Genomic DNA, 283,833 nt, shown 5'->3' with positions numbered 1-283,833 from the left:
AAGCTGGACAGAAGAGAATCGGCCCTCAACCAGGGAAGCGGGAAAAAGAGGAGTGAGGTCACTTTGGAGAAACAGCAGACCTGCCTTGTGCTCGTGAATTCCTTCGGCTCCCCCCAGTGATGGGAAAATGCGGAGGTCCACCGTCCTCAGAATCAGAGCGCCCTCGGCCTGGGGCTTCTCCGAGCAGGGGCATCACAGGCGGGGAAGATCTTGTCACTAGCACCGCTGCTGGGGTTGCGGGCACCTGGGGCCGGCTCGGGGGAGAGCCGACCTCAGACCGGCGCCTGGAGCCCAAGACACCAAGTGGCCACTCTCTCTGCAGGCGCACAGCCGGGGCAGGGCCTAGAGCGAGCTGCCCCACCCGCCAGGGCAAATCTGCCACAAAACTGCCCCTCCGAGGATGTCACAGGAACACGGAAAAGGGTTGCAAATCGACTCCAGAACCCCCCCCTTTTGGTCCGTCTTGGAAGCAGTTACTGAATTTATTGAGACATTGCGACCAGGCTACGACTCCTCCACTGACTGTTGGCCTGGTCTCCTGGGAACAGGCTGGGGGCCCGGGGCGGCACACCGGAGCATCCCTGCACCCAGGGAGACCATCGCGGGGAAGGGACACAGGCACACCACAGGGCTGCGATAGCCAGCTACCCCTTCCTGTCCTAGACAGCTGGAAAGTCCTCCCCGGGCACACTGACTGGCTGATGGATAGAATCCCCTTCTGGAAATCTTCAGCTGACCCCATCTGACCATTGTCATCTGAGGGATTGCGCCGAACAGAGGCGCTGGACACGAGTCAGACAGGCGTGCTAACTTTGTGCACGAGAGAACGGCAGCATCTCAGAGTCCCAAACTGGTGTCGTACAAGCCACCACACAATCCTTAGTTTACCCACAGCTCGGGTACACTTGGAAAGGAATAAAGGATCACACAAGCACAGGCAGTCTCAGAAGCTTTGGTGGAGAAGCAGGGCCCAAATGAAGGGGTCGAGAGACGTGTTTGCCGCTGGGGGAAGCTCCATAAACCCCCAGCTCCATAAATGAGACAACCCTACTCGTTCCCGTCCCGAGAAGCTCAAGTCTCATCTCCTCTGCCTGGCTCAGCTGCTCTGCCGGGAACACTGCGGCCCCGCTCATATACACAGACGTGCAGCGGAGGAAGGAGGGGGAGGGGAGGGAGGGGAAGGGGAGGGAGGGGGGAAGGAAGGGGGAGAGAGGAAGGAGGCGACAGGGAGGGGGAGGGCCCAGTGGGAAAAGGGGTGCCACCCCAACCCCCAGCTACCGGGAGGAGGAGTCCCTGGATTGTCACACAGGCTACGACACTGGCTGTCGGTCGGAAGACAATCAAACGCTGGTCAACGCGAGGGGGTCATGCCCTCGCACCCTGAGCTGGCGGGATCCGCGTTTGTAGACCGACAGCCCTCCGTCTACTCGCATCTGCCTCTGGAACAAAAAAACACCCTGGGGAGTTCCCGTCGTGGCGCAGTGGTTAACGAATCCGACTAGCAACCATGAGGTTGCGGGTTCGATCCCTGGCCTTGCTCAGGGGGTGAAGGATCTGGCGCTGCCGCGAGCTGTGGTGTAGGTCGCAGACGTGGCTCGGATCCTGTGTTGCTGTGGCTCTGGTGCAGGCCGGTGGCTACAGCTCCGATTCGACCCCTAGCCTGGGAACCTCCATATACCATGGGGAGTGGCCCAAGAAATGGCAAAAAGACAAAAAAAAAAAAAAAGAAAGAAAAGAAAACCACCCTGGGCTCCCTAGACGTGAGGCAGGTCTGGGACCCCGCAGGCCAGAGAACTACTCAGAGCCCAGCATCTCAGTCCACGGAGACTGGATGCGAAAGAAAACAGGTCTCTGAGCCCAGCAGTGACTCATTAAAAGGTCAGGGGCATAAATAAGCATTTTCCCCCTGAGGCGCATAGGCAGAGTAGAAGAAAATGCAAGTATAAAATATATTACATTTCAAGCCGGTAAGTGCTGGTTCAAATTAAAGAGATGTGGCTGCAAGAGTAAAACTGGGGAGAGTCCGCCTGAGGCCGCGGCCCAGCTCCGCTCCCGAAAACGGAGGTGCGGGGGAGGCCAGCTCCGCAGGCAGGGCGGCCACGAATCAACCCCATTTGATCTGGAGGCAGATTCCTTCTAGGAGGTATTAATGGGTTAATACAATTGCTACTGGGTTTCTCTAATCTCTACTCTTTGCTGGGACCTCATATCCGCCATCCAGGCAGTTTGGGGGACTGAGTCGGAACCCCTCCGCCCCCACCCTGGGTCGGGGGTCCCTGCAGAGGGTTCACACACACACACACACACACACACCAAGGCCGGCTTAACTTGGAACCAGCGAGTCCAGACCCAGTTCCAGCTGTGCGGGGCGCGGGGCAGAGCCCACGTCACCCTCCGCACAAAGGCTGGTGCAGACCGCGATACGCCCTGGGAACAAAACCAGGCTTTGTCTCCAACGCCCCCAGCCCAGAGATCGGAAAGTCGCCCGACCCAGGCTGACGGTGAACCGGTGAACGTGCCCACATCTCCAAACCAGGTGGTTTTGCCCAGGCAGCGAAGGGCGCCGGCCTGCGAACACCGCCCCCTGCAGGCCGCGCCGCGAGGGCCCGAAGGTGGACGGAGCAGGGCGCTTGGAGACCCTGACCACCGACAACAATGCTATGCCCTGTTCCCTGTTGGCGGCTTCAAATTTATTATTTTCTCCTTTTAAAATATGTTTGCAGAGAGTAAAGTCTGGATCAAGCCCAAACCTCAATCTTTATATTTTACTTTTGAACATACTATGAGTAGGCTCTTGAAAATAAATGTCAAAGCACTTGATCGATTTTAGCTAATCTGTAACGAAAAAGTCAATGGACACTTTCCAGGACCCTTATCAATTACACGATGTACAAAAATGCTGCAAACACGTGAAAACCTTACTTTTAAACAACGTGTTATTTACATGATCAAAAAATACATCTTCAGTGTGTTTTTCTTCAGCCTCCAGACAGCTTTTCAGACGAGGTGCCCTGAACGTAAAGCCACCGTCCTATTGTTCCTCCGAAGCAAAATTGCACTAAGCACGCTGCAAATACTGGAAGCACAGGGAAAACAGTATACGTACCGTATTGTTTCAGACTAAAGATCAGACCTCTTGCTTTAAATTTAGAGTAACTTTTCCTAAAAAGGTGTCTGGAGGTTGAGGGAAAACATATTAAGAATATTATTTGAAAATGTAACTAATAAACTATTTGAAATAAGTTTCTCCTCTGCTGCCAGACTTTTCAGACAGGCCGTATATTACTTTGGCTCAAAGAGCAGGGCATTTTACATACTAATGAATTACATATGGGTTGCGAAATCGCTGCCCAATAAAAGCTAAAGATATGAGTGCACGTATAGATCTACAGAAAGAGGCCGATTAGGCAGGGGGCAGGGCTCGGCATCTCTCTGAACCCTCCACAGAGACACGATGCTTGAACACAAGCTGGGATGGACACCCGCCTGGGGGCCGAGGTTCCAGCAAACGTGGTTACTGAAGGCCTGGGACCCTCAGGGATCCATCACACAGGCGCTGGCAGGTCCCCAGCCTGTGGTCAATCTTCACTCACTTATCTGCCCACATTTCCCAGTCCCTGCCCTGTGCTGTGTCACCATCTGGCAAGCTCTTCCGGGGGTCAGGCACAGAGTTCCCCAAAGGCACAGCCTTGACAAAGTGCAGCCCAGCTCAGCACTGATGCACCTGCTCTGAAGCCTCCAGGGACCTGCGCAGGGTTGCCAGCCAGACAGAGGACACCGGTTCCCGGGGCGGCTCTGCGTTCACTGCCTGGAACCACCCACCCTTATAGGCTGCAGGCAGACGTGCTATTTTGGCGCCTCTAGCCAAGAGGCCAGCCCTGAACACAGCCTCTCTTAAATTTAACTCGCATTAGCAGCACAGAGCCACTGAGAATAAAGGCACATTCGATTGTAATCTCTGATGGGCTGCACTGCACAAATCTGGGCTATTCTACCTCATTGGGTGTAAGTGGACAATATTCCAATTTGTAAATTGCCAAATATCAGCCTAATAGGTTAAAGATTGCTACTGCAACTCCTGCTAAGACACCCCAACGCCGTTCATTTTCTCAACCAGATGTCTCTCCTTTACCACACACGTCCGTTCCGACATCCCAGCACAAGGACCTGCCGGCTGAGCCTCACCCCCACTGGCTGTCGGTCCTGATACCACTTCCCACGTTCTAGGGGCTCACGGGCCCTGGGCCTGGACGCTCTGCTCTCCCCAAAGGGCTGCCTTCATCCACCACTCCAGCATAAGAACGGCAGGAAGAGGAAGGGGAGACATTGACCAGCAAGGACAAAGCGCTGGTGTGGCTTCCAGTCCCCCACCTCCATCCCCAGGGCCAGAACTTAGTCCCTGGGCCACTCCTGGCTGCCAGAGAGGCCAGGAGTGATGCTGGCACTTGTCCAGTCGACTGAAAATCCCAGTGCTCTGGGAGGGGTGGACACTGGGGGACAGCATGTGTCAGCTCCCACTGCCCCAGAGGTCCACAGTCCTGTGAACACGCTACCTGGTGGACGCACCCCTTGTACTGCAGGCTCCCCAAACAGATGCTCCCCAGTCAGCCTCCCACCACCTGCTCAGGCTTTCAGGAGCCCTGAAACCCCACTCCGCCCTGTCGCCTTGGTCCCCTCAGCCTCCAGCACGTCCACAAAGGCGCCCCCTCGCTGCCTCCCACAACGCTCTCCCACCGCCCTTGCTGCCGGCGCCCCTCGCCACTCACCCCGGCCCTCCGGCACCCGCTGAGCCACCTCCGCCCCCACCAACCCTCCCTCCACCTGCGGGCTCCCTCTCCCCCTGCGCGGGGAAAGCCCAGGGCAGCCCTCGCAGGGGCTACTGGGTCACCCCGTCTCCCTCTCTCGGCGGGACCAGCAACCATCAGCGGCCCACGGCGGCGGCAGAGCTGGCTTCCTGGCCCTGCCCGGCTCACTTCTCCCACTTCTCTGCCCCTGCTTCCTGGGAGAGCAGGGACACAAGCTAGTGAGCCTCAAACGTGGCTGAGGACCACGACCAAGACGATCACGCTCCTGCACACACCCATGTGCACACACGCACACACACAGACACACACACACACACACCCTGCTCCCTGGAGTTTGGGGCTGTTCCAGCCTCAGGTCCCCCGCAGGTGCGTAACTGGTGTTGGGGCTTTGTCGGAACTGACTCTATCGACTTTCTCCTTCGGTGTCCCAGAGCCCGTGCAGTAATTCCTTGGTTCCACCGGGCCGACGAGGCGCGGTTGCTGCGCGCCCAGAAGCCTGTGACCTGGGCAGCTTCCCGCCCGTCACTGACCACGCGCCCCGAAGCCCGCGGTATTTTCCCTGCTTTGCAAAGGATCAAGCTGTTTGTTTGGGCTTCGCCACCACCACTTCGTTAGACAGCACAAAGTGAGCTCATACACGGAACCGGTTTCGAATAAGCTTTGTTTACTTTCTGTTAAATGAAGATGCTCATTCCCTGTCGTAAAATCCACGGTTTACATGCAGACCCGCTGTCCCCTCTCCTTCACATGTGAGCAACGGTGCGGCCCGGGGAGCAGGCGGGAGGGCGGGCAGGCGCCCTCCCCGCGCCCTCACCCCGGTGCCCCCTCCACGGAGGGGGAGGGGCATCACCATGCCCATCGGGCAGGCCACGCACAAGCGGTTTGGATTTGCACCCATCGCTCTTGCTATCTCCCCAGGTCGTTCATAAATTTTTTTGCAGTCGTGTTTGGGCGTGTGTGCAGACGTTTTTCAAGCATTTTGAGTTCTGTAAAATCCAGAAGAAGCTTTGCCAAATCTAGTCCCTTCTTGCGTTTTAAGCCCATATACATTTAAAGGGATATTCAATACTTTTGTTTTTGAACTGGTTACCCATATCCCATTAAAGTGTTGTCTTTTAAAAGCTATTTGCTATTCAAGGAGCCTTGGGAGCCCATTTAAAATCCCTTTTAAATCCTTTTTCTCTGAAACAGGAAGTCGCATTTTGCCAAGAGTAAACACACTCTGACCGCGCCCGTGAGCCAGCGGCCGCCCGCAGCTCATGTCTGAGAAACGGGGTCGGGGGAGAGGCCTCGATCCAGACAATTAGCTTCAGAAAGCAGTAAAACGAAAACGAGGAGCTTAGATACCAGCAAAGAACTTGCTTTGCTTCAGGTCCACACAGAAGATGACCAAAGACATGCTTTCTCGAAGTCTCGGGGGCTCCAGCGGGGGCAGGCTGTGGTTCTTTCCCAGGCTGCACAAACCAGCAAATGAGCCGGGCTGAAGAGGAAGCCACGGGCCCACAGGGGGACACCTGTGCAAAGTACACGCCGTCAGGTCGGAGGAAGCAGGCGAGCCATCACCTTACTGCTTCCTGTCTGTTTGCCAGGACAGACGCTTAAGAGAGCGGACAACCACTGCCAGAACAAACTGCCACAAACGGGCAACGAACACAACAGCAAGCTCTTCCCCACAGTTCTGGAAGCTGGGGTCCCCCTCTCGGTGGCCACACGGTGGCATCCTCCCTGTGTCTCTGACCCCAGACACTGGGATTGAAGGTCCACCCGCTGGAGTGTGACCACCTCTTACTTTGACCAATGACATCTGCAAAGGCCCTAGTTCCAAATAGGGTCACATTCTGAGATCCCAGGCAGACATGGATTTTGGAGGGATGCTCTTCAACCCCGAGGAGCCCCCTGCTGGCCCCCAAATGTGCATTCACCCCAAGTGCAATTTCCATTCACCCCAGCCCAGCTGCCCCAAAGTCGTCCCTCATTCCACCAACTCCAAGTCCTAAATTTCAAATAAATATCATCAACTCAAAAAGTCCCAGACCTCATCCCCTAAATCAGACGTAGGTGAGACGCCATGTGCAAGCCTTCCTTTCCCTTGGTGGGCCTGCGAAACAAGAAGAACAGCTACTTCCAAACCATGGTGGAGGGGCAGGCCTAGGACAGGCATTCCTATTTCCAAATATGGGGGGGGGCATTCACCTCAAGCAAGTTCACAGTAGACTGGGGCAAATTCCATCAGGTTTCAAGGCCTGGGAGCCATCCTGTGTCCCCACACTCTGACCCAAGGCCCTGGAGGTCCTAGGAAGAGTGCTGTCAGCCCTGTTGAGTGGGCATCCGCTTCCTGCTGTGGAGTCCCAGAAGCCACACACGCTTCTTCATCCCGTCCTCTGTCCCCTCTCTCCAGTCCAGCTGGCAGTGTTCCTGCCAGTATAACATTCTCAAAAATCGTGTGAGTCACCCATGGATATCACAGTCATCGGTGTCACTGGACCGAGGATCCCCGTAGATCCTTTCTGGCAGACCCATCCCTACGCCAGCCTCCTGCTGCAATGGGTGGGTGGGCGCATGAGTCTAAGACCCAATCTCTTCAATCACTTGTCCAGTCTCACCCTCAGCCCTTTCTCCAGAGCACACTTAGGCATCTTTGGCCACATGGACAGGCTGAGACTTTTCCAAATCATCAAACGCTCATCCTTGTTGTTTCTCAGTCCCCTTCTTGATTTATGTTCTTCCTCCTGCATTTTACTGTAAACAGCCAGGAGGAACTGGCCACTCCTTTCATCACACTCTGCCTGGAAATCTTCCCAGCTAAATATCCAAGCTCATCACATGGGTATGTGATAGATGGATAGATAGATAGATAGGTAGTTAGATAATAGATAGATGGATGACAGACAGACAGATAAACAGACGTACAGATGGCAGAGAGAGATCGATTTGAAGAAACCAGCTGGGCAGGACTTGGTGCCATAATCTCTGCATAAATTCTCTGGGAAACCTTAGTTTTACTCTTATAGACTGATTACATGACACTTACCTACATTTTCCAGGGTCATCTCCTTTGCTTTCCTTTTCTTCTTAGGGCTGCACCCATGACATATGGAAGTTCCCAGGCTAGGGGTGGAGTCTGAGCTGCAGCTGCTGGCCCTACATCACAGCCACAGCAGTGCAGGATCCTTAACCCACTGAGTGAGGCCAGGGATTGAACCTGCATCCTCGTGAATAGTAGTTGGGTTTATTACCGCTGAACCACGACGGGAACTCCCTCCTTTATTTTTTAAAGTAAACTGAGAGTGGATGTGGACCACATCTGCAGAATCTCTCCCCAGATTAGCATTTAATTAAATAACTGGGTAATGGCCAAATTGGCACAACCAACCAAATGTCAAACATCCCTAATGGAATCAGACCTCAGGGATTAAAATCATTCATCCATATATGATTGGTCACTATTTCACTTACTTTAACAGTCAGTTGGCCGAAAACAAAATTAGGTGGCTTTCAGGGGCAACAGTATCATTTTCCTTTATCTCCAGGTTTAGAGATAAACTCAGTGATGATTAACAGGGGAAACGGGTGACCAGCTGCCTCGTCCTGGTTCTCACAACTGAAATAGGTGAGTGGATGGAAGACGTGCAAAGCCTCTGCGGCCCAACAGGCAAATGGGTAATGTTTGTCCCAAATCGAAAAAAAGCATCAGAAGACAGCACCTTGGATTTATTTTATTTTACTTTTTTACTTTTAAGAAGAATCTTTATTTCTCCTGGTCACAAAAATAAAACATGTTCATTTTAAATAATTTGTAAAATGCAAAGAAATAAAGAGGAAAAATCATACAAAATTCCACCGAGAGAGATTCTCTTGCATTTTAGTGTATTTCCTCAACTGTGCTTTGCTGCATATGCTTACATATATTCACACACACACACAACCTAGAAGCATGTGCACACGCGCACATAACACACACGCACACAGCCATCCATATATACATACAGATCCACGGAAAACTCAAAGCATCATGACACGTCATGTCTCCACTTTTCTGGTCTATGAACCCCCTTTTCCTCCCCAGGAATCAACTCAGTGAACTTATGGTGAAATTAGACCCTTCAGAAACGCGTAGTGTGCAGGCAAATCTACATTGAGGCGATTCTAGCGACTACTACATGAAAGCCGATTTCCACGCGGAGGGCAGGATGTTACACAGAACGTCGCCAGGAAGTCACCTGAGGACGTTTGCCGTCCCAGGTGAGCCTCCCATCTGTGGCGCGCATCTCCTGCCCTTCTGACGGCACAAGTTTGAGGTCAGGGTTAGAACACGAGCAGGAAGACATCTCACGAAACTTTCCAGCAGGGAGGTCATTTCCGCCTTTAAATCTTCTGCCTTCACGTTCCAGCCACGAGCCCGAGCACAGCGCTCCTGTCCCCAGCGGTGACAGACGGCGTCAAGACGACTGGACTCCAAGGATGCTCTGCCGTGTCATCTGACAAAATTCTGCTCCTGATCACGAAACGACGTGCGAAACCAGACCCTCCCCAGTTACGTATAAGGAATCACAGAAGTGCAGGTGATGAGCTAACTTAACAGAGCTGAGAAACGGACTCCAGAACGCAGGCCTCTCGCGCGGTGTCCCTGGCCCCACGCTCGCCTAGAACCTCGGTCGTACGTCACATGGGCCTTTTCCTCGCCTCCTTTCCTAGGTACGTTGGGAGGCGCACAGAACGCACTCCATGCAAGGGATTTCATCCCGAAATAAGTTGAAGGGCTGTCCGTCTGCCCAGCCTGTCCACTGCACAGAGACTCACAACCACGTGACCACCTATCCAGCACTTTCCAAACACAGGGCAGCCGGGAACCCAGAGGCCCACACGTGGGCTCCGTGCTTGGGGCTGCTCTGAAATGTGTGCAGCCAGGGAAGAGAGGGTGGAGACTGGGCTTTCCCTTTCTTTCATATCTGGCTGTTTTCACGGCCAGTTCCCCCACCATCCACTTGCTTAGTAATGCAGTGTGTGCTTATTCACACCAGGGACAGGAGCGAGACGCAGAATCCATCCAAGGCGGAGCAGTCAGAAAACAGCGGCCACCAGCTCTGGGGTGAGCTGTGCTCGCAGCAACCCGCGGTAGAGGGAGCCGGGGCTCAGCTGTTCGGGATCCGGCACTGGCACTGCTGGGGCGCAGGTTCAACCCCAGGCTGGGGAGCTCAGGCATGCCACAGGCACAGCCCGAAAAAGGAGCCAGAGTGGACCCAACAATCTGGTGACCCGGGGCCGCGGGCCTCCTGAGGGGGCAGGGTGGCCCTCCCCCTTCCCTGCCCCCACACCTGGACTTCACGAATCCTCTTGGGGACTCAAAGCGGACGAGAGCCTCACGGTAAAGGAACCTAAACGGCCTGAGTCTGCCTTCCCCAGTTAGTCCCTGCAGCTGCTCTGGCGCCACAGCGCATTCCTCCTTAAAAGACAAACCCGAGGAGTTCACATCTGGGCTGACCCTGCACTGCCTCTTCTTGTCCTGAAGATAAAGGGACTGGAGGTCCTTTCGCATCTGTCTCCAACCCACAGCTGCTTTTCAGCTGTTTTTCCAGAGGGACCCCCCACCCCCGACACATCCCCCCATGTCCCTCCTCCACATCCCCCCACGTCCCCTGCACTTCTCTCCCCCACGTCCCTCCCCGTGCGAGCGTCCACGTGCCTGCAAGTGTCTCCTGCGTCTCCAACCACAGCGCAGTGCTGGTAACAACACAATGTCCCCGGCAGCTGGTAGACGTGACGTCTGACGCAGTCTCCTGGGGCTAAAATCACAGTCTGACAGGCCTGAGTTCCTTCTGGAGCTGCTGGGGGAAGCCGCTTTCTCTTCTTTTCCAGGCTTTGGAGGTGCTGCATCAGGCCTGGGCCCCTTCCTCGTCTTTAGAGGCAGCCCGGTCCCACCTCCTGTCCCGGCGGTCACCTCTCCCTTGGGCTCTTTTTCTGCCCCTTGTCCACGTTTAAGGACACTTCTGATTGCTCTGGATCCAGCTGGGTAATTCACAGGATCCTTGACCTTATGGCCCCACACCTGGCTCTCTCACTCTATTTGCAAAAGCCCGGCTCCCCTTTGCCGTGTGAGGTAACATGTCCCCAGGTTCTGGCGACTGGGATGGGACACCTTTTGTGGGGGAGGACGGGGGACGTCATTTTGCTCCCACGTATGACAGAAGCATTTCCCCGGGAAGCCCTGGGTCTCTGTCACCAGCCTTTGGCCTTCCGTCATACTTCTCATCACAGACAGATTTGTACGCCTGTTGCCCACGCTGTGTTCTCCACTTCACTACTTGCTCCTTAAGGGAAAGGGCAAGGCTTTAAACCCAGCCAGGTCTCCTGAGATGAGGGCCAGGCATTGGCACCAGCAAGGTTTTCAATGACTGGTGTTTTTTTCCTGATTTTTGCAAATCTGCCTTCTCTATAATTTTCCTGCACAGCCGTAGAGTCAGTTGGCATCATGCAGCCAGAGCAAAGCACAACCATCATGAAGGCGATTCAGGAGCATCTTAAATTATCAACACAGGAAATTTCCAAGGAACACCACCATTTTATAAGTTCGCTGAAAAATTAAGCCAGTGGATTGGAAGTTGAACAGTTTCAGACCGGCTTTACCAAACCAACCTAACTCCAGCAGCAGAGCCACAGTAGAGGAATATCTTCATGCTTTTCCTATAAATCTTTGGTTAAAAAAAAAAAGTGTAAATCGTAAGATTTGGTAAAGCTGGGTGGTAGACATGGAGGTTTTTTCCTATTATTCTCTATACTTTTATGTTTATTTGAATTATTTTATAATTTAAAAATATATAATTCAGGAGAGCTTAGAAGTAATACAATTAGATTTGAATTCACCGAGACGTCCCAGCGAAAGCTCACGAAAAAAAGGGATCACCATTAAGAAATAACGCAGTAAAGTAACTGAACTGCAATGTTTAAGAAAGAATCTCTTGAAGATCCGAAACAAACAAAAAACCCACGTTAGATGAAGCCCTTCAAGAAGAAAGCCTTGGCTTTTTCTTAGTCAGAGTTGGCATCGGGAGACAAGGAAGAGCACCTATAGAATGTCCTCAGTCCCATCAGAGATAGTTTTAAGGTCAACTGAACCCTCATTCCCATAAAAGGGCAGCAGCGACAGCTCAGGACACACAAGGACTCAGTTCCCACGGCCCCCTCCTAAAGGAATCATTAAAGCATGGACTCTGACCAAAAACTAGTCATGAGCACTAAATCCATCGGATTGCAGGGCTCGGGTTAAAGCAAACGCGGTTGAATACAGTGAAGTTTATAAATCTTGTCAGTGTAAAGTTATTACCACAAAAGGTGTAAGAAGGAAAAAAGAGAAGGCGCAGAAACGTGTAAATATGCTGATTTCATCCTTATCTTTTACGCCAGAAAGACCATTATGCACTTGGAGCTGATGAATCAAGTAATGTAGGTATAAGTATATTTAAAGACAGAAGGTAACACTAAGAGGAATAGAATAAACTAAAGTGCACGACAGAGAGGAATGAAAAGAAGGTGAGAGGGAAGATACATTTATCATCATAACGTTCGGAGAAGAACCTTAAATGATTGTCTCGAGAAATGTAAATTTATAAAGTTGACCATTAGGACAAAAATTTAAACTATCCAAGTTATCATAAGAAATAGTGAAAAAGGAATCAAGAAAACACACACCGTATTATCAAAAACATTTAAATGAAAATCCAAGGCCTAGGAGGGCTCCTGCGGCTGAGTGGGTGAAGGACCCCCTTCTGTTTGGACGGGATATAAAGCTAAGCTCATTTCCCTGCTTCCTTGAGGCTGGGGGTCTGCAAGCAGCAGCATCAGTAGTTACTGTCCCCAGCATGAGACTTCGAGAGGTTCACAGCTTGGAGGGAGCTGGAGGTGGAGCAGTAGGGGGCTGTGTCCGTTCAGTTTTAGAGCCCTTGCGTTTGAACTGTCCCTTAAATAGCAGCCAGACACTGGTAGGCAGCTGGCTCTATAAAGGCAGTGAGCCGGGCTTGGAGGTTCATGCACGCTCAGCATGGAGCTGGGGTTCAGCTGGAGACTAGATGAGATCAAGGGAACGTGTGGACAGAAAGAGAGAAGGGCCGAAGTCGAACCCCGTGGTTCTCCACCATCCACTCAGTAAGGAGACGTGGAACCAGCAAGGGAGACGGAACAGAGCCACCGGTGAGACGGGAGGAAACTGAGTGGGACCGACTCCTCAAGCCCAGTGTGGACGCACATCGCACGGGAAGGCGTGACGGGGGGGAACGAGCGCCGAGACCCGGTCAGCAGGTGCCGGGCGAGGCAGCCCCACAAGTGCCTCAAACAAGAAACAAAGCACCGAGCACCTGCCCAGCCTCGGCGGTCACATGTCTCCTGTGAAATGCCCCGCCCCGGCCATCACTGTCGCAGGAAGCTGTTTTACGAGTAGAACTGTGTCTATTTCTTATATATTTTTCCTCTTTCCCTCCCCTCCTTTCTTACTAAAAAATCCAGCTCTGGGTCTGTTGAAGGCTGTGCTTTTCAGCCTGGTCTGTGTATTCTGTCACTACGTTATCATCATCTAAAAATGTCCAGGCCAATGGTATCTGAATCCGTGCATGACTTTTAGGGTAGTTTTACCTGAGAGGTAGTTCTCTGTAAGTGGAAGGGGTGTTTTTGACAAGCTAGCCTCCGAAATAATAACAACGATCCGTGCTCACTCTGACACGGAAGCTGCCGCAGAACGGCAGCCTCTCCCCGCGTCTGCCCGCGGGGTCTCCGCACGCAGCCATTTCCCCCTCTCTCGTAGAAGGCGAGGTCCCCTCACTGGGTTAAACTTACTCGGACGCCAAACCAACACGTGGATTGTCTTCCGCATGAGAGGGTTTTGTTTGACACCAGCTCAGGAAAGCTCAATTATGAAGAACTTTGGAGCAAAACAGAAACGTTTTAAAAACCGTCTATCCAGGAGTTCCCGTCGTGGCGCAGTGGTTAACGAACCCGACTAGGAACCATGAGGTTGCGGGTTCGGTCCCTGCCCTTGCTCAGTGGGTTAAGGATCCGGCGTTGCCGTGAGCTGTGGTGGAGGTTGCAGACGCGGCTCGGATCCCGCATTGCTGTGGCTCTGGCGTAGGCCGGTGGCTACGGCTCCGATTGGACCCCTAGCCTGGGAACCTCCATATGCCGCGGGAGCGGCCCAAGAAATAGCAACAACAACAACAACAAAAAGACAAAAGACAAAAGACAAAAAAAAAAAAACCGTCTATCCTTTCACCGCAGCTATGACACACACTTTGCAGCTAATCTCCTGGGTTCTGGCCACATGTTCCCTGTCTAATCTGTCACCTGTCACCAGCGAAGCCCCGAGGTTCGGCTTCAAAGCAGTCCAGCTGGACCCGCGTGGGGAGCTGGGCTGTCCGCTCAGGGATGGACGAAGAGCTAAGCCGCTCACTCTGCAAAAGGAGTTGGGGAGAGGCTCCCGTTAGGCAGCTTTGTCCTTTCCCTTGGCTGCCTCCCCCGACGACCCCTCAGTCCCTGCCTCCTCTTTCCCCAAAAGACCCGTGACCGTTCCTTCCACTGCTTCCACCAAACTTGCACCCCTGTTTGCAGAACCCACTCAGAGCCTCATGGCGACAACCTCACCCCACCTCCACAGGTCCCATCCTCCAGGACAGGTGCCCTGCCCTATCCCTTCCAAAAAAAAAAGACCTAGCGCTGCTTTCTTAGAAGACAATTTCCCCCTGCAAAAGGGTTTTACAGAAATCCTATAACTAGCTGCCCGTTGCAACTCTGACTCTGCAATTCTGAAGCTACAAGAGTGAACTGAACTTGACCTCCACTTAGAGGTGGAGAAACCAGGGCACTGGAAGAGCAGGCGACCCGTCCAAGCTCTCACAGCAAAGCGCGGAGGTCACCCGAGACCTTTGACATGGAGCCCAGCTTTCTTACCACGAATGAGCTTCTCCCACAGAGGACCCCTTTCTGCTTGAATTAGGTCCTTCGATCTTTCTTCTCTCACCCATAAACTGAGGCTGCGCCTTAGCCTTGAAAAGGCAAGTGGTTTCTCTGAGAATGCATGCTGTGGGTGTGTATATCCTTTGTGTTTTTTCCGAAGACCTAAATCTAATCAATGCAAGGTGTTGCTCCAACAAAGATCAAGTTCTGATCTCTGATCACGTCAATGACTGATGTCATGCATTTCAAAGCAAGATGCAGGCTGATACTGTCTGGTTACACCAGGCATGTAAATTAACTCAGCCGTAAAACCTTCTTAAAGATTTTAAAAGAGACAGGCTTTGGCAAGTCAATTAAATACGGAACAACATAAGTATTTCAGGCTGTTGGACATCCACTGCCATCCTGTGGCTTACGGTTACGGCACTGGCAGGCTTGGCAAGGACCCGGGACTCTTGCAGCTGGCGGCTTTGTCGTAACCTACTCATGAGATCACTCCTGCTAACCCCCTCTGTGCCAGCACGGGGGAAAGAGGACTCCGAAAGGACCGGCTGAAGTAAGGCAGATGGCCGGCTACCCTCCCCCAACTGTGCCTGGGCATGGCCTGACCAGAGGCCACAGCAAATTGATGGGAAGTGACAGCCATCCATCCTTTTCTGTGCAGCGTGGCTAACGGCACTGTACCAAGAGGGCAGTGCCCTTCTTCGACCCTGGGCGGTAGTTGGATAACTGAAGGGCAATAACGTCATGCTCAGAAATCTGAAATTGCTGGGGTTTTTTTGGTTTGGTTTTTAACCTAGAAACACATTTGAAATATATTTGTCTGGTAGGGAATGAGATTGGCATAAAGGTAAACAACTGGCAGATTGTTCATAGCAATAAATTTGGGCAGGGGCTTTTCATTCCAAAACTTTCGAAATTAGAGACTGTTCGCCAGATGTTGCTAAAAAAAAAAAAGTGGTTTTTTGGGGGTTTTTTTTTTACTAATTAACTTCAAAATTGCTAAAAGGTACACTCTGGTAAGTTCTTTTATAGCTAAGATGTCTATGTATTGTTAAATGTTTATTGAATCAAGTAATTATGCTGCTTTTGCTGTTAAATGATATTGACGTTTTTGAATGAGGGTTTTTGTTCGGGAGAGATGAACACGCTTTCGCAGGAACCTCATGTGGGACTGAAGCAAATGAGCGAAAGCTCGGCCACTTGTGTCCTTTTTTCCTTTTCCTCTTTGCCAAGGTCTCCGGATGACTCATATCAGAAAATACTTAAACATGAGGACTTTGTCACTTACCATTGGCATGTTCAAAGTTAATCCCTAGCAAGCTGGGGCCACTGAAGTTGGCATCAATTTAGCCGTGAAACAACTGCTTCTCAAACAATGAGGCAGCTGCTGGGTTCATTTCCAATCACTGTGATAGTAAAAAGGAAAAAAATGACTTTCAAAATAGACATAATATAAATCCATGACGACACCACCAGAAGCTGAAGGCTTGGATGATAAGCGCATCAGGGCTCAAAACACCGCAGCCGCCGCCGGGACGAAGCTCATCTCCAGGTGGAATCCTCAGCTTGCTGACGACCTTTTTCTCTCCACAGAATATTCCAGTTTAAGACTCTCTCAGTTGCATCTGTTCCCTGCGTGGCCCTCCACCAAGCAGCCACAATTAGGCCACAGGAGGAGGGCCGTGGAGAGGCGGGCTCGCTGCACCCAGACGCCTCCCTCCCCCGGCCTCCCCGTTTGCGGCGCGTGGCGGGGGATGACGGGAGCCTGGCGCCTGCGCCCCTGGAACGCCTTGCTAATTTGAAGGCACGGTTTTGATTCGTGTCAAAGAAAGAAGCTGAATGTGGCCCTGAGTGTTTCACAAGGAATCTGCAAGGCAGGTATTTTTCTTTTAAGTCTCCCTGTCAAAAAAAAAATAGATTTAGGCTTCAGAGTGAGTCAAATAGAATCAAATGCAAAGGTATAGCATCAGCTGTGTCTACACAGCAAAGCAGCAGTCGACAAACTGGCTCTTAATCCAAGCCCAAGTATAAGCATTTATTCATCTTTTTTTCTTTTAAGGGGGCACCTGCAGCATTTGGAAGTTCCCAGGCTAGGGGTTGAATCAGAGCTTCAGCTGCCAGCTTACACCACAGCCAGGGTAACACTGGATCCTTAACCCCCTGAGCAAGGCCAGGGATCAAACCCACATCCTCATGGACACTCGTCGGGTTCTTAACCTGCTGAGCCACAAAGGGACTCCCGTTTATCTTAAATATCCAGAGTGCTGATCAAGAAAGTCTCCAATTGGCCAACCTCTCAGCCTCCTGTTGGCTGGATTTGCTTAAAGCAGCTCCTGTATAGCCAAAGTGTAACAACACTGTAGCCCTACACTCTGCTCATCCACACAAGTCCTTTGCTGCTGTGCTGGGGCCCAAAGTAAACCGAAAGGCCCCAGTTGACAGCCCCCAAGCGGTGTACAGTCCCCAAACAGCTGCTTGCTCTCATTTGTCTCTACTAGCTATTAAAATCATCTCGAGTACGGAGGCCAGGAAACAGGAAGAGAGTCGACAGAGGCATTCAAGTCCACTGCACGTATCGGTGGTGAAAACCGAGTGGGCGCGTTTGGTGAGAAGCGAGCAGGTTGAGCTATTCAGAGGAGGAGGTCATTTTCAGTCTTGAAAGGTGTGTCGGTGGGTGGGCTGGGAGGGGGAGCACTAAAGGCAAAGAGCAGCTCGATCTGAAGTAGCCCGGCAGGGAAGGGGGTCCCAAGGGGCCTGGCGGAGGGCCCGTAAGACCTGGGTGTGGACGGGGACAACTTGACGTTGGCAGGCGTCAGGTAAGCGAGTGCCCAGGTGTGCTGAGGAGTTTGAATTAATGCAAGAGGCAGCAGTGTTCGGGGCGAGGATGTGACATGACGGACGAGCTTGGTGTTTCGGGATGATCACCCCATGATCTTAGGGCGAGGGGGCTGGAGGGACGGTAACACCGGAAAGAAAAGACGAGGCGGCAGGAGTTCCCGGCGTGGCGCAGTGGTTAACGAATCCGACGAGGAACCATGAGGTTGCGGGTTCGGTCCCTGCCCTTGCTCAGAGGGTTAACGATCCGGTGTTGCCATGAGCTGTGGTGTAGGTTGCAGACGCGGCTCGGATCCCGCGTTGCTGTGGCTGTGGCGTAGGCCGGTGGCTACAGCTCCGATTAGACCCCTAGCCTGGGAACCTCCATATGCCGCGGGAGCGGCCCAAGAAATAGTAACAACAACAACAACAAAAAAAAAGACAAAAGACAAAAAAAAGAAAGAAAAGTTGAGGCGGGTGGAGACACTCCGAAAAGGCGGCGCAGACGCCTCCTCGTCAGGTGGGACGTGGACGGTGACGAGGGTGGTCGGGGTCCCGGTTTCCAGGAAGGAAACCGTGGGAGGACCCTTCAGGCCCTCGAGGAGGAGGAAGGGGTTGGCTTGAGAGCGGGTGCTCCAGAGAGCTGCTTGTTAAACCTTGGATGTGTGAATGCCCGGGTCACGCTGTCGCGCAGCAGAAACTGGCCTAACTGTGAATCGACTGTACTTCGATAAAGACAATGGAGCGGAACCCCCAGTAGATGAGTAAATACTCACGTACACGTGTGTCACCTAAGCTGTGCAAATGTGTGTTACATACATGGTTATTCTTTGATTAAAAGCAGCACATGCTCATCTTCGAGAATTTAAGAAAAATTTGAACAGCGTAAAAGATATATGATGGGTCTGGATAGAAGATGTAATAGTTAAATAGTTAAGTGTCCTGAATAACAATTGCCATCTAGCTCATGGGTGAATCACACATTTTCAAATTTCATCATGGAAAAAATGCGCTTAAAAGTAGAGCTAAACCGTGTGTGGACATGAACGGAGAATGACCTTAAGACACTGAATTACCGCAAGAAGGTAAGCTCGGCATTAGCTGTGCCAAAATCTAAAGTATACCTGTATCTGCCAAATGAACCCTCAGGTTCGTGGGAATACCTGCAGCCCTCTGGTCCTCGCAGCCCCATCCGAAAACGGCACTTGGAGCATCATGGCCTCAGGTTCGGCAGCAGTTAACACAACAACGCGTAAACACCTGCACCTACAATCTTCTCTTCTCTGTGGATGGAATTCTAAGCTCTTCAGTAGTAATTGCCCCAATGCATGAGCCGATCCAAAACTTCCTTTGAGAAAAATTGCCTCTGTCTCTGGTCACCTCCATAGCCAACCTCCATCACAAGGTGGCACGGACCCCCTTTGAGGCAAGAATAAAGTCGTTGCCTAAGTGTGCGTCTCACCTCCGTGGACCACACACACGCCAGGCCCTGGCCATAACAGCCCAGTCTTGTCTTTTGTAAGGAGGTGCACCTTACCTAAGGTGCACCATCTGAAGTGTACCATCTGAAGCGTTGTGGCTTCTTGTGTGCACAGGAGCCAGACCACCAAGACCAAGACAGAAAGCCTTTTCGGCACCTAAGGGTCCATCTCGTGTGTCCACCTGGTGATGGTTGTCCTGAACGCCGCAGGTAAGCTCTGTTCTGAACTCCAGCCTCATGGGGTGGCAGTTGCCAGTGGAGGTGGGAGATGGCACAGCCATGTGGGAAGGAACTTGACAGCATCTTCCAGCATGCCACCTTTACCGACGACTAGCGGGGCGGTACACCCCGACACTCTCGAACATGTGTATCGTGAGACGCGTGAACATGTTCACAGCGGCACTGTTCATAAGAACAGAACACTAGAAATAGCCCGAATAGCCGATGGCAGGAGATAGGTGGGCTGATTTCTTTTCTCCTTACACGATGGACTCTTATGCAGTGGTTGAAAAAGACGGATTGTAGACCGCGACACGCGAGACGCATGGAACACGGCGCTGAGTACCAAGTCCCAGAGCTTAAACTTAGAAGATGCAATTGTCAAGCCCCAAATAGTTAGATAAGGTAATGTTTTGAAATGTAGACAAATATGAGACTATTACTTCTCAAGGTAGCGAAGGGTAAAAATTTAAATTGAGGCAGTGGAGCACGAAATTCCAGGTTGCGGGAAGGACAGTGTTTATGCTCCCACATGTGACATAGTCATACCCATATTCTTTCCTAGCAAATGTTCCATTAAATTATGGTAAAATAGTGAACGCATCTTGCTACTGAAATGCCCAGTAAGAGACAACTCTGTATCCAACAGAAGTTGAGCTTCAGGCTTAGACAGGAAAGCATAACAGGGAGCAGATGCGGCTCTTCCCAGAACCTCGGCAGAGCCACCAGACGTCGCTCAGACGTTCTCGAGAAGTCGGCTTCCTAGCTCCTTACGGGGCCCCTGCCTTTAGAGGGCAGCCTGGAAGCGCCAGATGAAGGTCAATACGCATATCCTTTTGCTGCGCTGCCCGCTGGCGCTTCTCCATTTGCACTGACTAGCTCCGCGTCCTGCCACAGCATGATCCTGGGGGCTGCACGTGGTTCAACCTCCTCAGCTAAAGGCTTGGACGGGTGAACTGTCGGACAATTTAAGTGAACAAAGGGATTTGGTGGTGAGAAACAGGAATCTCTGAGGAGCTTTTGTGGGGCAGGAGCATGTGGGAGAGGGGGCTTGGGAAGGGGGCAGACCTGGAAACACGGAGAGACAGACACAATGAGAAGAGCCCTTCACCCTGACCTTGGCTGGGGGGTGAGGGGGGCGTCCGGATGATGAGCTGCAGTGGACGGTGCAGGGTAGGAAGGGGCCATAAGCAGATACAAACCCAGGAGAAGACATGCTGCCTATGTCTTGGCTTAAAAATATTTCAAAATTATATTCCAACACTAGACAATTTTTTGGTGAAAACATTGAAAGCAAGTAAAATCTTTCAAAAATCTTTACTAGCATTATAATGTTTTTATTTACTTAGTGAAAATAATTTTATACTGAAGGTAAGTCTAAATATATATTTGAGAAAAAGAAAATGAGGTTTTTTTTTAAAAAAAAAAAAAACTTCTTACCAAGCTGAATTATCTTAGGTAATTCTGCTTCGATTAGAACTGTGTGCTCATTCTCTACTAGAAGATAATATGAAAGTGGATTATATTTGTCAAAATAAGATACATATTAAAACAATTCTGTGTGAAGCAGCTTAAAACGTTTCCCAGGGATTCCTCTAATGAGCCAGATTAACACTGAGAAAGAGAAGAGAGAAAAAAGACCCAGGTAGGAAAGAGACCCCAAATGATATTCATTTATTTACAAACCCCGAATGCTGTATTTAAGAAAATAGATATGTCTGTTCTATTTTCATCTCAGTAGATTTTGAAATTAAGAACAAATATTATCTTAACTACTGATGGTTTGGGCCACTTCATTTATTCATTTATTCACTCACGCAATTCATCTGCCCTGAACAACGTATTAACGTGAAAGTGATTTAGACGGTGTCATACATCAGGATAATACCGGGATTATACCTAAATGTAACATAAAAGGCTATATATTCGTGGCATCAAAAAATAACATTCCCCTGGGACCAATATCAGCAGGATAGGATTCTCTTCTCACACTTTGAGAATATGTATACAAGCACTCACTTAAAAGTAGTTTTGCAGATGCTTTGTTGTTGGAAAACACTTATTTCCCTATATCACTTTGTCTAAAATCTTGCCATAGTTTCTGTTAGCAGGTGGATCTGTCAAAACTTTACCTAATATATATAGTTAACATTTTTGGATATCAATCACCATTATAATCCTGGCCAGAAGAAAAATACTCTATATTTGGCTTCATTGCCCTCATAAAAAAGTAGCATTTGAAACTACTTCATTAACTGGAAAGATGAAAAAATTGACATCCCAAGCAAAAGGCTTAAGCTATCAACCTGTGAGCTCCAGACCGCGGCCGAGACACTCTTGACCAGACGTCCTGCCAGGGCTGAAGTTCAGCAGCGGAGCCCGAGTCGGAGAAAACACCTTTTCTACGGATGAGTGTCGCATCGGTTCCTTGCCCACGGAGAGCCTACGATGCAGGGCAAACGTGGCCACAGGGCTGGAGAGGAGTCTTCAAATGTCAACTGTTAACAGGGAGAGTGGCTCTCTATCCCCCATGTTGTTATTTTCTGACATAAACGTACGCTCGATGTTTTGTCACAGCACAAGTCGATGCTTTGTCTGCAGGGGACTTGGCTTGCACATGCAGCGATGTTTTAAAGGTTTGTGTTAGTTGCCAACATACAAGAAATGGCAGATTTCTAACCTGAAAACTCAGAAGATCTGCCCGTTCGAGGCCTGTTTCTTTGCCCAGCCAAGGCTGTCACCTGGCCTGCAGCAGGCACTCTCTGGTTGGCGAAGCCAGGACCAGCCCAGCCTCCTGCACCCAGAAGCGTTAAGTTTGCAATTCTTCAGAATGTGTTTACTGACACAAAGACTGGAGATGGAAAATGTTGTTATTTGATAGAAAGAAAGAGGAAGAGCCTCCCACTCAGTATAAGACAAGTCGGGTTTCCCCTGTGCATTTTTTTTGGTCAAAATTTCCTTCAAGAAACTATAATGAAATGATGATAAAAGTTCCTAGAAATAAAAATTCTGGCTACTTTATTTGGGAGATGTTTGGGTTCACAAAGCCCTCACCAGACACTGTGTCATAGAAAGAGAGGCACTTGGGCACAATTTTTCTCTTAAGTGCCCTTCGCTCCCTCTTCTGAGACCTGGGCGGTGGGAGGTGCCAGGAGGTCAGGAGAGGCCCGGGCACAGACAGCTGAGAGCGGGAGAGACGCCTCGGTGTGGCTGAGTCTTGGCAGCAGAGGCTGAAACCAAGCAGGGCCCTTAGGACCCTCTTGGGTCTACGAGTCCCACCCCCGTGCCCCCTGAGCCAAAAGCCTTGCCTCAGGCCTCCCCCGAGTCTCAGGAAGCTCGCTCGGGGGTCAAGGATCCAGAGATGTTAACCTGTGGGGACAAAGAATGGCTCTGCTGTGAGGGGGAAAGAGAACGATTTAAACAGTGCATCACCACGTGGCAGATGGGAGGTGCCGACACAGCACCCAGCAGGCCCGACCCGGTGGGACCAGGTGGATGACGTCAGCTCCCAACCAGCACCCCGCTACCTCGCCACCAGCACATCAGAGGGGCCGAGAGCAGGTCCCCTCCCTCGCCGTCTGTAAGAGCCCTTCCCCGACAGCCGTCAGGAAGTGCTGGCCCCTGAGCGCAAGCCGCCCCTTCTCCTTGGCTGGGAGCCCTGCGGTAAACGCTGGACCTGCCTTCGCCACGGCCCAGTGGAGGGGACCCAAGTTTGGTGCAGGAACAACAGGTCAGGGAGGAGGACGAGTCGCCTGGTCGTCGGGAGGGTGTCTAGGGCGACAGTTCTGACAGCGCCCAAGTTGCACAAGTGTGAAGGAGGCACCCGTGGAAGGAGAGATGCCGGGACGGTCCCCCGAAACGCAAACGGGAGCATCTATACGAGGAGCGAGCCTGGGGGGAGGAGGGACGCCCCCTTGGGGGACGGTCGGGGGAGCCTGAGGGACAGCTGGGCCCCAGTTCAGGTGAGGAAGTAGAAGAAATGTTGAAAACATCGCCTCAGCTCGTCTTTGATTTCTTTCCCTCTTCCTCCACTTTTTTTGGAGAATATTTGGGCTCTAGGCTCTCGGCACATCCCCCCTGCACGGACGGGGTTGACGGCGGCCGTCACCGTGTTTAACGTCGGCTCCTCAGACCTGGCTCCTCTGGGAGCTGAGAGCTGAGGGTCGGTGCCCTTTCACCAGCGTCTCCAGGTCTGCTGGCGCTCGCGTCTCTGATCCGTGCTGCAGGGTCGGATGCATAAGCGCTTACAAGTTTGTGTCCTCTGGTCGGGTTGGCCCTCTGCTGTCATATAACCTTCTTCGTCTCTTTTTTCCGTCTTTGGCTTAAAATCCTCCATCCTTTCTTTCCCCACGGAATCTGTCACGTCGACTGTCTCACACCCTCGAGAGAAGGTGTTTATGTCGGGGCCCTCGCTAGAGGGAAAGCCCCGGGGGGGCAGGGGCTTTGTCACTTTGTTGCTGCTGCGTCTCCAGGCCCTGGAAGGGGGCTCAGTACTCTGCGATGGGCACGGAATGGTCTGGAATGAGTGGACGGAAGGCGGCCACCCACGTTCACCCACTTCAAGTAACGAGAAGAAACATCACCTGCGGGAGGCTCTGGGGGAGGCCAGCCCCAGGGAGTCCGGCGAGGCCATGCGATGACCCGCTGGCTTCAGAGCCTCGCTGCGAATCACGGTTGCAGAGCAGGGGACACTCACACAAAGATTTTTCCACCTTTGCCCACTTTTTGAATTAAACGAAGACTGCGGAGACATCCCTTATTTCTGGTAGATTTTGCCCAAACCTTCTAGTGTTTGAGCGCCAGCTCTCCTAGTAGCAACCAGTGCAGGGAGCGAGCCAGGCAGACAGGCAGCAGCTGCCGTTCTTGGTAACTTTGCATACCCTGTTTGTTCTCCCTGTTTGAAAATCTTAAATCTTTGGGCCCTGCTCGTTTCTCCTGGAGAGAGACTGAAGTATCTGTGTTTTCAGTGGTGCGTGTTCACTACAAAATGATGACAGTGAGTGGGGTCAGGGCCGAGGGGACCGGGGCCTGCCGTGGTGACAATCAGCCCCCAGCCCAGCAGAGTGCTCGCACCTCGGCACCACCCCCATAGCAGGGAGCCAGACAGTTTCCTGTTTGGCTTTATCCTTTCCTTCCAGGCTCACCTGTAAAATCGTAGCACAGTCTCAGCCTTGAAAAGAGAAAGGTAATTTGCCCCTTTTTCCTTGGAAGCAAGAGCGTCTGTGGCGTGTTGCAGACTGAAAAGTCTTTTCCTGCCCTCTGGCTTTGGTCCATGACTCGAGTTCCATGGCTGCTCAACAGCAAGAGGAGCCCAAGTAGAGTAATCAAGATTTTCTCTTTCGGGAGCTCCCGTCGTGTCTCAGCAGTAAACGACTGACTAGGATTCATGAGGACACAGGTTCGATCCCTGGCCTCGCTCAGTGGGTTAAGGATCCGGCATTGCCGTGAGCTGTGGTGTAGGTCGCAGATGCAGCTCGGATCCAGTGGTGCTGTGGCTGTGGTGTAGGCCGGCGGCTATAGCTCCATTTCAACCCCTAGCCTGGGAACCTCCCTATGCCGCAGGTGTGGCCCTAAAAAGACAAAAAAAAAACATTTTTTTTTCTTTCAATGCACTGGTTTCTAACTGGTTTCATCCAGCAATTAACCGAGCAGGGTCGAGCTCATCTGTGGACACAGGAAGGACTCAGGCGTCGGTGGCATCAGCACCCAGTGGCACAGAAGTAAAAGGATGCTGGTAACCAGCCTCTGCTCCGCCTCTGAGGCAGACAGAGACTTAGTTGCTCCTCTGCGGGCTCTTAATGGCACGTGTCCTGGGGAATTCCGAAGGGCGTAAAACCAGATGTCTCAATTTATTTAATAATGCGAGTTAGTTACTCTACCTCTAGGTGCAAACCTCACCTTCTAAGAAATCTACTGTCTACACAGGCAGGCACATATTTTAATTGAAGGGGTTAATGCTCTGTGCGACTCTCATTAAAGTTTACAGGAAATGCAATAACTTCATTTTAGCTAATTACATGGAATACAGTGCGTAAAATCTTGTCTAAACTTGAGGCCTTTTCATTCTGCTTTCATAATTTTTATAATTTCCAGGGTGCTTCATGTCTATGACACTTTAAATTTCCTAAACATTTTCTTTACAAACCCACCTCTGTCTTCATTCAAAGTAACAGTAGCTATGAAATCATCAGTTTGACAAATATTTGCTGAGCACATACTTTGTGACATATTTTTGGGAGCCGCGAATGCAGCTATGACTAAGAGGGACAAAGACTCCCTCTCTGGGAGGTAGAGAGAGTCAGATTAGTACCGGGCGGCCCAGGAACAGCACGTCAGCCAAGAAAACCAAAGCGAAGTGTGTTGGGGGGAGAAGTGGACTGGGGAGGCTGACCTGACACACTTCCTGCTGGGGGATGAGCAGGGACCATCCCGCCTCTGGGCTCAGCACAATCCGCAGCCAGGTCCACGTTGATCCCATAAATACTTTTTTTTTCTTTTGTCTTTTTAGAGCCACACCCTCGGCACATGGAGGGTCCCAGGCCAGGGGTTGAATCAGAGCTGCAGCTGCCAGCCTCCACCACAGCCATGGCAATGCTGGATCCGTAACCCACTGAGCGAGGCCAGGGATCGAACCTGAGTCTCCATGGATCTGGTTCCTAGTCAGATTCACTACCCCTGAGCTGCAGCGGGAGCTCCCGTTTGCTCGTTTCTATTCACTGCTCTTACTACCCTTAAGGAGAGCCTATTTTTTAAGCGCGGGTGTTTAACGAATATTTAATGAACAGAAGTGTTATGTTGCCAACGCAGGGGTGTTTTCCAAGTAATCGTGGTGCTTTACACTCAAAGTTCCCAGAGGCCTTTGTGCCCGTGCCCCCACAGGTGAAATAACAGCAGGAACGCCCCGAATTCTCCTCGTCAAAGGATCCGCATGCGGTGGCATAAAACTAACACAGGTGCCCCAGCATGTGCCGCATGACTAAGTGGAAGCACACGTTCTGCGAGGTACACAAGGCCTCGCTCTCAGAGCGCTACGGATGGAACGTGGTCGGCTGACACCTGACTCACAGAGGGACCGGGACGCCTCCCGGCCTGGCCACCTGGCTCCCTGATCACGTTTATTATCATTAACCGTTTCAAAGCACTTTCGCGGTTCTAAGGAAAGGGAACGATTGCGGTCTCTGCTTTGAGTGTGGTCCTGCTGGGAGGCCAACGACTTCTTAAAGGTCCCTTCAGTGACGTGGTACGTCTTAACTGATATTTTCCTTTTAAAAACAAGTGTCCTTTTGGGGAGCTCCCAGAAAGGATATTAGGGATTATGCTTGAATAAAAACACTGGAACTTGCTTTCCTACGCCCCCTTTTTTTCAGGGAAGAAATCCGCTTGGAATGTGGAAAAGAAATGAGTCTGAGCACATTAAATCCAACTATCGGCTCGCTGATCCCTCCTTGTCGCAGACCGGGACACGGCAGAGACCTCACAGCGTTCACCTCCCTGCTGGGGCACGGCCTGCGTGAGACGGACGGTGGTCTGCCCGGGGGCCGGGGGAGGGGGTCCCGTGGAAACAAGGCCATGGACACACACGGGCTTAAAAGTGCTTCCCAGGAGACGCTCCAGGAGCCTCTGCCCTCAGTTCTTCCAGCTCAAACTGAAGATCCCCCTGCATTTCCAGTGTCCCCTAAGTGACACCAACTGTCAGACTCCACTCTGCTTTCCTCACTTGATCCCTTCTTGATGGCCTGACCCACTGCCATCTGGGGATAACTCCCGTTAAATGCTCTATTAGCCCCCAAACGCAAGCCCCGCGGCCTCTCCCACCCACCCCCAGCGTGAACGTGGACGTGCGACCTTCAGGAGCCCAGGCCCAGGCTGACTGAATCACAGGACGGGCAGCCCAGGGGGCCAACGAACCTTTCCTCAGCCCACACGAAGCCGAGAGTCCGGCAACCTGCTCTCTTGGCTCAACCCCTTGCAGATCCGCAGAGCTGGGCCACAGGCAACCTAGACTGTGGTAGAAGACATACCGGGGCCGTATGGGGGGGGGGGGGCGCGTTCTCACACCGCCTGTCCCCAAAGGCCCAACAGCCCCCCAGTGTCAGCGATTCTCTTGGGAGCTGGTGAAGAGTCTCTACTTGAAGGATTTCTTCTGGATTCTTGTACAAACGGAGTCATTCCACATATTAAAAAAAGTTAAAAGTGCCCATTTATGGAGCGTTTTACAGCCAAAGTGTAGAAATACTACAGTCAGAATATTTTATGCAAGAGCCAAAATGCGTGGTCAGTTAGGACAGACTGATCTGCATGGAACTTCACAGACACCCAGACGATAATATAAAAAGGAAGGGAACACTGGACGGCGTGGCTCTTATGTTACATCGTCCTCTTGTCCGTCCCGACTCCCGCTCCTCAGCTAACACCTGTGAATTGCCACGGAAATTGTGTATAAAATGTGCGGATTCCATATTGCAAGGGCAGGAAGTTCAAGTTGTATGAGAGTTAGAATTTTATGAGAATTTCTTCAGCTCACGCCTTTCCCCAGCCTTGAAAATGTGGGCAATTCATTTCTATCTTTTTTTTTTTTTGTCTTTTTGGTATTTCTTGGGCCGCTCCCGCGGCATATGGAGGTTCCCAGGCTAGGGGTCGAATCGGACCTGTAGCCGCCAGCCTACGCCAGAGCCACAGCAACGCGGGATCCGAGCCGCATCTGCAGCCTATACCACGGCTCACGGCAACGCCAGATCCTTAACCCACTGAGCAAGGGCAGGGACTGAACCCGCAACCTCATGGTTCCTAGTCAGATTCGTTAACCACTGCGCCACGACGGGAACTCCTCTATCATTTTTTGTAACGCGTAGGGCTTGGCAGCAGCTAACACAGTGGTCACGGAGCTGGGAGACGTTGCTGGGCTGTGAACCAAGGGGAAGAGGTGAAACAGAGGAGTTTGAACTTGAGTCTTCTAACCCACTTTTAAATTAATTTCTTGAACAAATGGGAAAATTGGAGATGCCCCCTGGTGGCTCTGGTGACCCTGACCCTGGAGATAAGGGGCTGGACGAGGGCAGGAAGGCCACCTGGCAGAGGGTTCAGTGCTGCCATCGCTCCTTAGCCTACATTCTTCTTTCCAAGTGGGACCCGATTCACTGCCACCAGCATCTGGATGCTGAGGTCTATGGGAGACATTCTTGCCCAGGCACATGGACGTGCCAGTCCTTCAGAGTGTGTCCGCTGGCGTTTCCAGTAGGAGTGTGGGTCCCGCTTCTCCTTGCCAATGTGCCTGTGGTCTCCTGAACCTCTTACCTGGCCCCGTCTTTCTCCATCTCTGTTTCTCTGTCTCCTTCCATCTCTCTCTCTCTCTCTCTCTCTCTCTCTCTCTCTCTCTCTCTCTCTCGATGGCCCAGGGCCAAGAGGGTTGTGTCCAGCTCCCCCAATGCACTGTTAACGAGCGCAAAGACCTCACGGGAGCAGCAGGCGGGAAGCCTGGAAGGGGCTTCTGTCCACCTGTTCCTTGGTCCTCATGTCTCCGACTCAGTGACACAGGAGCAGCACCTGAGAACTTTCCAGCCAGCCTCCCGGACACACTGCCCTTGTTTTTATAAATGCAAGAAGTTACCCGTGAGTTTACATCAGGACCATGGTAACAGAGCTTCTCCTGAGCCGGTGTCCCTGGTGGACAGCGGACCCAGGGCTCCAGCTTCAGCTGCAAACCCGGCTCCGTCCCTGTTCTGGGTCCTTGGCTGCCTTAGCGCACAGCCGGTCAGGGAAGCATGGCATAGGTCAGGGAATGTGCTTGGAGAACTGTCAGAGGCCGCAGAAAGCATGGTTATCTTTATTGTTGTCATTATTATGCAAAGTCTCTGTAGCAAAATTTTCGGCATCTATTTTCCAAGTATGCTGTTAATCTATTGCTGAGCTGGAGCTAGGATCTAGACTTACTTAAAGACGCCGCTTGCTTGCCTGCAGTGCCTTCATAAGCTCCTTTTGGTGTGAAAACACTTCTGTTGTCTGGTCTCCTGGGCGCCCCAGGTGGTGGACCGCCACGGGCAGGTGGGCATCAACGTTCTGGGGACAGCACTGCCAGATGGTGAGGCCTAGAGCTCTCCTCCCCCGTCAATGTGAAATTCCCATTCTTTCTTTCCTTATTTACAAAAATACTCAATTGAAACAATAAAACTTAAAGATGACTTTTAAAATCACTCAGAGAAATAAAAGCAGAAATTCTAACCAGTTGTTACCTTTTCCCCGTTTTTCTACTGTATGAACCTTCACCTTGCAGTCAAAGCTCTCTTTGGCTGGCAACTTGTGGCAAATGTTTGGGCTTTTCCCAGTTCTGCGGTGCGTGGACCAGCCCCTCCGGGCAGCGCTGGCCAAGGTTGCTGGAGCTTAAGCTGCTGGCTGGGAGGTTCTCAGGCAACTGGGCATGGCCTTCCTCTGTGGAGGGTCGTGATGAAGGGGCCTTCCGTCCCCAGGAAGAAGGTGGCCCCCCTCGCTCCTGAGTTCCCACTACCGGTCGGTTCCTTACGGAGCCTCACCAACAGCCCTGGTGCAGCCCTTGCCCGCGTGTTACACCCTGTTTGCTGCGTTTTACTCTCGGCAGCAACACGCACTCACAAACTGCCGGACTAAGAAGAGTCTGAACAAAACCCCAACTCTTGGGACAAGTCCTCACCCTCAGTTAATTACACATCCACTCTCTGGAGCCGACCCCCCCCCAACACACACACAGTCACTTCAACCTGCAGGCTGGTTCCGGTGACACAGTGGAGTTTTGACAGAATTACAGGACGAGAAATCCCAGTGGATCACAGCTATGCACTTATAAATTATAATTTTCCTCTATGTGGAGGAAACTTTCAAGATCTGTGTGATTCACATACTCAGAAAGGAAAACAACTTATTTTCTGCCCTGCTTTCTCGAATTGCTTGGAGGTGAAAAAATGTTCAACGGATAATATCTTTCAACACTGAATTGATGTCTGAGCCTAATTTAAGCAGAGACATTATGTGCCAGATGGCACAATCGACATGTTCTGTTGAAAGATCGCAATTTCATTCCCGAAAGAAAAAATAAAATAAGCGTTTTTCCACGTGGTCTACGCAGCGGGAAGGAAAGTTTACACGTGCTCATTCCAACAAGGCCATCTTTGACGAGGGAATGACAACAGCCTTGAGTGTATTAACTGAACCTTCTGAAAGCAGGACTGGGGCTTTGTTTCCCCGGCCCCAGGCTCCGGCGCGAGGCAAGAGAGAAAAAGGAATAAGCACCGAGCCGGTCAAACTTCTCTAAGCGCCGTGGGCATTTCAAGCCTTTCTGAAACGCATTTCATTTCCGATCGTGTCATAACTGTATTCCGTTCAATATCCGGAGCCTCGTGCTATAAATCGGGACGCCGCCCTTGGCTCGCTCGGCTCGGAGACCTGCCCGTGGCGGGAGAGGGAACGGCCGGTCTCCACGAGCCCATCCGTTTTATGTGACACCACTGTTCCCGACACCTCCATAAAGCGCTCGCCGGGACCGGGAACTCAGCCATGAGCCAAAGGGCAAAGCGCGAGGCTTGGGAAGAGGGAGGCGGGGGTGGGGGGCGGCGGGGGGGGGGCGGGGCCGCCCGGGGAGGCATGTGCCAAGGGACGGATTGGTGCCCTCGTTTCTGAGCAATGGGACACCCCGCCCGTGACACATCCTTTACTGCTGGAGAGGACGGGACGTTTCTACGTAACTTCGGACAACAATTTTAAATGACTCTTACAACGGATCCTTGGGACTTCCCGCTCTGGCGCCGTGGGTGAAGGGTCCCTCTGCAGGGGCTCCGGTCACCGCGGAGGCCCGGGTTCCGTCCCCGGCCCAGGTCCTTCCATACGTCGGGGTGTGGCCGTAAATTTTAACAACCAAAACCAACAGCGCCTAGGAATAAGATAAGTGTTCTCATAAAGCGACACCCTCTCAGGCTCTGCTGTTTGGGTCACGGGGCAGGGTCTTTTTCAGCTCCAGGTTGTGCTTCTTCCCGCTTATCTTTACAACACCCGTGTTCTGGAGCCTCCTCAGCTCTAGAAATGCCTGCCTGCTCGGCCGCTGGACGCTACAATAGGTTTTTCAATCTCCTCATATAAAAATTACTCCATTGAAGATGAATTTGCTTCCCAGATCAGATACGTTTCAGAAGAACCTAGGATAATTTTATTCAAACATTTAATCTTATTTCTTGAGTGTCAGCTTTTTCCCATCATTATTCTCGTGATTAAATCCCCTTCACCAAGGTCTCTTGCACAGGACTCGGGATGCAATCAGCGTCTGGGAAATTTACCAGGTGTCAAACAGGTAGCTATCTCCACACAGTTCAAAAAGGACAAACCACACCAGCTGACAAATCATTCTGCACTTGCCTTGTTGCAGGCGCCACGAATTTTCTAGGTGTTCCAAAAGCCCGTCTCTATGCCTATACCAATGAACCTATGAATTAAGGAGATTGACTTTAGAATGCTTTGCTTTTTAGTTTACATTCCAGGTAGTCCAAATCGGTGGAACACAGTGGGGACAAGCACCGGCAGGACAGAGGGGACAGAGGGGCCATCCTTCAGTGGACGTGAGCGACAGGTGGAGGAAGGAGGGCGGGGCGCACGACGTCTGTGTCCAGAGCAAGGCAGAGTGAGTTTCCAGGAGACGGCGGTGTCATTGCCAAGGGCAGTGGCAGAGATCTGGGGAAATAATGCACCACTTTCCCCTGGGTTTGGCTGACCAGGACTTGCTTGTTAGGAGTTTCAGCAAAGAGGTGGGGTCTGGCCAAAGTGCTGGGTGTGGGGTGTGAACGTGCAGTAGAAAGTCGGTCAGCAGACAATTGCTGTAGAATTTAGAGCTTTTGTTCCCGACTTTTTCCTGGGAAGGAAGTGCGTGCCTGCAGCATCGGTTCCGATCCACCCCCAATTCTTTCAGTGCTATTGTGTATTTTGTTCTCTGCTTATTTTGCCTTTGAGTGATATCAAGTATTCTGGGTCCTGGTTTTGAATTCTCCCCAGTGCAGAGCCTAAGACAAGACCTGGTGCCCTGAGAGCAGAGAGACCGGGAAGGAGGCCACAGCTGGAGCTCAGCTTGCTGCCTCTGTGGGGAGGGAGCTGAGTTTCACGCGATCCCCCACCTAGGAAGTGCAGGGGGTGCCCCCCAGACCCTCCTCTGAGACCTGGAGCTGGAGGGAAGAGTGTGCACAGACTCCTGCCCCCAGGGGTTTTATCTCCTTCAAGCTTCCAGGGGTCTGACTGCATAGGAGAGACCCCAAGGTGGGGGAACCAGAGGAGTGGGGAGCGGGTCGGGGGCATCCACCACCCCCAGCAGAATCCCACAGTGTCCCGGCTCCACCAAAGCCACGTGGAGTCGGTTCCCACCTGCAGTGCTATGCCTATGCTTTCTCACAGCCCACCAGAGGGACCATCCACCCTGTGTAAGAAGCGTGACCTTAGAAGCTGTGAATCCAGGCGTCTTTAAAGAAACGGACGAAAAGGTGAGAAGAGTCCAGGCCATCGTGGAGTGCGGCTTGGGGAGTGAGGGCCGGGCGGCCCCCGTGCAGAGCCCAGGAGCCCAGATGGACGTGGAGCGATGGGGCCATGCCCCCACCATCCCTGCCAGCTGCTCCGAGGCTGGGGCCAAACCCATACCTCACAGGAATGAACGGGGACATGGGGCAAGCACTTCCCCAGTTAAACAGCACAGGTAGCCGTCGCACCTTAGACTCTGTCACAGTGTCACTGGCAGAGGATGGCTCACCTCCACACAGACCATCTGACCGTCCCCACGCCCTCTACGTCCTCACCCACAGCCCTGCCTCTGGCGGACGGCGTGCGTCTGACTTGGTGCAGATGAGGCCCTCGCTCCACAAGCAGACCCCGAAGGGGACACAGCCACGCCGGCTCTTCCGGGGGGAGCGGATCCCGTCACACGAGATCCTCCTCTCTGACGGAGCTCGTCATGTTCCCGACCTGCTGGTTCCCAGACCAAGAGGGTTCCCATCACCTGGACCAAGTTCTGCCCCCGACCCAGTTCCCCTGGGCCAAACTCCAGCCAGGCCGCCACCTCTGGCTTCCACGTCCTCCGTGTGTCCAGTTCCAGCAGGAAGCCCGCCCGGCCAGAGCCCCCAAACGTGCCGTCTCCTCTGGTAATTTTCCATCACCGGCCCCACCTGCTCTGGGCCCGAAAACCCCCACTTTCCTTGCGGTGGTGGGAGCTGAGCCCGGTGTCTGCCCCACGGCGAGACCCTGGGGAAGTGGCCCCCTTCCTTGGTGTCTGATCCCAGCCGAGCAGCTTTTCTTTAACCCCCCCCCCACCCCAACCTGCGGAATCAGGAACTCGAGGGAGGGATGCAGCAATGGGGGGCTTGTCCAGCCCTCGTGGTCTGGCCACTACGTCAGTTTGATAGCCTGGGAAGGGCGCTTTCCTGCTCTAAGGTCAGGCCCCAGGGACGGTGCAGAAGGCGGCTGGGTCCTCACGGCCCCGGGACTCCCGTCTGAGAAAGTACCATCTGACCGGGGCACCCACCACCCCTCAGCAGAACTGAGAAAGGCTGACCAGGACCCCCGGAGCACCGCGACTCTTTCAGGCATCGGGTGGTAGTGGTTTAGGATCTGCACTTCGGTATGGACCGGGCTGGTTGTGGCTCTGAAAACCCCAAGGACAGTGGCTGAAGTTCTAATTGTCAGGATCAGTTCTGCGGTTCTGTGCTGACCTGTGGTTTAACACAAGGAACACCCACAGCTGGCGAGGAAACCACAGGGGTCTGGAAACGGCAGGCAGAGGTGAACAGGAGCCTGGAACTTTCTGCACACGATCATAAGGAACCACAGAAAGGCATCAAAAGGGGAGAAAGTGCATTTCTTGGCTGGGAACGTGTTGAATGTTTAAAGCCAGGGAACAGCCGGGTAAGAAGGAGCAGAGGCTCCCCTTGGCCTGAATTCCACAACGAAATTGCAGTTAAAGCTGGTGTTTTTATTTCCCATTAAGGCCGGTAGAGGACATGGCGCCATCAGACGGGTTATTTCATACCATTGTTTCATGTCGTGTTCTGGTTCCATTTTTAAACCTCTATGGACATTAGGGACTTATGTCTCTAAAAAGCTTTAAAAATCTTGAAATGTTTTTAACAGACACGCTTTTACAAGAGAAATATTCGCATTCCTTTCATAAGAGAAACGTTATAAGGACAAGATTCTCAAGCTCCAGCGTCAGCATCTGCCATTGCTGCCACATCTGCCATCACTGTCACATCGGCCACCTGGGAAAGAGCAGAGAGTAAGCGGAGGCTTCAGGAGGGGAGTTTGTTCAGATTTCCTTCAATGCTTCCTCCGGATGTGCCCCCTCTGGTGGCAGCTCCCTGGGAGCTGGCGAAAACAGGGCATTTCAGAAGTCTGCACAAGAGGCCTCAGGGTGAACTTTCAAACCCTGGAGGGCTGTACTGCTACTGCCTGAGCCCACTCTTTTCCTTAATCTCCTAGAAATATAGCGAAAGGGTTTACTTTGTGGCACATCTCTAGAGCAGTATCTGAATCATCGTTAAATTCTTTAAATTGCCCATTAAAAAAAATTTTTTTTTTGGTCTTTTTGCCTTTTCTTGAGCCGCTCCAGCGGCATATGGAGGTTCCCAGGCTAGGGGTTGAATCAGAGCTGTAGCCACCGGCTTACGCCAGAGCCACAGCAACGCAGGACCCGAGCCGCGCCTGCAACCTACACCACAGCTCACGGCAACACCCGATCCTTAACCCACTGAGCAAGGGCAGGGACCGAACCCGCAACCTCATGGTTCCTAGTCGGATTCGTGAACCACTGCGCCACGATGGGAACTCCCCCATTAAAAATTTAATGTTAATACGTCACTATCAGAGAATGTGTTTTCTTCCTTTTGTAAAGTTTTATGGAAGTTTAGTTGATTTCCAGTGTTGTGGTAATTTCTGCTCAGAGACAGTGTTTAATATGGTGCAGAAAGACAAAAGCTAATTCTTTAATTATGAATTGTCTATTCCACAAATTCATAAGACAGATACTTTATATCTGTGCAGAAGTTTAAAATCTTTAAAATTAGGAGAAAACTTCCCTTCTCCAACTTTGGCCTTTTCAGCCCTACCTCTTCTGCTGTAGGTCCTTTCTTGTCCAGCCTCTTGGGGACGCCGCAGCCCCTTCCAGTAGTCACACCCCTCCAAACGCACCATCTCCACAGCATCCAGGCAAGCACACCCACCCAACAGCACATCCCCGCGGCTTCTCCGCCACACGAACCCTGGATCTTCCAGGCCCTCGCCATTTCCACCGCTGGGGCCCCGGAGCCAAAGCACCGCCGCCGTCGCCAGCCTGCTCCTGCAGCAGCCTTGGCTCACCTTCCACCATCCACCTCAGCTGCGGCCAGAACAACCTTTTAAAGTGTAGACAGAGTCTAATCCTCTCCCAGATCACTGCCTCGGAGGCTGCCCACTCCAGTTAGAAGAAAATACACCTCTCCCCATGGCCACCTCGGCCCAGGTTTCTCTACACGCACCCCGAGTGCCTGTGCCCTGTCTGCCCCTCCGTGGCACGTGGTCCCGCATTGCCAGCCCCCCCCCGCCCCCTGCTACCCCTCAGACACCCTGTCAAAGCAGCCCCTCAGCACCTTCCCTACCATCGTGTCACCTCATCAATTGTGTGCAAGTGGCATCAGGGACCTCTGCTTGCTCAGTCACCAGTGGGTCAGGTGCCAAGCACCATATTTATTGGACAGATCAAGGCACAGATAAAGGTTCATGCCTGAGTCTCCCTCGGTCCCCAGCCTGACCTGGGATCTGCTGGGTTCCCCCTCTCTGGATACTGGCGGCCCCATGACCGTCCCCCCAGAGACCCCAGTTCTTCAACTGGCTCCCATTCCTGAGACAAATGAGTCAGAGGATGGAGGCTGCATCGGTCACAGCGGACACGGTACCACCAAGAGGCAGTCAATTGTCTGGCAGAGAGAAGTGCCTGAGCTGAGGCACAATCTACAGACTGGGTTTAGGACACGGCATCCCCCCACTTCCACGTTCCACCCACAAACCTCTCTGAGTCAAATCTGCATCAGTTACATGAGTATCAGTGACTTCCCCAGTTCTGAGCACCTGAACCATCACTGCTGCTTCTCAATCTTCATGAGACACTGTGGTCCTTGCAGACGTGCCAGGCGAGGGTTCAGGATTGAGGGCAGAGCTCTCACACCGCAGGCCGGACGCCGTGAAGACAGCCAGGGCTCCTCCCCTCCCTGCTCCACACGCTCACGACACATGGGCTCCTGATCTCGAGGCCGGAAGCCCCTCCTCTCCAAGTCACCGTGGCTCCTTGGTCAAGCCTCAACGCTCTTCCGACCACTGGGGGGGACCTGATGGCCTCCTGCCTGACTTCCCCCCGACAAGGCTGGGCCTCTTCCTCCTTCTGGCGCTTCCTCCTTTGCCCAAGATCCGCACATTCAGGGTGCCCTCCAGGACCTGGAAGATCGGATCTGCGTCTCTAGCTCTGCCCTTTTCCCGGCAAACCCCAGATTCCTTCATGCAGCGCAACCTCTGCTTAGAAGTCTAATGACCACCTTCCATGTAACACCTCCCGGGTGGAAGTCCTGGGGCCCCCCATCACAGGAACTGGCACCAAATTCATCTAGTTGCTTCATTTAGCATGAGAGAACTGATGCTACTGATACATGCATGTTTACTAAAGGCCAAATTCTGGTCTAAGCAGGAAACCTGCTCATTTTTAAGGTTTCCCATTTTTTGCAGTGGGCTTCTTTTTGCCTTCCTTTCTTAGGAAAGTTTCTTTTGTACATGGAAGGAGCCCTTGGGACAAACTCACTGCTTCTCCCCATGCAGGACCCCCCCTCCCCTGCCCGTGCTGGACCACAGAAGCTGGGAGCCTGCACCTGAGCAACCTTCTCCCCGGGCAAATGCCACATGCTGGGTTAGCTGAAGGTAGTAATCACCCTGGTAGTTTACACCTGGCATAAAGAGACTTCACAGAAGATGCTGCCTCTCGAAACGGCAACAGGAGAAGCTATGAAAACAAAACCACAAGCAAATGCTTTGGCCCCGACAGAGAGCCGCGAGGTAGCCCTGGTACGGGCAGTGCTTTGCAATTCTCCCGACCACTCTTTCGCCCACCTTAAACCTTGGGGCCAGGGGACGGGACAGAGCCACGTCTGCGAGCCGGCGGGCACACGGGCATCGCTGGGAACACGTGCGCACCTTTGTCTCGGCGGCGGTGGCATTTCTGCTGAAGGGCTCGGGCGAGTGGCTCAGTTCCATAAGCCATCAGGGCTCGGGGTAAACATGCTTGACTGATTAATGATAACAGCTCTTAAAACACCACAGACGTTTCCAGCACCCAGAAATGTTTATTTTTTTATACTAAATTAAATTCATTTTCTCTCTCATTCCCTCTAAGGAGAATGGTGACAAATTTGAATTCAGAGAGAACTGCTCGATGGAGACGGCCCTGAGCCGTGACCTCTCAACAGGCCCCAGGGCGGGTTTCTGTTTTAGCGAGAGGCGGGGGAGGGGCGGTCCAGGGGCCCTGAGGGTACTGGGTGCGGTGCCCTGAGGCAGCCGCCTCCCCAGGAAGCAGCCGGAGAAGCGGGTGGCCTGACCAGGTGCCCGCTAAATGCCCACGCTGGTAAGAGAGAAGGGGACAGGTCCTCCTCGAGGAGCATCTGCTCTGCGCCCAACACCAGGATGCCGGGAAACAGGCGTCACCCCCTCAGTGCGTGGGGACACGAGGGAGGCGGGGAGTGGTTCGCTTGCCCCAGGCAGCAGGGCACCTCTCTTGGGTTCCAGGTCCATTCCATCGATTTCCATTTATCACTCTGCCTCCAACGCCGGGGCGGCAAAGGACGCTTATTTACACAGTGTCCATTCACCGTGTTTATGTAAACTGTTCCGGCCAGTTTTATGCTAACAAACTTGGTACCTCTTGAAAGCCTGTATTGGACTAGACAGCCCCAGCCTCCTAACTGCTGTGGTTCTTTCTGCCTTACCAAGACCCGGGTAATTCCCGCCAGCTGCACGCTGGCCAGCAGACAGATGCTCCCCAAAGAGCCCGGCCCTGCAAGGGCCGACTCTCTGACTCTGGCTCTGCGATTCAGGGACGATGCCCACCGACCCCTCGTGAGCTGGAGCAGGGCGAGAAACTCAGGCTGTTGTGAACGTTGTTTTCAAACACTGAGCCGAAATACAGCCATAGGTTGTCAATCAATTTCAAAGGACAACCAGGCACTGCTTTGTTCCAGTCTTTAAACGTTTTTGTCACCGATGAATTTGTAAAGTCCCACGCGGGTGCATGTGCAGCTTGGCTGTGAATTGTGCTCTTCGGGAAAGCAGACCGAGCTCTGGAAGTCATTGCAAGTGTTGGGCGAACCGGATGGCGATCCTGAGTTTGCTCTTCACGTTGAAGACGGGCCCGAATTTCCTTCACTTCGCAGAGTGTGCATGGTTTCCGCATTTTGTAAAAGGCTGGTTTGTTCTTCACTGAGGGTTTGTGTCGAGAGCTGTATGGATTTCAGGACCACAGCCCAGCCAGACACCCTGTGCCCAGGGGGCAGTGTCCAGGCGGAGGCACAAGAGAGAGGACTCCAGCCAAACTGCCAGCAAGATGCTGGAAGAGAACCTCCTCTCCCATCTAAACAGAACCCAGAACAGCTCTCGCCCTGATGTTAATGCTTTGAGTCAAAAATTCATCCTGGAAGAGGCAGCACCCTCGAGGACACATTCCAGGCCTTCCTCCAGGGGGTCTCGTCACTGGGGACCCCCGGGGCCCACAGCCTTTCCTGCTCTCTAAAGCTGAGCTCCTGCTCTTTCTTCAAAGTCCAGCGGAAAAGCCGCCTCCTCCTAGAGGGCCTTCTCGATCCCCACGAATGCGCTGTGCCTGCCCACTGGGATCTCATCAACGGATCATTTTCTAATCTGTCCTGGTGTCTCTTTCTGGCTTTGGCCTCCGGGAACACCTGGCCCAGGTGGAGGCTCCAGAAGTTACTCGAGAGAGAAAGCTGACTTCCCCTTCTCTCTGGAGACCCCTTTCCTCACAGCAACTCAGCTGAGGCTTCTGACACTCAGTCAATCGAAGCACCCGCGGTGAGGCGGCCCCAGGAATGGCTGGGGGCAGAATCCAAGCTTCCTGGGGGGGCTGCGGAAGCCGTGCCTGTGGTGTCCGCCCTCCGTGAGCCCAGTGCACAGAAGCAGCAGGGTGGTGTCCACAGTGGCCCCCATCATCGTGGAGAAGCTGTGCAAAACGCGTGGATGCCACCTCTGCTTTGGCAGTGACGCAGGGTCGGCTGCGGCTGTGCTTTGCTTCTGTGACAAACAAGCCTGGAACCTCAGGATGTACAGTAGAGCTTCTCTCTCACTCCCGTGATGCGTTCTCCCCACCCACTCCTCCTCCCAGGACCCAGGCTGGAGAAGCTGCCTTCACTGCAAACGTGCAGATGGCCTGCATGAGGGGGGAGACGGTGGAGGACCCGTGGTGGCTTTCCAGGCTTCCTCTGCGGCTGCTCCACTGTCCAAGCAAGGCCAAGGCAAGACTGGCCCCGGGGGACCGGGAGCCTGTAGGAGGGGCAGCAGGGAGCACCCTGGCCAACAGTCCATCTACCTCAACCCATGAGAAAGAACTGGTTGTCGAAGCCATCCAGAAGGTTCCCGCTGAGCTTTCCTGGAAATATGGTCCTGCCGATGTGGTTCTAGGCCTTCATGTTTTCATCTGAAAAATCAGAGGTTTGGTCCACGTGGTATCAACGTCTCTTCCGACTCTGCCCAAAGCCTTGCGTCACGCTGTTTTGTTTTGGTATCTTGTCCGGGGACAAGCACCAGTGTCGATTCTGTCTCCTCAGCAACCTCACCAAGTGTGGTGTTCGATGACATTTGTTGAATAAATAAGTTAAAACTTAAGAGGAACTTACACTTTTGGGGCAATCCATTAGATAATTTCCTGGAAGCAGGTTTGATGGAGGTGAATGGAGAAAAGAGAGATGAAACGAAACGAGGGTGCGTGTCCAGAAACAAAACTGGGGTGGGGGTGTGGGCAGGAAACGAGGGCTGGGACACCCCCAAGAGCCCCGGCTCCTGTCACTATGGGACTCGGTCCCCCATCTCCCTTGGCTGAAAACTGCTGAACTTACTGAATCTAAAGGCATGAATATTTTGAAGCTATTGCAGAGGGCTCTTTCTGCCTGTCTTTTTTTCCCCCCTTCCCCATTTTGTGGGAAAACTGGCTAAAGAGCCCACTCCTAACCTGTTGGAACTCAAGGATGGGAAAGGCCACGCACGGTGTTAGTAAAAATGAAATGCCTGATTTTACGGTGGAAAGGAAATGATAGCCTTTCGAACCTAACAAGATAGCTCATTTGCCAAGAAGCCTCTCTTAACGAGGAGGAATTGGCCGGGAAGCAGCGCGCAGGGAGCGCTGCGCCCACGAACTGCTTTGTGAGATGGTGAAGAGCCCTTTTGTGACCGCGCCCCTGCGTGGACAGCAATCGCTCAGCCTTGCTCTTCCCGAAACAGCCAAGCCGCGTTTGGACTTGGTGTTCCAGCTTCGGCTGAGCCTGCGCGGCGGCGGGCGGCCCGCGAGGTCGCTCCGGGCCCGGCGGCGGCGCGTGAGCCTCAGCGCCTCCTCCCCGGGGCGAGAACGCGGCGTGCGGGCGCCTCGACCTTCCAGCGGCGCGGCGTGCGGGCGAGCCGAGGCTTTGGCGCGGTTTGACCCGAAACGCACGAAGACTCAGCACACAGACACAATCCCTTAAAATGCGACGGGCTGGTGTGCAAGCTCGGCCGACACTGCGCGGCTGGAAAGCCAGCCCTGTTTCCTCGGTCCCAACAGGCTTGAGCAGGATGCTCCGTCAACCCCAAGTGCTGCAGTGAAATCCGAGAAGTCAAACAGAAAGCAAGCGAAGGAGAAACTCCGGAGTCCCGCCGCCACTCGAGCCCCGGGAACGCAGCTGGCCTTTTGCGGGCTCCAGGGTCACCTTCCGACGGGGGGGGTCTGAGCCTTTCGGAAAAGCACATTTAGGGAAAGGCGCTTGCAAAGCACAGCCTTCCACCTTCGGCCGAGGGCTCACTCGGGAGACACTGGCGCTCGCTGGTGACACCCCCCCCCCCCCCCCCCCCGGCTACTAGCCACCCTTAGGCCCGACACTTTAAATCATAAGCATGTCATATTTTTCACCAACTGTCCGGAATATTTGTTTCCAGCGGATAAGACTCCGCACACGGGGGGCTGCTCCATGGAGGACGTTCGGGAAGCTTCTGATTGAAATCTAGACGCCACGAGAGCTTTCAAGAGCTCCTTCCCCACGCAGCCCGGAGTCCAGCAGCCTGGCCGCAGCCGGGGCAGACGCGATGGCCCCCGGCCGGCCCCGGCGTCTCGCTGCCCGGCCGGTCTGCAGCTCTCCTTGGAGAAGGGCCACCTCACACCGTGGGAGCCTCTCCAGCCTCCCTCCGGCCTCCGTGTCCACGGCCCGCCTAGGGCGCCGGGCCGGGCTCTCGCCATTTCCTGCGTTCTGCACAAGCACTAATTGAAAATTTGGGTGGCCTTGCTTATTTATTTTCCTGGAATGCAGTGGGTTATATTTTCATGGCATTTTCTCAGCAGTGCAGCGTTTCCATTTCAAACGAGGACAATGGGAAGAAAAGCCAGTCCCCACCAGCAAAAGGAAACGGCACCCCATTTGAAGTTGCAGGATGGCGTTTATAAATTGCCACTAAATGTAAGCCTTTGGAAATGCCTGTTTTTGCAGGAAACTAAAAAGACAAGTTTACTTTCTCCTTCAAAAGAAGAAAAGAGTGATGGGCTCACTTACCAGAAAAATGAAAGCTAAACAGGGGATAACACTCAAAACTACTTGGTAAAATTCCGCAATTGTCTGTCCTTGTCTAAATCTTCCTAAGACGTGCTGGCTCGAATTTTCTTCAGGATTAGGACACATATGAAAGAGCTTCACGGCGGCGACACCGGACTTGCACACAAATCACGATCTGGGTTGCGTGGCGTTTCTCCTCAGGACTAGGAGGCTAACAGTGGAATTTTTAATTTTATCAAGATGTTATACCATGCTGTTCTAATAATCTACCACTGCTATAAATTTTGTATTGCCTAATATTCAAAGAGGAATCTATTTCAGTGAAGTTCTGTAAAAACACAATTTTGGCAAAAATTGAATTTACACACATGGCTTAGAGAATTTACACCTTAAAACTGACTTTCAATTTCATCCTGGCTGTGTGCATCTTTCACTTCTGAACTAAGGGTATACAGAGGGAGTTTTTAACATCTGATACAGTTCCATGAAATATTTTGAAAGAAAAATTTAGAATGGTTGAAAATACATGCACACGTTAAGTAATGTTAGTTACCAAAGACAATTTCTTTAGTTCACCTCCCTGAAAGCGTGCCAGCTGAAGGCAAACACACTCCCAGTTTTGCGTCTTGAACACAGCGTCTCGGTCACTGTCTCCACCGTGAGACCGGCCTTCCCTTTTGCATTGTCTGCATCTCTGCCACAGGAGACAGTAAGAGCGTTTCCTGGGGCAAAGGCGCCGTGGCTGTGATGCCAGAGTCCGAGCTCGAAACGCGTCTGTGCGGTTTAGTTTGGGCAACAGATTCAGGCAGTAAAAAGAATTTCTTCTGTTCATTTTAATCAAACAATAATATTACATTGCCCTTCGGAGCTACTTTTTATAAACTGGAAATAGCACTAGATTGTCAAAAAAAACATCAGTGACAGGGACACTCATGTCTTCACATACAAATAAATACGTAAAGGTGTCTGACTTCTCAGGTGAACAAACTTATGAAAGCTTCACTATAATTCATAATTAGGATTTCTTTTCCATACACATTTTGTCTTAAAATGAAGGGCATTAAAGACGAAAGCTATCTGCTTGGACGATGCGGGTATGGCTGATGACATTATTTTGAATATACAGATGTGAGCCGAACACATGATTGTGGTGTTTAATGTGCTGCTGCTTACGTGTTTGAAACTATAAGAAAGGCTGTGCACGTGACACCGGAAACGTTTCCCGTTTACGTAGCTCTTCATACACAATGATAGTATTTTTCCACGTATGTATTTGAGGTTCATAATGATTCTCTGAGGCTCCCTTGTTTAAAAAACACATTCAATTAGGCGCTTTAAGAAAAGCTATTAAAGGAAAGTCATGTTTATTAAAAATATAGACACAGTAATAGAATCAAGCACGTAAAATAGGAAAAGATTACAGTTTAAATAAAGGAGATACTTGACCTTGAACGGCCGTGGGGCATCTTTAATCCAGGGCTGAACAGGGTCACTGCAGCCCTGCCGACCCGAAAAATTTAGAAAACGAGCTAGCAGAACTTCAGCAACTGTGTCAATTCAAATATATTTCCTTTACGATTTTTTCTTTTCATTTCACTTTTTACATAACGCGTTAAAAGGAAGTCACATTATTCACCTCCGTGTCATTTTTTTCTAGCAGTCGGCCTCTCATTGTGTCTGTCTTGTTAGGTTAAATTACACCTTAAGAAAATAAATGCCGTCTGGGATATAGTCCATTAGGAGATGTGCCTTCTGCGGTGAAGTCAGAACAGATATGGGGAAAGACAGGTTGTACTATGTGTACAAAGTCTTAAAAATAGAAATAACATATTTCTAATATTTCCCACTATCATTTCCACTCTGCTCGAGTCAACACTAAACTTTAGCACATTGCTGATTTCTTGTCTGAATAGGAAGCAGCAAGATACTTTTAAAAAGAACGAGCAAAGCCACTTCTCGTGACCAACCCTCCCCTCTGGCAGAGGGCTGCTGTCTCCGGCGGGTGGGGAAGCCTGACTCCAGCGTGTATGCCGCCTCCTTCACAGACATCACGCACAGCTGAATTTAGGAATTGCCCAACAGAATTTATCTCCTAACGTTTCAAAACCATTCCCAACAAAAACGTAGCGTCTGGGCCGAGAGGTTGATATGACAGCAGAGGGGCCGGGCCGGCTGCGCAGGAACAGGCCCACTGCTCAGTGAGGCCGCGGAAAACAAAAGAATGAAGGCTTAAGTGTGCGACCTCGCCTCGTCTGGGCTTTCTCTTGACACTTAATGACTTGGACAGAAAATGCAGTACACGCACAACGTTGGCGCACAGGATCGTTGGTCTCTGTGTTGGTTTTCTGCATCTGACGTCCAACTGTCTACAACTGACAGCTCACCTGATTTGGATTAGTTTATCCAAAGCACAAGGCAAAATAAACCAGGTCCTGATTTCTTGTTCTTGAGAAAATAAGCTGACTCTTCTGAACACTTTCTTGAAATAGAGACCAAAAATGGTCAATGGCCAAGAGAGTCAGGCCCCTAACAGAGTCCAGGCCAAAGATCTGCCAGTGTAGACTATCCACTCACTTCAACAAGAGGAGAGGAGGAAGCCCAGACCCTCCCAAGCACCGTTCTCTGGTTACACGGCCTCCGATGATCTCAAGAGCCACTGAAAGCAAAGCACAGCTTGCAACCAAGGCGTGACAACTGAGAAGTTTTAAAAATTAGAATGCTGCTGTCAGCATTCTGAGCACCTAGTCCTGCCGAAGACCGGCTGATGCAGGGGGGCTAAAAACAGGGCTATGACAAAAGGGACGCTACGCCAAAGCCCTGGAGCTGCAGGGGGGCCCCCAGGCTGACTGCCCCCCCGTGCTGCTCTCTCAGGGACCAGCACCTTCAAACGGTCTCACCTTTTCATTCTTCTCTTAAGAGCGCGTGTGCACGTGTGGGCGTGCGCACGTGTGCATGTGTGTTTGCACGCGTGTGTGCCCATGGGGTGTGCATAGGTGTGTGAGGGGGTGGGGCAAGCAGTGGCCCACAGGGTCCCCTTCTGGCCTGAGCACAGCAAGCCCTTGGCCTACCTGCCAGGAGAGTCCCACCAGAAGGCAAAGTGGGGCCCCTGCTGCGCTGGGCACTTTTCTGCACTGGGGGAGGCAGCTTTCATCTGTCACCATCTGGAAAGCCAGTCACTGCAGTTACCGGGTTCTCTTTGAACAAGGAGCTTCTGATTTTCTCAGAAGCATTTGTTCCTCTTGGAAAAGAAGGAAGGAGGGAGGGGAGGAGGGAAGGAGGGAAGGAAGGAGGGAGGGAAGGAGGGAGGGAGGCAGGGAGGGGGAGAGGACCAGCCAGAGGGCACCAGCCCCAGTCTGTGGATGCAGCCTCCTCCTCGGACCCCTTCTGCTCAGTTCTTTTTCTGAATCTTGACTTGTCAGCCAAGAGCTCTCACTTGCCTGCTGCAAGCCTTTCTGGTTTCTTAACAATTTTCCTCTTTATTACGAAAATGTGAGTTTTCGGGAAGTAAACGCCACAGGATACAGCAATCCCCCTGAATCTAAGCCGAATCATTTATGCAAAAGGGACAAGCCCACGCCTGCCCTACACCACTGGAGCCCCAGGCGCTTGCTTCTGTCTTCTGGGATGCTCAGGTGGCCACCATCTCCTGCCCCTGGGGGCGCGGCGCTCCCTGGCCTGGCCACTAGGACCTCTGTGTGGTCATGTTTACAATGGCCTGAAAAGAACTCCAAAACCAGAGGAGATTTTTACACCTCAGCCTCCCACGGATTTTGTACATGAAGATTTTTGTCTCTAAGTGTTTCTCAGCAGTTGGAGGCTATTATTAATGTAAAAATTATTAGCAATATTCATTTTATTATAAATATTACAGATATGCTGAAAAGTCAGCCTAAATGCTAAACATTTTTGTTTTTAACTTTTTAAACTTTAAATAAGCTGCTTGCTTAGCCTTCTTAGAACTACAGTTCATTAAAATGCTACTGCAATGGGAACTATTCTAATTTCCACCTTAAAAATGGAAGGTCTCTCAAGTCTATAAAAATGCATTTACTGTTGTGGTTTATATGTGAAGACAATACGAAATCTCACTAGATAAAGGAGAAAGCTTTGATTCTATTAAAGAACTCCCTGCATTCTATAATTACATTTTATAAGGAAGGTCAGTATTCTAAATTAGTTCTAGGCTCATTAAAGGTCATGAAATATATAACATTTATGGTCATTTAAAACTGTTTAACACACAGCTATTAAATTCCTAATCAGGACGGGCATGTAGTTTCAAAATACATTTAAATGATGGGTTATTGTCTTTTTTCAAAAATAGTGGTAATAATGCATATTTAGTTGCCGACTTCTACCTCTGTCTCCATATTCGCAGGAGAGGTCACAGTACTGGGACTGCGTGGCCACACAGCACGAACAGCAGCCCAGACCACCTCCTACACGAAAGAGCTCACATTAAAAATTCAAAGGTGAATACGCTATGGGTCACTTCCTTACTTTTTTTTTTGCCCAAGCCCGTGGCAGGCAGAAGTTCCTGGGCCAGGGATCGAACGAGAGCCACAGCAGTGATAACCCTGGATCCTCAACTGGCTGAGCCACCAGGGAGCTCCTGAGTTACTTCCATAAACAGCAGTGAGTTTATCCTTGCTGGAGCTGTAGAAAGCTGCAATCAATAGCCTCGTGCTTGGGTTACCCCCTGCCCCCCGCCCCCCGATGCTTACATAACTGTGTTAATTCAAACCTAACCAACACCGCAGTCCTTTATTTGGTCCCACTCAGAGTTTGCTGATTGAAATATGTTAGTGTATGCCTGCAAAATGAGCAGGAAAGACAGATTTCACAGTGTTTAGCTGCTGTTTTCTTATTTGTCAAAGGTCTTCCCTCAAGAGAGTCTCTCAGGCAATCAATTTGTTTCAGCCCTAATTGTAAACATTTATCAAACAAGACCTGGACACAGAAAATAAAGAGAAAGACAAGCCAGGAATTTCCGGGTATCATCATCACCTCCCACCAACCAAAATACGTCTACCTTATTTTATTTTACTTCTGGAAATAAATATTGCAAAATGTCATAGGTGTCATGTCTTTACCCACATGACAGATAAGCTTAACTCACAGAAACCAAGACAGGATGCATAGAAAAGAAGAACAATGCCTGGAATATGAGGCACTGGGTCAACACTTGCTGATCTGAGAAGCAGGCTCGTCTTCTGCAACACACTTGTGCCGACTCTGAATTAGTGGCTAGACAATTTGTTTTGTGCAGAAAATAAACCTTTCTTGAAAGTGCTTTCCAGGACTGAGCTGCCTCTAGGACCAGTCACACACAGATTTTTTAGACACTTAAAATATTATTACCAGCTCCATGAGGTATAATTGAATACAAAAACTGCACATATGCCATGTATACAGTTTGGTGCGTTTGGAAGTTAGACACCTCTAAAGGGAAGAATTTACCGGGCGCAGACTAGGAAAGGAATGTGCTCGTTCTGTAAGTCTGGAAGATCAACTAAAAATGCAGCAAGTTTGCCTCTCTGTGTGACGTGGGAAGTGGCTTCACTCACTCAGGAAGCACATGCTAAATTCTTCAAGAATTAACTTAGCTCTTATTTCTCTGAATGTGTCCAAAACCCACAGGGCCAAGGAGGACAGCCCTGCAATGTACTGCCCCCTTTCCTTTGGATGATGGTCTACTTTACATGATAGTTTCTGGTCTAAAATTATATTTACTAGAAAAGTTGCTGCCAAATTTAGAGTCTGTAGTTAGCAGCGCATTTGTGCAAAGCACTGGAAAACTGGACGGTGTTTAATTATTTTTTTCCTGGCTATTAACCCCTGTTGCGTCTTGTCACATCATGGCTGGTCATGCCTCCATCAGACAGTGAAAAGAGGTGACACTTCAGAGCAAGGCAGCCCTGTGACCCAGGAGGTTACAGTCTATAAATTCCAGTTCAAACTGATTTTCCCAAAGAATGAAAACTTCCTTCTAAATGTGTTCTGAAAAATGCATGCTTACCAACAGGACGCCACTTAACAGCAATGATAATAATATTTAAACATCCAAACACAAATGACATGAAAGGGCCAACAGCAGTCACTGAAATTTCCTTCCACAATTTGAAACCAGCAAATGGAGCATATATATTTCTAGGAGAAAATTATAACTACGGCATTAAAGAGATACGGCTCTTTCTACTCGTCCTCAAACAAAACTTTGTTAGGAAGCCTCGCAGGTCTACAGTTTGAAAAACTGTTGTTTTTTTAGAAAGAAAACATATGCATGGGTGACAGTCTATCATTCCTGTCTGTGCATTTGTGCGTCCGTGTTAGCAGGAGGACGATGCGGCATGTTAAATTCACGTGAAACATAAAATAAGGCAAATCAACACAGGCCCACACATCTGGGATCACACAAGCTTAGAGAGAATTACTTTATGGAAAAGTGGGAATTCAATAAAAACACCAAGTCGAAAATCAACCCACAGATTTACATTGAGCTGTTTTCCTCTTACTACTTCGCGTCACAGCTAACCTCCCAGGGTCTGGCTTTCTACCCCAGGGCCCAGGCCAGGGACAAAAAAGCAAAGCAGTTAGTTCCCAGGGCGGGAGTGTGCGGGGGTGTGGAAGTGACTCAGGACAGAAAAGCAAAAGTTTCGTAAACAGAAAAGGCCCAGCAACCTGCTTCACGTTCAGAGAAGGCAAACCAAGAAGTTCTGTTTTAAAACGGATTTTCCCTTATAGGTAACAAATTCAAAGAACAACAAAAAAATCCCTTTAATTGAACAGCAAGAAGAGTTAGTGTGACCTGCTACGACCAGCATAGAGTTATTTGGAAAAACTCCACGGAACCACCCATATGTCCTGTCCTACATGGACGGCAGGCCCCACAGTTAGGCCAAAAGTGACTGCAGAATATTTGCTTATTGAAAAGTGGGGTCTTGGGATTTTAGAGCTTCAGGGACTTTACCCGTGTCTCCCACCTGTCACTTTACTTTAAATACGAGATGACCAGAACTCTCAAAGGGTCAAAGAATGCACCTGAGCAGGGTCCATATCAGGCCTGGCCCGGAATGTGGGTTTCTGGACTCTCAGTGTAATTAATCTCTATCTCTGCCTGCTATTATCTATCTGTCTACCCATTTATCTATCATCTATCTGTCTACCTTTAAACCAACAGTACTGTCAACTCCTGATTTTTCCAGGGACTGTGCATACTTCTATTTCTTTATTTTTGGCATGTACTGCGCAAACCCCACCAGGAGAAAAACCTAAGTTCTTACTCAAGTCAGTTGGCTAAACTTTATGTGATCACTTTTGTTAGAAGGGTTCAGGCAGAAAGAACAGGGCTCAGACTGTCATCTACAGTGTGGGCTGGACTGTATCTTTGGCTCTTGGTTTTTCGAGTTTTCCTCATTCCTCGGTACCGGGGAAGGTACAGAGAGAGCTCTGCCTGCTGGGGGCCTGGCCCAGCACCCAGGGCAGCAGAACCACAGCAGCTGCTCGAAAGGGAGCCCCCAGGAGGCAGGGGCAGTGAGCGGGTCCTGCACACGGATGCTGGGGAAGCAGGCCCAGGACTGCAGTGGGGCACAGCTCAGTTCACAAGGGAGTGGAATCTACCGAAAACAGACGGCGGAAAACTGCCTTCAGCGGGTTTAAAATCTGTTACTGGCTTTGTGGGAAACCAAGGTGTTAGCTGAGCACTGCTAGGGCTCAGATAAAAGTCGCGTCCTATTAGAACGAAAAGAAAGAGACAGGAGGCAGGCCTCTACGGGCATGCAGGGCATTTGCCGAAACTCCTGGCAAGCGGGACACCTTCACGAAGAGGTGGCCATAGGGAATCCCCGCTGCAGGGCAGCAGGTTAAGAATCCAGTGTTGCTGCGACTGTGTGTCTTGGATTTGACCCCTGGGCTGGCACCTTCCATATGCCATGTGTGCCACCATTAAAAAAAAAAAAACAAAAAAACCCCGAAAAACGTGGCCATAGGACTCAAATCTTATTCAAAAGTCGAGGGGCAGCAACACATCTCCCCGCCCGCGTGGAACCAACTGGCGACATGCCTTGACAGCAGAACATGAAGGGGCAAGCCGGCCAGTTGGCTGCTCTGAGCCCCAATCCATCAGGGGAATCAACCAGAAGCAGGGCACCTAGGGCCACTGTAAATGCAAACTGGCCTCCCACTGAAGTGCTTAGGACTTGCACGTGGAAACTCTGAAGAGATAAAGACATCCAAAAACCCTAAAAACAACCCCCCAGCCACCTACAAGTGTCTAGCAATTTAAAACAAATTAAAATGCTACCTTACAGTCAGTGGCAAGTCCTCTGTTTGCAACATAAAGAGGCTCAAAGTCCCAGCCTGGAGATCACAGCTGGGCGGGGTCCACAGGGAAGGGAGACCCCTTGTGCTGGGATGAGCCCCCCCTGACCAGCCCCTTCTCCAGGCTCCAGTCACGTCTCTCTGGCGGCCAGTGACTCTCCTCAATTTCTCTGCTCTTTTCCAGACCACCTACAGACGGTCCAGAGAGACCCCGAAATAAACACAGCTGCGTCTCTGAGCTGGGTGGCAGCCGTGGCCATATGGTTGAGTTAAGATTGTTGAAACACCATATCCTTCTGTAGACCCGGCTTTATTTACAGTTTTCTTAACAAAATATGCAAATAGAAGGTAAACAGTAAAACACAAGAACCCTGCTTTGGAGACATTTGACTATTTTGAGGCCTTTGCAAATACAAAGCTCTGAAGCTGACAAGAAGTATAGGTGCTGAAATTCACATAAAGGCATTTGCTAGGAGTACAGGGTAGCGAGATTCCTCACCCAATCTGAGAATTGCTAAAAGAGCCTCGTAACCATCACAGCCTTGGAGGATTTAAAACTGTCCTTGCAATCTTAAAACAGAACAGCTTCTAAAGAAGAACACGAAGTTGGGCAATAGTCAATGAAACATCTCAACAGTTTATATGTTGTCAATTTACAGATTTAGTCTGGGTCCTCATTTTGCCTCTAAGTGGTCATAAGCGTATTTTGAAACAGACTCCTAGAAACAGTCACCTCTTCCAACTCTGCCACTTCATACTGTATTGTTATTATTGTTCTTTTAGTTTCTCATTCAACGCATTTATTGAGCATCTACTATGTGTGAGGCGTGGGTGAAGAAGGCAGGCCCCTCAAGGAACTTATATCTTAGTGGCGGAAGGCAAAAAAGGAAACACATAGATAATAGTGTATTTATAGGGGGTGGCTGGTGCTATTATTGGGTGGTTGACCTCATGTATTGAATACCTGCTATTCTAGGCCCTGTGGCATCTATAACAATGCAAACAGGAACGCCAGAAAGAGGCTTGGAATCTGTGAGTTAACAAAAGATCAAACAATTGTCAAAAAGATGGTTAAAGAGCATCACTAAGACACGGTGAATTACAGTTGTTCTGAGGATTACAATCTATACTAATTATGGTCTATTACAAACTGATACGCCATGTAGTAGGAAACATGTCAGCTGTTCACTTAATTAAAAAAAAATCTACAGAACAGGGAACTATGTCTGTCGTAGTGTTTGCTAAGACTGAAACCAGAGGAAATCTATGCTTCAAAGTTATTTTTTCTTCTCTAGGTCAAATGAAATTTGATGCAGAATTGAAAATACAAAGCTATACAATATTTAACCGCCCCAACAGCTACTACAGCGGTCTTGGGTTTAATGATTTCATTTGCTACCGGCTTCTGCATGTAGCCCACTAACATTTGCTAGCTGGCTTCAGAACATGGACCAGAATTTCAGAAAACAAAAGCAAAAACAAAACTACCAGTAATTTTTATATTAGCAAAAGACTCATTCTTCTGAGTGTTTCTGTCTCAGAGCTACAGCATACATGTCATTTTTTTGGATTCAGGAAAGATCTGGGTCCTCAAGAGCCATTCACAGTGGCTACCGGCAGGATCGCCTGGCTTGGGAACCGCATCACGGAGACCAAAGGAGAGAGAAATGGGTTCGGTTTCACTGTGAGGCAGGTACCACCGCCGACCTGTGCTGCAGGCCACTGACTGGCGCCCCCTGTGTTTAATGCTGGGACAGCCGGGGTGCTGCACAGGGGATCACTCCCTCCCAGGCAAAGGGGAGAAAAACAAAGTCCGCCAAGTCCCACAGCTCAGAGCCTTTGTCCCAAATATCTTTTTCTCAGGATGTAGTTCTCTGACAGGTGTGCAATACAACACATACAGATATTTAAATCACAATGAATGTATACTGCTTTTTTTTTCTATGATAGTGACTATCCTAGGTTGGATTCCCCTAGAAGCTGACCCTGAGATAGGGTTTTGAAGCTAGTAGTTAACTTGGGAGGTGAGACTAGGAAACAGCAGGAGGGGATGGGGGTGCTGGGCAGGAAAGGGGAGGAAGCAAGAAGAGGTGTGGGTTAAAGGTGGTCCTGAAGGCACTGGGGCCCAGCCTCTGGGCACGCTGGATACCATGCCTCACAGCCACGGGGAGCCAGGCAGCTGGAGTTCTACACCACCTCCCTGCCCCTCTTCTGCTGAAGCCTGCTTCTGAGCCAGGGAACCCTAGGGTGCTTTGGGGTTACCATGTGTCCAGGAAGGAAGCCCCGAGGTACAGGGAGCAGGTTTCCCAGAAAGCAGCTTTCAGAGAGCAGGACAGGTGTGGGTGGGCTCTGGTGGGCCCTGCTGTTGTGTTCTCTGGCCCTCTCGCTGGCTCCTCATGCCGATGTCACACCCACATCAGGAGTGGTGATGGGCTCAGCTATGGGCTCCTCTGCAGTTGGTCTTGGGCCCATAGAGATCCTCAGCATTTTCCTCTGTCACTCCCTCTGGACTCCCTCACCTTCCACCAGCACTTTTGCTGACCCAGACTGCTTGCTTGATGATGTGACCAGACTTTTGTCCCTCTTGGGTCTGAGCCCCTGGTTGCCATGCCCCCATCAGGCCAAGGTTGCTGATATCACCAGGCACGGAAAGCTGCCCAGTGAGTGCCCAGAAGTAATCCTTCCTGTCCCTACTTCCTCCTGGTTATAAAGGTCATTCTTGCCTCCTGAATGAGAAGAGTCTTTAGATTTAGTGGAACATTTTGTCCCCTGGCAGAGCATCATTTGCTGCCGCAGGTGTCAGGGTTCTACTTCAGACAAAGCATCACACGCTATAAGGTTCAAAATACCTCCTGCATCCCATAGCACAGCATAGCAACCCTGCAAAATGTTACCCCAAGCCAGAGCCACAGCTGTGCCTTTGAGGCCGTTCTACTGTTCTACCAGGGTGGCAGCTTCTGAGTGTGTGATGTTGGGGCAGAAACTGTGCCTCCTGTGTTACTGTCTCTTTTGTCAAACCCCACTCACTCTCAAGGGGGTCCCTGCTCGAGGCGATTAAACGGGAAATTCCATGACGATAAATCAGACACTGTGAGCAACGCAATGATGCTTGCCAGAGCCCTTGCCGGCCAGGAAGACTAAGCCGAACCCATATCTGCATCTAGGTCTGAGCCAACTCACTTGCCACCCAATGGCTGGCTGACTGCAGGGAGGGAAGCCACCGTCCACCGGCAGCACCTTGGCCTCGGCGTCCAGAAGGACGGACGCAGCGCGCAGCTCCATCGCTGCCCCTTCGGCTACTCTATTCGCGAGGCCCGGGTGTCCGCTGGGACTACGCGCTGGGGTAACGCGCAGAGCCGAGAGGAGAGGAGCAGCGGCGGGGTACAGGAGCAGCCACCGCCAGGGATCGCCACCTCTCACCCCGGAACACTGGGCGCGCGGCTCTTCCTCCCTCAACCCAAAGGCCGGAAAACCGCAAGCCCTTCCGCTTCCGCCGCTTCCCCGGGAGGCGCGTCACTTCCGGCCGGGCCGCCGGGCACCGTCCACTGTCAGGCAACCCGTTCCCTCTGGCTGGGTCTGGACGGGCCGCCTTTCTGTGTTCGAGGCCAACGCCCCGCGGTGCCTGCCGGCTGAACCCGAACGGTGCCCACGCTCAGGGGGCCGCGAGGCCACGGTCCCCGAGTGTCAGCCCGGGGCTCCAGAGGGTCGGAGTCGCGGCCGGGTCCTTCGCTCCCGCCGGTCTCCCAACTCCCGCCCCCATCCAGCCCGCAAACCGCGGCCATCCGGCGTTCGGCGCTCGACTGCGCGGCGGATCGACGCCTTCGGCGCTCCGGCGGCGGAAGTGAGGGCGCTGAAGGCTGGGCGGCCGCTGCCCGGGATCTCCTGCTTGAGCGCTGGGTCCGTGCCTGCCTGTCTGCAGGTAGGTGTGGGGGCCGAGGTCCTGGCTGAGGGGCAGCCGGGGGTGCAGGCGGGAGGGCTAGCCACCGCCGTCGGCCTCGTGCCGCTCTGCAGCCCTGACGGTGCGGAGGGGCGCCTGCGGGGGTCCTGGAGCCCCGCCCCCGCGGCCCTGGGCGCCTGCCGGGCTCGCGGAGCCCTGCCTGGAAGCCCGGCGCGGGCCTTGGGAGTGCGGGCCCGCGGTGAGAGGTTGCACTTGGCCTCGCTTGCGTCCTTACCTGTCACTGCGCAAGGCTTGAGAATTTATTGGTGAAGAGCGAGGAAGAGGCAGGCTTTGCTTGTTTCTTAGGTTGCATCACTGGAGAGCTCTACGGGGTGCCGTCACTGTTTTTACAGATTGATTGTATTGTGCCCATTTCACAGGCGAGGAAGCGTTAGATCAGGGTGGTTACGTAACTAGTGTGAAGCCGGGCAGTTACTCATTGTTTAGCAGCGGCGGAGGCAGCGTAGTGAGAGCATCCGAACCTGTGCTTTCTCCTTCCAGCCTGGGCCTGCCCAGATGGGCAAGGAACAGTTCGCGAAAGAGCTTGTCTGAATGGAAGTAAGCTTTTCTTAATCGCTAAAGCGTTTCTTAGTCGCTGAAGAAGACGTGTGTCACTTTTTTAAAAAAATGAGTAAACTTACAAGGAAAACTTAAAAAGTATTGTAAAAGCCACATTTAAATTAAGTCATTCGGGTGCTCTATAGTGAAAAGCTAGTTTTAGTTGAGGTCATGTGGACCCCTCTTCTAATGCACAATAATATTTTGATTATACTCTGGCCAGGCTTTGTGTAACGACACAGGAACTGGAAGCCGAAAGCTTCCCAAGGAACATTTGTGTTAAAAGTTGTTGACTCAAAAGGAGGTAATAGAAAGAGGATGATGTGGGCTTAGTACTTAAATGTTCTTTCTGTTTGGTTAAGTAGAAACTCTGTAATTTTAAACAGCGGATCCCCCAATGTAACTTGGAACAACTCTTGGAAGTTTCAGAAAGTGACTTTTTCTTCTTTTCAGGTACTTAATTTCCTGAACTGAATATTATTTTGAAAATGATACTTCTCTAAAGATGATTATTCACCTCCAAAGTTAAATTTTCATTCATTCCACAAATATTTGAGAGCTGGATATATGAATCTAATGAGAAATGAAATTAGTACTGAAACATGTGGCACAGGCGGTCTTTTAAGAAAGAATTTGGGACAATTTCTAGTGTCAGGGCAGTGGCATTCTTAGGCTGGGTAGGAAATGCTCGTACAGTTAGTCTCTCCAGGACTTTTTCATCCATTCTCCAGTTTACTCATCTTACCTGTTCAGAATTCCTGGCCAGATTGAAATTTTCTAACTCAGTGAATCCTGGAACCACTTAGTACTGCCCTATCCTTGTGTTGTCACAGAGTGGAGCTTAAATGTTATACTGAATGGAATTTCAGGGCCCTGTTGAGTAGAGAGGAATTTTTTTTTTTTTTTTTTGGTCTTTTTGCTTTTTCTAGGGCGGCTCCCGTGGCATGTGGAGCTTCCCAGGCTAGGGGTCTAATCAGAGCTGTAGCCACCGTACTATGCCAGAGCCACAGCAATGCAGGGTCCGAGCCGTGTCTTCAACCTACACAACAGGTCATGGCAACACCGGATCTTTAACCCATTGAGCAAGGCCAGGGATTGAACCTGCAACCTCTTGGTTCCTAGTCGGATTCATTAACCACTGAGCCCGGCAGGAACTCCGAATAGAGAGGATTTTGAAATTGACCAGAATGGGAACTAAGGATCATTCTGCTGAGCAGTGTGCTGGTGCATTGATTGTTCCCAGACCCTGGGGAGTGTGTTCCTGGATACTGGTGAGATCACATGGTGGAGTGTTCAGTTACAGTCCCGTGATTCAGTGCATGCTTATGTTGATTTAAAAGAATTATTGATGCAAACACAAATTTAGAGTCATCGTAGAGAAATTATGCATCTTGCAGCTGTGGCCACACCCACAGGCATCCTTAGAATTCAGCTGAGTCAAAGCACCATATAATGGGCTGTTACCAGTCCTGCTTTGTAGCATGGGCTGTTCTACTTGGTAGCGTCTTCGGGCTTTAGTTTCCTTATATCTGTTGTCAGAGAATACCTAAAACTAGATTATCTCCGAGTTCTTCCTACTTTGAAGTTTTCTAACTCAGTGAATCCTGGAACCACTTAGTACTGTCCTATCCTTGCGTTGTCTTAGGGGCCGTAGATATTGTTGGCATTTACGTGTAGGTCAAGAAGACTAAACTCTTGCCAGAATGGGATTAGTCTTAGTCACTTTTGTATCTCCCAGTTGGAGCACATGCCTGACTGAGAAGAGGGTATTTTTGCTTCTTCCACTAAAGAACAGCGAGAGCTGAGCGGCAGCCCTTAGGAATTCAGAGAAAGGAAGGGTCTTTTGGGGCTGGAGCAATTGGGAGGGCTCCAGGGAAATCAGCCCTTGATGGGTGGGGCTGGGGCTGTGGGGTCTGGGTGGTGTATGAGCAACAGAGGCCCTCGGCCTGGAAAGGGGTGCATTGCGGATTATAGAGGCCTGCCTCGAAGGTCAGGCAGAGGAGGTCAGGAACTGACTTCTGGGGCTTTTTTTTTTTTTTTTTTTTCCCTCTCCTGGAAAATTGTCTTAGGCTTGCTTAGAAGCTTCATTAACATCCTTTAATACTGTTGTAGCATTTAAGATTGGGGTGGACTATACAGTTTGCTTAATTTTGGGCTTTGGTTTTAGTAATTCCTTCTACTTACTACTTACCACTTATAATAAATCTTGGTATCAGTATGGAGAGAACATCGGACACTGGGACTCAGGACCAGGATTGTAGTTAGAATACAGCTGCCCAAGGCAGCTCCTCGGCACAAGCTAGGATGGTGCCTGGCCCGAGTCAGCTAGCCGGGCTGCTTTGGGCCGGGTCGGCCTTCGCTTTCATATGTAAGCTTTAGTGAATTTTTGAAGGCCTTATCCACTGATAAATTTCTGTCACTTGGGGGGTGGGGTGGTGGTGGTGTGATTTTAACTTTTGCTTGTTGTTATTTTACCGGAAGACAAAACAAAAAAAGAGGAATATTTCCACTTAATGTTAATGAAGCCCTGTGTGATTGGCATCATGTGGGTCTGGGTCGGTCGTGGTGCCGGCAGGACTCAGAATTCACGCCTTATGGTTCAAGTGAGCAGATTTAAAAACAGGAACTACTTGCAGAGGTGTCGGGAGGGCTAGGGAACGAAGGGGATCGTGAGAGCTGCTCAGAGCTGGAGCCTCAGCCCAGGGGTGTGGCTGCTGCCGGAGGTGTGGTGCTGGGGGCTGGGGGAGCAGGCCTGAAGCGCCCCAGCCTGAGACGGGTTCTGCCACCACCCCCCACTCTCTGACCCTCTCTCAGTTACCTCCATTAGTTCTGCTCTTTTTCCGGATTTTCATCACGCATACAAGGATGCTCTGTTGTACCCTCATCTTTCTGTGGCAGCTGGCAGGCAGATTCTCAGCCTTGGACCACCTCAGCTCTTTACCTTTTAAAATACTTGAACTGAGTTGCTGAGACCAGCAGGGGAAAACCCTAGCATCTAGACTTGTACCCTTATTAACCCAGGATCACCATTTCATCTGGCCATCAAAGAATTTTCTAGAGTTTTCCTTGTCAGCCACTTGCTTCTTCTCTGCAGAATCTATTTTATTTTATTTTATTTTATTTTTGTCTTTTGTCTTTGTTGTTGTTGTTGCTATTTCTTGGGCCGCTCCCGCGGCATATGGAGGTTCCCAGGCTAGGGGTCCAATCAGAGCTGTAGCCACCGGCCTACGCCAGAGCCACAGCAACGCAGGATCTGAGCCGCGTCTGCAACCTACACCACAGCTCACGGCAACGCCGGATCGTGAACCCACTGAGCAAGGGCAGGGACCGAACCCGCAACCTCATGGTTCCTCGTCGGATTCGTTAACCACTGCGCCACGACGGGAACTCCTGCAGAATCTATTTTAAACATTTTCTACTTTTCTCAAACCTCTTGTCCTTTCACACAGCCAGTATATACTCTGAGCAGGTCATCTTACCACCTACCTGAGGCCCATTAGAGCATCACAGGAGAATCCTGGGCTCTTTCCTCCAAAACCTTTCCTCCTCTTAGTTACACTGAAAGAGATTACGTTTACGTCAAGACAAGTAAGCCCCCACTCCTGCACTTCATCCCATGTTCATCTCTGGCTGAAGGCTCCTTCCTGTTACCCTTTGAACATGCTTAGACACAGACAGGAGTAAAGGAACCCTGAAAAACAGCAATAAAAGTAGCAGCATCCTCCGACTCCGCAGGGTCTTGTCCCGTCATTTCCCCAGTGTGGTGCCTGGACACAAGTGCTCACTAGATGTTTGTTGGACTAAGCTTCGGAGGGTGTTTCCTTGTTTCAGATTCCCAGTTATCTGCATCTCTTTGTTTTTCTGAGGGATGCCATTCTGACACTGTCGTCTTTTGAGGTGCGAGGTGACCAGTCTCCGTATGTCCTAAATCTTCTGGGTCAACTAAGCAAAAATAGAGATCAGTTTTATTTGGTAACGACTTTTTCAGTATTGTCCAGAAGAGCTGTGTTTCTGGGACTAAAGTCAACACCTGGACATTTTTATTCCCTAAAAAGTTATATTTCCTAAAATATCAAGAAGTTATGTTTTGTCCACCCAGGGTGGGTCTAGTGGAGAGGCGGTGTCAGGACATGGGACAACTGGCAATAGATTGACGAACAGACGACGCCCTTATGGGAGGTGCCCTCCCTTCTTCTTCCTGCCACTAGGAAGCCCACCTGCTTCGAGCTTTCTCTTTCTACATGTCTCTTTTTCAGGGCTGGTGGGAGAGGGGATGGATTTGCACCCTTCTCTTTCCTTTTGATATGTTGCCAGTATCCAGTGGCGTTGAGTCAGAGGACCAGCCACCTTTAGACTCACAGCTTTTGGCTTTGAAATATAGTGAAGGTAGTTGTCCTTAGGAAGAGACAGCTTGCTGAGGCAGAAGATTTTATAGTTTCTGGGAAATAAAGGAGACTTTTAATTAACTGTTATAATTAAGATGGATTCCAGTGCTTGTTTTAACAAAGTAGCTGGGTATGCCACTAGTTATGTGACGGGTCAGTTGTGTGGGCGCTGTGGCCAAATTGTCGGCTTTCCCCATGGACTCTGGCTTCCAGCAGTCTCTGCTAGTCACCTCATGTATGTTTTCTCCCTTTAGTCCTGTACCTCCAAACATTGGACCAGGAGTGAAGAGTTTTTTCTCCATTAAAAAAAAAAAAAAATTGAGTTCCCATCCTGGCTTAGCCATTAATGAACCCGATTAGGATCCACGAGGATTTGGGTTCCATCCCTGGCCTCACTCAGTGGGTTAAGGATCCGGTGTGGCTGTGGCTGTAGTATAGACCAGTGGCTGCAGCTCCAATTCACCCCCTAACCTGGCAACCTCAATATGCTGGGGGTGCGGCCCTAAGAAGCAAAAAAAAAAAAAAAAATTAAGTGCTGTTTATATTTTTTAAATCACTGGATTTTTCCCCAGGTAAATTGAAATATAAATACTTATTCTTTCATGAAAAACCCAGCAGATTTCAGTTACACTTTGTTTTGGGGAGTGGTGAAGGAAAGAGGTCTGAGGAGAGAGCCGGGAAGCAGGGCTGCTTTGTCTGTCTGTCTAGCCCTTCCTTTCTGCTGACATCTTCGTAGTCGGCACCCATGGATTCTTTCAGCTTTTGTGCATGACTGTGCTTTTGTTAATGGTGATTTTGAGGCAGAGCAGGAGAGAGGGGATCCGCTTGGTAAACTGGACAGAAGAGTTCTCCACCCTGGGTCTGAGACTTGTCCCGCCCGGGGCTGTGAGACGGCGAAGCTGTGGCCGTGCTGGTCGCACTCGACCGAGACCCTCTCTGGAAAAGCAGAGTTTATGGGGAAGCGATGGCGGTGACTCACCCTTTTCCTTTTTAGGGCCACACCCTCGGCACGTGAAGGTTCCCAGGCTCGGGGTCTAATCGGAGATCTAATCGGGGATCGACGCAGGATCCGAGCCTCCGAGCCACGTCTGTGACCTACAGCACAGCTCACCGCAGTGCTGGTTCCTTCACCCACGAGCGGAACCCACTGAGCGAGGCTAGGGATGGAACCTGCGTCCTCATGGATGCTAGTCCGATTTAGTCCTATTCGTTTCTTCTGAGCCATGACCAGAACTCCCTGTGGTTACATTTTCTGGTTTCTTTTTCTCTTAATACTGCTACTCATTTTTTTCTATGTATGTTTGGTTTGAAATTATGTAAAAAATAATTTACTGTCTTTTTTTCTACTGGTAAATCTTTTGGAAAATTAAAGTTTGAGCCACAGTGAAATATGGGAAAATTATAAAATTAAAATTTTCTGTGCTCTGTTGGACAAACACTTCGCTTTCAGGCTGTGTGCTTCTTTAAAGGAGAAGAGGCAGGCAGGTTAAACCAATGTAATATAAATCTAAAAGAAAATGACTGTATTTAAGTAGATGTTATAGAGTATAAGAAAATGGCTGTCTTTATTTTAATGAGATGCTTTTATAATGGTAATTTTCTCTTGTGCCCTGTGATGGATGGGAGGTTAATTGATGTTAAATGGATGCTTTGTTAATCCTTCATCAGCTACTAAATTGGTTGGGGGAGTACAGGTCAAGGCCACAGCAGGCGGGACTGGCTTGTTTTCTCTGGGAACCCACCCTTCACTGTCCCCTCCTTGCCCCCTCCCCTCGCCTCGCCCCCTCGCCTCGCCCCCTCCCTTCCCATGTCCCCTCTCCCCTCTCCCTCCCTCCCTCCCCCGCCTCCGGCGTGACAGCTGGTGGACGTTGCGTGCGAGTTCAGCCGGCGCTGTGTGGTCCGAGTGTGTGGTCTCCCCTCTGAGCTCTGAGGGGGGTGGGGGCAGAGAGCACATTGTTTACTTTAATTTCCTTCGGATGCCGGCTTGTGCCCAGAGTTTCCCGAAGTCTGACTCCTGGGAGAGAGGCTTCAATCCCTCGCAGCTGGGCTGCAGCCTGGGCCGCGGGCGTCCCTGTTTGATCCCCGGAGGCTCAGAGATGCTAATGGCACTGCTGAGTGCTGGGGTGCTTCTGCTTGCCCAGAGTCTTGAAAAAAACTTCGAAGAAATTTCTTTTGAGGGAGAGCGAGAGAAGTAAAGCAGAAATTTTAACCTCAGTGGACAAAGTTGATGTATTTGTAGAAATCAGGAAAGCTATTACACAGAATTTGGGTCAGATTAATCCAGCCCTGTGCATGTAGAAGGATCTAGGAATTGTGACATCCTGTCATGTTTAACGATTAAAAAAAAATTAGCCAATTCCAGCTGACAGTTGATGCCTTGAACTTTTTTGAAAATCTGCATAGATTTTGGCATGCTTGTTTACAGTAGTGATTATATTTGTCAGCGGTCATATTGGCTTATTTCATCATAAAGGTTTGACAAGTTGAGATGGTTAAAAAACAGACAGCAGGCCCCAAATGGAAGCACTTGTGCTAGGCTCAGTGTTAGCAAACTGAGACCTTAATACCTAATGTAATCGCAGTTTGAGTCTTTCCCAGGAAGGCAGTCTTCACCATTGGGTCTGCAGTGACCTGGTCAGGACTGGTGCGGTTCCATGCTGTCCCCAGAAGACGCTGACCTTGCCTGAAACAGCTCCCTGCTGGTAGCTTCTTCATCAGCAGCCCTTCCTGCCACAGACCTCTTTCATTTGGTCCAGTTCCTCCAAGCTCCTTTCTCTTTGCTGGACAGGATTTTACCTGGTTCATGAATTGTTGAATAAAGCCAGTTAGGTCTAGGCATGTACTTAGTTGAGTTTTTTTTTTTTTAGCAAGACAAATGAAACGTTTTTTTTTTCTGTGATTATATAAACTTAGGACAATGTCTCTTTTTCCCCCTAATTCTTTCATTATAAATAGCTTAGCAGTAGATTCTTGATTTTGTTCCTCTCTCCTCCTGACCATTCTTGTTGGGATGGCTGAGATTTTAGTGAGCAGATGTAGTGGGAGCACATTCCAGTCTTGCTGGGAGGGCCTTGGTTGCTGCTGCCTATTTAGGACTAGACAGCTAGGTCACTGACGCCTTCCAGTGGGATAAGGTGGGTAGCTTGTTGTTCTGCTGCTCTTCTTGCTAATTTTAACCCTGCGCTTCGGTAAATGACCTCAGTTTCCGTCTCTGGGAGGGTAAAATCTCCCTCCTCTTCCTTGTTCCCTTTAAGCCCTGGCCCTGGTTTTCTTAGTCTCTTTTTGTCTCAGTCAGAAGACGATAGAAGTTAGTAGGGTCAGACACTTTTCTAAAAAAAAAAAAATGCTATCATCCCCTGTTTCTTCTTGTGTCCTTTTTTGGGGGGGGTTCTGTGTTTGTGGTGCTAATGATAATGTGATGCTCCCAGGAATTCTGGAGCAAAGCGGGCACATTCACGAAGGTGTGTCCCCATCAGCACCGTCTAACTGTCCCCTTCTCGCCCTCCTCTCTCAGTCCGTCCCCATCCCTCCTCTCGCCACCACTTACTCTGCTCACTGTCTCCACGGATGTACCTGGTCTGAACTTTGAGGGCAGGGGACTCATACAGCATGCGATCCTTGTGGCAGAGTTGTGCAGTATCAGCCATTTCCCTATGTCTTTTACCCAGCGAGTGGACATTGTGTGTGTGCAGGGAGAAAACATTACCAGATGCTGGCTGTAGCAGGGGTCACGATCAGTAAAATGGGACTTAGGTTTTGGAAACAGGAGCTGTAAGACGCCCTGGGCTTATCTTTGATAGAAGTGCCTCGCGTGTGCGCTCTGTCGGCCCTCCGCTGCAGCCGGCCTGTGGGGGCCTGAGTTGCACATTGTCGTCAGGTTCATTGTTGACTGGCTGTTTGAACGCTCAGTGGAGAAATCCTGATGGGACCAGATCCCTCCATTTCCTGCTTCACGTTTACTGGCTGAGTTCTGCAGGACAGAGCCGTGAGGAGGCCCAACGAAAGGGGCAGGCGGGCTTTCAGTCTTGGAAACTGGTGTGGAACCTGCTCTCAAGAGCAGCTGAGTCCCTTGCAGGGCAGAGAAAAGCTTCTGTAGAGCCACGGTACCTTGTGTGTTTTTAAAAATAGCATTCCAAAGGATTCTCTATTGAAGACAAGTTCGTCTTTAAAAGTCTAAGAAAAAATGACTGCCTTTGTTTGGACTTTAAATTATTTAGAACTGAAGAGTTAGAATCTTTTTATATAGTCTCAGTACTGTTCCTTCCTTTTTTGTGGGGATTTTTTGAATTGAAAAATCGAACTTAAATCACTTTTGGCCTGGGTCTTTATAGAAATAAAAGGCAGTTGAAAAATGTGCAAACATTCAGGAAGGGTGAAACTCTGTTTAAACACTTAAAATATTTTTGGGAAAAAGGGGACACAATATTAAAGATCTGACCCTACACAGTAGATTTCTGATTTTCAGGTAATTCTTTATGGAAACGGTAATAGAAGAGCAAACTTTTCACCTCTTGGGCCTTAGAAAAGGAAGCCACATTCGAACTTGACCTGCTGTCACCCAGAGGCAGCCAGGAGGAGGAGTTGTTCTGTGCAGGTCTTGGTAGCTAATTTGAATGCAGACTAACTACCTTTCTGTGGCCTGAGCTGTAGCTTCCTATGGAGTGAGTGCCTTTGGGCTGAGTGGTCAGAGGAGCTGTTGCAGGGTGATCAAGTCAACATTTGGGAGCTAGATAGAGGACTCAGTTTCTGTAGTAGTAGTTTTTGGCAATTTCTATTGTGGCACAGATTTATTCGCTTAAAAACGAGTGCACGGGATAAGGTACAGAAGCAAGGAATGGTGTCTGTCTGGCAGTGGACAAACCAGGTTGACATCCCTCCCAGAGGCCACCTCTCAGTGGGGTCTTGGAGCTGGAATCCCACATGGCCTGAGGTTGGATGCTGTCCTTGAAGAGCCAGAAAAAGAGCACCAGCGAGCCCATGTGTTCCCAGTTCTGTTCATCCCACTAGCCAGGTGTCCACTTGGCTCTGGTGCTGGGAGTACAGAAAAGAACATTTGTCTTAAAAGAAATTCTTCAGAACGAAAGACAATAATATAGGTCAGAAACTCAGATCTACATAATGAAAGGCGCATTAGAAAAAAATAAATGAAGATAAAATTGTCTTCCTAGATCTAGCGGCTGATGGTTTGTTCAGAATAATAGCAGCAGCACCATATTTGGTGATTATGTCTCGTAGGTAATTGAATGAATGGCAGCAGTGTTGTGAAGGGTGGGAGGAGAAACTGGGACTGCTCTAAGGCACTGCCGCTGCATGGAGCTGCGCGGTGTCATTTGAACGTCCCCTTGGAGAAGTTGTGCATGTGTTATGAAGCCTCTAGGGCAACCCCGCCAGAAGGTTAAGGAGCGTAATTGTTATGCTGAGAGAGGATGAGCAGTGGGACGGTCGAGGCAGTGATACTGAAATGGTGAGAACTGGAATAATACACTTGTCAGAGCTCGCAGAATGTATAACAGTGAATCCTAGGATAAACTCTGGGATTTAGTTAACAGTGTGTCAGTACTGGCCTATCAGCTGTAGCAAGTACTCCCTATTAATGCAAGATGTAAATAAGGGACAAATCTGTATGTGCAGTTGGCAGGCCACTCAGTTTTCCTCTAGGCCTAAAACCATTAAAAAGCCAGTTCACTGAAGAGCAGAACGAATAATGAATGCAGAGGAAGGAATTAATGACTTGGAGGCTAGAGTAATGGAAATCACCCCCTCAGGAGAGCAGACAGAAAACCAAGTGGAAAAACATGAAAGCAACATGAAAGATCTATGGGATAATATAAAGCAGGCCAATCTACACATAATAAGGATTCCAGAGGAATAGAAAAAGAAAAGATGGAAAATATATTTGAGAAATTATGTCTGAAAACTTTCCAAATCTAAAGGAGACAGATATTAAGACAGAGGAAGCACAGAGGGCCCCAAACAAGTTGAACCCAACAGGCCCACACCAAGACGTATTATAATAAGAACGGCAAAAGTTAAAGAGGGGATTCCAAAGACAGCAAGAGAAAAACAAAGCATTCCTTGTAAGGGAACCCCTGTAAGGCTGTCAGTTAATTCCTCTAGAGAAATGCTACTGGCCAGAAGAGAGTCTTAAGATACATTCAAAGTTCTAAAAGGGAAAAATTTGCAGCCTAGAATACTCTACCCAGCAAGAATATCATTTAAAATAGAAGGAGAAATAAAGAATTTCTCCAACAAACAAAAACTAAAAGAGTACAGCAATACTTAACCCATCCTAAAAGAAATACGGAAAGGGTTTCTTTAAATCAAAAAGAAGTAAGAAGAAATAGGATGGAGAAAATCACGATTGGAAAGCAATCATTTAAATAAGCCAGTTGGAGTTCCCGTCGTGGCGCAGTGGTTAACGAATCCGACTAGGAACCATGAGGTTGCGGGTTCGGCCCCTGCCCTCGCTCAGTGGGTTAACAATCCGGTGTTGCTGTGAGCTGTGGTGTAGGTTGCAGACGCGGCTCGGATCCTGTGTTGCTGTGGCTCTGGCGTAGGCCGGTGGCTACAGCTCCGATTGGACCCCTAGCCTGGGAACCTCCATATGCCGAGGGAGCGGCCCAAGAAATAGCAACAACAACAACAACAACAACAACAAAAGACAAAATAAATAAATAAATAAATAAGCCAGTTTATAGATCCCAAAGGGGGAAAAAAACCTATTGTAAGAGTGATGATAAAGTCAAGGAACAGCAAAAGGACAAACATAAAGATGTTAAAAGAGGACTTCAGAATCATAAAATATGGGGAAGGAAGGTAAGAAAGTCTAGACTTTTGTTAAGAATGTGTTTGAGGCTATATGACTATCAGGCTAAAGCAAGCAGATAGTAAGGGGTTAACATACTTGAAAGACAGAGCAGCCACAAATCAGAACTAAGCATTACATTAACAAAACTAAAAAGAAAAGGACACAAGCGTAAAATAAAAGGGAGTCGGAGTTCCCGTCGTGGGCACAGTGGAAACGAATCCGACTAGGAACCATGAGGTTGCGAGTTCGTTCCCTGGCCTTGCTCAGTGGTTTAAGGATCCGGTGCTGCTGTGAGCTGTGGTGTAGACGCGGCTCTGATCCTGCATTGCTGTGGTATAGGCCGGCAGCTGTAGCTCCGATTAGACCCTTAACCTGGGATCCTCCACGTGCTGTGGGTGTGGCCCTAAAAAGCCAAAAGAAAAAAAAAAGGGGGAATCATTCAAACAAAAAAAGAAAGGAGCAAAGGAGAGACATAGAATCAACTGGAAAACAAGGTTTAAAATGGCAATAAACACATATTTATCAATAATTAAATTCTAATGGACTGAATGCTTTAATCAAAAAACATAAAGTGGCAGATTGAATAAAAAAGCAAGAGCCTACAATATGCTGTCTATAAGATACTCACCTTAGGGCAAAGGACACATGTAAATTGAAAATGAGGGAATGGGAAAAGATATTTCATGCCAGTGGACAAGACAGGAAAGCAGAAGTTGCAATACTCAGACAAAATGGACTTTAAAATGAAGGCCATAAAGAAAGACAAAGAAAGACGCTATTTAATGATAAAAAGGATCCGTTCAAGAAAAGGATATTATAGTCATCAATATATAGTCCCCTAATATAGGAGCACCCAGATACATACAACAAATACTAACAGACATAAAAGGAGAAATTGATGGGAATACAGTCACAGTAGGAGATTTTAATGCCCCACTCACATTAATGGACAGATCTTCTAAACAGAAAATCAATAAGGCAACAGAGATCCTAAAGGACACAATGGAAACATTAAACTTAATTCACATTTTCAGGGCATTACATCCAAAAATAGCAGAATATACATTCTTTTCAAGTGCACATGGAACATTCTCAAGGATCGATCATATACTGGGCCACAAAACTAACCTTAACAAATTTGAGTATAGAAATTATTTCAAGTAAATTCTCTGACCACAGTGGTGTGAAACTAGAAATCCACCACAGGAAAAGAAATGAGAGAAAACTGACTACATGGAGACTAAACAACATGCTACTAAAAAACCAATGGGTCAATGAGGAAATCAAAAAGGAAATTAAAAATTACCTACAGACAAATGATAATGAAGACACAACCATTCAAAATCTATGGGATGCTGCAAAAGCTGTGCTTAGAGGGAAATTCATAGTGGTACAGGCCTTCCTCACAAAAGAAAAAACTCAAATTGACAACCCACCACCTAAAATAATTAGAAAAAGAAGAGCAAACAAAACCTAAAGTCAGCAGAAGAAATCATAAAGATCAGAGAGGGAATCAATAAAATAGAGATTTATAAAACAATAGAAAAAATCAATAAAACCATGAGCTGGTTCTTTGAAAGAAAATTGACAAACCTCTGGCCAGACTCAACAAGAAGAGGAGAGAAAGAACTCAGATAAACAAAATTATAAATGAAAAAGGAGAAATCACAATGGATACTGCAGAAATACAAAAAGCCGTAAGAGAATACTATGACAAATTTGACAACCTAAAAGAAATGGACAACTTTCTAGAGACTTATATCCTGTCAAAACTGAATCAAGAAGAAATAGATCAACTGAACTGACCAATCACTAGAAATGAAATTGAATATATAATAAAAACTCTCCCTACAAACAAAAGTCCAGAACTGGATGGCTTCACAGGTGAATTCTACCAGACGTACAAAGAAGAACCTATACCCACCCTTCTTAAACTTTGCCAAAAGGTTGAAGAAGAAGGAACACTCCCAAAGACATTCTGCGAAGCCACCATCACCCTACTATTAAAACCAGACAAAGATACTCCCACAAAAGAAAATCATAGGCCAGTATCTTTGATGAATATAGACACAGAAGTTCTCAACAAAATTTTAGCTAACTGAATCCAACGACATATAAAAAAGATCACACACTATGACCAAGTGGGATTCATCCCAGATTCAGAAGAATGGATCAACATATGCAAATCAGTTGTCAGACACCACATTCACAAAAGAAAAGTCAGAAACCATGTGATCATCTCAAGAGACGCAGAAAAAGCATTGACAAAGTCCAACATCTGTTCATGATAAAAACTCTTACCAAAGTGGGTAGAGAGGGAACGTACCTTAACATAATAAAAACCATTTATGACACACCCACAGCCAATATAATACTCAATGGAGAAAAGCTGAAAACCTTCCCATGAAAATCTGAAACAAACAAGGATGCCCATTCAGCACTTTTATTCAGCATAGTATTGGAAGTCCTGGCCATGGCAATCAGACAAAAGAAATAAAAGGCATCCAAATAGGAAGAGAAGAGGTAAAATAAGTCACTGTATGCAGATGACATGATACTATATATAGAAAACCCTAAGGACTCCACACAGAAACAACTTGAACTGATCAATGAATTCAGCAAAGTAGCAGGACATAAGATTAACATTCAGAAATCTGTTGCATTTCTGTATACTAACAATGAACTATTAGAAAAGGAATATAAAAATACAAAACCTTTTAAAATTGCACCTGAAAAAATTAAGTATCTAGGAATAACCTGACTAAGGAGATAAAAGACTTATATGCTGAGAACTATAAAACATTAATCAAGGAAATTAAAGAGGATTCAAAGAGATGGAAAGATATTCTATGCTCCTGGGTTGGAAAAATTAATATCGTAAAAATGGCCATACCACCCAAAGCAATCTATAGATTCAGTGCAATCCCTATCAAATTACTCATGACATTTTTCACAGAACTAGAACAAACAATCCAAAAATTTATATGGAACCATAAAAGATGCAGAACTGCCAAAGCAATCCTGAGAAACAAAAACCAAGCAGGAGACATAACTCTCCCAGACTTCAGACAATATTACAAAGCTACAGTAGTCAAGACAGTGTGATACTGGCACCAAAACAGACATACAGACCAATGGAACAGAATAGAGAATGCAGAAATAAACCCAGACTCCTATGGTCAATTAATCTTCAACAGATGAGGCGAGAATATAAAATGGGGAAAAGTCTTTTCAGCAAGTGGTGCTGGAAAAACTGGACAGCCACATGTAAATCAATGAAACTGGAACACAGTCTCACACCATGCACAAAAATAAACTCAAAATGGCTTAAAGACTTAAATATAAGAAAAGACACCATCAAACTCCTCGAAGAAAACATAGGCAAAACATTCTCGACATCAACTGTACAAATATTTTCTTAGGTCATTCTCCCAAGGCAACAGAAATAAGAGCAAAAACAAACCAGTGGGATCCATCATACCAACAAGCTTTTGCACAGCAAAGGAAACCATTAAAAAAAGACAACCTATGGAATGGGAGAAAATATTTCAAACTATGCAACTGACATGGGCTTCATCTCTAAAATATACAAACAACTTATACAACTCAAGAGCAAAACACCCAACAACCCAGTTGAAAAATAGGCAAAAGACCTGAATAGACATTTCTCCAACACAGATATACCTGTGGCCAGCAAGCACATGAAAAAACACTCAACATCACTAGAGAAATGCAAGTCAAAACTACTATGAGCTACCACCTCGCACCAGTCAGAATGGCCATCATTAATAAGTACTCAAATAACAAATGCTGGAGTGGGTATGGAGAAAAAGGAATGTTCTTACACTGTTGGTGAGAATGTAAATTGGTACAACCAGTATGGAAAATAGTGTGTAGGTACTTAGAAAACTAAATATAGAACTACCATATGACCCAGCAGCCCTACTCTTGGGCATGATCTGGGCAAAACTTTCCTTGAGAAAAATACATGCACATGTATGTTCACTGCAGCACTATTCACAGTAACCAAGACATGGGAATAACCTAAATGTGTATTGACAGATGAATGGATTAAGAAAAAGTGGTACATATGCACAATGGAATACTACTCAGCCATAAAAAAGAACAAAATAATGCCACTTGCATCAACATGGATGGAACTAGAGACTCTCATTCTAAGTGAAGTAAGTCTGGAAGAGAATGTGGGAAAAAGAATATGTGTGTATATATATGTATGACTGGGTCACCTTGCTGTACAGTAGGAATTGACAGAACACTGTAAATCAACTCTAATTGAAAAAATAAAAATCATAAAAAATTAAAAACCTGTTAAGAAAAAGAATAAAAAAAAAACTTTGCAAAGTGCTTAAAAAAAAAAAATCAAAGCACCCAGTCTCTCAATTGCATGCAGTAACACTGATTTAACAGCTCTTATTTCCATAAGGGATTCTGGAATGGCCTTTGAATTTCTAATTGTAAGCAGAAATGATAATTGGAGGATCTGTTCAGTTTTGCATCAGTATGACTTCCCCCTTGTCACTACGAGGAAAAGACCTTACCATACTTCTGGAAGATGGGAGGAACCTTACCATATATCTGGAAGTTCAAGGACTTTGAGCTCAAAGTGTTTCAGGTTAGAATGGTGGGTGCTGGTAGACAGGATGCTGGCCTGCCCTCATCTAACCAGTTGGCCTGCTTGAAAAGGGCTGGGTGATGAATACTTTAGGCTTTGGCTACAAGGTTTCTTTTGCAACCATTCAACTCTGTTTTGGCAAGAAAGCAGCCACAGACTATAAAGAAATTCATGTGGCTGTGTTCTCATAAACCTTTATTTACAAAAACAGGTTGCAGCATGTGTTTCTCCATTGCTGCAGTTTGCTGACTCCTGAAAATATGCACTAAGGAAGCTCACTGAGTAAGTAAAATGAAAGAATCTCACAAAAGAAACCTCAATAAATTCTCCGAATTAGGACATTTTCAGACCACATTCTCTGACCAAAACAGGCAAACAAATAGGAATAAGAATGAAACAAGTAAAAACCAGAATTTAAGAAAAAGTTCAACAACAAACTGTTAACTGTGGAATTCGTTAAAGCTTCCTAAAGTTAATCTTGGTCAGAGAAGACATCAGAACTGCAACTATAGATCATTTGTAAATAAACAGTGAAACCATTGTTTACCAGAATCTATGGAATATGACCAGAGCTGTAGGCAGGAAAAATTGTGGCTTTAATTGTTGTTATTAAACAAGGAAGTTGGGAACAAACGAACTAGGGGTTCAGTCCAGACAAATAGAAAAAGAAAAGCAAAATAAAATGCAAGGAAGAGGAGTTAATGTTGAAATTGTCAGTAATGTATTAGGTGACACCGCTCCTGAAAAGAGAAGGTGGAATTAATAGCTTCCATCAAGGACTGTTATTGTAAAAGATCATTGAAACAAAGTGTTGACAACTCAAACCCTGAAAAAGATATTTACAGATACTCAAGACATGAAAGCAGTAATAAAACCATAGCTATGGAAGGAGATAGTATGATACTAGACTCAAAAATCAGAACAAAAAACCCGACTTCCTGAAAAATATACTAAAATCCATAGCAAACATCTTAGAGGTGCAAATGTTGGAGATGTGTTCTCAGTGGAGGAGTGACTGGACATTAGCTGTTGAGGAGGCAGGAAAGTCTTCATGTACAAAACACAGATGAATATACGTAATGCAGGCATACAGGGTATTTATGGTATTAGCATTTGTCTAGGGTGATTAGGAGAAAGACCTAACCACAAAGGCTCCTAACGTGAAGTGAAGCAGCACAGGCGGAGAAGTGCTGCTCTGAAGGCTGGCCCGGTGCAGTCTCAGGTGAGATGCAAGGTGCTTGCAGCTGGCACCCTTAGGACTGCTTGGGACGTAACAGCAGGTGCAGCAAAGCAGTTAAAATAAATGCCACAAGTACGGACGAGCAAGAGCCAAAGTTATTACAGTATTTGGAGGTAATAAAAATTTCTGCAGAGAAAACAAAGTTTTTGGGAAATGATTTCAGTTGAGAGAGGCCCAGTTAATTGATTGGTTTCAGATAAATTACATGAACTTCCTCTGTGAACAGAACTTTATAGTTTGACAGTCATGAAGGATGAGTGAGTGAGAAGATTCAATATTGCAGATATTTTAAATGTACTGAAATTATCCAGGAATTCTGTGTCGTTATTACATTGGCTTATTTAACAAATATGTGTTAAGCCTCAGTTATATGACAGATACTGTTCTAAATCTGAGTGTACAGCAGTGGATGGAGCAGATGAAACCCTTCTCTACTGGACTTCTATTCAGGAGAGACAAAAAAGAGTAAATACAGTATATCAAGGTGGTGGTAATTCCCATTAAAATTCTAAAAGGATTAATTTTAGAATCAAAGTATCTTAGAGTTCATTTGGACTAATATGTGTGAGAGACAGCTAAGAGAACTTGTGAAAGATTAATTGTCTGATCAGGTATTTAGTTATAATGTAAAATTAAATTATTGTGTTAATAGGTGCAAAATAGATCAGTGGGGTGAAACATAGAGGACCTAGAAACAGACAAAATGAGAATTTTTGTCTGTGCTGAACGTGGCATTTCATATCAGTGGCGAAAACAGTGGGTTACTCAGTGACATGCTGTTGTGGTTAGCAAGCTCTTCTCGGGACTCCAAAACAGGTTCCAAATGAGTTAAGTAAGTACATAGATAAGAACAGCGTTAAAATACCAGAATCATGACTTCGAAGGCATGACTCCAGAGCATTAAAACAAAGGTCGGTAGGTTTGATGTTAAAAGACTCGAGACTTTCTGAATTCCGAGAGCACCGTAAACAGAGTAAAATGACAAGTGGTTCCTGGGGCTGGTTTTGACAGTGTGTACAATGGACGCAGTTAGTGTTCTCATTAGATAGCTTATAATCAAGGAAATTAACCCTAATAAAAGAGGCAGAGGTGATGAAAATGGAATTCATACACAGTACAAGTTGAAACCATCTTACTTCCTTTTGCCTGTCAGATTGCTGCCGATTAAACAGGTTGCTAGTACCCCCTGTTGCTGAGTTTGTGTTAGTAGTTCTGCAGGCCAGTTTGGTATTCGTGTTAGGGTATTAAATGTACATTCTGTGGCCAGCAATTCCTCTTCGAATGCAGTGCAAGGAAGTAATTGGGTAAATGTAGAAAAATCTTTTCTAGTCAAGTGTTCATTGTCATGGTCCAATAGCAAAAAAATCAGAAGCCACGTAAATGCCTCTTTGATTATACATCCATGCAGTAGAGTACTAAGGAGCCTGAAACTGGTGGGGTTTGTATTTACAAACATAGTAAGATGTCCCTTTGTAGATTATGTGTTAGATGAGGTTGCAAAATGCTTGGCACCTGTGGTGCATGTGGACAAGGCTGCAGAACACATGGCACTGTGGCACCTGTAGCTGAGGCTGCAGAGTGCACAGCTAGGTGCCCTGGTTCCCAGAGCACCTCCCGCCGCAGCAGCGCCATGTGCTTCCTGGACCTGGACACTGTGTGTGGAGACGAAGGCGGCTCTTTGCCCCAACCAAGGTGGTTTTCACTTCCTTCATGTAGCTGGGATGTTTTCATGTTTTGCAGTGGAATGCCTGTTTCCTCAGTCCAAGCAGGAACCCTGAAGCTTCTTTAAAGGAGAGGAGGAGGAGAAGGGAAGGTGAGGATTGAGGTCCAGGTTTGTGGCCCTGTGCTGGTGGGGCTCTGTGGGCTGGTGGGTGGACACCTGAATACCGAGCCTGGGTAGGCGGGGGAGGAGGGGTGGGCTGCAGACTGGAAGCCTCCCTCATGCAGGGTAACAACCCCTAACCCCTGCAACCTTGTTTCTGTTTTGTTATGTTTGTTCATTTGTGTTTTGGATTCCACATATAAGTGAAATCATAGGACTTGTCTTTCTCTGACCCATTTCAGTTAGCATAATATTGTCTAGGTCCATACATATTGTTGCAAATGGCAAGATACCAGTCCTTTTTATGGCTAAGTAATCTTTCATTGTATATTTTTGTGCACCACATTTTCTTCGTCCCTTCATCATTGGATGGCCCTACTGAGTTGCTTCCATACCTTGCCTGTTATAAATAGTGCACCTGTAAACCTTGGGGTGCGTGTATCTTTTCAAACTAGTGTTTTTGTCAGCTGATAGCCTTATGGGAGTTCCCTTATACACAACTTGTTTTCCCTGCTGCTTTTACTCTTCTCTCTTAATATTTAATTTTTGGCGTGTTAGTTGCAGCGTGTCTTGTTGTGGTCCTCTTGGAGTTGCTCTGGGTGAGGCTCTGTGTGCTTCCTGGACCTGGATGTTTTGTTCTCAGGTTAGGGAAGTTTTCAGTGATTATGTCTCCGGATGTGTTCTTCACTCTTGCCTCTGTTGTGTTTTTGGGCCTCAAGAATGTGACTTATTAGTGTGCTTGATGTTGCCTCAGAGGTCTCTCCAACTGTCCTCTTTCCATTTTGCTATGCTTTATTTTTTCTGTTCAGCCTCAGTAATTCTCACTGCTTTGTCTTCCCACTGGCTCATCTGTTCCTCTGTATCATCTAACCTACTGTTGATTCCTTCTAGTATGTCTTTCGATTTAGTTATTATACTCTTCATCTCTGATTTTTTTAGTATTTTCCAACTCTTGTTAAAAACTTCTGATTTTTCACTCTGTTCATCCACTCTTCTTCTACATTCTTTGAACATTTTTAGGATAATTACCTTGAAATCTTTATTGGGTGGATTGTCTTTCTCTAGTTCACTCCTTTTTTTTCTGGGGATTTATCTTGTTCTTTTGTTTGGACCATCTTCCTCTGTCACCTCCTCTTGCCTGCTTTGCTGTGTTTATTTCAGTATCTTTGCCGAGTTGCATATTTTTCCGACCTTGGGAAGTGGCCTCTGGAGGAGATCCCTGTGCCCCAGCAGCATGCTCCCCTCTGGTCGAGGCTGTCTGCTCTGTGGTTGCCTCCTCTGTGGGCTGCAGGGGTCCTTTGGTTTTGGTGGGTTGGCTGCTGTGGGTGGTCTTGTGAGTGTGGCTGGCCCTGCACTGGTCAGTTTTCAGGTTCTGCCTTGTTCTGAGGCTACTGCCCATGGTGGTTGGGGCGTGTCACAAGGAACTGGCTGCAGGGCCCCAGGGGCACAGCCTGGTTCTGGCTGGGCTGGTTGCAGGACTAGGCCGGGGTTCCCAGCTCTAGTGTCAGCCTGCTGGTGGGTGGGGTCAGTTCCCGACTCACTGTGTGTTGGCCCCTGGTGAGTGAGACTGGAGTCCCCATGGCCGGCTGACGAGTCCAAGGTGTCTCAGAGCTGGTACTGCTCTGCTGAGGGCCAGGACCGAGGCCTGGGAGCTTCCAGGGCTAGTGCCAGCTTGCTGGTGGGCAGAGCCAGGGTCCCCAGGGTCCTCAAGCTGATGTCCACGCACGAGTGGGTGGGACCAGTTACCAAGGCTGGCTGCAGGGTCCAGGGTTTTCTGAGGCTGGTGACGGCCTGCTGGTGTGTGGGGCCACGTACCGTGGTAGCTGGTGGATGGGCCCAGAATGTCCCAGGGCTGGTGTTGGCCTGCTGGTGTATAGGGCCAAGGGGGACGCTGGGAACAGGGCAGGCCTTCTGGTGGGGGTCCAGGGTCCTGACACGGCATGCCTGTGGTCCTTGAGCTTGTATCCACTCGATAGTGGATGGAATTGGTGCCCGGGGAATCTGGGGCTGGCGCCTGTGCACTGGCGGGTGAAGCCGGGTCCTGGGTTCTCTGATGGACAGGGTTGGTTCCTGGTGGGGGCAGGCTGGCCCGGGGATAGGACTATGTCCCTGCCCAGCTGCTTGCTTGGCCTGAGGCATCCCGTGTCTGTGGCCCCAGGGGGTGCTTCTCGTGCCTCCTGCCCCTCAGGAGTTTCCTCCACAATCAGCAGGGGTTGGACCCAGGTCCTTTGAGACCCACTGCCCTGAGTCCTGGCACGAGTGAGACTTTGTGTGGAGACTGTATTTCCCAGAGCCCTCTGGCTCCCCGCAAAGTGACCGCGCTGGTCATAAAGCCAGGCCTTCTGGGGGCTGCTCCTCTCAGTGCAGGGCCCTGGGAAGCCCTGCTCTCGCTTGGCTCCTTCTGTATGTTTTTCGTAATGGAAGCTCCTTTCTGCTTGTCTTCTGGTGTTCTCATCAATAGCTTCTCTGTAAATAGTTGCAGTTTTGGCATGCCCGTTGGAGAGGGTGAGCTCAGGTCTTTGTACTCTGCTGTCTTAGCCTGGTTTTATTTTTTATAAAATTTATGGAGTTTTTCTTGTGTGTGTTTCTTTTTAGGGTCACAGCATATGGGGGTTCCCAGGCTAGGGGTCGAATCGGAGCTGTAGCCGCCGGCCTACACCACAGCCACAGCAATGCGGGATCCGAGCCGTGTCTGCAACCTACACCCCAGCTCAGGGCAATACCGGATCCTTAACCCATGAAGCGAGGCCAGGGATCAAACCTGCGTCCTCATGGATCCTAGTCAGATTTGTTTCCTCTGCGCCGCGATGGGAACTCCAAAGCTTATGGTCTTTTTAAAACTGAAGCAGACCCTGAGCTAACTGGTGAAGTCTGCACCTCACTGGCTTATGCGTGTGAGCCTTTGTGGAGCCGCTTCCTTTGTAAAAAAACATGCATTAAACATCACCGGTGAACGGAGGTGGACTATTCATTTTTAAGTCTATTGTCAGTTTTTTCTTGCTTTTTAGCATGCTAACAAGAAAACGCTTTCCTAACACAATTCTTTTTTGAGGAAAAGGATTGTAAATAAATAAATAAAAATAACTTTGAGTCCTGAAACTGTTGGATCACATTTTATTATAAAATGCTACTGTGTAAAATGGGATCTCCACTTTTTTTTAGAAGAAGCAGAAATGGTTTCTGAGGGAGTGTTCTTAATTTGGAGCGCTCCGCATGATTCCCTAAAGACAGAAGGTGTTTGGCATTTGCGTTTTCCTTTTTAAGCGGTGTGTGTGTTTTTTCAAAGCATGTTGGTGTGTGTGTGTGTGTGTGGGTTTAGAGTTATCATCTGCAAGGTTTGAGTTGGTTATGTTTGAGGTTTACTAATAACACTTATTCGCACGAGGATCTGAAGAAACAGTTGGGTCGATGAAGGCCAAGCTGTTTCCTGTGGGGTCACCGTTGCAGGCACTCTTACTCCATGTGGGAGGGGTTCTCGCTGCTTCATGATTTTGAGGAGAGGAAGAAGGGGCTGAAAAGGCTAGTACAGTGAGTGAAAAATCTCATGGAGAGGGAGGTTCGTATTCTTATGGAATTTCAGTTTTTTAATGGCTTGAGCAGTAAGACAAACCATTAACTTGGCAGCCTTTATTTCTGCAGACTCAGTAAGTTCCCGTGACTGTATTTCTGTCGGTAATGAATAATTTCCTACTAGCATTGGTGTAAAGTACTTCGCTTTGTGAATTTCTTTTGTTCTGTCGATTTCTCAATTCCATCCACTGCGTCGTGGAAAGAACACAGCCGAGAAGAACGGAGGCCGCGGCGCGGCTCGGACTCCTGCAGTCGCCCTCTGTTTGAATAGGTTCTGGTTCAGTCCTCTCCAGGCCCTCATACGGGAAAATTAAACACTTGTTTTCCAGCGTATTTCAAAAGTACTGTCTTAAAATTAATGGTACGTAACCATTTCAGAGTTACAGTTTAAGCTTTGTGAAGCTGTTTATTTTATGACTTGACTTATACACAATTGGTGAATATTTTCAAAGCTGTTGGTGAAGATTTTTTTTTAAAGCTTCTTTCAACATTTTAAAATTCCCCTGACCTCATCGGTATTTTTGTAGACTTTAAGTGCAGATAAAAATGCGAAAGAAATGTTTAACACAGAAAGTTATAAGCCCTACAGATTTTTTCTTTTTGCCATCCCACAGAAATGACTCAACCTTGCTTGTTTCCAGTGTCTTTTCCCCATTTTCCTTTGGTTTATTGGTTAAACGAGCATTTCTAAGCTGGAATAAAAGTCTCTGTCTACCTGACTGTTACATCTGCTCTCCTCTCTTTCTTTCCCTCCGTCTGTCTCTTTGTCTTTCTCCTTCTCTCTATACTTAATAAAACTAGGGAAATAGAAAAACCGATGGCTTATTTTTGAAAATAAACAATTGTGCATTTTAATCTATGGTAACTATTATAAAAGTTTACTTTTAACAATTCATTTTAAAACCGTATCTATAAAAGCTTTGAGGCCTAGTCTTTGCAGTGTAATTTCTGAAAATGAAAGGGAATATTAGGCCATGTCATACTCTAACATTCAAATATAAGATCTTAGAAGTTCAGATTCTTTTAATGATATATTTAAAATGTTTTGTAGTAAATGTAAGAATTTTCAAGTGAATGGCAACATGCTTTTATTATAGTTTAGTTTAATTGTGAAAAGCTAGGGAGGCCAGTTTCTGTAGTTGTATTAGTAATTGAATTTAGAAGCTTGGTCCTGTAAGTAAGACTCTGGCAGAATCGGGAACTAAAAAGTGGCTTTAGGCTGATCTTACTCAGCCCCCATATGTACCGGTGAGAAACCGGTTTCAGAGAACTGAGTAGTAACCAGGGGCTTTCAGTTGTTGGTGCCGGAACTCAGCTTAGAACCCAGGTCTGACACGGTGTTCATAGATTCTAAGTTTTTGAGCTTGTTCTGTCCTGGCTTCATTCAGAAACTTACAGCTTAGATATAGTTGTGTTTATGAAAGTAAACCTAGATTACCATGTGAATCTGTTACTTATCTAAAAAGGTAATATCTAAATGAAAAAAGTCTAAAACCTTTTTGAAAGGCATTGCCATACTATCCTTGTGTAAAGCTGTCCTTTGTCCTTATAGGTAGGAAGGAATTTATTTGCCCAAAACAATAATTCTGTGATAAACCAAGACCTCACATTAAAAGAAGGCATTAAGTTTAAAAATTATTTCAGCTTCTTCCAGCTCTTTCTTTTAGAGAAACTGCTGAGAAGCAAGCAATCATTTGTTTATTCTTTTCACTGTATCTACAGAATATAAATCATTGACAAAATGTAGTATTAAAATCTGCTTCCTTACCTCCAGAAATGTATGTTTCAGTGTTGTTTTTATTTTCCCGCTAAAATACTGGCTATCCATATGACATGGTACTGTTTTTAATTCCATTAGTAAAAATGACTGACTCCTAGGTATAAGGTATAAGTTTATTCAGTGTAACGTATGAACACCGTAGCGATATCAAGGAAATCAAACAAGTGTCTACTGCCTGGTTAATTCTTCTTGCTAGAGTAATGTGGGTCTGGAGACATGTCAGTGTCACGATTGCTTTTTAAATTTTTTTAAAAAGTTGAAGTTTAATTGATATATAGTGTTATATTAGTTTCAGGTGTACGATATAGTGATTTGGTATTTATAGATTTCCTTATGTCATATTATTTTAAAATATGCCTGTACTTCATGTGCTGTACATTACATCCTTGTGACTTATTTATTTTATAACCAGTAGTTTGTATCTCTTGATCGCCTTCCCCTATTTGACTGGTAACCATCGGTTCTCTGTATCTGTGAGCCTGTTTCTGCTTTGTCATATTTGTTAATTTGCTTTAGTTTTTCGATTCCACATGTAAGTAAAAACATGCAGTATTTGTCTTTCTTTGAGTTTTTTCACTAAGTCTAAGTATTCTTCAGGTCCCTCCACTTTGTTGCAAATGGGAAAATTTCATTCCTTTTTATGGCTGAGTAGTATTCCATTGTTTATACATACCACATTTTCTTTATCTCTTAATCTGTTGATGGGTTGCTTCCATACCTTGGCCATTGTAAATAAAGCTGCCATAAACATTGGAGTATCTTTTCGAATTAGTGTTTTTGTTTTCTTCATATATATATATCCAGGAGTGGAATTGCTGGATCAGATGATAGTTTTTTTGAGGAACCTCTGTACTATATTCCATGGTGGCTGTACCAGTTTACATTCCTACCAACAGTGAGCGAGGGTCCCCTTTTCTCCACATCCTCACTGACATGTATTTCCTGTCTTTTTGATGGTAATCGTTCTGGCAGATGAGAGGCACCTCACATTGTGGTTCTGATTCACATTTCTCTAGTGATTAGTGGTAATGAGCATCTTTTCATGTGTCTTTTGGCATCTATTTGCCATCCCAGGGAAAATGTCTGTTCAGTTCCTCTGTCCCTTTTAAAATTAGGTTGTTTGTTTGATATTAAGCTGTATGAATGTATTTTGAATATTAATTCCCTATTAGACATATTATTTGCAGATATCTTCTCCTCTTCAGTAGGTTATCTTTTTGTTTTGATAATGGTTTTCTTTGCTGTGCAAAAGCTTCGCAATTTGATATAGTCCCATTTGTTTATTATTGCTTTTGTTTTCCCTTGCCCGAGGAGACAGATCCAAAAGAATATTGCTAAGACCAATGTGAAAGAATGCACTTCCTATGTTTTCTTACGTTTAGGTCTTCAGTCCATCTTGAGTTTATTTTTGTATATGGTGTGAGAAAATGTAATTTCATTCTTCTGCATGTAGCTGGTGTTAGACACCATTTATTGGAGAGGCTGTCTTTCCCTCATTGTATTGTGTTGCCTCCTTTTGTTACAGATAACCATGGGTGTATTTTTGGGCTCTCTGTTCTGTTCCATTGATGTATATGTCTGTATTTGTGCCATTGCCATGCTATTTTGATTACTGCAGCTTTGTAGTATAGTCTAAAGTCAGAGTGTGGTAATTCCAGCTTTGTTCTTCTTTCTCAAGATTGCCTTGGCTATTTGGGGTCTTTTGTGGTTCTATACAAATTTTAGGATTGTTTGTTCTAGTTTCGTGAAAACTGTCATGGATGTTTTGATAGGAATGGCATTAAATCTGTGGATTGCTCTGGGTAGTACAGACATTTTAACAGTATTAAGTCTTTTGATCCATGAACATGGGATATCTTTCCATTTCTTTTGTATCATTTTCAGTTTCCTTCATGAATGTTTTATAGTTTTCAGAGTAGCTTCCTTTCACTTCTTTGGTTAAGTTTCTTCCTAGGTATTTTATTCTTTTTGGTGCAAATTTAAATGGGATTATTTTCTTTCTTTCTCTTTCTAATGGTTCATTATTAGTGTATAGCAACACAGCAGATTTCTGTATGATTCCTTTTTAGCAAACCTGTAACACTATTGGGTCCCTAACAGGTTTTAAGTGTGGAGTGTGGTTCTTGGGCTAAGAGCTAGTTTGTAATAATTTGCAGCTTGTCTGTGTGTATCTATGCGTCTATGTGAAATTTCCAGTATAGTGCTTCAGTGCTGCCAGCCTTTATCATTTGTCCACTTGTATCATTTAATCCTTTATTATTAGCATACTTATGTGAAGATAATGCCTTAAAAAATAGCTTATTCTGTATCTGCAGTAGTTTTCCTTATGTGAATAATTAATAGCCACTCTACCTCCTGTCTCTGCTGTTCTTCTTTCAAAAGGTAAAATTAGCTTATGGTGTGTAATTTTAGGGTAGTTTTTCACTTTTATTCTTTACCTCTTTCGTTATCTTAATGGCTGTACAATGTAAAGACTGGATATTATTTTAATTAAAAAAATGAAGTTTATGAAGTAAAGTCAGACTTTTGTTAACCTCTGTTCAAAATATTTATGTACGCAAGATCTTATGACAGAATTTCAAAGACTATTGCTTTATTGCATTTGGAAAAATCTTTGTGAGGAAAATCTGTAGGCACTTAACGACAGCTATAGATGAAAGTTTTCCTGTAAAAATGTCCTTGTTATTTTGGCATGAATTTTGAAACTGGAAATGTTCGGAAACTAAGTTCTGTGTTCTTAAGGCTTAGACTCCTTCCCGAGCGTGGTGTGGTAGTGATTTTTAAGGAAAAGAACTTTATAATGTAGGATGTTTCCGATTGGAGGAGGGTCAAAAAGAGACATCTTCTTTCCGAATTCCTTCGGCAAGTGCTCCCTGAGTGCACGCCTTGTGGGCAGGCACTGTCACGTGCCTTGTGGACACGGCAGTGTCAAAAGTAGATACGCGTACGTTTGTGGATTAAGCGCCTCACTCATCTCCTTGAGATGGTGGTTTGTCCATGCTTGGGGAAATGGAGGTGGTACTTCACGGTGAGGGGGTGCCGTTTAGTTTTTGCATATGAAGCAGTACAACGCACTCTGGACTCTAGCAGCCTCTGTAACAGAGCGGTACTTTTCAAGCACGTTAGGAACTGGGTTGTCCTTTTTGATTCATGACCATCCACAGTGGCCTACAGTCCTGGTCACTTCCCTTCAGTTTCATCAGAGACTGAACTTGGGACCCGCCTGCCGGTGGGCGAAGGCGAGGGGCAGCTTCTCACCATGCGAGAGGTGAGCAGGGGAAGGCAGGGCCAGCTGTCCAGCTGCTCCGCCTGTGGAAGGGCCACAGCCAGCAAGTTCTCGCTGTTTTCCTCGGACGCCTTGGGCTCCGGAGGAGTTCTTGGGGTTGTTGGTGACATTTTCTTCTTTGTTGGTGGCCAGCTCTGTGCTAGGCTCTCTGCTTTACTGGGGGTATTACCTCATCCTAATTGTAGACGTAGGAGAGCTTCCATTGTTGGCTGCAGAGACCCTCTGTGAAAACAGATTTCGAGCAGAATTAAGCTGTTGGAGCGCCAGGACTAGAACCCAGGGGTGTTTGACCTCAGAAGCTGCTGTCCTCCCAGTTTCGCTCCACCTGGAACTGTCAGTGCGTTTACCCTCCTTCCCGTGTGCCTGCCTCATAGGTTTTGTGAAAATGCCAGTGTGTTGATTTGAACACTTTTTTTTTGCCTTTTGTCTTTTTTGGGCTGCACCCGCGGCATATGGAGGTTCCCAGGCTGGGGGTCTCATTGGAGCTGTAGCTGCTGACCTACGTCAGAGCCACAGCAATGCCAGATCTGAGCCGCGTCTGCGACCTACACTACAGCTCACGGCAACGCCGGATCCTTACCCCACGGAGCAAGGCCAGGGACCGAACCCGCAACCTCATGGTTCCTAGTCGGATTCGTTTTCACTGTGCCACGACAGGAACTCCATGATTTGAACACATTTAAAAGAGTTGCTGTGCCTAGTCTAATACAAAAATAAGGTGAACGTCAGTACACCTGTGAGAATGTAGATGTACTTTTAATTTTTGCGGATCTGATTAGTCAGAATGTCCTTCTTCAGCAGCGTCCAGCATATTCTTGGGGAGCAGAGGGGTGGCTTGGGGCTCAGGTTGCCTCTAGGCTCTGTCTGTCTTCACCTCAAAGGTTTATGTTCCCGATGCCTCCCTCCCAGAGCTCGCCGGTGTCCTGGGTCACCTTCGTGTTCAGGAGATGGTGGCAGAGGGGCTGCCAGCTAAAAAGTCCAGCACTGTGTGCTAAGAGCACGTCCCTGTTTGGCGGAGTGTCTGGTTCTTCCATCTCTGGCCCATGCGTGTCTCCCGTGGCCCTGAGCCTTTGTTCCTCTCTCCTCACAGGTTGGGGAGCGCGACGGCCCGTTTCCGCCACCGGCGTGATGTCTCGATCTCGACCACCGCCCCTCGTGACAGGCATCTCTCCAAATGAGGGGATACCGTGGACAAAGGTCACGATTAGAGGAGAAAACCTGGGGACTGGCACACCCGACCTCATAGGTAAGCAGGGACGGTGCTGCGCGTTCTCGGCAAGTGCGTTTCGGTCTGAGCTGAGAGGCCCTGCTTTGGAATCTGAAGGCGAGAGGAAAACACCGCCGCCGTCTGTTCAGGGCCGTCTGAATAGGAATGAGGGCGTTTCCTGGTTTTCTGCTTTTTCTGTTAAAATCTTTCCCCAGGTCCTTGAGAAGGCCCCACAGCTGAGATGCGCCCCATTTCTGCGGAGCCGGCCTGTGCTGCCTGGTGGCCAAGCAGGGCCCCCCTGCTCTCCTGTTCACCCTCCTTTGCAAGGCTGGCCGGCTGTCCCGGGCTCCCCGGGGGTGAGGCCTCTCTCCCTTGTGGCTCTGGGAGCCAAAGCCAAACGCCCTCCGGCTGGAGGAGCCAGGCACTCTCCCGAGGCCGCACCCCAGGACCGGAGGGGTGTGCTGATGCCCCGTGTGGCCGGGAGCCCGCGGCTCCAGACAGACAGCCACGGGGCCTTTAAACTCAGGCCCACGCATCGTTTTCACTGGGCAATCCTCACATTTCCGTATTTAGAGCAAGCTTCGTTTGAGTCTTTAGGATCAGCTTGTGCTTTCTGACTTTTTAAGCCCAAGGACCTGAGCGTAGGCCACTGTGCGTCCAGCCAGCACTGCTAAGTGGGACTGCTAAGGGTGCGTCCTCTGCGTGGGAGCCCTTTCCTGCTGCTGCGGGCAGCTTTCTGGCCTGTCATTTGGCTTGTCTTCTCTTCTAGAACTTCGGAAGATGCTCTGGCCCTAGCTGCTCAGTCTCCGTCTCTGAAGATGGGGCATCATCATTGCTTTTTTAACATATAGACGAGTGCCAGGCGCAACCCTTGTGTGGTCAGTTGGGGTTGTTTTCGTGTGGACACTGCATGAGCAAGGAGGCTGCTGAGTAGATGTTCTGATCTCCACATTAATTTACCTGGATTCGGACATTCTCTTGTTTCTTAATTTATGAGAGACCCTTTGGTAAATACTGGAGGTTATAAATTGGGAGTTTAATATGATTAAATTTTTACAATTTGATATGCTTATAGATTATAATTGGTTTTTTGGATTAAACTGCTGCTTGGCAGATTGTTATTTGGCCGCCGTCCAGGAAGCCCTTTGAAAAGAGCGTTAATTAGAGCTCGGCCTGTGTTGAAATGACTGTTTTGCACTTCCCAGCTTGTTCTTTTCATTAGTGTTACTTAAATGTCTCATGTTATAATGGTTTCTCTAGCTGTGGTTTTTGATTCTTGGGTAAATAAAACTGAAGTTTATTAGACTTAGGCAGGTAGTCTTTCTTGACTGTGTCTTAGTTCTTGACAAAGTGCATTCCAGATTTTTCTTTATCTGCGGCAGAAAAATCCCCAGAATTCATGGACGTAGCACAGAGAGAAGGCTGTCACAGTCTGGCCGGCAGTCAGGAGCCCCAATGCGTGGCCGTGGCTGGTCTCCGTGAATGTTGATCTTGCTCTGCTTCAGGCTCTGCTCTTCCTGTTGGAGTGCGTGTGACTTTTGTAAACCCTCTAGTTCAGCTTTCATCCTGCCCAGGTATTGCCAAGAAACCCCTTTTTGAAAAAGCAAACTTGACCTACTAAATAATTTAAATGTTTTTAACTCAGGTGACATCTACACTAGCCAAGTAAAACAATATAAAACACTGGATTTGGAATTCTAAAGTTGCTTTAAAAAATGTTATATTTCATGAAGGAGATTTCTAAGCTTTCAGTACTTAAACGAAAGCGTGGTGAAGAAATAGGTCTTCTGATCTTAATTTCTGTGACATTTAAAATGGTATGTTTGAATCCATTTAAAATTATATAGTTTTTTTTTTTTTTTTTTTTTTTAGTCAAATGCAGAACAGATATTGAGAGGAACTTTGATAGCAGAACATAAAGCTAGATGAATAAATTACTTTCTGGGTACTTTTTCCCAAACTTGTACCATCATAGGTCTCATATGTGTTTGCCATTCTGAACATGTGTTTAAGACTTTATATCTGTATATATGAAATCTGCTTCCATTCCTCAGTTCTAATCATAAGATAGCTCTCCACGAGGGAACTTGCATTAGAAATGATTAAGTCCTGATATCTATTCTTGGGTTAGTTCCTTTTTGAAGTGAGTTAGTATTTAAATCACAAATCTTTTTGATATTGTAAAGTTTAAAAATATCAAGTTATGTATTGATCTGGAGTGATATCAAAATACCCACTATCTGTAATCAAACAGTTCATAAATTAAAACATTTCCCATTCATTAAAAATACATAGGTTGATTTATGTGTGCATAAAAATTATTTGAGCAAATGTGTATTGAAGCATGTCACAGCACTTAACCTTGGAAATTGAGAGGTGTTCCAAAGGTGCTTTCTATTTCTTAAATTTTAGCTTAAGTTTTTTATACTAAAAATGGATTATCAGGAAAACTAACAAATAGTCCCATTTTGAACTGAAATATGAATACATTTAAAAATGTATAAATATTAGAGTTCCCGTGGTGGCCCAGCGGGTTAAAAACCCAACTAGTATCCACGAGGATGCGGGTTTGATCCCTGGCCTCGCTCAGTGAGTCAAGGATCTAGTGTTTTCGTGAGCTGTGGTGTAGGTTGCAGATACAGCTCGGATCCTGTGTTGTTTTGGCTGGGGTGTAGGCCAGCAGCTGTAGCTCTGATTTGACCCCTAGCCTGGGAACTTCCATATGCTGCAGGTGCAGCCCTAAAAAGAAAAGAAAGTGTAAATGTCATTATATGTTTAAAACACCAATAGGACACTTAGTCCTAAGGGAAAATTTAAGTGTTGTCATTAGAAAAACTGAATTCTTTACAAATAATAATAGATGTCTTAGAGGAATGTCTGAAATTCATTATTTCAGTAAATGTCTTTAAAATGTAGTTGTTTTCATCCCTTTATGGCTAACGTTCTTCCTAAGTAGTGCTTTAAGTTATAACAAAAGATGACTTGAATCCCTCCCTACATTTTTTCATCCAAATTTGGCATAAGTTGACATGTTCCCTGGTGTCCGATTTAAAACAATAATTGCGTTTTCTGAACTTGACTGCCGAGCTGCATCAAACGTTAAATGATGAGAAAAGCAAGTGCGAAGGAATGTCTGGGTGTGCACTGTGCTTTGGCCTCTTGTCTCCAAGAATGTTTATCCTGTTGGTCTCTGTTTTGCAGAAATGCTAGTGGTGGATTGTGGGTGCTGTGCCTGGGGTCAGGTCTGCCCTGTCTGCTTACTCCCTGCATGGCAGTTTGCATGGGTCTGGGTAGAGGTGCCAGGCATGAGCTGAGCTTTTGGGAGAAGAGTGTAGTACTGTGACAGGACCATGAGAAATGCTAGGGCAGCGTGGACTGCCACTGCAGGAGTGATATGCGGACAGGAAGGTGGACTGGAATCCAGTAACACCAGAGCACATTTCCTGGCTTAACAGGCTCCAGGCTGAGCTTAAAATACGGTACCTCCTTTGGTTCATTTTGTAATATCATGTATCGTCGAACACTAGTGAAAGTTATTGCAGATTATTTTCAGGAAGATGGAGAAATATCTTTTTAGGGAGTGACGTATACATTTATTAATACACGTTGGATAGAACTTATAGCAATAGCTTGGACTTCTAAAATAGCCATCATTTCCTTTCTGATACCTATGAAAACCATTTAAGCTTCTCATAATTAAGTAACCTGGAATGCCTAGACATTAATATTCTCATTATTTTCTACTTCCGTTGACATCGAAGAAACTGAAATAGACTCTAAAAGAAATCTTAAATATTAGAGAAAAAACAGATTAGACAAAATTCAGTAGAGACGGTTTCTTTGCAAATGATATGGGGTATACTTGAGACTAGAAATAACTGATGAACCAGGAAATGCTGTTTCCAGATTTGTTTTTCAGCTCATGAAAAAGGCTGGTAATACTAACCGAAGAATCGTCTTGCCATGAAATTGTCGTTCTTTTGGACTTTGTTACCCACATGCTTTTGCTTTTAGGTCTGACAATTTGTGGGCATAACTGCCTCCTGACAGCAGAGTGGATGTCTGCCAGTAAAATAGTGTGTCGAGTGGGACAGGCCAAGAACGACAAAGGAGACATTATCGTCACGACCAAATCAGGTGGCAGAGGAACCTCCACAGTCTCGTTCAAGCTGCTCAAGCCTGAGAAAATAGGTATCATCTCCCTTGACTTTAGAGAAGAAAAGCGGGTTTTGTCTTTTAAAATTGAAAATTGTTAAATTAGTATAAAATCTACTCTCAGCATGTCGTTAACTCAGATTCAGTTTATTTTTTCAGGAACAGGATATTGGTTAAAATTTGCATTACTGGAGTTCCCGTCGTGGCGCAGTGATTAACGAATCCGACTAGGAACCATGAGGTTGCGGGTTCGGTCCCTGCCCTTGCTCAGTGGGTTAACGATCCGGCGTTGCCGTGAGCTGTGGTGTAGGTTGCAGACGTGGCTCGGATCCCGCGTTGCTGTGGCTCTGGCGTAGGCCGGTGGCTGCAGCTCCGATTCGACCCCTAGCCTGGGAACCTCCATATGCCGAGGGAGCGGCCCAAGAAATAGCAACAACAACAACAACAACAACAACAACAACAAAATTTGCATTACTTTTGAAAAGGCAGATTGCTCACAGTAAAACCTACGGGTGATAGCTGTGAGAAGAACTGTCATTCTAAGTTCTTGATGAAATCTGTTCCGTTTAACATGTCGAAATGCCAGTTTTAGTTTAAAGAAAAATTATCGCAACTATTGATTTTATCCTGAAACACTGCTCAGGACTTAGCACGGTACAGGCTCAGTAAAGGCTTATAGACTTGAACTTGGGCTCATCTGGACCTGAGCTGAGCCTGAGAGCCTCCTTGTGTCCTGGCAGAACGATGGGTGCTGGTGGGATTAGAGGGTTCACAGAGGGTCTGACAGCTGGAGACGGCTTAGGATCCGATTCCTTCCTACAGGAAGCCCTCCTGTCCTTCAGCGCACTTTGCCCACCTTCTGTTGCAGCCCAGGTCCGAGGTGGGGAGCTGGGAAGTGCTAGTCCAAGGTGAATGACAGAGGGCTCAGTCACATCCCGAGGGCACTGTCTGCAGAGGTTGTTTTGTTTTTCCTGAATAGCCTGGTCACATCTGTTACACAAGCTCTGCATTCCTTGGAAGGCGTTTGACTGATTTCTTTATATAAGGAATGGGTGGATAGTTTGTGGATCGACCAAATTAATTGTACAGCTTATTACTTGTAAAATACATTTGTTTGAACAGAACTTTTACTCAGAGGCTTAATTTGTCTTGTTTGTTGAATAATGTTTAGTGCAATCAAAATGTGTTACTTTGCCTTTTTATGGGTCTTTGGTGGTTTTAATTAAGCTTCCAGCCATTTAAAATAATATCCAGTGCTTCTGTGCCCTCAACTCTTTAAAACATTACTTTAGCATGCATTTTGCATCAGGTCCCTAGAAAGGCAAGCAGTATCGAGAGACTTGCAGAGGCCTGGGGAGCGAGTCTGGCTGAGGGCGTGTTCTGCTTTTTGGCAGGTGTCTTGGATCAGTCTGCTGTGTGGGTTGATGAAATGAATCACTACGACATGCGTACCGGCAGGAATAAAGGGATCCCTCCCTTGTCCCTGCGGCCTGCTAACCCACTGGGCATTGAGATTGAAAAGTGAGTACCACCCGGCCTTCGCTTGCCTTCATTTCCAGCTGCTGAGAAGTTTCTGTGCTGAGAGTGAAACATCCAGGATGGCGCAGTGGAAGACACCGCCGTTGTTGAGAGACAGGCTTTATTTCTAGAGCCTGGTCCGCTTTGCTGGAGGGCACATTCCCATTAGGTAAAACTTTTGTGGTAGAACTGGAGTTCCTGTCGTGGCTCAGTGGTTAACCAACCCGACTAGTATCCATGAGGACGCGGGTTCCAGCCCTGGCCTCGCTCAGTGGGTTAAGGATCTGGCATTGCCCATACACCATGGGTGCGACCCTAAAAAGACAAAAGACAAAAAACACAACCCAGAAAAACCTTGTGGTAAAACTACTTATACCCCTTTCATTTTTGAATTTACATTTGAGAAGAAAAATATCGTTTAGGAGTTCCCGTCGTGGCGCAGTGGTTAGCGAATCCGACTAGGAACCACGAGGTTGTGGGTTCGGTCCCTGCCCTTGCTCAGTGGGTTAAGGATCTGGCGTTGCCGTGAGCTGTGGTGTAGGTTGCAGACGTGGCTCGGATCCCGCGTTGTTGTGGCTCTGGCGTAGGCCGGCAGCTACAGCTCCGATTAGACCCCTAGCCTGGGAACCTCCATATGCCGCAGGAGCGGCCCAAGAAATAGCAAAAAATAGACAAAAATATATACATATATATCGTTTAAGTGTTTAAAAACTAATACTTTTATTGATATGAGAATTAATGTGTTATCTGGGGTTGGTAAGTTTAGATATTTAGATAGTGCATGGGATCAAAATAGAATTTTCCATGTGCTTGATCTTGGGGAAAATATTTTACCATAATTAGCCCCTATGAAGTCTTGTCATTTTGTTTATAACCCCTACCTATAGTTCTGACTGACTGACTTTGCCAGGTTCCCAGCAGGCAAAGGATATCTTTCAAGGCGTCTTGGAGGAAACCTAGAACTCCCTTTTCTTAGTCCCTGCTGTGCTGTGGTGTAAGCGCACCTTCTCCTACCCTCTGCTTTGGTAGCTCCTCTGAAACCTTGGTTGTGTCTGATGTATTTCCCGGCCGTAGCGATTCTGCTGCTAAACACTTCCTGCAGGCAACAGATTTGTTCTGCCAGCACCGTAACCGTAGCTTCATTTTAGGTTTTTTCAGGAATGGACAAAAGGGTCCACTAATCTTTATGTATTTAACCTTCAAGCCTATACTTGAAGACCATTAGTAGATCAAAAGCAAGCTTCTTTTTCACCTGCTGGGGTTTGCCCCAGGCTGAGAGGCAGGGAACAACCGATGCTTGGCCGGGGACCAGGTCCTATTTTGAAAAAAGCCCGGGGTTTGACCGGTTTTTAGGGACGTGGATTGTTGTCCTCAGTTACCACTTTGAAGCACTTTGGCCGGCATGAGTCTTTCTGGAGCTGTTTTAAGGATTTTGGTGTCCAGTAAATTAAGAGCTTAAGCATCAGGAAGGTTCAGGGAAGAAGGGTAATTACCGAACATTCATTTGAGCACAGTTTCCTGTAGGAATGGACTTTGCAGTCGAGAGTCAACCCTCTGAGTGGCCTGCTAAAATGCCCTGGAAATCGGCTTTCTTGCAAGGCCCACCCTCCAAAAAAGTGTAGAACAGAAGGTTCCTTTCAGTTGTTTTTTAGAGGGAAGTTACAGTTTTGCACGTTTGCACGAGGAGTATAGGAATTTGATATGACTTTTGTCTGAGCCTTAAAACTATCAAAGTTAGAATTAAATTGGATTATTACTGTCAGAAAATGGGTTTCCTGAGTTTTCAGTTTAGCATGTAACCCACCCCCCACTCGGTCTCTTTACCTTTGCCCTCTCACCTTTTCATAGTCGTGATTAGTCCTGTTCCTGCCCTTACTGCGTAGGGGTGTGGCTTGAACTCCCTCTTAGGGCCTTTTTTCTTGATGTGTTTTGGGATAGTCCTTGGGTGATGTGACCTTGGCAACCAGCCGAAAGTAAGGGCACTGAAAGTGCTCAGCTCTTTCGAAGTGTTTTTCCTTCACCTCTGAGAGGTGGTCTAGTTGAGTCGGAGCCCCTCTCGGTGTCGATGGTAGCCCCCCACGTGCTCGCTGAGCCTTGGGGTCGGCCCCAGCTTCCTCAGGTGCACGGTGGGTGCCTGTGTCACAGAAGTGAGGCCCAGCAAGCAGCGCGCACTCAGAGCAGGTGCTTGGTGGGTGCTTGTCGTTGTCACTGTGCCCTCCTCTCTTCCTGCAAGGGTGCTGTGGACTCACTGCCCTGCTGCCTACGAGAGTCTAAGGAGCTCCGCTTCCAGGGTGGTAAACTATTCAGATCTTAAAACAGTGTTTTGTACGTTCAGGAAGGGGTGATAAAAGTAACAGTATTTCCTTCAAGCTGTTACTTGAAAATTTCAGAAATAATTTGCTCAACCATGGGGTAATTAATGCAAGTTTTTGAAAAGTTAAAACCTTGACTCCCCTACCAATGCAGAACGTGTGCCTATCAGAGCTCTTATTTAATTCCTTAGTTAATGAGAAAGCCCGTGAAATGTTAAGACGAGTTCAAGGGCATTCCAAAGGACAGACACGAGGGCCGTGAGGGATGCCGGAAGGTGCAGCCGGGCCCCGTCGACGGCTCGAGGGCCAGTTGCGTCTTCACCTGACAGCCATCCTGGCCCTGTCCCTCCACTTCTGTCTCTGTAGGAACTGCAGGTAGAGGCCGCTCAGACGCGGCCAGGTGGGGGGCTCGGCAGGCCCTCCATTCGATGGAAGGACGTCCAGGAAGCTTTTTGCCCTTTGAAAGTCTTTCTCAAGTGTCCTGGTAAAAAGAAAGGAAATGGCCCGGAGAGAAGGAGGGATAGGAACCGAGAGAACCGAGAGAGGAGAAGAGTTTGGGCCAGAAAACGGCTTCGCCAGTCCCTTTGCACCTCTTAAAGATACCGGCAGCGAAACTGCGTTCGTTTATCGAATTCTTTGACCTCAGGGAAATCTTCTTTTAGAAAAAGAGAATAGGAAAGGAAGAGCACATGTTAAAATATGGGTGTCGATTTTGTTTCCCTGACTCACTTCATATTTTTTTGGATAAAAACCTTTGCATCTCTGAAGAAAGTGGTTTGAACATTCAGGTTAGAATCCCTAAGAGCAGAGTTCCCATCGTGTCTCAGCAGTTAACGAACCCGACTAGTATCCATGAGGACGAGGGTTCAGTCCCTGGCCTCGCTCAGTGGGTTAAGGATCCGGCGTTGCTGTGGTGCAGGCCGGCAGCTACAGCTCCGATTCAGCCACCAGCCTACGTACCTCCATGTGCCGCGGTGCAGCCCCAAAAAGACAGAAAAAAAAAAAAATCCCTAAGAGCATCTCCTTTTACTGTCTTTTATTTCTGTTTACGAATGTCATTTGGGGCTTTCTTTTATAATTAAAAGGCTGGGGAGGACGTATTTTTAATTTTTTTAAGTCATTAGAGAAGGAATAACCGTGTTTAATTACTCGCTTGTTGAAATACATTAATTGAGAAGGTTCGAAGAATCATAAGCTTGCTATAAAGTGCCGTGGTCCCGTTGAACTCTCAGACTAAAGTGGTGAGGTCGCCTTTGGAAGAGGGATCGGCGCCTGGTAACATTGCAACGTGAACATTTATGGAAATTCTCAGCCCACAGGCTAGTGCACAAAGTGGAGCCATGGGGGCTCCTTCAGTGTTGCAGCCAGTTCATCTGAATGGGAGAAGCAAGCGAGAGGAACCGAACGTAGCTGTTGCTCTCCAGTGTGAGTCCGAGTTTCATGAATGTTTTACCGGTGTACTCGGCGTGCACGCTGCCGTCCTCCAGCCCCCAGGCTTAGCAGCGGGCATTTATGGGCCTCCTTCGGCTGCTAAAGTCCTCACACTCCTCGATTTTTAACGGCTGTTCTGCTCACACGGTGCCTCGATACTCATAAAAATGTCCGAATTGCTCAGAAAAGAATCACTTCACTCTGAACTGAGACTAGGATTTGCTTGTAAAAAGTCTGTATTTCTGATTGAGTACGCTGATTGTCACAGTATGTCTTCTATGCACTGCTTAAATTGTGGTGGCCACAGACTGGCGGAACCGAGGAGGGCGGTGAAACAGATTCGTGTGCATCAGTAAAAGCCTTCTCTGGCTTTTATTTCTTAAAAGTGCTCTTTGCCCAAAATGAGACTTTTTGTAAACCGCGTTTTTGGAGATAGTGCATATATGGGAGTGAGGGCATGAAAGTGGAGCTTTGCCCCTTCTGTTTTTATGTCATCTACACCTTTTTTGGTGAAATCGCTGCCTGGGAATAGCTACCCAGAGGAGCCAGTTGATGTGCCAGTCATATCTGTTTTATTTCCACATAGCTTTTATGAGCCATGTAAATCTGACTTGCTTCTCAGCAGTTTGGCTTTCCAATAAAATGAAAAGGTGACCGATTTTACAGCTGCATTTGGAAAAGAAGGAAAGGTGACAAGGTGATTGTTCTTGTGAGTGTAGAAGGGAAGAGCCTTGGATTAATTTATCTTTTAGAAATGTTATCAAAACAGATTTGTGGGCCATGAGGTCGTACCTAAGTCCAGAAACTGCGTGAGACGAAAGCAGGAAAAAGCCACGCATGACCTGAACAAGCTCTTCGTATTTAACGCGGTGGAGGAGTGCGTGCTGGCTTGAAGGCTGGGGATCGGGTGTGGCTCACCCTGAGGAGGCTGCGTGGCCCTTGCCCGGCTGCCTTCTGGAGTGAGTCCTCCGTGTACCCAGGCTGTGCTCTGCAGGCTGGGAGACCCCTGGCCCAGGTACCTGGGTCTTCCCAGCCAGCCCCGAGCCATACTGCCGTCCACTGGGGGCATGTGCTGTAGGGTGTGGGCCTCAGCAGCCGCCGAGATTGGATCCCTTGATGAAAACGCTCCTCGAGTTTATTAGGGCTTATTACGTAGTAGACGCTCTGTTGGTATCACCCTCCAGTTAGGGGTTAAAGTGCGGATTTAGTGGGAATCACCTTTTGCTGTTGCTGACTTAACTTGGTGGCTCAGAGCCCAAGAGCCTGTTATTTTTGGACAAAGGTTTAAGCTCTGTGGACTTTGTGCTCATGGGCACAGGGCTTCTGCCTTTCCCCACGCTGTTACCAAGACTTTTGCAGCTTTTTGCATTCTGAATCGCTCTCGGTCTAGCTTCTGTCTTTCTAGATGTGTGCTGTGGTTTGTTCTCATGCCTGAGATTCTCCAGAAGTCCTGTTCTTAAGAGTTTACATGCAACCTGTCTGAAGCTGTTTCCTCATGGTAGAATGGGAATATGTAACTCATTCTGTTCTCGCTCTCTCTTTTTTCTTTTTTGGGCCGCACCTGTGGCATATGGAGGTTCCCAGGCTAGGGGTCCAATTGGAGCTATAGCTGCCTGCCTACACCACAGCCACAGCAATGTCAGATCCAAGCCCTATCTGCGACCTACACCACAGCCGGATCCTTAACCCACTGAGCGAGGCCAGGGATTGAATGCTCATCCTCCTGTATACGAGTCAGATTCGTTTCCGCTAAGCCATGATGGGAACTCCTAACTCATTGTGTTCTTATGAAAACAGTCTGTTAAACATAGAGAACTAAGTGTAGAGAATAAAAGTATCAGCAGGTAACATTTTTTTTTCTATTTATTTTTTTTTCCTGCTGTACAGCATGGGGATCAAGTTACTCTTACATGTATACATTTTTTCCCCCCTACCCTTTCTTCTGTTGCAACATGAGTATCTAGACATAGTTCTCAATGCTACTCAGCAGGATCTCCTTGTAAATCTATTCTAAGTTGTGTCTGATAAGCCCAAGCTCCTGATCCCTCCCACTCCCTCCCCCTCCCATCAGACAGCCACAAGTCTCTTCTCCAAGTCCATGATTTTCTTTTCTGAGGAGATGTTCATTTGTGCTGTATATTATGGATTCCAGTTGTAAGTGATATCATGTGGTATTTGTCTTTGTCTTTCTGACTCATTTCACTCAGTATGAGATTCTCTAGTTCTATCCATGTTGCTGCAAGTGGCATTATGTCATTCTTTTTTATGGCTGAGTAGTATTCCATTGCGTATATATACCACATCTTCCTAATCCAGTCATCTGTCGATGGACATTTGGGTTGTTTCCATGTCCTGGCTATTGTGAATAGTGCTGCAATGAACACGTGGGTGCACGTGTCTCTTTTAAGTAGAGTTTTGTCCGGATATATGCCCAAGAGTGGGATTGCGGGGTCATATGGTAGTTCTATGTATAGATTTCTAAGGTATCTCCAAACTGTTCTCCATAGTGGCTGTACCAGTTTACATTTCCACCAACAGTGCAGGAGGGTTCCCTTTTCTCCACAGCCCCTCCAGCACTTGTTATTTGTGGATTTATTAATGAGGGCCATGCTGACTGGTGTGAGGTGGTTCTCATGGTAGTTTTGATTTGCATTTCTCTTATAATCAGCGATGTTGAGCATTTTTTCAGGAGTTTACTGGCCATCTGCATATCTTCCTTGGAGAACAGTCTATTCAGGTCTTTTGCCTATTTTTCCATTGGTTGATTGGCTTTTTTCTTGTTGAGTTGTATAAGTTGCTTATATAGTCTGGAGATTAAGCCCCTGTCCGTTGCATCATTTGAAACGGTTTTCTCCCATTCTGTAAGTTGTCTTTTTGTTTTCTTTTTGGTTTCCTTTGCTGTGCAAAATCTTGTCAGTTTGATTAGGTCCCATGGGTTTATTTTTGTTCTTGTTTCTGGTGCCTTGGGAGACTGACTGACCTGAGAAATATTCATGACGTTGATGTCAGAGAGTGCTTTGTCTATGTTCTCTTCTAGGAGTTTGATGGTGTCCTGTCGTATATTTAAGTCTTTCAGCCATTTTGAGTTTATTTTTGTGTATAGTGTGAGGGTGTGTTCTAGTTTCATTGCTTTGCATGCAGCTGTCCAGGTTTCCCAGCAATGCTTGCTGAATAGACTTTCTTTCCCCCATTTTATGTCCTTGCCTCCCTTGTCAAAGATTAGTTAACCATAGGTGTCTGGGTTTATTTCCAGTTCTCTATTCTGTTCCATTGGTCTGTATGTCTGTTTCGGCACCAGTACCACACTGTTTTGATGACTGTGGCTTTGTAGTATTTCTTGAAGTCATGCCTCCTGCTTGGTTTTTGTTTCTCAGGATTGCTTTATGTGGTTCCATATAAATGTTTGGATTGTTTGTTCTAGTTCTATGAAAAATGTCATGGGTAATTTGATAGGGATTGCATTGAATCTGTAGATTGCTTTGGGTAGTATGACCATTTTTACAATGTTGATTTTTCCAATCCATGAACATGGAATATCTTTCCATTTCTTTACATATTTTTTAACTTCTTTGATTAATGTTTTATAGTTCTTGGCACGTAAGTCCTTTACCTCCTTGGTCAGGTGTATTCCGAGGTATTTGATTTTTTGAGGTGCAATTTTAAAAGGTATTGTATTTTTGTATTCCTTTTCTAATATTTCATTGCTGGTATACAGAAATGCGACTGACTTCTTTTTGTTGTTGTTGTTGTTGTTGTTGTTGTTGCTATTTCTTGGGCCGCTCCCGCGGCATATGGAGGTTCCCAGGCTAGGGGTCGAATCGGACCTGTAGCCACTGGCCTACGCCAGAGCCACAGCAACGCGGGATCCGAGCCGCGTCTGCAACCTACACCACAGCTCACGGCAATGCCGGATCGTTAACCCACTGAGCAAGGGCAGGGACCGAACCCGCAACCTCATGGTTCCTAGTCGGATTCGTTAACCACTGCGCCACGACGGGAACTCCATGCTACTGACTTCTGAATGTGAATCTTACATCCTGCTACTTTGCTGAATTTATTAATCAGTTCAAGTAGTTTTGGGGTTGAGTCCTTAGGGTTTTCTATGTATAGTATCATGTCATCTGCATACAGTGACAGTTTGATCTCTTCTCTTCCTATATGGATGCCTTTTATTTCTTTTGTTTGTCTAATTGCTGTGGTTAGGACTTCCAAAACTATGTTGAAGAGCAGTGGTGAGAGTGGGCATCCCTGTCTTGTTCCAGATTTGAGTGAGAAGGTTTTCGGTTTTTCTCCATTGAGCATTATATTGGCTGTGGGTTTGTCATAAATGGCTTTGATTGTGTTCAGGAATGTTCCCTCTATACCCACTTTGGCGAGGGTCTTGATCATGAATGGATGTTGGACTTTGTCAAATGCTTTCTCTGCATCTTTTGAGATGATCATATGATTTTTGACTTTTCTTTTGTTAATGTGGTGTATGGCGTTGATTGATTGGCGTATGTTGAACCATCCTTGTGAACCTGGGGTGAACCCTACCTGGTCATGGTGTATAATTTTTTTGATACGTTGTTGGATTCAGTTGGCTAAGATTTTGTTGAGAATTTTTGCATCTATATTCATCAAAGATATTGGTCGATAGTTTTCTTTTTTGGTGGTATCTTTGTCTGGTTTTGGAATTAGGGTGATGGTGGCATCATAGAATGTCTTTGGGAGTGTTCCTTCTTTTTCAACCTTTTGAAAAAGTTTAAGGAGGATGGGCACCAATTCCTCTTTATATGTTTGGTAGAATTCACCTGTGAAGCCATCTGGTCCTGGACTTTTATTTGTAGGGAGTGTTTTTATGAGGTATTCCATTTCATTTCTAGTGATCTGTATGTTCACTTGGTCTGTTTCTTCTTGATTCAGTTTTGGCAGGCTGTAAGATTCTAGAAAATTGTCCATTTCTTCCAGATTGTCAAATTTGTTGGCATATAGTTGTTCATAGTAGTCTCTTACGGTTTTTTGTATTTCTGCAGTATCTGTTGTGATTTCTCCTTTTTCGTTTATAATTTTGTTTGAGTTCTTTCTCTCCTCTTCTTAGGGGTTTGCCAATTTTGTTTACCTTTTCAAAGAACCAGCTCTTAGTTTTATTAATTTTCTCTATTGTTTTTCACATCTCTATTTTATTGATTTCTTCTTTGATTTTTATAATTGCCTTCCTTCTGCTGACTTTAGGTCTTTTTTGTTCTTTTTCTAATTCGTTTAGGTGGAGAGTTAAGTTGTCAATTTGGGATCTTCTTTTTTGAGAAAGGGCTGTATTGCTATCAATTTCCCTCTGAGCACTGCTTTCGCAGCATCCCATAGATTTTGAGAGGTTGTGTCTTCATTATCGTTTGTTTCAAGGTATTGTTTAATTGCCTATCTGATTTCCTCATGGACCCATTGGTTTTTTAGTAGCATGTTGTTTAGTCTCCATGTAGTAGGTTTTTTCTCATTTCTTTTCCCATGGTTGATTTCTAGTTTCATGGCATTGTGGTCAGAGAAGATACTTGAAAAAATTTTTTTTTTTTAAATTTTTAGTTTTTTGCTTTTTAAGGCTGCACCTGTGGCATATGCAGGTTCCCAGGCCAGGGGTCTAATCAGAGCTACAGCTGCCAACCTACACCACAGCCACAGCATATAGGATCTGAGCCGAATTGGCAACCCACACCACAGTTCTTGGCGATGCTGGATCCCAGACCCACTAAACGAGGCCAGGGATCGAACCTGCATCCTCATGGATATTAGTTCGATTCGTTTCTGCTGTGGCACAATGGGGACTCCTTTTTTATTTTTTTTTATTTTTAAAAATTTTTTTTTGCTATTTCTTGGGCTGCTCCCGCGGCATATGGAGGTTCCCAGGCTAGGGGTTGAATTGGAGCTGCAGCCACCAGCCTACGCCAGAGCCACAGCAACGCTGGATCCGAGCTGCGTCTGCAACCTTACACCACAGCTCATGGCAACACCCGATCCTTAACCCACTGAGCAAGGGCAGGGATCGAACCCGCAACCTCATGGTTCCTAGTCGGATTCGTTAACCACTGCGCCACGACGGGAATTCCTATTTTGATTTGTATCTTCTTTTTTTGCGTTTTAAGGCTGTACCTATAGCAACAGGTAACATTTTTGAGCATTTTTTGTGTCAAAAACTGCCAAGCCCTCTTCATGCATTATCTACTTTAATCCTCAAAATATTCCCAAGAGGAAGGTATTATGATCTGTTATCCATAGGAATAAACGGAACCTCAGAGAGCTTAAGTAACTTCTTCCAGGTGATTCAGGCAATGCTGGCAAACCTGTAAGTCCTGTCGCGAACTGCACCCTCCCCACAGGGCTTCCCTGCTTCCCGGCCTTGTCACTCCTCGTCCGTTTCTTCCCATCTTCTGTTTCACATTCATTCTGAGGTTTGGTGTGAAGATCTTATTTTGGGATAGACTGTTGTCTCAGGATGCCTTCAGCTTGAAATAAAACAAAAAACAAAAATTGAAAACAAAAATTCATTTTGATTTAAACAAAGATATTTATTTTCTCATAATATACAGAGTCCAGAGATGGTGGAGTCGGGGGCTCAGAAGTGTCATCAAGATGTAAGGGACGTGGGTTTGCTGTTCCACTGCCCCTGGCACAGCCCTCATTGCCTTCATTTATTTATTTACCTTTTCCTTTTGTCCTTTCCAGGGCCGCACCTGTGGCAGATGGAGGTTCCCAGGCCAGGGGTCCAATCAGAGCTGTAGCCACTGGCCTACGCCACAGCCACAGCAACACCAGATCCGAGCCGCGTCTGCGACCTACACCACAGCTCATGGCGACGCAGGATCCCCAACCCACTGAGTGAGGCCAGGAATCGAACCCGCAACCTCGTGGTTCGTAGTCAGATTCATCAACCACTGAGCCATGATGAACTCCTCCCTGATTTCCTTCATCTTTGAACGATGGCTTTAGCAGTTCCTGTGTTGAAACAATAATAAATAAATAGTAAATAGTAACCTTATAATAAAAATATTATTGGAGGAGTTCCCATGGTGGCTCAGCAGAAATGAATCTGACTAGTGTCCATGAGGATGCAGGTTCCATGCCTGGCTTCGCTCAGTGGATTGGGGATCCGGCATTGCTGTGCGCTGTGGTGTAGGTTACAGATGCAGCTCGGATCAGGCATTGCTGTGGCTCTGGCATAGGCTGGCAGCTACTGCTCCGATGTGATCCCTAGCCTGGGAACCTCTATATGCCACGGGTGCGGCCCTAAAAAGACAAAAAGACAAAAAAAAAAAAGAAATTATTGGAGCAGTAATAATGCACAGTGAATAATGAAGTGCAGTGAATCTAAGCCCCTCCTAGACAGTGCTCTGCAGCTCTTTCCCCTGACACTGCTGGTCGGACTCCGTCACCATTCGGGGCAGGGAGCAGGCCGGGCACAGTCTTTGGATTAGTGACATCTACATGCAGTGAAGGTCCCAGCCCCTGGCCGTGTGGGTGGCTCTGTCTGCGAGAGTGGAGAATGAAAGTTTGGTCGCTGGCCATCAGTGGATCCAGTGTGATTTGGGGCAAATTATTGGACATTTGTTTGATGGAATTTTGTCATCCTTAATATAATTTGTCTTATTATAAATCTGATTCCTAGTGTCTTAATGTTCTTTCTCTGATTTAAAAGTATAGTATAGTAAGATTGGTAAGAGTTTAACGACTTCAGTAGATCTCACTCTAAAATAAACTTAGTTTTAGGGGTGATTTTGAGGTTTTGGGAACGAGAGATCCTGTACCTGGAGTTCCCTTCGTGGCTCAGTGATTAACGAACCCGACTAGGATCCAGGAGGATGTGGCTTCGATTCCTTGCTCAGCGGGTTAAGGATCTGGCATTTCCCTGAGCTGTGGTGTAGGTCGCAGACGCAGCTTGGATCCTGTGTTGCTGTGGCTGTGTGGTGTAGGCTGGCAGCTGCAGTGCTAATTGGACCCCTAACCTGGGAACTTCCACATGCCATGGGTGCGGCCCTAAAAAGCAAAAAAAAAAAGAAAGAGAAAAGAAAGAGACTCCATGCCTTTCAAACTTGACCTGTCTGGGTGCTGGAGGAGCTGTGTGTACGAGAAGTGATGGTCTGTGGAGCTGCCGTGCAGCAGGTGCATTAGTGCTTCTGCTCTCGGTGGAGGGCTCTGGGGGAAGCAGGTGGCTCTCCCAGATGTCACCACTCCCAGCACCGCCAGCGCTCAGGGTCAGGGTCCCTGGGGAGGATGAATGTGGGGAGGGGCTTCTGGGGCTGCAGGTCTGGAGCGGGGAGGAGCTCCGTGTGGCTCCTCAGAGAACCTTCTTGCTGCTTTTTGTCAACCGTGTCTTTCATCTCTGAGTGTCGACCTGATTCTGGGTAGAGGAGGGTTTCATGGAGTGGGTAATTTATTAGGACCTAACAGGAGGGATTCAGCTGCTGGCCTTTGACAAGGCTCCCCTTTATGGCTGGCAGGCGTCAGGACTGTATGGGGTGCGGGCCGCCGGAAAGTGGCAGGCAGGTGTGCCCCTCTCCTTCACACCGCAGGCCCTGCGAATGCCCTAGGCACTCCTCTCCAGCTTAGGCCCCGCCCTGGGCAGACACCAGCCCCTGGCTAAGGTCGAACCCGGCAGGTGGCCCTGGCCTGTCGGCATAGAGGGCTTCTGGGCACCCCCTTAGGGCTCAGCCAAGACCCCACTCGGTCGCCCTAGTCCCCAAAGCTCCACCTTGCCGGTGTGATGGACAGATAAACAAAATGATAAAACCTTCCACAGGTGATCACATCTTATTACTAAGTAGACTGTCAAACAGCGTGAAGAGTCTAAACCAAAATAAACTGGAAAAGATGCTGAGTTCTCCAGCTCCCACTCGAGACTCCGCCTGGCGACAGTGGCCCGTGAGCTTGGGGATCACGTGCTCTTGAGCCATGGGGAGAAGTGAAGATTGCCTTGGTCTCTGACTTGCCAGCTTGGCGTCCGCCACCCCTTTCGTGTCGTCCTGTCTGTCACTCCCGTGTCCGACAGGCCCTCCCTCCCCAGGTAAAGAAAACCGGGGGAGAGAGGTGAGAGGTAACAAGGCCCCTCCCGGCCAAGGCGCTGGCACGGGAGTGCGGGGTTCACAGAGAAGGTTGGGGAGAGCGGACACAAAGGGGCCAGGAGAGAAGGGGAGGCTTGCTGAGAGCTGAGGCTGTGAGGGGCCCCCGAGCCAGGTGAGCACCTCCCTGGAGAGAGGGGCCTCCAGGCCTTTGCCACGTGTGTCTGAAGGGACCGGTCACCTGCAGTCGAGGGGCTCCGACGGGGGTCCTTGTCGATGGAGTGTTGCTTTGGGACGAGGCTGCCCCACTTCTGGACCGAGGCCATGTCTGGAGTAACGTGGAGTCAAGACTGAGGAGACCTCATCGGACCTGCCTACACTGCCTGCCGGGTGGAGGTCATTTCTCCCACTGAGTAAACTCTAGAGCTGAAATAACGTCGTGTCCCACGTGAGGGTGGGGGGAGCTTTCAGTCAGAGGGGGACAAGGTAGAAGTGACCTCTTTTGCAGGAACACGGGATCCTCTAGCAGTGGCTCTGAGGATTCAGGTGGCGGAAGTGAGCCCCCAGAGAGAAGCAGGTTGGGCAGTGGAGAGGCCTGGAGAGCTTGGCCGAGGGGAGGGCGCCGTAAGGGCTGCTCGCTCCCCAGCCCTTGGGGGCCAGGGCCGGCCCGGGCCCTCCCAGTTGCCCTCAGACACAGCTTGCTCACCTCCATCGCGGAGCCTCACCTACGATGGGTACTGAAGTCGGGTTTGAATGGACCGATGAATGAACGGATGTAGAAGTTGGCCTTAGAAGTGTAGGCAAGAACGTGAGTTGCGGATAAGGCAGTGCTAATTATCATAAGTTTTTCTCAAATTTTGTTTGGTTCTGTTTTATGGCCACACCCACAGCATATGGACGTTCCTGGACGAGGGGCTGAATTGGAGCTGCAGCTGTGGTCTACACCACAGCCACGGCAGCAGGGCATCTGAGCCACATCTACGACCTGCGCCACAACTTGCAGCAACCCTGAATCCTTAACCCACTGAGTGAGGCCAGGGATCAAACCTGCATCCTCACAGAGACAACATTGGGTCCTTAACCCGCTGCGCCACAACGGGGACTCCAGCTTTTCTTGAAGTTGGTCTAAACGTGGACATATAGCCGTGAGTAGGGTGCAGACCTGATTTTGTCAGTAGGCATTTTCAGACGTCACGCAGATCTGTACCAGAAGCGTCCTAACAAGCTGACCGACTGTTTCGCACTCCCGTGCACCCAAATCTTGATTTTTATCCATTGAGTAGGAAGTGGTTTCATGTTTGGGTGGATTTCATGAAGTATCAGCTCAGCCTCTTTAAATATTACATTCTATTATCAATGTAATTTCTGTATTTCAACCTATCTCCTATCTCACCCGTGCAGTCCAAGTTTATGTCGAGGTAGCCGAGGTGTAGGAAGTCTCTTTTTTACACACATGCACGTTTAGGTTCCATGATGCTGCATCTCGTACAATCGTAATGGGTCTTGTTTGTGTCTGTTACTGTTGGTTGTCTCTCTATAGTGACAGCGCTGGAAACGCAGTTTAAACTGTTTTCCTCCTTCAGAGGTCAATTTCCCCAGAAGGATCTGGAAGTGCTGTTTCCTGGGATGAGCGCCGACTTCACAAGTGAGAACTTGTCAGCCGCCTGGTACCTTATCGAGAACCACTCCAACACCAGGTTAGGGGGTCCTGTGGTTTTACGGGTGCAGCTCATCGCATCAGTGGGAACACAGCTTCTCCCTGGCTTTGCCACTTAGCACCCCTTTGAGCTGGGCGAGCTTGGGACCACCTCTGAGTGTCTGTTTCCTTATTTATAAAATGGGATCATTAATTAGAGGACCCCTGTTTCCTACTGTCATGTTGTTTCTGTATGTTTCATCATTTATGCCACCTTTTAAAACTTTGCAGAGTCTCAGCTGTGTCCTGCGTCTGAGTATGACACCCCTCCGCCAGCTCAGTGCTCATTTAAACAAGGAACACATCTCCTCCCCTGACCACAGAGCAAAGGGACATGAGTTGGAAAGACTTGGCTTAAATTTAGCCAAAATGGGCAAGGTCATAGATCCCACTAAAGCAGTCCTTTGTATCTTTGTATAGTTTGCTCATACTCTCTGCAAGAGCAGATCTGTAACTTTTGTGCAAGATCAGCCTAAAACAATTATATTTAGTGAAAATGTTCGAAGAAACGAAGGGTTTATTGTTTAAAATTTGTATTCTTGAAAAGTCAGCTTGTTAAAATAGACCTCAGGAGAAGTTCTTCCTTTACCTGTTGGGATGAAAACCGTTACAGAAAACATGGGAGTAAACTTGGTCTAATGTGTTTTTAGAGCACACAACTGAAGTCTTTCATGCCGGGGGTGGTTCTGGTCTCACACTGCGGGTGTGCTTTTCCGTGACCGTGAGTCAGGATTGATCGGGGTTCTGTGTGGGCCGTCTTGGCACTCAAGGAGGTGGTCGGTATTTTATTGCCAGATTTTCTTAGCACAGATGGAAACAAAACGTGAAATGCAGAGGCCTACCTAGTTTTTTTCCTCTGCCTGAGATGTAAAAATAAAATACTGTGGTCTTTTCAGTTACTTAAATTGGGAGTCGACCCCCGGGTTTGCCGAGATGCTCTGTCAGCGGCAGGTGCTGGCAGTGACGTGCCGGGGAAGAGCGCGCTCGGCCGCGCCCACCGCTGCCTGGCCTGGGTCTCTCCATCTGGGGGGTGCTCAGAGCTCCGTAGCTGCAGCTCATCTGTCTGATTTGTATCAGTTATAAAAATACCCACATTTTACTTCTTGACTTCTTGGGGGTCTGGCATGTGAGGGCTGCCGATGTCTGAGAGCCCCTGTCACCTTGACGTTTGTAATGTGTTCACGTTTAGGTGTAGGTAAGGGTTTGAAGGCTTTGTTTCATCTGACTGCGTGGGACATCCCTGTCTCTCTCAGGTAGGTTTCGGTATTCGACCTTGATACATTGTCTTCCTGTGGTTTCTTCACTTCAGTTTTGAGCAGCTCAAAATGGCAGTCGCCCACCTGAAGAGACAGGCTAACAAGAAGAGCGAGGGCAGCCTGGCGTACGTGAAAGGCGGACTCAGTACTTTCTTTGAGGCACAGGACGCCCTCTCAGGTAAGGTGACCCTCAGAGCCATCTGCTGGGCTTCCTGCGCTGAAACGGGCCCTGCGTCCGGAGGGCCGGGCTTACAGGCTGTGCTGGCGGCCTTCCCGATGCAGAGCCGCGCGGTGGCCGGCGGGCAGCTTCTGCTGCAGGCCAGGCCGGAATCTGTATCTGTCCCTGAGGCTTTGCTGACCCATGGCTCGCGTGGGAAATAGGCCACTTTGCCTCCCTACTGTGGCCAGCGTCCAGGCCTGATAAGAAATGAAATCCCAGTGGGTAAAATTCTGGAATTTTCAGAACCCTTTTACGGCCCTCAGTCCTGGATGTGGGACTAGGTTTGTGAGTTTGGTCTGGAAAAGACAGGCAGTAGCGTGTCCCTTCTCTGTGGCTGTCGCCCCTCCAGCCCCAGCAGGCGCTCACTGTCCCCCATCTGCGTCGTCGTCGTCGTCGTCTACACTGGCGGGGAATCGTGCTACATGCGGACAGTGTAGCTTTAGACATTTCAGGGAAGGATGCTGGGCAGGTTGGTTGTTTTTCCTAGCTACCTTAAGGAATAGAAATCAGATTATTATTTTTCTAGTAAAAAGTAAGATATATTAATAAAATTTGGCCGAATTCTTTTTAAAAATGAAGATACCCAGAACTCAGTACTTACATAGCTAAGTGCCTATAACCTAACTGTAGACTAAGAGGCCAGACCACGTGCTTCAACTCCAAAAGACTGAATTTTTAAAATGAATTTGTTTAAGTCCACACATCCTTTTATTATTTTTAAAACCCTTCTCCTCTGGGGCCAGACACGCACGGTTGCCTTCTGGCAGGTTGAACGTGAATCCGAGACAGTGCTCTCTGCACGAGGCTTGGGCTTTGAAGGGGTGACACCTGGGAGGGAGCTGAGAAGCCCCGTGCCCCTTGCCGAGATCCAGTGCCCTGTGCTTTTTGAGGTGGACTCTCTTTGTGCTTATCGATGTTCTGGGTTCTCAGCGGCGCCGTCAGCAGTACAAGCCTGAGCATACGCGAGCTGAATTGAGTGCTCTCCTGTAGGGTTAAATTCTCGATGTGCCTGGCAGCGGTCTGTGCACGTGCTGATTTGCTGCATGTGACTGCCCTTCTCCTAACTGTGTTATTACAGCATCCCCTTGGCAGGAACGTGCCAGGCCTTCCTCTCCACCCTCTTCTGTCATGTGTATTTGTAAACACCTGTGGATTGATATTTGTTAATTTATGATTTTATTTACGTAGATGATTTTACTTCTGGCAGATTTCAAGAGGTTTTATTTGGTGCATTAAATCCAGCCTCATTTGTTAGGCGTTTGTCCTAGAAGTGGATGGTCATTTAAAGTGTAGCAAAGACGGTGGGCAGCTGCTCACAGGCAGATAAACCGTTTGCTGCGACTGCGAGTTCTCTTCGGGGCGCCCGCATTGAAGGAGTGCTACGAGCCAGGTGAATGGCGTTGTTTAAACCTGGGCTGTTCATAATGACCGTGCCGGACAAACCTCCCTCTTCAGTTTTGATTCTGTCAGGTTTTCGTTGTGTGTAAGACATGTCCTCTCTATAATCGGCGCTTGGATTCTCTTGGTGCTCTTTTGTACTATGAAGTAGTAGTGATAACTGCAGACCCGGGGCGATTCCCAGCACCACGCTGGTTGGACAGGCGGCTGGAAGGACTCACGGAACTCCCGAGAGCCGCTGGAGTTCCCGCTGGAGCCCCGCCTGTCCTCTCGGCTGGAGCTGTGGCTGCGCTGATCGCTGGTAGCGACGAGCTGGCAGCGGCGTGGGGTTGCCCCCAGGCCTGGTGCATCCAGGCTCTATCGCAGGGACACAGCTGCCCTGGCAGCTGGCCTCCGTGTCCTGTCCCCCTGGAGGTCGAGCCTTTGCCGAGTGCCCAGCGTCCTCACTGGGAACCATGCGGTCAGACTGTGTGGTGCGGCCCACGTGAGCGGACAGCCGCCTTTACAGGGTCAGCGCTCCGTGCCCGTCCTTGTCTGCACGTGTGCTTCTTACACTGTGTGCACTAAGTTCTCTCCTCACAACGTCTTGTCAACTCACGGAGTTGTGTGAATTTCAGGCCTACAGCAAAGTGGATCAGTTATACACAGAGCCACGAAGTCTTTTTTTTTTTTGGTTTTTAGGGCCACACCCCCGGCACATGGAGGTTCCCAGGCTAGGGGTCCAATCTGAGCTACAGCTGCTGGCCTACCCCACAGCCCCAGCAACTCCAGATCCGAGCCGCGTCCGTGACCTACACCACAACTCACGGCAAAGCCAGATCCTTAACCCGCGGAGCGATGCCAGGGATCGAACCCGCCACCTCAGGGTTCCTAGTCGGTTTCGTTTCCACTGTGCCACAGTGGGAACTCCCGTTAAGTTCTTTTTAACCTTGAGAAATTTTGGTTTTGCTTCTCTCTTGTAAGCAACAAACAGTAAGATTTTTATTTTTTTATACCACTCTGAGAGGTTTGCCTTTTAATAGAAGGATTTAAGCCATGTACACTTGCCATAACTGAAACTTTTGTCCTTCTGTTCTAGTATTATTTTTTTGTCTTTCATTTTTCCCCTCTGCTCTCTGGGCTGTATTGTTTGCAGCTTTGGGAGGAAAGGCCTTGGATTTTGTGACAGGTTGTCTCTGACTCCTGTTGTGCGTGTCCGCAGCTCGGCACCTCTGCCCCTCCCTCTTCTCTAGGCTAAATTTAATCTGAGGTCTTAGGCCCAGCTTCTGCGTTGACCTTTTCTGTTTTCTTATTCTCGGGATTTCTAGATTTATTTCTGTCTTTCGCATTTAGTTTTATATTTACCACAGTCACTGAACGCTTGCCACTTATACACAGGAACTCGGTCGGCTCTAATGTGTGCTGCCCGTCGTGTGTGTGTCCGCATCTTCCCTCTCTGGATGTTTTGTTTCGAACTGTGTGTCTGTCTCCTGTGCTCCGTCCGTGGCATGTCTGCATGTCGCGAGATGTCTTTGGCTTTTATTCGTGAACAGCCCCTTGGCCGCAAGAGACTGGTTTGAGGACCTCCATCCAGGGCCGCTCCGTGTCGGGAAGGAACCCCGAGCAGCGCAGTGCTGGTTTCTTGCGGGGACCTGAGCCCTTGTCTCTGCCTGAGTGCTTCAGCGATGTGTTTGCTTCGCCTGGAATTATTAAGAGGAACAGCACCTTTTCAGGATATGGTGGAATGTTAGTCTTGTTTTTATTCAGTTTTTTTTACCCAGCGCTTCATGAGCTTTTAGGATCTGTAGGCTCGCCTCCAACTCTGCCGGTTTTAAAGTTTTCTTTTGCCACAGCCGCTGGCACTGCTCCGTTGTCTGAAGGGCCCCGGCACGGTGCCAGAGGAGGAGGCCTCTGCTCGCTGCCCTTTCTCTCCTGCAAGCTGGGTGCCGGGAAGGGGGTCTCTAATGGTATCCTTGGAAAGGCGTTGGAGGTGAGAAGAGTGGGGGACCAGGGCTGTAGTCGTGAAGAGTTAGGAAGGAGTCTAGAGGCCGTCTGGTCTGGGCCACCGCGCGTGTCCCAGGGTTGGCTGGATACACCCTTCCTCCGCCTTCTCGTGTGACTGTGTGTCCCAGGGTTGGCTGGATACACCCTTCTCTCCTTCTCGTGCCACCGTGTGTTCTCCTGACTCACTGAACGGATGCTACACAGTCCAAGGACTTATTTCAGGCTGTTCCCGTCAAGCATGCGGTTAGCGGCAGTCACCCGCGTGTGTGGCTTTTATTTGTTGTTAAGTGTGTGCGCTTTATCCCTGGGTGTACTGCGGGTATTATAATTGGAGCTTGGCAAGAAGCGTGTCTGGCATAACGCACCTGCCAGGGTTGACCTCGGGTGCTTGTCATTACCAGGTCCTGCAGAAGGTCCCAGCCCAGGCCTCGCTCCCGCAGTCCTCTGCCAGTCCTCAGGGTTCTCCCAGGTCGCAGCAGGGCCCGAGGGCTTCCTCTGTAAAAAAGACACTCGTCCCTCGGGGCCCTGGCCTCGCCTTCCAGTCTCTTGTTCTGGGCGCAGGAACAGCGCCATTGGCCTCTCCTTCCGAAAACAGCCTCGGGCAGGGCCTGTGCCACCACCCTCCTTAGCGAGGGGCCTGTAGGATGCGGCCAGTGCAGAGGCCCAGTGGGACACGGGTGCCACTCCCGAGGTCTCCCCGTGAATGGCTGCTGCTCTAGGCGCACAGTTGGTCCCTTGGCCGTGTCGGTGGAGGGTGAGGTTCCCCCGGACCTGGTGATCTGAGTGGATCCTTTGTCCCTGCCGTCTCCTAAGGAGTCGTTGCAGTTATTTTGTTTTTTCGGTGTAACCGAGGAAGGGAAGGACTCGCGGGTTACCTACCAAATTCACGTGTGGTTTATACGTGATTGAGTTGCCCTGGTAAAAATGTGGTGGAGCACAAAGTGTTAAATGTTTAAACGGCTCTGTATGAAGTCCGGTTCTCAGCACCCCTCACCCTAAGTCTGCCTAAGCATTCGCCCCAGAGGTTGGCACCTGGACCAGACTAGGCCGCACCAGTCTGCACATGTCACAGGCCTGTTTTTCTGGAGTTGTTTAAAAAAGCAAGGGTGACGTGTGGTAGAGGGGTTGGCCAGCAGCAGAGCACACACACGGGGCTGGTCCCTGCGGGGCACTTGGACCGCGGGGCAGCACCGCGTTTGGGCAGGGCTTCTCTAGGTGAATGTGCCACCGGCCGTGCTCCCTTGCCGCCGGGCCTGTCAGCAGCCGCCGGGACCCGGGAGCTGCGTGAGCAGAAGTGCTTGTTTGGAACAGTGAAGTCTTTCTAGTTTTGCTTTTTCACGTTTGGGCATTTTTACCTCCTTTCCTTGAAGACAGGAAATTTTTTTTCCATTTAACATAACAAGTTCAAGGTACATGGCAATGTTTTATGTCACCACATAATCCAAGCTCGAAACATTAAAGAAATAACTTTCTTTTCATTCCTAAATCCATCAAAACATTACAAAATACAGTGGAGGGGTTTCTTTTCCCCAAATGTATTTTTTTTTCTTTCTATGTATTTGTTTTTCCAACAAGGAAGCAGTCTCTTTTAGAATTTCAAACAAAATTTAAGATTGTTGTACAACAGTTTTTAAAAAGGATGAGATTAGGATTAGCAACTGATGAAAGAGGCAGAGAAGCAGATGTCACTGTGCACTGAGAATGTGTTCAGAGTGCATTTGACCCCGAACTGTCATTGGAACACACACCTCTTCTGCTCAGACTTTTTTCCACCATAAACCTGCATTCCGGACTGGCAGGTTGAGGCAGAACCTGTAAGTTCCTTTGCAGGAGAAGTTAGATGCCAGAGAACAGCTGGCACAGAGGCTGTTGACGTGGCATCCGCCCCGCGGCCGAGCGCGTGCTGGAGCGCAGTCGCTGGCATCTCAGCAGCTCTTGCTTGGGAGAGAGGTCTCTTCTTTGCAACCGAATCCAGTTCCCCACCGACTAGTAGGAGGGTTCCTGTTTACAGATGTGGAAGCAGAGGCTTAGGGCTTGGGCCCTTTGTTTCTGCGGTGCGGACAGGATGGGGTGAAGCTTTGGTTCTGAGATCACACTGCTTGAGCTCGAGTTTAGGGCTTGGCGTTGTGGCTTGGGCGCCCTTCCTTGATTTCCCGGGGTCACGGTTTCCCCATCTGTGAAATGGAAATCGCATGGGACTCAGTGGCTTCTCATAGGATGAACGGCTCATGTTAGAAACCTAGCACGGTGCTCCACTCATGGTTGGGTCTCAGCTGCTATTTTTTTATTATTTTTACAAAATTTTATGTCACAATTTTGAATTGAAATGGTATTGGGCCATTTGCTTTGAAAATTTTCTTGCTGCTTCACCTGAGCAAGCTGATGTGCTTTGTTGAAAATCTCCCTCTCTTTAGTAGGTAAAACATTTTCAAAATATAAATTGAGTGATTTCCTTATGTTCTTTATCAGGACCACTTAGACAAGTAGCAGTGATAGCAAAACCTCCAGGGTAATTTGTACGTCCGCAAGTTGATGTATTGGTAGATGTCGCTAGATATTAATTGAGAACCCCCAGGGAGCTGAGCACCCCCAGGGAGCTGAGCACCTCCGAGTAGAACATGAATAACATGTACTTCGTCATGTTGTGTCCCCAAGACTGAAGTTAAATATTTTAAGGTTGTTAGACAGGAAATAGTCGTATTTCTTTTTTGCAGATGATGAATCCGAGAAAGACTTTCCTGTTGTCAGATATCAAAGATATTAATTACTTAACAATTAAATAATTATTTACTTAGGTTTTTTTTTTCCTTAGGGCCTCTCTTGTGGTATATGGAGGTTCCCAGGCTTGGGGGCCAATCGGAGCTGTAGCTGCCAGCCTACTCCACAGCCCCAGCAACGCCAGATATGAGCCGCTTCTGCAACTTACACCACAGCTCACGGCAGTGCCGGATCCTTAACCCACTGACCGAAGCCAGGGATCGAACCTGTGTCCTCATGGATCCTAGTTGGGTTCGTTACTGCCGAGCCACGACGGGAACTCCTCTTTTTCTTTTTTAATTCAACCGTGTTTACCACTTGGTAGTGGTGATCGGATGACCGAGTGTGTGTACTACGCACTGTTTTAATAGATAAAACTACCATGACTTAGACTAGTGTCTGCTGGTTACTTTGCAGAGTTTTGCATGCTTGTGCTTCTTCTCAGCAGTGAAAATATGACCATGTTTAAAGCTATTTAAAGATGTCATTTTGAGGTAATGTTTTCCCATCCTTTAAAACAGCCTGCATTTTAACCGGATGTTTTTTCTAGCCATCCATCAAAAACTGGAAGCAGATGGAACGGAAAAAGTAGAAGGATCCATGACGCAGAAGCTGGAGAATGTTCTGAACAGTAAGTTTTACCTACTACCCCAGACCGTTAATGAACTGCTTTATAATAAGCTCTGATACAGTTCTAACAAGGCAGTGAGTTGTAGCTCAGTATTTATTTCTAGGTAGTAATGACTTAGTGAACATAAAGGGGAATAAAAAACATCGAAAATGAGAAATCATCATTTGAAAACAAGCCAGTATACTTCTTAAGAAGCAAAACCACCACCATAAAGGGGGCCAGCGTATACGTAGCATCATCGAAGATAGAAGCACTCTGAGGCAGGAGCCATGATTGTCACTGACCAAAAGCCTAAAACCGTCTTCAAGCATCGGCCGCTGTTAATGCAGACAACCTCAGCCAGAATGAATGACAGATACTGAGCTGCCATCTGGTTTTTAATGCTTTGCTTTTTTTTTGATGCCTTGCCTTTTTCCAAAACAAAGTTAAGGCAGCTGCATACTTGAGTGTTTCTGCTGCCGAGACATTTAATCAGAACTGTAGGCCAGGAGAAGCTGATTCATGCAGTGTGGGTCTGTCCATTTCCCCTTCTTTTTTCTGGATGTTTGAGCTCCTGGCTCCTTCCCTCCTGATTGAGAAGAAACTCATCAGGTAAAGCGGTCCCTCTTGTGGTATTCGTGGCTTAACAGGAAGTCATTCTCTTCCCCACATGTAGAAAAACTTCTGACAAGGAGGAGTGGCGCCCAGGGCAGTCTCCTTGCTTTTAAACATAAGCACATAGAGCACGCGGATCCCTGGGAAGCGGGGTAAGAAGAGCTAAACAATCGTCAGGTCTTTGGTGGTTCTGTGAACGCAGGGTGGGGATGCCAGGTTAGTTCCGTACTTGTAGCTGGATTTTCGTTCCATCAGCTGAGCTTTTTTGTAGTGTCCATTCACAGACCCGGAGACCTCTGATAATAAAGTTCTCTAGGGAGACACTTCCATGTGATACAGGCTGTCCCTGGCAGTAGAATTTGAGCTCTTGGATTTCATCGCCAGATTGATGAGTTCGCCAGCACCTCGCATTTTCCCCTCTGGTTATCGTTGTTGTTGTCGTTGTTGTTATCATTTTGCCTTGAGAATTGACCTTGTTCCTTGTTCTTACCTGAGAACCAGTCCCCAGCTTTGTTCAAGTGGGTGTATTCTGAATCCAACCCAGATCAGCCCTTAGCAAAGGTGGTGTGATCAGTACTTAAACTGGTCTTGGAGGGTATTCTGCTTCAGGATGTTATTTTCCCTGGAGAAACTGCTATCGAATCATGATATCTGTTTTTTTAAAACGACTCTTTTAGTAACTTGTGGTTGAGCGTTATATATATAAGGACCTGACCTCCTTTCTGGGAGGATGTGGGTTTGATTCCTGGCCTTATTCGGTGGGTTAAGGATCTGGTGTTGCTGGGGCTGTAGCTCTGATTCAATCCCTGGCCCAAGAACTTTGATATGCTGCAGGTGTGGCTGTAAAAAGAAAAAGGAGAAGGAAAACAAAACAAAACAAGGTGGCACATGCTAGTATCTCACTGCATCAGTGGAAGAAAATAGGTATTTATTGAGAATTTGAAAAATCACGATCTGTTTCACATGGAAGCCTTGGCATAGGTATTAACATAATTTTTTTTTCTTTTCAGTAGTTTATGTAATTCCCCCTTGGGACTTAGGGTATAAACTTGTAAGGAAATTATTCCTTTATAAGCACAAACTTCTTCTAGAAATGTGTCCTTTCAACTTTCTGCTGAAGTTTACTCTTTTGGGGTTAAGTTAGGTTTAATGTGAATGTCACTTCTTTGAGACTCTACTTAAGGACTTTCTGGGGTAAATATTTTATTTAAAATAGATTCCTTGGAGTTCCTGTCATGGCACAGCGGTTAATGAATCCGAGTAGGAACCATGAGATTGCAGGTTCGATCCCTGGCCTTGCTCAGTGGGTTAAGGATCCAGCGTTGCCGTGAGCTGTGGTGTAGGTCGCAGACGCGGCTCGGATCCCACGTTGCTGTGGCTCTGGCGTAGGCCTGTGGCTACAGCTTGGATTTGACCCCTGGCCTGGGAACGTCCATACGCCACGGATGCAGCCCTAAAAACCCAAAAAAATTATAAAATTTACCTGTTTTTTTTCATTTTCTTATTTATAACCAACAGTAAGCAAGTTTTTAATGTTTTAACAAAAATGTTGTAGGTCACAGAATATGGCTCATCTTCCCATTGATGTGTTGCTAGGGTTGTTCGCTTGGTTCAGCTGCCTGGTCACGGCCCCGCAGGTGGGCCCGGCGCTGTCCCACCTCCCTCAGGGGACAGGGTCCTGGGGGCTGCTTCTCAGGGCTGGCGTCTGGTCCTTGCTCTGTCGGTGCTGATGGAGCACCTGCTGCTTCTGTCGCAGGGGGAGGAGGATGGCACTTGCACTTTGCGTCTGCGAGCTGACGATCCGGAGGCAGGGAGGGACAGGGCGGCAGCTGATTCAGTTGTGGTGTGAGGGCACCTGGCTGGTGGGAGTCCTGGGGCTGGCATAGGGCACCCCTTCCAAAAGTGGGGTGGCGAGGGTGGCAGGGAGGGCTTTGAGCCTTCAAAGAGGCAGAGGACACAGACAGGCAAAGGGACACTGGCTGGTGGGCACCAGTGGACCCGGAGGTGTCCCCGCCGGGCATGCAGTGGGAGGAGGAAGGCGCTGACATCGGGGTGGAGGCGCTGTGGTCCGGGATGGGGGCTGAGTGCAGCCGGTGTGCGGAAGTGGGGGCGAGGCTGCCAGGTCCCCGTCACAAGCTTTCCATGCCGTGCTGTGGAAGTTGTCCTTGTCCTAGGGCTAAGGTGAGCCAAGGGAGGGTTTGAAATAAGGAAGTCACATTGTGAACTTTAAAAAATCATTCTGCTGTCTGTCCAGAGAATGGATTGGCAGAGAACTGGTCAGAGACCGGGGGGAGGCTAGGCAGAGGTGCGCGGTGTGGATGGAAGGGTCGGGGCCGGGGGCCTTCTGCCAGAGAGGTCATGAGGTCAGAGTGAGCCTTTGGTCACCAGGTGGAGTTGGAGTAAGAAAAAGAGCGAAGTCCTGGTGACCTCCGGGCTTCTGGCTGCTTCTGCGGAGGGAGGAGCAGCTTTGGGGCACGCGGAGGAAGTAGAGGGGAAAAGCTGGTTTGATTTGTCACTTTCTGAGTGTGCGATTCCCCAGCGTCAGACCGCCACTGTCCTCCTTGCTCCCACAGCTTTCCAGCTGTGCCCCAGTGAGCAAGTTGAATAACCTCGCTGTGTCTCAGTGCCTGCATTGTAAAATGCGGATAACAGCAAGTGCCTGTCACGTGGGTACGTGAGCAGGTTTCAGTGATTTAAGAATTAATACATGCTCTTAGCACCATCAGGATTTTAGAAGAACTAATAGCATGTTTTGCAGAGCAGCATCCACACGGAGCAGGTGCTGGGTATTGGCTGTGTAAGCCCCTTAGTTTACCCTGCTTCCTCCTGGGCAGGAGGGGCCCTTGCATGCTCAGACTTTCTGGCTCCTCCTGTGGCGTCTTCGTTCTTGTCATCCTTTTTCGCAGCTCTTCCCAAAGGCAGGTAACCCCAGGGCCTGCGAGTTGATTGTCCACCTGGCATCTTTCCTCCGCCATCCTCCGTGCTGAAGTCTGACCCCCGGCCTCGGGTTCTCTTCCTGCACCCCAAGTCCTGACGGCCACCCCTAGCTCTGCTGGCAGGGTTCATTGAAGGACTAAGACGGTCCCTTAGGATGATGCTGGGATGTCTCAACTGCTCTCCTGGGGTCTCCTATAAACAGCAAGGGGCTGAGTGAATCACCTCCCTGGGAAGACAGGATTTCTTCTGTGGTTGGCTAAGAAGAAAGGCTTTCTTTGTGATAAGTGAATTTGTAAAAAAATTATTGTTTGTCTAGTGAAGATGGTTCTTAAGCTAGAGGACACATCTTGAGCTGTAGACGTGAGAGTCGCCAGGATTGAACGATTTCCCCAAGTGCTACGTGTGAAACGAAAGGAGAGACCGAGGGCTGAACACACTAAGGATTGCCCGTGAAGGTCCTGTTTTCAAAGGAGCTGACTCTTGCGCAGGAGTAAATGTTTAAACAACCGGTACTCCAAAAAAAGGAAAGAAAAACGAACCCTAGTATTGGCCTTGGCATAAATTTTCCCATTGCCATTGATTTCCAGCCACCCCGGTGCACTTCCCAGACCCAGGCGGGAGGAGGTGGGAATGACAGCTCTGAAAGCAGTGCTGGTGCCTTGTCCCCGCCTCTCCTGCAAAGTGCTGGCTGTGGGCTCACTCTTTGGTGCCGGGAACCCCAGGCCTGGCTCTGTGAACAAGCAGGGGTGACTCTGGTGATACATGGTTCATGTAATGTCCCCCCATTACAGGTGGCTTCCTGTGGCTCTTTTCTGGAGCCTATTAAGAGGAGTGAGACACACAGCATTGGGTTGTTGGGTCTCTGTGTCCTGGTTTTGCTATGAATTTAAGTCTCCATTTTCAGTGTATACCTCAAGAGTTCATCCACCCTGGGATCCTGTCCCCCGCCCCAGCTCACACCAAGCAGACGCACAGGTGACACATCGCGTCTGTGGCCCTTGTGTCAGGGGCCAGTGCCATGAAAAGGGACAAGAGAGGGCTTAGTATCTACTTGAGTAAACATGCTTGCCGTTAGCAGGCACCAGCAGTACATGACTGGCTTTTCTAGATGATGGGTTCCTGGCCATTTTTTTCGTTGTTGAGACGTAAGGTCAGTCGGCAGGTGTGAGTTTGACTGGTGCAGAGACCTGTCTGCCCGGCCTCTTCCGGCTCTGGGGAGACGCAAGTGACAAGCGCCATCGCGGGTGTAAGGTGCACAGAGTGCAGGGGGGATTCACGCATGTGACGCCACGTGACCGCCCCCCCCCCCAGTGCCATCTCTTTGGGGCGAGAGCATCAAAGAGCCTTTGACGCTGCAGGAGAGTGTTGTGACTGTGCTCCCGGTGCCCTGCATCCATCCCAGACCCAGTCCTCCTGGTGCCGGGGTTGGGACCCTCTGACCTGCCTCCCCTGTGTCCAAGAGCTCAGCTTTGCGGGCGCCACGGCTCGTGATGCCGGCGGCGTCTGTCTTCCTCTGACTGACCGCACCTGCCCCGGGGCCCAGGTCCATCCTCGCGCCTCCTCACGCTGAGGAAGACCTCGCTGGCTGCCGGCCCAGCTGAGACCAGTGTCGCTGCTGTCAGGCCCGGGGTGTGTCTGCCATCAAGACCAGGACGGCACTGTCCCCGCGAGGGGAAGCGACCGCCTGCAGGCCCGGACGAGCCCAGGGCTGCCTGACCGCGCCTCTCGGTGGCAGCGTGTGGCCGCCCGCCCCCCTGGGCGCTGCGTGCGGGGCCGCCTGCGGCTCCGATCCTGGAGGCAGCAGCTGCCCCCCTTCCTGGTCGCCTCAGAGTCCAGGCGGCGAGCGTGGCTGGCAGAGCTGCAGGTGACGTCTCTCCGTCTTCACTCTTTTATTTTATCATTGGATCGAATCACCCGGTTACACTCAGAGCTTACGAACTCCCCGCATTTAATTGAGGCCGTGACGTCCACGACAGGAGAGTGATTGAGGGACAGACATTATCTATGAATTAAGTTTGTATGTTCATAACATAATTTCTCTGCGCCTAAATTAAAATTATATGTATGCATTTCTGTAAAAGGTATATTTTATGTTGTAATTTCTGCCTATAAGTTTTTCTGTATCAAATGCTTACATTTTATTTAATTTTAAGTGGATTTTCTACCTGTGCGTGTTTTCATACTTTTTAGGGGAGTTTAAAATCGTTAGATGGTATTTTTTTTTTATTGTCTTTAACATAAGATGAGAAAATTCTAATTTTGAAATCTTACAATTTTTGCACCAAATTCCCTTATTGTATAAAAAAAGTGCTTGAGGGTTTAGTATCCGCAGCTCAAACATGAGTAATCAAGCTTTGCAAAATACTCAGTCCCCACTCATGGATCTGTTCATTTATGATGCCTCAGAAGTTTATATTTGTAAATAATAAATGCTTAATAATAGTTTTCTTCCAAGAAAAATGCTTTTAATCTTAATCAGATTTCCAGTATTCATTTAGTCACCACTATGTGATTTGGTAGCAAGCGGGGACTATGTATTTTTTTCTCGTCTTAGCGTAGAACTTCAGTAGTGAACAGCATGTGGTGAAAACAGCTATCTTGACAAAACAAAGTTATTATATCAGACCTGTAAAATTTCAACAGAATTTAAACTCTGTTTAGATAAAACAATTATGTTACAAAGATGACTTTTAACACTCAGGCCACCCACAGTGTGGACCAGAGAATGTGGCAGGCCAGCCCCCCAGCGAGACTGAGGTCATTTTTTTCCATCTTTGCTTGTAGTCACTGGACCAGATAATACAGAAGCTTTTTATGAGTAGTGATCAAACAGCCAGAAAAAAGTTTATCTTTTTTTTCCTCTTTTCCTTGTGGCTAATTCAAAATAACCCACAAGTTGAAAAAGCTATTTTTGTACAGGGTAGACTTTGCTTTAGATAAACCCTTTCATTACAGTGATTCACAGTTTGAGATCTTGAAGGTAAAAAAAGTATATGTTCAGTTTGTGCATCATTTCGTAAGAATTATCTGATTAAGGGAAATATTAATGATGGTGTGTTAAAAGTTTGACCTTTTAAATTGCTTATGTAATTTTTCGTGCCTGCTGTGAGTAGGTAGGTGATTTTATGTAGAAGTAAGATTAAGCCTAAAATGTTTCTTTCAACAAGTTTTCTGAAAAATTTCTTTCTTTGTAAAACTATCACAGATATGCAGATAGTGAATCGGGAGAGTTTAACTAGTGTCCTTGTGTGCGCACTTGTGTATATGTGTGTATTTTAACCTCTTGTCTGAATTAATGAAGTAACCTAAGGGCCCATAATACTGTAAAGTTGGAAAGAGTAGCTGAGTAAATGTAGATTCACATTAGAGAATTTATTTCAGCCTGTTTGGTATGGTTTTTCTTAATCGGATGCCATTAACTAGTACACACGTGTGAGAAGACCTAGCAGGCAAACTTTAAGAGATCTCCGGTATAGCTGACTTTTAGAGAAGTCATTGAGTTTTAATATCAAGTATAATGAATAGCAGCCTGATGTTTTGTTTCTTTTGCCTGGTTACACATTTTCTGATTTTAAGTAGTTCTTATCTAACTTTCTCTGTCCTTTTAAAATAGGAGCAAGCAATACTGCGGACACATTATTTCAAGAAGTCTTAGGTCGAAAGGACAAGGCAGACTCCACAAGAAATGCACTCACTGTGCTCCAGCGATTTAAGTTTCTTTTCAACCTTCCTCTGAATATTGAAAGGAATATTCAAAAGGTAGAGTGCATATTTATGTGGCTATGGTCTTGGACGTCATAAATTTTAAAGAGTTGTTAAGATGTTTTTATCTTAACCAAATGTCTTCATTAAACTTTACTGACCGTTTCCAAAATGTTTCTTTATTTTAAAGGGTGATTATGATGTGGTTATTAACGATTATGAAAAGGCCAAGTCCCTTTTTGGAAAAACAGAGGTGCAAGTTTTCAAGAAATGTAAGATTTGTTTATTACGTTTAGATTTTCTACTTTGCTTTTACAGGGAAAATGTGGAATGTATCCTGCAAAGAATGTTAGGTGTGTTTTAGCTTTTGTTTATGCCGTGCTCTTCTTAAAGAGACAGTTACTTCTGTCTGAAGACGGTTACTTCAGAAATAACCGTGGCTTTTCTTACTGAGATGGAGTGAAAACTGTGGGATTGCTTAGTCTCGGACTTTCTGTGCTGCTTGTTAATCATGGTGCTATATTCAGAGGTCTTTTTTACTGGAGAGACTCCATTGCAGATATTTGTATAGATACTGTACTCTCAAATAAGCTAAACAACTTGTGAAATTATCTCTAAGGTTCGAGTTATGGAAAATAAGAAAAGCCTGAAATACCCCGTGGTAATGCCTTAGTAACGGGGAGAAATATCACACACAGGGCTTGATTAATCAGGACCCAGAAAACCTAGTTTCATTTTTATTGTGGTAAAGATATGCAGTGAAAGGCAGGGCTGACGTATCGCAGGCCAGCGAGTCTGATAGGCCCCACCGGTAACCCGCACCCTGGAGAGTGGGTTCCTCACCCAGAAAGTTCCTCGTGCCTCTTCTCTACTCGGCCTCTCTCCCCCAAGGCAGCCACTACTCTGCCTTCCATAATTTGAGTTAAAATTTTCATCCTGTACGTCGTGTCACTCTTTCCTTTTAAATAGATTATGCTGAAGTCGAAACACGGATTGAAGCTTTAAGAGAATTACTTCTGGATAAGTTGCTTGAGACACCATCAACCTTACATGACCAAAAACGTTACATAAGGTAAACCTTTTGCAAGAATTTTGACAGATCGCACATGTCTGGATAGTCCTGTGTGCATCATGTAACGCTTTTTTTTAAACAATGATTTTTTAATTTTTAAGTCATGTAACTCTTAAGTTCATTTGGGGGAAACTGGGAGACTGGTGAAAGGTGAAAGCGAAGACAGGTAGCAGACATTTAGGGCGCCAAGTGCGGGCACCCAGATTCTCTGTGTGCTACCAAGTGTGGGCGTCTTCATTCCTGCCAGTATGCAGCAAGGAGAAGCAGTGCCCACACCTCCCCTCCTGTCCACGCCCTGACCCGCCCCGGTGGGCTGGGGGCTCCCTGACTGGTGTCGAGGCCACTGCACTGTCACACCGTGGGGGGTGGAGGTGGGGGGGCAGGGAGGGCACGTGGCTCAAAGCCTTTCTCCTTGAAAAGGAAGTGGGATACTTGCTTGCAAAACATCGCGGTGACAGTAAAAGCGGTGGACATCCCGGCATATCGGGGACCGCGTTGCCTGAGAGCGAAGGGCCTGGGGCCCTGGAACCGGTCGCTGGCCATTGCAGGCGAGAGGCGTCCTGCCTGAGCCACAGCCGCCCCAGGGGTCTGGGCCCTGCTGTTCTCCGCCGGCTGCCCGGGCGGGGCTCCGTCTGTCTGGCTTCGGAGCCAGCCTTTGCTTTGCTCTAAGCGCCTCCAGAGGAAAGAATGCATCCGGGGGGTTTTCTGGCCTGTATAGTTGTAGAAATTTAATACTGCAAGTCAACTGCATGTTAGTTATCCAACTGCGTTTTTAAAAAATGTAAAGAGCTGGAGTTCCGGGAAGGAACTCCGGTCTGGCCACACAGCTGGTTGGCATCTGATCTGTGTCCCACGTGCTGCTTCACTAATTGTGTTTTGTGTCTGTGAATGTTTATTCCATTAAATTTGTTAAACCTTCTTGAGGGCGGGACTTCTTCACGCGGAGGGTCCCCTGATGTGGCTGCAACGCACGTGCAGCTCCTGTGGCTGGTTAACTTGCTGGATGCCACTCTCCACAGCATGATGGGCGTTAACAAAGATTCTTTTAAATCGTCTGTTTAAATGCTTTCCCCCCTGTCATCTTAAGGGGAAAAGCACGAGAATGTGATACAAATGTCAAGTAGTTTACTTATTTTTTAAAACATTGTTTTACTTTTGAAGCTTTGAGAAGACACAGAGCAGTTCTGTTATCTTTTTAAAGTAAGGTTTCATTACTAATAAATAGGAAGACCACAGCCAGGGCACTTCTCTGTTAGCCTTGGACTCCGAGGGGTCCTGCAGCCCCAGGGTGGGGTGGCGCCCTCAGCGGCATCATCCGCGAGCCTGCGGCTCGGCTCTCACTGCCGCTGTGCAGGGAGGGGCTCAAGGCAGGTGACCGCTGCCTGGCCCCCTCTGCCCTGTTCCACCCGCTCAGGGTGACGGCTTCCTGGTGGTTCCTGCTCGCCTCACCTCGTCCTGAGGCCAGGAGCTCCAGCCAGACCCAGAGTTGCAGGTCTTCCTCCTGTGTCGCCGGTTCTGTCCGAGTCTGGCTAAAAACTTCAGATTTTAAAATCCCGGGCCTCTGCTCATCAATGTTAACATCCTTTCCCTTTTTCCCTCTAAAAAAAGCCTTTCTAAAAGTGTTCTTCGATACCCGACTTTAAAGCAAACAGCAGTAACCCCTGTCATAGTCTAAGCTAGGGTCTCTGGAGAGAGGACTGACTTTCAAGCCACGTGCTAAAAAGAAGGCACTTCCTGGATTAAGTCCTTTAACCCAGGAAAAGCCTAGCGCAAGCTGCACTTTTGAACTGAGATACTGTAGAGTTTCTGAGATGATACAATTCTCTCTCTTTATGGAACCCTTACGTAATACCCATTAATAAGATAATAGCAAGAGGATGATTCTTAAATTTTGGAAGGACCTGGTCAATGTACTGAAGGAAGGTATGTCGAGGTCCCTTGCTGTGCTTTTAAGAACGAGCGCTTGTGATGGGCCCCCGTGTTCTGTTCAGTGGTTCAGAAAGGCAGGGAAGCAGTTCTCCGAAAGGGGTGTCCCACGTTTCATGCTGGTGCAGACCCGAGGGTGCTGTGTGAGCGAAGCCCCAGGAGGAGGCGCTGCAGGAGCCTTAGGGGCAGCTCGTTTGGTTGTTACCCGCGGAGGAGAACGCTCAGACGGTCCCCAGCAGGACGGGGAAGATCTCCCGTGTGCTCCTTGTTGTACTCATCTTCCAGAGCATCGAAGAGGAAGGCCGGTGTGAGGGCAAGAGTCAGATGGGGTTTTGAAAGCCTTGAAGTGAACTGTTTGTGCCAAGCCGAACCTGCTGGGTTGTAGCTTCTTCCTGGGGAGGCTGAGAGTCGATTTCAGTGCAGACACAGCCTCCCGGCCCCTGTAAATGCGGGGTCACAGTGCAGGCAGGAGGAGGGCCCTCCTGGGCCGCCCAGCGCTCCTGGAGACCAGCTGTCTCCATTGACCTGCGCAGCCCGCGGTGGTGGTGGCAGCTCTTCCCTGGAGCCGTGGCAAATTTCTGTTCACTGACTGATGTCTTAGGAGCTGCTAACTGGGGAGACTGAGCCAGGAAATAGCCTGCACTGGGGAGACAGGGAGAGCCGCCCAGAGGCGTCCCTGTGCGCTTAGGGGTCACAGCTTTGTTTTTGTTTTTTGTCTTTTTCTAGGGCTGCACCCGAGGCATATGGAGGCTCGAAGACTAGGGGTCTAATTGGAGCTGTAGCCGGCAGCCGGCATCACAGCCACGGCCACAGCCACGTGGGAGCCGAGCTGCATCTGTAACCTACACCACGGCTCACGGCAGGCCGGATCCTTAACCCACTGAGCGAGGCCAGAGATCGAACCCACAACCTCATGGTTCCTAGTTGGATTTGTTAACCGCCGAGCCAGGATGGGAACTCCTTGTCGCTGTTAAAGTTTATTCTCGAACAAAACTTTAACTCCAAGACAGCAGACAGCTTGTGGTTTAAGAGTAATTTTAAGAGAGTAAGTCCAGTTTTTGAAGTTGATTTAATTGGATTGAACTTGCTGTATTTATGTATTTCATGAAGGGCTGAAGTTTGAATACTGTTTGGCAGAAATTTTTCGACTGAAATCTTTTTCAGTTGTCTCTCTGGGTTTGGGTTTTTTACAAACAAGGAAGACTTGAAATGTTTTAAGAACTGTTTTAAAACCAAGGAAAATACTCTTCTACACCATATTTTCTAAAGAAATATTTCCTCATGAATTGGAGTTTAGACTTTGGAGGTCAATGCCTCTATTTGGTGAGTTCCGGATGCCCTGTTTGGATTGTATAGAAAGCAGAGCCACACTGCCACCTCGTGGCCATGTTGCAGCCCAGAGGACTGGGGACCTACCCACCTGCTCACCTGCGCTCAAAGTGCAGGTGTAAAGATACCTCAGCAAGTGTATGGGACCATTGCAGGTTGTCTTTGTCTTCACGGGTATCTTTTTATAAAGTCACAGTTTTTTAAAAGGTATTTTTATTGTTTGTTAATTCATGAAAAGAAATTTGAACATGCTTCCTTTGGAACTGACTATTAAAGACCAGTATTGATGAGTGCCTTTTTACTAATTGACAGAAGTTTAGATTTTCTTAGAAAAAGTAAAGATTTTAAGGCCTGCTAGCTTTTCTTTGTTCACATGGTGTCTGTGCAGCAGAAGCCGACCTAGGCAGCCCTGCCTTGCTGTTTCAGGTACTTGTCTGACCTCCGCGCACCCGGCGACCCTGCGTGGCAGTGCATCGGGGCCCAGCACCGATGGATCCTCCAGCTCATGCACGACTGCAGAGAGGGCTGCGCTCGGGACCTCACAGGCAAGGCCGCAGGCTCCTCCACTCAACACGCTCTGGGGACGCTCTTGGTTGAGGGGTGCTTAGTTCTCTCCGTATCCATACCTGCCCCCCACCCCCACCCCATGAGCATCCGCCCGAGTGAGGGACAGAACAGGGGAGGGAGAGGCCCTCTCACCGCCTCTCTCTCTCTCGTGGTTGACCGGCAGTGTTGACAGTGGTGTGGCTTAGGGAACATTGAACTTGTGTGGGAAGTAACGTGATGCTGCGGGAGTGATGCTGGTTCTGCCGACGCCAGTGGGACTCCCGTCATCTCATCACACACACGTGTTGAGCGCGCTGTGCCCCGCGTCTCACACCAAGCACAGGTGGACAGACACAGCCTCTGCCTTCACGGAGTCAAATAACCAAGCACCAGGTTGTGACTGTGCTGTGGCAGTCTTCTGAGGGAGGGACCTCGGTGCGGGGGGACTTCTCTGAGCGGGCTCCGGTGTTAGCAGAGAACCTGGGGGGTGAGAAGTACCTGCGGGCTGACTCCAGCAGAGGCCTCGAGAGCGGAGGACCAAGTCGCACTGCAGTCCCCCGCCGTCAGAGGGGCAGGGCTTGAGGCCAGGGAGGAGGTGCCGGGCCTGGGTGGCTCTGCCCGAGCCTTTGAAGCAGGCGAGACTTGATGAGCTGGGCTGTGTGAAGTCACACGTCTGGCTGGCACGGAGGCCGTGGACGTGGAGGAAGACGCGGTTCGAGAGCTCTTGGGAACCTGGACTTGACAGGACTTGGTGGGCTTGGGACGAGGAGGAGCGAGGACTCGGTGATTCTGGGAAGTCAGGCCTTGATACTGGGTTGGGCGGCGTTTGGGCGATTGTTCCGTGTCGACCCCCTGTTGGTACTGAGTGCCCTGGTTACGTGTGATGGGATGATGCCAGGAGGGGCCGGTCTCCTCCGTGTCGGCTGGGCTCCCCCTCGGGCATCCTCTAGTGATTATGACCTCGGGGTCTGGAAGGACCCCGGGAGCGGGTCCGGTTCCGTCCATGACCGGATCGCTTCTGCGGGTGAGGAAGCAGCCTCAGAGAAGCCAGGGGGCAGCCCCGTGTCTCTGTGTCCTGCAGGGGCAGAGCAGGGCAGGGTCCCCCTCTGGACCGGTGGGGCGGGACAGGGGTTCCATAGGCCTCTCTGCTCTGTTGTTGGAGTGAATGTTTCATCGAATGCGTCTCTGAACACAGCAGCAGGTGCCTGCATCTCTGTGGGCGCCTCCTTCTAAGGCTGCATGGAGTTTATTCAGGCAGGTTCTCCTATTGCAACATCTGTATTTAGACTCTAAACACTGCAGGAGAGAAGGCTTGTTGTTGATGAACCCCTAGGCACAATGGTGGTTAAGGACCGAGACAGTCTTGGGATGTGACATACAGATTTGGAAAGACAGACTGTAAATCTTTCACACGGGGCGAGACCTCTTCAAGTCTTTGGAAGTAAAATTGGTCTTTATGCATGAATTTAAGAATTTTTTTTTTTTTTAATGTTAACTGTATTTAGTCTTGCGTTCTTCAGGGAAATTTCAGGAGCAGAGATGGGGGTAGATTTTCAGAGACAGCAGACCTGCGTAAAAAAAGCTGTTTTGCCGGGATAGATTCACATATGAAGCGATTGTCGGCAGAGCTAGGTCAGGAGGTTGACATTCTTGTGAACCTTACTGTGTTAGGGTCCTCTCTGGGTTCCAGTATTTGAGTAGCAGCCACGTGAACCTGGGGGACAGAGCTTCCAGACGGGGCACAGCCAGTCACAGGCCGGAGGTAAGTTTGCACCTCCGTGCCCACTGCCCTTCACCCCAGGAATTCCTCACTCCTCTTCTAGGTGGGAAAACAGGAATAAAGACTAGCATTTTAAAAATACCCCTTGAGGAGTTCCTATTGTGGCCCAGTGGGCTACGAACCCAGCTAGTATCCATGAGGATGCAGGTTCAGTCCCTGTCCTTGCTCAGTGGGTTACGGATCTGGCATCGCCATGAGCTGTGGGGTAGGTCCCAGACGTGGCTTGGATCCCGCGTTGCTGTGACTGTGGTGTAGGCCGGCAGCTGCAGCTCCAATGCGACCCCTAGCCTGAGAACTTCCATATGCTGTGGGTGTGGACCTAAAAAGCAAAAAGCAAAAAATAAATAAAAGTTCATCTTGAAAGCATAGATCTGTGGAAGAGGCTGTTTTCTTCCAGCCTGAGCTAGTTAACTGTTTGGCTTTTCTTCTAAAACTTAGACCAACTTATAAGAAGCGTCATTTTTCTGGTAAAATTCCTGTGAAATTGGGCCATTAGGCTAAATCTTTGGGTTTCTTGTCAGGAGAAACCTTGGGTGTACCCCCAGCTGACATTCTCAAACAGGATTTTTAAAGACAGCCTTCAAAGTTATTTTTTCCTTTGTTCTCAAAAGGAGTTTTAACTCTTCAAATACGTGCTGGCCATACCTGGTACCTCTGCTCGGGGGGTGATTCTGCTGTGAGCGGTGCTCCCGTGGGGCTCCCAGAGGACACGTTAGAATCCGGAGTATTGGCCCATGTGTAACAGGAGTGAGGAAACAGACGTCTCTGTGGCTCAGGTTCTCGTTAAAAACTCGGAGATCGTATGTCACACCTGGCAGGTTTATTCTGAACCATCGCAGCGTGAGTCTGTTACAGAGGAAAAAATCTAGGAGTAGAGTCTGTGTTAAATATCTGCTCTTTTGCTTGTTTTGAACGTTGAGCAGAGTATTACATTAACGACTTCCTGAAATAAAAGTGTCTGTCCACTGGTCTTACCGCCGTATGAAGAGACTGTTATTTTCAACTCGCGCTCAGTGTCACTAAATTAGATTTTAAATTCATGTACATTTTTGTGAATTTACACAGGGTAACCAAACTGTGTTTTTCTTGATATTGAAAAAGTACAGCTGTGGCCTTTGTGTAGATAGTCGGTGGGTTAGTAAGCACAGTCCAGTGGTTCCACGGTGCCGGTCACGGTAGGTTGTTGCCTCCGTCCGGAAACCGGCAGCAGGCGGATCAGATGTCTGTGGAAGAGCAACGATGCTTCTCTGGCTAAAAAGGCAATAAACACGTGTTGTTAAATGCACATTGAATGTTAATTAGGGTTCAATAGCTAGGGAGTTCCCATCCTGGTTCAGTGGAAACAAATTGACTGGCATCCACGAGGACACAGGTTCGACCCCCGGCCTCGCTCAGTGGGTTAAGGATCCTCCATTGCTGTGAGCTGTCGTGCAGGACGGCAGCTGCAGCTCCCATTCCACCCCTGGCCTGGGAACCTCTGTATGTTGTGGGTGTGGCCCTAAAAAGTAAGATAAAAGATATTTATTTTGTCTTTTTGGGGCCACGCTCACGGCATACAGAGGTTCCCAGGCCAGGGGTCGAATCAGAGCTGCAGCTGCCGTCCTGCACCACAGCTCACAGCAGTGCAGGATCCTTAACCCACTGAGCGAGGCCGGGGGTCGAACCTGTGTCCTCGTGGATACTAGTCGGGTTCGTTAACCACTGAGCCACGATGGAATCTCCAAGATTACACATCTTTATGATTTTTTTAAGGTTGTTAGAATGGGGTTCCAACTACATGAGGAAGCTTCTTTTATCAAGTTTATTTTCTGGAGATTTAAAACATAGCTTCTCTCCTGAATGTTTATTGTACCAGCATAATCCCTGAGTAATAGAAGCCAATTTAGAAAGCAGGAAAGGCACAACTCCAGCAAGTACAGATGGGCTGGTGTTCCACCTTGCCCTCCTGTGACCGAGTCCCCTGACGGACTGCACCCCCAGCTCTCCCTCTCGGACTTTAGGAGAGGCCGTGCGTCTGGTACTTCCAATGTTCTGATGGGATTTCATTCACTTGTTTTGAGATTTGCAAGCTCTGAAAGACACATGGAAGGAGGTAGGTTCAGGAGAGGGAGAGAGAAGGGAGTCCGTGGGTGTCTGACTGCAGTACCCTTCTCCTCCCAGCAGGGTGCTGCTCCGAGGGCCCTCCCCTTGGTCCTTTTGTCAGAAAGAGAAGCAGCCTAGGTGACACTCCGTGTGTTGTGAATTAGATTTAAAGTCGATCCTGTTAGAAATTGTCACTGTTGTTTGTGAAGCGTGTAAGTTTATGCAAATAGTTTTAATTATTTGAATGCAGATTAGCAGGTTTTTAAATGTTCGTAGATTTTTAAAAATGTAATTCGAAAAAATTTTCGTTTCCAAATTAAAATGCAGATTAGTAATTCATACTAGTATTTAGGCGTTTTTTTTGTTTTGTTTTGTTTTGTTTTGTTTTTTAAACCTCAGTAAACCAGCACATAGCCTGGTGGGCCCTGGTAGGGCCCGGTGGTGGGAGCCCGGCCGTGTCCTCGGAGGAGTGGGGCAGGCTGCCTCCACTGGTCTGTCCTTCTCGCCGAGGCTCCGGGAGCCTCCCGGGGGTGCCTGTCTGTGTTGGGTCAGACGGGCTCCATCAGGACTGTCCGTGTGCCCTCCCAGCAGCTGGTCCTTTCCTGCTGGGCTTGCTGTCTGTCTGTCTGGAGGGAGATGCAGCCCAGCCGTAGGAAAAACAGGATTCTTACAGTAAGGTCAAGCTCAAGCACACCTTGAATTGCAAGCATTAACTGCTGATTTTAAAGTGTTAAGGGTTACGAATATTTTAATTTTGTATTCTGTCATTTCTGTAATAATTGAGTTACCTGTATTGCATGAGCAGGTTTCATCTACTTAAACATATATATAGCTGCAAAAAGGCTAGTACTGCAATAAAAACATAATATTGCTTTGGTTATTCACCTGACCAGCTTATTACAATGAATGATTCTTGCTTGTGTAGCCAACCTTAGTTGATAAACACTGCTTCAAGGTTCACACCTGTAGTCTTGCTTTTAAAATGATATTTCAGAGTTCCCATTTTGGCGCAGAGGAAACGAATCCGACTAGAAACCACGGGGTTGTGGGTTCAATCCCTGGCCTCGCTCAGTGGGTTGAGGATCCAGCATTGCCGTGAGTTGTGGTATATAGGTTGCAGATGTGGCTTGGATCTGGCATTGCTGTGGCTGTGGTGCAGGCTGGTGGCTACAGCTCCGATTGGACCCCCAAGCGTGGGAACCTCCATGTGCCCCAGGTGCAGCCCTAAAAAGACAAAAATATAAAAAGTAAAAAGACATCTCGGCTGTTGTTCTGAATGATATTAAAGGAGAGACTGGGACGTGGCCCCCAGCGCTGAGTGGAGGGAGGTTAGGCCGCCTGTTAAGTCCTCCTTCCTTGGTTCGATTTGGATTAAATGACCCCCTTTAAAGTGAGGAAGGGCCCATAGGAGCTTTAAATGTACGTTTAGAAGGGCCAGATGGAAAAGAACATTTTACTCTGCTGGCACAGGTCTCATTGCTGGGGCATTTGTAATTCTGCCTGGACGTGCCTGCCCCAGCCCTGGCCCGGCCTCGTGCACTCTGCTGTGAAGGGCTCCCATCCCGCCACTGGCTTCGAGGCTCCTGCCCCGAGTGTGGTCACCGAGCAGCAGTGGGTGGTCGGGCCGCTGCACAGGACACGGGCCTGCTGTGCACAGGAGAACGTGTTCAAAGGTGCTTCTGGGCCGAGGAAGTGAGCCGCCTCTTGAGCTGGCAGTGGATCAGGGCTCCCCTGACGTGGGCTGTGGAGAGGCTGTGCCAGAAGCACGGGGACCAGGACACACAGCGGGGCTGTCGCCTGGCCCTCATCTGCGGGCTTCCTCCCAGGGTGTCCCGTGGAGTCCGTTAAACAAACGCTGACCCGCAGGGTTTTTAAAGTGGGGAAGCCACGCCCAGCTGGACCTGAAAGGACCTGGCCCATGTGTGATACGGAATCCTGGGTGTAATAAGCACGACTTACTAATCTTCCTAAAGCCATTATCAGGCTTTTGTAGGACTCAGAGCTTTAATGTAACCCCTTAAGTTTTTGAGCTTTACAGAAAATCTGGCCATATCTAAATTTGCATGAAGCTAAAGACTTTTTATCTGGTAGAAACCTCACCGTTGTTGGGGAAGAAATAGCAAATGTTTCAGCTTGATAATAGCAAGTTGTGAAAGAGTAATAGTTTTTCTTTTAGAAAAGTGATACCCTTCAACCTTGACTTCCCCAGATGTGCAGTGTGTGTTGTAGGCCACAAACAGGCTGTGGGAGTCAGCATGAAGGTCACGTTAGCGCACGTGACCGCCAGAAGGCCTTCCCCGGACCTCCGTGGGCGAACATTTTCTTTTATCGTGTCAGTCATTTAAAAAAAAATTTAGTGTTTGAAAGAATTTTTTAAGATTCTTCTTCCAAGCATCCGTAGATAAGAGATGTATCTTTTTTTTTTTTTTTTTTTTTTTGATGTGTTGGTAAAAACTCAAATACTAGTTTGTGGAATTTAGAAGATATAGCTATACTCTAAGGTTATTTAATTCTGGAATTTTGTTTGTATCCTTTCTTTTTTCCTACAAAAACCACATCGAATCTTAGGACTGCAAATACTGTGCTGATGGATGCATTCCTGTTTGCAGTTTTTCTCGTGAGTTGTCTTTGCCCGTGGTTTCCCCGCAGAGAACGTGGACAGAGTGCAGCTGAATAATTTTGATCTCATAAGCACATGTTCATGTGAGTGTATTTATTAGTTACTCTGCTTGGTGTTTTTAAAATAGCCGCGCTGTGAGGTCCGGAATCATCAGTATGAAATCCTGAGGAAGTTCCGTTTCTTACAAGGTATTTTCAACTTTCTGTTGATTTCGTGTGGTGCAGAAACTTTGCCGTCTTTTTAGCTCTTTTATAATAATGGTTGCTTATCAAGAACACTTGATGTGTGTAATGATTCTGTGGGGTAAAAATACCATGTTATGTAATTTAAGTTTAAAAGGAGTGTCAGAATTGTTAAGATTTTTTTTTGGGCAATATTAAATAATTTCTGACAGCTGGGATTTTTTTAGTGTTTTCATCAGTTTTCTCTCCAAAGGATAACCCTCCTAATTCCCCATGAGTTACTTCACCGTGAGACGTTTTTCTGGCAGGAGAGACGAGCAGAATGTTCGTGAGAGAGCGGGTTTCAGGCTTGGGCCAGGGCTCCGAGGGCAGAGCTGGTCCTTGGGCCGTGCTGGTGGCCCCCGTCCTGTCCTGCAGCCGAGCGCGTCCACGGGCCGGTGGGCCTTCGGTCCTGCTGTGCTGCACCTGTGGGGCTCGGCACTTCCAGCTAAGAAATGAGTTCATGTCACACTTTCTTTTCCTTGGCAGCAGGGGAAACGGTGATAGAGCTTTTAGAGAAGAAAGGCGTCTTCTTAATAGTGGCTGTCACTTGCGGGAAAACTAAGTCCGTCTTTCAGCAGTTTCGAAGCTCAAGCTTTGTTTAAATTAAACCAGGCAAACGGCTTAACACCACGCACGTACATTAACGCCGTGAGCCCCCTCGTCCCAGGGAAGCCTTTTTCTGCGGCTCCACCTAGCGCCGATCGCATCCTCTCGGGGGAACTGGTGCGCAGTGTGCGTTTGGGGGACCAGGGCGGGCTCTCCTCCTTAATTTATGGTCCTGAAACCTTCAAGGGGACAGAACATTTTGAACTAAAGCATTCTCTTCTTAGCCCTTTTAATGTAAGTGTTCGTATAAATTATAAAATTGTGTCTAAGTATTTACTGTGGTGCTGAGTTTGGACAGCTTTACATTACCTTTTAAGGTATGTCAGAAAATTGATATTTTGATATTAATTTCCTGAATTCTGCATCTGCTAGCAGTGGTGACTCTGTGAACTTCAGAGGGAATGTCGTAAATCACGAAAGCTTCCACGCGTGCGTTCCTCTTGGATGCAGGAAGAAAATGAGTGTAAAAAATGATTTCTTCATGTTTGTGACTTCTTACTGTCGTCTTTCTTGCTGTTTTAAAATATTGGATTCTACACGTCTTCGCGTAGACTGAATGTTGTCCAGAGTAGGTACGCACATAAAGCATTTAGCGTAGCAGCTGAGATACAGTAGGTATCTGAGGAGACGCTGTTTCTCTCAGAAGTCTGCTCAAACGATGTCGTTTCTGTTTCTGTGGAACCTGCCTGGTACAAGTTGTGAGGCTTCGGAGAGATGGTTCATGCTGTGTCATGAGTGGCTCAGGGTGGGAGGAGCCATGAAAACAGGCTTTTTTTTGCTGTAGCTTCTTTGTTTATGTCCTTATTTCCTGCCTCCACCACCAGCATGTAAACCCCTTGTGAGCGGGCCTTGACCTGTTACCGTCCCCTTGTCCGGGGGCCTGTGGTTCCTGCTCATGCGAGGGCTCAGGAGGGACCCGTCTGATGTTACTGCACGAGGAACATTTTCAGAGGCACAAAGTTATTACTGTCGTTACGAGGCCGCCCCTGTGGCACATGCAGAAGTTCCCGGACGAGGGGTGGAACCGGTGCCACAGCAGTGCTAATGCTCGATCCTTAACCTGGTGCAGCAGCAGAAAACTCTCCGAAATTACTACTTTAGAAGCGCATTTCGTCTTTTGCACCTGGAAACAAATCCACAAGCATTTCCTCTTCTGCTAAGTTATAAAACAAGGAATACCGAATTCTCCTGGAATGGTTGGTGTCATCGCTCAGTATGTACTGGGGGAGTTATCTGCGGAAGGTCTGGTGGCTCTGGACAGAGGTGTGGTGGGTGGCCCCAACCCCGAGAAGGTGGGCCTCTGATTGGGACAGCGCACAGCAGAAGGCGGGCGTCGGGACGCGTCTGCTGCGGGCGGGACAGTGCGGGGCTGCAGGTCGGCCCTGGTGAGGAGGAGGCTGAAGGGCGGCGGAGGGAGGGAAGGCTGTGTGTCTGGCGCGTCCTCTGCACGGGGCGCGCCGCTGGGAGCTTTGCAGCCAGGTGTTTGTCCGGGACAGTGGCGGGCGCCTTGACCTCAGACCTGGAGGGGTAGCAGCGCCAGGGGAGAAGGGCCGACTGGGCGACTGGCCCTGGGAGGAGAGAGGACCACCCAGCCCCCCATCCCAGAGGACGCGGTCGTGGATGCTGGAGGTTGACTGAGACCTCGCGGGAGTGGTCAGACCCCGCGGCGCCGATCGTATCCGGCCCCCAGGAGCCTCTGCCGGGTCCCCGCAAACGCCCCTCTCTCTTCCAGGGACGCCGGGCCTCCACAGCGCCGTGTCGGACCCGGACAGCGACGCGCGCCCGCCAGCGCTGGGTCATCTCGGCCACACGGCGTCACTGAAGCGGGGCAGCGGCTTTCAGTCTGGTCGAGGCGATGGTAAGTGTCCCTCCACGTTCCCTCCCCGCTGACGTTGCCCTCCTAGAAGGTTCCGTCGTCAGTCGTGTTACGGCCGCCGAGGGTTTCCGGCCATCACCTCTTCTGCTTGTTAAGTGGCTGCCCAGTAAGCAGGGTAGGCACCTGAAGTGCACTTCCCATGGTACTTTAAAGCAATGTCTTTTGACTTCCTAGTAAGCCGTTGGGCGCAGGGCAATGCTCATTCAATACAAGTGAAGTCTAGTTTTGTTGTTACTGTGGTTGAATTTTTAAAAATACGCCACAGAGGAAATTCTCTGAGAATGTCTTTAGGATGAAAGTTGCAACAAAAGTTAATTTCTTTAGTCAGTACGGAAAAATAGCAGAACCTTTTTAGTGAATTTTTAAGTTTATTAATCATAAATTAATTGCTGAGATACAGCGTCTCAGATTGTAACTGTGGCATTTCTTCCTGAGTCTGACATTGATCTGTTGTTTACTTATATGAGATACTTAAAACGCATTGGTTATAATGCATTTGTGTACTCATTAGATGCTCTTCGTTACTGGCCAATAATAGGTATATGAGTTGCAAATAAAGTAGTTATAAATAGGAAATACCTTACATCTTCTTAAGTTCAAATACCTCTCAAGATTATTTCAAGGTATTTTAGGCTATTCCTTTAAGCACTGAAGTAAGGATTTTTTCTGAAGTTTTATTAATAATGTAAACGAATGTCCATCATAAGCACAACTGAAAATCAGATGATGCATTTGTACCGAATGAAGGAAGGGCTGCTGTAACTGTCAGCCCTGCTTCTGGTCCCGTCACCATTCTCCACCCGGCCCACGCACTGCTTGTAGAAACACCGGAAAGAGCAGAAGCGATGGCCCCCATGAGCCCACGGTGGAGTGGCCACCCCTGAGGAGCACTGCCCGCTTGGGTGTCCGAGCTGGATGCCCCCCACCCCCACCCCCAAGCCCTGGGATTTCTAGAAACCCTTGCCCTTCCCCCGCTCTGCCGTGCCTTTCATGGGCCGTATGCGGGACTTGGGAAGACTGATGCGGATTCTTGGGGCCTCGTCTACACATAGCTCCTCCCGCCTTTCCAGAATTCTCCCCTGCCTCATCTGCTCCCGCCTGTCTCCCTGAACGTCTGTCTTTGCGAGTCAGAAAGCCCGCTGAGCCTGGCTGCCGCCCGCCTCCCTGCCTGGCGCCTGGAAGCTGTGTCTGCAGGCAGGAAGCCAGAGCAGCGTGGGCTCAGGGCAGGCTTCCTTCCCCCCAGGGACCCTATCTGCTCCTGGTGCCAGGTCCAAAGCAGGTGCCTGTGTCTCTCCCCTAGTTTTCCAGTTGCTCACAACTGGAGGGTCTCTCCCTGCAGCTTGGCTGGAAGGGGAGGGGCGGTCCATCAAGTGAGATTTCTCTAAAGGTATTATTTGAAAGCGGAGCGCTGTGGAGGATTGCCACAGCACGAATGAACGGCCTGAGTGGAGTTGGGAAGCTCGTGCCTGACTTTGTGATCGAAAGAAGCCCCGCGTTTGATTTCCTTCGTGACAAATCGCGTGTTCCTGCCCTGTGCCCTTAGACCTTCCTCTGTCTGAGGACATAACTGGAGCTGCTCTGTCAGTGGCAGAGCAGGTGGCAGTTTCTCAGGATGTGTTGGATTCAGCGGGAGAACCCAGAGTCCTTCCTCCGTGACCTGATTGGAGTTTGGACGCAGTGGGCTTAGAAGCAAGGCTGGGAAAGCGCTGTCACGACACATGCAGAAGAGTCTGCACGTGAGAAAAAGACCCAAAGAAGCGAGAGCCTGAGGATCACCCCATCCCTGGGCAGGAGGCTGTGGGGCCGTGTTCTCGGGGTGCCCTGCGCTGGGATGGAACTTGGTCCCGAAGCTCAGCCTGCTCCTCTGGCCGAACCCCATGCTGCAGTGACTCACCGTTGTAGTGACTGACCTGCCAGAAGACGGTTCAGCCAAGGGAGTCTTTTTGGAAGGCTTTGAAATTGGCTTGTTACGTTTTCAATTCTTTTCTTTTCTTTTTTTTTTTTTTTTTTGTCTTTCCGCTATTTCTTGGGCCGCTCCTGCGGCTTATGGAAGTTCCCAGGCTAGGGGTCTAATCGGAGCTGTAGCCACCAGCCTGCACCAGAGCCACAGCAACACGGGATCCAAGCCGCGTCTGCAACCTACACCACAGCTCACGGCAACGCCGGATCCTTAACCCACTGAGCAAGGGCAGGGACCGAACCCGCAACCTCATGGTTCCTAGTTGGATTCGTTAACCACTGCGCCACGACGGGAACTCCTGTTATGTTTTCATTTCTAACTGTCCAGTTACTTTTCCCATATGTAAATCACTTCTGATAGAATTATACTTGGCAGGTGCAACAAGAGAAGCTGGGTTTACTTCCTGTTTATTTTGTGGTTTTTAAAAACAATTGTTTTGGTGGGAAGGCAGTGTTTCCTCTTTTCCTTTGGGGTGGAGCATCCTCAATGATGGCTGGCTTTGGGGGCGGGTGGCCAGTGTGGGGCCTGGGTGTCGCTCAGCCAGCTGCAGAACAGCGGGCACGTGGTCAGCTTGGCTTGCTTCCACGTGTCTCCCAGCGGGCTCCCCCGGGGGGACACGCCAGAGGTCAGTGGGCTTTCCCCGGGAACATAGGCCAGAGGTCAGTGGGCCCTCCTGGGGGGCACAGGCCAGAGGTCAGGACAGATGTAGGAGTGTGTCTTTTTGAAACATCAGCTTTGGGGACGATCCCGTGTAAGTCTGATTTGGGGCCCAGGACGTGGGTCTTTCCAAGCTTCAGGTTTTAGATCTTATCCTGTGTCCTGCCTCGTCCTTGGCCCGTGACACTCGAGCCAGGGCTCGCGCTGCCGTAGCGTGCTGCCACTGTTGGCACGAGATGGTTTTGGTCTATACTGAGTTTGTCCGTTTCACTGAAACATCTCCAGATGTGAGCCTCGCATCCCCGAGGCTCAGGACCATCAGGTCTCCTCTGGGGGCTGTCGCTCAGCCCTGGCGTCTCTGGAGGCACAGACCTGCCCTTTCAGTGGGGCAGCCTCACTCACAGCGGCCACCGAGGGCAACGTGATGTCCCAGCAAGGCATCTGCGTGGTTGGTTGGTGGGGTTTTAAGGAAGCTGCTGCTGCTGTGTGTTGCTTGGTGGGCGTGTACGTAATCCCGGAGAGGTGAGTTTCATCCCTCGAATTCCCGCAGCTCCAGGCCTGAGAATTTGTTCTCCACACGTACACGTGCATGGGCTGAATGACGCACCAGCAGTTACTGGCTGAAGCCTTAATTTAACTGCAGAAGGCAGGAAAGAGTCTTGCCCGTTAGGAGGGGACCTGTGGAATTTTGATACATCTGAGGTATGAAATACCGTGTAACCGTAGGGGAAAAATGAAGACGTTTCTTCTGTGCTGATACGGAAGAACTTTAAGATCATTGCTGAATGACAAAAAGACAAGTGTCAACAGTGTGTTTAGCTTTTATTTGCACCAACGCGCATTTAGGTGGGGGGAATGTGCCTATTTTCTGTTGGCTTGTGTGTGTGAAAGACATTTCAGAAAGAGCCACAAGGACCTACTGACGTGGCAGACATGGTTCCCAGTCCAGCCTCGCCTGCCAGGCCCTCAGAGGTGGCAGCACCTCTGCTCACTCTGCATCCTCTGTGCCCACAGCATTGGCAGGGTGGTGGGAAACAGGAAGTACTGGTCTATCAGCAAATTAAAGCTCTGCAGCCGTTTGTGGCACAATATGAGACACATTTTTAGGGGGTGGGGGGGTAGCAATGTGTTCAAACAGAAAACAGAATGATGGAAAAAAAAAGCTAATGATGGAACTCTCGTGTGATCCCGCGGTCCCACTCCTGGGCATCGACTCCCATGTGATCCCGAAGTCCCACTCCCAGTATCTGGGCAGAACCCTAATTCGAAAGGGTACATGCACCCACGTGTTCACTGCAGCACTGTTCACAACAGCCAAGACGCAGAAGTAGCCTGAATGTCCCTTGACAGAGGGATGGATAAAGGTGTGGTACCTATACACAGTGGAACACTACTCAGCTGTAACAAAGAACAAAATAATGCCGTTTGTAGCAACATGGCTGGACTTAGCGGTTACTCAGACAATGGAAGACAAACGTCTTATGGTATCTCTTACATGTGGAATCTTAAAAAGGGGTACTCATGAACTTGTTTGCAGAACAGAGTAGAGTCACAGACACCTGCGGTTACAAAGGTGTCGGGGCGGGGGGTGTGGTATGGTCTGGGGGTTCAGGACTGGCACATGCACACGGAGATACGGGAACGATTGCCCAAGGGGGACTTGCCGTGTGTATTTCGTGATCATCTGTGTGGGAAAGGAATCTGAAAGAGAATGGATGTGCGCACATATACAACTGAGTCACTTTGTTGTACAGCAGAAATTATCACAACCTTGTAAGTCCATTATACTTCAATAAAAATTTAAAAAAAGAGAAAAAGTTCACATTTTTCTTCTTGATTCAAGAATAAGTTCATAGTTTTTTACTCTTTTTCCCCCTTAGCTTGGAGATACAAAACTCCGCAGCGGGTGGCATTTGTTGAAAAATTGACCAAGCTTGTTTTAAGCCAACTACCCAACTTCTGGAAACTGTGGATTTCGTATGTTAACGGCAGCCTCTTCAGTGAGGTACGTGCACGCATGTCGTTAAGTCCGTGTGAATTTCTGGTCTTAAAAAGTTTGAGATTTCGAAGTGACTTTTTTAAAACCTCAGAAGTCCAAAGCCTCTAGGCACTGTCAGACATTTTAAGATGAGCTGAACATACCGTAAAGCCCTAACACGAACTCGCTGTGTGGCCTGGGATGAGGTCCTGGGCTGCCCTGGGACTCGGCATCCCCTGTGAAGGGCTGTGCCGGAGGCTCTCGGACGGTGGGGTGAGGGTTCCGTGAGCGTCAGGCCGGTCAGGCCTAGTTGTGGGCGAGGCGGGGGTAAAGTGTCGTGTCTTGCCCCCGGGCCTGAAGCGATAGAGGGTTAACTTCCTAGTCAGAAAGCAGGTGAGGGTCCCATTTTCTGGCCCCGTGTGATTGGCCTGGGCAAGTTGTGTGAGCCTCTACGTTTTCCCACGTTGCGCGTGTCCTCGTCGTCCTAATCAGATGTCACCGGTCACGTAGAAGTTACAGATGACGAGGGAGGCCTTGACGGCCATGTGCAGCACACAGACTCGCCCTCGGTCGCCCCAGGCCCCCGTTTCTGGAGTAGAGACTCCAGGGCCCTTTGCCTGCGGCTGCTGGAGAGACCACATGGGTGACTCGGAGAAGACAGCTGGGGTTCCTGGCTCCCCAGAGACCCCACCGCCCTGAGGGAGCTGGCGGCGGCGGGTCCTCCCAGCCAGCACACTTTGGCACAGGGACACCCCTGCCGCTCGCTCGCTCAAGGGAAGGGTGCAGATGTCCCGAGCTGTGGGTCTGTCCTCTCCCCTTTGACCACGGGCAGCTGCGCACGCTGCTCACCAAGAAGGCCGCCCCTGCCTCCTTTGCATTACGCCTGGTGGGTCCCTAGGTGTTCGGTGAAGTGAGAGCTCAGTTATCTAAACCGCAGTTTGCTGAGTGCTTGCAGACCACCTCCTTGTGCAGAGGGACCTCTCTCGAGCACGAGTTACACCTGCATTGTTGCCTCCCATTGATTTCAGCAGTGTCTCAGTTACTGATACATTCACATACTGTAGCAGTAAATAACGTACAGCACAACGCTCTTCGGTCCGTTTTGTATCCCCGGGTTATAGAAAAGCTCTGCTGAGAAGGTAGCAGTGCAGGGAAAGATAGTCTTCCATGAAATACTTCCACTGCGACGATTGACGTTCCTAAGTGCAAACTTGCTTATTGCTGCGAAGGCAGAGCATGCTTTCATTTCAGTTTTTCAGGTGTCCTGAAAAAAGTTTCCTCAACGTTCTCCTTTCAAGCATGCCCATCCGCCTGCGTTTTTGTTCTCCGTGGATGAGCGTCAGCCTCTGTGGGGGGAAGAATTGGATTTTCTGGCCTTTTCTTGGTGCGGGGGGAGCAGCCACCCCCTCCGTCCTGCAGTGCTGCTCCTCTCCACTGCCCGTCCGTACACCAGCTCCCTCCAGAGGGCTGAGAGGGGAGATGCTGCCATGCCAGTGCCTTGGGCAGGTAGCGTTCCAGCTTTTCTTCCAGAATGCCAGTGTTGCAGGGGGGACATCCAGTGCCTGTCACTTCCTCCCGAGAGCTTAGGCAAGTAACGTTACTTCCCTGCTTCCTGGGCGGGTGTGGGAATCACAGGCGTGAATTATATTCACTGAAGTGCTTACACCGGTATCTGGCAGGTAAACAAGAGTTGCTCTTATTATTGGGAATAAATGTTTATTCCAGTATTTGAAATGTTACTGGGCTGGCACATAGTAGGTGTTTTGTGAGCAGAATTTAGTCCCATGCAGATGTAGCACTAGACTGATGCCGAGGTGGGTCAGTCAGTCCTTTGGGAAACAATTTTAAACCTAGTTTCCAGCCAAGTGTTTTTCCTCCCAATGGGGTCCGTTTCTGGCGGCGCCCCCTCCCAGGTGGACATAGCAGTTGCCTCCTCTTGCATCTCTTTGTAGAGTTTATGAAATTCCTCAGAGTTTTTCATCTGGTATATTGTAATGAAAAGGGCCTGTATTTTCCTTTCCCACAGGTTATACCTGTGTTTGGCAAACATGGAATGAAGTATTTGGTTGCAGGTGAAAAGTAAACGAGCTCCTTTGGAACTCAGGGGTGTCACCAGCCTTGAAAATGTCATTTGCAGTAGTTGTGCTGAGTTGGCGATGCCTACGGAATTTCTGCCTATTCATGTTCATAACCGTTTCCTAAACGTCTGTAGCCACGCGTATAATTAAGTGCCACTCACTGTGCGGGTTTGGGTACGTTTTTTAAACGAGTTACCCTCTACTGAAGAGCTGGGAAGACACAGCGGCGGTGGAGGAAGGGGCTGGGAGAGGGCGCCCCCCTGCGTCCCGCGTCTGCGTGAGACCCGGCGGCTTCAGGGAGCGCTGGAAGGAGCGCCCCGGGGTTTGGCACTTAGTCTGAAACAGGAAGGCTCTGTAATGTTTAAACAGTTTACTTGGAATTTCTTGATTTTCTTGGTGTAAAAGTGTTTTGTTTTATCTAGAGTTCATCCGTTAAAAGATTTGGATGGAGTTTCCAGCAGTTTGAAAAATAATCAGTTCTTCAGACCCGTCAAGGCCGTGCGAAATAACATATGTGAATCAAAACAGCGAGATGGAGCCGTTGGTCTCACCACAAAGTAGTTTTGGTCTGTGTGTGCGGAAAGAGTTAAGGTTTTTAGCAAAAGCAAAGTGGTTAATAGTAGGTTAAGATCGCACCTTTAGATATACTTTAAATGTACTGTATTTCGAGCTGAAAACTTGAAAGTATCCAGATAATTTTGTTTGAAAATCAGGAATCGGGATTTTAAAAAGTTGTGTGACTAGGATGTAAATTAAAATGTACTTTATTTTCAAAAATTAAATTTTCTTTTAAAAGCAGGCAAGCCATACACAATTCAGCCTGTTGGAGGTGTTCAGCTCTTCATCCAGTTAAAACAATAAGTCCCGATGCTTTTCAGCGGCTCTGAGAGGACGGCCTTGCAGCTGCCCCCACCCTCCACCTTTGTGTGGGAGACCCGTCCTCAGCCTTTAGGCAGTCCTCTGTCCAGTAGGTGTCATCGTGCAGTCATCGCACCTGCTTGGTGGGCAGAACTGTTCTGGAGTTTAGCCTTGATTTTGGTGTGATGTTTTCTAACAGTTGATTTTCTCTCTTTTCTCTGGTTAAAAAATACCTCACAGGACAAAGGACTGCGAAATAATCTTCCCGCTGAACAAGCCCAATCTATAAAAGTGTAGCATTCGCTGCTGTGGCGGATACAACCGGAAAAGACCCATCTGATGGTCAGGACACGTGCCGTTTCCATTTGCAGGACCTTCTTGGAGACAGGGCCCCCCTCTTTCAGAGGCCCTTCCCTGCCTCCAGAGCACACTCAGCCTGACCAGCTCACACTCTGAGTTAGTCAGGTTCAGGAAAACAGCCAATAGGGCTTTGGTTCTGTTTGCGACCACCTATATAAAGAGACTGAGGCCGCTGCAGGGAATGGCTCGGGGACGGGGAGGCACACAGGCTGGCCCCCGCCCCCTGCCCCCTGCGAGCGCCCTGCTCCGGCTCCTCCGGCACCGAGCGGGCAGTCGGAAATCCAGACTGGGCCTCGAGGGAAGGTTGGGCCGGGGCTGTCGATTTGGAGCTGTGCTCTTGTGATTCACGCCGAGAAGTTTGTATTTGGCCTTGCTCTTGATGGTGTGGCTTCCTACGGGGTGATGAAAAGTGCTCTTTGTTCTGTTGAGGAGCGTCTTCTGTCCCCCCCGCCCCAAGCGTGGAGGCTGGAGGTCTGGAGAACCTCCATGTGTTTTGAGGGTAGGAACCTGCAGACCTCCAGGGAAAGGGGCTGGGGGGCAAAGCAGTCGCCAGTGGCCAGTGGTCTAATCGATCATGCCTCCGTAATGAAGCCTCCCTCGAAACCCCAGAAGGGCCCCCAGAGAGGCGGTGGGTGCCGCCCTTGCCCCGCCGTCTGCCATCTGCCTGTCCCTCAGACACCTCCTTTCATGAGCTCCGTTCTGGCAAATCGATGGGCCCTGAAGAGGGGATCCTGGGAGCCCCTGCTCTATGGCTGGCCAGTCAGAAGCACAGGTGACAACCTGGACTTTGACTGGCCTCTGGGGTGGGGCGTCTCGGGGTCCGAGTCGTCCCTGCGGGGTCTGATGCTGATGCTGGGCAGGTGGAGTCTGAATAGAGCTGATTGCGGAGGCTCAGCTGCTGTCAGGGAACCCCTGCCTCCCCCCACTCACACATTGGATTTGGGTACAGAACCCAGAATAGGAAGGCATTAGAAAGGCTCTTTGAAGCCATGAGAATAAAGTAGTGACAGAGTACAGAGGCAAAGGAGAAAAAAGCTCTGAAGACAGAGGCCTGACAAGCTGCAGCCTTTAGGGAGCAGCTCTTGGCACCTTGCGGACAGGCCATCCACTGGTGCTCTATACCCAGGCGCTGTGTCCCCAGAGTATCGTCGGGATTCAGAGCATCACACTCGATAGAAGCAGGAAGTCAGCTCATGGTCACTCAGGGTGGACAGCTGGTCACAACCACAGGACGCCTGCTCTGGGCTGGACACTGGCGGGCCCACCTAGCGAGCGTGGCATCCTTCTCGCTGGTCAGACTCCAGCGTGAGCCCCGCCGCTCACTTCTCACCGCAGCGCTAAAGCACGTCAGTCACCGCTCACGCGTCGTAAAAATAAAGGGACAGCATCAATTTCTGTAGATCCTGGTGTACCAAGAGTTTTGAGTGTTGTTGGCCAGTGAACTTGGAATTTGCTTATTGAACTATTATTGTGAATTTCCAGTTTAGATTTTTCAGAAACTTAGCTTTCTTTCAAAACGCTATCTCTACAAAGAAAAAAGAGAAAAGCTGCAGTTTAATTTGAAGTTTTGAGAGCAGCGTAAATCAGAGCCGGAAGGGCGTGGTCTGGGTGGGTGCTGCCCGCTGCTGTCGGGGCTGTGATGCTTGGGTGAAACACCCAGCAGACCCTTACCCTTGCCTCGCTCCCTCATTGGACAGAGCCAGTCCCGGAGGACCGGCCTCCACGCTGCCTCTGGAAGGCACCCGTGAAATACGAGTAACGTTACCTGAAGCCTTCCCGTCCCCTCGGGGGCAGCGTCGTAACCATTAATGATGCAGCTGCTTCCACCTGGGAAGGTCCCTGAGACACACCAGTGTTTTGCCTGTAAAGGGTAGCTTTGGCGTCACGTTGGTGAGGTATCAGAGTTTTCTTTTACATTATGCCATTTTGTGATTCCTTATTTCTTTGGAAAGTTTCCAAAACTTGCCCTCATATGTAGCATTTATTTTTGCCGAGGTGTTCTGTCGTGGCTCAGCGGAAACGAATCCGACTAGTATCCATGAGGATGTGGGTTTGATCCCTGGCCTCGCTCAGTGGGTTGGGGATCCGGTGTTGCCGTGAGCTGTGGTGTAGGTCGCAGATGCGGCTCGGATCTGGTGTTGCTCTGGCTGTGGTGGAGGCCGGCAGCTGTAGCTCTGATTCGACCCCTAGCCTGGGAACCTCCATATCCCACGGGTGCGGCCTAAAGAGCAAAAAAAAAAAAAAAAAAACACGACGTAGTATAAAATTTAGTGTAATAGTTATATTTAATGTAGTGATATTTAGTTAGAAATTTTATTTAATATTTAGTTAGGCATTTTATAGAGCAATGTTTACTTCGAGAGACTGCGATATTAAAAAGTTAATTGAAAACAACTTGAGCAGATTTCCCGTAATCATATAAGGCAGCCTTCCACATGTTACCCTGAGGGGAAGAGAAGTCAGGGGGAAACGTGGCTACCACCCGGAAACGGGTCACAGTTGGTTCTAGAACCCATTCCCTCCTGCCTGGGACTCGGAAAGAAGAGTGGCGATGAGTGATTGTTTTGGAACTGAAATGCCAGCGCTGATGCTTCTGTTCCCGGAGTGGAGCGGGCCCCGCAGAGGCGGAGTTCCCCACGCTTCCTGCACCCGCTGACGGGTAGCGGTGCTGGAGCCACGTCGTGGGCTTGGAGGCCTAGAGCTTTAACCATAGAAAATCGTGGATGAAAACAGCATGTGAAATTCACCTACTAGAGAGAGATTTTCTGTGTAATACTAAGGTTTATTCATAGGAATTGTATTTAAAGGTTTTAGGAAGATGAATGGCTCTTTGTTGGAATGAGAAGGGTTTTCTAATTAGTCGTCCTTTAATCAGAGACTTAGATGACTTCTTATACATTCCTTTTAATCAAGTTATAACCGTATTTCATGCTCTTTACATACAACTGCTGAAGCATCTCTTATTTTTATGAATTATTTCTAAAGACAACCAATTTTTGTTTATTTTTCATTTTTAAGACTGCCGAGAAGTCGGGCCACATTGAAAGATCAAAGAATGTAAGACAGAGACAAAGCGATTTTAAGGTAAGCTGAGGATAAGGATGGAGACGTTCCCTTGGGGTGGGGCGTTCGCAGCCCCAGTTGCTGGAAGACTTGGCGCTCAAGACATTTGTCTTGTCTAGGCCGACCCTCCGGTTGATTTAATCAAGATGATGCCTTTTGATGCAGCTCTGCTTGTTTGTCATTGCCTAGAAAATGATTCAGGAGGTGATGCACTGTCTCGTGAAGCTGATCCGCGGGGCGCTGCTCCCGCCCAGCGCAGCGGAGGGCGGCGTGAGGCCGGGCACAGGCCGGGAGGTGAAGGCCGAGCTCTCGGGACAGTGGCTTGCTCACGTCATACAGACCCTCAGGTAGGTAGGGGCACGGTCTCCTGCAGAGGAGTCGGTATCTTTCGTCTTGTTTTTGGTGGAGGGAAGCGGGAAACCCATACTCAGTGTGGGTACGATTTTCAGTACAGCCTGCAGAGGAGGTCCCTGTCCTCTTGCGTGTCCACTGTTCCCACGCGGCGTCTCACAGCCCTTCCTGGTGCTCACGCCCGACAGGGGTGTCACCACTCTCGTTGCGTAGTTCAGAGTTCCTGGGTTATTGCAGCCCCTGCCGTGGCCTTTCTTCCCCGTTTCCAGCACAGTAAGCCGCGGCTTTAAGCTCTCTGCTGAGTCCTTGTGGGGCGGCCAGAGTGATGTCGGGAGTCGCTTGAAGGGCCTGCTCTGCTCACGAGGTCTCGCTCTGTTTGTTTCACAGGCTTACTTACGAATCCTTGACTGCCCTCGAAATTCCCAGTGACCTGTTACAGACGATCCAGGACCTGGTCTTGGATCTCCGAGGGCGCTGCGTGGCGGTCACGCTGCAGCACACGGCAGAAGGTGTGCTTTGCCCCACAGCAGTTACCAAATAGGCCACCCCTTCCCGGCTCCAAGTCCTCGAGAACGAGAAAGACACTCTTAAAGAAACCTGAGCGGTTCACATCCTCTATGGCTGCTCAGTGTAATTTTTTTCTTTGTCGACTGTCTTTTCAAGTCTCTTTACTTCGGGGTACCAGACAATGCAGAAATTAAGATAGATTTGAAAAATTCGAAAAACCCTTAAGCCTGTAAGAACATCCTTATGGAAAACGTGAAGTAGAAAAAGTGGAATGTGAAACGTATGTGAAGTATCCCAATTTTGAAAATATACACAGATCCTTAACATTCTTAATTTAGAAAGATGAGTAAAATCAGAAGAAAGACTGTTAACGGTTTCTTTATGCAGAAGTTACAGGCGATGCTCATTTTCTTTACACTTCTAGAGTTTTCAGGGTTCTGTACCTACAGTCATAAGCAGTAAAGGTTGTCTCTACAAAGCAGCCTTTTGGGGAACCAGTCAAGAGCATGGTTAGAAATGGTGGAAGCCAGTCCCGTCGGTCCCAGCACGTGGGCGAGGGAAGCCTGTGTCTGCACAGAACCGGCGGCCCGGGCGGGGATGGCCAGTGTCCTCGCAGCCAGCCCTCGGGGGTGCACAGGCAGCCGCCGCCTCCCCTGGGGGCTCGTGCGGGCACCGTCGCGAACGTGCCGGGGGTCCGTCAGAAATCTCAGGAAAGGCCGTCTGGCTTGTTCTGCACACGTCCAGTGTTACCAGATGTGCTGGCTCACGGCTGAGTTGTCTCACGCTGTCTCTGAACCTAGCCTAGGCTTGTCCATGTTGGGCTGTACGGTAGAAAATTTTATTTACATTAACGCTTTGTTAAGAAAACCCAGAGAGGGATGCACATTGAAATTCTTGAGTCTAGCAGGATTATGTTTTATCCCCACTCGCCCCAGTTTTGTACAACCTTATACAAAACAATTAAAGATCATATTCTTTATGGAGCTTTATCTCTGTAAAGTGTGGTGAGATAATTATAATAAAATATGCTGTGTACGGAGTTCCCGTTGTGGCTCAGTGGTTAATGAATCCAACTAGGAACCATGAGGTTGCGGGTTCGATCCCTGGCCTTGCTCAGGCGGTTAAGGATCCGGTGTTGCCGTGAGCTGCGGTGTAGGTCGCAGCCGAGGCTCGGATCCCGAGTTGCTGTGGCTGTGGCGTTAGGCCGGTGGCTACAGCTCCGATTGGACCCCTAGCCTAGGAACCTCCAGATGCCACAGAAGCGGCCCTAGAAATGGTAAAAAGACAAAAAACAAAACAAAACAAAAAAAAGCAAAACATGCTGTGTACTTGTTTTCCCTGTAGAAATAAAGAGATTGGCTGAAAAGGAAGACTGGATCGTTGACAGCGAAGGCCTGACGTCTCTAGTAAGTCTCGGTTCTTTTCAGTGATTAATCATTAGCGTCTCGTATGTTCAAAACAAACGGTTTATTCTGACGTAACAAGCGTGTGCTCTGTTGCACCTCTAAGGCGTTGCTTCTATAAGTAGAAAAGCAAATGTCTTAAAGTTTTCCTTCTCAGAGTCATTTTTTCTGAACACTAACCGCAGATATTTAAAAATTAATAAAAACAGCGATTTCTGTTAGAGTGATTTTTCTTCCTCCGACAACTCTTAACTACCTTTTGTTTGCAAATTACCCAGCACCTTGAGGTTCTCAGAAAAGCGGGAGAGGAGAAGCTGTTGCTGGGCGTCGAGGTCAGGTGGGCGGTGCAAACCGCCGTCTCCTCCCTCTGGATCGTCGTCTCCTCAGACGGGGCTTTTAGGTTTCGGAGTCCCTTTGAAAACAGTTGTCATGAGCTGCAGTGTTCTGACCTGCCTTGTGGACCCCACAGCAGGCCTGCAGGGGCGTCGGGAAAGGTGGGCCTTTAGCTGCTCCGTCCTTCGGTGGCTTAAACGGGGGACATTTCCTTTCCTCTCCCATTGAGGAGGTTGGGGCTGATGGGGCAGCTTCAGCATGCAGTGCGGGCGGAGTCCAGGGCTCCCCGACCCCTTGTCCGAGCCTTGGCACGGCTTCTCTCTCAGGATGGTCGTTCCGGCCGCCACGGCCTCATGCCTGCCGGCGGCGAAGTCTGGCATTTCCCAGGATTCACGCCGAAAGCGCTCCCCACGTCTCATCTGACGGAGTGTATCCGCCTGCCCTCCGTGTCCGCGCCAGAGGTCGGGAAAAAGTGCCGTTTTCCAGCCGAGCGCGTGGCTTTGCGAACCGCAGCCGTTTCCGTCTCGCCTCGGCAGACAGGGCCTCTAGGCCGAAGCGGGGCGACTTGCCCGCACGTGCAAAGTCGTGGGGGTCGCGTTGTGAGGAGACCCTGCGGCGTGTCTGCACTGGTCTGTGCTCGTTGACAACCTCCCTTCGAGGTTGACAGTTGGGGGGTTTTTGACGAGTTGAAATTCTTTCCCTCCGAATTCAAGGTTCTTTCTTAAGTTAATACAAATATCTACAAGTGTGTGTGTGGAACAGCAATGCCTCCAAACTTGTGTGAGTTCAACCATCCTTGAAATGAGGGGTCTGTTTTCGACGTGATCGTGGGAGGTGAGAGAGGCGAGTGTCGTGTCTGCTCTCCGCCGTCTCGATTCCGCCTCCCGGAATTTATTTTTCATCTCTGTTATGATTACATTTAAAGGACTTATTTTTAATAAAAATGTGTTTTAATTTATTAGATTTATTTTTCACAAGTGCTTGTATTTAAACACAAACTACCCTGTAGCTGTGTGTTTAGGGAAAGGAGGTAGGAGCAGATCCATACTGTCCAGTACACTTGGCTTCAGGCGCCAAACACTCAGTCCAGAACAAAAGAGCTCAACTTTTTGTACTGATTACATGTTAAAATAATATTTTGATATATTACATCTTCTAAGTTATGTTTAATTTATTTTTTCTTATCGTGGTTACTGGAAAATCCAAGACTGCGCCCGTGACACGATTGTGGCCTGCGTGGCTGACACTGCGCTTCTGTGGGCAGCGCTGGTGTGGGGAGAACGCTCTGCCCACCACCTGGCGTCTGACTGGTCCAGGCTTGCTTCTCTCGTGTGATGCCTGTGCCGTCCCGAGGAAGCTGCTTGACTCTGCCTCTAGCTAAAGCAGCAGCAGCATACGCTTTTTCAGAGTCTCAGTCATTAAGATTAAACGAGATGTTGCAGAAAAAGCTATAACCTACAGAGCTTTGTACATACCCAGAAGACTTTATCAAACCGATACTTGTAGTTCCAGAGCCGCTGTGATAAAAATACCTCATTTACATTACGCTCTACTGGCTTCAAAGCTCTATCCTGTATCTCCGCCCTCCCTAATTGGAAGGCAGGCCACAGAGGCAGCGCGGGACCAGCACCACCCAGTCACTGGTCCCAAATGAAACAGTCCAGGAGAGCAGACAGCCTGGCCCTGACACAGGTTCTGACACCAGCTTCAGATCATCTGGTGCCAAGAAAAGGATAGATGTTCAATTTCAGAAAACAGAGCATCTGTTACAAGGATTTATGTTCATTTAAAAAAAACAAAACCTGACAAAAATTCAGCAACTTAGCCACAGGATAGGAGGGAGCTTCACATCCTTCCTCAGGTTAGTGTTTCTTTCCACTCAGTCCAGTGTGTGTGTGTGTGTGTGTGTGTGTGTGCGCGTGCACGCGCACGTGTGAGACAGCCTCGCGCCTGGGTCCACGTGTGTTGAGATGACAGTCACGTCTAAGGTCGTTTGCGTAGATGAGCCCCTTTGAAACGGTTGCTGTACAAACTAGTAGTTCTGGCCAATTTAAAGTTTATTGTACAGTAGGTACAGAAAGTAACCACAGAATAGCTAGTCGCGTGTTCAGTGTGGACAAACCAGAGCGCTAAACCCACTTACGGATGATCGGGCCACAGCCAGTGTGCCTCTCATTGGATGTTGTGGGAGAAACTTGCTGACCCTTAGAGCTGAGGGAGCCGAGCGTGGCGCAGGGTGTGGGCCTCCAGGCTTCCTGCGAGAGCCCAGGTGGCTCCAGGCTTCAGCGTGGCGTCCAGGGTCCAGGGTCCAGCTCTGAGTGTTGCTCATCTAACATCTAGAAGGCCCAGGCTTTGAACAGAGAGTCAGTTGTCTTGTGTTTGCCTCGCGTCTCTGTAGCGTCTGTCCTGTTTGTTTGAAGTGAGGAGTTTCTTTCCCGGTGAGCCCCTGTCAAGTTAAGGAAACGCATGCAGCGTTGCCCCACTGCGACTGCGTTCACCTGAGTGCCTGAATCCGCTCCTGGGGGAGCGTCCTGCGTTCTTGTGTTGGAAATGGTTTCTGCCTTTTGTCCATTTGGATAATTCTGAGAATTTCCTTCTTTGAGAATAACTGGGATATGTAGTAAATTGTAATCAGCTACCTTAGGCGATTCACTGATAAAATGCAAAGGTAGGGCCATTTCCTTGTTTTCAGAAAAAAGAAGCAGCAGCTGTTTCGAAGCACCCGCTGCCTTTCCCACTGAGGTGCCTCCTGGGCTCCCAGTGCCGTGGGGGAGGCAGCGGTGGCGGCAGTGGCACATCCAGCGCTGAATGTGGGCTTGGAGCCCCAGGTTACTGCTGAAGCATCCTCGACGCCCTAACCTTTGGAGGCAGGCGGGCGGGGGTGTAAGGCCCAGTACCGGACAGGCCTTCGGCCCTTTAAATACCTTCTCTAGGGCACCTCCCCGTCCCCACCTTCTTTTTCTGCACTTGGACTTTCCCGTGTTCTCGATGGGGGCCTTTGGTGGCTCTCAAGTGCAGTATTAAAACGACATTCACATCGAGGTACTATTTTAGCTGTCCTTGAGCCTCAATTCCTTTCTGTAAGAAAGTAAATTTGTCATTTTTTGCTTTGTATACAAGTGTCTTTTTTTACGTCCAATTTTTTTCTCAAATTCTTGCAAAACCTGAAGCATGTGTGGAGGTTCTGACTGCAGGTTCTTGCCCGGAGCTGCTTGGCTGGTCTCCGAGCCTTGACCTGGATCCGCACCCCTGCGCAAAACCCAGGCTGCTGGGCCCTGGCCGCTGTGGTGGCTCTGCCTCCCGGGCCCAAGACACAGAAAGAAGTGGATTGCAAACTAGAACGAGCGTCAGGAAGAGCCCCGGTCACCCTCCGTCTCCGGGCCCTCTAACCCTTCAAGTCTCGGCTGGGGTGTTTGCGCTGTCTCAGAGGAGGGGGCTTCCTGACCCTTGGTGCTGAGAGCAGACCCCCCTCCGTCTCTCCTTCTCTGAATGCCCGCTTGTTCTCGTCACCACATTTATTCTAGTTCGCAATCCACTTATTTCTGTATTTTTTTGGCGGGGGGGGAAGGGGGTAGAAAGTGAGTTTTGTTGACTCTGCCCAGGATGTACACTGAGCAAGAACTCATGCCCCATCACCCCGGGTCGGCCTGGCACGAAGGGAACCTTAAGTACGGGCAGGGCTCCTTCAGCCTTCTCTTGGACCTGTTTTCAGGTTTCACTTCCGGCTTGATGGACGTAGGAAAGGACCTAGAGACAGTTTTGAATGAAAGGTCTCGCCCTCCTCTGGTTGTTATTCCTAAACACTCACCGGGTTGATGGGTCCAGAGAGGCCTGGAGGTTGAGCTCCCAGAATGAGCCCTGAAGGAGCCCTGCTGTCAGCTCCCGAGGTCTGCTGGCCTGTGGCACTCACCTCGGAGGAGTGGGGCTCTGGAGAAAGATTGCTCTTCTCCCCGACTTCTGTTCTGATTGGATTAGGGTTCTTTCACCTCGGAGGACTTGCAGTTTTTAGTATCGCGTCCAGGTCCCAGTGGCGAGGGGAGTGTTGGCGACCCCGTCCCTTTCCAGACCGTGGCATGGCTGGGAGTCTGGGCCTCACTTGCTTCTGCTCGGGGTCCCTGTGCCCAGCGCCTGTTGCGTCTTGTCTCCCTCCAGCCCTGCCAATTCGAGCGGCGCGTGGTGCAGTCGCTGCAGTCGCTGCGTGGCGTTCTGGAGTGCAGGCCCGGAGAAGCCAGCGTGAGTATCTGGGGACAGCTGCGGGCCCGGGTCCCACTGTGCGTGCCATGGTCCTGGCTCCAGACCTGCTGCCCCTTCGCCATCTCCCCCTCACCCACCCCCACCCCCGACCCCCCCGTCAGGTTCCCCACATGGCTCGCACTTTTCCGTGTGTTCACTCTATATCAAACTTCATAAATTCAACAGGATTCTTCTTGTAGGTCTTTCAACAACCTAAAACCCAGGAGGAGGTTTGCCAGCTAAGCATCAATATCATGCAGGTACTTTGTCGCAGCACTGTTGCCCTGAAGCCCGAAATAATGCAGGTTATAATAGTTGTGTAGCAGATACTCTGTGTTACCTTGTCCGAGCGATGGTGTACGGTTAATAAGTTCAAGGTAAGATTAGTCCAGCTTGCCTAGCAGCACCTGGAGTTCATTTTTCTTACACGGCCGCCTTTTTTGTGCTCTCGTGTTGCCTTGTGTGTGAGCGTTGGTTGGAACGCAGATTAAGAGACATGCTGGTGGTTTATGTTGTGCCTGAGCATGAAGTTCTTTGGGGCCAGTGCCTGCTGGACACATAAACACAGTGGAGCGGGAGTGCGTGAGTGAATGAGAGGAAGGGAATAAAATACGTTCAAAAATATGATAGGATCAAAATACAGGTGCTTTCAGTGTTTATCACGTGTGTGTGACACACAGGTGTGTGTTCGTAGTGTTTACATGTGTGCGTGTGTGTATGTGTATGTGTGCTCTATGGGACATAGTCTGTCACCTGCAGAAGGGACATACACATACGCACTGCCGACAGGATTTAGATGGTGTTTCTGCGTATGTGTGTAAAACTGTCTTTAATGTTCAAGTAGGCTGGTGTCTAAGAGGTCACAGCACTGCAACGTCTCATTTCTGACTTAGATTTTCATATGCTGTCTGGAGCAGTTGAGCACCAAGCCGGACGCTGATGTGGACACTGCCCAGTAAGTAGAGCTGAGAGTAGCCTTGCAGGTGTGTTCGCAGGGATTAAAACTGCAGACTCATGTCCTGTGTTTGGTCCATATCCTGAGATTTCCAGTGAGGGAGAAGGTGTTGCTGTTACTTAACGCGGGTCTGTTTGGCCCGCGTTCTCTGATTTCTTCATCTTCTGAGCTTGACTAGAGACGCGTTCAGCAAACTGAACGTGTGATTGGCTCGCTGATATCTAGAGGAACAGGTTCATAAATAACAAAACGGGAGCTAGAGGAGGTGACTCTCCTTGGAACTGTTGCAGTTCTGATATTGGGGACTGCACCAGCGCTCGTTAAAGGCTGACTCTGCTGATAAAGTCTGCATCGTGCTTGGTTATTTGAGCTCCAGAAGATACTTCTGGATTCCTGATACTTCCAGATCCATGTGATAATTCTTACATAATGCTGCTCCCTCCCTGGGCGTTTTTTTAAAACCTACTTTTTCTGAATGATATTTGGCATGTATAATTTCTGTTAACCTAATAAGGTTTATGGTCTGACACAGATAATACTGAAATAAATATGCCTCTTAAATCTGTAATTGACAGCTTTTTTTTTTTTTTCTTTTTTGCGTATTTCTTTCCGTGGTTTTTTTTTTTCCCCTTTCCTTTTTTTTTTTTTTTTTTTTTTTAGGGCTGCACCCACTGCATTTGGAGGTTCCCAGGCTAGGGATCGAATCAGAGCTATAGTCACTGGCCTACACCACAGCCATAGCAATGCCAGATCCAAGCTGTGTCTGCAATCTACACCACAGTTCACAGCAACGCCGGATTCTTAACCCACTGAGTGAGGCCAGGGATCGAACCTGCGTCCTCGCGGACACTAGTCAGATTTGTTTCCACTGAGCCATGAGGGGAACTCCTGTTTCCATGTTTACCTGGTGTTTGCCTTTCAGTATATGTAACTGTTTTCTCTCTGAGACCTAACAAATATTTAGTTCTTCTGGTTTTTCTTTGATTTTATATGTTTAACACATTATTTTACCAGGAATTTGTATTGTTAATCAGTTCCCTGATGTTTTGATTAAATAAGTCTTCCTTTGTTGTTTCGTGGCAATTTCTGTTGCACACATCATTGCATTCTAATGTATAGTGAAGGTATTTCTGAATTTTATCTTCTGTTCTACTCACTCACAGTGTTCATTTGTTTTAATTCTCATCAGTTTACTTTTAAATGGTTATTGGATTGTTATCCTTTTATTGTTTCTCTTTTTTTTTTTTTTTTTTGGTCTTTTTAGGGCCGCACCCATGACATATGGAGGGTTGGTCCCAAGCTAGGGGTCAAATCGGACCTGTAGCCGCCAGCCTACACCACAGCCACAGGAACTCGGGATCTGAGCCACATCTGCGCCCTACACCACAGCTCACGGCAATGCCGGATCCGTAACCCACTGAACGAGGCCAGGGATCGAACCCGCAGCCTCATGGTTCCTGGTCAGATTTGTTGACCACTGCGCCACGACGGGAACTCCTGCTTCTCTGTTTTTAAATGTTGTTTGATATTTCCATCTGTTTAGTTTTCCTTATGATGCTAAAATCGGTTGCTTAGGCTTAAAGAAAAGACATCCTGTTCGAGTCCTGCTGCGTCTGTCAACTAAGCCGTGGCCCTTGGTGTCGTCCCTCTACCGTGTCAGGTGTCTGGTCACTTGCGGGTTGTTAGGGACGTTCCTAACTCAGCTCACCTGTTAGTCACTTCTATGCACGTGAGCTCAGAACGCCCCAGAATGTCTAGATTCTGATGGGCGAGCACATTTTGGCTGGAGAGTCTGTGCTCGGAACCCCCGCTGCTAGGGATTCGGAAGACCCTGAAGCTCATGTGGCAGGAACCATGGTAAGAGGGTCCCGGTGTCCGTGCTCAGAAACACAGACAACTATGCGACGTTTGACGTTTGAACGAAAGATTTCAAAGTCTTTTTTTGTTGCGGTGCGTGTAATCCACCTATGACATTCTGTTCGCGCTGTTTGCTTTAGTGCTTCCACACTCATTCTTCTCTTGTCTCTTTATTCAGCCTCTCCGTTGACGTTGCTTCTCCGGATTTGTTTGGAAGTATCCACCAAGAGTTCAGTCTGACGCCTGTAAGTGGGTTCCAAATGCAGTCCCCCTGTCCCCCGTCTCGCGGCTGGCTCGTTGGATTTGCCCCAGGTGACCGAGGTCTCCGCAGAGACCTGTTCTGGCACCCGGCAGAGAGGCAGGTGTGGGAGGAAAGGTTTCTGGCTCGCTTCCTGGCCTGCTGTGTGCTGACTGAGGAGCCTGCCTCGCAGAGGCTGCAGTAACCGTGGTCCTCAGGCTGCAGGTGCCGCTCGGACAGGCTGCGTTGTTATTTTCAGACGTGTTTATTTAAGTTGTTCAGAAGCTTCTGATGAATCATTTAATTTTAGAATTTGATTATTTGTATGTTTAGTTTTTCTGCCCGTGGTTGTTTCTTCTGCTTGAGAAAAGAAAAATGCACTTACGAAGAGTAAAACTTGAAATCACTCAAATAGATTTTCCATTTCAGAAGAACCATTCAGATCATAAGGGTAACCATCAGCCCGAGTTAACAAACGGACGGGGCACAGCAGGCGTGGCAGGCCGGGCCTGGCCTCTGGAGGAGGCCGGTGCTCAGGGGCAGGCTCCGGAGGGAGAGCCATTAAGACAGGTTGCAAACTGGGGCCGCGGGAGAGCATGGCGAGGCGGCGTGCTCCGGGCTGATGACGTGTCACAAGGACTTGATTCCACGTCCTTTGCAAGGACCACGCAATGGCACCACCAGGCATGGGCAGGAGGTCTGGCTTCCCCTGGCCCCTGACTGTCACCTCCTGGTGCCCCTCCCTGCAGTGTGAACATAGAGCCTGGTGGAGGGTGGACGTACCGCCTGCTTGTACCTCGTTAGGCCCCCCTTCCCGTCCCTGGTCACTCAGGCCTCGGACGGCCTTCCATTGCTTTGAATGCACTTCAGCAGTTCTGGGGCTTTTTCATTATTTTTGTTGAGGACCACAAAAGACAGCAAAAGGGGCCACACTCTGCGAGAAATAAATAAAAAAGTTTTAAATAAAGATGAAAAGTTTCAGACGTTTTGAAGGGACTGAACGGGATCCTGGCTGGTGTGGGCTCAGTCAGCGTCGCCCCTGTGGTCTGTGCACCTGCCAGGACCTGGTTATTCCCTCTGTCCTCCTCCCTTAATCTACAGCACCTGATTGGCAGCCAGCAGCCAGCAGGGCGTGGGGAGAGCTTCTCCTGGAAAGGAGTTTTGCCCTCATTTTATCAAGGGTCTAAATCAAGGCCCAAATTAGTCACAGTCCTTTTGGAGAAGCCCTCTCACCTGAGGAAGCAGGGGCAGTGCTTGCTGAGCCCCAAGCAACGGCAGTGCCACTCTGGGAACTGTCACAGGGTGTTTTACCATCAGCCGGGGCTCTGTCATTCTGATAAGAAGTTACCCTGCACAGCTAGCTTCCCGGGGAGTGTGGAGGGTCCCCCCCAGGACCCCAGGGAGTGTGGGGTGCCCCCTCCCACCCAGCTGCCTTGGGAGGGCCCCCGGGCCCCTGTCCCCCGCCTCCCGTGGGAAGGAGGCTCTGCACAGCCTCTCTTTGATGACATCCCAGTTCTCTTCCACATTATGAGAAGCTTAGAAAGTATTTTCTAAGAGTTTTACAACTTGTTAGTAATTATTTTTAAACAGCCATTTTTATAACTCTTTTGGTGCAAAAAGGATGAAAAGTAGAATCCTTTTCCTGAGAATAGCAGCTGATCCTGCTTTACTGCTTTTCTGTGTCCCATCAATCTGTCTTCCACACAGCTGTTAAATTCCAAAAGGGATTTGAGTCAAAAGTTATTTGACTCTTTAGTGTTCCGTCATAACGAGCAATAGTAGAATTATAGAATTGTATTGTGTTTCTCTGTTATTAAAAGAATTTAGAAAAAGCATTGAATATTGATATTAAACACCAAGTGATTGTAATTAAATTTGCTAGGTGGTAAATGTTATCTCTGAGACTTGCAATTTGTTACTATAAATGTAATTTTCTAAAAACTTGGCTTTAGGAACAGCGACTTCTGATAGTCCTGAGTAACTGCTGCTACCTAGAACGGCACACCTTCCGAAACATAGCAGAACACTTTGAAAAGCACAACTTCCAGGGCATAGAAAAGATCACACAGGTAAACGACTGTGAGGGTGTACAGTGGTTGTGTCGTCTGCTCTGTTTCCAGCCGCGTTCTCAGCGCCATCCCCCCTGCTCACCCCACCCCGTTCCTCCCCTGCCCTCACAGCTCCTCGCTCACGGTCGCTAATTCAGCTCTCTCCTCTTTGGAGGGAACAGCTTCTTGAGGTGAGAGCCCCGCTCTTCCCAGTGGTGCAGCTCAGCCCTTTAGTGGAGCGAAGAAAAGGCCGGAAAGGTGCCCAACCCGGGTCTTGAGGAGTCAGCTCAGATCTGGCTCCTTTCAGGGTAAAGCGTCTGCTTCCAGCTGATAGCTTGTCTCTGCTTCTCTGTCCCATTCCATCCATGCAACCACAGCCCTGCCCTGGCTTAGCACGTGAGCACGTGCACAGGTGCTGGAGCACACACACACATACACACACACACACACACACACACACACACACGAAACTGGCTTCGCACAGCTCCAGGATGTGTGCCTTCTCACCTAAAACGTACAAACGCTCCGCTCTCAAGTCCTGTGTGCAGTGAGGCTGGGCAGAAATGAGTCCTGTATAAACCAATGGAGACGTGCTCTCTTTCGGATGTTACACTTTGTTGTTTATGTTTTTCAAGTAAGCAGCAAAGGAAGAAATGCAGGGATCTCGTTATTATTAAAGGTTGGTTGGTTGGTTCCTGGGCAAAGGTTTATCAGATTTCTAAGTAAAACTAAGCCAGAACCACTTTTTCAGCGTCAGTACCGTTTTCTCAGTGCAGAAGAGTCAGGCAGATAGTGATCTTTTTAATCTTACCGTCGAACTGTGCTCTCGATGGATTGCATGCCTCTTACAACTGGGGTTCCAGTTCATGAACTAGATTGGGATTTTTTTTTTTCAAAGATTGAAAATGTCAGAGTGGGCGGCTGTGTCTTGTTTTCCTGCCTTTTCGTAAAGATTAATCATCCTGATGAGAAGTGATGTGACTTCAGACTGTAGGGCAGAAGTCGGGTCTGTTTCCAGAAATTCTTGTGTTGAGAACTGCGAGGTATTCTCTTGCCATAAAAAAGTTAGTATTCGTAGAAAGTCTGTCCAATGACAATAATGACACTGATACATTTACTGGAGAAATGTCCATTTAAAAATATGTGATGTGACCAGGAATTGCATATAATAAGCTGGGGGTTGGGGTTTTAGGGTTTGCAAGGTTGCAAGTGGGCGCGCTGTCGATCCAGTGGATGACATTGAGAGTGGAGTGACATTGACGCGCACACGGGCCTTGAGGCCCTTCCCAGTCTTTTCCGTGTCGTCCTAAGACCAGCGTGATGCGAACGCTGGGGTGGGGGGCGGCCCTTGTTGGCACTCAGAATTCGAAATTGAATCTTTTGAATCATTGGGTATTAAATTGACAGTAAGCAGGATTTAGATTTAGCTGTAATTACGTAATTCCAGGGAATTTTTTTTGCAGACATAACATACTATTTTAACCTGTCCCAGTCTTTTAAAAGTAGGTATCTAATTTAGAGTTTGGATAGTTGCAGATTTTCGACTGATTGAGGAATGTAGTCATTAAAATGTGGCATTGAATTCCTGATTGAGGTTTTGTTTAAAGCCCCTGGATCTCTTTCCTGTAGCCCAACATAAAGGGGAGGCGAGGACAGTGTTTGTGTGTTTGTTTCGTGTGTCCAGGGAGGTCCTTTCAGCAGTAAATTTAAAGGCTTTTGAGTCACTTGAACCCTAGGTACCGTAGTTTACATGTGTGATTATTTTAGCTTAATCGTATACAATTCTTTTTTGTTGCTGCTGTTATTTTTCTAGCTAAAACGTCACTTGTTTGTGCAGTTTTTAGAGGTTACCCTCCATTTCCGTTTCTTCTTCCCTGCCTTCTGCGGTACATCCTTGGAGCCTGTCTCCTACTGGGTAGTTTGTGCCTCTCGCGCCCCCCCCCACCCGCCCCCCGTGGTCCCCCACCCCGAGAACACTAGTTCTCTGGATCTGTGAGTCTGCTTCTTTTTCGTTACATTCATTAGTCTGTTGTGTTTTTCAAATTCCACATACAAGAGACAGCATACGGTACCTGTCTTTCCTCTGACCGATCGCGCTCCACGTCTGTCCGTGTTGTGGCAGGTGGCGCAGTTTCATTCTTTTTTATGGCCGAGTCGTATTCCATTGTGTGCACACCACACCTCCTTTATCCATTCAGCTCTTGGTGGCCCCTCGGGTCGCCTGCCCACCTTGGCCGTTGCAGACGGCGCTGCCGTAATTTCTCACAGAAGATGCCGTGTGAGAGAGGAGAGAAGCTCAAAGTCGCTCTGGCAAGTTGCGGGGCAGGCAGGACAGAAATGGCTACAAACCATTGGTTCACCAGTTGGGTAGGACGTGGGGTCTGCAATCAAAACCTTGAACCCTGGCAACTAAAATTCAGTCACGCGAGTTGTCTTTCACTCCAGCCCCTTCCCGCTTCTGTGCTCGGCTGGCCCTGCCCGCCCTCCCGCTCGTCGCGTCTGCTCCCCCGTCCCCTCGTCAGCAGTGCCCTGGATCCTGACCTGCAGGCCGTCCTGGACCTTCAGACCTATTTCCTAGCAGACGTCTTGCTAGGAGGCCCCTGAGGTTGCAGGTCACCGCGTCCAAACAGGGTCGCCGTCCTTCCTCTGTCGCAGCAGCTTGTCTTTACGTGAGCCTGTCTCAGCCGCTCGCCCGAGTCAGCAAGCTGGCACCTGGGTGCCGTTGCCTCCGTCTCTCCGGACCGCTGATGCGGAGTCTGCTCTCTTCAGCCCTTGAGCCGCCTTCCGAGTCGCCTCCACCTCTTGGCGTGCCCCGCCCCCGGCCAGGCTCAGCCCCTGCGTGACCCGCCTTCCCTGAGCCCGGCTCGGCCCGGATCCCTTCCCCTGCAGCTGGGCCTCCGCGGGCTTCCCGGTCCATCCCTCTCGTTCCTTCTTCTGCACGCCGGCATCTCCCCATCCCGCCCCAACCCCCCCATCTTTCCTTCCCGTCTGCAACAACCGTTGGCTCGCTCATTTGTTCATTCAACAAACATGCCCTCAGCGTTCATTTCTCAGGCTCTATTTTAAGGGCCTTACCTGAGCTTGTGGGTACTCTGTCTGGAATGCCTTTTCCTCAGCCTCTATTTGACAGATCTTTTTTTTTGTTTAATTTAGTGAAGGATAGTTGATTTACAGTGTTGCTTTAGTCTCTGCTGTGTAGCAGCGTGACTCAGTAATGCACACATATACTTTCTTTTTCATATTCTTCTACATGAGGCTTGTCACAGGATCGTGAATATAATTCCCTGTGCTGTACAGGATGGCCTCGTTTATCCATCCTGTATATAACAGCTTGCATCCTCTAGTCCCAAACTCTCAGTCCATCCCTCCCCTCCCCGCTCCCTGCTGGCAACCGCAAGTGTGTTCTCTACGACTGAGTCTGTTTCTGTTTCCTAGATAAGTTCATATGTGTCATATTTTAGATTCACAGTGTAAGTGATATCATATGATATGTGTCTTTCTCTGACTTACTTCACTTAATATAATAACCTCTAGGTCCATCTGTGCTGCTGCAAATGGCATTCTTTCATTCTTTTTTATGGCCGAGTAATATTCCATTGTGTGTATATGTACCACATCTTCTTGGTCCACTCCTCTGTCGATGGGCATTTAGGTTGTTTCCGTGTCTTGGCTGTCATAAATAGTGCTGCTGTGAACACTGGCATGCATGTGTCTTTTTGAATGGTAGTTTTGGTCAGTTAGATGCCCAGGAGTGGGATTGCTGGATCATCTGGCAGCTCTGTTTTTAGTTTTTTGAGAAATTTCCATACTGTTTTCCTTAGTGGCTACGCCAATTTACTTTTCCACCAGCAATGTAAGAGAGTTTCCTTTTTTCCACTCTCTCTCCAGCTTTTGTTATTTGTAGATTTTTTTACTGATGGCCGTTCTGACAGGTGTGAGGTGTGAGGTGGTGCCTCATAGTAGTTTTGGTTTGCACTTCTCATAATTAGCAATGTTGAGCACCTTTTCATGTGCCTACTGGCCATCTGTCTTTTTTGGGTCTTCTGCCGTGGGTCGTCTAGGTTGTTGTGGAGCTGTGTGGGCTGTTTGTGTATTTTGGAAGGAAGTCCTTACTGGCTGCATCATTTGCAGATGTTTTCTCCTAGTCCATAGGTTGTCTTTGCATCTTGTTTATGGCCTCCTTCGCTGACAAAAGCTTGTCAGTTTGATGAGGTCGCATTTATTCATTTTTGCTTTTATCTCGGTTGCCTTGGGAGACTGACCTGAGAAAACATTGCTATAGTTAATGTCCGAGAATGTTTCGCTTATGTTCTCTTCTGGAAGTCTTGTGATACCATGTCTTACAGCTCAATCTTTAAGGCATTTCGAGTTTGTTTTTGTGTGTGGTGCGAGGGTGTGTTCTGATCTCAGTGGTTTGCGTGTGGAGCGGAGGCTGTCCAGCTTTCCCAGCACCACTTGCTGAAGGGACTGTCTTTGCGCCGCCGTGTAGTCTTGCCTCCTTTGTTAAAGAGTAATGGCGGCAAGTGTGTGGATTTATTCCTGGGCTCTGTGTTCTGTTCCACTGACCCGTATTCATCCTGACAAGGTCTTGATTGTCCTTCCCAGCCGGTCTCCGACGCGGAAGCCTCGCCCCGTGGAAAGGCCTGCCCTGCTCTCTTCTCCCAGGTCCTCTCCTCGCCCCGTGATGAACGGCGGGGACACCGCACCTCGCGACGAGTCCCGTGTTGACATTCTTCTTTCCAGCTGTTTCTGTGTGAAAAGTTTCATCCCGACGAGGCCTGGCTCCTGCAGATCTGCTCTGTCTCGGATGGACGTGGTGATGGAGCAGCTCTGAGAGACAAGAACGGTGCAGCTGCAGGAATGCAGCCTCAGGACCAGGACCTCCCCTGAGAGCCCCCTCTGCGTTTTGTGGTTCCTAACAAATACACTGTTTCATATTACCTCCTATTTTTGAGTTTTAAATAGTGGAAGTGGGATTGTATGGTATGCATTTTTCTCTGACTCCTCTTTCTACTCAGTACTGTATCTGGGGCTTATCCATGTTGCTGTGTGTAGGTTATGCTAATTTGTAAAATAAATTAGAGTTTCTCCTTTTTTCTTCTTCTGAAAGAGTTTGTGTAAGAGTTGGAATTATTCTTTGAATATTAGAAGAACTCCGATAAAACTTTCTAGGCCTGTATTTTCTTTGTGAGACGATTTTCACGGCCGGTTCATTTTCTTCAGTGGTGAAAAAGGCATTCAGGTTTTCCGTTTCCTCGGGAGTCGTGGTCATCTGTTTTGGTTTTTTTAGGACTTTGTCCATTTTGTTTGAATTTTCAACTGTACCGGCCTGAGATTGTGTTTTTAAGTCCCGTGATACTGCAGTCTCAACTGCATCTATGGTTATGACTCCGTTTTATACTTAATATTGTGTGCCTAATGTTTGCAGTCTTTTTTCTTGATGAGCTCTGCTAGAGTCAGAAGACTGAGCTAAAGTCTGTCTCCCCCGATCTCTCTTTCCGTCCTTGTTTTCTGGTGTGGTAATTTGAGGGCTGAGCTTAGTTTGTTTACATAGATCACTGATGCCAAACCTTTCTCCTTTTTAATGTGACTATTTAAGGCTGTGGATTTCCCTCTAGCTGCAACTAACACATGGTGTTTTAATTGTTCAATTTGTATTTTCCAGCTTTAATTGCGTCTTTTTCCTGGACACACCCGTAGGTAGACTGTGATTGGGGGCAGTCAGTCTGTCTGCCTATTGGGCGTTGAAGTTTCCTGATGTCAGAGGCCACGGTGTCTGGAACGTGGTGGAAACTTGCTCTGCGGGTGACCCGTCGCGGGTTTTCTTAGGTAGTCTACTTGCTTGAAACGACTGTGTCTTCAGATTTGATTACCATGCTCCGTGGGTGTCTGTTGCACCGCGTGTATGAATTGTTCAGACTGCTGTACCCAGTCCTTTTGTCGGTTTGCTCGGTCTCCAATCTGTTGATGGCGGAGAAAGATGTATCACAGTCTGTCTTTGGCTCCTTTTAGATGTTTCATGTGTCTCTTGCCTCCTGTCGCTTCACTATGATGTGTCTCTTGGGATGACTTTTTTTCCACCTTTTCCCCCGGACTCTGATTGGTAATTTAATCAACCCTGGAAAACTCTCAACCATTCCCTCTTCAAATATTCGTTTTCCTCATTCACTCTCTTACCCTCAAGACGTCCTGTGGGGTCTACATCAGGTCTTGTATCTTCCGCGTCGCTCACCTTTTCCTTTCTTGTTTTTTCCTCGCCTCTGTAAATTCTCTGTCACGTTGAGGAATGTGTCTTCGGCTTTCTCTTCTCATCTGCTGCTTCTCTCATGTCTAATCTCACTTAAATTTGCTGTCTGTTGACGTTTTGCTTCAGTTGTTTTTCATTTCCATAAGCTCTTTGGTTTTTTTTACTGAGTCAGCGAAAATGATGAGCGTCCTCGGGAATGGTGTCGTTTGAAATGTCACCCCGGTGGCCCTGAGGGGGTTCTGGGTAGGTGGCCAGGTCCACTGCAGGCTGGAGGCGGGGAAAAGGAGCAGGGGATTTGGGCAGTCGGGTCAAGCCTTGTTCACGGGATGGAGCAGTAAGCTTGATTATAAAAATGCTCAGAAGGAGGACAGCCTGGGGACTGTGTGGATCATTCGCCAGTCACAGGTCAGAGCCACAGGGCTCTGCGGACAAGTCCCACTTAGTCCTTCTGTGTCAGGGTGACAAGAAATCCTGTTTTATCCACAGCTTGCTCTTCTGTTTTAATAGTGCCACCTCTGCTGGGGATTAAATGCTTATTTTTTTTTATTAATTAACCATTTACTTGGCATTCGTTTCATCCACATTTGACACGTTACGGTTCAGGAACATAAAGGAATGTCAGTTCACTGTCTGTCCCTCCATTTCTAAAGAATTAAAAGTATATTAATGTGACTGAACCTGGTAATCAGATCCGCTTGCACAGATACTCTGATTGTAGTTTGATGAGTTTCTTTCTGTAGAGATGGCTCAGTTAAATGTACTCTTTCTGACATCTTTGAAAAGAAAATAACAGAGCTTTTTCTTTTATTTTTTTCTTTCTCAGAAAAAAAATTTTTTTTTTGTCTTTTTGCTATTTCTTGGGCCGCTCCCGCGGCATATGGAGGTTCCCAGGCTAGGGGTTGAATCGGAGCTGCAGCCACCAGCCTACGCCAGAGCCACAGCAACGCGGGATCCGAGCCGCATCTGCAACCTACACCCCAGCTCACGGCAACGCTGGATCGTTAACCCACTGAGCAAAGCCGGGGACCGAACCCGCAACCTCATGGTTCCTAGTCGGATTCGTTAACCACTGCGCCACGACGGGAACTCCAGAAGCTTATTTTTTCAAAAGCATTGCTACCAAAAAGGTTTCAAACTAGAACATTTTAGGTGGAAACGTCAAAATATACCCAAGTAGTGATTGTACTTTTCTCCACCTCTTTCGAGTGAGCCGAAGAGCCCTGCGTAGAAACTGGGGAAGCGGGGCCTCTGCCGAGTGGGCGTTCAGTCCTGGGACGTGCCCGTCCTGAGCACCCTCCTGGCACAGGCGGGCCTGTGACGCAGGGCGTACCGCCGTGGGCTTCCTTCTCCGAGGCCATCGGAAGCGGTGTGTGCTCCGCCTCCGAAGTGCTCCCCCCCCAGGCTCTGCCTTTCTCCGTGCTGTTCCCAGCCCTTCGCCCGGATCCACAGCTCTGCTCCTCGGCTTCCTGGAGTGCGGCAGTGCTTGGCTGCTGGAGGGACCCCACTGTCGGTGGGCCCACAGCTCCCACCCGTGTTGTGCAGCGTGAACTGTACTGTGACAGGTGCTCCCAGCTCGTTGCCGGCACCCAGTGGTGCTGCTGGCACCCTCCTCCTCTCTCCCGGCCCTGCCCTCCCCTCCCCAAGGAGCCTCATGGCCCTGGCAGTGCCCCGACCTACACACCCCTCTGCTTCTGTGTCGGCCTCATCATGGGAACATAGTCTTGTGCAGGCTTTCTTGTCCGTCTCCCTGTGGGACTGGGGTTCCCTTCCTCCGAGTGTTTTCTCGAGGGATGCCTTCGTGCTGGAGGGCAGGGGCCTCGCCCGGCTGGCACCTGTGCTCCTCAGCCGTTGTGAAGAGGGCATTTGAAACGGGTGCTCACAGGCACTGGCATTCATCGTGCCCCGTAATGTGCTGCGCGAGGCCCAGAGATGATCTTCCTGAATCTTCACCAGAGACTTGACGAGGCGAGCCCGTGACCCTCTGTGTTTCAGGTGCCTCTGTTTCCTTCCAGCTTCTTTAACTGAGGTGCACTTTCTTTACAGCGAGTCCCATGCAGACCCTGGGTGTGTGGACCGGGGGCTTTTGCATAGCGCCCACCACCTGGATGAACCTGTGCAGCGTTTTCCTCGAGTCCTGTCCCAGGCGCTGGGCACTCCTCGCGGTTCTGATTCCTGTCAGCACAGCTTAGTCTCGCCTGACCTTGAACTTCACGTAACGCAGAACTGCCCAATTTGTAGTCTTTTGTGTCTGACTGCTTTGGTTCAGGGCTGATAATTTTGGAGATTCGTCAAAATTACTGTTAGTAATTTATTTTTTTTTAATCTCTGAGTTTGGGTAACAAGTCTTGCTTCATCGTTCTTGGCAGTGGGCACGGGCTGTTTCCAGTTTCAGGTCTTTATGAGGTTTCTGTGAGCACTGCTGTCAAGTCTCTGAACATCTGTGCCCTTATTTTGCATGCGTACCTAGAAGTGGAGCTGCGGGTCCTGGAAAAGTTGGTGGAAACTTTGAACAGCTGTGCCCAGAGGGGACGTGTGCGTGTCCCCGCAGCCACCTGCTCACCAGCACCCCACGCCCTCCTTCATTCAGCCCCTAGCTTTTGATGGCATCCCTGACACACCGTGGCGTTGGGCATCTTTCTCCTGTGTTTAGGTACCTTCTGTTTTGAAATGAGTGTCCAGTTTGCTTCCTTGTTTGTCAGTGAGCTTAGAAACCTGTGTGTGTCTTCGTCAGATACGTACTTCATGCTTGCTGTTTTGCTTGTATAGTGGTCTCCTTTGCGTAGAAATTTTACGTTTTGGTGAGATTCAGTTTATCAGCTTCTTAACGTCTTGAGTGTCTTTCATGTCCTGTCAGAATCTTGACCTGCTCCAATGTCCTGAACTGCTTTTTCCCAGAGGCTGTGTAGTTCTAGGCTGTTGCTGTCAGGCTGATGATCTGTCCCTCGCTGAGTTGCCATTGGAGCTCCTCCTTGTTACCGAAACCGTGTAGATAATGACGGCTTTGTGGTACGTGTTGAAAACACAGTGGTGCTCCTTTTTCCTGATTGCCGCCTTCTGTATTGCATGGTCTCTGACCGCCAGTGCCTCGATGACAGGTGGTCAGAGGGAACCCTTATCAAGCCTTGTATTTTTTTCATCTGTTGAAATAATCCCACTTCTGTATAATGTATTTTCTTTCTTTATTTATGGATTCATTTTGCCAGTAGTTTGTTGGGATTTTTATGTCTTGGTTCATGAGGGCTATTAGTCTGTAATTTTCATTGCTCACAATATAGTTGTCAGTTTTTTATATCAGGGTTTTTCTGGCCTCATTAAACAAAATAGGAAATGCCCTCAGGCTCTGTTCTGTGAAAAAGTTTGTGTGTGTTAGAATTTCTTTCTTAAATGCTTGGTAGAATTCACCAGCGAGATCGTTTGGCCCTGAAGTGTTTCGTTTTTTGATTTTTGCTTTTCAGGGCCGCACCTGCAGCATATGGAAGTTCCCAGGCTAGGGGTCAAATCAGAGCTGCAGCCGCCAGCCTCCACCACAGCCACAGCAACGCAGGATCCTTAAGCCCGTTGGATGAGACCGGGGATAGAACCCTCATCCTCACGGATACCAGCTGGGTTTGTTACTGCCTAGCTGCAGCGAGAACTCCCGGGGCCCTGAAGTTTTCACTCTGTGAAAGCATTTCAAATAATGGACTGCGTTCGTTTATCAAATGATGGACTCAGTGAGTTTAATACAGATGGGACTACTTGTGTCATTTATCGAAAGTTATGTTTTTTCAGAGTTTATCCATTTCTTCAGATTTGCTGACATAAGACTAATAATAACCCATTAAAGAACATACTTTTGGCCTTAGTGGTTTTAAAATTTAATTGACTTCTGCTCTTATCCTTAATTTTTCCTTCTACTTTCTTTAATTTTCTCTTTTTTCTAGCTACCTGAGGTAGAAGATTGAAACATGAATTTTAAGCCTCCCTTCCTTCTGGTGGATGCGGGGTCAGCTGGGAGTGGCCCTTCCGCTTAGTAGACTCGGGGTCAGCTGGGAGCCGCTGCTTTATCCCACCCGGGGCATGTGGGCAGGCTGTGTCTCATTCCCGTTCTGGACTCTCACTGGCATTTCCCCATCTGGCTGCTTCCTGTCTTGGAAGAATCCACACTTACTGTTCACGTTTCCAGAGTCTCACCCGTCCGTTCGTGCTCCTGCAGAGTAGAGACGGAGGGCGAGGAGGAAGGGACCACTGCCCCCACGGCCCCCCAGGCCGGGGCGCGCTCACAGCAGAGCCCCTTGTCTCATGTCCACTACAGCTGCTGGGCTCTCCTGGCCTCTGCGGGTGACCCAGGTGGGCGGGACGCACGTGGCTCTGCACTGCCTTCGTTCCAGTACCAGGGCGGCGTCTGGGAACTCTGGCGTCGGACTGGTTCTTTCTCCTCTGTGGGTAAATTATCTTTTTGATCTGGAAGCTTAAATGATTTTCTCTTTCTCTTTCTTCATCATTTAGGCATTAGGAACGTAAATTGCCCCTGCTGGGTGTGTGCCGTGCGCCCGACTCAGCCAGCCTCTTCGGCTCTCACTCCGTCTTTAACTCCAGTTACCTTTTCTTCTCTTGCGTAATTACTGTCTCGTCTCTAGCTGCTCCTGTTTCTCGACTCGCATTTCTCTTTCTGCTTCGCACACTGGGGCTCCTGGATCCATCCTCTGAGGCGCTGCCTTCAAGCCCCCACTCTCCACACACTGACTCTGCCTCCCGCGCCGCCCCGCGCGTGACCAGTAGTTCCTCCAGTTCATCTCCCCAGCTGCTGGCCTTGGAAAGCACGCGTTTTATCTCCGGGACATCTTGCTTCGTTTTCTCCAGTCTTCGTAGGGTTTCCATTGGTTTCCTGCATGCTGGCTATCACCTGTGTCCTCTGCAGCTGACTTTCACTCTTTGAAGGCTCTTCCCTCGTGTGTGTTTTCCGTCGTCAGCTTGCTGCTGGCCGGGTGGGGTTGGAGAGACGCTTGCGTCCTGAGGCCGATGGTGTGGAAGCAGGCGGCCCCTCACCCACACGAGGCACCGGGCCCCCGACCCTGCAGTCCCCAGCCCCTGCTGCTCCCACGTGGAGGGTTCTGCCCACCCCTTCTGTAACTGCTTGGCCCCAGGTGCTGGCGCGACCAGGCACGATGTGCAGGGCGGACGCTGCCCGCTGCCAGCAGGAGCGGGCCTGCACAGCCAGCCTCCTGTGGAGACGACTCTGGTTTGCAAAGAGGACCAGGTCTTGCCTTGTTAGACAGCTGCCCTGGAGTGGCCTTTATCACTGAAAACGCAGTGAGATCATGCCTTTTCTAGAAAGTTAGCAAGTACTTTTAAAATGTCCTGAAGTATTTATCTACATCATTTTTCTTTCTCCTTCACCCCCGAGTAGACAGCTCATCGTCATTCTTTCTTGGGTTGACAGGTTAGCATGGCCTCGTTGAAAGAGTTGGACCAGAGACTCTTTGAAAATTACATCGAGTTGAAAGCAGACCCCATCGTTGGCTCCTTGGAACCTGGAATTTACGCAGGCTACTTCGACTGGAAGGACTGCCTGCCCCCAACAGGTAGGTGGTTTCAGGTCCCTGAGCTCTCAGGAAGCTGGTCCGATGTGTCCAGAGGGGGTAAATACAGATTTGCTCTTATTAGTACACACTTATGATGCTTTTCTTTGTATTTCCTTTTTTTTTTTTTCATGTTTACAGAGAGATTAGTGTAATTTTAACTTTTTATTAGCTTAAACTCATTTTTTGATAGTTTGGGATTTAGTAGACTTTGGATTATTAGTACTTAATGGCTTAAAGATATTCTTAAATTCCAGAGAATAATTCATTACACGTCATAATGTTTGGCCACCTTAGTAACACACACTTGCTTCCTGTGAGGTCCCTTTACTGCGTAGAAGTAATAAATCATGAGTGACAGTTTTATGCCATGACCTTGTGACCGTCAGGAAATTTACTTAAGACACCTGGTCACTTCTATGTAAGACCCGATTATTGATGCTGCAGAGGTGAAAGATATAAGAAAACATACAGGAGTAAGATTGTTAGAGTAATTTAGCAGAGAATATGACTGCAGAATATTGACTGTCCGAGTTCCAGTATCATCATTGTGACATCAGACGAACGTCACTTACACCGCGTTATACTATACATTTTAGAGACAGCTATTACATGCTGAATGAAAGAACGTTTTCGACCCATGGGATCGTTTCTTTGAGTGCAATACTATGGAATTCCTAAGGCCCAGCCACCTGCTGGCCCTTTGCGTTGCTGCAGCCTGCCGTAGAGACGGCCCGTTCGTGGGAGACGCCAGTTCTCTGAGGTGTGTGTGGGGGTGCACCAGTGACTGTGGACAGGTTGAGCCAACAACCTTCCTTCCTCCAACCAGCCGCTCTAATAGCAATCGCCTTTCGTTTTTGTTGTGTGAAGCTTTGTTAGATGGTGAGAGCTTTGTTTCCTCTTTCAGTACCTTTGGTTTTATCAGTAAGTGGTCGTATTTGGGGTACTGGTATAGTGATTCCAGAAGTCTAAGCTGAGCCGGGATCTTTAAATTAGTAATATCTTCTGTGACTGCAGGCATTTCATTCCTGAAGTCACAGTCATTATGGACACGGGAGGCCTTCTCCCTAAAGCTGGCCATCTCGGATCTTTTTTCCCTAGCACCATGACTTTGGGGTACACATGTTTTGGGGTCCACATGCTTTTCTGTGTCCCAGCTGGATTACGGTTCACTCCCTAGGAAATCCTTCTACAGACGAGCGCAGCTCCTACCAGGAACGTGCCTAAGACCCTTGCAGCACCTTCCCGTGACGGCACAGTACAGTCTGCAGAGTGGTCAGTGCTGACCGTGGCCCCATCCACGGCCTCGCCAGCAGCCTCCAGTGCAGGGGCCTCCCGTGGCCCAGACTCTCCAGTCCTCCCCCCGAGGGCCTTCCCTTTGCTTGGACAGTGATTCTCCGAGTCCTCTTGTCCTCAGGACAGTACTGTTTAGCACTTCGTTTGATACTGTATCAATTATGTGAGTTACTTTTATGTTAATAAATATCAGGACGCCAGCCGTCCTGGCTGACGACATGGCCAGTGAGGAGCAGGGGCGGTGGTTCAGGTCCAGCCTGTGTGAATCCCGCGTGTTCTGTGTGTGAGAAGATGAGGTATAAGGGAGACTGTTGCACGTGGTTACAGCGTCTGCCTTCTCGTTGGCGGAGCTCCGTAAAGCCAGTCCCTGAGGTCGTGGGGAGTGGCCAGCTACCCAAGGTGGGGTCTGTGACTTCACATGAACAGACGTGACCGTCAAGGATGAATTGCCCATCCCAAGGTCATCTGGCAGCAGCCTCTGAACTTGGGATCCACACCCCCTTTCAGAGCTCTTGGGCCTCGATGACTGTTGGGAGTCCAGGTTTCTGGACTTCAGGTCGTGCACATACCGCACGTCAGGGCACGTCCCCGGTAGGGATTCCTGCAGAGAGACGGCTGAGTACCAGCCTAGGAGCGACAACAGTGTCCTCATCAGTCAGGTGACAGATGCTGCCACAGAGGTTTGTCCTGATCTGCAAGTTCCTGGACGGGTCCTGTGCTCTGGCTTCTGTGTCTCCATTATTTGGACTCCTGCTCGCGTGGGGCCTGGTCCGTGACTGGGGTGCTGTGCCGTGTCCTTGCTGCCGCCGGGGCCACCCCCAAGACAGCTGCTTCCAGCAAAGACAGAGGAGGGGCCTCTCTCATCCTGAGAGATGTCTGTGGAGCAGTGACGGAAGGGCTCAGTCCCCGAAGGCAGATCACAGAGCTGTCATCAGTAGAGTCTCTGCTCGTCTCTTTGGGGCAGACACATGGCCCTCAGCTGCTGTCCGTGCCGGTTCCCAGCCTCTGCCAGCCCGCCTGGCCGCAGCTTCCCCTTGGGGACTGCCTCGTCTCCCCGAGGATGTCGCGGGAGGCTTCCCCTGGCCACTGTCCTCCCCGCAGGCCCCTTCCGTCTATGACAGGGGTGCACGTCCCCGGTGGGCCCTGCTGCCCCGGGCTCGTGTGCAAACAGGTTACCGATCCCGAATTCACAAATAAAGGGGTCGTTGTGTGGCAGGCGCCCCACCTGTGTGCGCACATTCACAGGCGCGTGCACGTGCACGCGCGCACGCACACGTACACACACACACACACACACACACCCCTGCGGTTAACTCCTTGCTGACAGTCTCCATCATTCGCGTGCTTTGTGATAATTGCCATTTACTGCAGCCTTAGACGACCAAGATACATACTACCTCTGGAGGTGCAGGGTGGGGTGGCTAGGCCATCAGGCCTGCACCCCAGCTCTGTCACCCCTAGCTGCGACACAGTCCTCCTCGCTCTTCTCACAGCCCAGCTTGAGAAAGTCATCTGGGCTGTTCCTCGTGCCCCCCAGGGTCTCGGCACCCCCCGATTCCACCTCCGGAGCCCTCCCCGGAGGGACGGTCCCAGTGCTGGTTGGTGATCCCCTGCGTCCTTCCCTTGCTAAGCCGGGTGCCTCCTGGGTCCGCGTCTGCAGCCGGACCTCTGTTCTGAGCTTCAGGGCTGCTGCCTCCCTCGCAGGCGCCTGCTACCCCACAGATCGGCCCTGGTGCTGCCGTGCCTGTCCCTGCTCCTCTGTCCCCTAGTCCTGCCCCCAAACCTCTTTCTTACCAGAATCCTTCCAGTGTCCCCCTGGCCCCTGCCCCCCTGCCTGTTGGCAAAGCCCATCTTTCTAAAGCTCAGCTTGGGCCTGTCACTCCCCTGTGTAAAGTCCTGGGGCCACCCCTTCCCCCTCAGGCGAAAACCCACCCTGGGAGGCTTGTTCCTGCCAGGCTGTCCCAGGCTCTGCCTCGCTGCCTCCAGGACCTTCCTGCTATGTGGGCCCTGCCGCCTCTGGCTGGCCCCCCCCCCCCACCCACCCGGTCTCTGCCTTCTGCACGTGGCGGCTCTGTGCCTTGCTGAGACTGGGCTGGGGGCTCTTGGGTTCCAGCCTTAGTGAACGTGCAGGTCACACCTTGGTTTGCTGCCTCCCAACTCCTTGCTCTGGTTTTGCAGGGATTTTTCTCAGTTTTTTTCCAGGACGATGTTCTAGTCGATCCTGTTTTCTTCCTGTTCCTTTTTAATGAACAGGACACAGTGGGTGTTCCCGGCTGTCGAGCTCAGCTAAGTGTTTCAGCCTGTGGAAGTTTTGCACAAGTCCTGGATCTTGCGCCATTGCATTTGAATGAAAACACACGTGTGGGGACGGCTGGGACGTGGGCAGTTCTGCATGCCTTTGCTGTGCCGGTCAGGGCTAGTTTAGGTGAGTTTTGCTAGGTCCTCTCTGGGGGGAGGTGTGGGAGGGCAGTGCCAGGCTCTCGAGATCTCGGGCTGCTGCCTCCAGGTGGGGATCTCACATGTGTCCAGCCCAGCTCCTGCCTCTGTGACGCCACCTCCCTCTCCCCAGCCCACAGCGCCGGTGGTGGTGGGCACAGAGCCCTGCAGTGATGACACAAGATGGGGTTCCCGGGCTTGTGGCTCTTTCTTTGAGGTCCCAGCATCCCTTCTGAGCACGTGCACACTCCACTGCCTGTCGACGATGCACGGACTGTTTCTCTGATTCCAAAACCTCTCAGAAAGTGTTGGGGTCGGTTTCATTTTTATCGAGTGTATTTAGCTGTGTGCTGGTGCAGTTTGGCTCTGTGATCCCCAACTGAACCTGAGTCTCACATACTCATATAGGGATTTTTCGTTTGTTTAAAGATGACTGAAGTTGCGACCTCGCGTAAAGTGAACAGCCAAAATAGTTTGACTTTAATCTTCCAAAATAATTTCAACTAACACCCTTAGTATTATCTTTAGAATTTTCATCTTCAAAACTGAATTTTGCGCATCATATAGGTACTGATTATTTATTGCTGTAGTTGGCAGTAAATTTACTTTCTGGTACTGAGCATAGTAATTTAAAAAAAAATCCAGTTGATTAATTTCATGATTCAAGAAGAGATATTCGTTAAAGCCATAGCTGTGCTTTTTTAACCTGACAGTTGGATATTTACACTGTTGTCACCTCTTTATTTGTGTGTGTCAGGGAAGGCTACTGTGGCCAGTTCTGAGTCATTTAACGGACTGTGTAATTGCTCTGTTATCTGCAGTTACTAAGAGCTCCAAGTATTTGCATTTGGTAAGTTTTAGCTAAATTGAAAATACTTAGTCTCTAGTTATAGATACACATGGAAGTTTGCATTCAATAAGAAAAATAATCTTTCTTTAAATGTTCACTTAAATAGTAGTTTTCCATGTAAAAGGCATCTCAATGTACATATAGTCCTTAAAGATACTTAGTAAATGGATTGAACATTAACCCTATTTAAATAGGTAAAGTCCTTAACTGATCCCTGACTCGGAGCGAAATTGCACTCACTGCAGTCGCGGAAATCGCAGACACCGGGTCAGGGGCGACATGCCCGCGTGGCGCCACGTGCAGCACAGAGGCTCGAGTGCTTACACGCCGCGTGTGCAATCCAGAGTAGAGTGATTTCCAGCAGTGACGTGTCCCATCCTCAGGGCTCACGTCATCTGTGAGCAAGAGCGTTAGGTGCCTCGGCTGCCGCGTCACAGGCGAGAGGAAGCGGAATTTTGTGACCGAGACGGGCAAGCACACAGCTCGTCTTTAGTCTGTTTATTCTACTCGAGAATTTCAGTTTTATTTTAGGATCTCTGCCTTTCAGAAGCGACCTTTCAGACGTTTCAGCGTCTGAACTCAGTAAGAGCCACTGCATAGTTATTTCTTGCATCTTGTAAGTTGAAGTAATTCAAAGCTCAGGTCAGGTTGGCCTTTCTAGAGAATAAGAAAAGAGTAGAAGACTGCAGATAAGGGAAGTGATACCTTTATCTGATTTTCAGAAGATGGAAACCTGTGGACCTCAGAGCCTGATGTTGCCCCTTGAGAAAGTGGATCATTAAAGTGTTCGTGGGCCCTTAAGAAGAAGAAGTTGTGCATGTTGTGTCATGCACTTACGTGCACACAGCCATTACTGCGCACACGTCAGCTCGCACATGCGTGTTGCTGTGTCTGTGTGTGGTGGTAGGTTGGCGTCCTGGCTGCGAGCAGCTAAGGTGATTGTCAGACAGGTGGCTAGTGGCGTCTCTCTGGAAGGAACGAAGAAAAAGGCAGATTCCCTGGTAGAGAAGTAGGCTCGGGTAGTAGAACTCATAAAAGAACTAAAACAAACGTGAAGTACAAAAAGATGCTAAAACTCCACAATTCCAAAGAATGCAAATAAAAATAGCGGTAAGGCTTTTTTTTTTTTTTGCTTTTTGCATTTTGCTTTTGGCCGTCCCAAGTCATATGGAAATTCCAGTCCAGGATCGGATCCAAGGCACAGTTGCAACGTATGCTGCAGCTGTGGCAGCGTCAGCTCCTCTGACCCATTGTGCCAGGCCAGGGGTTGAACCTGTATCCCAGGGCTGCAGAGATGCTGCTGACCCCATTGTGCCACAGTGGGAACTCCTAAGCTGTCATTTTCAAAAACTCTCCAGATCTACCAGTGTTAGTAAGCTTAATGGTCACACCTGCTTTTTGGCAGCGGTATTGAGACATGAACTGTCACGTCTTCTTTCTTAGAGTGTAAATTGGCACAACTACACACACACACACAAGAAGTACCAACATTACAATATATACGTGTATATAGTTTGCTTAGAAATTCTAAGGATTTATCGTAAGAAAAATAGCATACAAGCAAAGAAGTGTGTACTGTAATGTTTACTGAATCACTGTTTAACAGAGCAACATCTAAAAGATGACCTAAGGGCTCGTTAGCTAAGGGTTAAAGAAAGACTGTCATTCTCATGGAGTGCCTCGTGCCCCTGCTCTGGATGAGATGGAGTGCCATGCACATGGCTGTTGTCCCCACACTGGCAGGAAAATACATTCCCCACGCTCTCATTTTTATTTCTGAGAAGACATGTATATCTCTCCGTGGAGTCTGCAGAGTTCTGAAAACCGGAGCCCGCAACACTCACCCCCGCAGGAAAGCTCCTGGACCTGACTGTCCACGGGGCGCAGGCCAGTCTAGACTTGAGCTGCCGTTTCCCAGCGTCTCCGGATGGGCTTTGGAGCGCTCATGGCTGGAGTAAGGGCTCAGCATCAGGCTAGAGGCAGGCTCTGGGTATTGCTGGAGAATGTCCAAAAGCAGTGCACAGCGTTTTGCTGGCCCTTTGGAAATGGAGGCGTGGAAACCGCTTGAGCCGAGCTTATGAAGGCAAACCTGGTGAAGGCAGCCTGTCTGGCTCTGTCTCGGCGGAGGGCTTCCCCGGGCCTTTGAGCGAGCCTGTGACGGGACCGTGCAGACACATCGCTGCCAGAGCCCAGCCCCGGAAAACCGCCTCCAGGGGAATTCTGGGTCCCTGAGGTGGTGGGCGTGCTTGTGTCGGGCTAACTCTCCGCAGGTGAAGACGGTCCACTGCGCAGAGTGCGGAAAACGGCTGTCTCCGGCTTTGGGGAGTCTTGGAAGGCAGGCAGTTGGAGGAGACGCCCGGCCCTTGGCAGCACAAGACTGGCCTGTGCTGTACTCGCCGGCGCCCAGGCTGCAGCCCGGCACGGCCAGAGGCAGCGACAGCAGCAGGCGGAGCGGGCCGCAGAGGAAGACTCCGTGAACTCGGTGTTTGGGTTTTACTTTTTAAAACGATAGTCAGGTGCTAGATGTGAGAAAATTCCTACCGTTTAATTGAATTCATAATCAAAACCTCTTTTTGTAGAAAACTCCAATTCCAGATGGTTCTGCTGGTAAATGCTATGAAACATTCGAGGAAAAAAGTAATACCAATTTTACGCAAACTTTATCAGAAAATATAGGAGGAGGAAACATGTCCAGTCTCATTTGGTGAAGCCTGCAGAAGCCCAGATCCAAGCCCAGACCAAGGCTTTCCAAAGTCACAGACCAGGGTCCCCCATGAACATTGGAGGGAAAAAAATTACTTTTTTCCACAACCCAAGTAAAGCAGTGTTATTGGTATAACGTTATGGCCACGCAGGGTCTGTCTCAGTCTCGGTTAGTGAAACACTTGGAAGCAGTCGCTGTGTCGTCAGCCTGAAAAAGAAAAACAGTATGATCACCAGAGATGCAGTAAAGCAGCTGCAGCAGAATTGGGTGTCCGTTCCTGGTAAACCCTTAGCCAGCTAGAAACAAGGAAGATTCCCGCCCCTGATCAAAAGTGTGACAGAAACTCTGCAGCGAGTGTCCTCGGATGATGCTCGCCCTCCCCTGGAGGTCCCAGCTGTTACAGTAAAGCAAGAAAAAGAAGGGTGGCGAGAGAAAGACTGAGTAATGGCATTTGCCTTCCAAGACTATGTCACTATGTGTGTAGAGCATTCTAAGGAATCTACAAAACTGCTCTAATTAATGAGTGATTAAGATTGAATTATCAAGGAGTACCCTTCTGGCTCGTGGTTAACGAACCCAACTAGCATCCATGAGGTTGCAGGTTCGATCCCTGGCCTTGCTCAGTGGGTTAAGGATCTGGTTTTGCCGTGAGCTGTGGTGTAAGCTGTAGGCGTGCCTTGGATCCTGTGTAGATGTGGTTACGGTGGAGGCCCACAGCCACGGCTGGGATTCGACCCCTAGCCTGGGAACTTCCATATGCCACGGGTGAGCCCTAAAAACAAACAAACAAAAAAACACCAAGAGAAAGGATGCAGTTATTGAGATAGCGGGATATGGGATCAGTATACAGGAATGGATTGCATTTAAATACGACTGAGTACAACGACGCCAACGGAAATCAGAAGCAGACTCTTCCACGTGCAGCAGCATCAGCACGTCACCTTGTCAGGGTAGGACTAAATTGAGCAAAAACACCTAAGGCCTCCTCCCCGAGGACGAGGAATCCCTGCTGAATGAAACCAGAGAAAACCCGAGGCGGGGAGGGTTGCCATCCACCTGCTCTGCGGGCGTCTCAGGACGGTGAAGAAGTCGATGCTCCCAGACCCACCTGTAGGTTTGGCACCTTCCCGGTCAGAACCCCAGGAAGCTTTGTGGTAGAAACTGGAAGATGGTTCGAAGATGTATTTGGAGAAGGGGAAGGCCCTGCAACGGCCCCACCAGCCTTGAAGAAGAGCAGGGGAATTGGCGCCCTCACAGCACTGGATTCCAGGCCTCTTTAGCCGCTGGAGCAGAGGCGTGGCCCGGAGCCGAGCAGGAAGTGGAGTGTCTCCTCACAGACGTGCCAGGGCAGGTGTTTCACAGCCGGCCGCCCGCCCGCAAGGCCAGGTGAAGCCGCAGTGAGGGGCCGCCCCACGCCTGCCGCGCAGCTCTGCCTGAGGACGCGGGGCCTGACCTGTACCCACACAGCTTCCTGTGAAGTTCGCCAGAGCCCCCCCATCCCCCGAGACCCACCGCTGCCACCGCCAGGAGACATGAGAGAGGGCCGCCAGGCCGGCGTGTCCACACGATCGCCGCAGTTTATGCAGTTTATGCGTCGGAGCCAGAAGTGGGCAGGGAGGCGGGCACCCGAGGGGGACGTGGGGCGTCGCGGAGGGTCTGTCCCTGCAGCGGATGCCAGGTGACCTTGATGGGACACCTGGCGGTGCACAGGGATCTGAGAGCCATCCCGTCAGAGGAAGCCGGGCGCAGAAGGAGGCTGGGATCTGGGACCGTGTCGGAGGGCAGTCCAGGGACCGGCCACGGGTCCCGGGGGTGGCCGACCCGGAGGCGCGAGGGGCTCTTGGGGGCCGTGGGAGTGTCCTGTTGCGGGACTGCCGGCGCAGGGTCGGAGCGGAGCGCACAGTTTCCTTTGTGGTGACCCGCGAGTGGGACGGCTGAGCGCGGAAGATGCGTTCCCGCGTGGGGAGCCGCCAGCCAGGCCCTTTCGGAGCCCCGCCAGCACCGCGCGTGTCTAGGTTTTTTCCTAGGAGAAGAACAGATGTAAAATTAAGTGTTTAAAGATGCTTTCTAGAGAAGGAACTGAGTCTGTTACGTATGTTTAGAAGTTCTAGGGAAAAGCCGATGAGTTCAGATCCTGTGCCTCGGGGCCCGTCACTGCTCAGTCGTGTGTGTTGGAGGCGTGGCCGGGACGTCACCCAAGGAGGCAGGTGGTCAGGCGAGACCAGCCTCTCGCGGCCGCGGATGTCTGCGGGTCGCTGGTGGCCCCGCCTCGGCGGCCGCTGGGCAGCCACTGCAGCCGCCTTGGCTGCCGCTTCTCGGGTGCCTCCCGGCCCGACCCGTCGGCCCTTTGTCTGCCCGCTCTTTGCCGGCCCCTCCCGTGCCTGCTCCCTCCAAAGGGGCGACGTTTTCTTTTCACGCGGCATCTACGGCTTTTGCTTTGCTGCGGATACAGACACAAACCCGCCAGTCAGGTCCCCCTTCTGCTCACCTTCCCCTCGGGGCCTCTCTCCCACGTCGTCGTTGTCGCCTGCAGTTTGTGGGAAAGGGTCTGGTCTGCATTGTCTGCTTCTGAGAGCTGTGTACCCTCCGCACACGCACTCCCACCAGATACCAGCTCTGTGGGCCATGCGGGCATTTTCCATCGGAAGCAGGACATTCTCCTGAAGGAATCGGCAGCGCTGCGTTCCAGTCAGCAGCAAGACTTCGAAGGACCTGACCGTACTTTGCACTCTGGCCGAAGAAGGTAACACGTGCGCTGTCCAGTGGAAACTTAGTCTGAGTTGGATTTACAGATGTGCAAATACGTGTGTCTGGAACCCTGAGATTACGCTGGGTCTGGAATCTTCCTGCCATGTGCATTTCCTTCTCAAATTCAGCCCCTGTTGTCAGGTCTCTCGCGTCCTTCGTGGCCCTGCACGTGTCCCAGGTTGTTCCTGACTCCAGGTTTGAAGTTTATGGGGTGTGAGTGAGCGTGTGCGCGTGTGTGCGCGCGCGCCCAGGGTCAGAAGCGGCGGGTCCTGCTCGCAGGGCCGCCGCGGGGGGAGGCGGGGGTTGGGAGGAGCCAGGCCGTTCCTCCTGGGGCTTCGGGGTGGGTGCTTCTCTGTTGTTACTTGGAGGCAGGTGTTTTGATGAAAAGTGTCACAGCGTTAGGTGGCCAGAAAAAAAGCCAAGACAGGTTTATTATTCTCTTATGATTATATATCCATTTATTTTTCTAAAAACTCTATCATTTGGAGCCCTTGAGGTGTTTTTTTTAACCCTTTAAAGTTACAATCCAATGAGTTGAGGGGGCGAGGGGCGGGTGGGAAAACCATGGAGTCATCGGTTGTTTTCTCTGGAATTGTCATCATCTCTTTGCAGTTACCTGAGGCAGATCTGTTTTCACTGCCATGTGTGGAATGTCTTGACTGGTTCTCGTAGGGTTTCTCCCCAGCACCTTGCTCCTGATACGCCTGTGATTCTATAGCTGGGTCTTGGTGTTGCAGCGAGCTCCTCGCGTCCGCCTTGGCCTGGAGCACGCGGAGGCAGGGGCCGGGCCGCCCGCCACTTGCACCCTGAAGTCAGCGCCTCTGTTTAAACATCCTTCTCATCGGTTGTTACTCCTTAACCACCACAGGGAAAGTCTTCCTCTGAGATTTCTTGGGCGTGTCCTCTGGACGACCCTCGCGGATGAGGGCTGGGGTCCAGTCCTGGAGGGGAGCCGGGAGAAGGGAGAGGAAGAAACGCGACCCTTGAGCCTTTGGGCCTGGGACGCAGTGACCGATGGCCTTCTTCTCCGCCCATTCTTCAGACCCATCCAGAGCAGACAGAGCCAGCAGGGGAGACAGCCGGTGCGGGAGGCCACAGCCCGAGGGAGGCCTTGCAGGGCAGAGGCTGCGGCCACAGAGCCCGCCCGGCAGGAGACCAGAGGTGCCCCAAGGCTGTGCTGCGGCCGGGAGCCCCGTGGAAACCGGAAGGCTGGGCACACGCCTTTTCCCTTCAGGAAGCGGAGTACTAATTCCTTTCACAAATCAGACACCTTGGCTGACAGCTCAAGGGGCCGCTGCAAAGATGGAGAGTCGCAGGGCCCTGAGGCGTGTGCCCCCGCAGCCAGCTCCCGCTTTGCTGGGGTGACCCCACCATCAGCGCCCCATCCTCGCCCTTCCCCGCACGAGCCCTCCCTCCGCACCCGCTCCCAGCCTGGCCCCACGCCCCCGAGGCCATGCGTGCGCCCACGCCCTGGCCACCTCTGTGTCTGTAGCCGTCAGCGTCCCAGTGCCTAGAAAACCCCCCGTCACAGGGTCGCCCCCGAGCTGGCTGATGAGGGAGAAACAGTGTGGCCTAAGCCAGCCGGGCCTGGGGTTGCAGGGAGAGCACCGGCAAGTGAAGGCCGGTTTGCAGTTCAGTTTTCAGACGAACAGAAATGCTAGGTTGCGTTCTCTTTGACCCAATTAATGTTAAATAGAGGATTGGGGTTGGTGAAGTAAGAAAACATTTAGCAAAAGTAGCCCATGAACGCCCACTGCAAAATCATGGGCTGTAATAAACAGATGCAACACCCAGGTCTCTGGGCGTCCCTCCTCCTTTTCCAGAATCACACTGCAGCCTGAGCCGTGCAGGGTTCCGAGGGCGCCGTTAGCTCCACGCTCCACCGGGTTATCTGTTGGACACTTTTCAAGTCTCTTCTCTCGGCTGAGTGCGGAACGCGGGTGGCAGCGCCCGGTGACACGGCTGCCGTCGCGTGCCCGTCTTCCACAGGGTCCCGCAGCCTAGTCGTGGGGTAGTTTGGAGCCTCGTTGCTTCTGCTTCTGATCAAAACGGATGCCAGTTGAGAGAGACGCTGGAGTCTGTGGTCTTTCCTGGTACCGAACTCAGAATAGGTTCATCAGTTCCTTGGACGGTGATTCTTGATTTCACTTAAGGAGTGTTGTCAGGTGGATTGTAATAAACTTACAGTGATCTGTTGATGACAGAGAAGCAATTTTACGTTTGTTCAAAGGAGGGTAGTCCTGGTCAGTCGTCTTTTTTTTTAAGTCAGACTTTCGTTATTTAACCTCACGTTTTTCCCAAACAGGTTCCCCTTTTTTATCAGCAGTGCAGTGCACTAGCGGCAGTGGTGCAAAAGCATTTGTTTCAGGCTTTGGACATTTAGTCACAGTTTGTCTGCCAAGCATTTCCCAATAAAGCTGAGTTCTGGCTCGGACCGTCTCTGCCGTGAAGGTCGTTAGTCCAGAGATGGCCCGTGGCCCTCATGCTTGCTTCATTGCGTGTCTTGTCTGCTGGCGTGTCTATTGTGTATTAAACTGAGAGCCACGTGGCGTCAGGGCGAACTCATGTGCTCTCGTGTAGAGGACGTCTTTCAGACTTATTTTGGCCTTTCTTAGCCGTGTATCCAACTAGAGCGGCGAAACGCAGCCTCCCGACCGAGGGGCCAGCCTTGCCCTCCTCCGGGGGGGAGCCCTTCGAAGTGGACCCCAGGCCAGCGATCAGTTCATCCGCACGCAGAGCAGCTCAGGGCTGCTGTCTGCAAGAGCGTAACCTCAGTGCCGCCACCACATCTGGGAAAGGTGACTCATTCATTGGTCGTGCCCCTGTCCAGTCATTGTTCAAATTCTCATAAAAGCTTTTTGGACAGTTTGTTCAGGTCAGGATCCTGCCAAGGCCCCGGCGTTGCTTTTCCTCGTGTGTCTGTGGAGTTTCCTTCTCTGGGGTCCCCGCTTCAGCTTCTGTGTTGGGGAGTCCGGTGGGTCCGTGTTCCCGTGTCTCCTCGTGGTGTCCTCGGACCCGTTTCCCTGCTCCTGGGCTTATGACAGAGCTTTCATTGGTTTCAGGTTTGATTTTGTTTGCGTTGTTCTCTGCCGCCAGGAGCTCATCGTGTTTGGCAGTCTCCTTGCTGGTGATGTTAAGATTGAAAACGGGACTCATGTGATGTCAGCTTGCCACACCCTTGAAAGCTTTGTCATAAACTGTGCATATAATCGTTTCAGCACCACTGGTAATTGTTGCCACGATCTATTATTTCCTTAGGGGTTGCAAGCTAATGATTGTTAGCTGGAACAGGAAATTTTAAAAAATTTTGCATCGGCTATTTGGTTACTCTGAAGTACAGTTCGTACAGAAAAGGCAGGATACGTGCTTGGTTTTTCTCTTAGAGTTTTCCAAATGGGCCGGTTCCCTCACTTTTCTCAGTGTGTTTGTGTTTTCTCATCATCTCCGCATCCCGTGGCTTGAGTGGGCTTAGTGAGTGCCGGTGACAGACGGCTCCCGCTCTGCTGGAGGAGCCTCTCGGATGGGCCGGCCGTCCAAGGAGGGAAATGCCGGGGACACCCCCTTGCCCCTTGCTCCTCCCCAGGCCCCTCGCTGGCTGCCGTCTCTCTCTCGCTCACACCGGCTCAGAAAGTCCGTTGTTTGCTTGGACGGGCACCGCCTTCCCTGGTGGCTGCTCCTGTTCCAGCAGTGCCGTCCCTTGTTCGGGTCAGCCGCGGCTCCGGGCGGCGGGCAGGGCAGGCCAGGCCGTGTGCCTCCTAAAGGCCCCTCCGGCCAGCGGGGCGTCAGGACGGCTGCCCGCCTTCTGTGGTTCTGGGGCTGCGGCTCTTCGAGGTTCCGGGGGAACGCGTTAGGGATTCTTCCCCTCACTTCACCTGATTTTATCTAATTATGACCTAGTCTTTTTCTAAAACTCACTGACACACCTTGCAGCCGTGTGCGCCATGGGAAACAGCGAGGGGATGTGCCCACGACCGTGCCCTGCCGTTTTGGCCCGCCTCCCTGCACCCGGCGGGTCGTGATTCCTTGTGGTCTTGTCTGCAGGGTACTGTTCACTCTGGATTTACAAGTGTTTGTCTTCAGAAAGTTCTGGGGGAGGAGATCTAAAGGGCCTGGAGGGTCTGCCCCCGTCTGTCTCCACCGCAGGGTGCAACCTGGGCCGGTGGCGGCCCGAGGTCCCCGCACGGTGAGCTGACAGCTGCGCCCACCCCTCTGTTCTGCCGCAAGCCAGCCAGTAACCCCACTGCCCCTCAGCTCGGCCGGCAAGACCCCGGGCTGCCACCTTCCTAAGTTGACCTTGGACCTCGAGACCCCACTGCCTCCTCGGAACCACAGCTTTGGTTTGTACTCTCCCAGGTTCAGCAGAGAGGACGGCTGCACACCGTCCTCCTGTCCCCTCCCCGCAGCCCCGTCCCACGCAGACGTTATTTCCCCACCTGGCAGAGTTTTTAAGCTTGGAGAGTAGGGAAAGTCTGTGGCTTGTTCGGAGCAGTAGAACTTCTGCCTCCAGCCCTGTTCTGGCTCCACACTCCAGCTCCACCTTCCCTCCTGAGGAGGAGCGCGTGGGGCAAGGAAATGGGTCAGACCAGAGGGGTGGCAGTACCCAAACGCGTGAGTGATTGCACTGAAAGGCCCTCTTCTCCTTCCTCGGTCTGAAACACGTCTTCCCTCCTGCGACCGCCCGCACTGGGGTGTCGAGCAGGGCTGGTGGCAGGGCAGCGTGTGCCCATCTCGTCTCTCCCTGGGCCAGCCGCGGCTGATGCGGGGTCATTGCACAGCGCGGCCAAGGTGTGAGGTTTACTGCCACGCGTGACCAAGACACCAGCAAGGGTGAAGGGCTGCATTCATTTTGGGATAAAGAACCTGGAGTTCCTGCTGTGGCATGTTGGGTTAAGACTCCGACTGCAGTGGCTCAGCTTGCTGCGGAGGCCTGGGTTTAATCCTTGGCCTGACACAGTGGTTTAAAGCTGCGGCGAAGGTTGAAGCTGCAGCTCGCACTCAGTCCCTGGCCCGGGAACTTCCGTGTACCGCAGGTGCGGCCATTTGAAAAAAAGTCTGCACCAAACTGTTATCAGACCCTAAGCAACAAACTCAGTAAAGTGATAAAAGCAGCGTTGTTGTTGGAGGCAGAATAGCTCAGCTGAGCGACTGTCAGTACAGGTCTCAAGAGAAAAGACTTAGAGTTCAGATACTGGAGTGACGGTTTTGCTTCAAAGAGTCAGAGAAACAAAATCCTGTCACTGAAAGGAGCCTCTGTCCCTGCAGGCTGGGGTCTCTGCCCCTTCCACCTGCTGCCACCAGGCTGCATCCCCACTGCCCGGCAGGTGCCAGCCTACCCTGTGGCTCCCTGGTCACAGCCAATTAAAAAGATTCCTTTACATAAATGAGACTCAACTCCAGGTGAACTCTCGGCTCTCGCATAACTGCACGGTTTTTGATTCCAAGGTCTGTCTTCGGTTTGACAGCAGAAATGCATGGTATTGGATCGCATGTCTTACCCTGTGGGTGGACCCTCGTCCTGAGAGTGGGACGTCCTGCTGCGGCCGTGGGGATGCAGGGATGCTCTGGGCCAGGGCCTGATCCCGCTCCCCCTGCCGCGGGCCGTGCATGTCCGTCCTTCAGCCAAGGGCCTCGGGCTGGGTCGTGGGGCCGCAGACCTTGTCCAGGCGGCCGGGCTCCAGAGCCACGGTGTTTGCTCCTAAGTGATTATTAGTTTGATTTCATTGCAGCCACTCCTGTTGGGGGGATAAAAAGCCTCCTAGAAAGTAGAAGCTGCTGCCGAGCTTTGCGAAGTGCTCTGCTCAGGTGTCGTCGCCGGCGGGCGAGCGGCACATTTGCATACACAGGGAGGTCTAGCTTCTCGTCACTTTCACTTTTCTAATTGCCGTTGCCTTCTAATGAGAACAGTTCTTTTCCTGCCAAAAGACAAAATTGAAACAAATGAATTTGAGTTCTGTTAATTTAATCAATTAAATGTATACCTTTGGGTCTGAAATTCAGCGTGTCACTTTGGGATGTTGACCCGGCAGTCCCACGTCGGGTTGTAGCATAGTGAACAGACTGTTTATTGTGTCCAACTTTGAAACAGGAGAGGCTGTGAATCTCTTGCCCAAATTGAAATCTTCAAAGCCATTTGTAAAGTTTACGAAAGCCAAACTCTTATGAATATAAATGTTTTCTTACAAATGGAAAAAATAAGCCATGAAATAACTTTGCTGTTATGTTCACTGCTGGTGATATTTTATTTTCTATTTTCATAGGAAGAGATTTCCTATTCGTATTTAAAATGTAGAAGATGTTTCAGTTAAACACAAAAAGGATCCTGGAAAAAAATAGAAAACCTGTAGAGGCAAGTTATTCCTGTACCACATAGGAAAATATCCTTTCCACCCAGGGCTTCATTTAAAAGTCCCCTGCGTGTCAAAAGACATTTATCACTTTAGGAAAAGTCCTTGATTGAAGAAAGAGTGAATGAAAACACGACGACCTGGGCCCAGAGCCCTATCTCTGTTCCAGCACAAGCTGCTCTTGTTGCAGAACGTTCAGGTCTTTTACTCTTCTGCAGCGTTGGTACAGCTTCTGGTTGCCTTTTTTTTTTTTTTTAATAGGCTGTAGTTTTGATAATGTGCCTTCGCACTGTTTGAATATATAATTTACTTGAAAAAAAAAATACCCCAAAGTTCTTTCATGTAGTGTTTCAGTTTGACCAGAAAAAAGTACATTGTGGGATATTTATAGTATTTTTCGATCTATTTTTATCTGTAGACTAGGACTGGTAACTGATTTAGGGCATAGGGTTAAAAACAGGAAGTGTGGTTTCTAAAGTAGGTAGTATCTCCTGAGTTTCCAAGCTAGGTCTCTTATAGTACTGACTGGGTGTCATGCTTTAGAACAGCATGCGGAGGGCGCCTTGAGATGCGCCTGCGTTTGGAAGGTGCGGCAGGAGGTGCTCGGAGGAAGCTGGAGTCCCTGGTGCAGGTCTGGGTGGGCTGAAGGGCTGACCTGTATGCCCTGCGTTCTCTCTGCAGGGAATTAGAGTGGAGTTAGAGTGGACTTCCGTGGACCTTGGCATTGTGCTTAAACTTCTCCTCTAGTGCTCTAGTGGAGAATGTTGTCGTCGTCGTTAGAGTTGACGAGCTGACACTGTGGATTAGAGAATCCACGTTAGTGTACAAAGGCATGAAGAAGCAGGGTTTAATTTTGAATGGCGTTTTCAGTGATAGGTTGGCAGAATCGATCAAAACCCTCACCCTTTGACTCAGCACTTCCACTTCTAGAAGATACCTTGAGTGAGTTACTCCGTGAACATAGAAGTGCGCATTGAGGCAGCATGTACTGAAAGGCAGCATAGCTGTCGAGCAGCAGGAGAATAAGTTCCAAATAAATAGAAGGAAATGAATAATAAAATGAGTAAATTAGAATAAGTAGGAGGACCGGTTATGATACATCCATTCCAGAATACTAGGCAGCCATTGCAAATTCTAAGTGCTTCTAGATCAGCATCGCAAGTGTTGGGGATGCACTCTGGAGGGGAGCAGACAGGTTTCAAGAAAAGAATGTGTGGTGTCATCACAGTTTTTAGGAGCATATTTCTATTCATAGGAAAAGATCTGGAAGAAAACACACCAGACTAGGGAGGAGGATAAAGGGGAAGCTTACTGGATTTTCTTTTGTTATTAGGAAAACTTAGGCTTCTGTTGTAATTCTCTTCAGTGAGCATTTAATTCTTTTCTAAGTTGGGAGTTCCCGTCGTGGCGCGGTGGTTAGCGAATCCGACTAGGAACCATGAGGTTGCGGGTTCGGTCCCTGCCCTTGCTCAGTGGGTTAATGATCCAGCGTTGCCGTGAGCTATGGTGTAGGTTGCAGACGCGGCTCGGATCCTGCGTTGCTGTGGCTCTGGCGTAGGCTGGTGGCCACAGCTCTGATTAGACCCCTAGCCTGGGAACTTCCATATGCCGCAGGAGTGGCCCAAGAAATAGCAAAAAAGACAAAAAAAAAATTCTTTTCTAAGTAAATTAAGAATAAAGCCTCGACCAATTCAAAGTGTTCTCTGTTCTCTTCTTTAATGTGGACATTCTCTAGAGGGGCTGCCTAGCCACTTGTCCAAAGTCTTAATTACAGGAAGACTCAGGTCTGCCTGTGTAATACTTCTCAGTTGAATAGGCCTTTCCCCTTACTTCCAGGAAAGCCTGACGGGTCGGTGAACAGTGGATTTCCAGCTGGGATTCACGTCCAGGCCCTCGCTGACTTGGGGGCTGTGGCAGGTGATGGGCGCCCCCCCCCCCCAGCCCCCCGTGCCAGCTGCCCGTGTTTTCCTCACCCCGGGTGTGTCTGCACCGGTGTGGAAGCTCTGGGAGGGGGCTGGTTCTCACGGCCACTGCCTGCCCCCGGCACATGGTGTGGCGTCTGGGCGCAGGAGCAGCAGGCACTCGGCAAAGACCTTCAGTTGTTCCCTGCCTGATCAAATCAGGAAACCGCCGACAAACGCGGCAAGAAAAGAGGCTTCTTTTCCACGTTGATGTCTGAAAAACGAGGCCTTGGTTGTTGGCGAAGCTGTTCGTCGGGGCCCCTTACGAGAAGCCCACCCTGCGAGGGCCCCGGGCTCCTGCCCAGAAGAGCCGGGCTCGCCGCCCTCTCGGTGGGGAATTTCCCCCGAGGCCACTGGGCCAACTGCTCAGTGACAGTCGGGGCTGACGCTGTGTGGGTGGGGACACTTTTTTGGTCAAATTTCATGACACATTCTTTTTTTTTGGTCTTTTTTTTTTTTGCCATTTCTTGGGCCGCTCCCGCGGCATATGGAGGTTCCCAGGCTAGGGGTCTAATTGGAGCTGTAGCCACCAGCCTATGCCAGAGCCACAGCAACGCAGGGTCCGAGCCGCTTCTACGACCTGCACCACAGCTCACGGCAACGCCGGATCATTAACCCACTGAGCAAGGGCAGGGACCGAACCCGCAACCTCATGGTTCCTAGTGGGATTCGTTAACCACTGCGCCACGACGGGAATTCCTCATGACACATTCTGATTTCATATTCGGAGTCGAGGGGACGATATTGTTGTAAGGGCCTGAGAGCTGCTCCCGTTCCTGTGGGGACACCGTGGAAAGTCGTGGGGGCTCAGCCGAGCAGCCTCTGTGAACAGCACTCGCTTCTGCGTCACCGTGAAGTGGCCTCTGTCCCCTTGCCTTCCTCCGCTGTGCAGGTGCTTCCACGGCCGGCCCCTCCCCCGGTCCCAGAAAGTCGTCTGGCCGCCGTCGGAGCCGGAGCCGAAAGCAGGGCCGGCCCGCGTACGGCCCACACATTCCTAACGAGCGAGCGGCCGCCCCGCGGCCGGCGTGGTGAGCCTTCCAGTTTCGTGATCGGTTACTCAGAGCCAGCCCTTCGCTTAAGGGTGAGCTGGAAAAAATCGTATTTGGACGAGGGTCTGTTTCACCTCGGCGGGGTTCTGTTCTGCCATATACTTTCTTTATTCCAGTTGTAGTTTTCAAGCGAATCCTGAAAAAAGGACCGTCTTGGTTTTCTTACGTCCTGTGCGAAGCGAGCAGCGCTTTGGCGGAGTGTCTGCAGGCTCTGGAGCGGATCCTGTGGAACCTGCGCATGCGCAGCTTCTCACGTGGCCGCGTCACGCAGGCCTTCCCTTTTCAGTCTGTCTAAGAGGGCTCAGTCCTAGGGGCTTAGAATTGAGCGCAACTTACATGGCCTCTGCCTTCCTACTTCTTATTCATACGTATTCTGAGTATCTGCTCCAGTCCAGCCGTGTGGCGGGTCCGAGGCTGCAGAGAGGAGGTACCTGGGGCTGAGCCCTGTGCTTGTGGAGCTGACAGCCTGGCAGGGAGGTGGGGCTCCGGCCACCAGGACGGGAGGGGGCCTGAGTGCAGCCCCTGGACACACAGGGAGAGGCCCCACTCACTGGCCACCTGCTGTCCTCCCGGGGGTGCTGGTTTAATGAGCACTGTCTCTGGTTCATAGGCTGGCAGGCTGCAGTCAGGGCCGCACGGGAGCTCACTTAGGAAGACTGGATACCAGTAGCTGAGGATCTGCAGTGTGCCTCTGCTTCTGCCTGTGGCTCTTGCCTGCCCCGCTCGTTCACTTAGGCTGTGGTGTAGATGTGACCTGGGCACCGGGGCGTCCTGCCATCACAGCCTGTGACATCCACCATTCTTCCCCAAACCAGTGCCAGGTGTGACCAGAGAGTCCCACTGGACTTCCGCTCCCTTCCGGCTCCCAGAGCCCTCGCCTGTGGGCGGTCCCTGCACCTGGCCTCACATGCATACTGGCCTTTCGCAGGTCACTGGGACTGCTCGGGAGAGCACACCTGCAGGGGTAGCGGGGTGGCAGGTGCAATTAGATGTGTGGCCCGGACTTCTGCACTGTGTGTTTCAGGAGAAGTTGGTGTCTTTCTTTCAAGTCGCCATGGCTTTGACCTTTTTATTTATGTCTTTACTTAAGAAATGGCCCCTGAAATACGTGGACCGGAATCCTGACCCCAAGGGGCTCCTTTAGGGCAGGACCCCCTTTTGTCAGCACCCCCAGCAGCGCCCAGCACCGAGAGGCACCTGCGGGTGTGAGGAGAGGAAGGGGGTAGACACACAGCGTTCCTGTGAAAAGCTTGGCCGACAGAGCAGGGGTTGTCGTCCTGACACTGTGCGCAGTAGGTGGGGTCTAACAGGTGGACTGATTTGTCTTCTGGCTGCCCCTCTTGTGTGTCCATGAGCCAGAACTTAGATCCCGGGTCCTCTGACCTCACATCGAGTGTCCTTTCTGTCACCTCCATGAACTTGAAAGTCGTCCTCGGTGTTGGTCCTGGTGGAGAGAGAACATGTCACTGAGATTAACTGAGAGTGGTCCCTTTGTCACAGTCACGGAGCCTTTGCAAATAGTCACCGAAACCAAGTTCTGCGCCCGTCCCGGACACTTGACTGCAGTGGCATCCTTGGCTGCCTCCTGCCTGCCCCCCGAGGCCTCGACCTGATGACAGGACGTGCCAGCAGCTCATCCCAGGCCTTCCCGGGGCCGTGTGTCCTGGCGTTCCTGCCGCCAGCTCATTCGCCATCCGTGCCGCGAGGAGAAGCTCCGCTGTGGCAGGCTTCTCGGGCTGCGGGTCTGAAGGAGCCTCCGTCCTGCCACAGATTAGGGGCGACGTGTTAAAGCCAAAAACGAGGAAAACCCGCATCAGGTGTCAGACACCCGGAAGTGCGGGTGTGGCCCCATGAGGCTCAGGCCAGTGACACCGGCCTGGCTCTCCTTGGAGGGAGGCAGCGAGGCCACAGGGATGGATCTTGGGTGCTGCGTGTCCGCGAGCTGTCCAGCCTCAGGCCTCGGCCCGGCGCCCTGACCTTCACCACCCTCCCCCGGCGTCACTCTGCACAGTCCCCTTGAGGGACTTGAGTTCACAGCTGGCCTCCCAGGTCCAGCCATGTTGCTGGACCCAGCTTCCTGGCGCTGCTCCCTGAGTTCCATGGAGACAGAGGCCGTCGGAGCCCCTCTGCTGGGTCCTTAGAGCCTCGTGCGCCCAGCACGGGCCTCTTTCCAGCAGCTGCATGTGTCCTGTGCGCCCGAGAACAGCAGCCGTCCGCACGGGTGCCGTTTAAAAAGGAGAGCTGAGTGCAGAGGCCATGCCCCCCAGCCACCCCCAGGCCCTGGGGAGCAGCCTTCCTGGCTGTCAGCACAGGTCGCGAACTTCACCTTCGCTGAGAATGACTCTCCCCTTCCTCCCAGATGAGACTCTGGCCTTGTAGCCATCGGTTTTCTCATTTACTCCCTCAGCAAAATAGAATTAACAGCACCTGAGCCTTTGTATCCCAAAGAAATATTTGTAAGCTGGGCTCCTTGGAAGAAAGACAGTGCACGTCCCTACCCAGTGCGGCGGCCGGCCTGCGGATGACACGCTGGGAGAAGCCCCGGCGGAATTTTCCCTTCTTACAGCTCTGGGGGCCCCGTGGCAGGACAGCCTCGCTGCAATTGCCAGGAGGTGCCCTCCACACCCCTTGAAGTGGAGGGAGCCAAAGTCACGGCTCCCAGGGATGTGCCGGGCTCGGGGCCCACGCCACCGGCCCTCAGGCCGGCGCCCTGCCGTTGTGTGTGTCCACCCCGGGGGGCGCCTTGGGACCTGCCCTCCTGAAGTCATGGGCTTGTCATCTCTAACTTGCTTGGCAGAAGCAGGTGGTTTTTTTCAGAAGTTTGCGCTATAATTTGACTTTTCCCTTTGGAAGTAAGACGCTATAGTAGACGTTTTGTAAGCTTTGGTCAGTACCCTCCCCGGACCTCTGGTTTGTGTGTGTGCCTGTGTGTGTGAAGAAACGGAGGGCAGTTTTAAATTGTGCTTTGAGCAGACTGATCAGCCGTGGCAGGAGTGGAAAACAGGGAAAGAAAACTCCTAATTTAACCGTTTTCTACCTGCGCCAACACGGCCTTTGGGTTGGTTCTTGGAAGGAACGCCCGCGTCTCTCCTGGAAGCTCTCAGGCGAAGGCAGCAGCAGAGGGTCCCCACTAAATGCCTTTCTCGCCCCCGTCCGCTTGCAGGTGTCAGAAACTACCTAAAAGAAGCGCTGGTGAGCATCATTGCCGTGCACGCGGAGGTAAGCCGTCGTCGCCCGCTGCTCCCGAGAGGTGGGTGACTGGAGAACAGAAGGCGAGGCGGGGTTGTCGGGTGTTTGGTGGCCCTTTGCCCGTCAGAATGTACCCGGGTGTGTAAATGAGACGGGACTCTGCTCTCTGTGCACGCTCGTGTGCATTTGAACCATGAGTCTCTGTCTCAAGTCGGGTATGCTTTTCCTCGTAATTAAAACTAAACATATTAACATTTGAAAGGTAAAGAGAAGGGAGATTGGAAGGACGCTTTTCTCTGACTGCGAAAGTCCGTCGCCCACTTTTGAAGCAGCACTAAGCACCGAGTCATGCTCACGCGGCCGCACGGCGTGTTAGACGGGCAGGGGGCGGCAGGTGTGAGGAAGCAGTGCTGGCACCCTTTCGTTCGGTGCCCGTGGACGTCGGCACTGCCTGCCGGTCACACCCCGCCTGCCCTCTCGTGCAGCACGGTCATCCAGCTTTGCGTTAGCGTCCCTGGTGGCCCCTGTGACTGCCTTGGCAGTTCCACAGTCGTGGGCCTCTGGGTCGGCTCCACCCGTGGGCTGCTGTGCACCAGATGACCTGGGCCCTGCAAAGAAGTTGTTGGTGGAAGATTCTGTTCCAGTGGCCACTGCCCGAGAGCCTTCCGAGGGTCCACAGTGGGGCGGGTGCATCAGGACTATTGGTTTCTGCCAGCCTCCCATCCCCACGGCTGGTTCCCAGGGTGAGCTGGAAAGACACGGCAAGGAAGCCAAGACAGAGCACAGAGGAGGAGGGGGAGAGCTCCCGCTTCCTGGTCTGGCTCTGAAGCAGCTGGAGCAGGAGGAGGAGGGTGTATGCTCTTCATTCTTCGGGAGGCGCAGCACGTGCATTTCTCCAGAAAATAAAGTTTCCAGATGATTTAATTCAAGCAGGACTGTCTCACATACACTTTTATGATGTGACGTATTTTCAACTGCGATTTTATCAAAGACACAGAAGGGTGATTTTTGTGAGGCTGGCTTCCACTAAAGTTAGAGCGTGACGTTAAATCATCCATCAGTAAAGACATCTCTGCAGGAGACGGGCAGGCGCTGTCAGAGGAGCTGCAGCATGTGGCCTGGGAGGGAGACGATGGTTCCGACAGACGCAGCTCTGCTGAAGGGCCGTCGCCGATAACCATGGCGCTGTTTAAGTATGAGGCTTTGCAGCCCCCCCCCTTTTTTTTGGTCTTTTTTTGCCATTTCTTAGGCCGCTCCTGCGGCATATGGAGGTTCCCAGGCTGGAGGTCTAATCGGAGCTGTAGCTGCCAGCCTACGCCAGAGCCACAGCAACGCGGGATCCGAGCCGCGTCTACGACCTACACCACAGCTCACGGCAACACCGGGTCCTCCACCCACTGAGCAAGGCCAGGGATTGAACCCGCAACCTCATGGTTCCTAGTCGGATTCGTTAACCACTGAGCCATGACGGGAACTCCTGCAAGTCCCTTTTTAATATGTCCCAGTGACTGAAAGTAGAGGTTACTCTTTGCTGTTCCTGCATGGTCCCCAAATTTTCTTGAACACTCAGGTTGTGTTTGGGGTGACCCAGAGGTTTGATCCTGGCGACTCAGCCTGAAAAATAGAAAAGCTAAAAAGAAAGTATGATTTAGTTTAACTTACAAATCAATATAGTAATATGTTTCCCTAAATGTCTAAATATAGTAACTCTTAGTTTGAAAATACCACAATTCAAAGCTTAAAAATAATGTTTATATGTTAAATGAAAGGAAACATATTTAATTCAACAGTTAGTGAAGCTGGGAACTTTGTTGTCCCATGCGGAAGAGTGTCCCCAGGCTGAAGTAGCATTTGCTTTGATCGAAGGAGAGTGTGACCCAGTATATTTTTATTTCTATGTTGTCCTCTTTAGAAATCGTATTTCTTCCTGTGAAAAGGGAAAGAGGAAAAAAGAAGTCTCTGAAACTCTTTCAGTGTGTCCCCACCAATGACGCCTCTCAAAGTCACACTTGCCAGTGTGTCTAAGAGGGTTGTTTCTGTCTGGAATCAGTTAATGCCGCTTGGGTGTAAGCCCCTATCTTCCTTTCGTTCCTATTTCTGACCCTGTAGCGACACGGCCGAGCAGACCTGTGAGTGGCTTTGTTTGCAGCATCGCTTTGTGCTAACGCAGTCAAGTCCAGGAACGCCCCGTGACGCCTCCCTCCTTGTGCCGACCCTTCCCGCAGGTGTTCGCTGTCTGCAAAGGCCTGGTGCCTCGCGTGCTGTCCAGGGTGGTGGAGGCGGTTTCTGAGGAGCTGAGTCGGCTGATGCAGTGCGTCTCGTCCTTCAGCAGAAACGGAGCGCTGCAGGTACCCGGCCCTCCGCTCTGTGCTGATGACCCCGTTGCCGAAAGCCCGGGGCTGTGTTCCGGTCGTCAGTCTTGGAAGGCACAGCCAGGGTTTGTGCCTGTTGGTGGGTCTTCTGGCCGGAGACCCACATCGTCTCTCGGGTGGGCCATACCCACCGTGGTGACAGTCCCACAGTTCTTGTCCACCTTAGTGACTCTTGTGAAATCGAATGCAGATTCCTCCTGAAGTTCTGAGATTTTCTTTTACAGTTGTCTTCACTGCATTGGGACTTCTGAAGCATCGGTGCATAGAAATGACAAATAACTATCTCTTTCTACTGATACGCTATTTATTTATGTTGTATTGATTTAACTTACATAATTACAATGCAAACATAACTCTGTCAGTCAGATTTAGTCTCTTTTTTTTTTTTTTTTTTGCTGCAATATGCAGCAGCTTGATGTGGGATCTTGGTTCCCAGACCAGGGTTTGAACCTGGGCTGCAGCCGGGAACGTGCCACGTCCTCAGCACTAGGCCACCAGGGAGCTCCCAAGCCAGATGGTTCATGGTCTGTGCATAAGCACTTGGGGGGAGCCAAGGCGTGCAGGCGAGTGGGAGAGGGACCTCCCACCTGTGGGCTCCCGTGACCTAGGGCGCTGGGAGAGGGCTTTTTTTAAAAGCACCAGAAGTTGTGCTCCTGGTTAAGAGCGGAGGACCTACTATCAGGCCAGCCTCTGCAGATGACAACTCTCATCCTGAATAATAATAAAAAAGAAAGTGTAAGAACAAAACCCTGAAGACTCTGGAGAGTGGACGTTCGCGGGTGTCTCTGGAAGAGATGGCGCTTGGATGACTTCCTCGCGTTCTGCGGCTGTCATAGCCCGAATGCAGGCCCAGGTGCGCCCCTCCCTCCCGCCACCCCGGGCCTGCTGTCTCTCAGCTTAGAAGGATAGGCTCAGGGCAGCCACAGCTACAGGAAGGCAAGGGAGCAGAGAGAACGCTGGTCACAGATTCTGTGTCTCCCCAGAATGTCCACTTGGTCGGAACTGAGATGCTGCCCAAGTGCCAGGGGTTTTCAGCTTGAGTCCAGATGAGTTCATTGCTTGCTAAGTGAAGCAGTCAGCACTCTTCAGAGGCACATGACGGCATCCAGAGCCTTCTCAACACAACATTCAGCATGTCCAGGGTGCAGTCCACAAGCAAAACAAAGCCGGAAAACATGGCCCATTCCCGATAGAAAAGACAGTCCACTGAGCCCAGCCTCGAGATGACCCAGCTGGTAGCCTCCAGACAAGGCCTGGGAAGCAGCCGCGTCCAGCTGTGTCAAGGGGGCTGTGCTCCTGATGCGTGGACAGCGGGGAAGCTCAGCAGAACAGCAGGAACCCGCAGAGGACCTGACAGAAGTTCTGGAGTGGAGCGGGGAGGCACATCCGTGTCTTAAATCTGCCCGACGGAGCGACAGCAGAAGAGAGAGGACGGAAGGTGAAGTCAGGGAGCGTGTAGGCCCCGGCAGTGACTCCAGCGCCAAGAACAGCAAGAGCGACTGGGAAAAACCAACAGGCTCCTAGGGGCCTCGGGACACGGGCGGAAGCCCAGCATCCATGCGGTTCGGTTCCCGTGAGCCTGGGAAGGAAGGTCCACGTCACCGGAGCCGCGAGACATGAAGACCACACGGAGGCAACGCCCCTCACGGGCGGCGGGACGGGAAAGCTGAGACTGCAAACCCAAGCGCTGCCGCCAGGCCCCCCCGAGTCCTGCGTGTGAAGCTTCTGCCGAAACGCCGCGGGTGGGAGGGAGCAGGCGCAGGCGTGCACCCGGAGAGCTGGTGAGGGGTCCCCAACCGGAACTTCCTGCTGGTCCCCGTGGTGCTGCCGCAGGAGATCAGAACCGGGAGTCGCGAGGGGGCCGAGTAACTGAGAGGCGGTCAGAGCAGCTCCGCCGGCCTGGGCGGCCTTGGACTCGCAGCAGAGGCTGCTCCCGCTCAGCCGCAGGAAGAGGGCCCGGGATCAGCTGCAGGCTCGGCCCCGGTGCCTGCTGCCGCCGGGAGACAGGCTGGCAGTTCGTTCTGAAAGAGTTCTCCGCCATCGCTAGGGACGCCTGTGTGCCACTCCCTCCTAAGCAGGTGACTCTGAGTGGACTGGCACGAGGGCCCCACGCCGGCTTCAGGCCCTGGCCGGAAGGGGCACAGACTCGAGTGTCGCAGCTTTTGTAATTGGCACCATTCAAGGTCAATTGAAGCACCATCACTTTGAATAACGTTTCTGGTAAAGATTCGTTTTCCAGTGATTTAACCCTGAAATACTCCACTGGAAGTTCTACCTTACGTCTTCTCTTTGGCCTTTTCCCTGTGGGTCTGTATTTATTTATCTATGCTCGAATATAAGCAGTAGGGATGCATTGTCCTGGGTGTATGCTTTCTAGTTACAGACTATTTTTCAGGCTTCCACCGTGCTGAAAAATGAAACCAAACAATTGCTTTCCAAACTGAAAGTTTGTCTCAGAGATAAGTCACCTTTTATCTCAACTGGTTAATTGGACAACTGGCCATGTCTTTCATGGTTGTTTGTGTTTTGTGCCCTCGTGGAGGTGAGGGCCGTTCCTTCCCAGGCCCAGGAGTGCGCTGTGTTCCGGGCGGGGTGGGGGTGGGGGGTCCCCATCAGAGGCCCCTGGTGCTCAAAGGATCCCGAGCTGTGTGCAGGTCACCTCTCAGCCTTGCCAGGAAGTGTAAGCTTAGGTTAGCTTGCTTTTTCTTAAGTTTCATACAGATAAAATTCATATGCCATGAACCATATACCGTGCAGTGTGTCTACAAGGCAAAAAAGTTCACAATTCAGTGGTTTTTTTTTTTCCTTCCCTGCTCTGTTCACAGAGTTGTGCAGTCAGCCCATCACCACATTGGTTCTAGAAAGCCTGTGGTCACTGTCCACTCCCTCCCAGCCCCCACCCCAGCCCCTGGCAAGCACCTGCCTGTCTGCTCTGTCTCTGTGCTTTGCCTAATCTGAAAATTTCATGTAAGTGGAATCATAGAAAATGGCTTTTTATGACCGGCTTCTTCCCCACGCATAACGTTTGCAAGGTTTGTGTGTGTCGTCATCTGTGTCATGCCTTTTTCTGGCTGAGTGACAGTCCGTTGTGTGGATAGGCCACATTTCATTTGTCATTTCATCGTTTGGTGGACACTTGCGTTGACGCTTTCGGGCTGAGGTGAGGGACGGGGCTGTGAACCCTGGTGCCCAGGCTTCCTGTGGCCAGACGTCTCCCTTCTCCGGGGTCCGTACCTGGACCCGTGCTCGCTCCCCGTGTCTCCTCTCCAGCTGTTGTCGGGGCAGCTGTAACCCTAAGAGCCCACTTTCTCCACATCCCCGCAAGCTTTGCGACTGTGTCTGGGTGGCCGTCCCCACGTGTGTGATGTGATGTGATGTCTCGTTCTGCGGGGTCGTCTCACTTTTGCGACGTTGATGTTCCGATTCTGTTGGCCTGTCTTCCCTTTTGTCGCCCGCTCTGCCTGGTCGTCTCTAGGAAGGCAGGCCCAGCCCAACCCTGCAGGAGTCACTCCTGTTTGCTGCTAAGTGTTTTATAGCTTTGTCACTTCCATCCAGGCCGGGACCTGTTGGGAGTTGGTTCTGGTCTGAGAAGGAGACCTGGCCTCAGCTCCCTGAGTGTGTTCACGAGGCTGGAAGTCAGCTAGTCAGACGTGCGGGGTTTATTTCAGGCCCTCAGGCCTGGTCCGCATCCATCTGTGAGCCAGTGCCCTGCTCTTTTGGTTATTATAGCTTCGTAGTAAGTTTGGAAACCAGGAGGTCTGCGTGCTTTAACCATGCTGTTCCTTTTCCATGTTATTTGTCTATTTGGGATCAACTTGTCCAGTTTTGTTTTTAAAAGGAAGAGGGCGAACCAAAGGCGAGGCGCCAGCTATGACTGCAGTAGGCACCGCGTGGCCCCTGCAGAGCTCAGCCCCAAGGCCACCGTCGTGCCTGGAACGGCCCGGGCGGAAGGTCCGCCCGAGGCAGCCGGAGGGAAGGTGCTGCTTAGGGCAGAGGCGGAGGGTGGCTGCACAGCCCTGCACAGTCTGGACCTTTCGGGGCAGGGCCGCCGGCCCCTCCTCCGCCGTCGGTCTTGGCTGGGAGACAGTCTTCAGGGAAACAAGGCGGCCCTCGCCCGCCTTCCTGTTCGATCATCCACGCGGGTTCCCTGGGCTCACGCGACCCTTTCTCACCCCCAGGCCAGGCTTGAAATCTGCGCCCTGAGGGACATCCTGGCTGCTCACCTGACTCCCGAAAGCAGGTAAGGTGCTGCCTGCCCTCTCGCTCCGAGAGCCCTTTCCGTGAACCTGTCGTGTAGCCTGGCCAGTCCTGGCAGAGCTCACAGTCGACACCAGGCTTGACTTAATGATGTGATGGTTTATATTTGATCCATTTGTTGATAAAAAGCATTAACCTGCCAGAAGCCAAGGACTCCTAGGACAGCTTCTTTGTCGCATAGCATGAAGGAACAAAGGTTTCATATAATTTCATGTTGCTCATTCACGGAGATAAATCTTCGTCTCATAAAGGGTGGAACAGGGCTCCAAGTACTTATTTTCTAAAGGGGAAAATCAGACTCGAGCCAGTCTGTTCACAGCAGCCTCAGGAGGACGGTTCAGGCATTGTAAATACCGGCAGAAGAGGAAGCCTTGTGGTTTCTCTGCAGAATTTTGTAGTGGAAATTCGATGATCATTTTTAGCTGTTTTGAATGAAAGTCAGGATTTCCTATCATTGAGACATCATTTGGTGACTGAGACAGCGCTAACTTGCAGAAAATTGTTTACTCTTTGGGCAGCAGGGCCGGGGAAGTGTGGCTTGTGTTGTTCAGCCGCCGAGGAGCAAACAGGGAAGTGTTTACAATCACCCGGGCCGCGCCTCCCCCTCGTCTCCAGCTTTGGGGGACTTGCCGCCACCGTCGGGTTACTGTCATCAGGCCAGCCCGAGACGCCGCCGTCTCCCCTCACAGACCAGGCTGGCCTCTTGCCCGTCTTCCCACCTGCTGACCGGGAGGCATCGGCCTGGTTCCTCGCTGGCCTTTGACCTTGTCCTGGCTGCCCTGCCCTGCCCTGCCCCGCGCCGGCGCTGCGCCCTTCCAGCCCGGCCGCCGGGTCTGTGGCAGGGAGACGACGCTTTCCAGGCCAGGATTGGGGCAGCGAATTGAGCTGGTGCCAGGGCACCTTCTCACCTGTCGGGGGTGTCTGCGTCCGCGTCGTGCCGGTCGCCACATGAAAAGGGAGGAGCGGCCGCCCGCTTCTCTTCACTGAGTGATGAGGGTTGCAGCGCACAGGCTCCCGGGGACGGGCCGGCCCCGGGAAGGGCTCGGGGGCCCCCCAGCTGCAGCCTGTCCCCACAGCCGCCCCACCAGGAGAGGCCGAGGCCTCTGGTGCCAGGTTCGGGGCCCGCCTTCGCTGTCTCTCTGGTGCTGCTGTGACCCCCCGGCCCTGGTTTGAGAAACACTGGTCACTGATGCAGAAGTTTCTACAGGACCAGACAAAGGCCTCCCGAGGTCGAAATAGGTACCGGGTAACTCTTCTGGTACTTCCTACTTTAAAAGCTAAACATGGCGTTTTCTGCCTTTTCTGTTTTCCATGAAATGATACCAGATTTCATAGTATGGATTTTATATATGTACAGATATATCCCCATTGGACAACAGCTAAACCCTTTAGAGACCTGCTCAGTTATTGTACGAGGTGGGCTCTTCACCAGGCCCTGCCCTGTCACTTCTGGGAATGTCCCCGTTGGTGTCGTTTTGCACAGGACCATCCTTACTGCCACTTGGTCTCCTTCCTTTTTTACAGTTGTTTTAAAATATAGTTCAGTTTTGTTTTGAAAGTAAAGGCCTTTTTAAATTTAGCCTGTTTGCGCTCACTTTCACCTGCTGGAAGCAGCATCCTTGTGTGAGAGTCAGTCTCTCCTTGGCTTTTCAAGTTGTGTTCCGTGTCCTTGCTGCATTTTCTGATCCTGCAAACCCTCACTTTCGCTTGCACTTTCACTTTTCCTCCTGCGCCCACACGCCGCCCTGGCCCGTGTGTTGCTCTGTATTTTGCCTGGTGCTCGGCTCCCTGGGGCTGGCCTCATGACGCTGTCTGTGTTCCAGGTCCAGTTTCAAGCAGGCCCTGGAAGCCCTGCCCCAGCTCTCGAGTGGAGCCGAGAGAACGTAAGTTCCCCTTGCTGCTCCCAAGAGCCAGGCGGACGCGCTGCCCGGGGTTTCGTCACCTGCACCTGCCCCTTCACACGTGGGGATGGGATGCAGAAGAGCCACACCTGGCAGCTTACGCCTCCCTGGTGTTAGCTCGTCGCCCAAGTGACAGGATGAGGGGAAACCTGGGTTTGTGATCATTTACAAATTAGTTCTTTTCTTGTGTCTGTACCAGGCACTTAAGCTTTCATAAGAAAGTGTACTTTGACTCAGTTAAACTATACGATGACCTTAAAAATTGCTGAGCCATGCCTGCAGCAGGTGGGCGTTCCCGGGGCAGGGATTGAACTTGGGCCGCAGCCGTGGCAACGCCGGATCCTTAACCCTGTCTTGAAATCCTGTCTTCAGGTTTTAGGAAGATAGTACTCGATGGAGAAGGAGGGCCGGGGCTGTTTTCCTTCAGGCAGGTCGGCAGTGTGCGCTCTGCTGTGTCACGTGGACTGTTAAGAGGGCGTTTGTACCTAGGAAGTTACCTGGGATTCACTAGTGCTGTGTTAATGGTCTCGGCCTGACCGTAAACTCTGTTACTCACGTAACAAGAAATTCCCGCCAGACGAAAATCTAGGCCCGGCCCGTGTCATCCGAGCCAGTCTCCCCTCACCTGCGGCGGCAGAAACTGGGGGCCTGGCTTCTTCCCCCGCCAGCAGGCCCCCACCGTGGCCCATCATCTGCACTGTCTCTGCCCTTCTCGCAGACCCTCGGGCACAGGGCACACGTGGGGCCGGGCTGCTAGGAAGAGCCGTCCCGCGGGGACGTGGCCAGGGCCCGGGAGGAGGATGCGGCCTTGCCTGCTCCTCGCTGGCCTGGAGACAGCCCCGCCCTGCCTCCCACCTCTTCTCTCACTGACTCCGTGGTTCATTAACATAAACGTGCTAGAAGATTGAGACTCTGTTGCTGCTACTCTGTGGAATGTGGCTCGGAAGACTAGTGCTTCTCAGCGGCAAAGGCCAGGACGGGGTCATGGCTAGGCAGGGTCATGTGATCCCTGACCCCACTACCGGGAGGCTCTTTCCTTGGTTGCTTCATCTGAACCAGGTGAACCGGAGGCCTGGAGGTGTGGGTGTCACCATGTGACATCCAGGTGAGAGGCCCTGAGGGGTGGGTGTCACTGTGCACCATCCACGTAGCTGCAGATGCGGCTCTGGAGACAGGCGGAGTGACTGTGGGAACAGACCTGATTCTGCTGGTGCCTCCTTCACCCTCCAGCTCACCTCACCAGTGTTCGTTAAAGGCAGAAAAACACAGAACAAGAGGGACGGGAAATAGACCAGCAGTTGCCTGGGGTGGGGGGAGGGCAAAGGTGAACCAGGGGCACTTGGAGGGGGCAGGGCTGCTGGGTCCCACGTGGGATGCAGACGGGCAGGACGCGCAGGTGCCAGTCCGTGTCAGGGGAGGGGCTGGGGAGGGCAGGAGCAGTTTATACAAACACAGGCCTGCATCCGCAAGGGCGTGCTCCTCTGACGGGCCTCTTTGGTGGACCTGTTTCTGCCGCGGAGTCTGGAATCCACAGGTCAAGGAGAGAAGCTTCAGGGCAGGGTGGGGGCCTCGCAAGTCCTGCTGTTCCCCCCCCTCCCCATCCCAGCCCTGGGCTGGTCAGTGCTCTCCCCACAGGCTGCTGGAAGAACTGCTGAACCGGGTCAAAGGCAGCATGCACCTGCAGCTGGCCTGCTTCCAGGCTGCCCCACCGCCCACTGTGAAGACCTAGGCGTGCCCCCCTGCTGTGCCCGCCCGCGCCCCCAGGTTTGCAATCTCACTCTCTTCTTTCCCTTACTTGGTAGCTTAGAAAGATGGTGGCATGTGTTTTATTCCAACCAAATGCCCTATTTAAAATGCCCAAGCAGATTGGCTTTGTCATTTTTATCACATTGGGCCCCATGTGACTTTAAAATACCTTTTAAAAACATAGGGAGAGATTTTTTTTCTCAGCCAGATGCCACGTGGTGGAAGCAGCAGAAAGGGGGCCAGCTCGGAACGTGCCCTGAGCAGCTTCCAGGACGCTCAGGAGACTGAGGAGCGATTTAGAAAGTTCGGTTTAAATGTCTGTCACCGCAACCTTTGCAGCTGTGCTTAAAGCTTCCTTTCATACAAGTGAACATTCGGTTTTAAGAAAACCCCGTGGTCTGCACAGCGTTCCCTTTGGGGCAGGTGCTTCGTGCTCCAGACCTCCAGGAGGTAACATTGCAGCCTGGTTTTTCTGTTCGCAGTGCTCGAGACGCCAGGCTTCTGTGTGACTCGCTCTGAGCCCGCCGCGTGCCTCCCGGGCGCCCACACCTTCCCCCCGCACCTCCAAGCCCCTGCGGGAGCTTTGCTCCTGCGCAGCTTCACGGGCGCTGCACGGACTCTGTGGACCAGGATGGAGTCAGCTTCCCAGACTAACTTCATCAGAAGACTGAGTCAGAGTTTGAGATCTCTCCGCGGATGCCACGGAATCCCCTTTACCGCACTGGTGTCAGTGTCTGTGCTAACACCAGGGACTTCGGAGCCCAGCGTGGCGTTTGCGGTGTCCGCCTTTGGAAGAAGTCTCTATGGGGTTTGTTCGTTTGGTAGCATCTGGAAGGGGAGGTTTCCTCTGCAGATGTGCTGACTAAAGCCTGTTAACTCTGCGGAACGTTGTCTCATCCAAGCATGTTAACCGCGTTTGTAGCACAGCTCTGAACCAAGTTACAAAACTGCAGTCCCGAATGTTCGTTATCTGAAATGTCTAATTCAGAGCCTTCAGCCAATAAAGAATGTGTCTTTCATATGAGGTGTAACTCGACATTTTGTCCTAACGCGGCTTCAGCTCAGCGTTTTCATTAGCTGTGTCCCTTTTCATACGTCTAGTTTTGACACTCAGATACTTAAGTCGGGTTTACCTGACGTCTAATCGTCGGAAAGCAGTGTCAGGTCCTGCTCATCCCCTCCGTCACCTGCTCTGACTGTGACGCCCTGGGGACCAGGCGGGCCAGCCAGGCCTGATCAGGGAAGCACTCAGCAGGGGTGGAACACGTCAGCGAGACAGGCATCAGTAAGAGTTTCCGTGGCTCAGAACGGAAGGTAGTAGGTAAGCACCCCAAACCCAAAGGGAGCTCGAGGGGGGGGCTTCCTGGAAGAAGGGATTTCAAGGGCTGCTTGAGCCACAGAAGGAACCGGGGGCTCCGTGTGATGGGAAGCTGAGAGGCACACCAGGCCTGGGAGCAAATCTACAAGGAGGTTAAAACACAGCGAGAAGTGAGGCCTCGGAGGCACTCTGATGCTCAGCCAAGCTGGGGTCCAGCACCTCTGCGTCCACGACCCGCCTGGCCTCAGTGCTGGGTGAGCAGAGGGGACAGTCTCTGTATCCGCATCCTGTGGAAGGATGCTCTGGAAAGGATTCCATCGCCACGCACGAGCGTCACGGCCGTGGGCGCAGCGCCGAGTGCCCGCTGCTGCACCCTCCACAGAGGAACCTGCAAGAGCGCATAACTCTGAGCTCGTCCACGGTGGCGCTGACCTGCTCTGATCGTGTGCTGCCAGGTGGTCAAGGCCTAAGAGCCTTTTACCGCCTGTTTTCTGAACAGCTCCCTGCATTTCCACCAGCTTTTCAATCAAGATGAGGTTTCTAAAGTAGTAGGGTTAGCTATGTTTTCTCTAACATGTGCTTCAGATAACGGTCGCTATTTATCTAGTGGTACCGCCATAAAGGTTTTCACATGGATTTATAAACTGCTCTGGAGTCTGGAAGATAAATAGTTTGGTATTCATACTCAGAACATCCGTTTTAATAACTTTAGCTTTGCTTTAAATACAGGTTGCATGTTTTTATTTATTCGAGTCATCCTGCTTTTTTTGTGTACTGGTGTCCCCTCATTTTCTGTTCACCCTTTTTTTTTTTTTTTTTGGTCTTTTTGCCATTTCTTGGGCCGCTCCCGCAGCATATGGAAGTTCCCAGGCTAGGGGTCGAATCGGAGCTGAAACCGCCGGCCTACAGCAGGGCCACAGCAACGCGGGATCCGAGCCGCGTCTGCAACCTACACCACAGCTCACGGCAACGCCGGATCCTTAACCCCCTGAGCAAGGGCAGGGATCAAACCCGCAACCTCATGGTTCCCAGTCGGATTCATTAACCACTGCACCACGACGGGCACTCCCTGTTCACCCGTTTTTTAATTCCATTTTATTGAGTGTATCATTGGAAAGCCTTTCTGTACCTGGCCAGCTTATAAACACATAACCAGAATATTTTAGGAGCAGGAGCTGGACCTTTGGGCCCCCTTGGCGATGTGGCCACTAGAAGCCAGGAGTGGGCCTCCGCAGGTTGGCTGGCCCCACCGCCCTCCTTGGCGTTGGAACCACCACGGCCCTGGTGCTGGGATGCTGTGGTCACTGTTGAGACCACTGTTGTCTTTTTTTCTGTCGCATTTGCCTTGCGTGTTCCCGTCCACCTGTCTGCAGACTTCGAGCTGGGCGCAGACCCTAGAACAGAGACCACCGTGTGAACTGTCACTCGAGTGTGGCCGGGCTGCGCGGGCCGGGGAGGAATGTGAGAACCTGGCTTCTTGGGGCGGCTCTCCACCCGCGAAGGGCCTGTCCAGGGAGCTGCCTCTTGCATGGAGGCCGCTGGGTCAGTTCCCGCCGGAGGATCCCAGCACGCTCCCTGCCCGCTTCCCTGCAGAGCCCCCTGCAAAGGCTCCCTGAGTTTCTCTGGCTAAACCGGTGCTCTGTGGCCCCAGTGGCCATGTTCTAGCACCTTCTCCCGGTCGACCCCAGAGCCCTTGCAGGGACAGGGCCACGGGCCGCGGACCCGAGTGCTGCAGTGGTGGTTGTCTCCGCCGCCACTGGGCCCGGGCTGTGCTTGATGCGGTTCTGTGGCCGCCGACCGTGGCCAGGCCCTCGTGGCTGCCGCTTGTCCCGGCTCAGCCTGCAGCCCGCCCGCCTTCGGGGTCGCGTCACAGTCAGTGTGGTGGGTCACTGCGCCTTCCTTCCTGTGCCCTTTCTGCGTTTTCCAGGTCACTTGTCCCCCCATCCCAGGCCTGCAGCCGCCCTGCCAGCCTCTGGCGGGCTTGTCTCGCAGACTTGGTGGCCGCGCAGCCTCAGGCCTGCCCCCCAGGTTTCCGCTGCCAACGTTCGCCCCCCTCCTGGGTCTGGAAGCTTCCCGAGAAGAAGGACTGCGCGGTCTCTGTGACGGTGCGGTGACACGGTGGTGGCCTGTGGGCCAAGGGCTCTGGGCTGGTGGCCACTCGCCCCAGGTCTCACTGGGTTCACACAAAGTCCACGCATCACCCCGGTGCGACACGTTTTTAATCCTAGTGCTGAACCGAATGTCGAGTCTGGGAATTTTTCTTGAATTATTTCTTTGCATCTCCTCTGCTCCTGGTGATCTGTTGTTTGTTCTTTTCCTGTTTCTCTTTCCTCGTTTTTAGTATGTGGGTCTCCTGTCCTGGACCTTTTAAAATTGTTGGCAAGTGTTTTTCCTCCTGTTTTCTATCTTTTTTTTTTCTTTGTCTTTTTGCCATTTCTTGGGCCGCTCCCGCAGCATATGGAGGCTCCCAGGCTAGGGGACGAATCAGAGCTGTAGCCATCGGCCTACACCACAGCCACAGCAACGCGGGATCCGAGCCACGTCTGCAGCCTACACCACAGCTCACGGCAACGCCAGATCCTTAACCCACTGAGCAAGGGCAGGGATCGAGCCCGCAACCTCGTGGTTTCTAGTCGGATTCGTTAACCACTGCGCCACGACGGGAACTCCTGTTTTCTACCTTGATTCTGCTTTCCGGGAGACTTTTTCATCTGTGTTGTCCGAACCTTCTGTTGGGTTTTTCATTCCTGCTGTGCTGTTTTTGATAAATGAGGAGTGTTTTATTCTTTGAATATACATTTTGAGAGTCATGTTTCCCATTTCTCAGGGAATGATAATACTCTTCTAGAAGTTTTTCCTCCCTCTCTCCCTTTTCTTAGTCTCCAATTTGCATTTTCTTCTATCTTGTGTCCTAGAATAAATGCCATAAACTGTCTTCGGATTCCAGCAAGCTTGGACATCTGCTCACGTCTGGCAGCAGAGCACTCAGAATTGGATGGGACTGTGAGCTCCCTGCAGGGCGGGGCTTCTCCACGGCCGCGGCCGTGAGGCTGGCCTTAGGTCCACAGGGATCCCCAGTGCTGGTGTATGGGGGTCACTTTTCTGGGGCCAGTCAAATTTCCAGAGAGGGCTCTGCTCTCGCGCCAGTGGCTGTGAGACACCCTCGGCATTCTGAAGGCTCCTGGCAGGACAGCCCCTGGCTCTCCCCTGGGCTGTGTCCCTTGACCGTCTTGGACTCCACGGGGCGGGAGGCCAGGAGCCTGCGAAGACCCGGCTCTCCTTGACCAGCCTTTAAACTGACCCTTTGGCTTGAGCTGACTTGCTCCCCCTGCAGGACAAGTCCTGGAGCCTTCGGGGAGTCTGTGGTGTAAAGCAGGTTGCGTCTTTGTTTCTCATGCTGCCAGTGTATCGGCTGTCTGAAATCAGCCACATCACTTCCCTCACCCGTGAACTTGGCAGCTCCCAGGGCTATTTCCTCTCCTGTTCTCTCTCTCTCCTTTTTTTTTTGTTGGTTGCTGTTAATATATATTTAACTATATTCCTATCGCTGTATGATTACATCTGTGCAGTCTGCGGACTGTGTGAACGTACACACGTACAGTGCACAGACTGGGCACGTGTCCTCTGTTCGCAGACACACGAACGAACAGAACTGCACTGTCATTTTTGTAGGGTGTTGGTTAGAGCTAAGGTGAATGTGTGGTTTCCATCTGCCATCTATAACTGAAAGTTCAGGTTAACTTTTTGTTTGTTTGTTTTGTTTGATCTTAACACCAAACTGCTTACATGTGCGTGGCTTTCAGATTTGTTGCTCATAAGATAACTTGTTTACTGCAGCTTTTAAAAATTGAAAGGAGCGTTAGCAGAGAGGAGGCCTGGGCCTCCTCTTCTGATGAGCCCACTCTCCCTCCCTGGGGGCTGAGGTACCCAATCAGGCTTAGCATGCAGAAAATACCTTTTACCTCGTAATTGGAAACAAGCCTTACAGTAGCAACAAGGGCACCTTCTTGCCAAAAAGTCACACTTGGACGTCTAGATCTGTCTGCTTGACAATCTCTGTGAAATACGGGATAGAAGTCCATCAATGAGCATCAGCAAAATCACTGCAGGCTGACCTTGGGGACACAGTGGGTTCTGTTCCAGGTCACCGCAGTAGAAGGATTAGCGCAGTAAAACAAGTCGTACGAATTTTTTGTCTTCCCATCGCATATGGCAGTTGTGCTTATGCTACATCGCAAGTGTGCCATAGCACCGCAGCTTAAAAAGGCGCATACCGTAACAAAGAACACTCGGTTGCTAAAAAAAGGCTAACCATCCTCTGAGCCCTCAGCGAGCCGCGATCTCTGCTGGTGGAGGGTCTGCCCTCCGTGTTGGTGGCTGCTGACGGATCAGGGTGGCGGTCGGTGAAGGTTGGGGAGGCTGTGACCGTTTCTTAAAATAAGAGTGAATTTTGCCACCTGGTTTGACCCTTCCTTTCCTGAACAGTTTCTCTGTAGCGTGCAGTACTGTTTGGTAGCGTGTTACCCACAACTCCTTTCAAATCGGAGCCAATCCTCTCGAACTCTGGGACTGTTTCAGCAACTAGATTTATGTCATAGTCTAAATCCTTTGCCGTAATTTCAGTGGTCTTCACAGCATCTTCACCAGGAGTGGATTCCATCTCAAGAAACCACTGTCTTTGCTCATCCATGAGAAGCAGTGCCTCGTCTGGTCGTTTTATCGTGAGGTTGCAGCATTCCAGCCCCTCTTCAGGCTCCACTTCTAACTCTAGAACTAACTCTAGTTCTCTTGCCGTTTCTACCACATCTGCAATGACTTCCTCCACGAAAGTCTTGAACCCCTTGAAGTCAGCCGTGAGGGTTGGAATCGGTGTCTTCAAACGCCTGCTAGTGTTGATGTTTTGACCTCTTCCTATGAATCACAAATGTCCTTAATGGCGTCTAGACTGGTGAATCCTTTCTGGGTTTTCACTTAACTTTGCCCAGATCTATCAGAGAACTCACTGTCTACGGCAGCTTGTGAAGTGGGTCTCTTACGTAACATGACTGGAAATTTGAGAGGACTCCTTGATCCACAGGTGGGGTGTCAGCAGGCAGGGAAACAGCATTCACCTCCTTGTCCCCCTGCATCCGAGCTCATGGCTGACCAGGCTCGTTGTCAATGAGCAGTAATATTTGGAGGGAATCTTTTTGAGCAGTAGGTTTCAACAGTGGGTCTGAAATAGTCAGCAAACCACATGGTAACTAGAAGTGCCGTCATGGGCTTTGTCCATTTGTAGAGCGCTGGCAGAGTAAATTGAACGGAATTCTTACAAGACCCTGGGATTTTTGAAATAACGTGACAGTGAGCACTGGTTCCTTCGCAGTCATCAGCTGCATTAGCTCCTACCGAGACAGCAGCCCGTCCCTCGAAGCTCTAAAGCCAGGCACTGACTTGGCTCCAGCCGTGAAGTCCCTGCACAGCAGCGTCTCCGACGGAAGGGCTTCCTCGCCGCCGAGAGTCTCGTTTGGTGTGGTCGCCCTCATCGATTGTCTCGGCTCGCTCTGGGCGACGCCCAGCAGCCCTCATGGCAGCACTTCTGCTTCCTTGCGCACTTTTATGTGTGGAGAGGGTGTCTTCCCTCTGCTGGCCTCACACCTTCCTTCTGGAGCTTCCTCTCCTCTCAGCCTTCAGAGAACTGGAGTTTGGGTCAGGCTCTGGCTCAGGCTCTGGCTCACAGGAGATGCAGTGGCTGCTTTGCTCCTCTGTCCCAACTGCTGAGACTTTTTCCCTATCAGCAGTAACGGCCTCATTTTCTCACCGTCTGTGTGTTCACTGGAAGAGCACTTTTCCTTGGCAGAGTCACAGCTCGGCTGCCTGGCGCTGTAGGCCTGCCTCGCCTTGCGTCGTGCCTTCCTCGCCAAGCTCAGTAACGTCTGGCTTTGGACATATTTGAAATTTTCCGTAGTGAAATTTTAAAGAGGGAAGACACACAGAGGCAGCCACCAAATGGCCCAGCTCATTTATACTCAAGTTTAAGCAAAAGAACAGGCACGGGCGGCTGAGATCAAGGCCTCTCCTGGCTGGCAAGGAGACTGGAGAGTGAGGGGCCAGCGGCTCCCCCAAGGGGCCGAGAGGCGCTGCGGGCACCTGCCGGACAGAGACCTGGGGCTGAGGCCCTTCACTAAGGAGGCTTTTCATGGGCCACTCCATGAGGCATCAGAGCTGCAGACGTGTCTTAGCGTCAGTAGGGCGGTGATGGCCGCTGCTGTGACAACAGGCCTGGGTTTTCGCAGGCGAAGCACTCGTTCCCCCCCATGTTATCGTGGAGATGTTTTGAAAGTCCATCTCGGGAATAAAAAAGTGATCCCTGTGAAAGGAGACGGTTTTACACAGAGGCGTTTCCCTGTAACTGTGTGCACCAGGAGTGTTGGTACTTTAGGGGATGATCATTAGCGTCCGAGTAAAGCTTCATGTTTCAGAGGCACCGAGTCCTCATTCTTCTCCTTGCTGGGCAAAATCCCATCAGACGGACACAACCCAAAGGCACGGGGCAGTGAACAGAGTGGGCAGAACCCACGCTGGGGCGGAGGAGGAGGAGGGCACGCTCACCTTCTCCCACAAAGACATCTGCATGTAAACCAACTCGCACGGGACGTCCGCTGCGTGCTGGCAGAAGAACTTAAACCTCCAAAAGGCAAGAAACTCTCGACAGAACCGGGTGGAACCAAAGAAAAAAAGAGAAAAGGGATCAGGACGGGACTGGCATTCCCGAGAGGGAGCCGTCAAGGAGAAAAGGAAGCCACCTCACTGACGGAGGATCGGTTGAGTCGTCGGGGCCTCCAAGTCGTGGAGAAAAGCGCAGCAGCTGGACTGAGCAGCGAGCAGAGTGAGGGCCGCACAGACCATCCGAACCGAGCCGCAGGCCCGGACCCCGCAGCCCAGGAGGCTCGGGCCGGGGCTGGGCGCTGAGACGCAGGCTCCGGAGGTCGGTGCAGGGGAGAGGACTGGGGTTGGCGTGCGGGGCTAAGGAGCAGAGCGCCATGGGCTGAGGAGAGGACCCCACGGCAACGGGAACAGGGCGGGAAGGTCCAGACCCCCAGGAGAGGCCGGGCGCCATCGGGGGGAGGGGCGAGGAGGAGGCGGGGCCGCCAGGGGGGGCCGCCCTCTGCAGAGCTGCGCAGGCGCATGCCCCGGCTCAGAGGGCGGGGCAGCTCTGCGGAGGCTGCAGGCCGGCGGGTGAGAAGCCTCTTGCTGGTTTAGCGGAGATTAGACGCTGCTTATGCAGGCTACTGGTGGCCGGGCACCTGCGTGTGGGCTAAGGGCACAAGGGGGCCAAGTGCGACGTGGTGCCTCTCGCATAATCTGCAGGTGGCAGGGACAGACTGCGTCGGTCACCTCAGAGGCCAGAGGGAGGCGTGGCTTGCCACCAGTAGGGGCCTGTGAGTGGGCTCCATCTGGGACCCCAGTCATCTCAGGGGTTGGCAAAAAAAAAAAAAAAAGAGGGCAGTGCAACCAAGCACCATATGCTGTTGCTCTCACTCCGCTGGGAACACACCCACCCTGCAGCTGCCACTGCCAAACGCTCTGGGTAATGCCCAGATGCTTGGTCACTGTCCCTTTCCAAGACCCGACAACCAGGAACAACTGGTGCAGCCCCTCCTGTGTGGGCTAAGTGGGACAGGGTGCTGCTTGTGTGGTCTGCAGGCGGCAGGGGCAAACCACCGCAGTTATCCCTGATTCCAGAGGTGGGTGGTGGCCCACGGCCATTGGAGATACTTGAACAAAAATCACTTGCAGCCCCATTCACCTAAAGGGCACCGCAGAGGAGGGCAATGTGACTGAACACCTCCTGTTGGTGCTCTCGCACCCCCAAGAACACACCCACCCTGCTGCTGCCACTGCCAAATGTCCTGGGCAGTACCCACACACCTGATCTCTGCCACTTCCCAGGATCCTGCAACCAGGAGCACCCTGTACAACACCTCATGTGTGGGCGAAGTGAGACAGGTTGCTTCATGCATGGTCTACAGGTGGCGTGGGCAAACCACCACAGTTATCACTGACTCTAGAGATGGTCATGGCCTCCTCCCAATAGGGGTCCCCGAACAGGCACCACCTGCGGTTCCAATCACCTCCGAGGAGGGCACTGCAATCAAACACAAGCTGTTGTTGCTCTCACTCCCCTGGAAACTCACACACCCTGCTGTTGCTACCGCCAAATGCTCTGTCACCTTGAAGATCTGCCTAGAGCTCATTACCACTTCCCAGGGCCCTGCAGCTAGAAGCAGCCCATGCCACCTTCCTGCAGGTCCTTGCTGCTGTTGAGAGCCCAATGACCGGGCACTGACTGCTGGCCCTACCAATTGCCTCCTTCTCCCCGAAAACATACTGAGCATCCTGGGAACAACAGCCTGCTCACACGAAGAAAGAGACAGCAAATATTCAAACTCCCACACCAAAAATAAATAGTAACCCCCCAAAAAATATACAAAGGGGTGCTCTGGCATAGAAATAGCCTTACAAGAGTACAGTTTGGCTTCCCTAAACTCACAGAAAAAGAAAAACACAAGCAAGATGAAGACCAGAAACCATTCCCAGTTAAAGGAACAGGAGAATTCACCTAAAGCAGTCAACAGTGAAACAGAGCTCTGCAGTCTGACAGACACTGAGTTCAAAAGGGAGACAGTGAAAGTGCTGGAGGAATTAGAGGATGCGAACAGTAATGCAGATTCCTTTAGAAAGGAACTAGAAAATGAGGAGCCAAGAAAAACTAGAAAATTCATTTGCAGAGATACAAACTGAGCTCAAGGCAATAAAGAGAAGAATGAAGAATGCAGAGGAATGAATTAGTGATGTGGAAGACAAAATAATGGAAGCCACCCAAACAGGACCACAGACGGAAGACCAAATGAAAAAAATGAAAGCAGTATAAGAGACCTATGGGATAATATAAAGTGGGCCAATCTACGCATAATAGGAATTCCAGAAGGAAAAGAACAAAGGGGATTGAAAATATATTTGAAGAAATTACGGCTGAAAACTTTCCAAATCTAAAGCATACTGATATCAAGACGCAGGAAGCACAGGGGGCCCCAAGCAAGCTGAACCCAAACAGGCCCACACCAAGATATATTATAATAAAAATGGCAAAATTAAAGGTAAAGAGAGGATTCTAAAGGCCGCAAGAGAAAAGCAAAGCATTAATTATAAGGGAACCCCCATAAGGCTATCAGCTGATTTCTCTACAGAAGCACTACAGGCCAGAAGGGAGTGGCAAGATATATTTAAAGTGCTGAAAGGAAAAAAATTACAGCCTAGAATACTCTATATCCAGCAAGAATATCATTTAAATGAGAAGGAGAAATGAAGAATTTCTGCAGCAAACAAAAGCTAAAAGAGTACAGCAATACTAAACCCATTCTAAAAGAAATACTGAAAGGGCTTCTCTAAACTTAACAAAAAGAGAGTGAGAAAAGAGAAAAATAAGAATTAGGATGGAGGAAACCACAATTGGAAAGCAGTCACTTAAATAAGCCAGCATACAGATCTAAACATGAAGATGTTTAAAAAAAAAAAAAAAAGACATCAAAATCATACAATGTGGGGAAGGAAAGTAAGAAAATATAGATTCTTTTTTTTTATTTTAATGATGTGTCTGAGCCTATATGACTATCAGGCAAAAGCAAGCAGGTATAGGAAGAACTTAACGTACTTAAAAAAGAGGGCAACCGCAAATCAAATCCAAACATTACATTCACAAAAACTGAAAAGAAAAGTACCCAATCATAAAATAAATGGTAACCATCCAACCCAAAAAAGAAAAGAAGAGAAACATAGAATCAACTGGAAGACAAAGTTTAAAATGGCAATAAATATGTATCAATCAATAATCACCTTAAATGTCAATGGACAAAATGCTCCAATCAAAAAACACCGAGTGACAGATTGGATAAAAAAGCAAAAACCTTCAATCTGCTGTCTACAAGAAACTCACCTTAGGGCAAAGGACACACATAGATTGAAAGTGAGGTGATGGGAAAAGATATTTCAGGCCAATGGACAAGACAGGAAAGCAGGAGTTGCAATACTCATATCAGGCAAAATGACTTTAAAATGTAGGCCATTAAGAAAGACAAAGAAGGACACTATTTAATGGTTAAGGATCCATTCAAGAAGAGGATATTACCAATCGTCAATATATAGTCCCCTAATATAGGAGCACCCAGATACCTACAACAAATACTAACAGACATAAAAGGAGAAACTGATGGGAATACAGTCACAGTAGGAGACTTTAACACCCCACTCACATCCATGGACAGATCCTCTAGACAGAAAATCAATAAGGCAACAGAGATCCTAAAGGACACAATGGAAAAGTTAGGCTTAATCGACATTTTCAGGACATTACATCCAAAAAAGTCAGAATATGGATTCTTCTCAAGTGCACATGGAACATTCTCAAGAATTGATCACATACTGGGGCACAAAGCTAACCTCAACAAATTTAAGAGTATAGAAATTATTTCACGTATCTTCTCTGACCACAATGGCATGAAACTAGCAATCAACCACAGGAAAAGAAATGAGAAAAAACTAACTACATGGAGACTAAACAACAGGCTTCTAAAAAACCAATGGGTCAATGAGGAAATCAAGAAGGAAATTAAAAATACTCTGAGACAAATGATAATGAAGACACACCCACTCAAAATCTATAGGATGCTAAAAAGCAGTGCTCAGAGGGAAATTGATAGCATTACAGGCCTTCCTCAAAAAAGAAGAAAAATCTCAAATCAACAACTTAACCCAACATCTAAATGAATTAGAAAAAGAAGAACAAACAAAACCTAGTCAGCAGAAGGAAGAAAATCATAAAGATCAAAGAAGAAATCAATAAAATAGAGATTCAAAAAACAATAGACGAAATCAATAAAACTAAGAGCTGATTCTTTGAAAAGGTAAACAAAATTGACAAACCTCTGGCTAGACTCACCAAGAAGAGGAGAGAAAAAACCCAAATAAACAATCAGAAATGAAAAAGGAGAAGTCACAACAGATACTACAGAAATACAAAACACCATGAGAGAATACTATGAACAATTGTATGCCAACATATTTGACAACTTAGAAGAAATGGACAACTTTCTAGAGACAAACCCTGCCAAAACTGAGTCAAGAAATAGATCAACTGAACAACCGATCACTAGAAATGAAATTGAATATGTAATAAAAAAAAAAAAAAACTCCTTACAAATAAAAGTCCAGGACCAGATGGCTTCACAGGTGAATTCTACCAAACATATAAAGAGGATCTGGTGCCCATCCTCCTTAAACTTTTTCAAAAGGTTGAAAAAGAAGGAACACTCCCAAAGACATTCTATGATGCCACCATCAACCTAATTCCAAAATCAGACAAAGATATCACCAAAAAAGAAAACTATAGGCCAATATCTTTGATGAATATAGACGCAAAAATTCTCAACAAAATTTTAGCCATCTGAATCCAACAACATATAAAAAAGATCATATACCACGACCAGGTGGGATTCATCCCAGGTGCACAAGGATGGTTCGACATGTGCAAATCAGTCAACCTCATCCACCACATTAACCAAAGAAAAGTCAAAAACTGCATGATCATCTCAAGAGATGCAGAGAAAGCCTGTGACAAAGTCCAACATCCATTCATGATAAAAATTCTTACCAAAGTGGGTAGAGAGGGAACATTCCTTAACATAATCAAAGCCATTTATGACAAACCCACAGCAAATATAACACTCAATGGAGAAAAGCTGAACGCCTTCCCACTAAAATCTGGAACAAGACAAGGATGCCCACTCTCACCACTGTTATTCAACACAGTATTGGAAGTCCTAGCCACAGCAATCAGACAAACAAAAGAAATAAAAGGCATCCACACAGGTATGCAGATGACATGATACTATGCATAGAAAACCCTAAGAACTCAACCCCAAAACCACTTGAACTGATCAACAAAATCAGCAAAGTAGCAGGATATAGGATTAACATTTAGAAACCTGTTGCATTTCTGTATTCTAACAACAAAATATTAGAAAAGGAATGCAAAAATACAATACCATTTAAAATTGCACTCCAAAAAATCAAATACCTGGAAATACCTCTGAGCAAGGAGGTAAAGGACTTATATGCCGAGAACTATAAAACGTTAATCAAGGAAATTGAAGATGTAAAGAAATGGAAAGATATTCCATGATCCTGGGTTGGAAAAATTAATATTGTAAAAATGGCCATAGTACCTAAAGCAATCTACAGATTCAATGCAATCCCTATCAAATTACCCATGACATTTTTCTCAGAACCAGAGCAAACAATCCAAAAATTTATATGGAACGACAAAAGACCCAGAATTACCAAAGCAATTCTGAGGAACAAAAACCAAGCAGGAGGCATAACTCTCTCAGACTTCAGGCAATATTACAAAAGCCACAGTCATCAAGACAGTGTGGTACTGGTATCAAAACAGACATACAGACCAATGGAACAGAATAGAGAATCCAGAAATAAACCCAGACACCTATGGTCAATTAATCTTTGACAAAGGAGGCAAGAGCATAAAATGGAAAAAAGACGGTTTATTCAGCAAGAATTGCTGGGAAACCTGGACAGCTGCATGCAAATCAATGAAAGTAGAACACACCCTCACACCATGCACAAAAATAAACTCAAAATGGCTTAAAGACTTAAATATAAGACCATCAAACTCCTGGAAGAGACGAATATAGGCAAAACATTCTCTGATATTAACCTTATGAATGTTTTCTCAGGTCAGTCTCCTAAAGCAACAGAAATAAGAGCAAAAATAAACCAATGGGACCTAATCAAACGGAAAAGCTTTTGCATAGCAAAGGAAACCAAAAAGAAAACAAAAAGAAAATAGTTTCAAATGATGCAACTGACAAGGGCTTAATCTCTAGAGCAACTTATACAGCTCAACAGCAAAAAGGCTAAGAACCCAGTTGAAAAATTGGCAAAAGACCTGAATAGACATTTTTCCAAGAAAGATGTACGGATGGCCAACAAGCACATGAAAAAATGCTCCACATCCCTGATTATTAGAGAGATGCAAATCAAAACTATGATGAGATACCACCTCGCCCCAGTCAGAATGGCCATGATTAATAAGTCCACAAGTAACGAATGCTGGAAGGGGTGTGGAGAAAAGGGAACCCTCCTGCACTGTTGGTGGGAATGTAAGCTGGTACAGCCACTATGGAGATCAGTATGGAGGTACCTTAGAAATCTATACATAGAACTTCCATATGATCCAGCCATCCCACTTTGGGGCATATATCCAGACAAAACTTTCTTTAAAAAAGACACATGCACCCGCATGTTCATTGCAGCTCTATTCACAATAGCCAAGACATGGAAACAACCCAAATGTCTATCAACAGACAATTGAATTAGGAAGATGTGGTATATATACACAATGGAATACTATTCAGCCATAAAAAAGAATGAAATAATGCCATTTGCAGCACCATGGATGGAAGTAGAGACTCTTATGCTGAGTGAAGTAAGTCAGAAAGAGAAAGACAAATACCACATGATATCACGTACAACTGGAATCCCTAATATACAGCACAAATGAACATCTCCACAGAAAAGAAAATCATGGACTTGGAGAATAGACTTGTGGTTGTCAAGTGGGAGGAGGAGCGAGTGAGGTGGTTGGGGAACTTGGGGTTAAAAGATTCAAACTATTGCCTTTGGAAGGGCTTAGCAATAAGATCCTGCTGTGTAGCACTTGGAACTATGTCTGGTCACTTATGATGGAGCATGACAGTGTCCGAAAATAGAATGTGTACTTGCATGTGTGACTGGGCCACCATGCTGTACAGTAGAGAAAAAAATTGTATGGGGACATAACTATTAATAATAGTAATATAACATGTCATATAAAAAAATCCACACTCACGTTATTGGAGGTGTTAATGGAGTGATTTCCCATTTTTGTGGCTCTTAGCTGGGAGCCAGGTGTAGCTGGCACAGTGAGGAGGCGGTGAGGACACCAGTGGGAAAACTGATGATTGTGCTTTCAGGAGGTCGTATCCAGCGAGGTGCAGCTGGTCTGCGGCCCCACCACCCTGGACCCACCCAGTCTCATCAGAAAAGTGCAGCTACAGGCGAGAGAGGGAGAAATCTAGCAAAGAAGAAACCAGAGAAAAGAGCCCCAAATTCTGTCTCTAACCCTGGCTAACACCCCTGAATCAACACGTGAATAAAGCAGGAGAGTCCAGCTAAAGATGAAGGTGCAACCTGAGATTCGAGCTCCCACTCAAGCAGCAGTAAGAGACTTGAGTTTTCAGGTCAGGTCAAACCAGCTGCAACTGGCTGCTGATCCGGAGTATTAGCAACGTACCTCCTAATGTCTAGACTAAAGCCCAAGATTACCTGACACACGAACAACAAGGAAAATGGAGCTCGTTTCCAAGAGAACAAAAAGTCGACTGAGCCCAACCTCGATACATCCGTGGAGATTATGCGAAGTACAGACTAGGAAGGGGGACATTGGGGATCAAGTGTTGGACGTAATCGGACAGTGTAACGTGTGTGGCCTCTCGAAGGAGGAAAAAGAAGCAAAAGGGATAAAGAGCAAATGTAGTAGCAGCTGTAGAAAAACACCTGTCACGGCGGGGCAGTTTTGAATTCCTCCTGACCTCGCCTTAGGAACTGCGGACCCAGGAGAGAGGGAAATAGCCACGTGTGAAGTGACAGAGGGAAGGAACTGTCCACCAGAATTCTATGTCAAGTGGGAACATTCCTCCAGAACAAAAGCAAAATAAAGACATTTTAGATAAAAGTAAAAGAATGTGTTGCCGGCAGACCTGCGCCTTAGGAGATGCTGAGGGACCTTCTTCAGACAGAGGAGCTGACATCCTGATGGAGCTCATGTCCTCAAGATCAGCAGGGAGCATCTGAGACGGTAAATTCATCTCGGTGTTTTCACAGACGTCTGTACACCGTATGCAAAGACATCTCAGAGCTGGGCATAGAAAACAGTTTGGCTCTTTATTCTCTTAAGGTTTTTATAATATATGTGGTATTCACATAGTATATCTGACTCCTTGGAGCAAACATTACAGCATCACCACGGGGCTGTATGGCACACACAGCCATAACACAAGAGAAGAGGGCGTGGACCCGCGGCTGCAAGATTCCTACCTGTTACATGAAGTGATGTGTTAACTGCAGGTGGACCGAGAGAGGGGAATCAGTTGCTATCCCAGGACAATCACTAAAACAGTTATCAGCGATGTTTGGCTAAAGAACCAATAGGAAAATTGTAACTGAAAATTCCATTATAATTCAGATAATATTTCCTATTGGTTTAATATGTAAAAGGCATGACAGGAAGAACAGAAAACAGAGCAAATAGAAAGCAAACAATAAAATGCTACACTCGACAAAGTCACTGCAGTAGTTTCATTAAACAGCAGTGGACTAAGCGTTTCAACTGAAAGGCAAAGTCTGCAGAATGGGTTTTCAAAAGCATAAACCAACCGTATACTGTGTACAAGAAACACACTTTATATTTGAAAACACAGATGGGTTGCATGTAACTGCCTGGAAAAAATACTCATGCAAACAGTGAAGCATAAGGGAGGCCTGAGTGGCTGTGTTAATACGAGATAAGGAAGAGCTTTCCGTGATTATAAAATGGTCAGAAAGACACAATCCTACATGTGTCTGGCCAAGTAACAGCAAATAATAAAATATATGAAGCAAAAATTGACAGAATTAAAGAAAAATGGGCAAGTCTGTTATTCTCACATTTGAGGAGTTGAAAACTCCTTAGCAATTGATACAACTGGACCAAAAAATCACAGAAGACCTAGGTTCTGAGTAAAACCACCACATACCTTGACCCAAGTGACATTTACAGAACACCACACTTTTTTTTTTTTTTTTTTAAGTTCTGCGGAACATTCACCAGGATAGACCATGTCTGGGGGTCTGACGAAAAACAATAAAGTCTTTAGATCATACAGAGAATTAAATTAGAAGTCAATAACAATAAAATATTTAGGAAAAATCTGAGTACTTGGGAGCTCAACAATATACCTCCAGATAACCCAAGGCGAGGAGACAGTCCCCAGAGAATTTAGAAAGTATCTTGAGCTGAATGAAAAGTAAATGAATGAAAAATAAAATATCAATACTTGGGGGGCACAGGTGAAGGAGTGCCTAGGGGAGAGGTACGAACTTTATAAGTTTGTGCTAGAGACCTGACTCCCCAGGTGAGGGGGACGGAGGGCCCGTGAAGGCTGCAGAGCGCGAAGGGAAGTTTCCCTGCGCCCCGTCGTGCGCCCGGCTCTGCCTGACGTGCCTCCCCTTGCTGAGCCCCTGGCTACTCATCTGTGTAGCAGGTGGCCCGGCTCAGATGGCACACCAAGTGCTCTGGATTTCTCGTGCTGCAGAGGCAGAAGAGCAACAAAGTGGAATTTTAAACACAAGCCTGTGCTGCCAGTTGCTCTGTAAAGACGCTGAATACATGAAGCCTCCGAGTATCGCTCTCCAAGGTGTGCCCTGATCATTCTGCGTTCTCTTCGTGTTCCGAGGAGTCCAGTCCGTGGACGCGGACGTGACACCAACACTGGGTTCTGCTCAAGCTCAAGACCGCTGTCTTTGAGACCTGCCGGCGGCCTTTGTTGACGTGGCTGCTGCACCCAGAGGTAGGAGGTCCAGCTTGATTTGTTTGACTTGCTCCCGAGGCCCTTGGAAAATCGTTGTCTTTGTTCTTTGGGTCTTTTTCCCCTTATGAGTTATCTGCAGTATGTTTAAGCTAACATCAGACGCTCGGCGAGGCCAAGTGTTTTCTGCCTCAGAATAAACCCTGTAAGATTTGAATCCTGCGAGGAGCATCTCTGATTTCCCCCCAAGGTCCCACTAAATAAGTCTTCTTAAACTTACTGGATTCTTAAAACAACGGCTTAGGACGTGGCTTCAGTGTCCGTGGGAAGCACATCGCCGAGATCGTCGACCGTCGGGAACGGCTGTGTGTCTGCGTCGCACGGGACTCGGCCTCACGCGGCGGCCTCCGGGCCACCGCCCCCAAAGGCCTCCCAGGCAGCGGCCCCGGCAGCCACGGGGCTCTTCCCACCTCCCGCCGAAGTTCTGGGGGTGCCTGGTCAGAGTCCCCTCCGGGCTGTGAGTGGGGAGGGTGGCGGAACAGGATGTGCCCCGCCCGACCGCTGGAGCCCGAAGCGCGTGGGTACGCGCACCGCCAGTGTGCCAGCAGGCTGCATGAGCACGATCACCCCTTGAACTTGATCACACAAGGAAACGCGACGCCAACACAACCCAGGGACATTCCGCAAAGTGCAGGACGAACCGTCCCACAGAGTGGAGTCGGAGGAGACGAAGGAGCACTGTTCCCGTTGGCCGGGACCGGATTCCGAGCTGGGGAAAAGGTATCGGCAGACGGGTGGGGACAGCTGAATAAGACCTGCAGGCGCGCCCATGATACATAGTATCAAGGGGAGTGTCCCCGTGTGGCCTGAACAGTGGCTGTGTGACAAATCAGTATTTGGAGAAGTTGGGAGTTCCCACCACGGCGCAGTGGGTTAAGAACCCGCCTGCAGCGGCTCATCACAGCTGCAGTGGGATTCAGTCCCTGGCCCAGGAATTGCCAAATGCGTGGGTGTGGCCCTGGAGGTCAAGGCTTTAGGGACACTGAGTGGCGTCTGGGCCGCAGCACCAGCTGTGCTTCCCCCTCTGACGGCCCCTTCCCCTCGGCCGGGTGGCTGGTGACCCACAGGATCCTGCGTCTTTGTTGAGAAGACACGGGGAAGACGGGTCACGTCATGTCTGCTTTCCAGATGAGAGTTTTACCCCCTGAGCTGGGTTTTCTGGAGATTGGCCTGGAACAGCCAGTAGAACCAAAACGGGCCTGGAAAGGGAGCCAGGCTGCCTCAGATGAGCCGGTTCTGACGCCCTTTAGTCATTTTGTGAAAGTTTGTAACCTGTCAAGGGCCCACAGCCCTTATCTCTCTCCATCAGGCAGCCCCAAGCTGGCACTTTCACCCTCAGCCCAAGGCGCCGTCCCCACCTGGTGCTCAGGGTCCCCTCATCACTGAGTCTCAGCTGTGATCGCACAGGGAAGGGGCTGCCGGCCCGACAGAAGCTGGGTGTGGACACTGTTCGCGCCTCAGGGCTCGTAACTGAGGACCCAGCGCCTGGGGAGCGCGGAGAGGCGGCCGGTGGGCCCTGGGCCACATTCGTGATCTTCCCAAAGCCTGACCTCCCCAGATGAACAGGGGCGGGGACCGAGGACCACTGTCCAACCCACTAGAGGTTCAAGGTCCCCTCCCCCCCCCCAGGGACACAGAGGGGGCACGAGCCGTCTCAGACGCCTGAAGAGCCAAGGAAGTGGTTTGGGAAGGGACACAGAGCCCAGCATGCCAGGTGTGGGCACCTCTGAACCCCGCCCCCCCACTGGCTGCTGGGGGGTGTGTGTGACCTGGCCCTGTCCCCTCACAGCCTCCCTCCCTCTGAGTCCAGTCTGGAGCCTCCCCTCCCAGGCCCGGGGGTGGGGGCGTGGGGAGGTCAGGCTGCTGCCACCCCAGGGTGCCGCAGCCTCTGTAATGTTAGCCTGGTGGGCGTCCTGAAGGTCTGGCCAGCCCTCAGGGGGACCCAAGTTCTGTGCTGTCTCCTGTCCACACCCCGACCACCCCCCACCGCCCCCCTCCACCTCTGCCTGGAGGCCACACGCTCAACCCTCCTAGTTTTCAGACAATCACGCCTCCTCCGATCTGGTCCTCAGGCCCAGTTCCCTCAACCTCTGACCTCCACCTAAAACTGACCACGCGCCCCCCCTGTGCCTGTGCCTCGACCCCAGCCTCTCTGGCTCTGGGGCTTCCATCACGCCCCAGCCTCCACCCGGGCCATCCGGGCCCATGCTGTCTCCGTGCAGAAATTCATCCACACTCTTCTGCACGGAACGCTGTTCAGAAACGCACGGGAAAGGTTTCCTTCCTGAGCTGCTAACTGAGCATTCAGAGCGCACTGAGCACCTGTGTCTGCTCGTGGTCCTTGCTGCCGACAGAGACTGCAAAACGGTGCCGCGCTGGCGCCCCAGGACGTAGTCCGGGCCGGCTCGCACTCGCCACCCCTGGCTTTCACATGGGCGTCTAGACGAGAGGCGCCTCTTCTCCGAGGCTTGCCAACAGCGCCCGCGCCCGCCACGTCCTCCTCCCTCTGGGTCCTTGACTCATTCCCGCTTCCCTTGTGGGCGCCCCTTCCTGGCGCCTGTCCCTCCGACCAGACCCGTTCTCTGTTCCGAGATGCTCCGTGGGGACTCAGTCACCATCTAGCGTCAGTCGTCGTCTCTGCTGGACCTCAAGACCCTGGAAAGCAAGCGTGGCTCCATTTTCATCTCTGACTAGTTTCTATTCCAGGGTCTGGCACGTTGGTGCCAAGTTTTTAAATTAATGTATGAATGGATAATGTTTGTCTTCAAATATTTGAAGAGCTATATCATCTAGAAAATGCCTTAAACTTATTTTTATCCTAAACTGATAGCTTTAACAAGTGGAAATTGTAGGAGACCGATCCCAACTCAACCTGGGAGTTCTGGAGTCAGAGCTGCCCTGAGGAGGCTCCCGCCGGCCCCGGCCGTGTGAGCGCAGGGCTGCAGAGCTCGGGCGAGCGGTCAGAGGAGGCAGCCTTAAAGCTCGCAGCGTCTCTAACTCTAAGGGTCGCCTGGCTCTTTAATGAAGGTGGGTTCTGGGATGTTACTGGAGACGAGACGTGGGAGAGAGGGACCCTCGAGAGGCCCTGCTCTCACAGTTACGTCGCGTAACAGTATCTGTCCTCTGGGGAGGGCCACGCAGGAGACCCCTCAGCCCCCACAGGCAGGACTGTGAGAAATGGGGTGGGGGTGGCCCTGCTCCAGGACCCCAGGAGCACAGAGTAGCAGAAGCCACTGGACGGCTTTGAAGCTCAAGGCGCAAAGATAATGGAAGCAAAACAAAACCCAAACCGGCTAAACCGCTGGCAGGTAGCCCCTCCCTCTCTTTCACGGTGTGAGGAAAGCGGGCGGGGGGGCCACCTCACACGCGATGTTTGTCATTCAGTCAAAAACTGAGACACACAGAAGATTTAAGGGAAAAAAATTTTTGTTAAGAAATCAAGTAACCGGGAGTTCCCCATGGTGGCTCGGCTGGTTAAGAACCTGACCCAGGATCCATGAGGACGCGGGTTCCATCCCTGGCCTCACTCAGTGAATTAAGGATCTGCCGAATTGCCGAGAGCTGTGGTGTAGGTCACAGGTGTGGCTCTGATCCGGTGTTGCTGTGGCTGTGGCTTAGGCTGCAGCCGAAGCTCTGATGTGACCCCTAGCCTGGCAGCTTCCATATGCTGCAGGGGCTGCCCTGAAAAGAAAAAAAAAGGAAATCAGGCACTCGACAGACCACACCCGGAGATGACCCGGACACTGGAAATAGCACACAAACAACCAGGACTGACCTACAGCAGATCCTGGCAGAGGGCAGCATGCAGGACCGTGGGCATCAAGGCAGAGAGCCAGTCAAGGATCCAAAGGAAATGCCAGAAACGCAGACACAGCATCGGAGGCGCAGGTCCCTTCCACAGGCTCCTAGCAGGGTGGACACACCCAGGGAAAAAGTCCATAGCAATTATCCAAAGGAAATGAAGACTCGGGGAGAAACTGAACAGGGCATCCAGAACCTGTGGGACAACATCCGATGGTCTAAATAGAGACAGAATCAGGGAGAATTATTGACGAGATAATAGCTGAAAATTTTCCAAATTCAATTAAAACAACAAGCCACAGATCCATGAAGCTCCAAGAACCTCAACAGGATAAACAGGAACATAAAGGCACAAACACACACCCGGATACATGTCCGTGCTTGCAAACGTAGAGAGGCTGTCTTCTCGGCGCCAGAGAGAAAGAAATATCACACCGAGAATTACAGAAGACTTCTTATCCAAAATGATGCATGCCAATGGCAGTGGATAAGCATCTTTAGTACTGAAAAAACGTTCCTGTGCAGGATTCTGTACCAAATCAAAGTATCTCTCAAAAATGAGGGGGGTACAATATAGCTGTTTTCAGACAAACCAAAGCTGAGGCAACTCATGTCCCGCAAACAGAGAAGCTGAGAGAACTCCACGTTTCAAGAAACAAAGTTTTTCGAACAGGAGATTATTGTTTACACACTGAAGAACCCTGAAAATTGAAAAAATGGGAATATAAAAAATCGACATTTTTCCTATTTTTAATTGCTCTAAAAGACTGTCTAGGAGGTCCCTCGAGGAGCAGCGGGATACGGACCTGGCGTTGTTACTGCAGCCGCTTGGGTGGCTGCTGTGGCTCAGGTTCACTCCCTGGCCCGGAGCTTCCGCACCACCACAGATGCAGGCAATGAATAAGCAAATACAAGACCGCCTAAACCCAACCGGGAAAAAATATCACGGGGTTTAGAACCTGCAGACGTAAGATTCGGGGTGATGGACAGGAGGGAGCAAATCCCTGTCAGTCCCACACGAGGGGCTGGGCTGTGTCACCCCCAGAATCCGAGTCTGGGCAGCAGGTGCACAGCCGGCGCGCACTCCCTGAAATGCTGCCTCTCGGGTCCTGGCCTCCCCCCAGCTGCCCTCCATCCCAGGCCCACACGGGACCTTAAATCTCCGTGCCCCCAGAACCTTGGAATCATTTCTGGCTGTTCTTTTTCTCTCTTGCACCTACTTCTGATCTGTTAGCAAGTATTGCGACGTCTACCTTGAAAATATGTCCAGAATCGGCCCGCCGCTGGCGCCCTCCGAAGTCACCTGGATACTGCCGCCTCCTGGCCGCCCTGCTTCCACCTTCAGCTCCCGGGTCTGCCCCACCTCCACGTGCAGCCTGGGTGAACGCTTCACAGGCAGGAAGGGCCCTTGGGGCCTCACTGTGCCCGCAGCACGGCCCTCCTCGCCCCGTGTCACCTCTGACTTCGTCCTGCACTCCGGCCCCTCCAAGGCCCTTCTGGAACCCCCCTGCCACCCTCCTCCACCCCGGCCGTTCGTCTCCCGGCACCTGCTCCTCGTCCAGGCTGAGCTCAGATGAGCCACGAGACGTGGGAGCATCAGGCCCCTCATCTGGGAAGTGAGCGACCCACTGACTTCCAAGCTTCTTTTTAAAAGAGTCTCTAGGAAGACGAGAGACTTGGCCAGCTCAGAGTGTTGGTCTGCGCCTCGCCGTAAGGACCACAGACAGGGCGGCTGTCTCCACGCAGTCTGTCTCCACGCAGTCCCCGGGGCTGGGCGCCCCAGCCGAGTGTCGACAGGCCTGCTCCTGCGGCCTCACGTGGCCGTCCCCTGTGTGTGTCTGTGTCCTGTGAGGGTCAGAACCTGTCCTAATGGCCTCATTTCCCCTTGACTGCCTCTCTAAAGACCCCACCCCCAGACCGCATCAGCTCCGAGGAGCCGGGGTTAGGACGGCCGCATGTGAATTTGGGGACAAGTTCAGCCTGTGATGGAAGATGATGGCGCAGCCTGGGGTGGCCACCAGAGGGGCCTTGGAACCCAGGCCTGGAGGCAGTGGCCAAGGAGAGAGGAGATTTTGAAAACAACATTTGAACCATGAGAAGGTGGTTTCAAAATTGCTGTGCTGTACTTCCGACCCTATTTATTAGAAGATTTTCCAGTAAAACCTCCTCATGAAAATGTGGGGATTTTTCTCCCGTTGTTTTGCTGCCTGATCACAACCCAAACAGGTGAGTGGAACGTGGGTTTCACCCAGACGGCGTGGCTGACAGGCGTCGCCACTCCCCCAGGACGCTGTTTTCAGTGAACCCTTTCATCTGGTTTATTGTCTTTCGCTCCAGTTTAAATATAGACACGAACCGATATGTCACTTCAAAGGCAGCTTACTCTTTGGGGCTGCTTGGACCGGGGATTCTGGTGAAGGCGCCTTCCAGGAGAGGAGGCTGCCCCCGCCCCCAGGCCCCCCCGCCCCCAGCCCACACCCTGGCCTCCAGCCTCCAGCCCCCAGCCCCAGCCCCTGGCTGCCAGCCCAGGCCCTGCGTCTGGGCCCCGGTCAGCACTTCATCCTGGGAACGCACCCCTGCTTCTTAGTGCTGCAGAAACCATCCACTTGTGACTGGACAGTCAGTCCCCTCGCTGCAGCCTCACCAGTGCAGTCCTGTCCCCACGGGGTAGGAACTGTGACCTGGCCCCTGGACCGTGGATCTGCTTTCTGGTGAAACGGCTCCAGCCCTTCAAGCCTCCACCCTCCAAGGCAGCCCCGGGCCCCATGCCTGGCCCGGCCCGGACACGGCGCCACGCACAGAGCACCTGCTCTTGGCACCCTCGCTGCCCGTCCAGAGGAGGAATCAGCCGGACGGGTGAACCCGGCCTCGGCTCCAGCCCTGAGTGGGCCCCCCCCACCCCCTGCGGCAGGCACCCTGGGGTTTCCCCCCCCGCCTCCCAGGCCACAGAGCCCCCCGCCCGCGTTCCACTGGGGGCTTCTTGTTTCTTGTAAAAGACGAGATTAGAGTAACTCCGACGCCCATTCCCACCTCATCTCATAAACACAACAGGGAAATGCCAGTGACACACACGCCGTCCTGAAACCACTTGTTTTGAGCTGCAGTGGAAACACCACTTCCTTCCCCTGAGTCAGGCCGGGCTGCGTGCGCGGCTGCCGAATGCGGCCAATCGGCTCCTCACTGTTTCCACTGAAGGCCTGGCTCTCCCAGGAGCCGTCGCGATGGTGGGCTTTCTGGGTGTGTTTGTCCTGTGCTCTTTCAAAGATGCCTCAAGTCCCCAAGTCGGGTTGCAAGAGGTGAGACCCACCGGTTCACTCGCCTGTGTGCCCAACACAGCAACGCACCCACCGACCCCGGCAGCGCGTCAGGCCTGGGGTGATGCTTCGGTCCGCGCCCGCCCAAGCTGCAGAAGGCCGGGGACCCGGGCAGGGAGCCCCCTGGGGACACAGGTGGAGCCGATGGCCACCAAGCCTTCTTGTCATCATCCCTGAAGTCTGTGTGTCTTTCTGTCATGACTGCTCGATACCACCCGCTCCGGAACCTTCCAGTGCTGCCGCCGAAACAGTTCCTCCCCACGTGGGCTCCACTGCCTGGGCACATCTGGTTGCTGCCTCCAAGCCCACCTCCACCCCGGGTCCCTCCCCCAGCCCATGAAGCCGTCTGCCCCCCAGGGCCCAGGGTGGCAGTGGGCCAGGCAGGCTGGGCCAGGAAGGGCCAGCGTCAAGACCCCGCCTAGAAGGGCAGCCAGGCCCTGGGGTTCCATGGGGATGGTTGCGGAGAGAGGGGGACGTGCAGGCCCAGGAGTCGGGAACAAGAGCTGGAATCTGGGGCAGGAGTGAAGGGCCAGGTTCCAAGTATTTCCTTCAAGGCGTGACGTGTGACCTGGCCCTGAGCCCGTGGAGCCCTCGCCTCACGCAGCTCTAGCCCTTCGGGAAGCTCCCGTGACCCCGAGTTCCCACCCCAGCCCCGCCCCGAGGGGTGGACATGCTCCCGGCCCGCCTGATGCCCCCCCACCCCGTCTCTGTTCCTGGCTCCCCTGGACCCCCCACTGTGACACGAGCTGCCCTTTATCAGGGTAAACATTTCTTGTTGCCATTCTCCTTCAAACGGGTTCTTTGATCAGTTCCCGTGACGGCTTCTGGAAAGGCCCAGACCCGCGCTCCCGGGCACATCTCTCCACGCTTCACCCGTGTTGTTCCAGGCTCTGTCGTAACACCAGCGCCAAAACCACGGAAACCGGCGGCCGCCGGCAGCTCATGAAGAGGAGTCGGGCTGTTTATTCACCGTGATTCTTACGAATCCCCTAACGGATCACTTCAAAGTCTGAAACGTCAGAAAAACAACAGAACAATCACTGCCGCCGTCCGAAGAGAAACCCCCGAGCCTCCCAGGCTGGGTTTCCGAGGTGCCCGGCCCGCTTTGCCATCGTTTCTGGGCGCCACAGCCCCACTCTCTCTAGACCTGTCCTCATTTCCTCTCACGGGTTGTGGTTTCGTCTTTGATTTCAAGTTCATTCAACACTCATTCAGCACAGGGTTGTCACATGGACTCCACGTACCGACTTCGGTGCCCCCAACTCCCCCAGCCTGCCCCCTCAGACTGCCCCCTCAGCCTGTCTCCCCAGCCTGCCCCCTCCCCTGCCCCCCACCTGCCCCCCTCAGCCTGCCCCCCAACCCACCCCAGGATGCCCCCCCCCAGGATGCCCCCCCAGGCAGAGCTGAGGGGACAGGCTGGCAGTGGACGCAGCTGGGTGTTGAGTGGATGGAGGCATGAAGCCGCTCTGCTCTGCTCGGGGGCCGGCCCTGGCTGGCGAGCGTCCTGGGCCGGGTCACACTGAACTTCTGATCAATGGACGATGACAACAGAGGCCCAGCAAGGTCCACCCAGCAGGTCAGTGACCGAGCTCGGGTGCCGCGCAGACACACAGGCCTTACCATGAACAAGGGAGGCCAGGGTGGAGCGGACCCCACCGCCACCCCCGCGCGAGCCCCAGTGCAGCGGGGTTGAATCTTAAGGTTTCGTCACAGGCTGAGTGATTAGGGAGATTTTGTGGAGGCGGGGGCGGGGGGGGGGGGGTCAGCTCCAGTCCCGTGGATGGAAGGCGTGGGAGAAAGAGAAAAAAGAGACGGCGCTCCAGGAGAAGGAGCCCGCCTCGCCCAGAGCGAGGACTGGTGGGAGGGCCCGTGTGGAGCCAGGTCTCTGTTCTGGCGCTGGAGGAGCAGAGGGCGGCCGGCCCACCGCCTCCACACCTGCCCCCTCCACCTTGTGTGCCCGCAGCCCCGACCCCCGAGGCCCCAGGACCGGCCCGGCTCCCACCGGCCCCGCCCTGGGCGCCCCCGCAGGAGGCTCTTCCTTCCTCCCCGTCAAGTCGGTCGGTCTTTTAAAACCCAAGGAGACGGGGTCTCCTGCTGTCCACTCCTCTTGTCCTCACCTGCGCTGGCTTTCTTTTCTCTGCGCTTCCCGGAATTCCAGCCACAGCGTTCTCCCAGACCCGTTCTCTTCCTGGTACCTTCCGGGTGCGGGTGGCAGCGTCCCCAAACTGAGAGCCCGATCCCGGGCGGTCGACATCACAGACCCACGGGGGACGAAGGCACCCAGAGCCTGGCCTCGATCCTTACTTTTCACAGCAAATTCAAACGCACCCAGATCTCAAAATTAAAAAATTGTCCTACGGAAAATTTTCAAACATTCTTGAAAGCAGCTAGAACCCCATGTACCCATCACTCAGCTTATAATCAACTTGTCTCAGACCACCCGCTTTGAACCGTACTTTTAATACACATTCATTTATAAAATGCAAAAGAAGGAACTAGAAATGAATTTAGTAGCATTTACAACTACATTTGCTCGGGAAGAACTTGCAGCACCTGGTTCCCCCGGAGCAGCTGCCGCGTGCGGCTCACAGGGGCCAGGAGGGGAGGGGACGTGGAGACCGAAGACTCCCAACTCCACTGGGGATTCGCGGTGCTGGGTCTCAGCGACGGCCGGGGCAGGAGCACGGGACTCCCTTAAAATCTGGGCTGCAGAGAAGGGGGGGTCACCAAGGTTGAGGGCGGGGTGCCGGCCAGAAACAGGTCAGAGACCAGCAAGTAGGAATCAGAGGGCGAGGACTCTTGTCCTGGTCCCCAGGTACCAGCAGGCGTCACCACCAAGATGTCACGTCCGGCCTCCCTCTCCCCTCCGGGCGGGGCCTTTCGAAGGTCAGAGAGCTGCACGTGTGTTCAGGGTTTTATGGGCTGTTTCCAGCTGCAAAAGAAGAAAGAAGACAAACAGAAAAACAGGCCAAAGGTAAAAACAAATGGAGGTACTCTGAGAGGCATTTCAATGGAGGAAGAGGGTTTTTGAGGGAAGTCTGAGGCCGGCAGGAGTGGAGAAGAGGGTCCTGCAGAGGCACTGGCCTGGGCGATGCCCCCCCCACCCCCCACCCCCGTCTCGTGGAGGCACCGGGCTGTGGACACCTCCGCACACATCGCCCTCTGCGGGGCAGGAGTGTTGATGCCTTGGAGTCGGCAGGAAGGTCGCCCGTGCTTGATTCTGCAGAGACGCCCGTGCAGAGCGAGGGACTGTGGCAGGAGATGCACGGGAGTCCAGAAACGTGAGTGTCACGTGTGTTCCGTCAACAGCCCCCTGGGCCGCAGAGTCAGGCCGGCCTCGGCGGTTATGCCCCTGGCATTCCGCCCATGCTGCTGGGAGGTGTCACTTGCTGTAACGTGTCCTCGGAGGAGTAGCCTCTGCCATGGGGTGCACGTGAACCCCCAGAATTCGTACGATGAAGTCTGACTCCAGCATGTGCTGTTAGGAGGGGACTTTGGGGGTGATCAGGCCCCGCAGCGGGGCCTGCGATAGGATTGGTGTCCTTGTAAGACAGTTTTAGGAGGGGACATGTGTGGACATGGCACAAGGACGGCAACTGCAACCAAGACAAGGCAACCAGACCCAGACCAACTGGTGCCCTGGCCTCAAGCTCAGCCCCCAGAAACGTGGGCAATCGCCATGGTTTAAGCTGCCCTGCACGTGACACTGTGCTCCCGCGGCGGAAGGAAGCAAGGCGGTCTCTGCACAGGAATCGTGAAGACAGAAGGGCTGGCCCTGGAATGGGGAGCCTGGGGCGGCATGGAGGGAGGGTGGGCATTTCTGGATTTACGGAGGGCGTTTCACCAGCTGTGCAGGGGAGCTGGGACGTTACTTAGCCACGAGTACTGAGCTTGAACCTACACACAAGTTCCCACCGACCAGCGACAGATTCACCCGTGTGACTCACCACAACCCCAGACACCCGCACTGAGACCAGAGTGGACAGCAAGTGTCTGCAGAGCACGCGGGATGGGACACAGAGCGAGGAGGTGTGGAGGGGAGGGGGACCTTGGAGCATCGCGCATCCACCCCCCACCCCGACAGCTGCTGCCTGGGGTCTCTGCAGGTGGGCCAGGCTGGGAGCCTCTCTGGGCGTGGGCGGTGACTGCACAGAGATAGATGGTCCTGTACCTTTGGAAACCACCCAGACCTTGGCCCTGTGGGGCCCCGAACTGGGAGGTGCCAGCCAGGGGCAGGTGCACTGGTCTGGCTGCTGGTGGTGCTGGGAGAGGTTTCCTGGAGTAACTTCCACCCCCTGTACCCCAAGTGTCCACAAACAGGACTGACCCCTGGGCCAGCCCATTGGCCAAGGCCGGTCCTGCCACTGGCACCACAACACCGGCAGTGGAGAGGCCTGCGTCCTTGAGAGCGCAAGTGCAGAATGGATCCGTGAGGCCAAGCGTGAGGCCCAGGACCCCCTGGCGCTTGTTCGCCCTGCACATTCAAAGGGTCCTTGGGGTGGTGTGTCCGGGTGTGGACACAGCGCAGAGGACCAGAGCCTGCCTTGGCAGAAGGTGGGGCAGGGGCTCTGAGAAATGTTCCCTCCCAAGGCAATACTCCCACCACCCTTGCCCCACGAGCATGTTCTAGAACAGGGCTAATCCTGCCTAGAGCTTCCCTGACCACTTGAATGTGGGGACCTAGGGACGGCATGTAGCTGCCATTCATCCCATTTCCAAGGACACCGTCTAGGAGCAGATGGAAAGGCGGACTTTGCGTTTCCCCCGCCGCTGTGGCCGTGGACCCCCAGGGACCGGGGGCAACTTGCCGCCCTGCTTGTGGCCTGAGGGGTGTCAGATGTCACCGGCGTCCTCGGGCTCTGGGACACACAGGTGGAGTCTGGAGCCTCGTGGCCTTTGAGGCCACAGTGTGACTGCCACGCTGCACCACACGCTGCTTTTTATCCGGAGAAAGAAAAGCCAAGGAAACGGCGCATGGGAGGCGGAGAGACAGCTGACGGTTGGCAAGTCCCCTTCCTTAGAAACAGGCACCTACGCCTGTGGGAAGAGCAGGGACAGGCCCTCAGACGCGGAGGGCGACCCGCCTAAGCCCGCCTGCCCGGGACCCCCATCTCCCGCCTCCAGGAGCCCCCAGTGAGTCTGGGACCGCGGGGACGGTCGTGGCCCCACACGTGACATCCTCGGGGGCCACGTGTCCTGGTGTGAAGGATGCACACCAGGCCCCGCAGCCCCAGGCCCCGCTCTGCCTCCATGCGGCCCCCGACCCCCAGCCACACTCTCCGTCTCGACCTTCATGCGTGTGAACTGGAGAAGCACTTCAGGGGCAAAGGCAGGGAGCCTGTCGGGCGTGCGGGCGGCCGGGCGAGGGGCCACGGGCCAGAGGCCGGGTCCCGAGGCTGCAGAGCTCCACCATCCAGGCCTCTAAGAAGCTAGGCCACACACAAGCCGCAGGAAGAACGGCAAGCCGCGCCTTAGAATGTCCACCTGGAGGTGACGTGTCCCCCGGCTGCAAAGGGGCAGACTTGCCCCCGGGCCGGGGGGGTCGGCCCCACGGAGCTCCCAGCCGGGATGCTGCCCGCGGTTCTGAGGTTGAAGGCCTCTTTCTGGCCCGCCAGGGTGCCGGGGACAAACGGGGTTCAGCACGGAGGTGTGACTCGAAGGCTGTTCTCGGTGGGGAAGTTTACAGGAATGGACTGGGGGCCCAGCTCTGGTACAAGATTGCAGAGGCCTGAGAGAGCCGATGCCAGAAAGTGCTTTGCTGGCTGAAAAATGCTGGATGAATGCTAGAAATTTGTCACGACCTGGGCACAGGTTGCAGGTCACAAAATGCTGATTATTAGGGGCGGTTTTGGTCTGAGCTGCACTGCGTGGCACCCTGTGGAGCCCATCTTTCTCAGCTGCAAAAACACCCTCTCCTTGGGCTTCTCCTACAAACACCTTGGGCAGGGAGGGGCTTTTCACACCCCTGTCCGCAGTTGGCAGGTCTCCAGGGAAATTAAAATTTCCTGTGTTTTCTAGTATCGCGTGATGTGTTTTCGGCCGGTTTTTTTGAACACATGCATTGGAATCTCATCTTCAGGTCAACTAGGTTAGTGCGATCCATTTGGTGCATTTATGTCTGGAGAGACTGAGGTTTTTCTGGTAAACGCAGATGAATCCAAACAACATAAACTCATAGACATTTAATCTAATCCTAATTGATTTGCTGGATATACTCGTTAAATAGAAAGTTTCCTAAGGCCCGTGTACTTTTAAAACCAATTTATTTCTTGGTTTCACACCTGGTATTTATTTCAAAACTACCCCGGGGGTGGGGGTGGTGGGGGGTCACAGACGGAGCAAGCCTGGCCCCCAGTCTGGAGCTGCTGGAGCCGCGAGCGCAGGGCCTCGGGCTGGGCTTGCTTCGGCCTGGATGCTGGGAATGTGAGAGGTGGTCTCAAGCCACCGCGCTCACACTTCGGGGGGACGCGAGGGGTGGTCTCAAGCCACCGCGCTCACACTTCGGGGGGAACGTGAGGGGTGGTCTGAAGCCACTGTGCTCACACTTCGGGCAGACAAGGTAATTTCAATCCTCAGAACAATTCCTGGTGCTGCTGTCAACACTGCAAATTGTTCAATGAGGTTAAATGCTGTGGAACTGGGAAACGTTGCCACATTGCTTAAAAGATTGGCAACAAATTCAAAGCCAGCCACCCGGCTTGGGCCCACAGACGGGTCCAAGGGCCAAAGGAAGGCCCGAGTCCCCGCCAGTGAAGCAGCCACGCTCGGGGGCCCAATCTCATCAAACGGGAAACTTCCGTTTCCGAGTGGAGTTTCATGGGAGCCCCGCTCACGGGCCTCTCGGCCACGAGGTGTCGGATGGTGTTGCGGCCCAGCAGTGCCCCCGAGGAGCTGCCGCGGGCTTGGACAGCAGGCCCCCAGGTCTTCCTTTGGCTGCAGAACCAAAGAGCGTTCCATTCTCCACGGCCTGAGCTCCGTGCCTGGTGGTTGGTCTCTGTCTGTCTCCCCAGCTGCCCTGCAAGCACCTTGGGGAACAGGATATGCTTTTTTCAGCAGAGAAGACACACCAGTGCGCTAAGACCTGGGCTCTGGAGCCGAAGCCACGCGAACTCGGGCGATCGCCCACGTCTGTGGGGAGGGCCGTGACGGTCCTGCCGCGGGAGCCGTGTCAGGGAACCAACGCGGTAGCCCCGCGTGCAGCTGATGGCTGTGCTAAAGCGACCCGAGTGCACCTCAACTGTCCCGTGGTCGATCCCCGTAGACCTGCTCTCCTTGCCACCCCCGACCCCGGTCCACACGCCGCAGCTCTCGCCAGGTTCCAACTGCCGCACTTTACATCCTGGGCTGACCCTAACCCTGTCCGTGTTTGAACGCGGTGATGCCCCCGCTGGGCCCCAGGACTCCAGCAGGCACCCGTGTTCCCACTGCCTCCCCTGAACCTGCCCCTTCACAATCTGACCAAGGACAGGTTGTTTGAAGAGGCCCCTGAAGATGCCAGAGAGCAGGCGGGCTTTCCTGGGTGCCCGCTGCCCCCAGCGCTCCCCTGACACACAAGCTCCATTTGGTTCCGTTGCACCTGAAAGGAAGCGCGGTCCGGGGCCCAGCTCTGAGTGCCTGCGTCTAAGCTCAAACCCAAGCCCAGCGCAGGGTATGAGGCGGCGGGGCCTTTGGGAGGTGGCCAGGTCCCGAGCCTTCACCTTGTGGGGTGAAGGGCCTTGTAAAGGGACCCCAGAAACTCCCTTGCCTTCCACGCCCCCTGTGGGGACACAGCCAGGAGATGACCGTCCCTGAACCAGGAAGGGTCCTCCCTAAACACGAGTCTGCCTACGTCGTGATCTTGAACTTCAGCCTCCAGAACCACGAGAAGTACATTCTCCCTGTTTAGGGACCGCAGCAGTAGGTTACAACAGCCCATGCGACCAGAACAGGCTGGGAGTCTAAAACAGGGCGGCTGCTGTGAAAGACGGAGTGGAAGCTCCTCGAAGCGTGGAACCACCGTGGGGGTCCGGCAACCCCGCCCCGGGTGTGCCACCCGAGACAGGGAGGCAGGCTCCCCCCGAGGCGCGTGGCCCTGCATTGACAGCAGCGTTGCTCGCGCTGGCTAAAGGTGGAAGCCGCCCAGGGTCCATCCAGAAGTCAGGGGATGAGCGCAACGAGGCCCCTCGGCCCCGAGCGGTAGGATCCAGCCTTTGGCGGGAGGCCGCCCGCACAGGCCGCCTGCACAGGCCGCAGCTCGATGGACTTTGAGGAGAGAGGCTCCGTGACACGAGCCAGTGGCGGAAGGACAGAGGCTGTGTGCGCTCCCTCAGGCAAGCTCACTCAGGGTCGTCAGACGCACAGAGACAGAAAGTGGGGGTCCGGGGCGGGGGGAGCTCGCGTTTAATGGGGTCGGAGTCTCAGTTTCAGAGAAGAAGAGTTCGGAGGTGACAGGTGCACCCTTAGAAGCCGCCAAGGTGGCGCGTCCTATGCTCTGAGTCCACAGCCCTCGTAGTCACGGCCTCCGTCCCCCCGATTGCTTTCCAGAGCAGAACATAACCCGCTCTTCCGAGCATGCACGACGTGGCCGATGACACTGATTTGGGAAACAGCCAAATGTGACTCAGGGTCCAGCCAACAGACAGTGTCAAGTTCAGAGTCAGGCGTGAGCCTCTGAGGCCCACGTGCGTGCCCGCCCTAGAGCAGCCCGAGGGCTTGTGTCTGTCCCTCGAGGCCACGGCTCTCCCGTTTCTCCTCGCAAACGGCAGAGCCCGAGGCGATGGCTCCTCTGATGCCTGCGGACGGCAGAGCAGGCGGAGGCCTGGTCCCTGCGGCTTCCCAAGCCCAAACCCCATCAAGACACATTTCTGTTCCCTTCCGTGCACAACGTTCATCTTAATCAAAAACAAATGAAGCCAGCTTGCGGGCGAATCGCCTCCTGTATCAGCGTGTGCCAGTGACTAAGGCCAAGGATTTGGGGAGTGACCCAGCCTTTCTAATAACTGAAGAACTGAGTTTGACCCGGGCGTTTTCCCCGTGGACGCGAACGTCGATCGGTCCTGCAGAGAGTGAGTCACTGCTCTGACTTCCCACCCTGGCAGCGGATGCTGCTCTTCCTGGCGTGTCTTTGCCCTGCACAACCAGGGGGTCTCAGCTGCAAGCCCCTTGGACAGCACATCGCACAGAGGGTCCCTGTGCGTTCTCAGCAAAGCGAACCCAAATACTCCCTTTAGGAAACACTTCACTAGTTCTGCAAGTATGGCAGCTCTCAGTTTGATTATGAAATATCCCTTCTGAGTGTGTGTGGTCTGAGGTGCTGTGCAAAGAACCTGTCTGCGATGAGTTACCTCTCCCCGAAAAGATGTGGCCCCAAGTCCCTGGAGTCTCCCCTTCTGGGGAGAGGCAGTGCCGGCGGCAGTCCCAGCGGTTTTCCTGCGCTGATGTCTTCAGGAAACACGGATGATTCCCTGAGCCCCTTGCCGGTCTCTGGGGACACGGAACGAACAAGACACAGCCCGGAGGGCCAGCAGCTCCAGCTCCAGGGTGAAGACAGGCCACTGCCCAGGGACCTCACTGCAACTGCCCACAGAGGCCTGGGGAGCCAGTCAGTGGGCAGGTGAAGGCCAGAGTGACCATGTGGGATTCTGACTTTCCTGTGCTGAGGTACCTGCTAGGACTGCGGAATTTTTCCTGGATCCTGGTGTCTTAAAACTGTCCAGCGAGAGAGAGATGCCAAAGGAAGAGAAAGGGCCATGGGAGTTTGGTGGCAGATACAGAAACAGTGCTGGGCACGCACCGGGGGGCACCTGCCCACCATCCACTCTGCCCTCCTTTGCCAGGCCACGCTGCCCACAGCACACACCTGGGGGTCATGGCACAGAGAGCCGATGTCCAGGCCCAGCTCCATCCAATCAAGCAGGGCCTCAGCTTCCACATTTATGGAGAAACAAACTGACTTTTGTCCCGGAAGTGCCTTCCTGTTCAACCTTCTGCGATTTACAGGTGCTTGGCTGTGGGCTCCTAGAAACTGGCTTCTCTTCCAACCATTTTTGTCCCTGCTGTGCTGGCACTCTGTAGAAGTTGTCAGGATATCGGCTTTCTTTTGTTTTTCTTTCTGCAATTTAGGTTGATGCTTCTAGGGATGTTATCTATTAGAAAAACAGAATTCTGTGAGAGTCTTCAGAATGGAAAATGATTTTCCTGAGATCTAAAGCTACCAGGATTAATAAAAAAATGTACATGCAGTAAAATTCACTCTTTTCAAAGTGCATTTCTGCCAGATACACAGAGCTGGGTCACCACTGCCAGGCACCCTTCCACAAAGGCCCCACCCTTCCTTTGGGGTCCACTGATGTGTTCTCTGTCCTGATGGCTTTTTCAGAATGTCATGTAAAGTCATATAGGAGGTAGCCTTTTTTTTTTTTCCTTTTTAGGGACACACCTGCAGCAAACGGAAGATCCCAGGCTAAGGGTCCAATCAGAGCTGCAGCCGCCGGCCTGCACCGCAGCCACAGCAACATGGGATCCAAGCCACGTCTGCGACCTACACCACAGCTCATGGCAACACCAGATCCCCAACCCTCTGAGCGAGGCCAGGGATCGAACCCACATCCTCATGTACACTAGTCAGGTTTGTTTCCGCTGAGCCCCAAAGGGAACTCCCAGGAGACTGTCAAGGTCACCCCTGTGGAAGTGGAGCCCAGGTTCCGATGCATCTCTGTCTTCATGCCCCCACTCCCCGCCTGCCCTCTGCCCTGTCTGTGTCCAGAGAAGTGGAGGGAGCACTTCCGGGAGACAGAAGGGAGCAACCATGTGCAGCGCCCGCGGACCAGCCAAAAGGACACAGGGCTTCTCGTCCCTCCTAAGTGCCTCCAGACGGCCTGACAGGCCTCCGTGGAGAGCTCGGTCGGGATGTGGAGTCGCCTGTTCCTGAAGCTCAAAGGGCACATGGCCATGTGGCCCGTTTACTTGGAGGGCACTTGTGGGCAAAGGGACCTTCAGATGGAGGAAAGCCAACTAGCTTTGGTTCTTAACGACTCATACAATTTATTTCTTTCTTGTGGTTTATTTCATCAACCGAGGACCTTGATGTAATCAGTTCCCTGTAATTTGGAGATAACATCTTTTTCACTAAATATAGAACACTGCCTCTGTCAATGCATTTTACAGGCAAGCCCTATCTTGAGTGGAAACTAAATAAGAAATTGGAATTACTAATAATGACATAACAGTGGTGTGGGCCTGCAGCTGAACTTAAGGTGTCTAAATTAGGAGAATAACATCATTGGAATAAAGACATCGAAAACAAGTTACACCCACAACACCACCCTCCCTTCCCAGATGCACCCCTTCTGAGATAGGCGCCTTTGCACACACTCTCAGCTACTTGGTGGACGCGTGACCTCTAGAAACACGCTCGCCCCTCCTTGCGGGGGAGGCTCAGTCGGCACCTGGAGAGTCTGGCTTGACTTTGATGCTTCCTGAGAGGAATGGGCAGGGGGACAGGCACAGTCACCCACGCAGCACACACCATCTGCTCCAAGCTGTGTCAGCCTGTCTTGGGGTCAAGGACTGGGGTCTGAGATGGTCCCTACCCAGAAAGCCACGCGGCTCACCCGGGCGGGGCGCCTGCTGCGGGCACCTTCCCTGGAGCTGCTGCCCCGCACGCTCACTCCTTCCCACCCCACTGAGGGAAGGTCTGGAGATGAGAAGGCGTCTGGACAGAAGGGCCGCTGTGACAGGAAGGGCATGACCTGCTCTGCAGCCGAGGGACTCACCTGCGCCAGTCGTCTGTCTACTGGCTGACCCCGCCTGGGGCCCTGGACCAGTCAGATCGTCCCCAGGTGGCGGGAGCCTCTTGGGGCTGCTGGCCTGGGTCCTACAGGCCCTTCTCCCAGGGACCCTTCCCTCCATGGGGACCTAGAGAAGGGGCAGCTTCCACCTTCGCTGCAGGCAGTGATGAGCCTGGGGGAGTGGGTGGTCCTGCGGCACCACCCCCCACAACAGGGGGACAGAGCCCCCAGAGGCCCTGTCCTCGGAGGTCCCGTCTCTGAGGGTGAGTACAGCTGCAAAGGCACCGTGTGCGGGAACAGCGACCATCCAGGCCGGTTCCGGCGGGAGCTCGCTCGGCTTCACCCCTTGCCCTGGAGGCCGCCTCTTGCATGGCTGGTGAAGCCGAGGGGCAGGCAGAAGTCCTTTAGGAGAGAAATCTGGGCAGGGCCCTTCTCAGTCCAAGCTCTTGCGTTGCCCAATGTCTCACTGCCTCTCCTGGCCACAGGGGCGAGAGCGAGGGCAGCACAGCGCCTGAATGAAGACCGCGCAGCAGGCAGTGGCCGAGGGTCCCCCAGCGGCAGGCTGTTCTTCCTGGGCCACAGCCCGTGGAGGGGCTCCAGGAACCACTCTGAGGGGACTGGAGAAAGGTGGGGCGGCCACTGGCGAGCATGGCAGAGCGGGCACCCCAGAGGTGGCCGGGCTGCATGAGGAGGGCCAGCCTGAGGCTGGGGAGAGCCAGGGCTCCCCGGGGCCTGACCAACCTCCCTTGGGGCTCACGCGGGTTCCTTCTCAGCTGCACCTTCCTCCTCCGCAGCACCGGAGGAGGTGCCACAGGGCCACCCAGTGCCATGGGTGTGGTCGGTCCTCCAGGTGGCACCGATGTGGAGCCGGGAGAAGACCGGCAGCAGCTCCAGGCTGTGCAGTGTTTCCAGAGCAGACACAGTTACATAAATAAGCCCCAGGGCAGAGAGGACAGTAAACCGAAGGCAAATAATTTGGAAGAAAAGGGCATTTTGAGGATTTGCTTTTTCTTTTACTATAAATTCTTACACATTCACACGATCTGATTTTCCATAGCGGCAGACCACGGGCTGGCCCCGGGCCGCCAGTACCTCTGTGGCCCGGGTGCCCTCACGCCCGCCACGAAGAGCAGAGCCTGGCTGTCCGCGGTGGCAGAGAGCACAGGGCTTCTGACTCACAGGAAACCCCGCGTGGCAGTCATTTCCCTCCCCTGCAAGGAGGCAGCAGGGACCCCAGGAGACATGCAAAGATGCACCTGACAAAGCAGCCTGGGAGTTTCCTGATTTCTGCTCAGCCGACACGTTGCCAGACCTCTGCCCGCGGCTTCCTCGGCCCTGGCTCCCCATGTCCAGCTCTGCCCAGGCCGTTTGCTTGGTATCCCCACCACACTGGCAGCAGCCTCTGGGCTCAGCGGCCCCTCTTTCCTGCCTCAGGCCCCGCCCCTCTCCAAGACCCCGCCTCTCCAAGAGCCCACCCCTCTCTAAGTCCCTGCCCTTCCTCCAGGCCCTGGGGAGGGGGGGGCCCTCTGGCCCTCCCCAGGGTGGGCTGCAGCCCCCCTCCTGCTGCCCTACAGCTGCCACACCCCCAGGGGAAGCCTCCCAGCTTGCGAAAGCCTGCAGGTCCCTATCGGAGGGGCTGGCCGACACCCTGCAGGAGACCCAGGCAGAGAGCACAGAGGCCAGACGGAAAACGCAGAGCCCTTGAACAGGGCAGGTGCACTCATCTGCTCAGGGAGGACGTGGTGACTTGGCCTCAGGCCCCCAGCCCCTGCAATGAGGCCTCTTGCAGCCCTCAGGGACATAGAGTCCCCTCGGGGGCCCACGGCTCCACCAGCATAGCCCCAAGGCCTGGGCTGTCGGATGAATAAAGGTCCGTTTTTCCCCTGCCCTGAGGTTTTGCTTTTGCTGCTGGTGTTGCTTTCTCATTGCAGAGCAGTTATTCATCACCCTGGGCTGGAGGGGGCTTTTGCTGGGCTTCCAGAAAGTCTGGCTCTGGTTCTCGCAGGCACCCTGGCCTGCAGCGCGGTGCTGGGGGAGCCTTGCCTTTTCCAGCCTAGGGAAGGCAAGCAAACTGCAAGCAACCTTACACTGTGCGCCCTGCCCCGTGCATGGAGCCCTCCGGACACTCGGCCCTGGGTCACAGCTGGGCTTGGCAGGAGGAACCTGCCGGGGGTCTTGACCACCCCTTCTGAGTCACTGCCAGTGGCAGATGCAGAAAGTTCCTTAGGACTCAGTGGGCAACGTGGTGGGTTTATTGCCGAAGGCCCCCAGCCCCCCGCCACTGCCCCCAGGACACCTCTGAACCCCAGCCTCCTTCCCCTGTGGCCAGCCTTCAAGGGGGCTGTTCTTCCCAGCACCTCCCAGACAGAAACTTCCGACCGAAAGTGGATTTGGGATCCACCCAATTCTCATTCAAATTTTCTGGTCCCACAAACCTCGTTTTATTCTCTGAATAGCTTTGTTGAAGAGCTGGAATTTCGCCTGCATTTCCAAAGGGACTTTTGGAGCACCCTCTGCCTTCATGCAGAGCCCCGGGCCTAGAAAGCATCAGACTGTGTGAGAGGGCAGAGCCCCCAGGGCCTGCCTCCCCTCCCCGCCTAATGGGCCTCAAAGGGGGAAGCACCGTGCGAGAACCTTCTCCTCTTTCATCCATTCTGGTCACCGTGGTGACAGGAGTCTTTCCAGCTGGAAGGGGCACGGAGACCCCGAGTCACAGGCGGAAGAGGACCGTGATGGAAGGGCGGGCTTGTCACCAAATGAACGTCCTGCGTCCCCCCACCTGTTCTACAAAGAGGAAAAGATGCTTTTATCTAAACCTAAGTGGGCTTTTTTCTTTCTTTTTTTCAAAGTTTAATGTCTCACGTGATGACTGGGGGCCTAAACGTCAGAAAACTCTGAATTCGATTCTGCCGTGTGCTCCAGAGGCGCAGATGCGCCACCTTTCAGAGAAGAGCAGTGCTCCCGCAGGTCCTGTATGAGGCTGTATGTTTCTGTTTTTGTTTATGTTCTGCGAGAGGCTGGCAGGGCTTTATGTGCTGACCCAGGGGGGTCAACAGGGGCAGAAGTGTCCGGTGTCAGGTGTCAGGTGTCACGTGTCAGGAAAGCCATTCCTCTGGTCAGAGAGCAGGTCCCTCTTCCAGCACCACTGGGCTGAGCACTCGAGACACCAGTGGGCAGCAGGTACCTGGTCCCTGGACGAGGGGCTTTCTTTAGGAACTGCCGTGTTCTGCTTCTGCAAACTGAACTCTTGAACCTTCTTAAAAAAAGAAAATGTATCACATTATTTTCCTTGATACAAAATATCAATGCTGATTAGGTTTTACCAGGTAAAACCTAATGGAACACGTACCCCATGAAGACAGTTGTCTATCGAGAAACTGATTCTTCTTAACTTTAAATATTCCATTCATTTGATAAACACTGTGAAGCAAAGACCCTGGCCTGAGGGACTCAGTGTCCCCGAGGAGGGCCTGCCCACGGCAACACGGGGGGGCGGGGGGTGGCGTTTCACTGGTGTCGGGGTAGATATTTTGATTTCAATCATTCTTATTTATTTTAAATGGATATTGGAAAATAGATATGTAACAAGCATATCCACTTGTGTTTTCACAAATTTTCATTGCTTACAGTGATTCTAAGGCAAACATTTAAACTTGAAAAGTGAGTCGACCTAAATAGTTCAAGAAAATACCAATACGTTTAAATGGATTTTGAGAGGTCACATTTTAAATAGATGGTAGTGTATCGAAGAAATAATAGTTTTCATCATACATGTCAATTAGGCAACATTTAAATAATCATAAAATTTTGAAGGCAGAATACGTGTGACCAAAATTGAGGAAACACTGAAATCAGATACTTTCCTCCCCTCAAAGGGGCTCATCCTAAAAGCCAGGCTTGTCATGGTAGCAGCCGGCATGCCACCCACTAATGCTGACACCAACCTTATGAAGCACGAGCCCCCCTTTCCAGAAGAAACTAAAGAACCAGGCATTTCACAGCAGGAGGGCAAGGCCCTGGTGCGGGACGGGCAGGGGACCACTTGCTTTCTGGAGACGTGCTGGCCACGTGGCTGTGACAGTGTCTGCCTCCTTGGCCCTCAGTTTCCCCAGAACCGAGGGGAGAAATGCAGTGTCCCCAAGGATTAGGCCAGGGGTCACAGGGCGTGTGCGTCAAAGCCCTCGGGCAGGAAACAGCGGTTCACAGCGAATCCCAGGGGCCTCTCACATTCGTGGATGGTCTCCCTTTGCGAAGTTTCTGCTTCTCTCTCTTTCCCGTTGGCAGGGATGGGTTCCCACCTATGGGTCTTGTCTTGGTGGAAAAGGTCAAACATCTCAGAAAGTCTGGATGGTTGGCGGCAGGCCGTCATCGACCTCTGGCCGGGCACCTCTCCACCTTTGCCCTTGACTACAGCTTGGGATTAGCAAGCTCTGCCTTAGAACCCGGCTTTGCCATGTGGTAACAGCTCAGCATCGGGCAGCAACTGTAGGTGTCTGAGCCTGCTTCTGCACCTGGGAAGGAGGAGGGTGAAAATATGTTCTTGGTGGCCGCCCCGGCTGCCCGCAGCCCCTCCCTCACCAGCCGTAAGCCCCTCAGGGCCCAGACCCTGTCCTGCAGAGGAAAACTGGCAGAGGGCCAGGAACACGGTGGAGCTTCGGGAGGTGTTTGTTTTAAAAATGTTCTTCAGGGAGTTCCCGTCGTGGCGCGGTGGTGAACAAATCCAACTGGGAACCATGAGGTTGTGGGTTCGATCCTTGGCCTTGCTCAGTGGGTTAAGGATCCGGCGTTGCCGTGAGCTGTGGTGTAGGTCGCAGACGCGGCTCGGATCCTGCATTGCTGTGGTGCTGGTCTAGACCGGCGGCTACAGCCCCGTTTCGACCCCTAGCCTGAGAACCTCCATATGCCGCGGGAGCCACCCTAGAAAAGGCAAAAAGACAAAAAAAAATGCTCTTCAGAAAATAACGTGTGGGCAAGGATGTGGAGAAGCTGGACCGCTCGTGCGCTGTCGGTGGGAGTGTAAATTGGAACATCTGCTGTGGAAAACACTATGGAGTTCCCTTGAAAATTAAAAACAAATTACCAGATGATCCAGAGTTAGAAGCCCTGTCTCAAGCAGGTACAGTACCCTGCCTTCATAGCAGCATCATTCACAAGAGGTGGAGGCAACCCCAGGGGCTGTCCATCGAAGGACAGATGGACAAACGCAATGTGGTCCACCACGCAATCGCGTGTTATTCAGCTTAAAAAGGAAGGAAATCCCGACACCGGCTACAGCACAGACGGACCTCGAAGACAAACTAGTTACAAAGAACGAGGACTGAATGACTTGACTTACATGAGGTCCCTGGTAGAGTCTGATTCATAGGCAGAAAGTAGATGGTGGTTTCCAGGGGCTGTGGGAGGGGGATGGGGCGTTAGTGTCAGTGGGGACAGAGTTTCAGTTTGAGAGGAGGAGTTCTGGAGACGACTGCACAGCCTTAAGTGAAGGCACTTAATGCCACCGAGCTGTGCACTTGGAGATGGCGCATTTTACTGCTGGGAGTTTTACTGCCATTAAAGATGTACCCCAGTGCCCTCTTCCTCCCTGTTTTCAAGCAACTCTACCTCTTACTAGTCACATGAGGTAAAGAGTGGGGCCAAGGGCAAAGAGAGCTGGAGGAGCAGAGGGTGGGGGGAGGTCCCCCAGGGAGGGTGGGGGTGGGGAGAGAGGAAGAATGGGGGGTGGGGAGAGGGGGAGGTCCCCCAGGGAGGGTGGGGGTGGGGAGGGAGGAAGGGAGGTCCCCCAGGGAGGGTGGGGGTGGGGAGGGAGGAAGGGAGGTCCCCCGGGAAGGGTGGGGGTGGGGAGAGACAGGGCTTCCAACACAGAGGGGCCCAAGAGGAGGCTCAAGCACAACATGGCAAAGGATCTGTTTTGGAGGACACAGGGTTTGAGGGGCTGGTCTACCAGGAGGAAACAGCTGGAAGACAAGGACCCAAGGAGGGTGGGGGATGGGAGCCCTGGGGCCAGGGGAGGGCTGAGCACCCAGGTTCCTCTCTTCCTAGTCACTGTGTCCCCTGGAAACGGGACCACTGGGGGCCCCACACAGCAACTAAGAAAACCCCCCCACACACTGGGACACACCACCCTAGAAAGGCTACATTTTTTTCTTTTATTTTCCTTCTGGTATTTAATATATGGTCATTAGAGAAACCAGAAAATACAGAAAAGCACGTAAGAAAATTAAAAATCCCATTTAACACTCAAAGATACGATTTACACTTTTGACTACTCTTTTTAAACATTTTACATGCAGATTTCATAAAAATTTTCATCATTTATCATGTTTTGATAGCTGCTTTCTTTTCACCTAACAAGGCAACAAAGCTTTATCCAAGCCAGGAAATGCTAGCCCCGAGTGGGTCTGAAAATACGGCCTCTCCTACAGCTCTCGCCTGTGGCCACTGCCTGACGCTGTGGACAGATTCTCCTGAGCCCTGCAGGCACCGGCTGCGCAGTGAGACCCAGCTCCTGTCTTCAAGGGGTGCGTATTAGGGCAGAAAATAGGGAACAGGAACTACAGCTGTGCTACAGGCACAGCAGGTAAAAATCTAAGCCTTGGCCAATGTTTTCAAGAAATATAATTCATATTTTCCTTGACAGCAGAATTCTCATTTTAGCTCTTATTCCACCAGGGTGGTGGAAGTTCAATCTCAGCTCACTTTGGATGGCTCTCCTTTCCTGGAGTTGGCACTAGATCTGGCCCTGCTTCTGTGGTGCCAGGTGACTGGGGAGAGAAGTGGGGGTGCTGGGCCTCACTGCAGGTTCCCCTCAGACACACCCGGAGGGGTCAGCTTGCTCGGGGGATGTGGAGATTGCCTCCTGTCTACTCCCCCCTCCAAGCCTGGGCCAACTCTTCCTGCGACAAAGTGTTCTCAGGTTCATGGGAGGCAGAGATCAGCCTTCCCTCGCCTGGGAGCTGCTGACAGCGGTGTCCTCACTTCTCATTCTCTCTTCTCTCCTTAGCTCTGAGCATCTTTCTCCAGTCTGGGTGGAAATCCAGAAGGGGTGAAGGGTTCATCTTTCTTAAATTCCCAGCTTCCTGGAGTTCCCACTGTGGCTCAGTGGGTTAAGAACCTGACATAGTGTCCGTGGGAATGCAGGTTCAATCCCTGGCTTTGCTCAGTGGGTTAAGGATCTGGTGGTGTTATGGCTGTGGCAGAGGCCGGCAGCTGCAGCTCTGGATTGGACCCCTAGCCCGGGAACTTCCATATGCCTCAGGTGCGACCCTAAAAAGAAAAAAATTGAATTCCCAGTTTCCTTGAGTCTTGTCTTTTCTCACCAAGAGCTAGTGTTTTTGGAAGACAAGAGTCACATTATCCTCTTTCTGCCCTAGGAGTGAGCAAGGGGGTGGGTACATAATGGGGCGTTTCTTCAATACTTCAACACGATTCACAGCTGAGCCCAACTGGATGCGACCAGGAAAGCATCCGTGGGGGTGAAGAAGTGCATCCAGAAGAGACGCCATCAGAGCGGGGCCCTGGTGTGGGAAAGGGTGGCCAGGTGCACAGGTGGCAGCGGAAGTCTTCCAGGAGAGAGGAGGGACCTGTGGGCCCTGTGGCTGCTTAGCAGAACTGAGAGGATGGTGAGAAATAAGACAGAGATGTCCGACGGCGCCAGATGATGGTTGCCGTGGAAACCTAGCCCAACAAGGGAAGCCGTCAGGGCAGTGAGGCTTTCCTCGCTGGGACGATTCTCTTTGGAGCCACCGTCCTGCCCAGCTGATGGGAAGAGGGGGCAACTGAGAACGGCAACTTCTAAAGAAGAAAAGCAATTGCTTTCAAGGGTCAAAAAATGTCCACAGATTCAAGGACTGGGATAAAATGAACTTTATAGCATACTGTGCCAGATGCCTCCTGACAGCACCACAGCCCCTTCCAGGAAGAATCTGAGGACCGCCATGGGCCACACACTGTTCCCTGGGGACACAGGGAACACTGAAAGAGTTCCTGGTTCACTAGGTGCCTGGAACAGCCTAAAATTCATACCTCTCCACTGAGCCAGAAGATGTCGGTCCACCTGCCTGGGTTAATTTAGGGATAGCGTCTCCTAGAAGAGAATGACCCAGAGATTCTAGGAGGGGGATGGTTTCTTTCCGGTGCAGGCAGATTTTTCCTGTGAACTTCGTACTTCACGTGAAAGGATTTGCTTGTCAAGAAACTGAATGCAATACAGCCAACCCTGCCCCGTGTGTAAAGAAAGGTTTACAAATGTGGTACCTGACAGAGGTGTGGAATTACTTGAGAGGAAGTTCAAGGGCACAGAATCCCTTTGAAACCCTCTTTCAGATAAAACAAGTTGATAGATCATTTGAAAAAAGCTTGCTATGAATTCTGACTCAGGTCAGTTCATACTTGCTGAGCAGACAGAGTACATAAAAATAAAAATTAAAAAATATTTAAGTATTTTAATAATAAAATTAAATAATTTTAATTATATAACATTAATAAAATAATTGTTAATTATTAATAATAAAATATTAAATAATATTTAATTATAAATAATTAAAATTTAAAATTATAAAAATATTTTATTTTTCCATTATTTCTATTTTGGTTACCACCTAGCAAAGTTATTCTAACCCAATGCTCTGAGGCTCCTAGCTGCAAAGTACAAACATTCTGACAGTTCCACACGGTCTTCAGCTGCAAGGATTTTAACACCACGAGCTGCTCGTCCTCCTGTGTTCCCACTGGTCTGACAAGCACGCAACAAATGATCACAAATATCAGAATGCTTTGAAAAGCAATTTAATCCAAAATTCATGATACAGTTATGTACAAATGTCCAACGGACACTTAGCCTAGCTCTCGAGACATCCTTGCCCAGGAGGCAGAATAGGAGATGAACCAGCACAGCGTCAGAGTGAGGTCCAGGCAGTGCCCGGGAGAGTGGAGGCTGGAGGGCGCTTGGCTACTTGTCGGCCCCTCCCCTCCAGAGTCCGCAGCAAAGTGTGAGTTTGTACTGAACGAGGTTGGCCTGTCTCTTCTCCACGTAAATGCTTTTCTAAAAGTTGTGAAAATAATGGCTGTGCTCCGGGCGTGCACACACTGCCGCGGGCTCCCTGTGCTGGCGGACTGTGGATTCTCCCCCAGCAGAGCAGTGCCTCCAGCTCAGACACCACCGTCCCCCTGGGCGCTCTGTGCCCTTGCCCGTGACTGAGGGTTTTCTGAAGCTTTGGTTTAAGCGTGCTCTCTGTAGTGTTCCAGAAGACACCAATTACAGCCCGCAGCTTTACTAATCCCAAGAGCAAGAAATGAGCCATGAACGTCCCCACGACCTACGAATCCTTCCCCCCCGTGACCTAAAAGCTCTTTAGAATAACAAGCGGCCTTGGAGCTCCCTTCGTGGTGCAGCAGAATCCTACTAGGAACCATGAGGATGTGGGTTCGACCCCTGGCCTCGCTCAGTGGGTCGGGGATCCGGCGTTGCCGTGAGCTGTGGTGCAGGTTGACAGCTGTAGCTCTGATCTGACCCCTACACTGCAAACCTCCATATACTGCAGATGTGGCCCTAAAAGGCAAAAAAAAAAAAAAAAAAAGAATAACAGGGGCCTATATTCACATCATCTTCCACCGAGAACAAACTACATTCCGGTTTGCTGAGCCCACCGCCTCCAATCTAGGAAGGAGGCTCCCTTTCACGGTCCTGAGACGCCTGTCAGGATCCTCTACCCACAGTTTCCTAACCAGTTCATTTGCTGCCTCACACTTGGGATCCTCAGAACCAAGAAGAGCCAACGTGAGCACATGAGGGCAGAGGGGGAAGGGGAGCGGCCCCTGGGAAGCGCATTTCCAGAAAAGGAGACTCCAGAGTTACAGCAGCTTAACTCCTACCTTTTAACTCTTAACTTTGAAAAGGGAGAAAAGGGAAGCGTCCTCAGCGTCGCTGAAGTCCTCCGGGAGGACGGAACAGCCGGGACAGCCCCGCTGCTCCAGGCGCCGGTGGTCCACGCCCACAGGGCCCCAGCAGCCCCCTTAGGATAATGTACCCCAAATCCTCGCATCTATTAGATGCATACAACGCTGCAGCCCATGGAGCACAGGCAACCGTCCAGACGTACTTGCTCCGAGGGGTGATGAACCACCGGAAACTGTGTGGATGCCCTTGCCTGCAGATTCTAGTGATGCCGCTGAGAAGAAGGCAGCAGAGCCGCACTGGCGGACTGAACACTGCGTAAAAGTACGCAACGAACCCGTGAGGTTTTCAGGGCTGTGTATATTTATAGAAAAGTGAAACATGTTGGAAGACCTAAGCTCCTCCTGGGGACACTTCTAGGGACAAGGATTTGGGCTGGAAAAGGGGAAGATTCGCTTTATTTGTTGCCCTTTTCTACTGTTGACATTCTGTGAGGTCAATATGTGTTTTTTTATTGCTAAAAACCTCCCCCAAACAAGAAAGAAATGACATTCCAAGATTTCGTTGCTGACTAAACTGCATAAAAGCTGTAATCTCTCTAATGCAAGGGATACAGTTTGTTAAATGAATTTAAAAATATTAGAATAGAATATTTGAGAACAAGTCTATTGCTGAGCTTAAAAGTAATGGCAGTTACTTCCTAGCGGGAAAAAAGTATCAGCTGCTCCATCACAGCCTAGACACCTGTATGTTTCCAAAAGGAACATAAGTGCAAGTTTACTTAAGCAAGTGGAGATCTCAGTGGTTCTATAAAAAGATGGATTTGGAAAAAGCCCAGGAATTTTAAGGCCCTGTCAAACTGTTACTGGCATGAGGAAGCATATAATATACAAAATAAGCAGAAACAGCCCACTGAGTCTGCAGTTACACAATCCCTGAGGCCCTGTCCTATCTTTCCTACAGAGGTCACCACTTTGACAAGCTCTGGCTCCTCCTCTTGGGGTTGTCATGGAGAACCGGCCTCCAAACAAAACAAGCAGGGCAGGAGGGAACCTCCACCAAGTTCCAAACCTTGGCTTGTTGGTCTGGGTGGTTTTCTTTGTCTTTAAGAAAAAAGTTTCAGCAACAATGTCTATAGGAAGAGATACAAAAAGACAAACAAGAAATGTCTTAACCAGTCAGCACAGGACAAAATGCACTACTCAGGGGGCCCTACTGCTTTTTGGCTCAAGAAAGCAACAGAGTCTCTCCATCCGGCTTCTGGGCTCCGAGGCATGGCCCACCCGCAGCAGAGCATGTGCCCTGCTCTGGGCAGGCTTTGCAGAACACAGCGAAGAGGTATCAGCATGTCTCTTCTGGGGGCAAAACAGCCTCAGACCTTGACTTCCCTGAGAAACACAGCACCTGGAGCTCTCATGCTGTCGTCGGGGTGACGGGTGCAGGCTCTCTCTGGGCTCCAGGAGGAGAGTCCGTGTCCGATTGGAGACAGCACTTCGGTAAACATAAAGACACTTGGGTGAGCTTTTCACATTATCATCGGTGTGGTGTTTGCAGAAGACCTCGAATGCCATCTTTGCTTTTGGAAAAAGCGTGTCTGTCAATTCGGGGGAGAAGAGTGTCCACACACATTGTCCGCAAGTGTGGAAGCGAAGCCCCAGTCTCCACGTCCCTCGAAAGAAAAACTGGGGGCTCAACCCGCTGTTCTCAGAGTCGGGCATTTACAAGGCGACGGCCTCTCCGGCCTGGAGGTTCACTCTTGAATGGAGGAGTGGCGCATGGACCTGTGGAAATCCTCCGGGCTGCCCACGTGCTCGGGTAGATCGTAGCCCCTCAGGAAGTGTCCACTGTTCTGCTGAGCAAAATAGTACAGCTGCCTGGCTAGGAGAGGTTCGACCTTTAAGAAAAGATTTTAGGAAGACGTTACCGAGATGTTCGTTCTAACACCCTGTGCAGCAAACCCTCCAAATCCATGGGTCCAGTCAAGTCTGAAGTCAGGTGAATAACACATCAAAACGTGTCATTGTGAGAGTCTTCTGGAGAACTAGTTTTTTTGTTAGTCCTTCATATATACACCAACTTTAAACCGAATCGACTGAGTTCTGGGTGTTGATTGGAGCGAAAGGTCAATAAAGACTGTACTTGTTTAAATGTACGTTTCGCTAAGACTGAATGAAGAAAATTGGGTAAAAGTTCCAAATTAAAAGTAAGTTTGAGGTAATAGGATAATTTAGGCCATGGATTTATTTGTCCACATCTTTAGTTTGACAGGGATGAGGGAGCTCAGGGATTTGCAATTCACAGATGACCTGGACAATCTGGCTATTTCTGAGCCGAAGGCAAAAGGCAAAAAAAGAAAAGAAGCAAAATCGAACAAGCACCACTGCTCTAGTGGAAAAAGAGAAGTTAACGGACCCTAAATGCATCTAGTTCGGTTATTAATGTGGACCACATTCACCCCCCAAAATGACAACACTAAGCTTTTCCTGAATTTATAGCATCTAAGAAAACCGAATGCTTTCAGCCCATCAATTGTACTATTCAATCCAGCCTTCATGTTATTTGACATATAACAGCTTCAGCAGAAGTCATTTGAAGGATCAGAGATAAAGGAAATCCATAGCAAAAGGCAGAGGACTACCAGCTGCACACATGTCCTTCCTCCATCAACTGGTTTCAGGGACCCGGGCTGGATACCTTCGCAGACCCAGGCCCAACCCCCGAGACCCAGGTGCAGGACTCACTTTCGCCTTCAGAGCTGATATTGACAAATGCTGAGATCCTTTAGTCCTCGGACAGTTAACGAGAATCGGTTATTCTATCCATAATTACATCAATCAGTGGAGAAGGTTCATGAGAAAACTCTAAAGTTTATGGTCTATATTTTCATGTATTGCTGGGTTTTTTGATTTTACATCAAAAGGCAGAGGGTCGCATGTTTAAGATTAGATGATGTTATATTTCAGATTTCAATAAGAAACATTATCAGAACTAAAATCTGACCTGAATTTTGTTATTTTTTGGTATAATTTTTACTGTTACTACTCATTATCTGAAGGTATCCATCAATGGACAGTCTCCAAATTTCAAATTCAAAAATCTTAAGCATTCAAAACTCTGTTTTATGTAGCATATTACTGCTAAATATTATCTATCTAAAGCTTTTTTCTTTCATTCTTTTTTTGTTGTTTTTGTGAAAAGGTGAGGGGTGAACCTGTCTTAAACTCTGCTAGAGAACCTGTCTTAAACTCTGCTAGAGAACAGGACAATGGCCTGATCTACTTGTGGTCCTTCCAAGATTTAGCCTCCTCCAAATAACACATGGCTCAGATCCAGAAAAAGGAGAAGGTCTGGGGGACAAGCCAGCGGGCAGCCTCCCATTTGGGAAAAGCTTCTCCATCAAGTGAAGATCAGCTATGTGGCGTTTAAAGAGCAATATTAAATGTGAAAAATTTTAAAGGGCAACATTTAGCATCATCCTTTTAAATCCCTATAAAATGAGGAAATGATGATTTCCTTGAAAAATAAAAAAGATGGGACAGAAGCAGCCCACGGCTGAAGGTCACCCTCTGCTTAGTAAGTGGACACTGGGGGCTGGAGGCATGTGGTCTCTGGGCTGCGCCTGTGCACCCCTCACTGGACACCCTCCCTCCCTGTATCCCTCTGCACCCAAGTGCCCGGACACTTAATTCTTGTCTATACTTCTCTGAATGGGGCCTTGCCCTTGAGGACAGTCAGGAAGCCTCAACCATTGGAGGCAAGAAGACACTCACGTGAGCAGTGATGAGCTTCCGTTGCCTCTGGGGGTCCGGAAACTCTTCCCCGAAGCACAGAGTCACCTGGAACCTTGGCAGGGGCCGGCCGTGGTGAGCAAATGCCTGGAGCTCTGCAGAGACCGTGAGAGGAGCCGCTCAGAAACCCTTGCCCTGGACGCGGGCTAGAGCAGGGCGCCTGCGAGGATGCGGGACTAGACCGGGGGTGAGGTGGGCCTCCAGGGAAGGGCACGCACCCGTGTTCACAGCGTCTCTCCCGAGGGCTGCAGCCTTCCCCTCAGGGGAATTCACCCTGAGACGGAGAGCCTGGCTTTGCAGCCCTGGACCCATGAAGAAGCAAAGGTGGCAGCAAGGGGTCAAAGAGGAAGAGAGCGAAACGCAGCCATGTTGAGCCAAAAGAATAATTTACACCCAAGAGACATCTTTTTTAAAAAAACCAGAATATTCTGATTGGACCCAGGTTTACTTAAAAATCTCTTCTCAAAACTGCTGAGCCTTCTAACCCAGTATCTGGGCTCCCCGGGATCTCCACGTGACTCAGGCACCACAGAAAGTGCCTCATGTTGTCTTGGAGACCGAGCTGCATCCCAGACGGTGTGCCTTCTGGCACTGGAGGTGAGAGGTGGCGATGAAACCCTGGGCCCCACTTTGGTGGACATGTGCCTGAAGCCACCTCTGCCACCCCAAGATGTGCTGGGGGATTCCCGCGTTCACCCAGCGGGCCCCTGCCCTCTCGACACACTCAGGCTGGAGGGGGCCTCCAGCCGCTTCTTCTAGAGTCAAACGTCACGTCCTCAGAAGAAAGGCACTCACACAGCTGCTGCCACGTCTGCAGAGCTGTGGCTGCCGCGGGCTGCGTGCGGGGCTGTCCCCAGGACTCTGCAGGCCCTGAAGGGGTAGATATCAAAGATTTCCACTGTTCTCTTCAACTGAAGTGAAGTTTCTAGCTAACTCACTGGACCATTTGACTTCCTGGTTCTTTTTTCTTCCAGAATTCAAATCTAACCTAACTTCGTCAGAACATGTGCAAGGCCCCCACACCATGAGGTGGGAGGCTGCTCCCAGTGGCAGGCTGGCGCGGTTCCCTGAAACTCGCGCCAAGATGCCCGCTGGTCTGCACTTAGGTTCCTGGGTTCCTCCTTGAACCTCAGCACATGCTTTAGATAAGAGGCTGCCCTGAAGTAAGGGCACAGCCCGGGCTCAGAGGAAGGGAAAAGCCCGAAAGCCCTGGGCGCAGACACCTAGGGAGTGAGCGCATGGCTGGAGGCCTCCTGCCCGTCTTGCAGGGGCCGCCGAGGTCGGATGAGGGTCAATCCCCAAGGCAGGCCAGGGACAGAACCCAGAGGGCAAGGCTGCCCTTGTGGGAGCCGCAGTGAACATCCCTGTCCCGCGGCATCTTCCCAACCCAAGGTCCGCAACCTCGGAGGAGACCCGCCCCCAGGGTTCTATGGGACCCCAGACCCCAGAGCTGCGGCTCTCGGCTCCTTCGCAGGCCTCACTGCATCCACACGCTGGACCCCTGGACCCCAGGACCAACGGAACACCCACATGGAGGCAGTGCTGCCACGCTGGGTGGGGGAGGCTTCAGACCGAGGAGGGGGGGACCAGAGACTCGGCGTCCCCACCTTGTCTGGCCTCTGTGGGGGGGGGGGGGTTCATGGTCGGGGGATGTGTTTGCTTGGGCGGCAAAAGAGAATCCAGGTGAGCGCAGAGAGTCCAGACACTGAACCCCCAAACCCCAAAGGCTGAGCCTGTGTCTCTGGCGGTGCAGCAGGGGTGCCGTGTTTGGTTTACGCGAAGCAGGGCACAAAGCACTTCAGGGACCGGAGAGGCACCGAGAGCCCAAAGGGTGCTTCCGAAGCAGGGCTGCGGATAAGATCGTCAGGGAGGGGTGCCAGTGGGCAGGCAGAACCGCCTCCCTCCAGAAAGCCTCGTGAACACCGACGGCTCAGGGACGCTTGGTGAGGCCTCCACAAGAAGGGGGCAGGGGTCTCACGAGAGCGGCCCAGAGCTAGCTGAACTGCCACGAAATCAGAACTGGGCAAACAAAACCGACGGGCCCTGGAAAATGTGATTTGAAACCTAGAGACAACTCAGCACCGTCTCACGATTTCCCCTCTGCAAAATCAGTTCACTGCACTCACCCCGGTCCCACCTGCTGGAAGGCCTCTACCTGAGAATGACACATCTCCTAACCAGGAGTGCCAACAATGCACTGCCAACCTTACGATTTGTCTAGGAACCTTAAAAGCGCCGAAACATCAGCAAATCACAGAGGCAATAAAACATGAACCTGATTAGTTGGTGAGCAGTGGGTCAACACCAGAATTTCAAGACCTCGGCCTGAACCGCAGCCCCCTCACTACCCCTCCTCTTCCTGCCCCTCTGTGATGGGGTGACAGGTGAGCAGACAGGAAACCCATTCCAGGATCATGCCTGGGGGCTCCAGGTTACACAGAAGGAAGACCAGGAGCGACTGGCCTGCTGCTTCTGACCCCGTGGCCGGAGCGCCATCCGCAGCTCCACTCCCGCCATTCTGACAGAAGCTGGCTGCCTTACCTGATAAGAACTGCTGTGTGTCAAACAGCTTGCAGGTCTGCTCTCTCTCCAGCTTGTTGGGCCGGTCACTGCACAGCGCCAGGGGCCCGTCCCAGTAGATCCTGCTCTGGCAAAGTCTCTTGGCATAAAGCCCATCGGGGGCCATCCAGAGGACCACGCCCCTTTCCAGATGGCTCAGCAGCTTCTCAATGTTCTTCCTCTGGCCGCTGTCCTCTGGGTAGGGAAAAACGACCTGGTCCAGGCTGCTGGCATCGTAGGTGTGGCCATGGGAGATCCGGCAGCCTTCGGGGCTGGACGTGGTCAGCTCTTTCACCAGGATTTCCCGGTAGTACAGGCAGATGTGGAGCCGGCAGTCTGCAAACACAGAGCTTTTGGGGTCAGTGCTAAGGAGCCATGGGGCACTGCACACCTGCTAGGATGCCACACTCCCGACCAGAATAAAGCATACTTGGCAGGACCCTCGGAAGACACTGCAAGGCCTCTCATTCCTCCTGGAAACTCACCCGACGCTGGAGAAGCCGTGCACAAGTCTGGGCAATGTTCCCTAGTGGCATTGTCCGGATGTACCGGACACGGTTGGGGGGCGGGGTGGGGAGCACGGGGGTGGCCCACGCCTAGTGTCTTAACACACCGATTCACAAGCCACTGAACAGAAATGCACTTCAAGCACAGCAATTTTGGTTTTGGAAGAAGCTATGTTTAAATGATTTCTACTTGCAAAAGCGTACAGTGGTGTTTCAGAAAAAAAGAAAACTATGTCCACACACCTGAAACTACCCTAAAATATCAGTATGATGCCATTTAGCTAAAAAACCATTATACATATGCCGGTACACATTAAAGTGTGCGGAAGGGTAAGTCTTGACGGTGGTTGATCTCTGGGTGGTGGGACTGTGGCTTTTTATTCTCCATTTTTGCTTTTCTGATCTTTAAATTCTTTCTCCACTGCACATGTGCAGCTTATGTACTAAGATTACCTCGTGAGGCAAACGTTCTGAACCTAAGGTCTGCTGAGACCCGCTTGGCTTTGCGTCGGAGTCGGAGAAAGGCCCTGTGACGGGGCTTTCTCAAACACCAAACAGGATGGACTCTTTTTGGAAGTTTGCTGATTTCAGAGCCTTCTTTAAAATCGGATTCACAGACTAAAAGGACCAAGCCAAGGTTGCCAAGGGCCCCTGACCTGAAACCCAAAGGGCTTCCCGAGAGGCAGCAGCTCCATCCTAACCGCGTGGGGTTCAAACTTGAGCGGATGGCAGGCCTCTGATAAACGGGCAAGTAATTAATCTGTCCCGTGCACTCAGAGAAAGCCACAGAAGCCTCTTATTCCTCAACACAGGTCTTGAGACTCGACCCACATCGCTGCCTCCAGCCTCTTCTGCAACGCCAGCTGCCGTGAGCCCCGAGGAGTGGGTGTTGGCCACTTGAGGTTCATTTCATTGAGCGTCATCAGAAATCACGCGGTCATGGGATATAAATAGCTGTTTATTTCCTACTCTTCAGGCACCCACACAAGTGTGAGGTGCTCAAGAAAAGGATTGAAAGTTTCTAAAAACAAACACGGGCCTTTCTGCTTAGAGCCCTTCCCAGCCTCCATCACCCAGGAGCCCCTGAGAAGAAAGGCAGCACCCTTGCAGAGCCTCAGAGCCAAACCCTTGTTTCCTGAAACCCTGAGAATTCACTTTATAGTTTCTGTCACTGATTTTCAAAGAGACCAGTGTATGAGGTGAGAATTCTGAAGCTTAAGCTGTTCATTTTTAATATAAGTACAAACCCCATTTTAAAACAATCAAAACATTATCTAAAAACAATAAATGTACATACATCACATATGCTCAGTAAAGCCTGAGCTGCCTTCCTTACACCGGGCGGGGGTTGCTGAGATGCAGGGGTTCTTTCAGAGATGAGACTTTAAAAGCCACATCTAATCCACCTTTGTTTGCAAGACATTTCACGTTCGGAGGAAGACAGGGTGCTTGTCCCCTGGCCTTCGAACGTGAAGAGAGAGAGGACCCAGAACTGGGTGCCCGGGAAGCTGAGGGGCCACCTGTTTGCAGCTAAACCTGGAAGCGTGCGGACCTTTTCAAAACGAGGCACTCCTGTGCTTGGTCCTGAGAAACTGCACTAAGCTGTGGGGGTTCTGGCTGAAGAGGGGACCCAGCAAATGAATCCGGGGTGTCTGCACATTCCTGGAAAGTTAGGCGCCAATGGGGAGCTTTAAAAGACTCATTTCAGGCAGCCTGGAGAAGCGGATCAGGATGAGGAGCCGGCCTCTGGTGGCTGACTTTCCTAACCTCATTCACATAGTCAGGAGTCAGAGGTTCCCACCCGCCCCAGGCCCCAGCTGTGCTCAGCCACCCCCGAATCTACCCAAGGTGAGGGGAGCCTCTGGACGCCGCCTCCTGGGAGCCCCACTCACCTGAGAGGGCCAAGGCTTCGGCAGACCTTATGCTTGGCTCTATGGGGATTCCGGGGGCCTGGGACTCAGGCGGGGCACAAGCATAAAAGGTTCCTGTCACCTGGCAACCTGCGTTTGCAAACAAAAATCAGACGCCATCTAAACAGAGTCCAACGCAGAGGGGGGTGGCCTCTCCCTGAGGTGGGGCCGGTCAGCCCCGGATGCACCGACGGGAGGGGCGGCCCGAGATCCAAGGAGGAAGAAGCCTTTTCCCAGCCGGAAGGAAACTTAAGAGTCTCCCTCTGTAATTTCCGACCTGCCTTCTTCCTGCCTTTTTTGTTATCACTTCCATCCCCTCCCACGATTACCTGTGCGAAAGGTACCTTTAAAATCAGAGAACACCTAAAACCTACTCTTCCTGCACTTTGAACACGACAGACCGTCGTTATCTGCAGTCTCCAGGCTGCATCTGTCGCACCCCAGGATGCATTCGTCTCATAATTGGAAGTTTGTCCCCTGGGACGAGCATTCCTGCGTAACTGATAACAGGGTAACGGAGGCTCAGAGAAATGGGGTGATTTGCCCCATCCACACAGCAAGTTCACAGCGGCGCTGTGAGCCCGGGTCTCTCTCCAATCCGATCTGACACCAAAGAGCCCAGTCAAGAACTTACACACTGTTTGGTTCCAGTTTACTTAGCTGCTACTTCTGGGCTCAGGAGAAAACTGAACCAAAAGTCATGCCAGCACGATAGCTGTGCATTGCATTAAACATCACTAGAGAAAGTATGGGACAGAACCTCGTTTTGCTGGCATATGACTAAAGTCCCTTGTGTCCATCTGGTCTATCTTCTCACAGTTCCAGGCACTGCCTCTTTATGAGGTGATGAGTTCAATGGAGCTGATGCACTGGAAACAGGTCTGAACTCCAGAAACCCCTGCAACATTAGCTGATTCCTGCACCACAATATGGAAAACCAACCTTTACTGCACACGACTGTTGAAAAGCTAATAAAACCCAATTCTGAGCTTTTTTAATAAACATGCCACTCAACACAAATCTTAAGTAATTGTTTGCTTGCTCAATACCACAAGCCAAGAGTGACCTGGACATGACTAGAAAAAGGAGCAAATATTCCTAGAACAGACAAAAGCATCTGTGTGTTGACTGGTCTCAGGATTTCGCTTAAAAACTGACTCAAGAGCCCTAAAAACTTCTGCTTTGCTGTATTGAATATACCATGTGAACTTGTCTCTGCACTCAGCAAACTCGTGCTTCTGCTGCGAGCTCTCATCCTGGGGTCGAGGAAGGCCTCCAGTTGACCACATGTAACCCAATCAGCCCCAACACTAAGCAGGCCCCCTGTGGAGACTTCTCGTGTTTTCTTTATAGTATTTCTTCACTCCCTTCTCACCATCGCCTCTGATCTTGGCAACATGGGCACACATTGTTTAAGAGAAATACACTAGCACAGTAAACTCCTGGTGTCCCTACAGAGGGAGGGCTTGGGCACAGCTGCAGGATCCCGAGCTCGCAGATGTGTAGACAAAAACAGTCAGCATTAAGGGACGAGCCCATCTTCTCCGGGAAGTCTGCCAAAATTGACTACTTTTTGCCCAAGATTAAAAATAAAGTTTAAGATTATTCAGGGAGGAAGAAGCATGTTAACTTACTAAGCAGATGACGTGAAGTACACAGCTAGCCACTGGGAAATCCAGCGTCCCCTGTCGTGTGTGGCTGGGCTCGGGGTTAGGGGACCTGGTCACTCTTGCTGGGTCACTGTGGGCATGCTGCCCGCATGCTGCGAGCTCTCCCCTATGCAACACAGGGCAGTTCTGGGGGCCTGGAGTGATCCCTGTGCTGCCTGAATTAGAGCCACAAGGCGCACCGAGCCCAGGGCCGGGCACAGAGCAGGCCAGGCGTCAGGGTCCTCCGTGTCCTTGCCTGGGGACCTCTCCTCTCCCAGCAGCTTGGAAGAGGGCGAGCCCTGGGGCTGCAGAGAACGGATGGGGCGGGGTGGTGGGGGCAGGCCCTCTGGCCACAGCAGCTACCCCAGGGCCTCCTTACCATTTTCACAGGCCGGGCCTTGCCAGTGGTGGCTGCGGGGTCCAAAGGTCACAGGACACTGGTATGGGATCTCCGGGTGTGGCTGATCAGGGACGAACTCCCTCCATCCTCGGTCGTGGGGCGGAATCATATAGTTGTGAACCTGCTGGGGGAACCAGAGAGGATTGCAGTAGCAAGCTCAGCCCTCCCAAACTCCTAGGGGACCTCTCGTGTGGCTGGCAGCCAAGTCATCATGTCACCCGAAAAGGCTTGGTGGAAACTCGCCACGAAGAATCAAGAAGCACAATGGAGACAGTGTTGTAAAGTGATGATTTATGTGGAGCTTCATCATATGCTTGAACCTGGCACCAGAAGTACTGCCAGGAGAGCTGCTCCTTCACCAGCAAAGTGAATGGAACAGAGCTGCAATTCACATCAGAAAACTTTGCAGAGATCAGCTGCCCTGTGGTCTCACATGATAAAGCCCTGCTTCCAAAATCTTCGACTTCCACAAAAGGTCTGTTTCCCAGAAGATTTCGGAATCGGTAGTAGAAGCCTAACCAACAGGCAGACACACCCACCCCCTCTACTCAACACCAACTCCAACCTCAACACCAGGGGGAACATGAGATGTTCATTCAATGATCTGGGTTTGATGGGGCTTTTTGACAAACAGAGAAGTTTTGCTGTTTTTGTTTGTGGGATCACTGGCTCAAGTGGCCTGTCACAGACCCAGCCTCCCCTTCTTGAAGCCCCGGCCCCCATACCTGAGCTGGGAGTGAGGTGTAAGGGGCTGGCATGCCGTAGGGGTGGCTCATGGGCATCTGTGGGTCCTCCAGGGTCAGCTGCTTGGCTCCTGAGTGTTTGGGCAAAAGGGAAATACGTGGTATGAAAAAGGGAACTGACAGGACAAAAGGCCAAATCTTAGAAAAATACCTGAGTGTTGAATTCCTAGAATGTCTAACACTGTGTTGCCAGATGAGGCATTTTTCTGCAATTCCCTTGGGCAATTATTTGGTCAGGACAGTAAACTGGGTCCTACAAGGTCTGATACATGAGGGTCAAGGAGAGAAACAGATGAAGACCGCATGTGATGTGCCAGCAAGGTCACCTTCCAGTCTGTTTAAACGGCAGATTCCTGGGTTCCACACTGACACACTGGCCAGTCTTGGGAAGTGGGAATCTGAACTTCAGGAAGTACCAGGGACACTCTAAAACTGACCCCTTGATTACCACAAACAGTGACTATGTGGGGCTCCTGCATGCGTCCCTTCTACCAATGGCTAATCGTGAGGGACCGACAGATGAGCAAGGCTTCAACAGGTGTTCCACTTGGGGTTGGGAACCTTGGCCCCTGTCTTCGTAGAACTCACTAGAAAACACACACACAGACATACATGCAGGTAGAGACTTGGAGTTGAGGAATTATCCTGTGCTGTACCCATGAGAATTTCAATTCATGACCCAGAGAACTTGGGCCAGTAGCCTGCCGGGCTCGGACGGGGCACTGAAGAAGGCAGGCTGTTAAAAAACAGCAACAGAAAAGGGACCCTCGGAATGAAATTAGGCATCAAAGTGTCAGGCGGCCCGGAGGCAGGAAGCCCCACCTTTCTTGGCCCCCTCGGGGACGATCCTGTACACTTTGTAGGGGTCCGAGATGTCCAGCTGGCTCCTCTCCACCAGCTCCTCAAAGTCGTTGCTCTTGTTCAGAGCACAGCGTAAGCGCGTCTTCCAGGTGGGAGGGTCTGGCTTGTCGATGCCTTCTCGGAACTTTCCTTTAAATAGCGCCCAAGCCTGGTGGGAAAGAAGAGGGAAAAAAGATAAAATGCAGGTCTTTCAGGAAAGAATCTGGGAACTGTATTTCTAAAGAAAAGAGTGGCGTTAAGAGCTCCAGATCCACACTGTTACCCACAATGTGGGACTGAAAAACACCAGGTATTTGTAAAAGGTGGGTGAGATTGGAGGGTCCCTGGAAAGGGCCCCACCCACCAGCGGTCTGGAGCTAGTTAGGTTGGAAGTAGGGACAGAGCTGTGGGGGGAGGAGCCACCCCCAGGCAGCTCTGGAGGTCAGAGGATCTGAGGTATTCTGAGAGCAAGTTCCTGGAGGAAGGGCCCCCCCCCCCCCCCCCCCCCCCGCCCCCGCTGGCTCTTGCCCACAGGTGGTGGGGCTGGGCCCTAAGGACAGGTCTCCGGGTAAACTGCCAGGACAAGGACACATGCAGAAGACAAGAGAGAAATCCCCATAGAGAGGCCCGAACAGAGGCTCTGAGAGGGAGAGAGAGGAGAAAGAGGAAGAAACCCAAAGCCGCTGGGGATGGGAGACCCACAGAAACCTTTCCAGAGACAGACCTGGGAAGAGGGAGTAGGACAGGGACTGCGAGGGAGAGGGAGAAACACAGAGGAGACTAGAGCCCCTGCCAGGGGGAGTGCAGGCTGGCGGGAGCCCGAGGGGATCTCCAGCGAAAAAAGGGAGAGAACAGAGATACAGACGGCGAGAGAGACAGTCCCGCACACCCACGGGGCTCACAAGGGGACAGAGAGACACAGAGGTGAGGAGAAAGCCAGAGGTCAGAAGGAGGCTGGGGGAAGCACGGCAGCCTCGGACCTCCCCTCTCCCGCGCGGGCGGGCGAGGCTCCAGCAGCCAACCAACCGGTACCGCGGGCCACCCGCTCCGGACTGGGGACTGGGACCCGGTCCTCCTTCTTTGAAGTTACTAGAGAGAAGTTGAAACCTTTCCTCCCCCAGGCCGCGCCCTATGCTCGCTCCCGGCTGAGAAGGCCGGCGCGCGGGACAGGGACTGGACCCCACGGAGCCGGGGTCCGAACACGCGGGTCCCCGCCCTCCCCGCTCCTCCCCGGGCACCTTGAAGAGGGCGGCGTCCTCCTCGCGGTTGTAGTCCTGCTTGCCCGCGTGCTTCCAGGGGATGCGGAAGATGCTTTTCTCCTCGTTCTCCCACACCAGCCCCGGGTACTTGCCGCTGTCGATCTGGTCGATGAGCCACTGGCGGAGCTTCCCGTTGCCGCAGCTCACGGAGCTCATGCCGAACTCTCCGCCTCGGCCGCTGCCCTCCAGGTTCATGGCCGATGTGCGCCGCGCGTCAGTTCACAGTCCAGGATCCGCCTCCTGCACTCGCTCTGCGCTGCCGAGGAGAGGAGGGACGCCCTCCGGCAATGACCACGAGGCCAGGGAGTCTCCGAGGAGCGCCACTGAGTCAGTGTCGCCGAAGGCCGGGAGAGAAGGCACCTTCTCAGCTGGCCGGGCTCGTGCTCCGGGCGCGCGTGCAGTCCTGCCGCCTCCCCGGAGTCCGTCCTCTTACCCCGCTTTCTGGCCTCTCCGTTTGGCTAAGCGCCCCGCAGGCCAAGCGCTGCCCCGACGCACGGCTCTACCCTTCGAGCACATTCCCCGATCCTGCCGCCACCACGCGTGACATTCCCTTTGGAGACTCCTAGTTCTCGCCCCGCTGCCCATTCTCAAGCCATGGCCAGTCCCTTTCCCCCTTCATTGTCGGTTTCCACTCTGGTCCACCCCCAACTTCCCACTCCCTCGGTGGCCCCCGCGTGCGAGACACGCGGGCGCACCTGCGGCCTGGGCATTTCAGTTGCGCAGCACTCAGCGACCCCTCCCGCGGCTTTCTCCCGAACCCGCACTCTGTGCCCCAAGAACACCCCTGAGCCACAGGCAGCTAGAAAAGATTAAGCGGGTCCCAGGTGCCGCAGAGTGGTAGGGACCTAGCTTTAGCTGAGGTGCGCAGCTTCCTAGCGGGAGATCCCCGCGCCAAGCGAGCGTCAGCCGGGCCCAGAGGCGGGGGAGGGAGAGCGGAGGCGGGCAGGGTGCCAGGGGTCGGGGAGCGAAGGGACGGAGGCTGCGGAGTGCAGGGCCCCGAGTGGCGGAAATTTGGAGGGCCTCCTCTTTCACCACCAGCCGGGGAGCCATGAGCTGGAGGGCGCTGAGCTTGCAGCCCCTCAAGAACCAGGAGAGCGGCCGCCTCTCGAGTGAGGAACCGGACCCCGCGGGGAAAGCCTGCCGCCCCGTGTGGGTCCCTTCGATGGCCTCGCCTCGGCCACTCTTGAGCCTGGACGGCCTCATTATCCCACCTGGTCCAGCGCGTGGCCTCCCCGGATGGTGGGGCCGCGGGAGTCCCCGGCCAAGGCCAGATGGGGTGGGCGTTGAGGTCCCTCCCAGCTCGAAACTGGGGTCCCCTGCGCTGCCCTCCAGGTGGACCCTGGGACCGCTGGCATGGCGCCGGCTTCGCTCTGCTGCCCGCCTCGCAGCCGTGCTCCCGCCCGCCCCAGGTCTTACCTCGCCCCGAACCTGGAGCTGAGGGCAGCGGTGAGCCCCAAGTTCACGCAGTGAAACTAAGCCTCCCAAGCGCGAAAGAGGAACTTTATAAAGCTTAAAAGCCGCGCTGGGGCGGGGACTGGGGCGGGGCCGGCGAGCCGGGTGCTTCGCCGGCGGGCTTGGGGGCTGTGGGCGCAGAGCGGGGCTCGCGGGGCTCGGCGGGGGCGGGGGCGGGGGCTCGGCGGGGGCGGGGGCGGGGGCTCGGCGGGGGCGGGCTCAGGCAGAGAGCTGGGCGCGCAGGGCCCGGGCGGGCCCAGGCGGCTGGGGGCGCGGAGCTGGGCGCGCGGGTGGGGCCGGGGCTGAGGACCGCGAGCTGGGCTCGGGAGGCGGGGGTCAGGCTGGGGGGCTGCGGGCGCTGAGCTGGGCGCGCGGGGCCGGGCGGGAGACGCGCCTCGAGTCGGGCGCACAGCCTGGGAACCTCACTCGGGCGGTTTCCTGCCAAGGGCAAGGCGCGAAAGGGGACCTCACCTCCGCGCCGCGGGGACTGCGGGAGGCCGGCGGGCAACTCATCACAGCGAAGGAGAGCGGCGCTGTCAGGGCGGGAGGTGGGGGACGTGTAGGAGCGGGAATCTGGTGCGAAGGGGACCAGGCTTGCAGAGCACGTAACCGAAGGCCGAGGACTGCCCACGTCGAGAACTGTGGGTGGGCGGGGGGCACCCTTGGTGAGGACGCTGTCATCAAGAGCCCCGCCCCTCCTCGGTGTTTAAAGAACATCACACTCATTGAAAAGAAAAAAGGAAATGGCCCAGATCCCTTGAGCTGTAAATTGTGGCCCACACTGCCTGCACGTTTGAAATGCTCTTTTGGGTCTACTACACTGATGAATTGTGGTGACTCAGAGAAGGCGCAGCCCTCGGTTTTCTTCAGCGACAGGAAAGAGTGGGAAGGATCCCAGAGTATCCAGCGCTCCCCACATCAGGGCTTCAGTTCATCTTACAGTGGCAGAGTTTTAACCTCCAAACGTTTGCTAATAGGAAACAAATTACTAATGGGGTATAAATGTCCAGAACAGGAATATTAAAGTGGAGCGATTTTCCTTGATTTTCCAAGGTCTCCTTACTGTCAGAATCAACACCCTGAGCACCTGTCCACTAAACTTCTCCCAGAGCATCTTGGATGCTTCAGAGCAGGTTCGTGTAGTTACCAGTTTCAGGTGGTTTCTATATGATTTTAGGCCACCAGCACCCCAGGTCAACTTGCAACTTTTGAAAAGCTTTTGATTTCATTTATTTCTCAGTTTTTCTTTTACTCTGATATATTGGGCCACTGTCTCCTCCCCAAAGAACAAAGTTTAGCCTAGAGCAGAACAGGCGTGAGGTGCAGAGTAGGTATGTTCTTCCTCAAACCAGTGGCTTTCTCAGAAATTAACAGGATGCCATGTTTTTATTCACTCAAGTAAGTTTTCCATTATCAGAGTCTATGTAAAAAACAACAGGGTTTTTTTTTTTTTTTTTCGAAGAAGATTCTGGTTTTTCTTCTTTCATGGATTTTTCCTTCTTTCTTCTTTCATGGGTTCACTTATTCAACAAATGTTTTTGAGCACCCACTACTTGTCAGTGAACAAGTGGGAGATCTCTGCCTCCACGTTGCTGTACGTTGTAATCAGTGAACTGCTTTCCCCCAACGTGTTCACAGACAGCAAACAGGAGCTTGCTAAGAACAGAAGCGGCAAAGAGAGCTCTTGGCGCTTTCGCACACGTGTCCTCTGCATTCCCCTCCCTGAGCCACGCTGAGACTTGAAAACCACTGGGCCTGGCTTTCACGTGTGATTGCTAACCTTCAACGCCATCTTCTGGTTCACTCCTTTGTCATAACGACCTCCCAGAAGGGGTAGTTTTTCTTTTGCGATGAGGGGGATACAAAGAATAGCTTATTTTAATCACTGAAACTCTCCGTGGCCTTAGTACCTCTGGGAAGCAGAGGGTGACAGGCAGGCCTCCCGGGTGCCCACCCAACATTTTGAGACCTTCGTCGCAGTTGAAGCAGGAGTTGTAAAGCTGACCCTCCCACCCCACCCCCCCAAGGAAATCAAAGTGCCCCTCAGGAGAAGATTAGATGTTATCTTCAAATGTCACCACTTGGTAGAAATGTGAACCTGGAGAGGAAATTGGTTCACTGCATGTCTAACAAAACAAAGCTGATCATCACGGTGTGTGAGGAAATTATTCATTCCAGCGAATGGTCCAGATGTTGAAGTGCTGCCGTAGGTGGAATCCGGTCTGAATGGAGTAGCTCAATTTTTCATTTCACATGTGTCCTAAAGAAAATGTAGGAACAGCTGAATTTACCTAAATTCAGTATTTTAAAAATCAGTCTTTTAATATTAAAATTCACCACGCAAGAATATATTTTAGAAAAACCCGTACCAGACACAAACAATACATTTTAAATGACTAAATAAAACTGTTTTCTCATGAATTCATTCTTTAAGAGGGGAGACCTCAACGTGCCATCCACAGTGCAACCAGGTGATTGAAAAAGTTAAAGGGCAGGTAATTCTTAGTTGCTAGTAAAAAATCAGGAAAATACTAAAAGGGATGTGTTGTTACAGTGTAGTTCATATAAGATAAATATCTCCTCTATGCTCTTTGGTTGTATGTGTGTGCAGTGCTTTGACTGTGGCCTCTTATATGTCAGTATTACTATATCATTATGTACTTATATAAGTAATGATACATACCATATAACAGTATAGAAATACACAGCATGCTGTACAATATACTCCAGTACTCTAGTACTCTGGTGCTTGTGTATGATCGTACTAGTGGGGTGCAGCAGTCGATGCTCTGTATTAGATGTCATAGTATTCTATCATGACATAATATTGTAGTATGTGATATAGTGTTATTACTGTGCGGTATCATTGATAATTAAATGCTCAGATGTGGGGCCAGCTGGACCTGGTTCTCATTCATGAGGTCTTGGTGGACTCTTTGACCAAACTCTTTCCTTCCTGTATATGACGGAGGCGATGGCTCTCCTGCCTCTCAGTGATCTGTGATGATGAGGTGGTGCTGAGCGAGCGCCTGCCTGGCTGGGCCCACGTTCAGGTGGAATCTTATCTCTCAGGTTATGCTTCAGGATCTGGGGACGTTTCAGACGTCATCGTACTTGATCTCCAACCAAAGCTGCCCAGGGCGGGGCGGGGTGCAGATCGGGGCAGCGCAGGCAGTGCTGGACAGGGAAGAGATCCAGAGGGGTCTACGGAGGTCCACGAGGCTTGCCCAGGACTCTTTCTGACCCACGGCTCTCCTTTAGCCTGGCCTACAGACATTTGTCTGTCCGTCGAGACAATATTTCAGAATCAGCCTCGGAGCTCAGGTTCTCATCCTTTTGGCTCCTCTCGGCTTCTTCTCTCTGTGCTGTGGGGCCTGGACCTTCTTCCAACCTAAATGGTTGTTTCTTCCTTCAGCTCTCACTTTGAACCAGTGACCTTTCTGGTTATGGTGAGTTCGGAGTAAGAAAAACTGCTCTTTTAAAGCCGCTGACATAACCAGTGGTTTTTATTCTTCTCCGAGGAAACTGGAGGACAGGGGTCCTGCTTCTCGGGCCCTTCTCTCCCATAGTTAATCCTCTAGGAAAATCCAACTTTAGGAGTGACTTACACAAGAGAGGAGTTAGAACGGAGTGCTCTGGGAAAGAAATTATATGTTAAATGCTGCCACAGCACACCCAGTTTACAGGAATTGAGGTGAACTTCATAACGTGATAAATTCCTTGGCAGAACAAAAATCCAGTCCTTAAACCTGAATCTTTGTTCATGCAGAGCTGAACACGCTTTCCTAATGTAATTTGCAGTGTGCCTTTTCTCCACTGAAAGAGTTTTGCAGAATAGCCCCGAGCATTCCCAGAGCACAGGCCTAGCTTGGGGACCCTGTTGCCCACAGGTAACAGGCAGGCTTCCTCAGGCACAGAGGACAACCCGCTGCCAGGCAAACTGGCTCGTGGTTGTAATCAGTTAGGCGGTGAAGTCATGGAGTCGAGACATGGCGCCCGCAGCTGTTCTATTTTGTCCCCTCCTCTCGCCAGTGTTCTGAGAAGTCTCCCGTGGCGTTGTCCTTTCTCCGACTACATAAGCAGTGACGCATCTTTAACAAGGGACCTCTTGATTCTGCCAGCTCCTTTCACCGAGCCAACCAACGTGCAAGGACTTTGGGCAATTTCTGAAAATGGAAGCAAAGGGTGAAAAGCCAGTTTCACCCATTTGCAGCAGGTCACGAGGCTGGGTTATTCTCAAGCTCGTTGACCATCCTTCTAGCCAGACACGGGGGACATACCGCCACTTGTCACATACGATGTGTCACTTCTGAGACTCAAAGGGCTCGGTGCTTCCTGTCACCATTCTGGGAATTCAGGTGACGAAGCTGTGAGTGTCCAGAACATTCCTGGTCATGTGGCATGGAGACAGGGTGCAGGGAGAGCTGGGTGCTGGCTTTCTGATCTTCCTCACACTGTCTGCTCCCCTGGTGGAAGGTAAGGGCTCCCCCGAGGGAGGGATGGCAGGCGTGGCCTTGGGGAGCCCTGGGACCCAGGGAGAGGAAGGGGCACTTGGGCACGGTTGTGCAGAAGGGCCTTGGGAGGGCGGTGGCCATGTACCCAAGGACCTGGGTGGACGTGTGACAAGCTCAGAGCTGAGATGATGAGATTCCAGGGAGACTGGGGGAGGCTGACCAGGAACCCAACAAAGCCTGTCGGGAAAGCAGGTTGTGAGGTACCAGCGTAACTCCCCCACGTGGGCTCTGGGAGTGGAGGCCTTGGGGCTGCTGAGGACAATGGCACCCAAGTTCTAACTCCCTGGGGTGCTACAGCGTCCTGCCTTTCCCCCCACACCCTCTCTGGCTGAGGTGTTCTGCCCCACTGGGGTGGCCATTGCTCCCCCATCTTCCTGCCGGTGAACAGCCTCTCCAGGGTCTTGCTGGATGTTCAGGTCCTGTCTTACCGGAAGGTCCCCCCAACCCCCGTGGCCCAGCCCCGCCAGAGGCCAGGCCAGGAGCACTGGCCCACGTCCTGCAGGTCCCTGTGGGCAGTACCGCGGGTCCTGCACAGCCCCAGCCTGGCCTTCCAGTAACTTGGCCCCGTGGCCAGCCAGGAGAGGCAACAGGGCAGAGTCTGGGGGGCAGAAGAGGAGCCTCTGCATTGTTTTCAAATAAGGGGAGTGATGGCCCTTGCCGGAGGGCTGCACTCCTGCGGGCTCAGAGCTCTGTGGAGCCTGGGATTCGAGACCCGGCAGCCAGCCCGGTGCAGGTCTCCTCTGGGCCACTGTCCTTGTCCTTGCAATTTACCGTCTTGTTCCCTCTCAACAAGATGCACCAGGCCATTCCCCCCAGTCTGGTCAGGGGCACAGCCCCTCCATGAGACAAGAGCAGAAAAGCCTGCACTCCTCCAGGCGGGGCAAGACAGGGCGGTGTCCAGCCGGCGCCCCCCCGCCCCTGCTGTGGGAACTGGTGGGAGGTTGGCATGAGCGATGCCCGAGTGGGCGGGGGAGCAGCTGGCCAGGAAGCAGCGTCATTCCCCAGCCCGGTGCCCCGTGCTTGGGGAGATCCACAGGGGGCATTTCAGGTTGGAAAGCACTGGTTCCTCCTTGGCTCCGTGCTTTCCACGCTGGACAGCCTCTGACACACAGCAGCTTAAGTGCTTTATACACATAAACTGATTCTAGTAAGAGTTACTGACCTAATTTGAACTTGGATATTAAGCGACTCAAAAAGTCCTTTCAACGCCTCTCCGCAGGTGTTTAGCTTAAAGATCCTGGACGTATCTCCTTCTGAATGTTCTAAGACCTTTATGTACAAATGCCAGTGATTTGCCCTGTCTGGGAAATGAGGCGGGGCTTCCACGCCAAGTCAGGTGGCAGCTCCACTTTAGGGACTCAGGGACCTGTTCTCCTGGCAGGCCACCTGCAGCTGCAGAGGTGGACACCCTAGGAAGTTCACCGTGGAGTTCCTGCCTCAGAGCTCTGAACTGGACACAGGCTGGCCCTCTGAGAGGGGGTGTCTGCCCCTAGAATGTGCAAAGGCCCACGACCCACACTCATCCACACCCTAGGACTTCTCCTGGGATGCACATAGCAATGAGAGCCCAGCCTCATCGGGTTTGGAGGCCCAGCCGCCCCCCGCCAAGAGGAAGTGGCCCCTTCTGACCTTGGGCATGGCCCGGCGTTCTCCTGGACACGAAGGCCAGCAGCCTGGTCCCTGACACCTTAGACGGGCTCCGTGACGCACTCGAAGAAACTTTCCTTGGCCTGTGAGGAAGTGAGGTAGGCGTCATGATTCCATCTTCGAGACGAACATTTATGATCGAGGGATGTTGCCAGAACACGCTGGTCAGTGAGGCCACTCTTGGCCACACACCTTGCTGATGCCCAGGCTCCTGACCTTTCACCCAGCCCTTGCAGGCCCCCAGGACTGTCACTTCCTTGTCTCTGCTTGCCCCCTCCAGCACTCGGCTGGACATGAGGAAGCAAAACCACGAGGGGCTGCAGGCTCCCTGCTGCACTCACCTGGTGCCCTTGGCTGCCCGCCCCCTGGAGAAGCCGAGGCACCTGCTGCACCCGAGGAGCTACTGGGTCCCACCTGCCTGCATCAGAGGCTCGGGAGGGAATGAGGCGATGGCTGAGGTGCCCCTGCACAGCCAGGGCAGGTGGCTGGTGAGATGTGTGTTTTGGATTTAACTGGCCAACTCATCCCCAAGCTCAAGGTTCTGAAAGGTCGTGTGCACGAGGGCCCAGGGAATGGACGCACGTCCATCAGAGGCATTCAGTCACTGGGGCCAGTCTGGACCCTGACAGAGGCTTTCTCCAAAGACATAAGTTGTTCAAAGTGGGTTCTCATGTGCTCATCGGCCAGCTCCTGCTCGTGGCCCTTGGCCTGGGCAGCAGAGGCGGCTCTGCGTGGAAACGCTGAGGGCTCAGGTGCGAGGTAGCCGTCTCTGGGCTGTCCTTGCCTTTGCCTGTCGCTGTGGGCAAGCCTCCAAAGCCCAGGGCTGAACGCCTGCGGCATCTCCTGGGAGCCTGTGCCCAGGAGGCTCTCCGTGGTTGCTGAACTCACCCGTGTCCTTCATCTGCCTGAGCTGAAGTTTCTGGTTTGAAACTCCCCTCAGAAATTCCCTTTCTTTTCTAAACATTGTGCTTTTTCTTTCAACTCTTAGCCAAGTATCATTCAAGGCCAGCAGGCAGTGCGTTTTGAATAACCCCCTGGACTTGAGTAGAACTTTCTGCTCACTGAACTCGGCTCTCTTTTTATTTGGTGTTGTCTGTCAAGTGTAGAAAGGAACCAGCTTACAGAGAAGATGAAGCCTCCAGAGGCTATGCCGTGAGAGCTTAATTAAGCTTCTTTGGCAGGTGCATTTTGCTTTTATCTCAAAGTGTCACCATTGTCCCCGAAGGTCACAGGTAGTAATCAGGTCCTTGTAGGTTGTACTTGGGGGTGTTCGTCCTGTGCGACCTACGTAGAACTTTTGGGATGCTTAAAATTTTCCACTTTGCCAATTTATAAACTTTCTACTTTTATAGATTAATGTGATGTTCCTTTTGCTGGGAAATTTTTGCCATTTCTTGGCTTCTTTTTGTGGCATCTGTAACAAAAGTCCTCCTAATCTGTTCTTTTCTGACTCCATCTTTATAAATTAAAAATCCATATTCCTTTCTCAAAGTTCATTGAAACGTCCCAATTCCTTCAAAATTTCTTCATTTTGAAAATCAAGTTCAAGGTCCATCAGCAAAGTCCCTGTTTATTTTGATTCTCACATTAAACCACAGAGTAGATGAGTATATATCTAGCGGGGCTATTTTGTTTGCATTAGCTTACTGAATAATTTTCAGGAAAATCTTGTTCTCGAAATATGGAACAATTGCGCCCAGATCTCAGTAGTGTGCCCTCACAAGGAGGCTCCCTGAACTCTCCGGTGTCCGTCTGTCTGTCCTGAGATTTCTGTTCTGTCTGCCACATCTCCCCACCTGCAGCAGCAGAACCACAGGGCACAGACTGTGACCCCCACCGCGTGACCAGGTCTCAGAGAAGTAGAGCAGGTGCTGCACCTTGACCTGGGGGCCCTCGCACCCACCATGAGGCTCCGACCCTCCTAAGGCCCTCGAAGATCAGGAGCAGTCCTGCCCTGACGGCTGAATGCTCCCCAGAGTAGCCCAGAGCACCCCAAGACTGTTCTGCCTCAGGTTTCTGCCCTCTTCTGGGAGGCAGAGCTTGTGAAAACTGAGTCCTAAAGTTGGAAGCGAGGACCCGAATCTCCCTTGCACCAGTTGCAGGCTGGAAGCACACCCCGGATCTCAGTAAAGTTCTTCTTCCGAGATCTGGAGGCCGGTGGCACCTGGTAAGCCAAGAGCCCACCGAGTCTGCCTACAGGAGGAACACAGAGCAGAATGAAGACCGGTCGGAGGGACCAAAGGCGAGGCACTGAGGGAAGGCAGGGCGTCGTGAAGATGGCATTCAGCCCAGACCTTGAGCTCGGCAGTGTCACGGAGGAGGGAGGAGGGCTGAGGATGCCCTGGCTGGGTGTGGCAGCGGGCGGAGAGCCCAGATCTGGTGGAGAGTGGCTCAGGGTGAAGGGAGGGGCTCCGGGCCCACGGGGGAGACCTCAGAGCCTTAGGAACAGCCACCCGGCCTGCACTGTGTGAGCAGGACCCAGGCGCTTCCCTGGAAGGCCAGGAATCTGCATTCCCCTCAGGCCGGGGTGCCCCGGGACCACCCGGGGGCAGCGGGGGGAGGGGGTACGTTACCCATGTCAGAGGAGGAAGTGATGCAACCCACTCGAGTTTCAGGAAGGCAGCTTTGCAGCCGGGGGGAGAGGGCCTGGAGGTGGGAGTGCGGGCGCTGGCTGGGGGCCGTGTCGGAGCTGCGCTGGCCTGGTCGCCGAGAACCAGACACGGAGGATAAGTCTGAACCGGCAGCTGGACGTTTGGGTGGAGCGTCCTGTAAAAAGGAGCGCAGCCCACGTCGGAGCAGGGTGGTGGGGGACAGGCCCCGAGGACAGGGAGGGCCGGGGTCCTTGGCTCGGTGGATGCCGCGGTCACCGGCAGGCCCTCCGTTGCCCTGGATCGTCAGGCTGGGGGCAGGGGCAGGGCAGGAGGAACTAGGTTTCCCCTGACCGTGGATGCAGGTCACTTCCCTCCAAGGAGGTTTCGTTTGGCAGGCCCTGGGGTAGCCCTGGTGGCAGCCGCAAAAGGTGACGACGTCCTTTAGGCTCCAGGCCTGGGAGGGAGCCTGGGAGGGAGCCTGGGAAGCCACGCTCTGGGTGGCTGAGAGCAGACGTGCCCTGGGAGCACGAGGGAGGAGGGAGAGGATCCAGTGCCAAGAGGGCACAAATGGGGCGGGGGCTGTGACTCCAGCGACTACTTGTCAGGACATGAAGCTGCGCAGCCCACTCGGGCAGCTGAGGTTGGAGGTCTCTACACAGCTGTTCCTGCAGCTGAGGTCGGAGGTCTCTACACAGAGCCCTCCAGGTCGGGGCTGGTTCTCCACTGTGAGCGGGGGCGGGGGTGGTGGTGGGAGGCAGGCGTGGTGCTTCCACTCGGGGATGAACCCTTGAGATGCGGGGTTCCTAGGGGCGCCTGCACCTGATGCGCTGGGTGGACCCTTGGCCCCCCACCTCCTGGGAGCCCAGTACGACCAGCCCTGAACACGGCCTTGGGCTCAGCCCTTGGTGGGAGGTCCTTCTGGTCCTCTGCTCAGGGCGACGCTGCTCCCGTCACTGTCCATATCCACGACCTCTGCCCTCCAGAGGGTCCCTCCGAGGGCAGAGGCAGGATCCGCACATGTTGGGCTCGCCAGGAAAGAACACATGAGTGAGTGGTGGTTGCGGAGAGAAGGCAGGTTCACACCCATTTAGGTGAGGCCACATGAGACAAGCATGGCCCGCTCCTCCAGGAACAAGAGGTCATTCTTGCTTAAGATGCTCATTGCAGCAGTCGTCACTGCGGTACCTGGAACTGGGGTAAACATCCAGTCATGGGGAACAATTCAATACACGTCAGCGCAGTCGCACTGTTGGGAAATTGTATGTACGGAACTTTTTGTGAATCCGGCAAACGTGCTTCTGATCGAAGTGAAGCGGAGAGGGGCACAGAATCACGTGCTCTGTGTGGTCGCAGCCGAGAAGACGTGCGGGAGTGGGGGTCCGTCCGCATGTGGACAGTTGTCCTTCCCTCCATTTCTTTTCCGAAGTTGACGCTTTCTTAGGGATAAAATATGTTACAATCAAAACTGTCAAATCGTGTCCCTAAGGACGGAAAATAACACAGCCTGTGGCTGACGTTGTGACACATTTACCCCCAGCCCGGGCCAGCCCCCGTTCTCTTCCTTCTGGCTGTGAAACTCATCCCTCACACTCTGTGGTGCAAGTCACACCCGTCTTCACACTGGGGTCGTCTTCTGGGTTGCTTCACTCTCACTTGGGTTGAGGCTCTTGGCCAGGGACACAGGACTCCACTGTCAGAACTCAAAGCGGATCTTCTGGGTCAGGTATTTTGGGGAAATAAAGAGATATATTAGAGCATGCTTCCTGCCTCAATATACTTTCAGTTGAATACCTCTGGGTCTCTTGTCTTTACTTTGGAGGAACCACTTTTATTAAGGAACCACCCATGATGCTCTTAAGGCAAGAATGCAATGGCCTCATCCCTTTTCTGAGCCTCTGGGCCTCTCAGCTCCTCTGCAGAGTCTGATCAGCCTTTGCCCACGACACGCCTCGGGTCTGGTCTTCAGGGACCTCCGGCTTCGTCGTCATTGCTTTCATGTTCCGTTGGCGTCCAACTGAATTCCTTCCCTCCTTCCCAGCACCTCTAAGCCTCACAGCGCCCTGGAATCAGCCCTGGTCGTCTAACCAAATACTTCCGAGCTGCTTATTTTCTCGACACCAGTCACCGTCATAGCCTTGGGCTCAGTGGCCTTGTCTGCCCTCTTGAACCAAAGCAGCCTCACTACTGCCTCTAGCCTTTGCCACCCCTCCCAGTGATTCCAGTGCTGTGTCTTCAGCAGAAAAAGGCGGGTTTTCTCCATCCCAGCATGTTCTCCTCACAGCCCAAATTCAAGCGTTCAGCCATAGCTTCCAACTTCCCGTTCCTGGGCTGGTCCTCTCTGAACCACCTCCTGTGATGGGCTGTCCCTTGGCTCTGCAGGAGCTCTGTCTCAGGGGATGTGTGATACCTATGGGCATGGTTTCTAAAAATTTACTCAGCGTGTATTTAAATTTTAAACTGCTTGACTGAGGTATGATTGACATGTAAGAAGCTGAACCTACTTCATACATACGAATTGAGTTTGGGTTTAAACACAGTCTTTGAAACCATCACCCCCATCAAGGCCGGGAGCATATTCTTTGCCTTCCAGCATTGTTATTCTGTGGTGAGAACACTTAACAACAAGGTCTACCCTCTTGGCCGAGCGTGAGTGTACAACACAGCGCCGTTTGCCCAGGAACCGTGCCCTGCGGTGGACCTGCCTCCAGAACCTGTCCCCCTCCGTCCGCACGACGTGCCCTTTGGCTGACACCTCCCTCCCTCCTCCTCCAGCTCCTCCTCTACCCTCGGCCCCTGTGAGTGTGCCTATTCGAGGTTCTACGTGCAAGCGCAGCCACACAGGACCCACCCTCCACGTCCTCCTGTCTCGACGAGGTCCGTCCATGTCGTCGCAGCGGCAGGAGGTCCTTCTTGTTTTAAGACCAAACGAAACCCCACGCATGCACACACCACATTTCTTTATCCATTCATTGCAGGTGTTTTTAACAACTATGGGGCATTGTATTCATTCAACAAATATTCTTGGGTAACTTTTACACTATCACGGCACCCGCTGGGCTGCGAGGGGTGTGGACAGATTGACAGCTACTGGCACACAACCGCACCTGAGAGGCCAAGACCAGACTCGTAGCGAAACTCCAGGTGGGGGGTGCCTGGTCAGTGATCACAGGGGTTTTTAAATCTTGGTTTGTGTCTACCCCTTGTAATACTTTATTTTCCCCTAAGTTCTAAGCGTAAGGATCACGTTTTCTAATTCTTCATTATTTTCATAGGGACCTAGAACAGGGCTCTGTGTGAAGTAAGCTCTCTGGCAGGCAACTCAAAGCTGAAAAGTGAGGCAATTTTTCAAATGAGGCTCATTTTTTAAAATAACAAATCTGGGTTTGCACTGTCCTCACTGTCCTTCCACGTGGGCCACATTCAGATGCTTTCATCCCCTCAGTGCCATCAGGGCCACGCTTTCCTGGGCTCCCCTGCCCTCAGGACATGCCAAGCCCTGGCTGGGGCTTAAGAGCACCTCTGCGTCTCAGCCTTTGCCTTCTTGTTTTTAGGAGAGCAGATCACTAGAATTTGTTAATGACCCCTCCATCTTTTCTCGTCCTTCACGCCCTTGACAGTTGATTCCAGGCAGTGACCTTGTAAAAAGTCTCAGGATGAGGACTTGTCTATTGACGGTTGAAGTGATGATTTGAGCAGGAATCCCATGGAGATGGTACATGGTCCCCAGAGCGTCAGAGGCAGGTGCTTCTTCCTGAAGGCGCTACCTGGCTCACTTGGTTGTGGTGGCTGCAGGCGTTCTCCGTGGTGAAGAAGAGAAAGTTACTATTTCCCTCTTCCTGACTGATCAATCTCTTGGGGGAGATAAGTTGAGACTATGAAAATATCCTGCCTTTTCTCAAAGCTTAGCCCAGGGATTTTGACACCCCTAATTTGTGGGTTAGAAGCTGCTGTCTCCTCGGTGGCTCACATTGCTCAGTGAGCCCTGGGGCTGTCTCTCTTGGCACTTCCCTCTCTTTTTCAGACTCTTCCCTGCTTTCTGGCCCCACAAGTCTCGGGCTTATCTGGTCATTTCTCTGCTTCCACCCTGGATGAACCCCCTCCCCAGAGCTGAACGCCACCCCAAGGACACCTGACTTAAAACAGGCTGTGGGCCTCTGTGCTTGAACTTCTGTATCACAGCCACAGCCACAGCCAATCACCATCTTCGGGTGGAGACACTGGCCCCAGAAGAGCAAGGCCATCTGCTTGGCTCCCTCTCAGGAGGGAGGCGGGCAAGTTGGTCACAGAAGGATCCGGCTTTGAAGCAGTTCCAGCTTCTGCCAGCCTGGGGAGCCTGAAACTAGGAATCAAGTGTCTTTATTTTTCCAAAAACAGCTCTTAAGGAGGTAGAATCCAGGAAGTCTAAGTTATCCCGCAGAACCGAGTGCTGCTCAAGCAGCCAGGAGACGGGCACGTGTGTCTCAGAAGGTCAGGTAGCTTGGTCTCTAAAGCACGTACCACACACATCATACATACATTGCAACACGTCGCACACACGGTGTGCATATTGTACAAGTGCAACCAGGTATCGCGCATACCACACACATGACATATGCCAGCGGTACGTGTGGTGGGTGCCCAAGTCATCACCATCACTGTCTCAGGCCCCCCCTCCACTCCCTCCCTTCCCAAGGCACCGTTTCCCTTTGGCTCCATCCAGGCCTGTTTGGAGGCGATGGCAGCGCCTCACCCCCTCCTGGGGGTCAGCGGACATGCAGGGTCCAGGCTGGGCCGAGACTGACAGTTGCCACCGGGGGCCAGGTGGACGAAGCCTTTCTCACCTCTGGTCTGGTTTCTAACGTCCACTCGGACCCTGCGCTTCACTTTATTCTGTGCATCTGAAGCTACGCCACCCTTTTTCCTCTCGCCCCTCCGGCTGGCATCAGTGTCCAGATTCCCACCATTTCCGAGTTCCTCCTTCTTTCTGGCTCCATGGACAGAAACGCGCACTTACAAGGCTGACAGGCTGAGGCCGTGGGGTGGGAGGTGGGCTGGGCATGGGGGGAGCAGGAGGCCTCGGGGACCTGGAGGAAGGGTGCAGGGGGCCGGCGGGCAGGGGAGAAGGCGCAGCCAGGCGGTGACAGTGCTCAGATGCCAGTGCACGGGCAACCAAACCTTGAAGCGTTTCCGACAAGCTCTTTTTCAGATTAGACAAGGGTACCCTAGGGCAGTGTTCACCTCAAGGGGCATTGGATAAAGGGTGGCCACTGCCACCACTGCCACTACTGTCACTGCTGGTACCACTGCTGACACTGCTGCTGTTGCTATGCCTATGGTGCCTGCTGCTCTGAGCTCTACCACTTCTCTATCTTGATCCCGAGCTGGGAAACTCTAAGCCAGTCTCTCTCAGAGAACTCCGCGTGTCTGAAGGCCCCAAACTGGATGCAAGCCCCTCCACGACCCTCTGTGAATCCTAGTGCAATTGTTCAGACCCAATGGGGCACAGGTGTGGGAGTCCAGGTGTGTGTGCCCGCGACCTCAGCTCCCCCTCCCCCAGACCAGCGGGAGCTCCAGTCTCTGGAAGACAGGCCAGGAGGCTCAGAGCTGGAGGCACTACCACCACCATGTCACTCTCTGATCCCCAAAGGTGACTTTGGTCTGATTCTCTCCTCTCCCTCACTAAGCCAGCCACATACCCGGCACGGCTCTAGGCCCGGGGCCTTGCAGGGCCTTCTCGGTCAGCAGAGGATGACAACTTGTCCAAAAGGATATAGCAGAACTTCTGTTTCTCTTCACTTTTATCTAAAGTTTAAAAAATGCGGCGAGCCAGTGTGCGTAGCCCAGGGAGGGACGGTGAGCTGTCCAGCGCCCTGACCCTCGAGGAGGGTGCTAGCTAGGACCGCCACGGGCACTGCCAGGCCGGCTAAGTGAGTCTGGGGTTAGAATCTTCTGGTGTTGACGGCCTCCCAAAGAACCAGCAGCAAGAAACCATGAATGGAAGACGGTGATAGGGAGCAAGAAGAATTCACCTCTGAGCGCAAAGCTCTCTCTCGGCTGCCTGCCCAGGTTCAAAACGCCAGTACTAATCGAACAAGAAGTCAGGTCCACATTTGAGTTTCTCAGAAGGGCTGTTTGACATGTAGATGCCACAGACTGAATGTCTCTGTCCCTGTGGAACTCCTGTGGGAACCCTAACCCCAAGGTAATGGTGCTGAGAGGTGGGGCCTTTGGGAGGTGATCAGGTCAGGAGGAGGGAGCCCACACAAGTGGGACTAGCGCCCCCCAGAAGGGACCCCCGAGAGCTCCCTTGTCCCTCTGGCCACGTGAGGACACTCGGAAAGCAGCTGTGTGTGAACCAGGAAGGGGCTTCATGAGGCCTCATGCCGCCAGTGCCTTGACCTTGGCCTCTGGACCGTGAGAAGTAAACGCTTGCTGTTGAAGCAGCCCTGTCTGTGGCAGTTTGTACAGGAGCTCAGTCCACCTAATATGGTGGGTTTCCACTCTCTGCCACTGACATCAAGCCTCACACCGGAAACACATTTTACCCTAAAGTGTCAGCTGATGATCTTGCCCCGTGACCACGTAAAAGCCTGGAGCGCTCTGGCTTAGAATCACCCAAATGCCCCGCCCCGCTCAGCAGTGATTCGTTCGGTAGCCGAGGCCAGACAGGCTCGTAGGAAGCCGGGTGCTGAGCTGGGTAAGACGCCACCGCGGAGGCTCTCCCTGACACACACGTGTGTGCCACACCCTGCACACTACAGAGTGACAGGTCGTATGCGAAAAGGCTTCTGCAGGATGAAGTTCTGAGGGTGCCACAGAGCATGTGCCTGGAGGAAGAGGGAGGGCTCCGGGAGGGAGCTGAGTCCTGCAGGAGAGGGCGCTCGATGTCTTCCTCTGAGACAAGCTTCTGAGAGGGCACAGGCCAGCCCGAGCGGTCAGCCACCAGAAGCAGGAGGCCACGGGGCCTCCTACGGCAAAAGTCAGGCAGACCTTCCAGATGATCCTGTGCTTCCAAATGGGCCTCGTCTCTGGGGCCGGGGGGACCTCACCCTGAATGAACGTGCCAACTTTGCAGCTGCCGCCCAGCCCTGGCCCAGACCCTCTCCGGGGCACCATGACCGCAGCGTGGGAAGGGGCAGACTAGGACCTGGTCTGCCCTCACAGGACCTGAGAGCAGCAGTATGAGGGCTGGAAAATGCTCTCAGAGAGGCTGGTGCTCCGTGTTGCAGGAGATGGTGTTGGAACCTGGAAGCCCAGCAGGATATCTCAGCATCCGGAAGTGATGTCCACTAGTGTTTGAAATCCTCTTATTTACAAAATAAAAGGCTTCCAAAGAAGACCTAGGAGTGAGAAGGAGATCTCAGAAGGGAGGCTTGAGAAGAGGAAGTGGGTACCGGGGAAGGCTGCTGTCCAGACAGAGCAGCTCTGTCCAGGGGCGCACAGGTTTGCGGGGGAAGCTCTGAACAGAAGCAGTTTCCTACTGAGCTGGGAGTCTCCTGAACTCGGAGATTTTTAGGCCTCTTGCATTTTCCAGGGATCAGAGTGTCCCCACAATGGAAGAAGGGCCACATTCTTGAAAGGAAATCTGAAGAAGGACAAACAACAGCTGCTTCTCTCCAAGGTTCTGGGAGCTTTGTCCATCGGTCAGTTGCGCAGAAGGTGAACACAAAGATAGTTCTCAGCACGGTCCCCGCTCTGCCACGGATCATCAAAGTACTTATCCCTACACTGGTTTTATTTTTCGGGGGAGAACGCGGAGGAGACTCCACTGAGCTCTCCTCGTATCCAGGAGAGAGAGATGGATGGAGAGAGAGATGGAGGGAAAGGGAGATGGAAGGAGAGCGAGACGGAAGGAGAGAGACGAAGGGATGGCGTGGAAAGCCACAGTCCACTGCTCTGTTGGCCGTAGGACGTGAGATTCCATCTGACATTTCCGAAGGGTGTTTAAATCTGCAGACCCTTCGACCCATGACAGTGCTTCTGCATTAGTCCAAATCCAGTCTCTATCAGACACAGCTAGGTTTAAAGACTTTAGGTTAAAGACAGTGCTGGAATTTCAGGTAGTCCGCAATTAAAAGGTCTTGACTTCCAGAAGGATTGTTCCATGTACCCGGGGTTGGTTGATTTCTTTCTCAAAGGCATCTTTTGCACCAGTGTGGGCTTCTGAGGCCTCTTCGTCTTGCCCCACCCTCACGAGAGGACTTCAAAAGGCAGAGAATACAGACTGAGCAGATCATGAATCAGTGTGGCCGTTCTAATTCAAAGGCAGTGCAGGATTCAATGTAGTGACGCAGAATGCCAGCCCATCTGCTGAGGGAAAAGCCTGCTCCGCCACATCCTCTGCACTGAACCATCTCTCGTGCAAAAGCCTAGCAAGCAGCTCTATCACCATCCGTCTAATCTGCCCAGAAAGACGCCGGGAGGGACAGTTGAGGATGTTCAGGCTGCTTATCTCTAGATGAAGAGGTGAAGAAATTTTTACTTTTAAAAAATGTTTCATAGGAGTTCCCGTTGTGGCTCAGTGGTTAACGAATCCGACCGGGAACCATGAGGTGTGGGTTCGATCCCTGGCTTTGCTCAGGGGGTTAAGGATCCGGCGTTGCCGTGAGCTGTGGTGTAGGTTGCAGACGAGGCTCAGATCCCGAGTTGCTGTGGCTCTGGGGTAGACCAGTAGCTACAGCTCTGATTAGACCCCTAGCCCGGGAACCTCCATATGCTGTGGGAGTGGCCCTAGAAATGGCAAAAAAAAAAAGACCAAAAAAAGTTTCATATACATATATTCTATTTCAGTAATCAGCATATGTCATTTTTATCTTCAGAAAAAAAAAAAACCGCTTCTTTTTTTTTGCTTTTTAGGGCCATACCTTCGGCATATGGAGGTTTCCAGGCTTGGGATTAAATAGGAGCTGCAGCTGCCGGCCTACACCACAGCCATAGCAACTGCAAATCCGAGCCACGTCTGCAACCTACACCATGGCAAGGCCGGATCCTTTGACCCACTGACTAAGGCCAGGGATCGAACCCACATCCTCATGGATACTAGCTGAGTTCGTAACCCACTGAGCCACATGGGAATTCCAAGCTGCTTTTATTTTAAGAGAGAGAGGCAGATAGACAGACTGAGGTTTGTCATATTCCTGAGCTTCAAATCCAGGCATTGGATCGACCAAGTCAAATCACCTGTAAAGGGTGTTGAAACAACTGAGCTGGAACCCTTAAGTGTGGTGGTAAATCTTTTTTTTTTTTTTTTTTAGCAGACTTTCTTTTTTTAGAGCACTTTTAGGTTTGAAACAAAATTGAGAGAAAGGTACAAAGATTTCCCATGTATTCCCCTTGCCCATCCCCCCAACACACACACACACACACACACACACACACACACACACACACTCACACAGCTTCCCCCACCATAAGCTTCCCCACCGTGCGTGTGGTACATGTCACGATCCATGAACCTACATGACACCCAGTTACAGCGTCCTCCTCACCCATCCTTCGTGTCAGGCTTCACTCTTGGTGCCGTGCCCTCTGTGGGTTTGGACGAACACATAGTGTATCTACATGACAACATGACTCAGTGTTTTCACGGCCCCCGTGTTCTGTCTACTCATTGCCCCACCAGGCCCACAACCACTGGTCTTTATGTTGGAGTTACAGCTTTTTAAAGGCAAGATCTTTTGTTCTACTGCTTCTCTCTTTGGAATTTGGATGTAGAGAAAACTTCCATCTCACCCTCCCAGCAGTGTGGTCTGGATCCATTTATTTAACCTCTCTGAGTCCAGTGGCCTCAGCTGTGACGCGGACACAGAATTACTGGCAGCGATGATCTAAGGTCTCCAAAGCATTGCCGTAATTCTGAGGAAGGCGCCTGCGCCTGTGAGTGCCCTGCACATGCGTGTTGTGTGTATATGCTGTGCATCCTATGTGCGGTATGGCTGTACATGCATGCATTGTATTCACGGGTGCCCGTGTGTATGCACACGTGTGCATGCCTTCTGCCTGTGTGTTATATGTGTGCATATGTGCACGTCTATGCACTTGCTCTCAGTTTACTCCCACCAGGTATTTCTGTGTATTTCTGATGTGATTTACTGTTAGCCTAGGCAGGAGGTGCTGCTGAGACCCACGGGTGTTACAGGGTATCAGAGCGCAGGGGAACCGCCGGGAGACCCTGTCCTAGCTCCCTCCCAGCCAGCAACCTTGTCCTGCCCCCGGCGCCCCCATCTCCCAGGGCTGGGACGAATGAGTGGTCAGAGCAAGAATTCAACGCGGCAGCTGAAATGCTGTTTATTTGTCAAATCCCCAAAGGCACCCTCTGCCGAGGTTGGTTTCCTGACTCATAGCACTTTGGTCTCCTCCGATGTTTTTAAGCTGCGGAGAAGTTTCTTATTTGTCATCACACAAAGCTTAAAAGAACCAAGAGACAGAGTTCCACCTCTTGACTTTCAACAACACAGAGAAAAAAACTGAGCAGGCAGCTGTCCTAGGTCTCAGATGAAACAAAATGTTTTAATTCCGGCTGATTTATTCTTTTTCCCAAGAAGGGCTTTACACTGGGTGATAAAACTTCTTTAGTTTGGTGTTTTTGTTCTTTTGTTTTTTTCCTTTAGGGCCACCTGTGGCATATGGAAGTTCCCAGGTCTGGGGTCAAATCAGAGCTACAGCCAATAGCCTATGCCATAGCCACAGAAATGCGAATCTGAGCCAGGTCTGTCTGCGACCTACACCACAGCTCACAGCAAAGCTGGAACCTTAACCCACTGAGCGAGGCCAGGGATCGAACACGCATCCTCATGAGTCCTAGTCGGATTTGTTAACCACTGAGCCGCAAAGGGAACTCCTAGCTTGGGGTTTTTTTAAAAGATATATTTCTTTTAATCCTTACCCATATAAACTTTATTTATTAATGTTAAAAATAACAGAGTAGATTCAAAATTCTGGAGCAGAAGTGGAAAATATAAACAGAGCACATAACACTGGACCCCACACCACAAAAATTACCATGCAATTTGTCGCTAAATGAACTTAATGTCTTCTATTAAATCCTTTATTAGAAGCCTTCTAATGATTCCTACAGCTCCTGGAACTTAGGCTGTATAAGCCACATCATTTGCTACTTTTCTAAATTTCCCAAACCAGGTTATACCGAGATCTCAACCAGGAAACAAGAATTGTATACCCTTCTCCCCCTCTTCTTTCTCCCTGGTGGAACCTACTGAGAAGTATTTTAGAAGATTCCCAAATCTTCCCAAATGGTAAAAAAGATTATTGGTTTCCCAAATGGATTTATATTTTTATTTTATTTTATTTTGCTTTTTAGGGCCACACCTGAGACATAGGGAAGTTTCCAGGCTAAGGGTCCAATCAGAGCTGCAGCTGCTGGCCTCTACCACAGCCACAGCAATGTGGGATTCAAGCCGTATCTGCGACCTACACCACAGCTCATGGCAACACTGGATCCTTAACTCACTGAGCAAGGCCAGGGATCGAACCCGTGTCTTCATGGATGCTGGTTGGGTTTGTTACTGCTGAGCCGCAATTGGAACTCCCTGGTTTATATTTTAAACATACGTACCATTTGGACACACAGAACCCCAATTCAGTGATGTGGAGTACAGCCAAAGGGCAGCTGCCCACCATGAAACACTTGGCTTTAAACATGTACCCTGACGATAAAAAGGAATTTCAGGAAGCCCAGCCCGGGGATGCTCAGTCTCGGCACCACGGACGTCTGGGGCCAGATAATCATTTGCTGCCGTGGAAGTTCAGCAGCGTCACTGGCTTCTATCCACCAGATGCCAGTAGTAGCCACCATCCTAGCGTGACAACCAAAATGCCTCTAGACATCCCATAAGCCACCCCAGGGGAGGACAACCTGTGAATCCTTAACTCTAATTTAAAAAAAAAAAAAAGGAAAGCAATAGCAATACATGCTACCCCGCGGATGACCCTCAGAAACTTTGGAGAAGGCCAGGAAGGACACCAGACCCAGAGGACACTGTGTGGCCCCACGTATATGAAATAATACCTGCAAGGCGTAGAGAAAGAAATTGCGTCCGTGGTTGTCGTGTGGGGATGGGCCAGGCTGCACGTGGGCGTGATGGGTGCTGGGTGACGGCAATGTTCTGAGTCTGCTTCCTGGTGACGGCTGCACAGCCTAACTTGTTGAATTGTACACTTCAGATGGTGGATTTGTTGGTTATGTAAATTTGACCTCAATAAAGATATTTTTAAAAAAATTTTAAAAAACCAGTAGGAGGGTAAATGTACTGCAGAGGGAGGAATCACAGCAGGTCCACCTGACCTCAGCACCTTCCTTTGACACCGGGCAGTAGTCTCCTAATGACAGAGGTCAGATGCC

At 50.8% G+C, this 283,833-nt stretch overlaps 2 protein-coding genes across 13 annotated transcripts; one reads left to right on the top strand and one right to left on the bottom strand.

Moving 5' to 3' along the window:
• Positions 1–53,882: 53,882 nt before the first annotated feature.
• Positions 53,883–201,837, top strand: EXOC2 (exocyst complex component 2). 8 transcript variants are annotated; one of them, XM_047795179.1, is made up of 30 exons: positions 53,884–54,294; positions 73,677–73,749; positions 83,485–83,640; positions 87,616–87,792; positions 89,151–89,277; positions 103,627–103,740; positions 105,049–105,173; positions 111,904–111,984; positions 119,129–119,274; positions 119,408–119,489; positions 120,187–120,289; positions 123,971–124,089; positions 133,135–133,260; positions 137,776–137,900; positions 144,188–144,253; positions 144,422–144,579; positions 144,971–145,092; positions 146,435–146,496; positions 150,979–151,059; positions 151,260–151,319; positions 151,953–152,014; positions 154,050–154,116; positions 156,062–156,178; positions 167,827–167,968; positions 190,517–190,572; positions 192,768–192,890; positions 197,093–197,154; positions 198,995–199,054; positions 200,708–200,836; positions 201,301–201,837. In XM_047795179.1, the coding sequence occupies exons 3-29, from the start codon at positions 83,523–83,525 to the stop codon at positions 200,799–200,801; spliced, it is 2,775 nt and encodes a 924-aa protein (XP_047651135.1). In that variant the 5' UTR covers positions 53,884–54,294; positions 73,677–73,749; positions 83,485–83,522; the 3' UTR covers positions 200,802–200,836; positions 201,301–201,837. The 8 variants fall into 8 exon arrangements, 6 of the variants coding, with proteins under 6 accessions (XP_047651137.1, XP_047651135.1, XP_047651134.1 ...); XR_007136923.1 differs by lacking the exon at positions 73,677–73,749 and having other exon boundaries at positions 199,445–200,836; XM_047795178.1 differs by lacking the exon at positions 73,677–73,749.
• A 46,138-nt stretch (positions 201,838–247,975) lies between these two features.
• Positions 247,976–262,786, bottom strand: IRF4 (interferon regulatory factor 4). Of its 5 annotated transcripts, none has more exons than XM_047795399.1 (9): positions 262,706–262,786; positions 261,269–261,545; positions 260,013–260,199; positions 259,173–259,261; positions 258,427–258,571; positions 256,381–256,488; positions 253,965–254,318; positions 251,406–251,518; positions 247,976–249,529 (listed from the first exon to the last, which is right to left on the bottom strand). In XM_047795399.1, the coding sequence occupies exons 2-9, from the start codon at positions 261,482–261,484 to the stop codon at positions 249,386–249,388; spliced, it is 1,356 nt and encodes a 451-aa protein (XP_047651355.1). In that variant the 5' UTR covers positions 261,485–261,545; positions 262,706–262,786; the 3' UTR covers positions 247,976–249,385. The 5 variants fall into 5 exon arrangements, with proteins under 5 accessions (XP_047651355.1, XP_047651358.1, XP_047651354.1 ...); XM_047795402.1 differs by having other exon boundaries at positions 261,269–261,612; positions 262,706–262,755; XM_047795398.1 differs by having other exon boundaries at positions 261,269–262,775.
• Between the last annotated feature and the right edge of the window lie 21,047 nt (positions 262,787–283,833).

The sequence above is a fragment of the Phacochoerus africanus genome, chromosome 9 (genome assembly GCF_016906955.1).
Source record: "Phacochoerus africanus isolate WHEZ1 chromosome 9, ROS_Pafr_v1, whole genome shotgun sequence".
In the NCBI taxonomy this organism is placed as follows: domain Eukaryota; kingdom Metazoa; phylum Chordata; class Mammalia; order Artiodactyla; family Suidae; genus Phacochoerus; species Phacochoerus africanus.
Note: the sequence above shows the minus strand (reverse complement) of the source record. Positions and strands in the feature narration are given on the sequence as shown.

Excerpts from the sequence above, each read along its gene's own strand:
- EXOC2 (XM_047795178.1), top strand. The coding sequence starts at position 83,523 with ATGTCTCGATCTCGACCACCGCCCCTCGTGACAGGCATCTCTCCAAAT. Across the intron at positions 137,901-144,187 it reads ACGGCAGCCTCTTCAGTGAG|ACTGCCGAGAAGTCGGGCCA; the intron begins GTACGTGCACGC and ends TTCATTTTTAAG. Across the intron at positions 151,320-151,952 it reads TAAGCATCAATATCATGCAG|ATTTTCATATGCTGTCTGGA; the intron begins GTACTTTGTCGC and ends TTTCTGACTTAG.
- IRF4 (XM_047795399.1), bottom strand. The coding sequence starts at position 261,484 with ATGAACCTGGAGGGCAGCGGCCGAGGCGGAGAGTTCGGCATGAGCTCC. Across the intron at positions 259,262-260,012 it reads CCCCGAGGGGGCCAAGAAAG|GAGCCAAGCAGCTGACCCTG; the intron begins GTGGGGCTTCCT and ends CCAAACACTCAG. Across the intron at positions 256,489-258,426 it reads AGGCCCGGCCTGTGAAAATG|GTTGCCAGGTGACAGGAACC; the intron begins GTAAGGAGGCCC and ends TTGCAAACGCAG.